The 263,815-nt window shown below is 41.4% G+C and overlaps 5 protein-coding genes across 18 annotated transcripts in view; 2 read left to right on the top strand and 3 right to left on the bottom strand.

Annotated features, from left to right (window-relative positions):
- Positions 1 to 49,066: 49,066 nt before the first annotated feature.
- On the top strand, positions 49,067 to 114,004 carry LOC310994636 (tenascin-like). Of its 5 annotated transcripts, XM_083983385.1 has the most exons (28): positions 49,067 to 49,411; positions 61,174 to 61,778; positions 65,213 to 66,130; positions 68,150 to 68,548; positions 70,938 to 71,201; positions 73,617 to 73,732; positions 75,638 to 75,791; positions 78,958 to 79,227; positions 80,597 to 80,782; positions 81,880 to 81,969; positions 82,614 to 82,877; positions 87,328 to 87,606; positions 91,346 to 91,570; positions 91,686 to 91,958; positions 92,917 to 93,189; positions 101,434 to 101,760; positions 103,051 to 103,323; positions 103,514 to 103,636; positions 104,764 to 104,907; positions 105,090 to 105,209; positions 106,253 to 106,396; positions 107,334 to 107,464; positions 108,390 to 108,522; positions 109,455 to 109,606; positions 109,913 to 110,009; positions 110,293 to 110,454; positions 111,901 to 112,064; positions 112,838 to 114,004. In XM_083983385.1, exons 2-28 carry the CDS (start codon positions 61,256 to 61,258, stop codon positions 112,946 to 112,948), a joined length of 6,315 nt encoding a protein of 2,104 aa, XP_083839511.1. In that variant the 5' UTR covers positions 49,067 to 49,411; positions 61,174 to 61,255; the 3' UTR covers positions 112,949 to 114,004. The 5 variants fall into 5 exon arrangements, with proteins under 5 accessions (XP_083839511.1, XP_083839512.1, XP_083839514.1 ...); XM_083983386.1 differs by lacking the exons at positions 91,346 to 91,570; positions 91,686 to 91,958; positions 92,917 to 93,189; positions 101,434 to 101,760; XM_083983388.1 differs by lacking the exons at positions 87,328 to 87,606; positions 91,346 to 91,570; positions 91,686 to 91,958; positions 92,917 to 93,189; positions 101,434 to 101,760.
- Positions 114,005 to 115,498: 1,494 nt separating this feature from the next.
- LOC310995059 (kinesin-like protein KIF2A) lies at positions 115,499 to 131,572 on the top strand. Its single transcript, XM_083983988.1, has 20 exons — positions 115,499 to 115,616; positions 116,536 to 116,630; positions 116,826 to 116,945; positions 117,170 to 117,221; positions 117,924 to 118,051; positions 120,282 to 120,410; positions 121,195 to 121,290; positions 122,122 to 122,176; positions 122,334 to 122,496; positions 123,680 to 123,770; positions 124,360 to 124,427; positions 124,545 to 124,632; positions 125,381 to 125,728; positions 126,600 to 126,710; positions 127,462 to 127,529; positions 127,662 to 127,785; positions 129,233 to 129,394; positions 130,283 to 130,384; positions 130,480 to 130,615; positions 131,331 to 131,572. Exons 1-20 carry the CDS (start codon positions 115,556 to 115,558, stop codon positions 131,414 to 131,416), a joined length of 2,283 nt encoding a protein of 760 aa, XP_083840114.1. The 5' UTR covers positions 115,499 to 115,555; the 3' UTR covers positions 131,417 to 131,572.
- Positions 131,573 to 142,536: 10,964 nt separating this feature from the next.
- pitpnm2 (phosphatidylinositol transfer protein, membrane-associated 2) lies at positions 142,537 to 179,810 on the bottom strand (the record flags this gene model as incomplete). Its single annotated transcript, XM_083983179.1, has 25 exons — positions 142,537 to 142,938; positions 144,038 to 144,166; positions 144,262 to 144,445; positions 145,205 to 145,354; positions 146,048 to 146,196; positions 146,367 to 146,483; positions 148,251 to 148,367; positions 148,474 to 148,622; positions 152,051 to 152,212; positions 153,009 to 153,152; positions 153,256 to 153,426; positions 155,382 to 155,557; positions 156,381 to 156,595; positions 157,637 to 157,756; positions 158,701 to 158,890; positions 160,099 to 160,252; positions 161,368 to 161,458; positions 162,111 to 162,175; positions 162,347 to 162,451; positions 163,123 to 163,218; positions 164,810 to 165,187; positions 169,028 to 169,261; positions 170,332 to 170,450; positions 171,056 to 171,270; positions 179,733 to 179,810. 25 exons carry the CDS (start codon positions 179,808 to 179,810, stop codon positions 142,537 to 142,539), a joined length of 4,110 nt encoding a protein of 1,369 aa, XP_083839305.1.
- A 27,245-nt stretch (positions 179,811 to 207,055) lies between these two features.
- On the bottom strand, positions 207,056 to 234,898 carry mphosph9 (M-phase phosphoprotein 9). 5 transcript variants are annotated; one of them, XM_083983397.1, is made up of 24 exons: positions 234,784 to 234,898; positions 233,339 to 233,610; positions 231,633 to 231,780; positions 228,861 to 228,950; positions 227,082 to 227,614; positions 226,021 to 226,186; positions 225,840 to 225,912; positions 224,765 to 224,868; positions 223,573 to 223,689; positions 222,014 to 222,498; positions 220,960 to 221,109; positions 220,661 to 220,748; positions 219,656 to 219,871; positions 218,409 to 218,456; positions 218,251 to 218,315; positions 216,352 to 216,453; positions 215,337 to 215,564; positions 214,585 to 214,781; positions 213,298 to 213,582; positions 211,986 to 212,106; positions 210,535 to 210,620; positions 209,800 to 210,020; positions 209,173 to 209,244; positions 207,056 to 207,251 (listed from the first exon to the last, which is right to left on the bottom strand). In XM_083983397.1, exons 2-24 carry the CDS (start codon positions 233,572 to 233,574, stop codon positions 207,150 to 207,152), a joined length of 3,933 nt encoding a protein of 1,310 aa, XP_083839523.1. In that variant the 5' UTR covers positions 233,575 to 233,610; positions 234,784 to 234,898; the 3' UTR covers positions 207,056 to 207,149. The 5 variants fall into 5 exon arrangements, with proteins under 5 accessions (XP_083839523.1, XP_083839526.1, XP_083839524.1 ...); XM_083983400.1 differs by having other exon boundaries at positions 214,612 to 214,781; XM_083983398.1 differs by having other exon boundaries at positions 225,840 to 225,909.
- A 2,541-nt stretch (positions 234,899 to 237,439) lies between these two features.
- Positions 237,440 to 263,815, bottom strand: part of sbno1 (strawberry notch homolog 1) — a 30,350-nt gene continuing 3,974 nt past the window's right edge. For 3 of the 6 annotated variants that reach the window (XM_083983394.1, XM_083983392.1, XM_083983391.1), the window contains exons 6-33: positions 263,420 to 263,520; positions 263,191 to 263,287; positions 262,925 to 263,085; positions 261,932 to 262,065; positions 261,739 to 261,829; positions 261,475 to 261,636; positions 261,223 to 261,358; positions 261,028 to 261,133; positions 259,832 to 259,985; positions 259,548 to 259,730; positions 258,791 to 258,888; positions 258,537 to 258,688; positions 257,200 to 257,406; positions 256,938 to 257,114; positions 256,129 to 256,298; positions 255,863 to 255,994; positions 254,066 to 254,201; positions 253,834 to 253,946; positions 252,831 to 252,902; positions 252,642 to 252,741; positions 251,799 to 251,873; positions 251,508 to 251,654; positions 251,266 to 251,360; positions 251,046 to 251,132; positions 249,904 to 250,041; positions 249,740 to 249,816; positions 248,817 to 249,010; positions 244,135 to 247,183 (exon numbers count right to left, since the gene is read on the bottom strand). In XM_083983394.1, coding sequence (XP_083839520.1) covers positions 247,041 to 247,183; positions 248,817 to 249,010; positions 249,740 to 249,816; positions 249,904 to 250,041; positions 251,046 to 251,132; positions 251,266 to 251,360; positions 251,508 to 251,654; positions 251,799 to 251,873; positions 252,642 to 252,741; positions 252,831 to 252,902; positions 253,834 to 253,946; positions 254,066 to 254,201; positions 255,863 to 255,994; positions 256,129 to 256,298; positions 256,938 to 257,114; positions 257,200 to 257,406; positions 258,537 to 258,688; positions 258,791 to 258,888; positions 259,548 to 259,730; positions 259,832 to 259,985; positions 261,028 to 261,133; positions 261,223 to 261,358; positions 261,475 to 261,636; positions 261,739 to 261,829; positions 261,932 to 262,065; positions 262,925 to 263,085; positions 263,191 to 263,287; positions 263,420 to 263,520 — 3,638 coding nt within the window. In that variant the 3' untranslated portion in view covers positions 244,135 to 247,040. Of the gene's footprint in view, positions 237,847 to 237,949; positions 238,077 to 239,788; positions 239,890 to 242,032; positions 242,188 to 244,134; positions 247,184 to 248,807; positions 249,011 to 249,739; positions 249,817 to 249,903; positions 250,042 to 251,045; positions 251,133 to 251,265; positions 251,361 to 251,507; positions 251,655 to 251,798; positions 251,874 to 252,641; positions 252,742 to 252,830; positions 252,903 to 253,833; positions 253,947 to 254,065; positions 254,202 to 255,862; positions 255,995 to 256,128; positions 256,299 to 256,937; positions 257,115 to 257,199; positions 257,407 to 258,536; positions 258,689 to 258,790; positions 258,889 to 259,547; positions 259,731 to 259,831; positions 259,986 to 261,027; positions 261,134 to 261,222; positions 261,359 to 261,474; positions 261,637 to 261,738; positions 261,830 to 261,931; positions 262,066 to 262,924; positions 263,086 to 263,190; positions 263,288 to 263,419; positions 263,521 to 263,815 lie in introns of those variants that run through there. The other 3 variants (XM_083983396.1, XM_083983393.1, XM_083983395.1) reach the window with 3 other exon arrangements.

The following is a 263,815-nucleotide window of genomic DNA, read 5'->3' as shown; positions in this document are numbered from 1 at the left end:
ATGTTATGAATAAGATTACAGGCAATTATATCTTTTTCTTTTCTTTCTTTTTTTATTTTAATTTTTGCGCAAAAAGTGCATGCTGCTGGCGTTTTGAGTGTTAAAAAACTCGATTGAGCTTTTTTCCTGAAGGGTTTTTTGATGTTAATAACAGTTGTTAGTGAACTAGCCATCCGTGATGGTGGACATTGCCTGCATGTCTTTTTGGAAAAACAGGCTCTTCTTCTTCTTTTACATGTGAAAAGTTACAGTCAGTGTCGCGTATGTTGTTCCTGTTAGGGGTCGGTGGTTCTGATCGGTGGTTTGGTACATCTGTGGAAGATACAGTGAAGTTACCAAGGAGTCAGGGCAGCTTTGCCAAGTCGAGCCTGAGGCATAAAACTTAACGCATGTGTGTGTGTGTGTGTGTGTTTGTGTCGCTGTTGTTTTTTTTAGGCACATGCACACACACACACACACACACAGTTGTAGTTTTTCCCCCCCAGGATGTGCTCACTATAGCTCACATCTCAACACATAGTACTGTGCCCCCACCACAGACTGAGGTGAAGGAATTAGTCTGTTCCTTGTTTTCTGTCCATACCGTATCCAGTGCGTTCGTGTTTTCCTGCTGCTCTTAAGATAGAAAACCGATGTGACTCTTAATCATAATAATAATAACAATAATAATATATGTTGGTGCAAATATACATGTGTGGACGGCGCTCGAGAGGCGTCGTCGAGACGTTATTGTTGTCGACTGCGACGGGGCCATTGTTGACTTTATTTATCCCCCAACAAAGTTAGCCTAACTTGTGTTTTAAGTGTTTTAGTCACAAATCAAACACAAAAACCTACAGTATATATACAAATATACACATATATATATATATAAATATATATATCTTTATGTCATTTCTCTTCGTGTCCACCAGAGAGTGCTGTTCTGCTTACTTAGCATGCATGCTGAGGTTTTAAAAGGTTCACGCTGGCCTGTTTGGAAACCAGTCCCGACCCTGTATTGGAACCTCTCTGTGCATGGGAGGCTTCAATTCATAATCACTATGGAGTTTCACGCCCCCCTCTCCCTCCCTCTACCTACCCACAACCCCCCCTCTGCTCCTCCTACTCCTACCCCCCCCGCGAGCCGCGCGTGTGGAAGCATTTCTTTGTATTTGTTTGGGATGAAAACGAACGTTAAACCATAGAATAGTATATTATGTTATATACCCGGCGCCTGCGTCACTGCAGCCGCCTATATTCATATAGCAATTTATAAATATGTATCTTTCATAATCATAATGTTCGAGAATAATCTATATATCAATGTTAATATACGCGAGATCTTATAATAAACATAGTATTACTGAATACCTTATTAATTCTATATCTATATACCAGCCTTTTTGTTTCGTCGTGATGGTTCGAACAGGCCAGGACATCCACCCCACCCCCACCCACTCCACCCACCCAACCCCCCACCCAACCCCTCTTTGCGCAGTAAGGATTTAGGATTTCTTCTAGAGTGCAATATATGATTATGTCTTAGTTAGATTGTGACGACATCTCGGCTTTAAAGGGTTTACAGAGTCCATGCTCATACGTTGCCATTTGTTTACATTGCTCATTATGGCGCAAAAGAAGAAAAAGGAGAAGAACGAGAAGAAGAAAAAGAAGAAGAACTGCAACCACATGGTGCTTTCCTTTTCCTTGTCATTAGGGCACGACGTTCGTTTGCTCTTCTCCGTGAAACTGAACCGGCTGAGTGAGGAAACGCTGATATGAGGGAATTGTTCTTGCGGTTCGCGCGGTTTAGTGAGGTTTCTTTTTCTTAAAACTTTCGGTGAAGACTGACGCATGTAATTAAGTATAAAAGGATTACATGAACTTTTTAAAATTTAAGAAAACCTTTAGCGTTCTTGTAATGTGCCAAAATCAAATATTACCTCCATATGATAACAATGTTGTATTTGCAAGTTGTATTTTTTATGTTCTATGCTAAAACATGGTGCCAAATATACAGTATTTATACTTAAGTTTGTATGTGTATGCGCGGATGATTGCGTTGCGTGCGTGTGTGTGCATGTGTGCCAGTTTAATACAATGCATGGGTCACTGCTTCTGCGAGCACCAGAGGAGATGATGAATACTGTCCCATGATGTTACAGACCCTCCTGAGGTTTCTGAATGTAAGCTTTAATTCATTTGTTTATTTTTATTTTATCTTTTTCTATAACGACACAAAAGCAGTTCTGTAATGTGATGCAGCCGACTTGAATCGACTTAATTTGTGCACTTTGTATTGGTTGTTTGTCCGAACAGGGTATTATTTTCTTTGTTGAGTGATTTCTGTACCTTGAAATCAGAGCCATATATATATATATTTAGATTCTGATGTTGACAATTGATGTATTATGCTAAAAAGGACATGCAGTAATAAAGTTTGTTGGTTTCAGCTCACTGAGTGTTTCATTAGTTTCATAGTTCCCTCGTCACCCTTGTGTTTTATTTTGAAGGGTTGGTCCATGAGAAGAGATTTAAAAAAAAAAACATCTCAGTGTAGTTTTCCATCTCCTCTCTCGGCTTCTCTCTGGAGCTCTAGTAACAACAGGTCGGTGTCAGCCAATCAGAAGAAAGGAGGCTCTGAGCCTCTCTTCTGATTGGCTGACAGTTTTCTAAAGTAATCCAGAGCAGGTTTCAGAATAAAACACTCAGAGAAACCAAATCCTACAAGTTGTTGGATGGTGGGTCCAGGTGGTGAGAGGCGGGGTTTGATGTGACTGCTGTTTTGTGACATCACAAAGTGACAGGAAGTCCTGACGGCTGGTTTTAAGGCTCAGTTTCTGAATACAGGCTGTGTGCATTTCTCTGTGGACTGAGGCTTTGATACTTTCACAGTATTAATATAGAAGCTAGAGCTGCTTTATAATCACACTACACATGGACATCTACCTTTATACTGTATGGAGCTTTAACACAAACATCTACCTTTATACTGTATGGAGCTTTAACACAAACATCTACCTTTATACTGTATGGAGCTTTAACACAAACATCTACCTTTATACTGTATGGAGCTTTAATACAAACATCTACCTTTATACTGTATGGAGCTTTAATACAAACATCTACCTTTATTTTGATAGATAGAATTGTAATATTTTTATCTGAAAAGTAATTACATTATTATAGGTGTAAAACTGCAAAAATGAGGCCTGAAAGTGAAAGTTACTTTCCAACTTCTCACACAAGAGGGCGCTGTTGATCTGTTAACGCTTGTCCTGTTGTCCTCGATGTTGTCAGACAGCACTTACTAAAAATAAAAACCAGGGACAAGAGGGATCATTGTACTTTTACGGGCAGTGTAATTTAGAGATTATCTTCATTTTCAGACAAATAAAATACAGACCACTCATTACTTGAAGTGAGCCACTGGGGCGCACTCATTAAAAAAAAGAAAAAAAGGCTGACCCACAAAACAACACTGTGCATTATAGGCTGCAGATGCAACAATTTCTATGGTGCACAAAGGACAGAGCTGCAGGACATGTTGTATAACACATGCACAGAACATTTTGGGATAAAAAGAATGATTCTATTTTATATCACTGGGTTTGATGCCATCTTTCCAGAGTTATAAATGCACTGTAATGCTCACAGTGTGCTATTAAAGGGCTGGTTGGTTTGGTTGGTTTTAATTAGACACAGAGTGAGTGTATAAAGGAAGAGAACTGACGCAGTAGTGGTTACAGGATGTGGTCAGGTAAATGGATGCATGGTGACAGTGATGCATAATTATTATAATCGTTAATATTCAATTATTTTTAACTATGCTTTTCTGTCATTATTTGTAATGTTTAATGACATCCAATAAAATGCAATGCACTTCACTGTGAGTAAGTATGACAAGATAATCCCAACATGGTGTCTGTGGGAAAGTAACTAAGTACATTTAATCAATTACAGTACTTGAGTATTTCCATTTTTAAGAATAGGAAAAAGAATTACTTTATCCCCAAAGGTAAATTCATTTGTCTGTCAGCTCATCCACCATTTGCAGAAGAATTAAAAAGCCTGATGACTGTAGGTATGAAGGATCTCTCCATCTTGAAGGAGTATCCATCAGTAGTTGACAAACAATCAATAAAAATACAACAAAAATAAAATAAAGATTGAGTAAAAATATCTGAGCTACCAAACTTTGCTGCTAAAGTGCATGTTCTAGAAGTAGATTATTGTACTTTTTTACTCTGGTACTTTCATTTGAATGCTTTACCTTTTTCAGTCAAGTATAATACTTCCAAATTCTAATCAAATTACCCAATGTCAAGGTCCATTTTGCATATTGTGTACTTTATTCAATTCAACTTAAGTTATTGTGAATGCAGGGGTAGTTTTTAATACGGATGTTCTTCTTTTACTGTTGTAAATTATACTAATTACTGGAAATCAGAATACAAAAGGGAGCGTGAAGTGGGTAAGACTAAAAATATATAACAAATCATACAGTCAATAAATTATTATATGTAACGGTAAACACTTAGTTTTTAGAGAATCACAACTTGGTGTCTTTGGGGAAAGTAACTAAGTACATTTAGTACTCAATTACAGTAGCTTAAGTGGCCTTTTTCCTTTTTTTTTTTTTTTACTCCAGAAGGCTACTTTCATTTGACAGCTTTAGTTACAAGTTACTTTTTTCAGCCAAGTGCAAATTACAGTTACAGTTAGTTACAAATTATCATCAGGTAACTTCAGTTATTCTGAAAGCAGGAGTAGTTTTTAATATGGATGTTTACTTTTACTGCAGTAAACTTTGTTTCAATTATTTGAGATAAAATTGGAAAAAAGAAGAAAGTAAAGTGGGTAAAGAGAAAAAAATAAATAAAAAATCATACCAGTTGAGGTTCTACTTCCTGTGTGTGCAGGTGTAAATCGAACGCTACGTCATCAATGCCGCAGTGATATGTAAGGTTCCGACTAGTCATCGATAATGTGGCTAACAGCTGCTACGTCTCTTTTTTAATCAAAAAGGGTCAACTGGAGAGACGAAGAGATGCTGTTACGGTGTTTGTCACCTGTTTGTTACCTGTTGGTCACCTGTGGCCGGAAATCAACCTTAAAAGCGGATGTTTTTTTTCCTGTCACCGGCGGGACAAGATCCAACCAACTCTCTTCCACTTCATGTCAACAAAGCTAAGTATTAGCTTCTTATGCTAACCTTGGTATTTGGTATCTTCCTGGGGCAGTTTCTGGAAATATTATGAGCTGTGTGCGGAGACGAGTGTGTCTCTTGGTGGTTAACTGTGCTTCTGACTTAACTTTGCTCGCTTTCGTTGTGTTTTTGTCGTGTGTTGCTGCTCTGAGAGTTTGAGTTGTAAGTTAGCAACAACCAGCGGCTAAAGGCTAACGGCTAGCTAGAAGGAAGCTAACTCCTAGATAACTACAGAAAAAAACGCGCTTAAAAGTTTGCCTACTTTTATTTTATAAAGTTAAGGTAGTCAAATATAGAGTGCAATCGTTTCTTCCTTTTGAATAGGACTTTATTCTATTCATACTTATGGTGACTATTTGGTTTTTCTCTGTTATATTGTGGATTTTTTACTTTACTGTATCAGGTGCCATGAAATGATGTTTGCTATGAGTTAGTGCTATACAAGTAAAATTGATTTTGATACTTAGTTTCATCTCTTGGGCAGATATCCCAGCTTGCAAATAGCTTTTGACAAAAGTTAGCCTACTATTGTGAACTGACTAGTTAACCTTGGTTCCAGTTAAAACAACTAGGTTTATCAATATAGAAAAGACTTATTGTTAAAATATAGCAGCTTTATGGTGCACAAACTCCCATTTCCCTCTGGTTGCAATTTGATTTGAATCTTCCTATTATTTATTATTATTTTACATTATTGTTCCCACCTTAGTGAAATCATAATATTATTAAGTATATTTTTTGGACTTTTTGCCTTTAATTGATAGTATAGTTGAGAGACAGGAAACGGGGAGGCAGAGAGAGGGGGAATGACATGCAGCAAAGGGCCATCAGATTCAGGATTTGAACCGGGGCTGACTGCAGTGAGGACTGTAGCCTCTGCTGGTGCCTGCTCAACCCACTGACCTAAACGGTTCACTGCCTGCCCACTGACATTATCTGAACCCATAAATTGATTTGTTGAAATCTGATGAAGTAGTTGTTGTGTGTAAATCTTAATCACAGCAGTGAGTGCCTCATCAGAAACTGGTTTTACTTTAGGAAACATGGTGTCAGATAAGAAATGACTAACATGTGTGTGTATTTGGACAAGTGATGTAGTGAGGCAGGCATGGGATAAACATTTGTGTTTTTCTTTCCAACATTGCTGAGTGGGAAGAGATGACACACTCACTCCTGCACAAATCTTGCCTGAATGAATCTCTGCAGAAATGTTGAAGCTGTTGTCGTCGTTGTCTCTGTTGTTGAGGAGGTCGACCGATGTTTGGCTCGGTCCAGTTCCTGTTACTGTTCTTGTGAAGTGTTCTCATGCAACTGCAGAGCTCGTTACAGATAAATCTCTTCGTAAACCTACTGTACTTCTTGGAGCACCTGGACCATAAATATGTTTTTTTTTTTTTCTTATTTGTCTCAATAGTGCAACATAGCTGACAGCTTGAGGGTGGGCTGGAGGTGATGGGGTGTAACTGCTGACAGGAAAGCAGATGGAAAATTAATGAATTTTTTGACACACAAGCAGATGTAGGGATGGTAGTACTGCATGTCATGCGATGATACAAAAACCAACTGTGCTGCATTGGCTGTTATTGAATAATTAAACTTACTATGGTTTGTCACGTGAACAGAGTAAAAGAGTGAAAGGTTCACAGCCGGGCCACGGGTCACGACTGTGGTCGTTGTGCATCTGGATTCTGTGTGGTGGTTTACGAGGGCAAGTCAGTGAAAACTGCTTTAATAACAATACTCTAAAGCTTGTAATTGGACTTGTGCAGCCGAGACCTGTCATTGGCAGGTAGAGAAAGCAGCTGTGTGGTGTTTTTTCTGACTCTCACACAGAGCAGGTGGTTTCAGAGGGTCGTCTGTCTGCGTCTGACTGAGACAAGGCAAAAAAAAAAAACGATCTGTGAATCTGACGGAGTCTTTAAATGCATTTAATGACAGTTTATGGCAATTTTCTAGGTTATGGCTGGTTTTCAACATTTTAGCAAACATCTGTGATAATCTACCATAATTTAACATTTAAAGGGATAGTTCAACATTCTGGCAAATTCTTCTATCGCCATAATCCCTATAGTCATATCAGTAGGTTCATTACCTTTAATAATCGGTGCATGTTGTTTTGAGATCAGCGGGGCAGAGATGTGAGCTGCTCAGTGAACACAATGGAGGTGAACGGTACAGGTCCCCTGTCCCTCATCAAACTCATCAAATACACAATCGAACAACTCCAAAACGCTCTGGTGGACAAGTTGTGACCTGCACATTCACCACGCTATGAGATAATCATGTAAAATTATCACGACATATTACGACACATGAGTTTTTCAATGGTTTAAAAAAAAGTTACTAAACATAAAACTTTATAAACCTCGAAATTAGTCATCACATTGACACTTCTGGTTCTCTTGTCCACAGGTCATGCGCAGGAAGTTTTCATGTTTTATTATATGACAAATATATATTTCAGTTCATATCCCAGTCGTGATTTGACTTTTATAGCATTTTATATATCTGTAAAAAAAAAAAAAACTGCCAGTGGCTAAATGAGACCACAGAGGTTGTCAGAGATGTTGAATTTCATCACACTGAACATTAAAATCCAAACACAACCTAATGTTTATTCTCGCGCGTTTGCATAATATTACCAAGTTTCTATCAAGAGGAAAAACTTTAAGCAGAGAGGTCAAAGGTCACTTGTTTCCATCCGACCACTACGTCTTTGAGCGTGTACAATCCGTTCATGGTGCTCTATCGATTTTTGCCAGAGAGGTGAAGTGACACAGAACAGATGAGGTGGACGTCACTAGAAAAGGAAACAAAGGAGGATGATGAGGCAGTAATGTGAACATAATCCAGACACCGAGGATGAGGATAAGGACGACAACGTCTTCAAAAGCCGGAACGACTCACCGCTCTTGGATCTGGACCTCTGATGCCGACAGAGTCGCTCAGACTAAACAACCAGAGCAATGAATGCGTTGTTTGGTTTCAGGGGGAACAAGCTGCAGCTTTGAGCCTGTGACAGGACGTCGGAGCATGATTCAGAGGCTTTTTATTAAACAACGACTTCCATCTTTTATCTCTGCGGAGGTCAAAGATCATCCATTACACATGAACACGGATTGTCCAGAGCTGTTGGTGATTGGAGCTTTTTTTTATCTATCAGTTTCTGATTATTATATCAATGGAGTCTTGTGTTTTATGTCTTTCAAGTCAAAAATCGACCCTAAGGCCTAAGCTTGAAAAAAAAATGACTTTATATGTTTTTATTTCATTATTTTTGGCTTTTATATTCAGTTTTTTGAAGCCATCACTTTTAAAAAACATTCATTTTTATAATTTATTGTTGGTTGGTTGGTTGGTTTACTTTATTAATCCCTCTGAAGGGAAATTGATTGTCACTCTGTACGTACAACATCCAACGCACAATACTACAACATGACAAGCATTGACAACTCAGGCAGTACAATAAGTGCAATGCAATGCAATATTGTTCACTGACAATTGCAGATACACACACAAATCTACTATGTTAAACTTCTATATGAAATCTAGACATCAGAGCAATTGTACTATATTGCAGATATCCTGTATGTTGTGTATGTTTGTCCTAAAGCCTGTCAGTGTGTGTTGACATTATTTACAGTGGGTTACAAAAGTCTGGGACAGATTTCTTTGTATGGAAAGAAAGAAAATGTGGTAGAAATGAATTAGAAAAACAAAGATGGAAGAATTGAGGAAGTAGTTTAGTATTTTGTCCTGTAGCATCAGTGACTCTTGTCCTCAGTCTTTGCAGGACTCGTCTGCTCTGCTTGTTTTTCCCGCTCTCCGTCTTCCCACAGATCGAGGTCAGCCAGTACGTGACATGTACAGTAGCAACAGCTGATGTCTGATGATGACCTCACTGTTTTAAAGACTCGACTGCGTAATGCAGCTTTAACGAGCGCTGAAGTTTGGAGCCCTCAGCTCAGCTCATTTCCCAGTTATGCGACTGTTTAAAAGATGGTGGCTGGAGAGCAGCTCTGCACTTAATGACTTTTAAAACAAAGTGGTGTGTGGTGGTGCTGCAGGAAGCTTCAGTGAACAGACCTCTGGTTCCTTTTCTTTTTTTAACTTTTAGGCCGGAGAAGGAATGTGATGTGTTGGGTGTCAGAAGCGATTTAGCAGAGATGGTCGTGTAAGTTATTTGCCATGCAGATGTGGGGACGGTGAAGTCGGGTAGTGGGTCATCATCATCATCATAATCATCCCACCACTTTGGACCAGAGGGAAATGTCTATAAAGTATCGGTTCAAATTTGACATTTTCCAGAAGGCAGCGGGGTGAAAAGAGGGAGTGAGACGAGTCTTTTATGTGTCATGATGAAGACGGATGGTTTTTTAGTTGTCTGATTGTGCCAGTTTAACTCTTTTATGACGCTTAGAAGTTCAAAATTACATAACTTTAAGCCTCTTTAAAGGGATAGTTCAACATTTTGGCAAATTGGCCCATTGCCATAATCCCAATAGTTTTAGGAGTAAGTTCGTTACCTTTAATTGTCGGTGCAAGCTATTTTTAGTACAGCGGAGCAGAGCCGCGAGCTCAGAGCTACGCTACGGAGGCTAATGGGATTTCTTGGTTTCCCTCATCAGACTCATCAAATACACAATCCAACAACTCCAAAACGCTCTGGTGGACAAGTTGTGACCTGCACATTCACCACGCTATGAGATAATAACAGAACGTTACCAGACAGAGGTAAATTCATGCAAAACCGCTGATGCGCGTTGCCTTCAGGGACAGTTTTTCATCAACAGTCTCTGCATTTGCCTCTAAAACAACTCTGTCTGGTAACGTTCTGTTATTATCTCATAGCGTGGTGAATGTGCAGGTCACAACTTGTCCAGTTTGATGAGGGAAACCAAGAAATCCCATGAGCCTCCGTAGCGTAGCTCTGAGCAGCTCGCGGCTCTGCTCCGCCGTTCTAAAAACAGCTTGCACTGACAATTAAAGATAACGAACCTACTGTACTCCTACTATAGGGATTATGGCAATGGGCCAATTTGCCAAAAATATTTAACTATCCCTTTAAAACTGAAATATCTCTAAATATATCGATATTGGATCAAATTGAATTGAATCAGGACCTTGTGAATCGGAATCAAATCGATTCAGTAAATCAGTAGCGATACCCAGCCCTAATGGTTAATATTATGGACACCTGAATATTTACTTATTTATAACAAGTCATATTGTCATCGCACATGGTACATTTTGCCTATATGGGGAAATAAATGAAGGGATTTCTCTTCCTCACACTCATTTTTAATTGGAAATATTTCGTACAAGTATGAAGGTATGTTCAAACACTGCAGCGACGCATTTTGGGATGTTTCCGTCCGTGGTATGCACTCCATCTTCTCTTCTCTACTCATGACAAACATAAATGATCTTTTTGAACCAGAGTCCACTGCTGCCAACAATATTATGTGTCCTTTGTAATCCAAACATTTACTGGAGCTGTCATAGCTGAGGAATGCTGCCCTCGTCCCGCTGACACGAAGACGTATCTCCAGAAAGGCGATCGTCATGGCACGACGCTCGCATCCTCGGTGTTTGTTGGCGTCGGTTCAGAGTGGATTAGACAGAACACCTGCAGTTCCTCTGTTTATTTAGTCGTCATACTTTTCAAAATCGTCTTCCAGGACCTGTGGACTTTTTTAAAAGCACAGGACGGTTCGTATAGTTTCCAGGAAGCGCCGCTCGACTCAACTGAAAACAGCCGACTGAAAACTGGCCCACGGTTGTATTATTGTGAAGCTCTCTGGATATTAATCTGCAGTCAGGACGAATCCATCAGCTGCAGAATAGTGCAAAGTACATAATTTCACACAATGGAGGTATGTTTGGAGGTTGCACTGTAAACAGCTCAACAGAAAGTAAAGCAACGTTGTGATCCCGTGGATTTTACAGGAGCACACACAGTTTCCATTTGCGTGTCCCGGATGCTGTTTTACTGCCTGAGCTGCTGCCAAATGAGCTGTGGCTGGAGTTTAGTAGCATGATTAAGACCATGGAAATGTCTCTGCTGCTGCGCTGCCTGTGTCTCACTGAAAATCAAGCATCATTTATCATCTATTGATACAAACACTGGACTCGTAACCAGTATAAGCTGTATTAACATCATACTAATAACTAAAAAATAAATGAAGTAGATGATTAGATAACAGACTGGTCATAAATAATCTTACTTATTCATTGTGAGGATTTGCTTTTATTTAAGCTGTGTTTTTTTTTTTTTTTTATATGCAAAGTAATGACCTTTATCGTTCTTGCTCAACTGTAACACACATTAAATCCTAAAAGATATAGGATGCAACAAATGTGTTTCATGTGTGTTTCAAATTGGCCCTAAGGCCTGAGCTTGAAAAAAAAAGTGATATTTATATGTTTTTGTTTTATTATTTTCATTCATTTTTAGCTTTTGGTCAAAGAAATTTGAACATATCACTTTTTAAAAACATTAGTTTTAATCATTTATATTTCATTAACAGTTGCCCATACACAAAATTGTATGAGACCGAGTTGTTTTCAACGTAAATTCATGCAAAACCGCTGATGCGCATTCCGTTGGAGGCAGTTTTTCATCAAGCAGTTTCTGCATTTACCTCTAAAACAACTCTGTCTGGTAACGTTGTGTTATTATCTCATAGCGTGGTGAATGTGCAGGTCACAACTTGTCCACCAGAGCGTTGTGGAGTTGTTGGATTGTGTATTTGATGAGTTTGATGAGGGAAACCAAGAAATCCCATGAGCCTCCGTAGCGTAGCTCTGAGCAGCTCGCGGCTCTGCTCCGCCGTTCTAAAAATAGCTTGCACCGACAATTAAAGGTAACTAACCTACTGCTATGACTATAGGGATTATGGCAATGGGCCAATTTGTCAAAATGTTGGACTATCCCTTTAAACTTCTGTATATGTCATGAATTATATAAGAAATGACATCAGAACAATTGTATGATTATATTGCAGATGTAGTATGTTACATGAATGTATACGTCCTAAAGCCTGTCAGTGTGTGTTGACATTATTTACAGTGGGTTACCAAAGTCTAAGACAGATTTATTTGTATGGGAAGAAAGAAAATTTGGTTAAAATGAATTAGAAGAACACATTGCATAGCAACGATGGAAGAATTGAGGAAGTAGTTTAGTATTTGTCCTGTATCATCAGTGAATCTCGCCCTCAGTCTTTCCAGGACTCGTCCTCTCTGCTCCCGCATGAGGACAGTTCGTAAACCTGCCACCGTTTATTGCCTCTCCAGTTATTTCACTACTTCAGCTGCTTTCACGCTCCGGCTCATCCAGGATGCTTCACATTGGAGTCGAGCTGTTTGCGCATTAGGTCATTTTCCTCCTCGGGGCCTGTTTACACTCTCTAATTCTCCGTGTTTATACTGAAGAGTTTACTGAATCAAACCTGCTACTGTCCATCATCGAGTGGAGTCGGAGGGAGTCGGTATAGTAACTCACGCTACGCTCCAGTCCCTGTCGGCTGCGAGACATTTACCAGATTGTTGGATGTTAAATCACACAACCTGCTCCCTTGTTTTATTTAATCCTGTTATATTGTGCTGATTATAACACAAACACACGAAGAACATTCTCCGTCTCTTGTTTTATCGCGTTCTTGTCTTGTCTGTGACCATGTCCCACTTTGACTAAATGCCTGTCAGCAGTGAAACCAGGTCACTCCCCGGGGGTCGCTGTCGATATATAATTAAAAAAGACAGGATACTTTCACACACTCTGCCCGCCGCCTGCACAGGAACCAACCCTCGGCTGTGGATGTAAAGATTTAATTCATATAAAACATTATAATTATAAGACGTATGACCGCGTACAACCGCACCCATTTGTCTCTACACCATCCAAGAGAGTCAAGTCAGTTCATCAAATGCGTATTAGTCATCAGAGCCGAGGTATAACGGCTGAGTAATGAAGGCCCTGCTGTCGTCAGTGGCTCCACTGGTGAAACTGGAGCGTGTGCGTGACCAGTGGGTAACTCATCTGCAGCTAATTCATCCTCCACCTGGACACAACTGAGCTCATTCACTAAATCCTCTCAGTTTTTTCTGCAGAGTATAACTCATAAAATGGATTTGGACTCGTAAGCAAGGTTGTCTTAGGATGTTTCATACATTATTTTATCAGAACATGAAATGATTTGTGTCTGAGACTCTTTACGGTTTTTGGATTGTATCAGAAATAGCCAGTATACAGTACATGGCGTTTAGTTTAGTTTAATTTTATGAGCGGTTTTCTGTTGATGTTTTGGTGACTATGTTGACACAGTGCAGCAAATCGGAGTCTTAACCAATTCTAATAAGTAGTTTTAGTACAGTCAGAGCTTCCTGTTTACACAAACTACTTACAGTGCACATAGTTGGTTGTTGAGATAGAAACAGCTGCCAGCAAAGACAACAAGGTTACTAACATGTTGTGATTATTTGTTATCCATGTTGCATTCACTGGTAGTCGTGACCGTTCAGATATAGACTCAGGGAGCGGATGAGATTGTCGAAGTCTTTTCCTGTTGTCAAGATACTGAACAACACAACCATGGAGTTACTAAAAGTAGTAGTAGTATTAGCATGGATATGGATTTAAAGGGATACTTCACCCCAAATCAATAATTCACCAATTTTCTACTCACTGTCATGCCAAGGAAGGGTTAGGAGAACTTTCAGAGTCATCAATATGCTTTTGGAGTTCCAGGGGACCGGCTGGCAACGGATTTTCCTTTAATGGCGGCGGATAGAGTTGTAAACCATTGGATGTATGATGTCGCAGCAAATCTCGCACATCTCGCGCAGCCACTGGGAGCTACTAGGCTAAAAACAGAGATCAAATAAATTTTTTCTGAACAACTTTTTCATGTGGCGGCTTCAGGACACTTGGGTCAGTACAGACGAGCAGTATGGAGGTATCTGGATGTTTCATAGTGTGTGTTTTGGACGATTCAAAAGTGAACTCTATCCGCCGCCATTATATGAAAAGCTGTTGCCAGCCGGACCCCCCCTGGAACTCCTAAAGCATTTTGATACTGTAACTCCGAAAGTTCTCCAAACCCTTCCTTGGCATGACGGTGAGTAAAAAGTGGTGAATTATTGATTTTGGGTGAAGTATCCCTTTAATTAAAGGTGTTGTATTGATAGAAACCTTTATGTTACAGTTTATAGATCACAAGAATAAAATAAAATCCTGTATCTTGGGCTTTGTCCCTACATGAAGTAGACTGAACGATGCAGTGTTTATACTGTACCATGGTAATTAAACCAAGTATTCCAATGTTGTGAGATACTAAACTTTGGATTTTAATGAGCTGTAACCTGTAAGCATTGAAATTGAAACTCAAACAGCTTTAAATATCTCCAAAATATCTAAAACTATTAATACAGATAAAGAAAGTTGTGATTAGTCAACAGAAACAACCTGCAGTGTGAGTGTTGACTTATTGCAAATCTTGCCGGTGCAGTTTCCTCCGGTCTAATGAGGACAATATGTGCTGAACCTGTTGACACCGGGCTGGTTTGGTTTCCTCCTCTCTTTCCATGCTAGAAGCGAGTCGTCATCACGATCAATAACATTATATGTGCTGCGATCAAATCTGAACGAGGGACTTTTATTTATTGACAGATTTTACTACAATGCACTGCTGCAATGAGATAAAATAACTTTTTTATTGATCCCATGCAGGGGGAAGTGAGGTGTTAGAGCAGTGCAAGGAGAAACAGGCCAGTAGATAAAACATGAAGTGTTGGAATAAAACAAATACATAAAATTGCAATGGACAGTAGAGACTTAAGTGTACAATAAAATGAATATAGAACCAGAATAAACTGATAAATGGTGCAGAATATATATGATGACATAACATTTTAAGCATCACAGTAAGAATGTGTTATAGTTCAGCGTTATGTAATAATAACAACATAATAACTAATGATTCTCCATGCACAGAAACAGCAATAATATTATGACACTGAGTCTAATGACATCCAAAGAAGACTTAAGCTTTACATCATCAGTAGTTGTGAAACTCTCCGGTGCCCTCGGTGGAATTCACATATTCATTAATCACCAATATTGTTATTTCCAAAATAGCAGTGGTCTTCCACTCAAATAAATAAAGGCTCAGGTTCCAGGATCGCCGTGTGTTTTATTGGTGTTCTTGGATCACGGAGCTGCGTTGAACAACTTCCTGAGATCTTCCAGGGCCACCTGGGGCCTCCAGCTTTTTGGAGAGACTCCTGGAGAAAAAAAAAGGAGTTTATAGTTTGAGGCTTTCCTATCCATTACATAATTAATGAGGTTGCCTGATACAGGACACTTAAAGAGGGTGAGATGTTGGTCACTTGATCAGTTTCTGTTGGGGGCCAGAAAACCTTGTGGTTTTTCAGTATGATTTGATAAATGAAATATCCTTGGTGATTAATGGCAGGATTACTCGTGTGTATGTGCACTCAACAGTTGAGCTTTACTGTTTTCATGACGTCAATAAAAAGCTAGATGAAAAATATAGTGATTGTTTTGGCATTTTATTTCAATCTGAGTCATTGTTTCAGTTGGAATGACCGTTTTTGTACTTTATATTTTCTTTTTGAGATGAAAATGATGTGATATTTCTACCAACATGTTTCCTGTATATTGCAGTTGGCCATACTGTATATTGATGATTGATTTCAATTATATTTCATTTAATTGTCCAAAAGCTACAACAATGTGATGTTACTAATCAAACCTCTATAAATCGATTGGAGAATTAGCTGCTAACGAGGATTTTACATATTCACCTCCATCCCTGGTTTGGTAATTAGAGCTTTTTTAAAGGATTGTAATGTAATGTAGTAATTTATGTTTGATCATTAATTAACCTCATAGATCAGTTACCATCCATTAATTTTAACAACATTTGAGTTGCCAGGTTGTGTGGCATCCATATTCTTTATATTTTTCTCCAGCACGACACTTTTATAAAGGTCCTCTTTGATCTCTTTCCTTCTGGGAAAGCTGGTGCTTTATTGATTGATATTTTTGCCAAATAAATAATTTATTCTGTGAAACTTTCCCAGCTCCATTAAAATGGGATCACAAGTCCAAAACCCAAAATAGATTTATTACAATGTTGCAGTATCGTTAATCAAAAATATTTTGGACCAGAATCCATTTATTGACTTTATAATATTAGTTTAAAGTTTTTATAAATCTTAGCTAATTAAAAAGCGATTCTTCATTGTTATACGACACCTTGAAACAACCAATAAACTACAGTATCTGCGAGGCGGGAACACGCCGACCGGACGTTTAAATCGCTCAGCCGCGACTTCCTTCTTTAAAACCCTGCTCATGCTCTTGCTTTGTCTGACCCAGTTTATTGTCTTTAAAAGTCTGGTGATGCATATAAAGTTATAAATTACAGTCAGTCGTCCTCTTCCAGCTGCCAGGATTCACATCTGCAGCGCAACTCCCCTGAATCCTGTTGGATGTTGGATGAGAAATCTTAAACTCTGCTGCCGCTGCTGCTGCTGCTGCTGCTGCTACCGCTGGCGCCCGGCCACCGATGACTTATTAGAAACAGGACGTAGCGAGAGGTCAGCGTCATGTGGTACAATATAGTTAATCTCATCCAGAACTGTTATTGTTACACTGAGAGTTTACAAAAATGCAGAGTAAGAGGACTGTTGTCGGCCAGTTTTCCCTGGAAACCAAATATTTAAAGCTCAGCTCAGAAAAAAAAAAACATCAGGCGAGATGTGGAGATGTTCGGTGACCGGAGGGCATCGATGAGCAGGTTTCGTTTTAAAGTCAATTAAACAGTATAAACTTGGCTTTCTGCAGATCTGATCACTGTCGTGTTGAAACTTTTAGCAGATGCTCCCGTTGCATATAGATCGCAGATGGCTCGTGTTTTATCTGTCTCATTTACTCCGAAGAAGTTCCACAGCACCGACATGTTTGTTTGCTAGTAATGGTGTTGCTAGCTCAAGATTCAAAAATTTTTATTGTCTGTCACATAGTGACAGGGCTCATAAACTCCACAAAGACACAAAAAACACATTTAAAGGAGACGTATTATTATTTTTCACAAGTTAAAATACTTCCCAGGTGTCTTAAAGACATATCTGTCACATGCTTCGGTTAAAATACCCCAAGGATCAAACATCACAGCTCTTTTCATGTTCAGAACGGCTCGTTTCAGTGCCTGTCCCTTTAAATGCAAATGAACCACTACCCTTCTACTGGTACCAGGTAGGGGTAGTATTATGCAAATTTGAAGCTAATCATTGTCATACAACTGAGGGAACAGGTCATAAAACCACATAGATTTTAACCTTGGGAGCCTGAAAATGACAGAAGCCAAGACAAACACGTTCAAGAGCGTTCAAAAGTGATATTTCCATAATATGTCCCCTTTAAACCAATGTCTTGTGGCGTTTATGTTTTGTGTTTGCATCTCAGTCAGTTTGCTGCATGGCAAAAAAAAGGCTTAATTTGTTGATACTAAACAGTACATAAGTATACAGTAAATAAACAATGGACATATTGCTCCCTTACGTGATCGGATCGTGATTGGTTATCGGTTCATTTAAACTCATTAATCTGCGATCGGCCCTTAAAATCCTGATTGCGTAAAGCCTCACATGAACTGAGCTGTTCTCAGGCTCTGAGCTGACGACAACATCACTCAATTAACAAAACACAACCTGCTCGGGCTTTTCCATGATTTTATTCTCAGATGGAGAAGCTCTGGAGCTGTTGGCAGCAGCAGCAGCTCCTTCATGCTGGAGTTACATAATGTTAATGGAACAACATGGACTGTGCTCTCTCCTCTATAAAAACAATAATACACCCTTTAATAACTGGAGACGGGCTAATCACACACATTAAAGTTCAACGCCAGCAAACCTTTTATCTCCGTCTGACTTCCCCTCACGCTTTCTCTAGTGGAAATGAGATTATATCAACTGTGGATAATTGATTTTTTAGTATTGATACAGCAGCTCATCAAACTTCAGTTTTCTGTCCAAGTCGCTGTCTGGACTCTGTCAAAGATTGTCAGCTAGTGAGACGACATCTCACACTGTTAGATCTCTGCTACGACCGTCACCGAGTTGATCGATCAGCTAATTGGATCTGGATTACTCAAATAGTTGCCACTAGAAATTCACAGATCTAAACTCAATCTATGATTTTGTAGTTATTGATCACTTTGCTTAAGATTCAGTTCAAGATTTGGATTTGATTCAATAAAATGCCATAAAACCCCAACTCTCACTGTAACAAGGTGACATTTATTGCAAATAAAACACTTTAACATTGAGTTTCTTTTGCAAATTATGTCAATTACTGCAGAATTAACATTCAATAGATCATCTGGAAATATCAGTTTATATTTAGAGAGATGTAACGATCCAACTTTTTCTTTTTGAGTGTCCACTGATCAGTGCAGATCTGAGACCAATGCTCTTTTTCCATAATCATAACATGCACTAACTTACTACATAGAACTCAATGAGATCAATAAAAGAATATAATACACTACGGGATCCTGTACGTTTTCTGTTGGTCGTGACAATGATGAGGCACGTTTATAGATGCGATAGCTAGTTTCCGATGCGATCTAAAGCTCTAAAAGTGACGGTATTGGTAATGATGGGTCATATACAGAAGTGTAAAATAGATGCATTTCCTGAGGTGCTGTTCTCAAGTGTATTATGACATTTTTATGAGACTTTTAGTATTGATCTGATAAGTATCTGATCAGTTTCTGAGTCAGAGAAGAACGTATTTCCTCTAATCTACAACCCCAAATCGAAAAACATTCAATTTTCAATAATATAAATGAGGTAAAAGCAGCAAATTGTCAGATTTAAGAAGCTTTAAAGAACAAAGGCGTCTTTGCCTCAATGATAATAACACAGATGACTGTGTGATGAATTCTATTATTGGTCGTCCAATGCATGAATTGATTAGCACTGATTTTCTCCTCTGGTTTCCTGTGCAGTGATTTCAGAAGATGACTGGCCTCTGGTTTTCTGACTGAGCTGTTAAACCATTCATGTCTCGTCTCCAGAGTTTTCCTGCTGCAGAGATAGAGAGATCATTGTGAGGAGCGGTGGACGACGTTACACTGAAACTTTCATGACTAATGCATGGAAACAAGGTCGGACACTGGCCGAGTGTTCCCGTTCAGGAACATGATGTCAGCTGACGACACTCTGAGGTAACATTAAACATCCTCGGAGTACGAGAGAGAGAAAGAGAGAAGGAGAGAGAGAGGAAAACTGGTTACTCATCACCTCCAGGTCTCCAGATAAGAAGCCCTGAGGTGGAACAACGTCCAACTAAGGGAAACTCTTATTTTGGTCCTGGAAGTTACATAAGTGTTGTTCTCCGTTGTTCACAGAGGGTTTCCCAAAACCTTGTGTTTGTGAGGAACGACGTAAATCTGCAGCCAAATGAGTATTCCCCCCCCGGGCTCTCCCACCACAACCACAACCTGAGGGCGGCCTCTTAAAGAGGACGGATCAAAGGCGGCAGTAAAGTATCCGTGTCAGCTTTTTACCTCTGACCTGCTCACTGATCCTCCTAACGCAAAATATTTACGACAGATTTAACGCAGGACCGTATACACACATGTATACTTCACTGACCTGCTTTCCTGCAGGACGCCACAGATGTGGGGTTTTAATATAATACCGGTTGTAACTTAAACCTGAAGCTCGTCTGGTTTTGTGAAAAACATTTTCTCTAAGGGATGGTTTCCCTTTTCCTTTCACACATAAATCTACTATTATAAAAACTAAAGAAAACATCACTTAAAGCTTCAGTTTTTGAGCTTCAGTCAGAGTTGAAATCAGCAAATTTAAAGGATTAAGACCAGGGATGCACGATAACGATGCTGATATTGATAACCGATAACATTTTTAATAGTTTCACACCTGAAGTTATGAAAGGCTAAATGAAGGGAGTAAATTAAACAAATAGTATAATTGACATCCTAACTGTAATCACAACAAAAACAAGAACAGTAATGACTCTTCAAAAATCAACATTTATTATCAACTTCAGCGGCAAACGGACTGAAAATTTGTAAAATCAAGGCGATGTCTGATTATAATTGGCTCTCGTAATCAGACTTAACTGTGTATTTTGGCCGATAATGACAAGTTTAGCGTAGATGCATTTATTTTCAAATGAATAGTTATAAGTAACAGAAAATTGTGCATTTTTCTTGTTTAAATCTCATGCTATTTACTAGTTATGGGGTATAATGCACCAGTTAATGGAATAAATAAAATACCAATCTGCTTTCAAACTCTGTCCTACACTGACACAATAAGGTATTATATCTGATGTATTTAAGGCCTTAATAAATGTTTTTGTTGATTAAAAAGTATTGCATTATGTTTTTATTCTACAAAATGTTTTGAAAAAGGTGGTGATTTAAAGGGACAGTGTGATTGTTGTGTGGATCTGGTGTCAGGTTGGATTGTAAACACATAACAATGATCAACAGATGTGTTTACAATCCATTCTTGTAGAATAATATTATGGATTTATAACATAAACTTATAATTTATAACAAAATATTAAGAGTTGGTGACATGAGCTTGTAAATAATAAGTTGTTTGGTTATGAGTTGGTCTTTAACGTCGTCTTGTTTGAGGCAGAAACAAAGCAAATGTCTTATGGTGACGACGACACGACAGCAATGGACGACAGGAACAGAATCAAACATGTGATCAGATGTTAGTCAGATTTTCCAAACGGCTTAAAAAGATAAAATCATAACTGTCATTCATTATTTTATCTTGGCTGCAGCCGATCTGCTAAAATCAAATTCACATGCTTTTGTAGAAGCAATAAACTCCCAGTGTGTAGAGAGAATGAAGATTAGCTCTGAGGGGGGGTGGGGGGGGGCGGGACTTATCCTCTGATGTGTGTGTGTGTGTGTGTGTGTGTGTGTGAGTTTATTAAACAATGTGCAAAAGTCAATGAAAAAGATAACCATCTTTAAAGCTTCCGAGATTTTAACACGACGTCCAATAAAAGAGGAAATGTTTGGTAGTGAAGCGGCTCCTCGCTCCTCAGCCCCGCCGGGCCGGGCCGCGCTGCCCAGACCAGCGTGCCAGCTCTAATCTCTCTCTGTCTGGAAGCGCTGACCTCTTTTGTTCACTTGATGGCTTATTACCACTATTGATTTTGGCTCCTTTTATTTTACAGACTCCCTGCAGCGCGGCAGATGACCCGTGCACATATCAGCTCCGGCCGGCCGCCGACAACACCAACAAACTTTAGCAAATTCTTCTGCTCGAGATAAATCCTTTTTTTCCTGTTTTTTTTCTATTTTTAATTTTTTCTCTCTTTTTCTTTTAACATCATCAGTCGACCAACAGGATGAGGGATAAACTGTCTCCTGCTGTGGTACCGGGTCACATCTGAGGGTCTGGGACTTGATTCTGTGTTTGAGTCTCGTCACCTCGTTGATGGAGCTTCTACTTCAGGACGTCGTCTCATCATCTTCTTCCTCTGTAAGTGCAGAGACACGATTCACTTGGTCTGTTTTGCTTTGATGTTTCAGGGAAATAGAAAAAAAACAAATGTTATTTTCAAACTTTATCCTTCGTCCTGCATGATATTTATCTCAAATAAGACAAAACTGGGACGATGAGTTAACAAATGGATCAAATACACTTCTTTTTCACCTTTTTGCTGTTGTTTTGTTAGTATTTTAGTGCAGTATGAGTTGCACAGCTCAGTTGGCCTTGGGGGGGGAGAGGGGGTTGGACATTTCCGGACAAACTGTGATATTGATTGAGAGGACGACTGATCTCCAGTGATGCTGAAAATACACATCGATAACGTGTTTTAATGTGGATTTTAAACATTTTTTTACACAAAAAAACAAACAGTAAAACAGTCGTTTAACCAGTAGTTTTCAATCAGCAGCGTGATGATTTAAAACTAGAGCATTTGTAGTATTTGTTGTCTTATTATAAATGCTAATAACTAGTAAACAGCAGCTGTAAAGTAACTTGGACTATTGTTTAGGAGCTGTTGAAAAGCAGCTGGATGATTTGTCAGCACATCTGTTTCAGCCCGACGACGACGTCCTCCTCCTCCTCCTTTTTTTTTCTTTCACGCTCACTGTTTGAGCTGTTTGTGTTTTCCTCACCATGGTTTTTAGAGACAGGAGTCACATTCTCCTGGAGATGGATGGCTGCTGAAGGAGAAGCAGAGAGGAGACGCTAAATACAAGCCAGAGAGAGAGAGAGAGAGAGAGTCAGAGTTCAAACTGCTCAGGTCACGGTCTCTGTGACCTCAGGGCACCGACGGCAGTTTGTCAGGACGACGCTTGTGCAGTTTGACGACTTGTAGTCAGTTGTAGTGTTCTGCTTCTTCTTTTCTGTCAGAGCGTTGTTGCAGACAGTTGTTCTTATTAATACCAGTTGTTTTTGTGGCATTGACTCACCGATCGAGTAATCACCTGATCGTTGCAGCTCCAATAATGATCAAAGAGTTTTGTTGCAGTTCTTTTTTTTTTTATTGTCCTCAAATTGCTCTTGGAGGTGGCCGTGGTCCAAACTGAAATATCTCCATGAAACTTGAAGGCATCATTTTACATTCCCCGGAGGATGAAGCAGCTATGAGCAGGGCCGGGTATCGCTGAATCACTTTGATTCTGATTCACAAGGTCCCGAATCGATTTGAATTCCAATTTGATTTGATATTGATTCATTTAGAGATATTTCAGTTTTAACACTTGGTTATGAAAGAGATTTTCACAGAAAACCAAAAGCTTCCAAAGCGTCAAAAACGCCGGAAGTCAATTCATTTTCAATGAGAGCCCGGCAACCTGAGCGACCAAAGCGTCACCAGACGAGAAGTTGAGTCTTGGTTAACTTTATGGTAATTAGCTATGACACGGTTCGGCAGCAGCCTGTCAGAAAAGAGACGTCCTTCGGCTGCCTTTTTTTTCTTTTTTTTGTCCTTCGGCTCCCCAATGACCAGCGCGATCGAACTTTAACGTCAGTCACGTGACGAGCGACCAAAGCGGCTAAAAATATTTGCCGTTTTGGGAGCTGTCTTATCTGAAGCACACCCTCGAGCGTTTTTGACGCTTTGGAAGCTTTTGGTGTGAACGCACAATAAGAAAGATGTAACTCTCTTACCTTGTGCATTATCAAAAATATAAATGTTTACATAATGAATTGACCCAAAAGCAGTTACATTAATGCACATTTATTCAACATGACCCTCTACAGAAGTAAACAGTGAAACTCTTCTGTACAGTCGTGGGTGGAAATCGCAGATCTAACAGAGGAAACAGGAATTGATTGATTGATTGATTGATTTGATTTACAGTTTTTTACGATTGAATAAACACTAAAATCTAAAGTTTTGCCCAATTATCAAAACCTTACACTCAAGGAGCAAAACTTGGCCCCAGATTTGCACCACTGTAAGCACAATGAGTCCGTTCACACTTTGTGCAAAACAATACACACCGTGATTTGAAACACTAACACACACGTCTATGCATTAGACACAGAAGTATATCAAGATGTCACTTCCTTGCAATTCTAAAGCACCGACTGTCAAATTACCACACCTATGAGCCAGTTGATTGAACACTGCCATCAGGTGTGCAAACACAAGATTGCTTAATTGTAGACACACCAATCAGGTTTAAGCACTATAAAAATGCAGCAGGTGAGTTCACCAAGCTTAACCAAAATGGAAGGAAGAGGAAGAGGAAGAGTGAGGATGAGAGGGGGAATCGGAGAAGGAGGAGAAGAAGGAGGCAGAGGCCATGCCAGAGGCCGTGGCCGAGGAAGAGGAAGAGGAAGAGGAAGACCTCAAGCAGGAGTAGGTGAAGCTCAAAGGAGAAGAGGTCCAACTTTAAGCAATGAAATTCGCGCAACTCTTGTGGACCATGTTGTGAACCATGGATTGACGCTGAGGGAGGCTGGACTGAGAGTCCAGCCAAATCTCAGCAGATTCACCGTGGCATCTGTCATAAGGGCATTCAGACTGGAAATGTGGAATTGTGTTTACAGTTGTGCAAATCTGAGCGATGTTTTGCAAATTCACTGTGTGCTTCACCCATACGACTCTATGCACTTAGAAGCAGAATTAGCCGAAAGTGTTTAAGGTTTTCAACAGCAGAGTGTAACTGGTGCAAACAGAGTTAAGTCATATGCAACGTGTGTGTTTCATATGGTAAAAAAAATATGGTTTTGATAAGTTAGTGTATAGTTTTTACAAGAGTGGTTCATTTTGCAAAGGAGTTAAGGTGTTTTGCTAATTGGGTATGTGGTTGTGCTATTTGTGTGTTGGGTTTTGCTAAACAAAACAAAACAATCAAAATTGTGTTTATTCAATCGTAAAAAACTGTATTGGTCCCCATGGGGAGATTCGTCTTCACTGACTGAAAACTGAAATTGCGTACATCAAAAGATCCATCTATGGATTTTATGAATCGATATCAGATCTTTTAAATGAAGAAAGATATGAATCCGAAAATCATTTTTTAAAAACCCAGCCGATACCAATGAGTCAGGTCTTGTCTTGTTCTTTAACTGGTTCGTTGTTGAGTCAGTAATATCTCAGGCTGTGGGGGAAAATGTCCATCACGTCACTATTTACTGGAGCCAACGAGGCGTCTTCAAACTGTTTGTTTTGCTTTATGTTGTGATTTTATGTTGATGATGTGTTAAAAGATGGCTAGAATATTGGATTTGTGAAATAGAAAGTACAAAATATAATAAGAAAGAGGCCAAAAACGTTGCTACCCATAATGCTCTTGGTTTTTTAAGTGTTTTCAAGTGGCTTTCAGGAGTTCTTGTTGTCAGCAGTGTTTCATGAGCTGTAACTTCTATCGTCTGTTTTTCTAATATTCACAAAAGGAGAATGTTTGACTGAAGTGGAGATATTTTCATTTAGTCACATTGAAACATATTAGCAATAAACTACATCTCTCCCCTACAGTCTAAAACACTAAATTAACTGCAGTGTAAAATGTGGAAAAGTTGCAAATCTTTATTTTTTAGACACCAAGTTTGTGTATCTTTGATAAATGACCTAAAATCCATTAAATTGTGTTGATTCAAAAACACAAATCTTTGTGTCCACGAGAAGAATCCCATGTGACTGAACAGTAACCAGTTTAATATTCTGCAAAAAACCTCAATAATCACTTCTTTGATCAGCTGATTAGTCCCTGTGTAGTTGTTCACCACAGACTCTCATAGTCTGAACCCACTGCTGGGTGTGTGTGTCTGTGCGTCACGTGAGCATCATTGATGAGTAACATCCATGGAAATGTTCCACCTCCCACAGTCGCCCACATCTGAAGGCTGCAGCGTGGTTGTCGTGGTAACGCCAGATTGTTTTGGTTGGGGTTTCTGATGAGGGTGGTGGTGGCCGTGGTGATGGGGGAGGAGAGGGAGGAGAGGGAGGAGGGGCAACTTGCCCCCACTGACCCGATGTACATGGAAATTTTCGATCATCTGCTGCAGCATTAACACCATCCTCCTCTGACAACACTTAAAGGGATAGTTCAACATTTTGGCAAATTGGCCCATTGCCATAACCCCTATAGTCATAGCAGTAGGTTCGTTACCTTTAATTGTCGGTGCAAGCTATTTGGGATTTCTTGGTTTCCCTCATCAAACTCATCAAATACACAATCCAACAACACAAGTTGTGACCTGCACATTCACCACGCTATGAGATAATAACTTAACGTTACCACACAGAGTTGTTTTAGAGGGAAATGCAGAGTCTGCTTGATGAAAAACTGTCCCTGAAGGCAACGTGCATCAGCGGTTTTGCATAAATTTCCCTCTAAAACAACTCTGTCTCATAACGTTCTGTTATTATCTCATACCGTGGTGAATGTGCAGGTCACAACTTGTCCACCAGAGCGTTGTGGAGTTGTTGGATTGTGTATTTGATGAGTTTGATGAGGGAAACCAAGAAATCCCATGAGCCTCCGTAGAGTAGCTCTGAGCAGCTCACGGCTCTGCTCCGCCGTTCTAAAAATAGCTTGCACCGACAATTAAAGATAACGAATCTACTGCTATGACTATAGGGATTATGGCAATGGGCCAATTTGCCAAAATGTTGAACTATCCCTTTAATGACACCAGTTTGATGTTTTAGCCTACAACTAATTATTATTTTCATTATCAATTAATATCTACCACTTATAGTTGTTCTAAGATTTTTTCAATGCTTTAAACACTGTGAAAGAAATTCCATAATATTGGGAATCTGAGATTTACTTGCACAGCTTGGCAGCACTCAAATGCACCACTGCTAACACCTGACAACATTACAACATTAGTACAGTTGTATCACGTCTCCTGCTGAAAGTCAACCCTCATTTGAGTTAATTTAAAAGTCGTTCACGGCTTCACGGCTCCTTTTTTAGTTTAATTTCTGCTGACACTTCTTCTGAGCCTCGTCCACGGGACTTCACAGCCTCAAATATCTGACTTCATGTTTGGAAGAACATCACAAGCCTGGGTGGTTCGGTGCCCCGCCACAGTTTGTGGCACGTTCACTGTGCGTGGTCGACTGCAACTTTCTCCCCCGAAACGAACCTTTTGAGTTTCTGGCCTTGACAAATGTATGAATTGGAACAACGTGACGTTTGGTGATGCTTTCAAAGGATGTTTCTTCATGTTCATCTTAACACAACATGCAGCTGCTCAAGAGGGCACAGAGGAAGATCCTTCACACTGACAGAAACATATAGTAGGAGACAAAGCCACATTTTAAATGTTGGCAGGTTTAATGATTACAAACAACATTTGGTTATAAATCAAAACATTCAATAGTTGGAAAGTACAATTTTAAAAGCAAAACTGTTGAAAAAACCTATTGGTGCAAATTTACTGCTTGCACATGCGCAAGTACTGTAGATAAAAAATGTACTTGCACTGTCATAAAGAGGAACTACGCAGGATTTTTATCTTAACTATGCTACTTTTTTTTTACCTTGATTAAACGGCTTCAGAGTAATTTTGATGCCGTCTCTTGGCTGAAAACCAACCTTGTAAGATCTGAGCCTCCAACCCGGTGTCCCCAATCTCTTGTTTATGACAGATAAGACTGCACAAATATACACATCGTAACGCGTTTATGATATATGACGTTATGTACTGCAGCTCTATTGATTGATTTTCTCGCCGGTGTAAACAGATGCACATGGAGGAGAGGAGGGTTAGCAACACAGAGGAGGAGAGACCAGAGTTCCCTTTTAAATGTTAGAGGCAAAATGCCCCCATTTAGGGTCAGTCTGGAGCCCTGCCTGACCGTCTGATAGTGCCAGATAATCAGTCTAAATAACCCTCCATCCAATAGTTGTTGAGATGATTCAGTCTGGAACAAACTGATCAAACCACCCAGGCTGCTAACGACCAGTTAACGAGGCTAAAAAGTTGAATTTCCAACCTTTCCCTACAGTAAGATTACATCGGTGTTTATCCAGATATCAATCATTGTGTGTGGGATTTTGTCATACTTTAGCTGTGACGCTGACCTTCACCTTTGAGCTTTTGTCTCTCCAAATAGAATCGGTTCATCCTTTTTCGTCCCAGTGGACAAATGTGAAATGATTTTCTTGGTGAGATCCCAACATGTTGAGCTCTCGAGGCTAAAAAAACATATTTTGTCAAGTCACAGAGACCCCGACCTCTGACAATAGTTGTTGATGTTAAACTGAAATAAGACGAGGAACGGGTCTGTGCACGGTCAGAATGAAGAATGTGACTCAGTCATTTTAAACTGTGTCTGTAATTAATCCCATTAATGGACTCGGGCCTCGCTGATGTTTAACTAAAACCACAGAGCGTGTTTGTCCGGTAGTTTGACCCGCTGACCTTTCCCAGTAGCCTTGACGGCCATGACATCACCCCTCATGTGTCGTGTTTACAGCTCCAAGCAGCTGCTCCTTTTTAACGCTGCATGTTCGAGCTGACGTGAAATTATTTTATCCTTCCACTCAAACTAAAGTCGTGTTCATGTTTAACCAAAAATCTATTATTAACGACGGCCTCCTGGACTCGATAAGAGGAATTCCCCCCCCGCGAACACAAACACAGCAACAACTCGACATGTTGAAGCTGTTTAAAACAAAAACACTTATTTTTCTCTCTTTTGTTTTGTTTAGTATCGTGTTTTAGAATAAATCAGACATATTTGTGATGTGTTTTTTGCGCCCTCGACTGTGCCGTAGTGATAAACCTGCGTGCAGCTGGTGTGTGTCCTCCTGCACAGGATGTATGAGGTTTTCAGGGCATTACCCTCCTCGCCTGATTGGCACCTCGTTTTCTTTTTCTTCCCTTTTTCTAAACGCGTCTGCTACGCTTCTTGTAAATTTCGTGACCTCATGTGGTAAATATTTGGTTGTACCTTTGTGCATGTGTGTGTTAATGTTTCCTACCACATTTTTATACAAACAGAATCATGAGCAAAAAATGTGCACTGAGTTTCCCACTGTTTCAGACTGCAGCTTCCTTTGTCTTCTAGTAGAGGCTGTGTGCTGCTGACACCTGGATGATCTTTTGGTTTTTTTCCAGTGGGATATCGCGGCAGAAAGTCACATGCGATGCCTTCAGTGGGCCGTCTCCCTGTAAAGATGTTCCTGATCAGGAAAACAGTCAGCGGTTTTGTTCTTCTGCGTCTTAATAGATGTTGCAGGGTGTTTTTTGGACCGGCCTATCTTTTGCAGTATCTGTTTCCTCAGAAGCTGGACAGCAGATGTTGTTCGCTCCTCTTGAATGAGACGCAGCTCTGAGCGATTTTGGCTTCCCACCTTTTTTAAGATAAAGCCCTGGAAGTGCAATAATGTATGTTCAAATGTTCAAATCTCATCTCCATGTTTCATGCTCATTTATTCACATAAACAGCAACAGCACTGGAGGATTTATAGGTTTTGCTGCCTCCCATTGTGTGGGAGACGGATCCAGATGCTTCCCATGCAAAAGGCGTAGGGAGGCGGCTGCATGCTGCTCTTTATCAGAGGTAGTCAGGTCAGTTAGTTGGCGTTCAGACCGACGTGAGAAGAAAAAAACCCAACCCAGTAATTTATTTGAACGGAGCAAGGTCGAGATGTGGAGAGATGGCTCCAGGAAAACAGGTTTTGCTGCAGGCAGAGCTCCAGACTGCAGTTTGCCCCTAAAATCTGAGACAGTGCAAGTAAATTATTCATCGACTCGCACATGTGTAACCTGTATTCTTTGGTGAAATGTGGAAAAGGCGATCCAAACAATCTGGAATCAGTCATTACAGGTGGTAACAGGCCAATGTGTGTGAGGATCATGAATGAAAATCAATTTACGGTGTGCGTCCCTAAATTTTCAGCTTGTGCTCCTGAAATTTTAAGTTAGGGGGCCAAATAACCGCTGATAAGTGTTCCCGTCAGGGCAGTTTTTCAGCAAGCAGTCTCTGCATTTACCTAAAAAACAACTCTGTCTGGTAACGTTCTGTTATTATCTCATAGCGTGGTGAATGTGCAGGTCACAACTTGTCCACCAGAGCGTTGTGGAGTTGTTGGATTGTGTATTTGATGAGTTTGATTAGTTTGAAACCAAGAAATCCCATTTGCCTCCGTAGCGTAGCTCTGAGCAGCTCACGGCTCTGCTCCGCCGTTCTAAAAATAGCTTGCACCGACAAGTAAAGGTAACGAACCTACTGCTATGACTATAGGGATTATGACAATGGGCCAATTTGCCAAACTGTTGAACTATCCCTTTAACAAAATATCAGTCCTATTTATTTTTCTTTCCTATTTGACCTTTATTTAGCCAGATAAAAGACCCGTTGGGATCAAGACCTCTTTCACAAGGGCGACCTGGCCAAGAAAAGCAGCACCACATGTCAGAGTGAATAAAGACAGATAGATAACAAGAACAAAACAAACATTGAAATATAAAAGTGCAAGAATTAGACAAGTAAAGTACAGGAGTTATGTAACAGTTTAAGAAGACAGGCACTGTTCAATGGATTCCCGTTGTCGGTCTTGTAAGATAGAGCGGAAAGCGTCAAGTGAAATAAATTCTGATCATTTTAGTTCAGATCGGAGGGTATTCAAGCAGCCTTTATATCGTATGTAAAAGAGAGAATGGGGGTAGGAACTTGTTGAAGCAACAGGTATTCAGACCTGCACAGAGATGTAGATGTTAGAGATGTGTTTGAAGCATCCATGTTTTCGCGGATTTGTCACTTCTGTGCGGCAGCGTCCATATTTAAAGAGTGCGGACGGACGGACGGACGCGAGGCGGTAATTCAAACATGAAAGCATCTTGAAAGGATAACGATCAGCTGCAGACGTGTCCGTCCTCCCTGTCAGCTGCAGAGAAACACGGTGAATGTGTGATGAGCTGACAGCCAGGCTGAGATATACCGTCTCTACATGATCCACATTTATTTTTAGCCTGCATGTGCATGTGCATGTGCATCTCCTCCATGCTGACAGACAGTTATTGATGTGCGGAGATCAGTCAGCTTTTACAGAATGATATAGTGAGAATAATTAACCTCTGATCTCCGGTCAGTGGTGTAGATGTGTTTTGAATGTGCATTTGAATGAAATACAGTTTAATGGGATTCAATCTGTCAATTTATGCAAGAGCACATTTTGGTGCAGGGATGCTGCGCCAATACCGATCATCTCTGAGTGAAATTGGCTGATATTGATCGTTCTTGTCGTGCATTGCTGATGTCGTATGTAAAACCAGTCTCACACACTCAGAAAGTGACGTTGTTTTGTTATTTCTAATCCAGAAACCACATTTGAAATTAAAATCGGCTGCAACATTGATCTTTAGTGTTAAATTTTCGAAGCTGGCCTCGGATAGAGAAAGTGACCTCACCAGCTGTGTGTTATCATTTACCATTTCTTTATAGATTTCCCCACATTAGATTTTTATGTGACTATTTCTTCGATGTATGAAAAAAAAAGCTGCACAATGAAAGACGTCAATAGCAGCGAGAACGATCCCACACATTTTCCGTGTGTCACTGTCCAAGTGCAGGCCGCAGAGTTCCTGCATGTGTGTGAGCATAAAAGCGCTGAGTAGCTGCTAACGAAGGCCAGACTGAGTCGCCTCTGTGAAGACCGGCCATGTCCCACAGCGGGGAAATGTCAGCTGGATGGAATGAGGCCGGCCCGGAGAGACGGGGGAGGCCCCGCAGCACAGACACAGCACGGGTTATAACTTATCCGAGACTGCTTTCAGCTGCGCGCCGTGACTTCTGAAGGAGAAGCTGGGCAGAAAAAAAAAAAACATGTTTTAAACCACAGTGTCAGGCTGCCAACATATTAGAGTCAGTGGCCCATTGAAAGAAAGAAAGAAAGAAAGAAAGAAAGTAGACCACCGGGAAGAAGAAGTCCACCTCTGTAATTATAATCATTCTTATTAATAGCATGATGCACACAAGCTTATGTGTTTTAAAGCCCTGACCACACTGGACTGGACTGGAGCTGACACTGATGATGATGATAATGATGGGAATTTTAAAACTTGGGCTGAATGATGCGACCAGAAGGCATATTGCGATTATGATGTTAATCACAATTTCAGATAGATAGATAGATAGATAGATAGATAGATAGATAGTAGAAACTTTATTGGTCCCTTAAGGAAATTTTGGTTCCAGTTGCAGCGCCATATGATAGAAGAGAAAAGGGAAAGAATACGCACAAACAAACAAAAAACACACAATTCCAACAAAAAAATAGTGTAAAATGAGAGAACAACTTAAATAGGTTGGCTGACCCACTTGGACCAATCAGATCTCACAAAAAGATGTCGCCATTCATTGAGATGAGTAATATAAAAAATCACGGCATGCCACTATCGGTCAGCAACATGAATAGACAATAAAATATTAAAGCAGAAGTAAGTGATATATTTGTGTTAATATAAGTCTTAAATAGTTATATCTTCCGACAGCAATCACTTACATAGAGTGTTTGGTCTGAAACACGGGTCTCTCAGTCCCTCTGCTCTGCGCTGAGCCGAAGAGAAAACATTTATCGTATCCTACAGTTTTTATCCAATGAGGAGAGAGAACGGCATGCAGGGCTGTGTGTGCAGCCAAGGAACGCCGTGAATGTGGTGACGTAGCGACGAGGACTGTTATGGTGCGTTCAAGGAAACTCGTATTTTTCCGACCGTGAAGTGGTACCAATTCGATCTGGTACGAGTTCACCGGTCGGAAGTTACGAGTGGCCGTTATAGTGACTTTCACCGGTAAAACAGGTCGGAAAAACACGAGTGGGTTGCCTGGAACGCTACAAAGTCGTAAGTTGTGACTTGAAGCTGTAATTTATGGTTTCAAAAGCCTGCCTGGAACGCAGCATTAACGAAAACGACCGGATCACTCACTTCTGCTTTAATCACAGTTATAGATAGATAGATAGATAGATAGATAGATAGATAGATAGATAGATAGATAGATAGATAGATAGTAGAAACTTTATTGATCCCTTGGGGGAAATCCCTTCAGGAGAGTTTGGTTCCAGTTGCAGTGCCATATGCTAAACGAGAAAAGAGAAAGAATACGCACAAACAAACAAACAAACAAAAAAACACAATTCCAACAAAAAAAATAGTGTAAAATTAGAGAACAACTTAAATAGGTTGGCTGACCCACTTGGACCAATCAGATCTCACAAAAAGATGTCGCCATTCATTGAGATGAGTAATATAAAAAATCACGCCATGCCACTATCGGTCAGCAACATGAATAGACAATAAAATATTAATGTAGCTTCAAATAAAAGGTAATACAAAAAAGCCATAAGGTGCCATAACAAGACGTATCTGTTTAAAAAACTGATAGAAAAGTTGGAGCTAGAAAAATATCTCCAAAAGTGAGTTCCTAAACAGGACACAAGAGGAAACCGAGGCCAAAATGAAAGTACTAAAGTACATCATACAATCTACCAACAGACAATCTGACAACAAACACATCATAGTCACACATTTAGAGGAAGTTCATCATTCAAGCCCTTAGGTGCCAAAGTCTGTAATGTAAAAATCGTTTTAATTGACCTATGGCTAAGCCACGCCCCCAAACGCGATGAGCCAATCACAGTGCGCATAGCTAGCCCATACACTCGGACATTCTCTGCTTCCACGTCCATAGAAATGCATTGCAGTTAGTCAGTTTTCATTCGTTTTTATATGTTTTTTCTTGACATTTTAAGTTTAAAATGATCAAACGGTGTGCATGGGGTGCATGCAACTCCGACACTAGGTATCCCGAGAGGCTGGGCCACGGGGGGATTTTTTTAACCCTTTCCCAAGCCACATCTCAACCGAGAGAAGTGTCTGCTCTGGACATAAAGTTATGCAGTAGACCACAACACCAACTAAACGTGGATAAACTTAACAAGGATGTCTACATCTGTTCTAAGTTAAGTCAACAACGTATTTGAGGCAACATATTGTGAGAGATGTTTGGATGTTAGCCAGCATCACAACTAAGCATAAAGCCCGCTAGCTTAATGCTAACGTATAATGCAAAACTCCATAGACAGGCTAACAGAAGTTAGCCCGTCGCTATCGGCGTTTCGCGGCAAACGGCAGCCATAGCAGTAAAGTTAAGTTAAGTTTTGGTGACCTCGAGATGATATTTAATCTTTCTGTCTCCAAAAACCATCAATTGCCTCCTGTGAAATGTCTCTTACTGTGACAGTTTCCATAGCGCCTGTCACTGAATGTTGACTGTTTGTCCGAGTGAGTGGAGGGGGCGGGGCTTAGCCATAGGTCAATTGTTTTTGGCCCATGTTAATTCTTGTTTGTCAAATCTAGAGATACAGATACATCTTCAATAAACTGATATTCATGGTTGCTGCTCTATATTGTTTTGCAAGTTTATTTTAAATTTCTTGCAAAAAGTCATCATGTCCGAAATGAATTCATACTGTAAGCAGACACTAAAGATGTTGATTGGCCTTCCCTTTGTAATGAATCCCTGTGTAAATGTCTGTGACTGACTGAGTGATAGAGTTGCGCCATTGGTCGGTAGAGTGTCAGACTTTCCCTGTTCCTGTCAGAAATAGTTTATTAGCTGTAATGGGGCGAGGCTTGTGATGTTTTTGTGCTGCATAATAGTTGTCCCAAGGAAAAACTTATGACTAATGTCGGATAAATGTATCTGTTCAGTGCAAATTATTGGAAATGAGCGGATAAGCAGACAGTGAAAGGGTCGTGACATGACTCCAAGTGGTTTGGAAACGGTTCTGGTTTCCTGTCATGATCAGACGTTGCTTTTGCTTTAAAGGGTCACATGTCAAAAAAAAGGTCAGGAGATACTGGTTTATTACATTCAAAGACACTGATGTGACTTATTATTTAAAAGTTCATGGCTCCATTGTCCATAGAGACGTCGTCCAAACAGAAGAGAGAGTTTAGCCTGATCAAAGTTGGCTGGATGAATGTCATCGACACCCGGGAGAGGATTAACACCCTGAGGCAGCGCTGCTCTTTAATTGAGGCGTCGGCATCATTGTTCGACTTGACGTCTGAGTTGACTCATTCGTTCTGGGAGATTTTTGTCTTTCAGGATTTTGCTGATGTATTTCGGGACAGTGTTTTTTTTTTTCTCTCTTTTCTTTTTTGGCTTGTTCCCTAAGAAGATTTGTCGAGAGGGGGGGGGGTGTATTTCCCACCGTGTCCTTGAGTTGGCGAGCGTCAGTGCTATTGTGACAGAAACACTGTTCCCATAGATGTGTCAGCAAAATGCATCAAAGATTTTGTACCTTGTCATCATTTGTGGTTTAAAAAAAAACAAAACCAAACAGTTACTTATAATTAAGCAATTAGAGAAAATGCCGCTGCATGTAATGGGTTTATTATAAAACTGAGATGATGTCCACAGCTGAACTTTGTCTCTTGCTCTGAGGAAACTCGACGTCGTTAACAACCTCTGAACATCTTGACTTTACAAGGCCGAGTTCACTGGGCCATGCAGCGCTGACAAAAGAGCCTCATAACGCAGTCGCCGCACGCTTGATATTTCTTTGTCTGCTTTAATTGACAAAGATAATTTCTCTCCCGGCTCCACTCGACGCCATTAACTCAGCAAATGGACTGATCCGAAGGGGAGAATGAAGTGTGGAGATTATTTTGGAGACGTGCGGAGCTGAGGTGGAGCGTGTTGACGGCAACACCAGAACTCCTTTTGTCGTTTTTAATGGTGCAGGAGCAGTGTTTTCATATAATTATTCATCGTTTATCTGAAGGAGTCTTTATCTAATATGAGTCGACATATTATTTTTATTAGCTCTAAGGATGACAGCGTTGGTCAGACCGATGCTTTTTGGTTATGCTATGACGTTCATGGTCTCCAGAGGATGAAGTGAACGGATGATCTCATCTTTTATGTATCTAACGTCATCGACAACTTTCCACATCTGTCAGATGGATTGACACAGAATGTTGAAGGAACAGTCGTTTTTCCCAGAAGATACATCTAATAGAAGACCTATTATTGCTTTTTTTTTTTAGATGTCCCTCTCTTATAGTGTGTTCATGTAGTCACACCTTTTTTTTTTTTTTTTTTTTTTTTTTTTTTAAGTATATTTTTTGGCGTTTTTGCCTTTATTTGATAGCACAGTGAGATAGACAGGAAAGGGGGAGGCAGAGAGAGGGGGAATGACATGCAGGAAATGTCTGCCCGACGCGGGATTCGAACCGGGGACGCCTGCATTGAGGACTGTAGCCTCTACATGGGACGGCCGCCTTAACCACTGCGCCACACACCGCCCCATCATGTAGTCACACCTGACTTGACAATCCACCCACTTGTTGGATTGGCTAATAACAACATTGCTGACCTGTTAAATTGTATTATAAAGTGGTAAAATTAGGTCTGATCACTGAAGACGCAGGTTAAAACAAGGTCTGGTTGGTGGGTGTTGGTCAGCATCAGAGCGTAGAGGTGGAGCTTTAAAGGGATAGCTCAACATTTTGGGAAATTGGCCCATTGCCATAATCCCTATAGTCATAGCAGTAGGTTCATTACCTTTAATTGTCGGTGCAAGCTATTTTTAGAACGGCGGAACAGAGCCGTGAGCTGCTCAGAGCTATGCTACGGAGGCTCATGGGATTTCTTGGTTTCCCTCATCACACTCAAAAGGTATGCACAAATACACAATCCAACAACTCCACAACGCTCTGGTGGACAAGTTGTGACCTGCACATTCACCACGCTATGAGATAATAACACAACGTTACCAGACAGAGTTGTTTTAGAGGTAAATTCATGCAAAACCGCTGATGTGCCTTCCCGTCGGGGGCAGTTTTTCGGTAAGCAGTCTCTGTATTTACCTCTAAAACAACTCCGTCTTGTGATGTTCCGTTATTATCTCATAGCGTGGTGAATGTGCAGGTCACAACTTGTCCACCAGAGCGTTGTGGAGTTGTTGGATTTTCATATAATGGCGGCGGATAGAGTTCACTTTTGAATCGTCCAGAACAAACACTATGAAACATCCAGATACCTCCATACTGCTCGTCCGTACTGACCCAAGTGTCCTGAAGCCGCCACATGAAAAAGTTGTTCGTGGAAACTTAATTTCATCTCTGTTTTTAGCCTTGTTGTAGCAGTAGCTCCCAGTGGCTCTGTTGATGTTTGTGCGAGATTTGCTGTCGTTGTAAACCGTTGGATGTATGATGTAAACACACAGAACATCTCGCAGCAAATCTTGGAAGTGGAGGTGTTTTGGACGATTCAAGAGTAAGCACTATCTGCTGCCATTATATGATTAAACCCGTTGCCAGCCGGACCCCCCCTGGAACTCCTAAAGCGTTTTGATGAGTCAGAAAGTTCTCCAAACCCTTCCTTGGCATGACGGTGAGTAGATGATTGGTGAATTATCGATTTTGGGCGAAGTATCCCTTTAAGTTGGCTGATTAATCGGTCGGGCTCTACTCATAAGAGATGAAAGCAGCGCTGTAACTCCTACTACTGTTTACAATGGTATCAACTACATTGACGACTGACCACCTGATCTTATTAAGGATATCCGGCGCTGCGGGCGACTAAGCTGCAGCTCCACGCAGCCAAACACAGCTGTTCACAACAACAAAGGGTCACGACGTTCAGCGCAGATCGTTCACCACTAATCCTGAAACTAATGCCCGGACGGACGATGTGCACATCCTCTAATCTGCAGAGCGAACACACACAAGCTCATTAGAGCTCCCACCACCACCACCACCACCACGACTACCACTCAGACAACAAAGCCGAAGGGAAGTGGAGGTCTCATCACCAGTCTGTGGTTTGTGGTTGAAGCTGCAATCAGAAACACATCGCTCTGGGCAGATGTGCTGGCGACCTGCGAGTGTTTTGTGATGCCTTCAGAGCCATATTAGTTCATGTTTGTGTGAGCGGTGACATGTCTGGTCTGCTCAGCGTCTGCAGCTGACTCACAGCGAGGCCGACGGAGGAGGACGTACTGTATCGCATCGCCAACATTATGAGGAACGCCGAGCTCCTCGTGTCCGTCCAGCCTTCGCCACAGATGTTAAACTGTCACTCAGCCACTCGGCACTGTTGATAATTCTCAACGCGGCTGGAAGTCAAACACTATTTTGAGGGTTTCGTCAAACCGGGGGCCTCGACGCGCTGCCAGTGTTTTGTCATTTGATAGTATTTAATTTATTCTGCAGTTAAATCATGTCCTTATTGCCTCACGTAAATCTCCAGCTATGTAGTTATTTCAGATATTTCCCAGCGGTCGGAGAGCAGCAGCTGCGCTCCTCCAGAGACAGACCGTACAGCCTGTGTGTCGTGTTTTCACAAGAGCTGCTCCGGGTCATTAAAACTAATGAGGTCATCTAAGAAGTAGCTTCTCTGTGTTGCTGTGTTTATGTGTTGCTGACAGTTTGTTGACCATAAATCTGATGATCCCACTGGAAAAAACTCTGGAGACTCTCGGACTTTAAGCTAATTATTGTGTTGTTTTAATCTGTCCAGAGAATCAGCTCCTACCTGAGTGATAACACACACACACACACACACACACATGTGGTGATGTATGTGCTGTTTTTGTTGGTGTTGCAGCGCTACAATATCCAGGCTCCACATAAAGCAGCCGGTGAATGTGAATATATTTAGTTGTGCTCAACCAAAGATGGTTTGTGTGGGAGGAGGCATCACTCTGTAACACTGCTGCACAGTCCTCCAACAAAACAAATCAATGATCATTCAATATATCATCTTTTTATATCATATAAATGACTTCAGCTCATTAACTTTATATTTTTAAAACAGCGTTTGGCTCAGAGTCTGTCCTGTCAGGTGAAACAGGCTGCAGCTGCTATTTTAAAGTATTAAATCATAATATAGAACTGAACTAATACTCAGTTATCAAGGCCAAAAATACTCAATCAGGATCATAAACTATAAATAAAAATGGACGTATCCTCCATAACCTCACTCATAAACTTATGCAAAAGCTCAGAGTGAGCTGCTTCGCTGGCGCCATCTTGGCAGCGCCTGGCTCCGCCCCCTAACTCCGAGTTTGTGTTGCACAAAGTGGCCACGCCCTCAATTCTAAACCAGATGAGAAATATAAACAGTTTACATTAGCTGTACAGACCAAAATAGTTTTGTACCAGACTGTAAATATGTTTATTTTTGCTGTTTTAACACTGGAAGCTATGGGGACTGACTCACAGTTGCAGCCACACTCCTAGTGGCCAGTGGAGGAACTGCAGATGTTCCTAATAATAATAAATACAATAGGTTCAGTTTTGGTGAGTTGTTGTCTTCCTGTTGAACAAACCAAGCAACTCCCAATGAAAAAGAAAAAGAAAAAAGGTGACAATCAATCATAAACTATAAATAAAAATGGACGTATCCTCCATAACCTCACCCATAAACTCCTGAAAAAGCTCAGAGTGAGCTGCTCCACTGGCGCCATCTTGGCAGCGCCTGGCTCCGCCCCCTAACTCCCAGTTTCTATTGAGCAATTCAATTCTAAATCAGATGACAAATATAAACAGTTTACATTAGCTGTACAGACCAAAATAGTTATGTACCAGACTGTAAATATGTTTATTTGTGCTGTTTTAACACTGGTGTCTGACTCACTGTTGCAGCCACACTCCTAGTGGTCAGTGGAGGAACTGCAGATGTTCCTACAGTAATAATAAAATACACCAGGTTCAGCTTTGGTGAGTCGAACCGAAGAAACTCCCAATGAAAAAAGAAAAAGAAAAAAGGTGACAAGTAAATTTCCAAGTCAGCGAAGGTCTGAATGTTTGAGAGCAGTTACATCAGTCATTAAGGAATGGAAAGAGTCTGACACAGCTGTAAATCTAAACCATGCAGGGAGACGAGCGAGGAAACTGTTTTTATTCAGCCTCGTTTAAGAGAAAGGATGCAACAAATGGAAAAAACCCCCCCCCCAAAAGTCATCATGCATCAAAATAGGGTGAAAAGAAAGTCAAACATACAGTCTGGGTGATTCTGTCAAAGTAAAGACTCAGGAAAACTTTAATAGCCAATATTTTCAGTCCGACTCTCAGGTCCACAGTCTTTAACTAGACTAGATCAAACAGCACGTACACTTCTACACTCTACCTCCTACATTGAATCCATTTGCAGTAACACACAATAATTGTATATACAAAAAGTACCACCTGCATAATTAAACAGCATGTAAGTACATTTATACAACGTAGTCGGAGCCTGGATGGAAAAACAAACCACGTCTCCTGTGGCAGCGTCATGATCATGATGATGATGTGATGTGTGTGTATATGTGAGAAGATGCAGCATTTTATAGCTATAAAACTCTAAAATGTGCTTGTATGTAAATTAAATAGTGAAATAATTATTTGTAACATGCAGTTTGAATGTTAACTCTGTCAATGGGATGAACGGTTGAGCCTAAACTCACCGTGACCCAAACAGCTCTGTGATTACAACCCTGCCGAAGGTCAGACAGAGACAGGAGGACACGTCTCAGTCTCAGTCTGTTGAGATTACAGAGAACTGGGCCGAGCAGCGCCGGCCCGGCACCGCCGTATGGACGGGATCTCAATCTGCTGTAATTTCTAGGAAGGAACGCCACCGTGTAAACGACCAATAAATGTTTAGACTCGGGCAGGTTGTCAAAGCAAAGCAAAGCGTCGCGTTGCACGGGACATTAACGTTTATTTCACTCTCTGTGTTTTAATGCATTTAACAGAAGAGACGCTTTCAGCTGCCGTGTCTCTGGATTGATTTTATTTCTTAGTTGCAGCTCAGATATTCTCATTATACATCAATTAATGAATTTATCAGTCGAAAGAAACATTAGAAAACTGTGAAAAATGGCTATCAACAGCTTATTTTGTCCCAAAATTAAACATAATTATCATATAATATAAAAAGTTTTGACATATTTGCTAAAAAATGTACTAAAAATTCTGAAAATGTTTCTGAATTGATTTCATTCCTTAATTGCAGCTCAGATATTTTCATAATACATCAATTAATCTGTCAATTAATGAATTTACCAGTCAATAGAAACATTAGAAAACAGTGAAAAATGGACATCATCAACATTTATAAAGAGCTTATTATGTCCACAAATTAAACGGTATCAACTTATTATCACATTTTGGACACATTTGCTCAAAAATTTACTTAAAATTCTGAAAACTATTAATCAAAACTGTAATTTTTCAGACATTTCTGTGTCTTTTAAGAGTTCCAGAGACCTCTTCATCATTGTACAATCAGACTTGTATTTCTATATTTATTTTTTTATTCTGGCCACATGTTGCATCAAAGCTCAGAATGAGGAATCGGATTCTTTTAAGTTGAGGATGGTCCGTATCTGTAACGGCCACTTTCATCTCCAACACATGAACACCTGTGTTGTTTTAACAGTCGATGTGTTCGGTCTGGTCCGACTCTCCTCACCGAACCATCTGCACCGCAGGTTTAACTCCTCCTGACTCGCTCTGGACCAGAGACTGAAACATCTCATCCAACGTCCTGCTGGTTCCTTAGAAACACACTGTGTAACCTTAAACAACAGCGACAACACTAGTGCCATCGTTCACATATACTTGTGTATAGTTTGACTGAACAATGTGCAAAAGAAAATCTTATTTTAGATTTTTTCATTTGACATTGACAGAAAATATTAAAGAGACCCAGAGGAGTTTACTTTTGGTTATAAAAGAGTCTCATATTAATGTGAATGAATCTACGTTACCAACACTTGTTAATGGGTCCATTTTCGAGAAATATATCGTTTTGTCTTTATAGTTATTTTGTTATTATTATTTAGTGGTCAACCAGCATTTCCTACTTTCGGTTTTGTGGACGCTGCCTGACTGGTCATGGGAATAACGCCGCCAGATCGCTAGTTGGCATCGTTTATGGTCGGACCTACGACGGTACCTGATCGTCTTCCAACCTCCGACTTTCATTCTTGATTAATGAAAACATTCTTTGCAAATGTTTTCGCTATCATCCGTCTTGCGCCGGTCCAAGAATTACACCATGTGCGCTGAGGCTCATGGGAAATGTAGTGTGAAAACACTTTGCTTTCCAAAACTCCTCGTAGTCCCTTTAAAAATGATGTGATTTATTTGTAGCAAAGAAATATGTTGAGTGATGAAACTCAGGTTGAATCATTTGGGAGGAACATGCAGCTCCAAAATTAGGCCAGTGCTGCATACCGACATCATCCCAAAGGTGGAATCAGGTCGGAGGCATCTTCGCTGCTCCTGGATCAGCTCCTCATCACGGAGGGGAAAACGAATTCCCAGGTTCTCGGAGGTGTCGTCCAGGAGAATGTCAGGGTTTTCTGTGCACCTGCTGAAACTCAGTGACCCTGAACATCAAAGCTAATCTGCTATAGGACTGAGGAAGTCCACTATCTGGGGTGGCCCGGACAAAACCCAGACCCCGACCCAGCAGAGACGCTGTGGACTGAGCCGAGCTGAGACTCTGTCCAGCAGGACCGATCCAGACTTCCTGCTGAACACTGAGCAGCTCCTGAAGAGGCTGGTTCAGGTTCTTCACTTTGACATTAGATCAGAGACGGTGTGTTTGTTTACAGCTGTAACTTGGCTGAGACTCAGATCACTTTTCAATCCAAGTCTAGAAACTTTATTTGTCTCCAGGTGGCGACTTAAAGACCTCAGGACATGAAAAATGCCGATTTCTAAAACAACTCATCCTGCTCTCAAGGACGTTTTCCAATTTTGCATCCAATTAAAATAGTTTCTCTGAATTTTTTTATCTTCCTCCCCTGAACTAAAGATCTGTCACAGCCTCTGTGCTTGATTAAAAATAAATTAGCTTATCTACAGTTTTTGGTGCACGGACATTAAAAATCGAGTGTGAGTGACGTAACACATTTTAATCACAATAAACCCTTTTGTCCCTCGTCATCTCCTGTAGAAAACACCATGACAACACAGGATATAGGATACAGGAGGCAGTTTGTTTTGTGTTTTAGTTTTAAAGGCCCCATGAAAAGAAAACTTTATATTAACTGCATGTAAATTGTCCACTCATTGTTATTTGTTGCTGATGTTTGTCAAATTCATGTCAGAAAGTTATTATCTGAGTTATTATAAACGCATGGCCCAACACAGGAGAGCAAACTCCTCAGGACTGGACTCTGCTGTCCATCTACATCTCAAGGAGAAAGCCCACTCCTTTGAGGACAGCAATGTTCAAATCCTAGACAGAGAGGACAGATGGTTTGAAAGAGGAGTTAAAGAAGCCATTTTTGTAAAAGTAGAAAAACCTTCCTTCAACAGGGGAGGAGGTCTGAGACACCACCTATCTCCAATTTACAATGCTGCCCTTTCATCCCTTCCCAGGAGACTCAACCATCTAGCCTCAAAGAACAACTACTGTTCACAAGTGGCAAGTGACTCCAACGACTGTCGTTAGAACAACATAGGGCACTAACGAAGTCGAAACCAACTTTCCATCAAAGACAGTCCTTTAAACGACTGTCGTTGGCACTTGGAGCACAAAAGGGAACCAGTGACATCATCACCCTTGTGAACGCCCACACAAGAGGTTAAATAGTGAGTCTCCACACCAGATAGTTGGACCAGTCCCAGCCTGGTCAGCTGCGTACATGAACTGATGAAGCCTCTTGGATGAGAGGTGAAACGTCTTCCTAGACAAATAACTAAGTCCAGTTGCTTTCGATTTAACCTCCTTTGAAATATTATCTGAGTATTTTTGCATCAAAATCGATGTATTTTTCTTTGAATTTTGCTTATCTGCGTATCTCCACCGCTAGCCTTGCTAACACCTTGCTAACTCCTTGCTAGCTCTGCTAACCTTTGGCTCTAGGCTCAAACAGCCTGAATGTGTCCCAGTCCAAAAACTGTAGCAGCAGCAGCAGCAGCAGCAGCAGACAATCCCACAGGTGGTGCTTAATGTACATTGAATTTGATTGGCTACTGTAGACAGAAATTACTGTAATATCCGTGACGTGACGTCTCTCCCTAGCTAGTACTGTAGCTTTGTGTTTTTACCGGAAACCCAGAAGCGCGTGGAGCAGCATTGAACTCTGGGAGCTGTTTGAGGACGTCTTTAATGTTGAACAATGTTTTAATAAGAAAACTCTGATGTTGTGTGTGGAGAGCTGCTGCAGTAAAACCCCGTTCACACCTGGCAGTAACATGCATCTAGTATCCAGATTGTGTCCAGATTGGTTCTGGATACAGTTTTTTCAGACATTTCTGTGTCTTTTAAGAGTTCCTGAGACCTTGTTCTTATTGTACATCAGACTTGTATTTCTATATTTATTTTTTATTCTAGCCACATGTTGAATCAAAGCTCAGAATGAGGAATCAGCATTAACATACATCCAGTATCCAGATTGTCTCCAGATTGGTTCTGGATACAGTTTAACCAGATAGCATTTCCACCTGGCATTAATATGCGTCTCCAGTGTTCACATTGAGATCTGATCACATATTTTCGCGGGTAAAGGAAAAAAGGAAAAAAGAAAATATATAGTAGAAGTATTTCCGTCCGTGTAGTTGTATGTGGATACAGGAAGCATTAGGTGTTTACACTTGTGACCTAATGACACTTTCGGAGGTGGTTTGACTGATCGCATCACAATCCGTCCTCAATGTGTCTTCTTGGGTGCATTAACACGGTTACTTTCATGTGGTCAAGCTCTATCTGATTGCATTCAGACCATTGAAAATGCATGTTAAAGGGGTAGTTCAACATTTTGGCAAATTGGCCCATTGCCATAATCCCTATAGTCATAGCATTAGGTTCGTTACCTTTAATTGTCGGTGCAAGCTATTTTTAGAACGGCGGAGCAGAGCCGTGAGCTGCTCAGAGCTATGCTACGGAGGCTCATGGGATTTCTTGGTTTTCCTCATCAAACTCATCAAATACACAATCCAACAACTCCAAAACGCTCTGGTGGACAAGTTGTGAGCTGCACATTCACCACGCTATGAGATAATAACACAACGTTACCAGACAGAGTTAAGTTGTTTTAGAGGGAAATACAGAGACTGCTTGGTGAAAAACTGCCCCCGACGGGAACGCGCATCAGCGGTTTTGCATGAATTTCCCTCTAAAACAACTCGGTCTGGTAACGTTCTGTTATTATCTCATAGCGTGGTGAATGTGCAGCTCACAACTTGTCCACCAGAGCGTTTTGGAGTTGTTGGATTGTGTATTTGATGAGTTTGATGAGGGAAACCAATGCCAAACAGGGTGTAAGGTGATGTAGCTTCACAGCCATCGGCCACTAGCCCCAAAACCTCTGCTGATAAAGATAGTTTATCAAATATTTCTGTCCTAGTCGTTGTGATGAAGTCGTCTTCTAACTTACGGCCCAGGCAGCGAGGGGCCGCAGCAGCAGAAGGAGGAGGCTGATGGAGTGGAACCAGCAGCTTGTGGACAACGTCACAGCACGCTCGATGAAGGAGTAATAAAAGCTTTGAGGGTCCCTGCTGACCCCCCCTTTCCGCCCCCAAGAGGAGCTGGGGTTCGCTCATTTTACGAACCGTTAACACAGAAAACCAGCTCTTCTTTTCTTTTCCTTTTTCCTTTTCTCTTTTTTTTCTTGCCACTGCAGCAGCGTTCAGTCTGAGCCACATGTGCTGCTGTTACCTCAGTGTGTGTGTGTGTGTGTGAAACACCTGCGGAGCCTTAAATTAAAAGAGGCCTCGGTGGTGTGGCCCATATCCCCGGCTCCACACACACTTTAGAGACGTGTGAGACGTCGCTCACGTCGGCTCCCCGCCGTCTTCTGAGGCTCCGGAGGAGACGATGTGAGCTGATGAATGGAGGCAGAGTTTTCTCGTCTTCTTCAGCACGGACCTGACCTCCGCTTCACACCGGCACGTGTTCCCATGTTCCTGCTGCTGCTGCACGTTAAAGCAGAAGTAAGCGGAATGTTTGTGTTAATATAAGTCTTAAATAGTTATATCTTCAGACAGCAATCACTTATATAGAGTGTTTGGTCTGAAACACGGGTCTGTCAGTCACTCTGCTCTGCTCTGAGCCGAGGAGAAAACTTTCCTTGTATCCTACAGCCTTTATCCAATGAGGAGAGAGAACGGCATAAAGGGGCAGTCCTCTCTGTGTGTGCAGCCAAGGGATGCGCGTGAATGTGGTGACGTAGGGACGAGGGCGGGGACTGCTAACTCCATCGGCTGACAGGAAGTTAGCCAAAACGACCGGATCGCTTACTACTACTTTAAAGACTTGTTGTCGTCTTTGTGTTTCTGAAGCTTTGTTCACCGTCCTTCAATGAAAAGTGGCAAATCTTCTAAGCTTGTTAGATTAATCAGGATTTATTGTTTCTGACTCTGATGTTTACCTCCATGTTTATAAAAACAAGGCCCGAGTTGTTTGTTTTGTTGAAGAAGCTACAGTATATTGTATCATTTTGCATTTGTGTATAAGCAAAAAAAAAAAAAAAAGATAGTTTATAGAATAGGAAGTTATTCATTTAAAACAGTGATGATGCACAAATTAACATTAATCTTGTAGGACAAGAAAAGACGTCTTGAGCCAGGTTATAGCAACGTTTGTTCATTTCCACCTGTTGTATTAACAGATGAGATCAACAGGTATGAACAGATGAAAAGATAACAATATTAAAATGGTTGAAATAAAAGAGAATAAAAATGAGATAATGGCCACTATATGTAAAAATAGACAAAACAACAATTTAACATGGATTCAGTCTAGTTTTAACACCACACTGACTTTTCATCGCCTTTCTTCGTCTCATCCAGGACTGAGCTGAACATCTTTGGATTTAACCAAACAATTATTATCTGTTCTCTGATATTTTAAACATCCAAATGATCCATTGATCAATCTGAATCCATCAGTTGCAGATCTTATCTTCAATACGGTGACAACTTGACCAAGAAACCTCTCATTCACTGTCTCTTCTTCTATTATGATTTTTAAGAAGCAAGAAATGATGGAAGTGAAGAAGGTTTTTTGTTTCTGTTTGCTGCTCTGCACATTAATGTGAATTTAAGCCTCTTTTCCACTGGTCAAAAGAGAAGAAGAAGAAGAAGAAGAAAAAAAAGCCGCCAACATCTGCTTTTGTCGACAATGGAGGGAACAATCAGCGTTGGTTTTCACTCGGGTCGAGTTTCCCTGCAGCAGACGCAGGTATTTATCAGCTCTGGCTCCGATTAGCAACCGTTTATAAACGCGACACTCGGAGTTGAACTCGCAGGTCTTTAGTCGTCTTCTGTCCTGTACGGTTAATACAGAAACACCACGGCCGTGCTGCGTTCAGGGACGTTCAGCTGAGCTACAGCAGCAAAATGCAGTTTTTTGTGGGTTTTTATGTCGGGTTATGTCTTTATCTATAAAACAAAGCTGTAAAACTTTCTGTTCAGCCCTGAAATTCATTTTAAAAACACAAAATCTTCATGGAAACGCTTCACATTGATGCTGTGAAGCCTGAAGAGGCTCAAAAACCTGCTAATACCGGTTTGTTTTGGTGTAAAAAGGCCGTTTGTGGCATCACATTCATCTTCTTTTCATCAAATCTGAAATATTTCAACAGCCATGTGGTGGATTCTCATTCAGATGAAAGTTTCCTCCTCTGGGCTCCAGCAGCAGATTGATCCGTGTGGGTTTTTGAGCGAAATATCTCCAGAACCACTGGAAGGACAATAAAGACGACGTTTAACATCCATGAAGACCTAATGACATTCCCATCGTCCTCTCTGCTCTCTGTGATGATGGGATGTGTCCATTTATTAGTCTCTGTGTAAACAGTGTTGAAGGCAAAACCACAAACAGTCCTGACTGAGGTCGCCGCCGGCTGCTCCAATGATCTCAATTAGGGTCAAGGAAGGAAGGACGAAGGGAAGGACGAAAGGAAGGAAGGAAGGAAGGATGAAGGGAAAGATGGGAGGAAAGAAGGAAGGGGAAAAGGAAGGAAAGATAGAAGGAGTGAGGGAACAGATTGGGTCAAAAAGGAAGAAGGGAAAGAAGGGAGGACAGAAGGGAGGGAAAAGGAAGGAAAGATGGAGGGAGGGAACAGATTGGGTCGAAAAGGAAGGGAGGGAAAAGGATTGTGGAAAGAAGAAAGGGAAGATGGAAGGAGGGAACAGATTCGTTCAAGAAAGAAAGAAGGGAGGACAGAAGGGAGGGAAAAAGGAAGGAAAGATGGAGGGAGGGAACAGATTGGGTCAATTGGGTCAAAAAGGAAGGGAGGGAAAAGGATTGTGGAAAGAGGAAAGGGAAGATGGAAGGAGGGAACAGATTCGCTCAAGGAAGGAAGAAGGGAAAGAAGGGAGGACAGAAGGAAGGGAAAAAGGAAGAAAAGAAAGATGGAGGGAGGGAACAGATCAGGTCAATTGGATCAAATGAGGAAAGAAGAAGGATTGTGGAAAGAAGGAAGGATGGAGGAAGGGAACATATTGAAGGACAACAGAAGAGTTAATTTAACAATCAGACAAAACAACATGTTCTCCCACTTCTTTCTTCCTTCTCTCACTTTAAAGATTTAAGCTCATCCTCATCTAATCATATTAAGGTTTAGCTGTGTGGAGCCTGTGTAACCGTATGGTGGCGCGTTGCCCGGCCGACGGTCGGTGCATGCTTTTATTTTAATCGACCATCGGTGGCCCGGCGCCAGAGTTAAATAAATATGTGTCAGTTTCCTGCTCGTCCCATCTGGTATGAAATGTATGAAAAAATGCGAGCGAGCTGCGTGTGTGTCTGTCTGTCTGCACAAGAAATAAAACCGTCTGTGTCGGTCTGAGGAAGGAAGGGAAACATTTCCTCCGCTTAACACTTTTTATGACGGGTAACGAGTCAATCAGAGGAGGAGGAGGCGCAGGTTTAGGTGCTGGAGCTGCAGGAAGATTCCCACTGTGAAATAAAAAGTGGGTTTCCTAGAAGTTGACTTTCTTGATCAAAGCTTTAGATTTATTTCTGCAGCAAATCATTATTGCAAAGTTAATACGGTTGAAGGGAAATGTCTGTCGGCCGTTTCCCCCTCCTCCTTCTCCTCCTCCCCTCACCTCCTCCTCCTCTCTCTAATTTTCCTGCACAACCACAAGCTGCTGCTGCTGCTGCTGCTGCTGCTGCTGCTGCTCTGTCATGACTCCCAGTCACATTGGCATCTCATTTAAAGGCAGCAGCCCAGGCTCTGCATCCATTAGTTACAGTAGAGAGAGAGGGAAGGAGTGAAGGAGGGAAGGGAAGGGAAGGGAGGGGAGGGGAGGGGAGGAAAAAGAAAAGAGGGTGGGAGAGTGACGGCTATTTAAGGGTTGGAGTTTAAAGCGAAAGCAATGGGGGTCAGACCTAAACACTCCTCACACTTTAAAAGACACTCACTCCCACTCTCCCTCTCTCTTCTCTCCCTCTCCCTCTCTCTTCTCTCCCTCTCTCTCTGTGTGTTGGTAGAGGAGCTGAACCTCAGCCCGAGCTGTGAACAAACGCCGAGGGGAGATAAGGAGCCGGCTGAGGGACGACCGACTGACTGACTGACTGAGCTGCCACCTTGCTGGAAGAGGAGCACAGCATCAATTATTTTTATATTTTTTTATTTTAATTTTATTTTTTTTACTGTTGCAAACATCTCATCATCAAACCTGCAGGAGGTCGTTGTGGTGGAAAAGAAGAACAAACTAAAGTAGATTGCACAAACACAGGTAAGAAGATGCTGCTTCTTGTCATTTCTTTTCTTTTTTATTGTTGTGTTTTATTATTTTGCTTCCTCAGTTTTCATTTCTATATTACACTGTGCAAAGAATTAGTTTGGTATTTGTATATTCAGATTAAACGGTACAAACAAAACGACAAAAAGACATATTGATACATTATATTGACTATGAATTTTTAGCACGAGTTGTTGCATCAAATTGCAAATTGCACTGGAGGTCAGTGGAGCAGCAGAAGGTATTGATTATAGTTTATTATTGGAGGTGCATTCTTGGTGTATTCTGTAACTTCTTCCTCTGTCTGACACTTAAACACACACTCACTCTCACACACACACACACACACACACACACACTGGTAGAGCAGCAGCCAATGCAGAGATCAGAGGTGCTGACTGTCTGCTGAGGGAGTGAACATGTGGAAGAGTTATCCACAGCTTTGATCACCTTTAACACGAGGAGGGAGGGGGAAAGGGAGGGAGTAAACGCTTCAGGCCAGACACAGACTCTCACAAATGTTGTTAGGTTATAGATCAATAGCCTGAAAATTGGATATAAAACTCTCCATCTGTGTGTGATTGTGTGATTCTGTGTGTGTGAGTGTGTGAGCTGTTGAGGCTGTGCAGCGCCGCCGATGATTCATCACATCACATCACATTACCTTGGGCAGCACAGTTCAGTTTTCAGTTTCATTGTGTCGTTTTTCCATCGTGGAGATTAAACGGAGGGAAAAGTGGGTGATGATGCAGGGAAGATGGAAACAAAAACAACAACCAACCCCCAAATTCATCATCCATCCATCCATCCATCCATCCAGTCCATTCTAACTCTGCTTAATTGAAATCAAAGTCTGGTTTAATGTTGCTTTCTTTCTTAGTCCACGTTCTGCACAGATGAATATTTCAGCTGCAGGAGATCGTAATCGTTCACTTCCTCTGATGTTTCCCGCTCCCCCTCGATTCTCCAGCTCACGTCATCATCTCAGGCCTGGGTGTGTGTGTGTTGTGTTGGGGTTTTTTCTTTTTTTTCTTCTTTTTTACGGCCTCTCTGCTATGTGCAGGGCGTCCCGGGATGTGAAAGGTGTCTGGGAGAACAAATCTCTTGTCAGAGGGACCAGCTGGTTCAGGAGTCGGAGCTGGAGACTTCTCCCCCCGGGGGCTCGGCCAGTCGGCCTACAATGTTTCCCTGCGTGTGACCTCTGCTCACAGAGCCAGGGGTGGATCGTAATTCAGCATCATCACACGCCTCGGCATTTTATGTAAAACGTGTTAGATTTTTTTTTCTCAGTGTCCCAAATTCCAGCAGCCTCAGCGGAGGAACAGAGTTGTGGTTGTGCAGCAGCGGCGGCCGGCGGTGGCACTGAGGTTACTGAGGGCATCGCTCTCTGCTCTTATTTGTCCAGTCATCCATGTCTGGTTTCCTCTCGCAGCCGAGATAGATTGTGAAGTTGAAGTTCGGTCATTGTTTTACAGCACAGAACATTTCAGAGATGTTTATGTAACTGTGTCGGCTTCTATGTCGTAACGTTGTAAATCTGTCCAGACTCAGGTGTTGTTGGTCATGAGGTCGACTGAACGCAGATGAGATGGCAGCTTTTTTTTTTTTTTTAAAGGTCCCAGGTTTTCTTCATCTTCTTGTTTTGCGTTTGATTTTGAAGAGTTGATTTATCAGATGATGTATTTGTGGTTTTGTTTTTCCATCTCTCAGCTTCTCTCTGGAGCTCTAGTAACAACAGGTCGGTGTCAGCCAATCAGAAGAGAGGAGGCTCTGAGCCTCTCTTCTGATTGGCTGACTGTTTTCTGAATGATCCGATAAATAGCAGAGCAGATTTCAGAATAAAACACTCAGAGAAACCAAATCCTGCAAGTTGTTGGATGGTGGTGGGTCCAGGTTGTGGGTGTGGCTTTGGCTGACTGCTGTTTTTGTGACATCACAAAGTGACAGGAAGTCCTGACGTCTGGTTTTTAAAGGCTCAGTTTCTGAATACAGGCTGTGTGCATTTCTCTGTGGACTGAGGCTTTGATACTTTCACAGTATTAATATAGAACCTAGAGCTGCTTTATAATCACACTACACATGGACATCTACCTTTATACTGTATGGAGCTTTAACACAAACATCTACCTTTATACTGTATGGAGCTTTAACTCAAACATCTACCTTTATACTGTATGGAGCTTTAATACAAACATCTACCTTTATACCGTATGGAGCTTTAATACAAACATCTACCTTTATACTGTATGGAGCTTTAACACAAACATCTACCTTTATACTGTAGGAGCTTTAACACAAACATCTACCTTTATACCGTATGGAGCTTTAACACAAACATCTACCTTTATACCGTATGGAGCTTTACACAAACATCTACCTTTATACTGTAGGAGCTTTAACACAAACATCTACCTTTATACCGTATGGAGCTTTAATATTTATCCCAAAATCCTGCACAATATCATTATTATACGGCGCTGGCAGGGAATGAAAAGCCAAGGCATTTTAATGTGCAAGTTAATGGATCTTTGCGTCAATGGAATATGAATAAATTGTTAAAAATCTAATTTCCCAGAGGCCAAAGTCATTTATTCAAATCACTTATTTTGTCCAGCCACCAGTCCAAAACCCAAAGACGCTCAGTTTATTAACATATCTGGTAAAAAAGAAAAGAAAAAAAGAAAAGCAACAAATCCTCAGAGTGTAGCAGCTGAAAACAGCAAATGTTTGGCATTTTAGAGTGAAAAACAACTCCAACGTGTAAACGAGTGTGAAAATAGTTTAATTATCTGATCGGTTCAGCTCTAACACTTCCTAAGTATCTTAAACCTGTTCAGTCTGAACCTGGGGACACAATAATACAGCACGGCTTTATTATTCTTAACCGACCACTTGGGAATATCAGACCGTTAATGAGGTGTTTCTGTGTCTGTTATTGTTGTATCGACTACAGTTAAATTCTCCAATTAACTTTCTTTTTCTTTTTTTTTTTGCGAGTGGATTTCCAGCTGTTCCAGATGCTGTGAGAATCAGCTCTTCAGGCACATTCACGGAAAATAAAAATGTCACAGATGAACAAACACAGCAGATGCACCGGTTTAATGTTCGCCGCTGACCGCCGCTTCGAGTCCTGACAGACACGCTGCTGCTGCTGTCCAGCCTCACAAACGCTTTCCACGATCGGCACAGCGTCCGTCCGTCCAGACACTTGTATTGTTCTCGTGGATGACGTGCAACTGTTTGAATCCCCGGGACGGCAGCCATCCGTCATCTGAGTGACTGTGCACACAGGGATGACAAATTAACCGTTAAACAGCAGCAGCAGCAGCAGAACGTCCAGGTTTCATTAAAAGGTAGAGGTAACCGAGCCATTGTCTGGACACAGGACAAAAACCTCAGCACTTGTGTGTTTTTTTTTTTTTTCTATTCGACAAAACAGATGTCCTCAGAGCAGGGCCAACATTCCCAGTTTCTCTTTTCCACGTGGGAAAGTTCCCCTCTGGCTGCCAGCGAGGGGGAAGAGCTCTAAAAGCTACAGCCATTCTGGATTATAGCTTAGTGAACAGGTTATATTTATTTCAATTTTCTCTCCAGATTGTCTTCCCACGTCCCCGTAGTCAAATGACGTGTCCTCAGTCAACCCCGAGGCCTGCCTGGCTGGCTGGCTGGCCGGCTACGCTACGCTACGCTGGCTGCGCTCAGTGGGCACCGCACCGGAGCGCTCATGGAGTATATAGATGAGCGGCTGCAGCCAAAACAGCTCCTCTGTGTAAACAGGAAATCTGTAGGTTTAGAAAAGAGACTTAAGAAACAGGAGGTGTTAAAAGTATGAAACATTTTCTCTACGGTGTCTCTCTGGAGGAAGCTGTTTAATCCGATCTATAGCAACGACTGTTACAGGAGCTGAGCGGCTTAAAGACTCATATCACAGTTTGAGCAATATACTAATTATTTTGTATTTAGTTTAATCCAGAGTCGCCTGTATTGGTTTCCTGCATAGTTTTACATTCAAGTAGGAAGTGTAGACCACAGTAGGTGAGGGTGTGGTGGTGTACACCTGGACAGAGCTGACACGCTCATACCTGTGGTCAGTGAGTCTCACCTGCATGTGTTTGGGTTGCGGGAGGAAGCAGGAAGCTGGAGAACCCAAAGAGAACCCACGCAGGGTCGTCTGAGGAGAACATCTGAACTTTGAGGCCAACGTCAATACGTTTATCTTCTTAAAAATGACAGATTGATTAGTTTCTATTCAGTTAATCCACCCAGAACTTGTTGTTTATATACGTACACCTTGGAAGGACTCCCTCCGTTGCAAAAAAAAAGTCCCAAACCAATTGGACAGAAATAGAAACAGCCTTTTTAATTGCGTCATCTCTTATTTATTGTTTCTTAATGATGATTCTGAAGACAAATATGCATTTTCAAAAGTCGCTGTACACTGAAACCTGCACGTTTGTGAGTTTTACACCATCTTCCTGTGTGATATTTCACAATAAAAGCCCAATTAAGAAATAAATGGAGACTGTAAACATTGCTGTAGAGTAAGGCAAGGCATATTTATTTATATAGCGCATTTCATACCAAGGCAACTCAATGTGCTTTACATAAAGACAAAACATTTAAAAAGAAACACACAAAAACAGTTTAGTAGCACATTAAATGTCACAAAGTTAAAAAAAAAAAATATATATATATATATATATACCTCTCTCCACTGCTTTTCTGTCATCTCTTGACTGTTAATAGAGTGTTCAATCAATCTAACAAGAACATATTTTTATTTCAACTTCTAAAATAAAATGTAAAAATCAGTGAACACCACAGAAACCTTATGTTTTAGACCAGTTTGACCAATGTGTAGAAAATCTTCATCACCTTTTTCGAAGCTACCATGAAGCAGATCGACCTGAAACACATGGCAGCAGCAACAGCAGCAACATTCATGTCGAGGGTTTTAAAAGGATTCACTTTTTATCTCCAAAACCGCAAATTATCGGTCTTAACGCCTTGTAAAAGATTTTCTACGGGGAGATCAGAAACATATTTGGAGACCTCAGTCTTGAGATTTACAACAGCAGTCAGCCAGGTAGTAACCTACCTTCACCCCGCCACTCACCAGATGTGCGAGGACTCGTGAAACTCTAGCTCGGTTTTTAATATCTGCGGCTGAACAGATACATGCAGCGGTGCACAAACACTGGTCAAAGGGGCGCATGATGAAGGGAGAGGTCGGGTCAGAGGTCAGGTCAAAGCTCCTGGCAATAAAGGAAGAAAAAGAGGATTGATGATGAGAGGAGTCCACCGAAAAGATTTAAAGCACTGACAATGACTGGAATACGTAACGCTGTGTAATAGAAAAAGAAAGTAGGAAAAAAAAAAAAAAAACGACGTTATCGCAACCTCTGATCTGCGTAAAGCCACCAGATTTCCTCTCAGCTTGTAGGACACATGCTGTTTTCAGAGAGCAGTGGCCCGAAGCCCACAACTTGTCACATCACTGTCCGTTGATTCCTGCTCCTTCTTAATCTGTTATTGTGGCTTTTCCCAGATATAAATCTTATGGGTATTCCACAACTGGAAAACCCATCATCAGAGTGAGTCTTCCTCGTAATTTGGAACAGAAGTGAATTCACTCGGGCTCGACCTGCCCATTAATCCTCAACCAACTCCGTCAATAATCTTAGCAACAACAACAGCAACAATGTGAAGTGCAGTGGACAAGTATAAAAAGTCCATGGAGATGCAGATATTTCAGAAGAAGAAGATCCACCGGGAATGGAAAGATTCCTGCGTTAATTTGCGCTCATGTCGGCGTGACATTTAAACGATCACTGTGAAACACCACAGATTGACAATAAAACACTACAGCCGTTCAATTTGGGTTTTTAACTGGGATGAGCCAATCGTGCTTGGCTCACATGAGACGTCTGTAGATTTATATTCAATTCCCTTATTCTACCAGGAGGATCCATAAAATTGGAAAAGATAACAGTCGATGTACCACATATTAAAAAAAAAAAAGATACAGAAAGCATAAAACGCCAGATGTACACATGGTAGCAATTTATGTCTGTAAAGTATGTAAGTATGTAAAAACAAGCACTTTTTGTAATTTGCTGTGTTATGGAAGTGTAAATATTGTGCAATAGCGTCTGTATGTAAATTGTGTGAACATGTGCGGGATGATTTATAGAAATATTTATTAGAAGAATTAGGAGTGTGTTGCTGTATTTTTAAAGCACTTAAACGATCAAATCAGATCAGATCAGAAAAACTTTACTAATCCCCGGAGGGAAATTGAAATGTCACCGCAGCAACAATGAAACGACGAAACAAAAACTGGTTAAGAAAAGCAGTGCAAAAAGATAAATACATAAAAAAATACATAAATATAAATTATACGTCTAAAAATGACCCTACAACTATTAACATTAACACTAATTTGATAATAACAAGTAAATAAGTTATCATTTAGAAACGGCATGTAGCACTCTTGCTAACTAGCTAGCTGTCAGTTAGCTGTGAAAAATATTTATCTTGCGAGTTTGCTAGCTAGTTAGCCTATAATTACAGTTTTTCTATAATGTGCTATGTGAGAACACTTAATTAGCCACTTAATTTGTTAGCTAGTTAGCCTAAGTGGCAAAATAACAATTTCTTCGGTTGTGCTGTGTAACTAGCCAAACAGTTTTCCAGCTAATTAGCCTCAGTGTTGCCAACTCCTCAGTAGTCGCTATTGGCTGTCCTAAAAGTCGCTAGAAGTCGCTAAATGACTGCGGCGGGGACTGCTCCATGACACTACTGCGAGACTGACCGTCGGTGAGTGTTTTGGGACGGGGGCGGGGCTCACGGCAGCACCCGCTGCTCGTTGAAGACAGCGGTGATACGTCGCTAGATTTGTCACTAGTCGCTTTTGTCAAAAAAAAGTCACCAAGAGGGTCGGGAAAGTCGCCAGATTTAGCGAGAAAGTCGTCAAATTGGCAACACTGTAATAACTTACTAGTTATGGTGCGTGGGAGCTAACTGAACGTAGTCAATCAGTTTAAGTAGGGATTGTAGCGATCGTTTTTTTTCAGGGCCGATACCAATTATTAGTAATCAAGGGCCGATATTCATTTGCAGTAAAAATTAAAACTTTGGTGTCAAAATTCAGAATAACACATTGTAGGCTACTGTTTGTTTCTTTTTTGTACACTGTGAAAATCTGTGATAAAAAGACCTTCAATTTTTGTAGAATGACACTAACTCTAATACAACTCTTGGTTCAGTGGTGACTTCAGGCAGAGAGGCAGCTGCATCAGAGCCAAATGACTTATTTTATCAGTTATCGGTGAAAAGAACGGCCGATACCGATTATCGTAAAAATGCCAAATATCAGCCAATATTATTGGACACGCCGATAATCGATCTATCCCTACTAATAAGCCTCTGTACGTGCTAAGATAACTTTATTTTGTTTTGTAGTGTGCTGTATGAGAGCTGACTGTGTGACTGACCTGCACATTTACTGTTCATGTTCAGAATATAGATGGCGCTACACAATTATGCTTCATGCTCCTTATTTACACAGTGGCCGTTGGTTCCAGATGTTGCAGATGTTTACCTTGACACCAGTGCTGTGGCCTCATATAGGACAGAGATTTATAGAGACATGTGTGGATTAGAGTCGAAGTTATTTATGTGCAGGAGCCATGATGTGTTTTGATTTCGTATCTGGAGGATGAGGTACGAACTTCTCATAAATAAACCAGTGTCAAAGATGGTGGTGGTGAAGGTGGGGGGGGGGGTTGCTGTCATGGTAACACTGAGATGCAACAAATACTCCGCTGAGCCTTTTGTTGATCTACTCCAACCGAGTATCTCAAATATTTTCCAGAAGTCCTCATGAGAACCGAAATCCAAGTGCACTTTCGGTATTATCTACAACTGCGTGAACACACTCTGTCTCTGGAAGTCGTTTTTCATCGGCCTGCACGTGCAAAGTGCTGACAGCAGCAGCTTGACAGGTAAAAAAAAAAAAAAAATGTCTAGAGATCATCTCCTCCATCTCTTTTATAGAGGTGTAGTTTGTTTCCAAGGTAGCAGATAGATAGATGAGCTCGTAAACCATGAAATCACACATGTCTAGTTTTTACACCTTCAGATTTTCTCGGGTAATTCAGCTCCATTTGCCTTTTGTTGTATCCTAAGAAAAAGTCTTTGAAGCGAGATGTTTCCAGCAGAGAGGATGAAGCCAGCGCTGTTTGGTCGGTTCACTGTGAGCCCTTTGTATTGATTTTTCACTATCCTGCGCTCAACCACCAGATCCTTTTGGAAACTGAGCAGTGAGTAATCCGAGGAGGCTTTCCCACGCTGAGGAAGAAGCTTGTCATTAGTTCTAGTTTGTCTCCCGCAAAATTACAGTGTTGCTCATGTCTAGTTGATGATTTCATCTGAGTGATGTGTGGGCGGCTATGTGTATGGGAGGAGTAATAGCTGCTTCTTTTTCTTCTTTTTTTTTTTTACATTATTTGACCATAAATATGTATAGATTCTGCAGAGTGACGGCCATTAACACCCAAAGCAAATTCACAAATATGTGTAACAAAGACGTTGATGTGCCAGCACAACTGTGGACTGTTTGGTATGTTCACTGTCTGACTGGTTAACTCTCCAAGTAATGCACTAATGTACAACAACTACATGTATACACTGCCCATCCAAAAAAAAAGTTGCTGTGCCATCGTTTGGATAAGCTTCAATAAGTCACAACAATCTTGTTTTTTTTTTATGATTTGATTTCACCAAACGTTTAAAGGGATAGTTCAACATTTTGGCAAACTGGCCCATTGCCATATTCCCTATAGTCATAGCAGTAGGTTCGTTACCTTTAATTGTCAGTGCAAGCTATTTTTAGAACGGCGGAGCAGAGCCGTGAGCTGCTCAGAGCTACGCTACGGAGGCTCATGGGATTTCTTGGTTTCCCTCATCAAACTCATCAAATACACAATCCAACAACTTCAAAACGCTCTGGTGGACAAGTTGTGACCTGCACATTCACCACGCTATGAGATAATAACGTAACGTTACCAGACAGAGTTGTTTTAGAGGTAAATTCATGCAAAACCACTGATGCGCGTTCCCGTCGGGGGCAGTTTTTCAGCAAGCAGTCTCTGCATTTACCTCTAAAACAACTCTGTCTGGTAACGTTGTGTTATTATCTCATAGCGTGGTGAATGTGCAGGTCACAACTTGTCCACCAGAGCGTTGTGGAGTTGTTGGATTGTGTATTTGATGAGTTTGATGAGGGAAACCAAGAAATCCCATGAGCCTCCATAGCTCACGGCTCTGCTCCGCCGTTCTAAAAATAGCTTGCACCGACAATTAAAGGTAACGAACCTACTGCTATGACTATAGGGATTATGGCAATGGGCCAATTTGCCAACATTTTGAACTATCCCTTTAAGTGATCCCCGATTACGATCATTCAAGTTTTTTTATGACCACATTTCTTCCTTGAAGATGATGGTTTCCCACTATCCTTCCAGTTTTTTGCGTTGGGCAGTTCTTTTAGCAATCTCCTTAGATGTTTTATTTGCTTGATGCCAATAATTTGACTATTCTGAAACAGAGATGTGTCTTAAATAACTTAAATAACTTACTCTTACCTATCAGCTAAGTTAAATCCAGGTGGTGACTTCTGTTTTGGACAGGCAGTGTATATGTAGTATATGAAATAACTAGGACAATCAGCGGAGTGGAGGAGTGGTTTATATTTTATTTATTATCATTGCCGACTATAAAAAAGTAGCTGGATTTCATCTGACGCTTTAATATCTTCACTTCTGTTGAGTGATGATAAAAAAATAAAAATCCGTCCGGCTGCAGCAGCTTGCAGTTTTCTGCATTTTACCCACTGGAAACTGTTTTATCAATTATGTTTTATCTCCAAGTCCAGGTTCAGAGGCTGACCGAGCTGCAGAGAGAGAGAGAGAGAGAGAGAGGAGTGGATGCTGTCTGACGTCGTTTCTCTCCTGGAAGTCATTCACATCGTCGCACTTGAAACGTGAAAATCGTTTTGTCAGGAGGGAACAAAAAGAGCTCCGGCTCCTTTCTCACCTCCACACAAGCTGCAGCATTAGAAGTGAAAGCGAATGTGAATGCACAAAGGGAGGAAAAGGTGCAGGAGGAGAGAGAGCTATTCAACAACATCCTATAATAATAGTCATAATAAGCCCTGCACATGTCAGGGAGCCGACCTGAACAGCTCTCAGAGACCTGAAGAGTTAAATGATCCAGTTATTCACAAGAGGAAAAAGTCTGAAAAAGCGATTTTTATTATTATTTAGTGGCCTCCAGATTAGTAACCACTGGTTTTAAAAGATTTGGTCATAATCCTGGAATATATTTATATTGTGGAGGGTTTTTCAGCTTTTCAGCTCTTTCTCTGTTCTCTAAGGACCGGGTCAGTTTGGGTTTGGATCTCAGTGTTGTTGTTGTTGTTGCTCTGATTTTTGTATCTTCGGCTTCCTGTTGAGCTGAGTGTGCGGATAGAGGACGGATATCAAACTCTAATCCTGTATTTTAGTTGTGTTTTCTTTTCTTTTAAGATTCTTTGGGCAGTTTGTTGATTTTATTTTGATTGGAATGACACAGAGTAAAGATCGTCTTGGTCAGGAGTTGAGCAATCACTGGTTTGGGCAATACCAGCATGGGATGTGCTCTATCCACTCCAATGTTTGTGTTTTCTTTAAAGGGGACCTACCGGTATTCTGCTTTTTCCAGCTTTTCAAACTAATAAATATGTTTAAATTGTTGGATACTTGTTCTAGAGGACGTAGAAGTGCCGTATGATGAGGTTCAGGAGCTCTGAACCGCTGCAAACGCTCCAGTTTGGAAACACTTCCACACGTTGAGGGGAAGTTGAGGTCCAATATCATATTAAAGAGGAACTATGCAGGATTTGTAGTTTAACTATCCTACATTTTTACCTTAATTAAACAGTTTGGGAGTAATTATGATGGTTAAATAACTGACTTGTAACTTATTCCAGGGAGAATGGAGGCTCTCTGCCTTCCACCTAGCGTCTCTTGGCTGAAAACCAACCTTGTAAGATCAGAGCCTCCGACCCGGTGTCCCAGCTCTCGTCTCTTCGGCACTGCCACACAAACGCCCCCGTAACCTGTAATCTCTTGTTTATGACAGATAAGACTACACAAATATACACGTCTTAAAATATACACGTCTTAAAATCATATGTGATATATAATGTTATCTACCGCTCTATAGATTGATTTCTCACCGGCTTCCTTGTAAACAAATGCACATGGCCAGGAGGAGGGTTAGCAACACAGAGCAGAAGAGACCAAATCGCGTTGCAAATATGGCTAATTCAAGTTATTTATAGCAACGGAACAAGGCAGCGACAACAAATCTACATGTCCTCACCTCTGGCCGCCATCCACCAAAAATGAATAGCAAGTAAATATCTACAAGGCAGATAAAACAAGACAGACAGGACAAAAACAAAACAAAAAAAAGGTTGATAAAGGTTGTAGGATACAAGGAAAGTTTTCTCCTCGGCTCAGAGCAGAGCAGAGTGACTGACAGACCCGTGTTTCAGACCAAACACTCTATAAGTGATTGCTGTCGGAAGATATAACTATTTAAGACTTATATTAACACAAACATTCAGCTTACTTCTGCTTTAATGTTGAATCTGTCACTATGTTGAGATTGTATGAGTCTGATTGTGTGTTTTCTGTCTGCTCTTGCAGGACCTTCACCTTCTAACCAGGATCGGCCTTTCGTCGCAGCTCTGACTGATATTTATTTAAAAGTCCACATCCGTCACCTGTCATGGGTCCACGAGGCCGCCTGCGCTGCCTCCCCCCTCTCCTCCTCTCCCTCCTCTTCCTCCTCGCCGCTCTGCTCAGCCTATCGGACGCCGGGCTCGTGAAGAAAATCCTCCGGCACCGGCGCCAGACCCTGACTCTGTCCCCCAAAGAGCACAACCTGACCATCCCCAGCCCGCACCACCCGGTCGTCTTCAACCACGTCTACAACGTCAACGTCCCGTCCAGCTCGCTGTGCTCCGTGGACCTGGACGCCCCGGAGAGCAAGCAGCTGCTGCCCCGAGACGCCCCGGCCCCGGCCTCGGCCCCGGCGGGCCACCACCACGTCACCGAGCACACCGTGGACGGGGAGAACCAGATCGTCTTCACCCACCGCATCAACATCCCGCGGCAGGCGTGCGGCTGCGGCGACGAGACGCCGGGTCTGAAGGAGCTGCTGAGCCGCCTGGAGATGCTGGAGGGAGAAGTCTCCGCTCTGAGGGACCAGTGCAACGGAGACGGCACCTGCTGCAGCGCTCAGGTCACAGGTGGGCGAGATTTACCCGTTGTGTTACAGCCACCGCCACGGGACTTTTTCTTTTTTTGCATTGAGAAGAGCAAGTGAAGGGTCTCAGCACACTTGAAGATGCAGGTGCGTAGGAGGAGAGCATAACCCAAAATACAAAGTTCAGAAAAAGCTCCCGCACACTGTCTCACTCTCAATTAATTTATTAAAGCAACGTTTCGGTCACAACTATGACCGAAGTTGTGACCGAAACGTTGCTTTAATAAATTAATTGAGAGTGAGACAGTGTGCGGGAGCTTTTCCTGAGCATTGAGAAGAGCGCCATTAAAAGAATAGTTCACCAAAAAATGAAATTCAGTCATTAGTGCAGTGGTTCCCAACCTTTTTTGGCTTGTGACCAAGGGGGCAGTTGTCGGTCTGAGAAGTGAAGCTCACTTCCGTGTTCAAAAAACTGCAATCCCCTCGGCTTCCTCTGGGGGCTGGCTCCAGAAGGGAGCAACTCTCCATAGACCCCCATGTTAAAATAGCCGACTTTACATCCTCAATAAACATGATCAAAGCCTCTCAACCGATTTCTGGTCTCTACCGGTTTCTACCCCCGCACACACTCTGAGGGGGGTGAATTTTTTAAAAACTCGTTTACTATTATTAGGTCTAAAATTCTCGCCAATTAGGGCGCGGAAACGTTGAGTGACAGGTCTGGAGACCGCTGCTACGAGGCCAGTGGGCGGGTTCTCGGCCGGCTAAGTAAAATCCAACATGGCGCGGTTCAAACCCCCGTAGTAGCGGCACAAAACAGACTCCCCCAAACCAATGGGTGATGTCACTGGGGTGCTACGTCCATTATTTTTACAGTCTATGCTTGTGACCCCATTTTGATATCACAAATTTCTGGCGACCTCGCGTCCATCATTCAAGATGCGCCAGCTCAGATATTTTTATATGCTGCATTTGCATTTTGAACTCGATTTATGTTCAGTTATGACAGTGAAAGTATAGAATACAGCTGTTTAAGATAATGTGTGGTGTTTTAATCACAATTTTTAAATAATAATAATAATTGGTTAAAAAAATATTTTTATCAGTAATTTTTTTAAAATCAATTACTAGACATTTCAGGCGACCCCATTTGAATTTCAGGCGACCCCACGTGGGGTCCCGACCCCCAGGTTGAAAAACACTGCATTAGTGACTCAGCCTCATGCTGATGAATACTCTGGAGTAGTTTTTTATTCCTCAAAGTGCATCTGGAGACCCGGGAGGCCGGTTCGTAGTCCAACGAAAACTTAATATGAGAGTCAATAGCGCTCGACACAAAACGTCCATAAAACTACACAAAAACCATTTAATATTCCTCCACACTGCTCGTCCACTGTAATCCAAGTGTCCTGAAGGGATATAGTCCAGAGTTTACTGGAAACAACGTAATTTAGGCAAGTCTGGTCATGTCTGTGTGCATCGCGTGAACGCACCCCAGGCAAATTCAATACAGGACTGTTTAGGCTGTAAAAATGTCCTAAATAACGTTGTTTCCAGTAAACTCTGGACTATATCCCTTCAGGACACTTGGATTGCAGCGGACGAGCAGAGTGGAGGAATATTACAAGGTTTTTGTGTAGTTTTATGGACCTTTTTGTGTCGGTTCCTATTGACTCTCATATTAAGTTTTTTGTTTGACTACAAACCGGCCTCCTGGGTCTCCAGATGCACTTTAAGGAATAAAAAACTACTCCAGAGTATTCATCAGCATGAGGGTGAGTCAATAATGATGGCGTAATTTCATTTTTTGGTGAACTATTCCTTTAAGAAAAACACACACACAACCCCCGCGAGTCTCCTTCAGCGTAACACACACATCTGCTCCATTCATCTGCTCGTCTGAATCCAGCATGTGGGTGTAAGAGCAGCGACTTTATTTGGCTGGAAAACACATGACATGCGGTTTCTGTAACATCATCATCATCATCATGATGAAAGTAAAGAGGCGTCTGAAGCAGCTGCCAAACGACGACGAACACTTGAACCGTTTCTGAATGATGCAGAGAGTTAGGAAACAGAGAAATGAGGTGGAACCACAAATCTACAAAAAAAGAAATCAACCTTTTGTTTTTAAACTTTGATGTTTTTATCGATTGGGGGAGTGAGACATAAACCTGTGTGAGCTTTTATTACCTGTGGACAGATCCAGGTTTGTGGTTTTCCCCCCATTTCCAGTTTTTATGCTGAGTTAAGATCACTATCTGAGTGTGCTATCAATCTACTCGTCAAACTCTTTCCGATTCACAAGGTCCCGATTCGATGAGATTTTGATTCATTTAGAGAGATTTTAGTTTTAATACCTATTTGCTTGGTTATGAAGGAGATTTTCACAAAACTAATGTTGCAAATTACTCAAAGATGGAACTCTCTAACCCTGGTGCATTATTAAAAAATATTTATGTTTATATTAATTAAATTGACCAAAAAGCAGTTACATTGATGCACATTTATTTAACATGACCCACTCCAGAAGTAAACAGTGCAACAGTGCAACATTAAAAAGATCAATCTTTGGATTTTATGAATCAATATCATATCTTTCAAATGAAGATCGATATGAATCAGAAAATCGATTTTTTTAAACCCAGCCCTAATCAAAACAACTCTTACCAGCGTTGGGTACCTTACTTTTAAAAAGTAATTAGTTGTAATTACATTATAAAAGTAACTAATCAACAGGAAAATTAACTATTGCATTACTTTTTAAATAAAATGTTCAAATATGTCAGATTACTTGGACTGGCCCACCTAACTTCCAACTCACTCAGTATTTCTCCTCACAGGCTCCACGACGCGCGGGTGCGGAGGGATACTGAACGATTAGGTCCAGATAAACGGCATTTTTCTGACTAGTTGATGGACTGAAAGAAATGTGTAAATGAACGTACACTTAAACGTTACTTGACTTCTTGAGTCCAAAACAGACTCAAACCAATACAGAGAAATAAAATGAATCAAAATCAAAACGACTCTTTGCCAGTAAAAATAGAGGTGCTCTTTGGAAAGGGATCGAGGATGTAGGGAAAAAAAAGAAAAATTCCAAGGCACTCTAAGTGCAGAGTGCCTTGGAATTTTTCTTTTGTTTTCCTACATCCTCGATCCCTTTCCAAAGAGCACCTCTATTTTAAACAACGAGTCCACGAAGCGCTTCTTTTTTTGAACAACTCTTGGCCAGTGTTGGGCACCTTACCTTTTAAAAAGTAATTAGTTATAGTTACTCGTTACTTTCCCCAAGAAGTAACCGAGTTGGTAACTGTATTACTACATTATAAAAGTGACTCATTGCCAGGAACAAGTAGCAAGTAACAATTGTGTGTCTATTCTCCATGAACCTTCTGAATTGAACCGATACAGACAAATGAAATGGATCAAAATCAAAACATGTCTTTATTTCATTTATTTATTTATTTTTATCAGGTGAGGTGGGAACCAAACCGTTCTGCAACGGTCATGGTAACTTCAGCGCGGGGACGTGTGGCTGTGTGTGTGAGCCCGGCTGGAAAGGTCCCAACTGCTCTGAGCCGGCGTGTCCCGGCGGCTGCCAGGACCGCGGCCGCTGCGTGGACGGGAGGTGCGAGTGCTTGAAAGGTTTCTCCGGAGACGACTGCTCCCTGCGGCTCTGCCCCGTGGACTGCGGCGACCGCGGCCGCTGCGTGGACGGCGCCTGCGTCTGCTCCGACGGCTACGTGGGCGAGGACTGCTCCCAGACCCGCTGCCTCAACGACTGCCTGGGCCGCGGCCGCTGCGACGCCGACGGCGACTGCGTGTGCGACGAGCCGTGGACCGGCTACGACTGCTCCGAGCTCATCTGCCCCAAGGACTGCTACGACCGCGGCCGCTGCGACAACGGCACCTGCTACTGCGACGAGGGCTTCGCCGGCGAGGACTGCGGCGAGCGCACCTGTCCCAACGCCTGCCAGGGCAACGGCTTCTGCGTGGACGGCCGCTGCGTGTGCACGGCCGGCTACAGCGGCGACGACTGCTCGCGGCTCACCTGCCTCAACGACTGCAACGGCCGCGGCTCCTGCTTCAACGGGCTGTGCATCTGCGACTCGGGCTACCAGGGCGAGGACTGCAGCCAGCTGGCCTGTCTCAACGACTGCAACAACCGAGGCCAGTGCATCAACGGAGGCTGCTCCTGCGACGTCGGTTTCCAGGGAGACGACTGCTCCGAGCTCTCGTGCCCCAGCGACTGTCTGCATCGAGGCCGCTGCGTCAACGGCCAGTGCGTGTGCGAGGAAGGCTTCGCCGGCGAGGACTGCAGCATCAGGACCTGCCCGTCCAACTGCTACGGCCGCGGGGAGTGCGTGGACGGACGCTGCGTGTGTCACGCAGGTACGTAGGGACGTCAGGGTCATGGATGTTCTTTGGTATCAGGATTATCACGATTATTATGCATTAATTAATTTGACAACACTATGAATGTGTAAAATCAGATATTTAAGCAATATATCACGACAGGCCGTGGTCTATGCTCATTATACCACGGCTAAGGGGCGTTGTTCGGCCCGACGCGAAGCGGAGGGACGACAACCCCCTATAATGAGCATAGACCACGGCCTGTCGTGATATATTGCTTTTATAAAACGGTTACCAATAATGGCAATATAAAAGAGGGATACGCAATCAATTTCATGTAGTTTTATTCAACCATAAATACATATTATCCAATAAAATAGCCTCACTGTGAAAGAAATAGTCCCACCTCTCCAGACGTTAGCTCCAAGTAGTTCTGCATCTCGTCTTTTCCTCCGCTTTTTTTTCAGGTGAAAGTCACTGCTCAGTCCCCTCTACCATTGTTAACCCTCCCCGGAGGTGAAACTTCACCTTAAACATGTCAATTCAACTACTTTAGTCCGTTTTTTAACATCGTAAAAACATCAGCTGTCTTTTGCTACGGACTGCAACAGTCCGTTGTCATGGATACATGACAACAACTTCCATTCATACCAGTCATACGTGCCTGACGCGGAGTGATAGCCTACGCTGTGATAAGGCTTTAGAATAGTAGCCGTGGTATTAGCTCATTATACCACAGCTAACAACCAATCAGATTGCCGGATTTCACCTTTCCGTTTTATAAAGTCAAAATATATTACATTATTAATTACATACACAAAATATTTGAACTAAAGGACCAATAATTAATCCCCCAGGGGAAATATTTGAAATATTCAAGTCATTGTCATGTATGCCAAATGTTTCAGTTTAATCATTTTTTTTAATATTCCAAATGTGCTAACATTTAAATTCCTACCAGTTAATCTTTGTGTTATGGTAAATTGACATCAACGTAATTAACGCAGGTAGTGATGTCACAATTATAGATTTTCTTGGTACCAATTATTGTCAGAGAAATAATCACGGTATTATGTTTATCATTATCACGATTATTATGCAATAAAAAACATAATCTCTTTTGGAAAGTGACCATTTAGATAAATAGATAATATACTTTAAAGGAGTATTATCGCAAATCCAAATCCTTAATTCGGCCACTAGATGGAGCCAGGCGGCGCTTATCAGATATAAACAAGTGGGCAGCTGTCAGAGAGAGAGAGCAGCCTCGTTTAGTCCCCCCCCGCCCCCCCTCCTTCTCCCTCCCCCCTCCTCCTCCCTCACCAGGCTGAATGAACGTGCAATCGCGGGAAAAAGAAAACTCGCTAGTGGAAGCGGCAGCTCTACGTCGCGCACAACCACAACAACGACAACAACAGCAACTGAAACGTCCTCCTCCTTAATAACGCTGAGAGGACAGCTGAAGAAAGACACAGGGACGTGGAGACAAAGTGTTCTACCAGCGATTCAGTGACTGTGAGCAGCCTGACACTGCTACATTACTTACTGTTGCATATTTGTCCGGTTCGGAGGTCTGATTTGCGAGTTCCGAGTGCATTTTAACGCAGCAAGCGCCGGGCAGGCTTGGATCATAACAAAGACAAATGCTGCATTTGCCCCACGGACACTACACTGTTGGCGATTTTTTTTGTAAATTTAGTTATGGCTCCCCCCGACCCATCTTTTGCATATTTCACCTTATTTTATGCTATTACTGCTGTATTTGCGATAATGCTCCTTTAATGATCCCGAAGGAAATCCCTTTGTCAGTGGCTCCATACATTCTGTAGAAATACTAAAAAGAAGAGAACAAAAAAACACAAGTAAAAGAAGAATGCAAGATAAATATATAGCAGCAATACAAAAATAGTAATACTTATACTAAAACTAAAACTTATTAATATAAAAGAGGCAATTTGTTATTATTGACAAATCTTTACGATTAATTAATTGTGACGTTTAATACCGTGGTCAATTGTGAAAGTAATCCAGTGATCTTGACATCCCTACATGCAGGCTTCACCGGCGAGGACTGCGGCGAGCTGAGCTGCCCCAACAGCTGCAGGAACCGCGGGCGCTGCGTCGACGGCCAGTGCGTCTGCGACGAAGGCTTCGCCGGCGAGGACTGCGGTCAGAAGGCCTGTCCCAACGACTGCCTGGCCCGAGGGCGCTGCGTCGACGGCAGCTGCGTCTGTCAGGAGGGATACGCGGGCGACGACTGCTCCGTCCTCGCCTGCCCGGACAACTGCAACGACAGGGGCCGCTGCGTCGACGGACGCTGCATGTGCGAGAGCGGCTACGAAGGAGAGAGCTGCACCGACCTGAGCTGCCTCAACGGCTGCCACGACAAAGGACGCTGCGTGAACGGGCAGTGTGTGTGTGACGAGGGATACATCGGAGACGACTGCTCAGGAGGTAAGCAGCGTTTTTATGCTTAAAGGTGTTCAGAAATGGCCGTTTGTCCTGTTTGTTGCGCCGAGTTTCAAAACGAATTTGATTGGTTGCAGGTGTGTGTGTCTCAGACGTTTGATTGACGGATGACGGATGCAATAGTATTGGCTGATGAATCGTGAGCAGGCTGACGTATCATCCGTGCGCCTGCGGAAAAAAAATACTACATTTTCATCCCGGATTTACTCGAAAATAGAATTTTGCACAAAGTCTGGGCTCCATAATCTGATAGATGAGTTATTACACTAATGTTAAGACCTACAGTGGGCTCAAATTCAATTTTCTTTTCTGTACAACTTTAAAGGTTGTAGCTACAACTTTTTCATCAAAACGATGAATTTTTAAAATATAATACATCCACAGAACATCTAGAGGGGTGCAGAATAAAAGTATTAATTTAACAGAATTTTTTTAATAGTATATAAATAATTGTTTTATACATTTTGACGGGTCCAAAATATATAAATATTTACATCTGGTTACGATGGCAACATCAGCATGAAATGATCTCTGCACCAACAGTAGGGCTGGGTATCACTAGGTACCCCACGATACGATACTATCACGATATTTTACCCACGATAACGATAATATCACGGTACAGCGATTCTGCGATTATCGATATATTGCAAGAAATTTCATCCACGATACATCACGATATCTGTGTCACTGAAGAAATTCAGAATTTATTAATTGCACTGAATCCATTTCACATGAATTACAAATCAAGAATCAAGAAAAAACAAGTAAAATAAAGTGTACTGCACACTGTTACTTTATTTTACTTGTTATGCATCTTAAAATCCGAGTTGTATGTACATCAGATGATAGTGATAATTCATGGGACAAACTGAGTCAAAACAATGTAATTCAAATTATCCATGCCATTTTATACAAGTGCAAGTTACAACAACATATTTCAATTGGATTTAGGTCTGAAACATGATTTATTATTTGAAAAAAAAAATTGAAAAAAAAAAAAATTTAAATTTTTTTTTTTTTTTTTGAAAAAAAAAATCGATATTTAAATATTGAATATCGATATCGTATCGCGGCATAAAGTATCGCGATATATCGCCATATCGATATTTTAGCCCACCCCTAACCAACAGCATTAGTAGGTTGATGTCACGTGAGGTGGAGCTCAGCGGGAGCCAGATCGTGATAGCTCTGTAGAGAAATGTCATCGTGCTAATGCTAATGCTAATGCTAACTAACGGTCAGCCGGTACTGTAACGTTGCCGGTGAAGGCGTGATGATGCTGCAGGTTTGTCGGGTTCGTCTGCAGGTGAGTTAGTGTGAAATTATTAAGATGCGTTTCCAGTCCGCTGTCAACACCGGAGCTGCTGCTCGTTAAATACAGTTAGCATTAGCTTAGCTTTAGCTACTAGCCGCTCCCTATACTGTAGGCGTTACCTCGCAACCAATACAATTAAAGTTTGGAGTGTTAGTGACACCTACTGGCCAGAAGGAATTAAACATGTAGCTAACATCTTTAACTAAAACTAAAACTAGCAGTGAAAATATAATTTTGTGAACTAAGATAGAAAAAAAAAAAAAAACGAGAACTAAATAAAAACTACAATGAGTCAGATAACATCAGCTTAGTTGTAGTTTCCTTAGAGATGTCTAAAGTTGCAAGGAGAAAACGCCACAGCTCAATGTGGGACGACTCCGAGTACGACCAATGTAACCTGATGAGGACTGATGGGAACATTATGGGATGCAACTAAAAGGGAGAAATCCTACAAATGTGGAAGTTTATCTTCAGAGGTCTCACAGAGGCTTTCTGCTAAAACCTGAAAAACTGAAACTAAAACTAAATAAAAACTAGTCAATTCCTCAAAAATAAAAACTAAACTGAAACTGCTTCATCACTTGCTGAACTAACTAAAACTAAACTGAAATTTTAAAAAAAGCAAACTGAAAAACTAATGAAAAGTTTAAAACTCACTAACTATAACAACCGTGGAGGTGAGACCAGGATTTGGCTTTCCTCACAGCGTCGGACAGTTTCCATGTGTCAACTAAAATATACTATAAAAACAAATCCTGGATGATGTAATTTCCTTTTTTTTTCTCGAAACTCACTCAGCACTCACTCGCTTCTTAGAGAATATAAAAGAGGTTCTCAGTTTGTGTGTCGCCCTTGTCTGCACTTTGTTCGCACTTCCCTGGCAGCTGTTCACACCGCAGCCAGATGTGGCTCTGGAGTTTGCATTAGCTCCTTGTGGTGAATATTTAGTGACTTGAGGGTATGAGAAACTCTCCAAGTCGCCACCCTCGGTATTTCTTTCATTCTTTATTTTTAAATCTTTCTTTTTTCTTTTCTTTTCTTTTTTTTTTTTTCCAGTGTCTCCTCCAAAGGACCTGACCGTGGACGGGGTCACCTCGGACACCGTGGACCTGCACTGGGACAACGAGATGCTGGTGACGGAGTACCTGGTGACCTACGTGCCCACCAGCCCCGGCGGCCTCCTGCAGGAGTTCAACGTCACCGGAGACAGAAGCTCCGCCACCATCAAGGAGCTGGAGCCGGGCATCGAGTACCAGATCAGCGTCTACGCCGTCCTGAGCAACAAGAGGAGCATCCCAGTCAGCGCCAGGGTGGCCACAGGTACCTTTAAAGGGATAGTAGCATTTTTTTTAAGTGGGGTTGTATGATCTACAAATAGCCCCTAAGTACTTTAATTGCAGTAGAAGACTCTCTGCACTCCTCCCGTTAGCAACGTCAGCCCATAATAGCCCTGCCCAGAGACTTACAACATACATTGTTGTGAACAGACCCAAAGAAACGGCCTATTTTCGCGGCCTAAAAAAGGTTTTACGTGGAAAAAAAAATACACAATTCCATTGTTCGCTATAATATAATTTTTTCCAGCCCTTCAAAGTGCAGGAAAAACACAGTTTTTACTTGGACCTAACCAACTCACGTATCCCTCCGCCCAGGGTTAGCGCCCGCCGATCAGCAGTTGTTTAGGTCCAAATAAAAACTGTGTTTTTCCTGCACTTTGAAGGGCTGGAAAATATTATATTATAGCGAACAATGGAACTGTGTGGGGGTTTTTTTTCAGGTAAAACCTCTTTTAGGCCGCGAAAATAGGCCATTTCTTTGGGTCCATTCACAACAATGTATGTTGTAAATCTCTGGGCAGGGCTATTATAGGCTGGTGTTGCTAACGGGAGGAGTGCAGAGAGTCTTCTACTGCAATTAAAGTACTTAGGGGCTATTTGTAGATCATACAACCCCACTTTAAAAAAAATGCTACTATCCCTTTAAGAAAGTCAAAAGTACAAAAACATAACACAACACCACTAAGACGGTGTTCAAACAAAAAACTGAACTATAAGTTACTTATTTTTATCTTTATTTACCTTATATTTTTCGTTTTCTCTTTTTTTTTCTAACAATGGAATGAAGGGTAATTAAGGAAGTGGGACAAGCAATCGATTTATTTATGATTTTGAGGAAAAAGTGTAGGATTCAATAAGCACAGCTTCTTCTGCACTCTTGATTATGCTTCTGTGTTGTTGTTGTTTTTGGTTCTTCATCTTGTTTATGTCATTTACATATGAAGGAACTGAAATTGTGCCTTATTTTGTTTCACATGTTTCAAAATAACATTTTTTAACATTTACATGAACTTGAGTATCCCGGTTATGATCATATTCGGGATGCTGCGTTTACATGAACGTAGAAACGCCTGGTTATTCATATTCCTGTTTACATGATAGATAAATACCAGTATCCCACTTTCTGACAGTTGCATCTTATTTGTGCAGGCGCTTGTGGTGTTTATGTTTTACAACACAAACTGCAGTGATTTCAACATCTGTCCAAATGTGTCTTCTTGTGGGGTTGCCACTTTTAATTTTTTAATTTTTTGAATTGCGCTGAAAATATGGCTAAATAACAAGTTATTTATAGCAACAGAAGTGTCAGGGTTTAGGGAAACGGGACCCAAATGCAGAGAACTCAAAGTAACGGGCAACTAAGATATTTATTAAGAAGGTCTAAACAAAAGGTCTGCAAAGTACAACAGAAATTCACAAAGTAGAAAATAAGAGACTGGAAACGTGAGAACAAAGTGCTGCGCATGGACAACAGAGGATTCGACAGAGACAAGGGGAGAACACTGAGGTTACGTACACGAGGAAATGAGACACAGGTGTTGCAATCAGACACATGAGGTAATCACAGGAAGACAAAACACTAAACTTCAAAATAAAACAGGAACTCAAAAGAGAACGAAAGACTCATGCTGTGTTCGATTGCACTCGGAACGAACTCTGAAAGATTCGGGTCGGAAATTCCGACTTCCGAGGTAAATGCGTTTCATTGCAACCTCGGAAAACATGGCCGGCCACAGTAAGCTGATCAAAAAGTACAGCTGGGGAAGAACATTAGCTGCTTGGGGGAGAGAGAGAAAGAGAAACGCTATTTCTGCAACACACAGTCTTGAACGCACCAGCGAGGGGAATCCTGCATGCGTCACAGCGAGCCGTGCAGATTCAACTCTTGCTGCAGTACGAGTGGAACTAGGGTATATTCCCTTTTCTATAACTTCTCCCTTGCTTAAATGTCTAGGTTGGAAAATAAATAGCCTGAATAAATAAATAAATACCTCTTGCGGTGTGCAACGCCATATTGCTCTGACGTAATTCCGACCGACTCGGGTTGCTTGGATCCTACCCGAGTTCCCGAGTCGGAGTTCCAACTTCAAGGGCCGTTCTATTGCATTTTTCCGATTCGGAGGTTGGATCTATCCAAGTTCCGAGTGCAATTGAACGCAGCATCAGACCATGACAGGAGGAAGGCAGCGACAACAAATCTACATGTCCTCACCTCTAGTCAAGTATGCAGCCATGAATGGTGGGACAGGATCAGCTGTCAGAAGCCAGGATACAGTGTTTACATGCCACATGGTTTCTGAAATCGGGATATGATGTTCACATGCATAAACACAAAAACGGGAAACTCAAGTCCATGTAAACGCACTGATTGTGATTGTTTTCATTTGTGTCCGTGCAGAACTCCCACAGCCACAGGGTCTAAAGTTCAAATCAGTGAGAGAGACGTCGGTGGAGGTGACGTGGGACCAGCTGGACATCTCCTTTGATGGCTGGGAGATCTATTTCCGCAACACGGTCAGTCAGTGGGCACGTCTCTTTTTGAAGGCCGGCCCGGGGTTTTTTATTTTTTTTGTTTTTTTTTATGAACCGTCTTGACTGGGAGGGGAAAAAAGAGCGAGGAGAGGAGTGATAAATTGTGCCAGCTTATTGGAAGTGTCAGCAAAACACGGATTTATTTCAACGCCAACCATTAAAAATTGCTTTGACATATGGAAAAACTTGAGTGTGGGCTTCGAGTCTGGACTTCACAGAGCTGTGGGTTAATCTTTTTCGCTCAGAATCTGAGGCAATAACTTTCTTTGAAAAGAAATGAAAGTGCCAGCTGATAAGTGGGAGAGGCCTCTGCGGAGTTTTTAATATGTGTGCGTGTCCTCTCATGACCTCTGAGTTAATTCTGATCATGTTGAGCTGCTGTTTGATGTTTCATATCATATCAAAACAACTTTATGTGCAGTTTTTTATCAGGAAAAATGGCAAAAACTGGTACTGTGGTCTCTTAAAGCTCCATACAGTATAAAGGTAAATGTTTGTGTTAAAGCTCCATACAGTATAAAGGTAGATGTTTGTATTAAAGCTCCATACAGTATAAAGGTAGATGTTTGTATTAAAGCTCCATACAGTATAAAGGTAGATGTTTGTATTAAAGCTCCATACAGTATAAAAGTAGATGTTTGTATTAAAGCTCCATACGGTATAAAGGTAGATGTTTGTGTTAAAGCTCCATACAGTATAAAAGTAGATGTTTGTATTAAAGCTCCATACAGTATAAAGGTAAATGTTTGTGTTAAATCTCCATACAGTATAAAGGTAGATGTTTGTATTAAAGCTCCATACGGTATAAAGGTAGATGTTTGTATTAAAGCTCCATACAGTATAAAGGTAGATGTTTGTGTTAAAGCTCCATACAGTATAAAGGTAGATGTTTGTGTTAAAGCTCCATACAGTATAAAGGTAGATGTTTGTATTAAAGCTCCATACGGTATAAAGGTAGATGTTTGTATTAAAGCTCCATACAGTATAAAGGTAGATGTTTGTGTTAAAGCTCCATACAGTATAAAGGTAGATGTTTGTGTTAAAGCTCCATACGATATAAAGGTAGATGTTTGTATTAAAGCTCCATACAGTATAAAGGTAGATGTTTGTGTTAAAGCTCCATACAGTATAAAGGTAGATGTTTGTGTTAAAGCTCCATACGGTATAAAGGTAGATGTTTGTATTAAAGCTCCATACGGTATAAAGGTAGATGTTTGTGTTAAAGCTCCATACAGTATAAAGGTAGATGTTTGTGTTAAAGCTCCATACAGTATAAAGGTAGATGTCCATGTGTAGTGTGATTATAAAGCAGCTCTAGGTTCTATATTAATACTGTGAAAGTATCAAAGCCTCAGTCCACAGAGAAATGCACACAGCCTGTATTCAGAAACTGAGCCTTAAAACCAGCCGTCAGGACTTCCTGTCACTTTGTGATGTCACAACAAAGTAGTCACACTAAGCCCCGCCCACTCACCACCTGGACCCAAACATCGAACAACTTGAAGGATTTGGTTTCTCTGAGTGTTTTATTCTGAAATCTGCTCTATTTTTTATTGCATCAGTCAGAAAACAGTCAGCCAATCAGAAGAGAGGCCCCAGAGCCTCCTCCTCTCTTCTTCTGATTGGCTGACACCGACCTGTTGTTACTAGAGCTCTAGAGAGAAGCTGAGAGAGGACTTTGCTTCTTAGAAACCACAAATCAAATCAATCAAAACATCTCCTAATTGATCAACACTTCAACATAAAACTGGAGAAGAAACAAATATTTACCTTTAAACTTGACATTTAAACTAATACACATCTGATCTGTTGGAGAAACCAGTTTATTTACAGTTCTGTGTCGTGTCATGTGTTTTACATTTGTTTCTTCACTGTGTGTCGGTGCAGAAAGAAGAAAATGGAAAAGTGGTGAGCACACTTCCACCCTCGCAAACGGAGTTTGTCCAGTCGGGCCTTGGACCGGGACAGGAGTACGAGGTCTCCATCAACATCATCAAGAACAACACCAGAGGACCGCCGGCGTCCAAAACCGTCACCACCAGTGAGTGAACAAACTTAAATTTCCCACATCCAGATTATCCAGCCCATCATCTTGTGTAAAAAAAGAAAAGAAAATGACATCATTATGTAATTTTCCCACTCTGCCTTGGCAGCTTTTAGCAGTTTGGGGTGTCGAGTATCAGTAATCTTTGCGTCAGGGTGAAAAAAAGAAAAGAAATACATAAATGTGACAGAGTGAAATTCCACAATGAGGAGAAGAGTAACAACAGGAAATCCCTGCTGGCTCTCCCTGGTTCCCTCTGACTGATTTAAGGTCCGACCATGTTAGACCTGCTTTGTTTGTGTTTAGTTTTTTTTAACTTTTCACTTAATCTTGCTCTCAGCTCACTGAAACTTTTATGGCAGCGTTGCGTTAACATACGTTATGTTGTGAAATCTGTCCAGCTCGGTTGTGCAATCGTCACGGCTCAACTCGGCCCGGCTCGGCTTGGCTCGGCTCGGCACACGGGGCCAAAACAACCGTCTTTGTGCCTGGAAAAACCATTTAGTTTACAAGTCTGCCTCGTCTTCGATGGACTCCCGGGGTATCGCACCATTTCATCTCTGATGTCATTTATTTGTAGAAGATGAAAACTCGACAGCGCAGCTCCCAGAAATGAATGATAAAAAAGAAGGAAAGTGAAACCTCTCGTACTCCTTTAAAGCCCAGAGGTCCGTTTAGCACACACAGAGAGAGAGAGAGAGAGAAGATTTCTCCTCCACATGTAAACACTGGAGGTTTGTCAGGTGGGAGCTCAGTGTGACAGTGAAACACAATCAGCTTTTCCTGTTCTGAGCCCACGCTTTCATCAGAGAGCCGAGTTTTCCTGGACTGAACGCACGTTGAGACTCAGTCCAGGAGTTTTCCATAATTAATTTGTGAATTAAACAGCTGATAAATGATCCCTGTGGTGATTGGACTAAACCTCTGATTTGAAACCAACTTTTGCAGATGCTTTTAAAAGGAATAAAGCAGCATGACAGGAAAATAATCAGATCATCTGTTTACTGAGAATTCAATAAAGAAAAAAAATCATTCTCATGTGTCTTTGCTAAATATAAAGACTTTATTAGTTTAGTATAAAGACTAGAAACAGGAAACAGCTTCATCTGGCTCTGCAGATTGTTCAAAGCTCAATAATTAAGATGTTATGTCTTTTGCCTTTTGTTTAGTTGTATTTTGGGACTTTTTAATGCCTTTATTTAATCTGACAAAGAGGAGAAACATGCAGCAGGAAGTTAAATGTGGATAAAATGCATCCAAACCAGTCAGCTGTTAGTTTTACTGCAAGTATCCCTGTGTGTGTTTAATGAGGTAATCTGTACACATGTGTTAAACCAGTCAGGGATTCACCAAATTATAAATATTCCTGTAAGTACAATAAACATCTGGACCATATTGCATTGACTAAAGCTCTTATTTCTCATGTATTTTCTATTAATATGTCAGAATAATCATTATTGTTAATGGACCAGAACAAGAGACAGGAAACACACAACCTGTCCTTTTTTATTATAATAGAAACTAGGTAATAGACATTCAATTTTGTTTCCTCTTCACTTTAAAAATTGATTTTGCACACAATATTTTTCTCCCTTTGCCACCTGCTCCCCTCACCTGGACTCCTGCCCCTGTCCCCTCCCCCTTACTTTATTCTTTATTCAAATATGTGACAAACAAAACAACCAAAAATAACAATAATGAACAAAATAATAAATAAAAGTGGTCATATAACCACAAACAACATAATACTGTCTTTTTTCTTTTTAGCTTCCTGGTTACTATATCATCATGTAACAGGTTTTTACTATGCGATAACTAATTATATATATTATATTTCTAATTGAGGTATAAATTCATGCGCATACTTATCAACATAGACATAAATGCCTCTGCCTGCTACCTACTTATTATGCACAGACAACAACACAAAATTAAGTGAGAAATAACTGAGAAAAAACAAACCACAAACGGTAACACTTTATAATAAGTACACACTATTAAGCATTAGTTAAGCATTAAATACTGAATTGATAACACGTGAATACTCATTAGTATGTAGTTTATAAACACAGTTAAAATGTTTTATCCATCATTGATAAGCACTAACTGTGTTTATAAACTACATACTAATGAGTATTCATGCGTTATAAATGAAGAACTCAGTATTTATTAATGCTGAACTAATGCTTAATAGTGTGTACTTACCCAACAAACGAACAACAAAAGAAAACATTTGGTGTTTGCCAGTGTTCCTCTTCCTTGTTTCCTGTAAAAATCAAATCTTTACATGTTTTTTTCAAATTGTTAAACGCATATACAGAAATGCACACCCTGGGATTACAAACTGTATGTTAAGTGTATGTTGTGTTATATGTAGTATGTTAAATGTAAGTGTAAGTGCATGTAAATGTGTATACACTGTGTGTCAAATGTATGTATGTCTTATGTATGTCAATGGCTCCTACCATAAGCTTCAGTTAGCTTCCTCAGGAGACCAGTTCACATACCTGAAATTGGCCATAATACAGGGTTCTTACGGATCCTTAAAAAGTCTTAAAAGGCATTGAATTCATTAATCTAAAAATAAGGCCTTAATTGGCATTAAAATGCCTTAAATCAATTTTTCAAAAGTCTTAAAAATGTTAACACATGGTAAGTGGTATTTTATGGTTGTAATTGGTCTCAAATCACAAAATAATTGGTAACATTCCGACATAGAGAAGTTAGTGGCGGCCGTCAATGCTAAATTTCTCATCGCCACCAGCTCCAGAGTCAGTGTTTGTTTTGTTTTGTTTTTCCGGACTTTTTATGCATTTATTTTGAAAGGACAGCTGGAAAGAGACACAATCCAATGTTCATGTAGCAGTCACTTTACCTTGGATCACATAGGAAAGTGGGTAAAATTGTCCCTATAACCCTATGTAATTGATGTGGTTTTTTTTTTTCTTTTTTCTGCATTTGTGTTTATTATGAAGTCGGTCTTAAATTTAATTTCAAGTGGCTTTAAAAAAGTCTTAAAAAGTCTTAAATTTAACTTGGCTTAAGCTGTAGGAACCCTGTAATATGACCTATGACCTATCAAATTATGATTCTTGTGTATGTGAATAAAGGATGATGATGAATTTTTGAACAAGGTTATGCCTGGACGTTCTCCCCGCCACAGAGATCGACGGCCCCCGGCAGGTGGAGGTGAAGGACGTGTCGGACTCGTCTGCTCTGGTGAGCTGGGTTCTGCCGGTGGCTCCTGTGGACAGAGTCACCATGTTCTACGGGCCGACGTCCGACCCGTCGGACGAGAGCAGCGCCGAGATCCCGGCTCCCGACAAACAGTACAGCATCGACAGCCTGAGGCCGGACACCGAGTACACGGTGTCGCTCATCTCCAGGAGCGGAGACGCCTCCAGCGACCCCGTCACCACCACCTTCACCACCGGTACGTCTGGAAAAATCAGTCACTTTATATCTTAAAGGGATAGTTCAACATTTTGGCAAATTGGCCCATTGCCATAATCCCTATAGTCATAGCAGTAGGTTCGTTACCTTTAATTGTCGGTGCAAGCTATTTTTAGAACGGCGGAGCAGAGCCGTGAGCTGCTCAGAGCTACGCTACGGAGGCTCATGGGATTTCTTGGTTTCCCTCATCACACTCATCAAATACACAATCCAACAACTCCACAACGCTCTGGTGGACAAGTTGTGACCTGCACATTCACCACGCTATGAGATAATAACACAACGTTACCAGACAGAGTTGTTTTAGAGGCAAATACAGAGACTGCTTGATGAAAAACTGTCCCCGACAGGAATGCACATCAGTGGTTTTGCATGAATTTCCCTCTAAAACAACTCTGTCTGGTAACGTTGTGTTATTATCTCATAGCGTGGTGAATGTGCAGGTCACAACTTGTCCACGAGAGCGTTGTGGAGTTGTTGGATTGTGTATTTGATGAGTTTGATGAGGGAAACCAAGAAATCCCATGAGCCTCCGTAGCGTAGCTCTGAGCAGCTCACGGCTCTGCTCTGCCGTTCTAAAAATAGTTTGCACCGACAATTAAAGGTAACAAACCTACTGCTATGACTATAGGGATTATGGCAATGGGCCACTTTGCCAAAATGTTGAACTATCCCTTTCATGTATTTTAGATTATATTTGACTTAATTATCATTGCACAAAGTACAACAAAATTCCCTGTGCCATGCCTGAATAAAAGGAGCAAACAAATACACAACACATGCATGTACACAATCATTCGAGTCATAATATAAAAAACAAAAACAGTGGAAAGTATTGCACAGATTGTCCCATTTATTGCATGTCTATGGTTCAAGTTACAGGATGAGGCAGTTCATTTTCTACATTTGTGTTGTTTATGTTTCTTATTCTGTGCTCGACCACAGAGCTCATACAATCCTGTGGCTGGAAATTCGCTTCTCAAAACCAAATTTGTATTAATCCGCAGCTGAAAATAGTCCCCCAACAGATGCACAGTTTATTCCTGTTGAATAGGATCGGCCCCCAAAAAAACCACATGACCCAGCTGTTCTAGAAAATCTCTGAGCCTCTTTTAAGATATAAAACTATAGATATGTGACTGTTTGTCGAACATTTGTCATAAGAACATCAACTTCATCCTTAATTTTGATGTAAACATAAGAAAAAGCTGCAGTAAATGGAGTTAATGATAGTAGATGGATGTATTTTACAGTTTCCATATCATTAGAAAAGTGTTGTGGCCAAAATAATAAATGAATAGATTATACATTTCTGAACTGATATGATACTAAATGTGTCTCTCTCTCAGCCCTGGACGCCCCCAGGAGCCTGCAGACTGTGTCCCAGACCGACAGCAGCATCACCGTGGAGTGGACCAACAGCGAGGCGGACGTGGGCAGCTACAGGGTGAAGTTCAGCCCCATCTCTGGAGCCACGCACGGGGAGGAGGTGTTCCCACGAGGCCCGGGACGAACCACCACAGCCACCATCACTGGTACAGACTCAAACATTTTATTAAATATGATCACACACACAAACACTGCAAAGAGAGAAAACACTGAGGAAAAGGACTTTATACTACTGAAATTGTGTGTTTATGCAGCAGGATCATTTTACTTTACAAGAAATCTTTAATAAGTCAGTTCAGTCCAGAAATAAAAGGTTTGAAATAAGGAGAAAACACTGTTTTTATGTCAGTTTTGAATCGATCACAGAGCCAATATTTACACATACAGACAATTTAAAGACATCTATCTTTGGACTCAAACCCAGAACCCAGAAATTACTTACCGCTGTGCCCTTATAAATAATACTACTTCTAATTTTCTCACATTCTCCTTTTTATTCTTTAACACACAACTCAACTCAACTCAAAATTTATTTATATAGCACATTTAGAAACAACCTTAGTTGCCCAAAGTGCTGCACAACATACATACTGTAGAGTCAAGTGCTAGCAATATAGATAAAAACAGCATAAATCATCAACATAGAGTAACAATAAGATAAGGAAAACAAATAAAAGCTATACTAAAAGATGAAAATAACAGGTCACGGTTTCAGGGTGAGTTGAAGGCCAGTGAGGAAATACAAGAAAATAAAGTAAACACAAGAAAATAAAAGTGTAACTTGCTGTATAACAGAGAAATATTGAAGTTGGCTCATCTTGAAGTGAAAACATACATCTTAAACTCAGGAAACTGTTACTACACAGAAATGGGCCCAGGAGGATATAAATGTTTAATAAGTTTTAGCAGTGAACATCAGTGTCCTTTTCATTTCATGCTGTTGAGCCATTAAATAAAAAAGTATTGTACATGTAGAATAGTAGGCCGATTACTCAATGTTAAGATTTCCTGACGAACTGAAGCATAAAAGACACGTTCATGGTCAATTAAAGAAAAAAACTCTGGCTCCAAAGATGGAAACTAGTGAAAAACCTTGAAAACAAAACAATTAATCTCATATTTCCACATATAATATTTTAAATCTCAGGATAATTGAGAGTGAAACCTCAGAGTGTTGACCTTCCTTCCCTCTCTGCATCTGTCTGTGTGTGTCTGTGTGTGTCTGTGTGTGTGTGTGTGTCAGGTCTAAAACCAGGGACGGAGTACGGGATCGGAGTGACGGGCGTGAAGAACGAGAGAGAGTCTCTCCCCGCTACAACGAACGCAGCCACCGGTGAGAGACGACGCCGAGCAGCTGTGAAAACACTCGTCCTTCACCACCTCTTCACAAACACACACACACACACACACACACACACACACACACACACACACACGCACACACCTCCATCCAACGTGGGTGGTGAAATGAAACTAACAGAGGAGGAAAAGTGATTTATTATAAAAAAAATTGCGTACTTACTGTGAAATAAAACAGGTATTTGGCCCAGAAAAATATGTTTTGTATAATTTGTCTAAAAAGAAAAGATCCCTGTGTGCTCTATGAGAGCTGGTATTCTTGGTCTTCATATCGAGACAGGCAGATATGTTGGCACAGCAGAAGACGATAGGATTTGTAATTTATGTGACATCCAAGAGGTGGAGAATGAAATTCATTTTGTGTTCTACTCTACTGTCCTTTCTATGACTCTATAAGACAAAAAATGTTCAGTAAAGTAGATCCAAATAACGAATTTGTGTGGTTAGACGATACTGAGAAGCTAAAACTTCTTTTTCATTTGAATATTTTTGCATTTTCTTTATTTCTTGAAAAGGCTTGGGCAATGAGACGAAGAGCGATATATAGTTGAGTACTGAAAGTAATCCGAATTTGTTTCATTCATTCATAAAAACTTTTTGTGTTTTTTCCTCCGTCAGACATCGATCCTCCCCGCGGCCTGGAGGAGGCCGAGTCCACCGAGACGTCGCTCACCCTCAGGTGGCAGAAACCTCGGGCCAAGGTCAGCGGCTACCGGCTGGTGTACGTGTCCCGGGACGGCCAGGTGGAGGAGGTGGAGATCCCGGCCTCGGCCACCAGCTACGTCGTGTCCAACCTGACGCCCGGGATGAGCTACACACACACTCTGACCGCAGAGCGAGGACACAAGAGCAGCACACCAGTCACGCTGACGGCGTCCACAGGTGGGTGGAGAACCACTCTGGTGCAGGTTGATGGAAGAGTTCTGTTTGTTTTGTTTTTTTCAGGTCTCTAACAAGTGAAAGGTTCATTTTCTCTTCCAATGATTTAAAGGGATAGTTCAACATTTTGGCAAATTGGCCCATTGCCATAATCCCTATAGTCACAGCAGTATAGGTTTGTTAGCTTTAATTGTTGGTGCAAGCTATTTTTAGAACGGCGGAGCAGAGCCGCGAGCTGCTCAGAGCTACGCGACGGAGGCTCATGGGATTTCTTGGTTTCCCTCATCAAACTCATCAAATACACAATCCAACAACTCCAAAACGCTCTGGTGGACAAGTTGTGACCTGCACATTCACCACGCAATGAGATAATAACACAATGTTACCAGACAGAGTTGTTCTTTTGGAGTTGTTGGATTGTGTTTTGATGAGTTTGATGTGGGAAACCAAGCCTCCATAGCGTAGCTCTGAGCAGCTCACGGCTCTGCTCCGCCTTTCTGAAAATAGCTTGCACTGACAATTAAAGGTAACGAACCTACTCCTAAAACTATAGGGATTGTGGCAATGGGCCAATTTCCCAAAATGTTGAACTATCCCTTTAAGTTTAAACATTTAGATATCTATAATTATCTATGTTAATCGCATATTCAAGTTTTAATCCTTAAGATTTCCATGAAAATAATTGTTTATTTATTGTTTCTTCAGGGCAGATCTCTGTTTTAAATGGTTACCAGCATAAACACAAGTCATTCAAAGGAAAACCAGGTTTTATTTTACTGATAAAAGCCAAATCAAATGACTTAAGGTGTCAAACTGGTGAAACTGAGAGGGGCTTTTATTGTGAAGCAGCCACAGGAAACTTCCCGTTTCCACCAGGAACCACAGATTTGAAACCTTAAGGATTAAAACTTTGAACACAGAGTTTTGACGGCTGGAAAAACAAATAATAACCCAACAGGAAATGAGATGCTTCTTGATTTGTGCCCTTCTTTTTGTTTTGTTTTTTCCTTGTAGCCACTTTCACGTTTTATTTAGCCGACTCAGACGACCGCGAGCTAACGACCCCCACAGGCTCGGAGGACAATGTCATTAGCTTTGCGTATTTAGACCCGTCAGAGCCACCGTTCTCCGGGACGGAGCCCGAGGACGAGCGCGAGGGAGCGCTGACCGTCTCGGGCGTCACGTCCGATGGATTTGACGTCTCGTGGAGACTAAAGGCTCACGACAGAGCTTACGATCACTTTGCGGTGCAGTATAAAGACACTCGGCGGTCGTGGCCGGCCAGAGAGCTGCGACTTCCCGGAGATGCCACGGGCTGTAGAATCGAAGGCCTGAAGGCATCGACAGAGTATCAGATAAAACTTTACGGGAAAACAAACAGGCAGAGGTCTGCGCTGCTTGACACTGTTGCTGTCACAGGTATAAGCTTCTCTATCAGACTGATTATTGATTATAGACGCTGAGCTTTTATAGATCAGAGCAAATGGCAGTGACTTGCATGCTCTTAGAGAGTTACCCTCAACACATGACACAGCTCTGGAAAACATTAAGAGAACACTTCAAAATGATCAGTTTCTCTGGTTTTACTATTAACAGTCAACTCAACTCAAAACTTTATTTATAAAGCACTTTAAAAACAACCGAAGTCGACCAAAGTGCTGTACAGATCAATAAAACATACCATATAGGCGTGTGTTTGAGTAAAATTAACACTTTTGTTTTATTCTATAAACTACTGACAGCATTTCTACCAAATTTGAAATAAAAATGTTGTCATTTAGAGGATTTATTGGCAGAAAATGGCAACGAGTCAAAATAACAAAAAGGTTCCAGTGTTTTCAGACCTTGAGTAATAATAACGCAAAAGAAAATAAGTTCATATTAATGTTTAAACAACGCAACACTCATTTTTATACTATGCTGCATTTGATTGAACTCAATTTATATTCGAGAAAGTGAAAGTATAGAATACATAATATAAGACTGTGTTGGTGTTTTTAATCATAATTTCAAAAAGAATAATTATTAGTTAAAAAAAAAAAATTTCAATTACTAGACATTTCAGGCGACCCCATTTGAACTCCAGGCGACCCCACGCGGGGTCCCAACCCCAAGGTTGAAAAACACTGGAATAACCCCAATTTTAATCACATCAGTGGTTTTTATAAAAATAAATTAAATATGGTTTAGTTCAGGTGATTAGTGCCTCTTTAAGTAGAGTGAGTTGTAGAGAAGCTGATTTATTAAGAACATTTTGGAGTGGACTCTTTTTTTTCAGGGTGCTGTATATTGTCCAACCTTTTAGCATGACACAGTGTGATGACAAACCTGACAGAGGTGTTTATTTATTTATTTATTTACACACACACACATCAAAAGCCCATGTGACCTCATCCCATCTGTCATCTCCGAGGCTTCAGAACGACGGCACGATTCAAACACGAGAAGAAATCGACCGTCAGATCAGATTTCTCCTTAAAGTTTGAGCCGTTTGCCTCTGAACGCTTCGTGCCACTAATCCCCTCCACCACATCCATCCATCCCCATTTTTAAAAAACGACCCGCGGCGGAAATGAGGAAATGACGTCATCATACGTCACTCGCATGTCAATCAATCAGAGTGACTGGAGCGGTCACAACAACAACAACAACATGGCTGTGCATGGCTTCTTCATCCATTTGAAGACGACTGTGTACTTCCACCGCGGTGGGCTACTCAGGACCTTCAAAGGTTAATGACGCCGGCTCAGGGGTCATTAACGCCGGAGCTGATGCTTGATGACTGTAGAAAAAAAAACAGAAAAACTATGTGGATCGAAGTGAAAGCTGTTTGCAGGATCATTTAAATTTAAATTATCCCTCTGTGTTTTCTTATTTTAACCCAGTTTTTTCTCCGCAGGTTGTTTCTTTTCCTCTCCTCAGCAGAGCCAGTAACACATTCATACTTTAACCTGCTTTTATTTACCGTAGCACCCCAGCCTACCTCCGCTGATGTTCTCACGCTGAGCATCAGGGACGCCGCCGCCACCACGAGCTCGCCGGATAATCAAACAGTTCAAACCCTGCGTCCTCGTCCTGTAAACACTGAGGCTCCTCCCACCCTCGGGGAGAGGTCCCCCGCCCCCCCGGGGAACCTCTCGGTCACCAACGTGACCTCCACTAGAGTAAGCGTGGCTTGGTCGGCGCCCGACGGGGCGTTCGAGAGCTTTGTGGTGGAGCTCAGTTCTCCGTCAGGGGCCGCGCAAGGTCACGTGACCTCGTTACCAGGAAGTGTGAGAGAGGCTCAGATCGAGGGTCTGTCGCCCTCTACAGACTATGATATATCATTACAAGGGCTGGTGGTGGAAGGGAAGAGATCTTTGCCTCTCAGAGTTTTTGCCACTACAGGTACATGAAGCAAATATTTCTCTTTTTTTTTATAGGAATTCATCCTCATCAACAACATCATCATCATCACTTTCATTTATCTTTAATGCCTTAAATATTTCAGGATGGCTGCATGGTAATTGTCTTTTCCACAGATGGTTTTATTTTGAAATTCTCCTTCATCCCATATCCTCTCAATCCCCTGACTCTTCTTTACACTGACGCTACAAAAAAAACAGAGATTTTGAAATTAAAGTCAAAATATTGAGAAAAATTTGTCGTAATTCAAGATGTTGTGTTTCAAGAGTCGTAATATTTTGAAAATATTATAATATTTCAGTGTTTAAGTCATAATATCTTGATAATAAGTCATTTATATGTCCACATTAAAATGCAATATATGTAACAACAGCAACAAAGTTTTAATATATCTACGATTAAAGTCACAATACTGAGAAAAATAATTATAATTCAAGGTTTTTTATGTAATTCTGTACTTTAGGAATCTTAATATTTTATGAGTTAGTCACAATATTTCATTGTTTATGTCAGAATATATTGAGAATAAGTCAAGATTAAACAAAAAAATCATCAATCATTGTACAATTAATATTTTGATAATATATCATCATAATTAAGATTCTAACACTGGAAAATATAAAATTTAATGTCATCATAGTCATTATATTTCAAAATTAAACACAGATGATAACAACATTAAAGCCCCAACATTTTGAAAATAATTAAAGTTATAATATTTGTCCAAATTAAAGTCACAATATTTAAAGTTGTATGTCTTAAGTCATTATTTGAACCTAAAAATCATAATATTCTGAGTTTTAAATAATTTAGTGTCAAATTCCTTCTCCAAAATATTACAACTCTTTCCTCTGAACGTTTTGTTTGTAACTTTATTCTGATAAAAGTTTGATTCTAATTTCAAAATCTCTCTTACAGTATATATTTTTCCTGTTGTCTTTCCTGATGAATATTGTAAAGGCATGTAAGGGTCTTTTATTTTATTTTATTAATGAATCATCCATCTTGCCATTCAGTTGACCCCCCCTGTGATCTGTCTATCTACCAGCGGAGCTGAGGCCCGTGGTGGTGAACCTCACCATCTCTGACATTACATGGGACGGCTTCACAGCGTCCTGGAGCCCCTCGGGGGCCGAGGAGTTTGACTCCTTTGTCATTGAGGTAACAAACTTGGAGAATTACGCAGAGAGCCAGAACCTGACTCTGTCCGGCGGCGCCCTGAGCCTGGCCATCACGGGCCTCAGCGCCAACACCAGCTACATGGTGGGGCTCTATGGGATGTATGAGGGCTCCTTCACTGAGCCCGTGTACAGTGAAGCCACCACAGGTACCAGACACCTGCAGCGCCTCACTCCTTCACTCTTATTCACTCTCTCTCTCTCTCTTTCTTTTTCTTGCTCTGTTCCCGTCAGTATCTGAGAAGCAAACACACACACACACACACACACACACTCACACACACTCTCACACTCACAGAGCACCGGTACCTCGCTGCATGAAACAAACGAGACCGACATATTGTACGTCAGGGGTGTCAAGTTCAGGGGCCACAAACAGCGCAATTTGGGCCGCACCAGTAAAATAACAGCGTAATAACCTTTAAACAAAGAGAATGCTACTTTTTTCCCCCTTTGTTTTATTGCAAAGAAGTACAAGTACCTCAGTGAGATGCTTACAGTTAATGAACTATCCGGTAACCATTTAATTTACAGGCCGCTAATTATGTGACAATGTCAAGAAATAGTCAAGAAATTACAGTCAATTTCATAGAAATTGTGATTATTTCATCATAATGTAATGTTTTTCATAAAGGCAAAATATTACACATGCTTTTCAGGCCTTCAAGTCCTTGTAATTGATTGTTATTTCTGGCCTATTTCACCGCAATCAATTATTATTTCTCGGCTACATATATTTCTCAACATTACTATGAAATTGACGGTTATTTCTAGGCTGTTTCTAGACATTATGACACAAGTATTTGTTATTTCTTCGCTGTTTCTAGACATTATGACACAAGTATTTGTTATTTCTTCGCTGTTTCTAGACATTATGACACAATTATTTGTTATTTCTAGCCAATTTCTTGACATTATCACCTATCACCCTATCAACGGCCTGTAAATTAAAGGGTTACCAACTATCCTTTTACAAAACATTAAAAACAACCTGAATTTTTGAGAAGAAAAAAAAACGCACAATTTCAACAATATTATATTATGTAATTGTCTATGTCTATGTAATTTTCACACTTTGGCAAATTCATCCCTCTAACCGACCGGATTTGGTCCCTCGGGCCGCGTGTTTGACACCCCTGCTGTACATGATAATAACAACCCAGTTCCTGTTTTTGTTGTCCGTCTTGTGACTGTACGTCCGTCACCGTGGCGACGACAGTGTACTCATACTGAGCTGCTTCATCTTAACCAACATGCCATGAAAAAACAAAAGAAAAAACCATCCTTTCACCCTCCGGCCACTGTTTGTGTCTGTAGCTGAGAGAGAGAGAGAGAGAGAGAGGGGCAGGGTGGTGATGGCCGCCGCCGCCCGAGCTTCATCACCGAGCAAAACCTCCTCCTCCTCCTCCTCCTCCTCCTCCTCCTCCTGGACTGCTGCTGTCTCCATCCCAGTTACCAAAGTGCATGAAAGTGCATCCCTCCTCCTCCTCCTCCCTCCATCCCTCATCCCTCCATCCCTCCATCCCTCCATCCCCTGCATCGTGGTCAGGTTTGACGCTGATGTGCTGCAATGATTGCAAAAGCAAAACCAATAACTTTCACCCTCCTCCTCCTCCCTCCCCCTCCCCTTCCTCCTCCCGCCCGTCACACAGCGACCGACCGCGTGATCATCTCATTTCATCCCATCATCCCCTCATTCAGTGCGTTAATTGATTAACCTTGAAAGATCATTTGCCCGTGGATGTTGTTGTACAGCGCTCACTGTCTGGTGTGAGTCGTGGTGAATGTAGTGTTGTAGAGTTGTGACACCGACACAGTTTATTTTTATTTTTTTCACAGAAGTTAAATATCATCATTTCCTTTTTTTAACAACTAGGTGGCAAATGATTAAAACGCCCTCTCTTGTCGTTATCAAGGTAAAACGCTGATCATTTAATCTGAGGTTAAAACAGTAACAGTGACGCCACCTTGTTTTCCATCTGATAAAAACAGCTGCATGTTGGTTTGTTTGTTTATTTGCCTGGATATATGAATTTCTCATTGCATGTACAAACAAAAACAAACAAAAAAAACCATAAAAATATATAGTGGGGCGGCTCAGCTCAATGTATCACAACAGTTGTTCATTATGTGATAAAAGCACATCATTTGGTAGATGTGTTCATGGGTATGTTTGAAACAAATCTGGATATTGGGCCATCACAAAGTAGTTAGTGGCCGTAGCAGATATTTGACTTGTTAAAATGAATTTAAAAAAATGTCAAATGACTCATTAAAATATTTTTAAAAATGTCAAATACACATTAAATTAAGAAAAATACTGTGAAAATGTATGTATGTAGACATGTGGGACACAAAGGATGCTTTAGTTTGTATCCAACTAATTTATATTTACAGAAGCTTGTGTGAGAAACTTTGATCTCAATTTTGTACTATATATTGCTATATGTTATCAATTGAAAACCCCAATAAAAAGAAGAGACCGTAGACTGCGAATGGCAATGTTAGAGCCAATAAGAAGTTATAAAAAGTTTATTTTCTGTTCAATTACATTGTAATTAGACTTTTCCCACTTTAAAATGTCTCTAAGTTATATTTGTGGTGCTGAAAACATGAATTTTGAAAATGGCTGCCACAGTTGTCAGGATAAAAATTTGCGATGGCACAATATCCAGATTCATTAAATATACTGTATATTCAGCAATGACTGAACCAAATTGTATGCTTTTATCACAAAATGAACAATAGTTTAGCTTTGCTGCCACACTGATATGTTTTTTATTGAAGTTTAACTTTAAGTGCTGATCTGCTTGGAGCTGCTGCGGTGCGACATTATGCAGAAACGATCCTGAACTCAAAGTGCATGATCAGATCTCGCTCCGTGTGCATGAAGAAGACTTCAGATCCTCTCCTTATTCACATCTCACATGTAAAATCAACACTTGCAGGCAAATATTCTCCAGCTCTGAAGGCTTTCTGTCTCTCCTCTTTGGCTTTAGATGACTCTTATTATCATTATAAGTATTTATTTATCTATTTATTAAAGAAAACTAATAGTTTAAAATGGTTTAAAGCTGCTGGGTGAATTACGGTGGTGGACTTTCTATTTGCATGTATTTAATCTTTTATTGAGCTACTCAGGAATTGGGAGTTGGTGCTGGTGAGTGTCCTGTAACTCTGTCCACTTTTATTTTTTAATACGATAAATCAAACCAACCAATTTAGTCACATTTATATACAGCTGCAGAAATGATTGAAGAGACCACTTTTACAAATGTTTCTTAAAAAGCATCTCTACATGTACGGCACTCGGTCCATTCCAGTTTTTTTTTATTTTTAAATAGCAACACAAACACAACTCATTCTGCTTAATGCGTGCGAACCACATTTGGTTCTATAGGAAGATTATAAAAAAACACTGCTGGGATTAAACATTGACATTTTCCCACCAAAATGGATTTATAAACTCTTCCTAAATTGAAATATTTGTGTTGTGTTGTTTAGGAATTAATGTGAACATGTTTTCTTTGCATTATTATTATTCCACGTCTGAAAAGACTTATTATGACTAGTTGTCATTTTCTGCCAATAAATGCTCTAAATGAGAATATTTTTATTTCAATTTTGGGAGAATTGTTGTCAGTAGAATAAAACAAAAATGTTCATTTTACTCAAACACATACCTATAAATAGTAAAACCAGAGAAACTCATAATTTTGAAGTGGTCTCTTAATTTTTCCCCTGGCTGTATATATACATACTTATATATTTATAAGTCCAGACTTAATGTGATCTTTAAAGTGGTTTTGATGCAAATCTAACACTGGTTTCTTTCTTTAGTGAATGAGCCATTGGTTGGCAAACTGTTTATCTCAAACTTAACGTCAGAGAGCTTTTCAATCCTGTGGAACGCCACTGAAGGAGAGTTTGATGGTTTTATCCTGGAGATTATTGATTCTGATTGGCTGATGGAGCCAAAGGAGTATAACATATCCCGGGATGTAACGTCCCACCACGTCTCAGGGCTCAGGCCCAGCACTGATTACATAGCCTACCTCTATGGGACGTTCAAGGGATCCCGAACCAGAGCTGTCAGTATTGTTGCATCAACAGGTATTTTTTGATTTTCTGTGTGTTTATTTTTTATTTTTTTTAGTCAGCTTTTATTAATATTGTAAAGTTGACGTGGAATAAATGAATATATACCATATCTTTCTCTCCCCTGTAGCTGAAGAGCCTGATTTATCCAGGCTAGTTGTTTCTAACATTACCTCAGACAGATTCTCTCTGTCATGGCGGACAGGAGAGAAGGCTTTTGATAACTTTATAGTAGAAGTCAGAGAGTCTGCTTTGCCCTCGCAGGCAATGGGGCGCGCTCTGCCCGGAGACGAGCGCTCCACAGTCATGGTCGGGCTCAAAGCGAGCACAAGCTACAACATAAAGCTGTACGCCAGCGCTGGTGGCCACAACACGCAGCCTCTATTTGCTGTAGCTACAACAGGTATCACCGCAAAAATAACATGCATGTGTGGACACTGCATGTATGTATGCATCCAAACAACAACACAAATTTACTGGGTAACGCTTTAATTTACAGGCTGCAAATTACGTGATAATGTCAAGAAATAGCCAAAAAATAACAAGTAATTGCGTAGTAATGTCAAGAAATAGCCTAGAAATAACGATCAATTTCATAGTAATTAAGATGTCACGATTATAGATTTTCATGGTATGATTAAAAGATAATCATGGCATTACGATTATTAGGCTATGCATTGATTAATTTCACAACGCTATGAATCAAATATAAGTCAAAATATAGTTACCTACGTTACTAATTATTAATACACAAAATATTCAAAGTATCTATTAACTTGAGCAATTATTAATCATCCATGTTTGAAATATTCAAGTCATTAATTGTCATCTAAATGTTAAAAAAAATTGCTTGTAAAGAAAATTTGAATTAACTTATCTATCAGGAAATTGGTGTCCGTGATAGAAGACAGACGTGGCTAAAGAGTGGTTGAACGGACATTACATGACATTCCCGAAAAGTGGTGAAAAATAATTGTTTTGGTCATAGCTAGCTAGCTAACGACGCTAGCTAAAATTAACGTTAGCTACTAGCTAACATTAACATTAGCACTAGTTAACGCTTAATCTCCGCCAATCTCCCATTTTTTCCACCTTTTAACCATATTGAAAAATTAAAAAGTAGTTTTAGCCGTTTTATACGGTTTCATCCAAGGGTTGTCCAACCTTAGAACGTTGCGCAGCTCGTGACATGGAGAGAAGCGCTCTGATTGGTGGATCACAGACTAATCAGAGGGCTAACAAAGGGTGAATTTGTTATTTCTTATTATCACGTAATTAGCAGCCTGTGAATGAAAGGGTTACCATTTACTGTCACGTACCAGTTTTAACTAAAAATCGCCGTGTTCTGTTGTTTTGTTCAGAGGACGTCCCACAGTTGGGAGCCGTAGCTGCTTCGTCTGTGAGCCCACATGACCTCAGCATGTACTGGAGCGCTGTGTCAGGCCACTTTGATGGCTTTGTTGTGCGGGTCAGTGACTCGGAGCAGCAGTCTGACCCGCTGGAGTTCAGACTGCCCGGTGACAGCCGTAACGTTACCGCCTCTAACCTGGTGGACGCCACAGGCTATGACATTGAACTGTATGGTATTTCTCACGGGCGACGCACTCCCTCTGTGTTAGCCCACGCCGTCACAGGTACTACGTATGTTACTCATCCTCATCATCAACATCATCAACAACATTTCAAAGGTTTTACATCAGGTCTTTTAACGGACTTGAGCTTCTTAGTCTCCTGGTGTCAGCAACAACACAACAGAATCAACTCTGAGAGCCATTAAGAGCAAATATGACCTGCATCATATGCACCTGATAAAACCATTTGATGTAACTTTGACTTCCCCACAGCGCTGTACTTGTTTTTCCAAACAGATGTGACAACACAGCAACAAAAGGCTGTAAATACTTCAAACACAAAAACAATACTTCCCATCCACTTCCCATTAACCTCAAAGATGCTAAGTATGGAGGTTAAATCAGTATAAACAACTTGTATCAGTTTTATATTTTGACCTCAATTGTCAAACACTGATTTAGATTTGTTTTATATTTAGTATAAAGAGGAACTCTACAAGATAATAGAGAAAAGGCAACTGGACTTGCATAGTTCTTCTTTAATGAATAGTGACTCTACTGTCATTTAGATAGCATTATGCGCATGATAAAAAGGCTGAGTGATCATATATTTTATCTTCTGCTGTCTGGAGTGCATATAGTAACTGTCAGAAAAAGGCACCAAGTGATGAATCTGAGCTAAAATCTGAGGAATGCACAGGAAGTGTCTGACGCAGCAGTACCACTAACGGCCACTAGGTGTCTCAGTAGATTTCTATTGCGAAAGACTACACAAGATTTTTACCCTTATTAAATTTAAATAATACATTTATTTAACCACTTCAGAGTAATTGTGATGGTTAGATGACTTGTTCCCAGGAGAATGGAGGCTCTCTGCCTTCCACCTAGCGTCTCTTGGCCGAAAACCAACCTTGTAAGATCAGAGCCTCTGACCCGGTGTCCCAGCGGCACCGCGACACAAACACGCCCCATCACCCATAATCTTGTTTATTACAAATAAGCGTTCACAAATATACACATCATAAATAACGTACATGATAAATAACCTTATCCACCGCTCCATGGATTGCTTTCTCACTGACTTTGTTGAAAACAAGCCAAAAACACTTGTAAAAACCTCCTAAGGCGATCTGAGAAAGTTGAATCTAGGTCGACTGGACTTGGTTGTAGATTCTTGAAGGTGTTTCACTTCTCATCCAAGAGTTTTTCTTCTAGTCGGGGAGCCACAGGCTCAAAAGCTCAAGGAAATGGGTTGAACCTGACATCGTCCGTTATACTTTTTATTTGTGTTTTTTCTGTTAACTTTGACACTAAGGAACAATAATTGAGGGGTCTGCTCTGCCGGAAATATCGCGAAAAAAAATTGTGGCCATTTCACTGTATGCACCCTTTATTTTTCGACAGGAAATTGTAAAAAAATATTTTTTTCTTCAAATCCTCAGTAGCCTGGGTAGGCTGTCAATGAATGCATTTCAGATACACAGAACACATGTGGTGACAACATCCACTGAAAAAATAACTCTTAAAACACATTTCTACATGATTTTGTATCAATTTTATGGAAAAAGATTAGGCGTTTTCTCACTTTTTCCCAATATTTTCATCTTTACTTCATTGGCAATCAACTATGGGTCCAGGTTATGACATCAGTCAATGTGTCATCATTTTCAGCAAACAGTATACTCATTCCAGTGAAAAAATTATAAAAATCCAACCAAAATCATTGGTTCTATGATAATTTCACTACTAGCTGGCGATCAACAGGCTCAGAGCCTCAATAGAATTTTAGGCTAGGCCTACTCTCGAAATTCCAAAAGACATACTGGATGTTTAGCATCATGGTACACTCACAAACACGAGCTTAGTATTTGAATGAGTTTGAAACAACCAACAGTTACCAGTGTTTCTAGTTTAGCTGTTAGTTGAAATTCAACTCCCGTGGGAAACCCCCTAAAAAAAGTAGTTGGGGTACCTGTAACCAGACTTTCAAAAATTCCGAAATTTTTAATTTGGCCTTAAAGCAGAAGTGAGTGATATATTTGTGTTAATATAAGTCTTAAATGAGCCGGTGCATATTCTCATTTGTCCAGGTCATAGTATTTCAAAGGAGGTTAAATCGAAAGCAACTGGACTTAGTTATTTGTCTAGGAAGACGTTTCACCTCTCATCCAAGAGGCTTCATCAGTTCATGTACGCAGCTGACCAGGCTGACCAGTCCCAGCCTGGTCAGCTGCGTACATGAACTGATGAAGCCTCTTGGATGAGAGGTGAAACGTCTTCCTAGACAAATAACTAAGTCCAGTTGCTTTCGATTTAACCTCCTTTGAAATAAGTCTTAAATAGTTATATCTTCCAACAGCAATCACTTACATAGAGTGTTTGGTCTGAATCACGGGTCTGTCAGTCCCTCTGCTCTGCTCTGAGTCGAGGAGAAAACATTTATCGTATCCTACAGTTTTTATCCAATGAGGAGAGAGAACGGCATGCAGGGCTGTGTGTGCAGCCAAGGGACGCCGTGAATGTGGTGACGTAGGGACGAGGACTGTTATGGTGCGTTCAAGGAAACTCGTTTTTTTCCGACCTGTGAAGTCGTACCAGTTCGATCTGGTACGATTTCACGGGTCGGAAGTTACGAGTGGCCGTTATAGTGACTTTCACCGGTAAAACAGGTCGGAAAAACACGAGTGGGTTGCCTGGAACACTACAAAGTCGTAAGTTGTGACTTGAAGTTGTAATTTATGATTTCAAAAGCCTGCCTGGAACGCAGCATTAGCGAAAACGACCGGATCACTCACTTCTGCTTTAAGTAAGTTGTGAGGGGTCAAACTAGGGGTTTTTCACGATTCTGAGTTGATTGCAAGCATTAGCTTTTCATCCAAAACACTCCTTGGTGTAAAAAAAAAACAGCCACACCCACTTTTCCTGTTCATCGGAAAGGAACAACCCCCTCCCCCCACCAATAGAATGTATTAGTTAGTTAGTTATTCCTTAGCATAACACAGGTTTTCTTTAATGTCACATATACTCAATATAATATAACTTACATTCTACCCCTTTTTCTTGGTAGGACCCTCCAGGATTTTAAAATGTTTTAATTGCAACTATTAACGCAAATTCAACCAGTCCTCAGGTATTCTCATCCGCCACGCAATTTATCACCACAACCTCTCTGGAAATTTGCTATCATAGACCGCTGTGGCTGGTTATGGTCACAGGAATTAATGATGTTGTCAATAGCTGTGATTTTTTTTTTTTAATTATTGTTTTCATATATTAAGCTATTATGCGGATTGGGAGTGTGAGAGAGAAAAAAAAACACTGGGTGCACACCAGATTTCACATACCAGTAAAAGCTGAAATGCACACACACACAAACACACACCCTTCTCACTGCTCGGTATACATGTAAATTAAAAAGTTGCTTTATTGGTTTCTTTTTTTATTATTTGCCATGGTAAATAGGCCTAAATGTTGCTTAGTGGTAGTTAGTTGGTTGACAATATACATTAATATTATCTACATCTTTTTTGAAGAACTTGACGTTTTTCATGCCACTACATTGATAACAGGCATAAGAAACCTATTGTCAACTTAGCTTAATTGTTAGTTGGCCAACAGTAAATATCATGGCTCATTAGCCAACTCTATGTATGTGTTACACACCCCAAACTGCATCTGATGATCATTTCATTTTCTTAAATGCTCGCTGACTGCCCCAATAGCTATCTAGCTATGGCTGAGGCCTATGCATGGTCTTAGAGAGGATGTGTGCAGTTGATTGATTGATTCTTTTTAATGACCACACAGCCAGGCTGGTGGAATTTGCTTCCAGTACAGCTCATTGGTACAGGTTCCTTCCAAACATTTAACTCATTGAGTGCCAACCACCTAATTTTACGTTTTTCGTTCCCATGTGTTGTGTGCCAAAAACCTAATTTTACGTGCCCTCTAGGAGCCAAAATGCGTTCTCAAGTGCCCTCATGGGAGCCAAAACGCGTGCTTAAGTGCCCTCATGGCAGCCAAAACGTGTGCTCAAGTACCCTCTAGGAGCCAAAACGCGTGCTAAAGTGCCCTTATGGCAGCCAAAACATGTGCTAAAGTGCCCACTAGGAGCCAAAACGTGTGCTAAAGTGCCCTCTTGGGAGCCAAAAACGCAGACTTAAGTGCCCTCTAGGAGCCAAAACGTGTGCTAAAGTGCCCTCTAGGAGCCAAAACGCATGCTGAAGTGTCCTCTTGGGAGCCAAAACGCATGCTAAAGTGCCCTCATGGGGGCCAAAACGTGTGCTAAAGTGGCCTCTAGGAGCCAAAACGTGTGCTAAAGTGCCCTCATGGCAGCCAAAACGTGTGCTAAAGTGCCCTCTAGGAGCCAAAACGTGTGCTAAAGTGCCCTCATGGGAGCCAAAACGTGTGCTTAAGTGCCCTCTTGGAACCAAAACGTGTGCTTAAGTGCCCTCTAGGAGCCAAAACGCGTGCTAAAGTGCCCTCTAGGAACCAAAACGTGTGCTAAAGTGCCCTCTTGGGAGCCAAAAACGCAGACTTAAGTGCCCTCTAGGAGCCAAAACGTGTGCTAAAGTGCCCTCTAGGAGCCAAAACGCATGCTGAAGTGTCCTCTTGGGAGCCAAAACGCATGCTAAAGTGCCCTCATGGGGGCCAAAACGTGTGCTAAAGTGGCCTCTAGGAGCCAAAACGTGTGCTAAAGTGCCCTCATGGCAGCCAAAACGTGTGCTAAAGTGCCCTCTAGGAGCCAAAACGTGTGCTAAAGTGCCCTCATGGCAGCCAAAACGTGTGCTAAAGTGGCCTCATGGGGGGCAAAACGTGTGCTAAAGTGCCCTCTAGGAGCCAAAACGTGTGCTAAAAAGTGCCCTCTTCAGTGGTGAGGATGCGCTATTATGTGCCCTTTCCTTTTCGCCCCTGCCCTTCAAAAAGTCTGTGCACGCCACTGCTCCAGCAGCTCGGAGCCGAAACAGGAAGCTCTCAGCTGACAGTCCTGTCTCGAGCAACACCGTGTCCTCCCGCGGTAAAATGTGATGGTCTCTGGGCCAAAGCAGGCCGGCACCACCGACCCGTACCACAGAAGGACTGCGACCACCGGTGGGGCCGGTGTTCCCGACCTGCTGTGGCCGAGAGACCATCACATTCCGCGGCGAGAGGCTGTGACACGGCACGGTGCGTCTGTGTTATTGTTGTTTATTTTTAACACCATTTTAACATCACCTTATTTTAATAATAATATCTTTTTCTGGAACCACAATAAGGTTTCACCAGCTTTATCATATCTGATATATTCTCATTTTGCTTGAAGGCATCATTAATGAAAGAACGTAGTTAATATTATTTTCATTCATTATATTCATATTTTATTTTTATTGAGAAGATTGTATGCTAGCTGTTCAAAATCATATTCCTGTTCTGGACATGTGTGCTGCTCATATGTCAGGAGTCAATGTTGCTCTTTACTGGATTGCCAGCCCAGAGGTGTTTTACAGTTGTTCTACCTGGCATGTCACTGTTTACATTACAAAATAAAGTTTGTGTAGTGCCTGCATGGAGCTGACCTGCTGACAGATGTGTAGCTGACAGTGACTTTCCTCATCACTAAATCTATTCCACTTTCTGATCCTCCCTTACTCACACCAATGGGACTGGACAAATTTTGGGTGAATTCCAATTCCTCTCTTTTTTAACCCTCAATCTTAACCCTCAATCTCAAAAATGTGCGCTCCTGCTAGTGCTAGTGCTGTCCTGATTCTCAGAAAAATTAAGTGCAAGTTTAAGGGCTGTATAGCCCTCAATATTGAGATTTTCCGACACCACCCTTGGGAGCAAGGGCTATCCAGAATGCAGTATTTTATTTGTTAATAGAGATATGAATATTACGAAAACCATTGTATTATCTAAGTCTAGGGCCATTTTATGGAGTATTTACCTCATTGTTACATAACATTTATTTTCTTATTTTAGGGGTATCGGCATTTAAGGGGTGTCCCATTTCTAAGTCACAAAATAGCCCTTAAAGCTGTACAGAAAAGAAAAATGAATTTGAGCCCACTGTTGGTCCTAACATTAGTGTAATAACTCATCTATCAGACGATGTAGCCCAAACTTTGTGCAAAATTCTATTTTCGAGTAAATCTGGGATGAAAGCGTGGTAGTTTTTTTCCGCATTGGATAATGCAGAAGCACGGGTTATGCGTCACGCTGCTCACGATTCATCAGCCAATGCTATTGGATCCATTATCCGTCAATCAAACGTCTGAGACAACACACACACACCGAGCTCGGTCTCGCCCCAAACATTGAATATCCCGCCCGCTCAATAACGACCAATCAAATTTGTTTTCCTGGCTCGGGTAAACTCGTGTGGCAACTTGTGGAAAATCGTAGAAGGAGGCGACAAACAGGACAAACACAAGCTTGAGGGTTGAGGTTGAGGGTCCTGGAGATATCTGTACAGTGCTCAACATACATCAGCACACATGTTATGAGTTTTTAACTCCATTAAAGTAAGGTTAATTATATTACTTAGATTACAAAATCTTTAGCACTCTATTAGTTGATGCAAAGATGTATACACCCCACAACAAAAGCTGGTACCTGACAGCACTATGTGTTTTTTGTGTCCTCTCTTCATTTCTAGCAAACTTGTTTCAGTTTTTGCTGGTATGTGAAATCTAGTGCATGTCCAGTGTCTTTTCTCTTTCGTTCACTTGCTCCCGATCCATGTAATAAATTACATTTAGCCTATTGTAATTTTTTAAGAAATTTTGCGACATTGCAAAATCCTGGAGGGTCTGTATAATGTCCTACAAAGAAAAAAGGGTAGAATATAAGTTACATTATATTGAGTATTTAGTAGTGATATGTGACAGACAACCTGTGTCATGCTAAGGAATAACTTCTAATACATTCTATTGGTGGGGGAGGGGGTTGTTCCTTTCCGATGAACAGGAAAAGTGGGTGTGGCTGTTTTTTTTTTACACCAAGGAGTGTTTTGGATGAAAAGCTAATGCTTGCAATCAACTCAGAATCGTGAAAAACCCCTAGTTTGACCCCTCACAAGTTACTTAAGGCCAAATTAAAAATTTCGGAATTTTTGAAAGTCTGGTTACAGGTACCCCAACTACTTTTTTTAGGGGGTTTCCCACGGGAGTTGAATTTCAACTAACAGCTAAACTAGAAACACTGGTAACTGTTGGTTGTTTCAAACTCATTCAAATACTAAGCTCGTGTTTGTGAGTGTACCATGATGCTAAACATCCAGTATGTCTTTTGGAATTTCGAGAGTAGGCCTAGCCTAAAATTCTATTGAGGCTCTGAGCCTGTTGATCGCCAGCTAGTAGTGAAATTATCATAGAACCAATGATTTTGGTTGGATTTTTATAATTTTTTCACTGGAATGAGTATACTGTTTGCTGAAAATGATGACACATTGACTGATGTCATAACCTGGACCCATAGTTGATTGCCAATGAAGTAAAGATGAAAATATTGGGAAAAAGTGAGAAAACGCCTAATTTTTTTCCATAAAATTGATACAAAATCATGTAGAAATGTGTTTTAAGAGTTATTTTTTCAGTGGATGTTGTCACCACATGTGTTCTGTGTATCTGAAATGCATTCATTGACAGCCTACCCAGGCTACTGAGGATTTGAAGAAAAAAATATTTTTTTACAATTTCCTGTCGAAAAATAAAGGGTGCATACAGTGAAATGGCCACAATTTTTTTTCGCGATATTTCCGGCAGAGCAGACCCCTCAATTATTGTTCCTTAGTGTCAAAGTTAACAGAAAAAACACAAATAAAAAGTATAACGGACGATGTCAGGTTCAACCCATTTTTGAGCCTGTGGCTCCCCGACTATTCAGTTCTTCAGCCTGTTGGATTAGAGATGAAGCGTCTTCGACCAGGTCCAGTTGACCCAGATTCAACTTTCTCAGAGACCTGTGAGAACCTTCACAGAATCCAGATGTGATGTGTTATCACATCCTCAATCACTTATGTGTTGGATTCACAGCTCTAGACTGTCAGATCTAAACCAAAAAAGTCTATAATAGAAACAATAAAACCCTATGGTGCGTGTCTTATTTGCCCTTAGTGTGTTTTTAATTGTCTTTAATCTGCTGACGACTCTTTGATCCTTTGAAAATGACCCGTCACCTCAGGAACAACAGCTTCTTTGATTTTGCTTTTGCAACCATTGCACACATGATGCTCCTAATCCAATCTTGTTCCCTTCCCTCTCACAAAACTATGAAACTCACCTCCCCTCCCCTCCCCAACCCCCCTCCCCACCTCCATCCCTCCAGCCTCTTTGCCCAAAGTGGAAAACTTGACCATTTCCAACATAACTCCCTACGGCTTCCGTGTGTCGTGGGAGGTGAAGCAGCAGCAGCAGCAGCAGCAGCAGCAGCAGGAGGAGGACTCACCCCCCTCTAGTGTCGGCTTCAGCCGCTTTCAGATAGTGGTGACCGACTCGGGCTGGCTGCTGGAGCCTCAGGAGTTCACTGTGCCGGGAAACCAAAGTCGGCTGGACATCTGGGGCCTCATCACCGGCATAGGATATGAGGTCAGGCTGACGGGGGTGTCAGAGTCAGGGCTTCTCTCTCGGCCTCTGACCACGGTGGCTGTGACAGGTACCGCTCAGTTCCCTGCCAGGCCCCTCCCTCGAATCACTTTAAACAAAAAAACACCAAAAAAACAAAAAAGTGCCGGTCCTCGTTTTATTTGCAGCTGCTGTGTTTTAAGATCCAACTCTGAAGTTTCACCATCACAACCCTGGCTGGTCTCTCCTCGGGATGCACCGATGCATCGGCTGAACATCGGTATCGGCCATCAGAGAATAATGATGGCAGTGGCCGATGTTTATCTGTCAAGTGCCAAGATGCATTTCCTTTACATCAAAGAGGAATGAATAACAGAGAAAACGATCGGTACCAGCATCAGCCATTGGCCAAATTGTTATTTTAAACATCGGTATCTGTATCGGTGCATCCCTAGTCTTTTCTTAGATTAACAGAAATCCCTATTGGATGTTGACCAACGCCTTGTTTGGATGGTGAAGCTCCGGCTCAGTATTGTGACTCTAACTTTAACACTTTGTTCCCAGAATGACCTCCTCTTCCTCCTCCTCCTCCTCCTCCTCCTCACTCATTCCTGTTTGTTTCTTTGTTTGAAGCATTGTTCCTTCTTGGTTATGCTGCAGCTTCGTCACCGGGGAGGATGAGATGTGGAGCTCCCAGTCTTCTTCTTCTTCTACTTCTTTTTACCTCCAAAAAATATGAGCAAGCAAATATTTGTTTGTTTTCATATTTTAAAATGTGTTTTCCTCCAGAAACCTTTTTTTTTTTGATTTGGTAACAACATGATCATGTTCGTATCATGTCTGTGGACGTCTTGTCTTCATCTCTTGGTTGTTTTTTATAAACTAGGTCCAAAAAACAAAAAAACTAAAGTGGGAAAACACTGATAAATCAACAGCCACTCTGAGCATGAAGTGTCTGTTGATTTAAACCTTTAATCTCATTCGTTTCATTGTCTGTGAATGCACTGACTGACTGGCCTTCAGGACGCATGGGGACCTCGTCTCGACTGGTGTTTGCTGAAATCCTTCCGACAGATCAACTAGATCCTTTTCACTGGAATGTGAACCTCTTAACCGATCTGAATAAAAACACCTACAAAAAAAAAAAAAAAAAGCATCTCGTCTTCTTTAATTCTCCCTCACAACGTGGTCCCTGCACTAACGGACGCCTCAGCATGGTGGACAAACAGGCCTTCAGGCTGGACTCTTAACTTTTCTTGACCGCCGCTGACTCTTCGTCTTCCTCTTTCGGTCATCTTTTCATGATGAATAAAAAAAAAAAAGCCCATCAAAAACCAAAAACCTGCTGCAACGTTGTTGTCTCCTCTCCTTGTCTAACCAGAGGCCGAGCCGGAGGTGGAGCATCTCTTTGTGTCGGACGTCGCGGCCGACGGTTTCCGTCTGTCGTGGACGGCGGACGAAGACCTGTTTGACAGATTTGTGATTAAACTCAGAGACAGCAAGAGAGTAGCTCATCCTCAGGAGGTCAACGTCCGCGGCGACGAGCGGACCAAGGTTTTAACCGGACTCATGAGTGGCACTGAGTATGAAATCGAGCTTTACGGGGTCTCGTTGGACCAACGCTCCCAACCGATTTTCGGTGTTGCTCAGACAGGTACATGACAAGATACTAACCACTAAACTGTCTGGGTGGTGTGTGGGCGCCACTAATCGTCTTCATCCCTCTGGTTTAGGATTAACTCCACGTCCGTCTAACGGAGAACGGTCTTCAACGTTTCCTCTTTGCTCTTATTCACCTGTTTTGTGTTTTTTTGTCCCGCACGTGTCTCCTCACGCTGTCGCAGGCCTGAGCACGCCACGAGGTCTTCACTTCTCCGAGGTGACCGACTCCTCGGCCGTGGTTCACTGGTCCTCGCCTCGCGCTGCGGTCGACAGCTACCGCATCGCCTACACGCCCTTTGAAGGAGGTAAGAGGTCACTCAGGGTCACTGCACCTCCTGTTGCTTGGTGACATTTAATTGCAATACAAATACTTGTACATTTATTTTAATTTGTAGAGCTATAACTGTTAAAATGTGTTTAATCAAGCTGATTTTAGCTACATTTGTGGTTTAGTTAGGATTGTCTTTAATATCAATAATATAACACATCATCTTATGACAAAAAAGTGATATGACAGGAATCAAAATTGCAAAGTGTATCCATATATTTCCAGTCGATATGAAATAAAACTATTCAATTACACTTACAGTGAGGAAAATAAGTATTTGATCCACAGTTTGATCCCCGACAGAGAAATAGACGGTCTATAGATTTTATGGTAAGTTTATTTTAACAGGAAGAGACAGAATATCAACAAAAACATCCAAGAATAATATCATCATATAAAGGTTATACATTAATTTACATTTGTTTAAGTGAAATAAAGGCAAAAATCAGCAGGGGATCAAATACTTTTCCCCTCCACTGTACATGTAGCATGAAAACCGCATTTATACACCTTTAAAATAGCAATACATGTTCTCCAGAGGTGGAAGTCAGATGAATGAGTTATTTGATTTGTCCAGTATTTACTCTACAGGGGATAAAACCAGTGAGTAGAGGAAGAGCTTCAGATTTTTTATTTATTTTTATTTAACCTTTATTTAACCAGGCGAGCAAATTAAGAACAAAATTCTTATTTTCAAGTGCAGCCTGAAGCTCAGGCCAGATCAGCTCACTGGTAGAAGAAAATAGTCATCACTGAAACAGAGATAATCCAGTAAAGATCAACACTAAACTCTATATTTAAGACTTAAACTGTATTTTCTATGGAAATCCACCAGGGGCCTACATTTACAAGAGGGTGCAGTTTGTAGATGTGCAGCTCATTTTTCTGTGGACAGTTTTTATTTTACACTGGAAACACTGAGTTTACAGCTGTGGTCTCAGACCCAGCAGCTCCAGATGTGTCTCCACTGAAACTCCTTTTATAAAACAGTACAACTACTGTACCTATAAAGACGATGAAAGGAACGATATGTGACGTTTCCAGGTCAGGACCCGTGTTTAGTTCCCTCTAGGACCTATATTTTATTCCCTCTCTGCTCCACAGGAAGCCCCATGCTGGTGACGGTGGACGGCGGTGTGTTCGAGGCGCTGCTGCCCAACATGGTCCCAGGGAAAACCTACCAGGTGACGGTGAGCGCCGTGAAGGGTCTGGAGGAGAGCGACCCCAGCACCGACACCGTCACCACAGGTCGGCTTCACCTCACACACACACACACACACACACACACACACACACACACACACACACACACACACACACACACACACACACACACACACACACACACACACACACACACACACACACACCTGGGTCAGGTCATAGACACATGTCCTCTGATGCTGTGTGTGTGTGTTTCTGTCCTCCAGCTCTGGACCGACCTCAGGGTCTGACCGCAGTGAACGTCACCGACACCTCGGCTCTGTTGCTGTGGCAACCGGCTGTGGCCACGGTCGACGGCTACGTCATCACCTACTCGGCTGAAACAGGTTCGTTCACAGACGTCACTGATACGAGGGGCAGTGACAGACAAAGTTCGGCAAGATACACAACTCAGAAATATCTTTAAAAATTGTCTTAAAAGCATCAGATATGTTAAAATTTAAATTTTTGTATTCATTATGACATTTGAACCTTTTTTTTTTTTAAGTATATTTTTGGGGCTTTTTCGCCTTTAATGGACAGGAGAAAATTTGAACCATTTTTAACAAAAGTCAGACTGAATGCCCTGAAAATGTCAAATGGTGTAACCACAGAAGAATGATAAATATTAAATATTTTATCCACCTTCAGTGGATTTAAGTGTACTTATAAAAAATACACTTTCCTCCTGGAAACATTAAATTGAAATAGTTTTTTTGTTGTTGTTGTATTTCTATACTGAGCAGGACATAAACCAAAAAACACCAATTCTTTTCTGAATAATGTGACAAATTATGTAAAATTTGTTAAGAAACATAGAATTATATTTATTCTGCATTTGAGTCCAGATTTATTTTCAGATTTTTATGAAAAACTCAAGAGTACCCGTCTGCGGAAATCTGATCAGCCTGAAGTTTGTAACCAAACTAAAGTTTGCAATCCACCATAAAACGCTAGTTTAAAAAAGTATATATATTAAACCAAGTGGATTATGGAGATTAAAACTAAATAAGTATAAAAGAAGGCATGAAGTGGCCAGATTTAAAAAACTTTAACAATCACACAACTTTACACTATGTAAAACTGAGAAGTTTGTAAACAGAAGGAAAAAATAACAAACACAGAGTTACAATGTTAATGTGTCATCGTCATATGTAAATAATATAATATAATACAATACAATATAATGAATAAGATACACGAAACTAGCCCAACTTCTGGTTGGGACCTCCGGTATGGACTGGACCTATGGCGGCGCTGTGTCGGCCATCTTCCCTCTTGCAAAACTGGGTTTCATCATGTCATTGACCCATGAAGATCGCCTTCCAGTGAGTGTGTGATCAGCTGATGTGTGTGTGTGTGTATGTGTCTTTTTGTGTGTGTGCTGCAGTGTCCCCGGTGGTGGAGCATGTTTCAGGAAACACGGTGGAGTTTGAGATGGGCTCCCTGGTCCCAGGAACTCACTACACGGTCGGAGTTCACGCCACGAAACAAGCTCAGAGGAGTGAATCTGCTGCCACAGAGTTCACCACAGGTGAGTGAGGACGACTGACGGTGAAGTGACGGAGCCGTGGCGCTAAGAGACGTTTCTACAGTGTAATGTGTTGAATGATGATGGATTAACTACCTGTCTGGATAAAGAGTGAGTGATTTAACCCTCCCGTTGTCCTCCTGGGTCAAGGAAGGAAGGATGGATGAAGGGAAGGAAGGAAGGAAGGAAGGAAGGAAGGAAGGAAGGAAGGAAGGAAGGAAGGAAGGAAGGAAGGAAGGAAGGGAAAAACAAAGGAAAGATAGAAGGAGGGAGGGAACAGATTGGGTCAAAAAGGAAGGAAGAAGTAAGGATGAAGGGAAGGAAGGGAGGACCAAAGGGAAAGATGGGAGGAAAGAAGGAAGGGGGAAACGGAAGGAAAGATAGAAGGAGGGAGGGAACAGATTGGGTTAATTGGGTCAAAAAGGACGGAAGGGAGGGAACAGATTTGTTCAAGGAAGGAAGAAGAAGGAAGAATGAAGGAAAGAAGGGAAGGGAAAAGGATTGTGGAAAGAAACAAAGATGGAGGGAGGGAACTGATTCGTTCAAGGAAGGAAGAAGAAGGGAAAGAGGGGAGGAACGAAGGAAGGGAAAAGGGGAGGAAAGAAAGATGGAGGGAGGGAACAGATCAGGTCAATTGGATCAAAAGGGGAAGGAAGGGAGGGAGGGAGGAAGGAAGGAAGGAAGGAAGGAAGGAAGGAAGGAAGGAAGGAAGGAAGGAAGGAAGGAAGGAAGGAAGGAAGGAAGGAAGGAAGGAAGGAAGGAAGGAAGGAAGGAAGGAAGGGAACAGATTGGGTCAATTTGACCCAGAAGGACAACAGGAGGGTTAAAAGGAAAGAGAAGAGACTGAGTTTTTCACTTCTACTGGATTAATGATGATGGAAAAAAAAAAGATGTATTTTCTCGACCGTTATAAATCATCAGTGTGACGTTGTGTCTTCAGGTGTGGATCCTCCTCGTGACCTCACAGCGGTGAACGTCCAGACCGACGGAGCCACTCTGACGTGGAAACCTCCTCAGGCGGCCGTCACCGGATACACACTCACCTTCTCCTCTGCCGACGGCACGATCAGGGTGCGTTCGCTACGGTCACTACCTTCATCACACTGAGGGACGTTAGAAAACTACAGATGTTGTAAACTTTCAGTCACTGAGCGTCATTCTGCAAAGTGTAACTTCACTTTATGGAGTCATTTCCTCACCTGTCGGCAGCCTTCACTCTGGATTTAGGAATCAGCATCGGTTTGAAACTTTCTTAGTGGTGCGTTCAAGGAAACTCAGCTATTTAAGATCTGCAATTATGTAAATAGTTTTTTATATATATTCTGCGTAGGAAAAAGCAGAGCAGATCAAAAACAGAAAAAGTTTCTCATACACTGTGAACTTGCAAAAGGACTTTGAATCCTTTAATATTATTGTTATTGCCAGGTGCACATTGGATAAAATACATGTTGGTAATAAAGCAATCATAGTTTTACAAGTTGTTTTGTAATAGACAAAGATAAGGTAAAAAGTAAAAGAAATATAAAAGAGAGAGAAAGGGGGAAAAAATGAAAACAAGGCAGCAACATCGAATATAAAATTAGATTGGAAATACCAATTTGACAGATTTCTACGCAGGTTGGGTATCGTAGCTAAGCGAAGAAAGTGCAAAGCTGAGCTGGAAGTTGATAGTATTATAGTATTTTCACTGTGATAAACAACTGTCAGGTTTCAAAAACAAAAGTTACACCTTGGGAAGTGATGTTATTTTTATTTAAAGCACAAGTAAACATATTAATACCACTGCTCTATAGTACTCTAATGCCAGTACAAGGACAGTACCAGTTTATGTGCTCAACAATCAACTCAACAATACTGCAAGTTAAAGTACTGCTGCTACACTGAATGATACTTTTTATTGTCCACGATGCTCCTGCTCTCTGTTAATGCTTTATGTGTGTGTGTGTGTGTGTGTGTGTGTGTGTGTGTGTGTGTGTGTGTGTGTGTGTGGCCTCAGGAGGTGGTCCTCAGCCCGACAGCCTCCTCCTACAACATGGCTCAGCTCAGCGGCTCCACAGAGTACACCGCCAGACTTCAGGCCATCGCCGGAGCTCAGAGGAGCCGACACGTCACCACGGTGTTCACCACCAGTAAGACCCACAACTACACAACTACTACACAACTACCACACAACTACCACAAAACTACTACACAACTACCACACAGCTACTACACAACAACTACACACTGCACCGTCAGTGAGATGTTCATGTTGAATGAAAACATAGAAAAATATTGTTAGATTTTTCTCTTTCACTTCCTGTTGTTCCCTTTCCTTTTTGATCTTTGCTCTATTACTGTTGATAGTTTTGATTGAAGTGTAAACACAGAAATCACTTCCTCACCCTCAGTTTCCACCGACTTTGCTCCGACTCTGACTCGATTTAGTTCAGTTTGACATATCAAACCTTCGTCCACTGGATTCGTCGCGTCTCTGAGATCACGAGAGAACAACAAACTATTGTGATAACAGACGTGTATAAAGTGAGATTAAAATATATAACATTGATTTGCTGTTCAACATTTCAGTTTGTATTCTTGTAGAACGGGTGTGTTTTATCATAAAGTATTGCAGTTTTCCACCTCCATGATTAAAATTATTTTTTTCATCCATGACGTCCTGTTTAGCTCTGATTGATTGATTGGTGACTGGAAGTTTGTCCTTTGTGTTTTATTTTGACATTTCCCGGATGCTCTGGATGCAAAAATAGACGCAGTGGAAAAAAAGCTGATTGACTTGAATGGGATCGAACACAGTGGACACGGAGTCAGTGGAAACTGTCGGTTCTGTGTGTGTGAAGGTTTGAAGAATCTGATTCTTCACATTTCATCTGATCCAGTTTCTTTTTCCTTCGGCCTGATGGAAAAAAAACAGTTTTCCATCAACTTCTTTCTTTCCATTCTCCTCTATGTCTCTCTCTCTGTTTCTGTCTTTCACATGATCTTGTTTTATTACATAAGAGTGATGAAGCTGCAGCAGGTGGACAGCTGTGTACAGATGTTGTGTCTCTTTGTCTCTCAGTTGGACAGCTGTACCGTCTCCCCAGAGACTGTGCTCAGGTTTTGCTGAACGGAGAGACGACGTCGGGAGTTTTCACCGTCTACGTGGGAGGAGAAGAAAGTCAACCGCTCCGAGTTTACTGTGACATGAGCACCGACGGAGGAGGATGGATGGTGAGAGGGGAGGAAGGAGGGATGAAGGAGGAGGGAGAGAGAGAGAGGGGAGGAGAGAGGAGCTAACATTGATGACACTGTTAAAGGCTGAGGGAGGGACAGAGGGATTGATGGGGGAATGGATGGTTAGAATATCAATCTGCTACGACTGATGGATAGATTGAGTGATGGGAGGAAGGAAGGGAGGGAAAGATAGATAGATAGATAGATAGATAGATAGATAGATAGATAGATAGATAGATAGATAGATAGATAGATAGATAGATAGATAGATAGATAGATAGATAACTTCTCCTCCTCTCTCAGGTTCTCCTCCGGCGTCAGAACGGGAAGCTGGAATTCTTCAGGAACTGGAAGAACTACACGGCCGGCTTCGGGAACATGAACGACGAGTTCTGGATCGGTAAGACAGAACACCACTCCTCCTCTTCACCTCCTCCTCTTCACCTCCTCCTCTTCTCCTTCACTTCACCTCCTCCTCTTCTCCTTCTCTTTACCTCCTCCGCTTCTCCTTCTCTTCTCCTTTTCTTCACCACCTCTTCTCCTTCTCTTCACCTCCTCTTCACCCCCTCTCCTCCTCCTCTTCTCCTCCTCTTCACCTCCTCTCCTCCTCTTCACCTCCCTCCCTCCATCACTGCTGACTCACACACCTCCTCCTCTCCTCCTCTCTCCTCTCTCTCCCTCAGGTCTGTCCAACCTCCATAAGATCACCTCCTCCGGTCACTACGAGCTGCGCGTCGACCTGAGCGACCGCGGCGAGACGGCGTTCGCTCAGTACGACAAGTTCACCATCGCCGAGCCGCGGACGCGCTACAAGGTCTACATCGGAGCGTACAGCGGGACGGCAGGTGAGGGGGCGGGACGGGCGGGTGGGGTTAGTCCCAGGGACGGGTGGAGACACGCTAATGCTAATGCTCATTTATTTATTTATTTATTTATTTATTTATTTATTGGATCTCCATTAGTACCAGCACATTAGCTTGGCTGTTCTTCCTGGAGTCCAAACATTCAGTCAAAGTTGACCACTACTCCTCCAGGTACACATAGAGGATAAAGTAGAACAAAACAACTAACACAATCCCAACACACGGACACAATCACACAGTAGACGCAGACATACGTTTAACTACGGATGGGTACCTTTTGCATTTGAATCGATACGGTATCGATACTCGGTACCTGGGAACCGATACCGGTACCGATCGGTACCTGTTTTCGGTACTTTTTTGTGTGGTAATTAAATAAATAAATAAAAACGTCTGAAATTTGAATATTTACCTATTAACAACATCACAACTCCTCAGCCTTTAAGAGTATTTTATGTTTTAGGGATGGGCAATGATTTTCATATAATGGAATAGTCATTCAATGAAAAAAAAAAAAGAAAGACTATAGTCTTGTCTGAAAAAATGTCCGTTTGTGGGAAAATGGAGAGACTCCTACAGCCATCAGAAAGCTCTGTGTGAAACTTTGTCAGATAAAAAACAAACAAACTGAAACTGCAGTGCAAACTCTGCAACATGTGGACTTCACGTTTTGACGAGAGGGGAGTGGGAGACTTCATCCTCGTTTAGATGTGCTCTCATTACATGACGAGGACTTGAATGGCGCCGCTGTGATGAGAAGCGGGACTCGGGACCGGACCGCTTCGGTACAGATTGTCACAACAGTCCGTTCTTCACGTTAAATGACGGACGGCTGTTTTTCACGTAGTGATTTAAAATGACAGGCTGGCGCTACCGCTTCTCCGCGTCTCATTTCAGAGAGAGAGAGAGAGAGAGAGAGGAGCGTGAGTGTGCGGTGCTCATGCAGACTGCAGTCTTGCTGACACACGACGAAGGTGCGTTCAGGTACCGAAATGTGGTACCGATTGACTTTATGTGAATCAATACTCGGTACTTTGGTGGGAATTTGGTCGGTACCAAAAAAGTACAGAGTTTCGGTACCCATCCCTACGTATAACACAAGACACGATACACCACCTGTACAATACAATCAAGAATCAATAAATATACACATACAAGGGGAAGGCAACACAGTAAAACATACAAAAACCAAAATAGTAATCTCATAGGGCAGGGAAGAGAACAGGTACCTCATCATATAGCATATACCAACTACTGCAGCTGCAACATTAGAAAAAACAGTTTGAGCAAGAATTTATACCTCTCTTTAGAATCTGTTAACACAATATAAAGTGGCAACGAATTCCACTCTAAGATACAGTAGCTCTGAACAAAACAGATTTCTTCATCTGCTGCTAATGCTAATAATCAGTGACGTTTGTCCTCCAGGCGACTCGATGACGTACCACCAGGGTCGACCCTTCTCCACCTACGACAACGACAACGACATCGCCGTCACCAACTGCGCCCTCTCCTACAAAGGAGCCTTCTGGTATAAAAACTGTCACCGTGTCAACCTCATGGGGAAGTACGGAGACGACAGCCACAGCAAGGTGTGTACACGACGGACAGGAGAGAGTCGTCAACATTAACCTGTTTATGTTTCTGTGAGGATTTTATGCACCAGTTAAAGGAGAATTCCGGTCATTTTCTAAGTAATGCTCTACAGCTCTAGGTCCCCGATTGCGACCATAGGAAAAAATCAGAGAAAAACCTGTGCAGCCCGGACCTAGCTCTCCTCCTGCTAGCCGTGCTACACTGCAGTTAAACACCGAAGTAATGGGGGCAGTTCTTCTAACCGCGACTTTGGCCTCTATATGATGCTCAAAAATATCACTACAAATGCTATGCAACATTCACCAGTTCCTTACCACACAACACTGAGTGTGCATAACTCTGTTTATATGAGAGAGCAGTGTTGACGTGTGTTTTTATCACTCAGACCTTACTAGTCGACTGTTGAGCTCGGGACTGTTTCCATATCAACAAAGACAAAAGCGCGAGGAAAACATGGATTTAGGAGGAAAACAATGATTTTGGTGGGGGAAAAAAAGCATCAATAGGAATATAACAGCTTTTTTTCCCCATCCAAAATCATTGTTTTCCTCCTAAATCCATGTTTTCCTCGCGCTTTTGTCTTTGTTGATATGGAAACAGTCCCGAGCTCGACAGTCGACTAGTAAGGTCTACCCTGGAAGCTAGGGTAAAAAGAGTTTACCCCGAAGTTCCTGCAGTGGAAATGCCCATGTGCATGTTGTGAAAATCTAACAGCTAATTTCCGACTATTCCTTCTTCTTCTCCTTCTTCTTCTCCTCCTCCACATCAGGGGATCAACTGGTTCCACTGGAAGGGCCACGAACACTCGATCGAGTTTGCAGAGATGAAGATCCGACCGGCCAACTTCAGGAACTTTGAGAGCAGGAAAAAACGATCATAAGACTCGTCCTCTTCCTCCCTCCATCCCTCCATCCCTCCATCCTCCTCCATCCCTCCATCCGTCGCCAGCAGCAGAACGAACATCTGTGTTCCCTCCATCTTCAAGTATTCTCTCAAATCACTCACACACCGAGGCGATCACACCGAGTGTAATCAATCAATCATTCAATCAATCCAAAAACCAGTGTTGTCAAGTGTTGATTACACATCTCTTGTGTTAGTGTGTGAGTGATCGTTATTGGGACTTCAACATCTGCATTCGTTTGAGAATTAATTGTAAAAGTTGTGTAAATGGATCCACTGAAGCAGAAACATGTCAAAGGCACATAGGAGGCGTCAGTCAGGGCGAGAAATAGGCCCCGCCCCCCACAAGATGTCATCACCATACGATGTCATAGTGAGTTTAAAACATTTTGTGATACAACTGCAAATTATGTCCTGAAAGGGAAACATCTGTGTCAACATCTGTTTTATCCAGTAAGATAAAAGAAGTTCTCAGATCAACACAGGCAGAAACAGTCAATTCATATTTGTTATTTACATAATAAAAGATCAATACTTGGTGTCTGAGTATCAATACAACTTGTATGTTTTGTCAAATCCCCCGTGTCAGACTTCGTCCTTCACACCCCCCGAAGTAGCAACAAGTTAATGAAATGGTGCTAAATTAGTTCAAGTTATTGACACTGTTATTTTACATCAGACAAACAGAGGTGAAACCAAAATGTAATATAATAAATAAGTGAATAATAAATATTCACTGGGTTTAAATGGGGAAATTTCCTTCTGTTAAATTGAACTAATTGAATAAATTCAAGTCTCAGAACTGTATTTTTCCTGTAAACATGTTTGTTTCCCACAAACTAACAGACTCCTCATCTAATAAATGAAAATGATCTGTTCTCAGTCAACATAACGAACTCTTACAGTATGAAGTGTAAGCGTTGTGTATTTTATTGTACAGCTGAGACGTTTTCAGGCCGTCGTTCACCACCACTGATTCATATTTAAAGTGTTTTGATAGGAAAAAACAAATCTGATGCTCTGTAACCTTCAATACTAATAAACTGTTAGTTTGATAAACGTGTGTGTGTGTGTGAGCTCCTGTTCTTCTCAAACTAGGTCTTCAGTCTGAGCAGCACAAAGATCTGAACCGACAGTGTGTGTCAGTGTGTCAGTGTGTGTGCGCTGCTCTGTGCTGCCTCCCTGTGGTCGAGTGGACTCATGGAGACTCATGGATTGAACAGGAAACAGCTGATAGCAGGTAGACTGCAGGTATGACGACATGACGATTACAGATGTTCAACAACTGTCTTCAACTACGGTGTCAATTCTGACTGGCCAGCTGTGGTCCAGACAGATGTCAGGGTTTGATCTTCTTCGAGAAGAAGTATAAAGTAACATAAAATGGAACTAGTCAATTGTTATAAAGGTGTAAAATATGTACATAACTACAATATAAAGTTTTCATATATAAAAAAGTAATTATATAAAATGCTATTCATTCATTATCATTACTAATGAGCAGCTACACATTTGTAGCTTGTATGATGCACCAACAATTTTCATTAGACTATACACACATGAGAATTGATTAATGTAAATGAAACAATAGTGTGAATTCAGTCTAGATGTGTGTGCGTGTGTGTGTAGCTATTGATATATAGATATCTCTATATATAGAGATATAAATATATTTATGCATACCCTATATGAAATATGTATGACTTTTGGTCTCAACTGTGTTTGAGCACTCTAGTATGTTCTGGACAGTAGGCTACTCACAAGCAGAATATGAATAAATAATAATGTGATTAAAGCAGAGTGATATAATAAGTTTTAAAAAGCAGGGAACTGTATAAGATAAAATATGTCCATCTTGTTTACAACCAAATATTCATAGGGAATAACTCAGACTTTCTTCCATTTTATATCATGAAAAAAGAAAAAAAAATCCTATATAATGACAATATCAGTCTTTTATTATTTATTCATTCTTTTTTGTATTAGTTTAGTTGTTTATTTGTACATTATATAGCCTACATAAAACAATCAAAATAGTGAAGTTAAACATTGTGCAGGAGAAGTGAAAGCCAAAAAAGACTTGAAAATACCTTCCCTATGTCAAAACAGCAATAGTTGTCAGAAAAAGATGATAATACAGAAATTCATTCAACAACAAAAAATGCAATTTACATACAAATTGAAAGATTAGATCAGTGCTACAAATCTTTGCTAAAAAAAAGATTTTTTTCAGTTGTTACTCTGTTGAATTTTAGAAAAGTAATCACATACATGAACATTAACAAATATACAGTTTAATAATCAACATTAAAATTTTTAATATTTAATATTTTTGACTGTAGCCTCTATATTTATTTATATCAACGACAGATCAGACCACAGACGCTGCCTCACGTTGAGGACGCCGCCGTCGCCCGCGCATGCGCAGCAGCTCCCTGTCTCCTCTATGACTGACCGATAGTGACCTCGGTTTCTGCAGCAGCAGCACCACCAACACCACATACACACGCACGCACACACACACACAAACACAACACACGCATATATACACACACGCACACACACGCCCCACGCAGCGGGAGCGATGGCGGGGATTTTCGGGAAGATCTTCGTGGGTATTTACGTGGAGATCAAGCGGAGCGACGGTACGTTCACACACTGACACACACACACACACACACTCACCACGGCTGGTCCGGGGGAGCGGAGCTGGAGCTGACCGCAGCGGGGAGTCGCTGCTCGCTCGCCGGCTGAGGCTGCTCCGTCGACCGCCGGCCGTCGCTCGGTGCTCGGTTCTTATTCTTCAGCCGTTAAAATTCAAAATTCAAAAATTAGAATTCGAACGTCAGCGGCTGAAAATTCGAATTGATGGGCACGCGGCGGCTGCTGCTGCTGCTGTCGCCTGTCAGTCACACCGACTCACACCGGTCAGCCGGGCGGGTCCATCATCCACCTGCCGTTTAAAAGAATAGGAAAAAAAAAGAAAAAAAAGATGTCACCTGGCCTCCAGCGCTCTGCACCGCTGTGTCTCCTCAGCTAACCCCGAGGAGGATGCGAGGCAGCCGGCACTGCATCACCCAGCAGTGGCCTGGAGGCTGGATGGAGGGATGGAGGGATGGGGCCTCTCCCCTCTGACTGCATCTCAGCTCACTGCACAGAAACAGCCTCTTTTTATAGCTAATTTTCTTCTATATGCAGATTTAAATGAATAATAATAATCATTAATATTATTGTTACTAATTAACCGAGCTGCTGCTTTGAAGCGCTAAGCTGCCGAGGTGATGAGACAGATAATGAAGTAAGAGGTGTTATCATCATCCATCATCCATCAGCAGCAGCAGCAGCCACACCCAGCAGCTTCTTACTTTACTGTTTTAACTCTGATTGTTCCATGAGGCATGCACGAATACTCACTGATCCACTGTCAGATAGTTGGTGCATGGTTCATTACATGTGATTCACACACTCATATACACACACAGTCACATTGTTATGCACCATATACTATAATATATCCTGACCTATAGGATCCCTTTACGTTGTCACTGTGTCTGTGCGCTGCAGGACGGATCCACCAGGCCATGGTCACATCGCTGCACGAGGACAACGACAGTGTGACGGTGGAGTGGATCGAGAACGGAGACACCAAAGGGAAAGAGGTACAGCTGCACTTCCTGTCCAAAATACTAACAACAAGGTCACAAGGTTTCATTTATTGTCATTCAACTATCAACTTCATGTTGCACAAAACTACAACAGTAAATATAAAAAGTAAATAAATCAAATCTAAGGACAAATACATAAAAAATACATTCACTTCACAGAACATCTTCATCTGAGTTTTTTTTTTCCAGATCGACCTAGAGAGCGTCTTCGCTCTGAATCCAGATGTTGCTCCAGATGAGGAGATACCACAGAGTCCTGAGGCTCCTCTCCCTCCCTCCAACGTCGCCAAAACCAGCAAAGTCCCCAAGGTCTGCTCCTCCATGTTCTTTTCATAAGTAGCTTTGGGATCTTTGGGGATTTTATTTTGAAAGGTGAAGGTTTCTGGCTGTATATAGTATTTATCAAATCATCAGCTAATAATTTTCCCAGAAGAAATATGTCTCACAGTCATAGTGTAAATCTAATGTTTTATAGGTGTAGTTTTGCCACCTTTACAGTTTATTTTACGTTTCTTTTCTCTTGTTGTTTTCAGACCAGAAAGACAGCAATACCCAAAGCTGAGAACCCTCCACGGGAGAATCGAGGTGCGTTTGACAACAACAACTGACCCACAACATCAACAATTTATTATATTAGTCATAAAAAAGAAGAAAAGATTTTATTCATCCCTTGCTGGAGCAATTTACGTGTAGAAGCAGCTCAAGAAGATGAGATAAAGGGAATGAATATGTAAATATGTGCTGAAAGAAATGAGAGCACAACAATAAAAGTATAAGATAGTAAAACATTTATTTCAGGAGAGAAGGATAAAAACATAGACGATAAACATAATGCACACTTTTTATATGGGAATGGAACCTAAATATGAATTCATAAATGACAGTCATGTAAGAACTGCTCAAACTGTGACTGTTTTTTATTTTTTGGACTCCAAAAATCTACATAAAACCTCTAAGTCCTGTTTGAGAAGCTGCTGTTGTGACATGATAGTGATATTTATACGTGTATATACATTTATGAAGCTTTTCTTGTATCAAGGATCTGCAGATTTCACTGTCTGTGGATCCGAGACCAAAAACAGGAAGTATTAGAGGCTCTTTCACAATAAAAGAATCAAAAATAGAAGCAAATCAAGCAACAAAAACAACAACACTCATGATTAAAAAGCAGATTTCCTCCGTTCTAACAGATTTTATATGTGAAGCAGGAACCCAGTGTGTGTGTGTGTGTGTGTGTGTCTTCACTCTGGTTGTAATTAGTGCGACACTAACGACTCTGCTCCTCAGCGGCGGCGGTGGGAACCACCCGGGCCCGGCCCAGTCAGCACAGCCAGTCGTTGGAGGCTCCGCCGCCCGCCATCGCTCCCCAGCCGGCGCTGACCCAGGCCCAGATCCAGCAGCAGCAGCAGAACGGTAACACACACACACACACACACACACACACTTTAACCACGAGATTCACGTCCACACACACCCTTCAGTTCTGTGTTGTTGTTGTTCTGTGGTGTAGGGTGTGTGTGTGTGTGTGTCGCTGCAGTGATGTCATACCCTCACACAGCTGTGAGTGTGTGACGGCCTCAAAGGCTCTTTCTCTGCTCCAGCTCCGGGTTCAGTCGATGTGTGTGTGTACAAGACCAAAAACAACTTTTAAAAAAACCTGCAGCAGAGGAAGCTCCAGAGGCCCTTTCACAATAAAATAACCATAAATACAAACAAATCCTGATTAAAAAACAACTACACTCATGATTTAAAAGCAGATCTCTAACGTTTCTTGATGTTGTCAGGGAATCGGTGTAAGCTATTTTTAGAACGGCGGAGCAGAGCCGCGAGCTGCTCAGAGCTACGCTACGGAGGCTCATGGGATTTCTTGGTTTCCCTCATCAAACTCATCAAATACACAATCCAACAACTCCACAACGCTCTGGTGGACAAGTTGTGACCTGCACATTCACCACGCTATGAGATAATAACACAACGTTACCAGACAGAGTTGTTTTAGAGGGAAATTGCAATGCAAAACTGCTGATGCGCGTTGCCTTCAGGACAGTTTTTCAGCAAACAGTCTCTGTATTTCCCTCTAAAACAACTCTGTCTGGTAACGTTGTGTTATTATCTCATAGCGTGGTGAATGTGCAGGTCACAACTTGTCCACCAGAGCGTTGTGGAGTTGTTGAATTGTGTATTTGATGAGTTTGATGAGGGAAACCAAGAAATCCCATTAGCCTCCGTAGCGTAGCTCTGAGCAGCTCGCGGCTCTGCTCCGCCGTTCTAAAAATAGCTTGCACCGACAATTAAAGATAACGAACCTACTGCTATGACTATAGGGATTATGGTGTGTTGTAACAGCAGCAGGTCATTGGGTCATTTATTTAAGACAGCTTCAGAATAATAGTTATAATAAACTTTATTTATCTAGCACCTAGGACATAGTCAATCATTATAAGTATTCAGGCACCATCCTGGACGATAAACTGTCTTTTGAGACCAACTCTGCAGGAAAGTAAATCAGAGGTTGTTTTATTTGAGGAAATTAAGGTCTTTTAATGTCGACAAGAAGTTTCTTAAACTGTTTTACTCATCTTTTATTGAGTCTATTTTAACTTTTGCAATGATTTGTTGGTTTGGGAACCTCAGCAATGTGGTCAAACTCTGCCAAAGAACAATTGGCACTAGCCTGAATGACCTTGATCATGTTTATTAGGTCAGAGCCACTCAGAGGGCGAGGGCCATTCTGGAAAACCCTCTCCACCCTCTTTATGCAGAGTTTCGACTCCTCCCATCTAAGAGGAGGTATACTGTACGTTCCCTTGTCAGGCCAAATCAAATAGATATTTAAAATCCTTTGTCCCGTTTGCTGTAGGCAAACCTGTTGGGAACCATGTACGGTACTGTAATTTGTGATGACTATGTATTTATTTGTATTATTGTGTGTGCTATGTGAGATCTTACTGTGTCTGACTGTGTCTGCAAACCAAATTGCCCCCCGGCCGGGGACATTAAAGATTTTCAAATCAAATCAAACCTTTCATAACACGCTAAAAGAAGAATAATGATAATAAAAAATGTTAAAAACAGTAAAACAACCTTTAAAAACCAAAGAGACTTCCAATCTAAGCTTGTTAATAAATAGTACAGAAGATCAGAGTGGTGTACGACTGTAAAATACAAAAGTGTGTCAGTAATGTATTTAAATAGACATTAGTAGATCTTCATCATGCAAAGTGGATCCTGTCAGTGTTATGAATTATTGATCTGTTTCTTATAGACGCATGTTGTTGTTGTTAATGTTGGAGTCTTTTAATTTAAAGTAAGTGGAGACTTGAGCTGATGGAGTGAAGAGACCTCGAGCAGTTCAGAGTGAAAACACTGAGTTTAAATGAACTACTTCATTATCTTCCACCACCGTTCAGTCAATGTCGTTGTCACTGGATACAGACACCGTCCTGCTAGAGCACTAAGTGTGTATCAATCCGCCTCTGAAAATAGTCCCCAACAAATGCACCAGTGTCCTGCTGTTTCAGGAAATCACTGAGCTCTTCTTACAAAATTAGGATTTATAAATACATGTGATGTGTTTTTAAAACTGTAATTTGCCGGTTAAATCAGTAGAAACGGTAGAAACGAGTCCTCGCTGTGATGATTCAGTTTAATAAATCTGCTGCTCCTCCTCCAGCGCGCAGGAAATCCAACTGTGTGAAGGAGGTGGAGAAGCTGCAGGAGAAACGAGAGAAGAGACGACTTCAGCAGCAGGAGCTGAGAGAGAAGAGAGCACAGGTACAGGTTTATTTTTTTTATTTTTTCATTAAAACTTTATTTTACATACATAAGAAGCTGACAAATCAACAGTTCAACATTTCACATATAGTACATTCTACGCCAGGGGGGACAAGAGCTCGCAGTATGTAATTGTTAACAAATATTAACAGTTTTAATCGCTTTTTGGTTTTCAGAAAAATTAATGGAAACAACGTACTGCCCGAGCTCTCTGTAAAAAGCAACAAAAGAAGGTTTTCTTTGTGTAAACTTACATTTATGAATATGAAATTTTGCCACCAGTATGATGAGGTTGATAAAAAATGTTTCATTGGATTTTTTCCTTATTTTCGTTCAAGTCAAAGAGTCCAAACAGCACATCCCTCCAAAACAACTTAATGAGTGACTGTTTCAGTGTTTCTAGAACAGAAAGTACATTTCACATCAATGTCTTTTTTTTTTTTTTAAATCTTCTTACAATATGATCATTAGATGGATAAAATCTATGAATTTTTTTAAATGATATTTGTCTAACTTTATAGAGTAACGTAGCAGTGAATAGGTATGACCTCTCTTTTAGTTTTAGAGGTTTGACCTGAGATGATTTCAGAGTTTCTGAAAACCTGAATAACCTAATCTGGATGAAGTAAAAACCAGAGGAGTGTGTGAGGAGCTGAGATGAGATGAGTGTGTGTTCCTGCTGCTGCTCTGATCCAGACTGAAGCACCTGCACCTGCTCCTGTATGTAAAATATCTCACCTGCACCGACTGACGTCCATCTCTGTGTTTTTTCTTCCCGCTGCAGGAAGTGGACGTCCATCTACCAAACTATGAGATCATGTGTATGATCAGAGACTTCAGAGCCAGTCTGGACTACAGGCCTCTGACCACCAACGACCTGGTGAGTCTGCTCCATCGTACATGACTTTGCTCTTTTTCTTAAAGGGATAGTTCAACATTTTGACAAATTGGCCCATTGCCATAATCCCTATAGTCATAGCAGTAGGTTCGTTACCTTTAATTGTCGGTGCAAGCTATTTTTAGAACGGCAGAGCAGAGCCGTGAGCTGCTCAGAGCTACGCTACGGAGGCTCATGAGATTTCTTGGTTTCAAACTCATCAAATACACAATCCAACAACTCCAAAACGCTCTGGTGGACAAGTTGTGAGCTGCACATTCACCACGCTATGAGATAATAACACAACGTTACCAGACAGAGTTGTTTTAGAGGGAAATTCATGCAAAACCGCTGATGCGCGTTGCCTTCAGGGACAGTTTTTCATCAAGCAGTCTCTGCATTTACCTCTAAAACAACTCTGTCTGGTAACGTTCTGTTATTATCTCATAGCGTGGTGAATGTGCAGGTCACAACTTGTCCACCAGAGCGTTGTGGAGTTGTTGGATTGTGTATTTGATGAGTTTGATGAGGGAAACCAAGAAATCCCATAATGAGCCTCCGTAGCGTAGCTCTGAGCAGCTCACGGCTCTGCTCCGCTGTTCTAAAAATAGCTTGCACCGACAATTAAAGGTAACAAACCTACTGCTGTGACTATAGGTAGATTATGGCAATGGGCCAATTTGCCAAAATGTTGAACTATCCCTTTGAACTACTAAAACATTTTAACCATGCAGCCTTTAACACTGTTAAAGGTCAAATAAATGTATTTTGAATTTGAATTTGTTTACAAAGTTGTTTACAGTTGTTTGTTTTTTTCACCTACTGACGTCGCAGATCGAGGAGCACAGGATATGTGTGTGTGTTCGCGCTCGTCCTCTCAATAAGAAAGGTAAGAGAGCGGTTTATATTTATATTTACGTAGGTGTGTGTGTGTGTGTGTTCAGAGCTGTCACACACACTAACACAACCCTTCTGTGTGTGTGTGTGTGTGTGTGTGTGTGTGTGTGTGTGTGTGTGTGTGTGTGTGTGTGTGTGTGTGTGTGTAGAGGTGTCGGTCAAGGACCTGGACGTCATCACCATCCCCAGTAAAGACGTCGTCATGGTGCACGAGCCGAAGCAGAAGGTCGACCTGACGCGTTACCTGGAGAACCAGACGTTCCGCTTCGACTACGCCTTCGACGAGAACTCCACCAACGAGATGGTCTACAGGTGACGGACCGCTCTTCATCCTCCTCTTCATCCTCCTCTTCATCCTCCTCTTCATCCTCCTCTTCCTCCTCCTCCTCCTCTTCCTCCTCTTCATCCTCCTCTTTCTCCTTCATCCTCTTCTTCCTTCTCTTCTTCCTCTTCTTCTTCTTCGACGAGAACTCCACCAACGAGATGGTCTACAGGTGACGCACCGCTCTTCATCCTCTTCATCTTCCTCTTCTTCCTCTTCCCCCTCTTCTTCTTCTTCTTCCTCCTCTTCTTCATCCTCTTCTTCCTCCTCCTCTTCCTCTTCATCCTCTTCCTCTTCTTCCTCTTCATCCTCTTCCTCTTCTTCCTCTTCTTCGACGAGAACTCCACCAACGAGATGGTCTACAGGTGACGGACCGCTCTTCATCCTCCTCATCTTCCTCCTCTTCCTCATCCTCTTCCTCCTCTTCTTCCTTCTCTTCTTCATCCTCTTCTTCATCCTCTTCTTCATCCTCTTCTTCATCCTCTTCATCCTTCTCTTCTTCGACGAGAACTCCACCAACGAGATGGTCTACAGGTGACGGACCGCTGCTCCTCTTCCTCCTTCTCCTCTTCATCCTCCTCCTCTTCCTCATCCTCTTCTTCCTCCTCTTCCTCTTCTCCCTTCTCTTCTTCTTCTTCCCCCTCCTCCTCTTTTTCTTCCTCCTTCTCCTTTTCCTCCTCCTCCTCTTCTCCCTTCTCTACTTTTTCTTCCTTCTCTTCCTCCTCATCCTCTTCGTCCTACTCTTCCTCCTCCTCCTTCTCTTTTTCCTTCTCTTCCTCCTCCTCTTTTTCTTCCTTCTCTTCTTCCTCTACTTCTTTTTCCTCCTCATTTTTTCTTGCTTCTCTACCTCCATCTCTACTTCCTCTCCTCCTCCACCTCCTCCTCTCCCTCTTCTTCTTCCTTCTCTTCCTCTTCTTCTTCCTCCTCCTCTTCGTCTTCTTCATTCTCCTTTCTTCCTCCTCTTCTTCTTCCTCCTCTTCCTCTTCTTCCTCCTCCTCTTCTTCCTTCTCTTCTTTTTCTTGGTTTTCTTCCTCCTCCTCTACTTCTTCTTCATCCTCCTCTTTTTCCTTCCCTTCCTCCGCTTCTTTTTCTTTCTTCTCTACCTCCATCTGTCCCTCCTCTACTTCTTCTCCCTCCTCCTCTTCCTCCTGTAATACGTCTCTCCTCCCTCAGGTTCACAGCTCAGCCTCTGGTGGAGACGATCTTTGAGCGAGGGATGGCCACCTGCTTCGCTTACGGACAAACAGGAAGTGGGAAAACACACGTGAGTTTAGTTTTTTATCTTTATTTTAGGGAAACATCACAAACAGCAGCTTTCCCTCATCATAATACATTTTTTTGCCCACATAAACCACCAAAAACAAACTTATTCACCCCAGAAAACAAGTTATCAACTTATTTATTTATTATGTTAACATTTAAGATATGATCTATTGTTTCAGAAGAAAAACAAAGGAGAAACATGTATAAATGTAGATATAATATAATAATATGTGTTTATTTTGACCTGAAGACATCGTCTCCTGTCAGATGATCTGATGTTATTGAAGCGATTCATAAAATGTCATAAAAAGTTTTGTAAAATTTCTTTAATATTTCTTGAAAAAATATACAGATTCTTAGTCGACAATAATTTTAAAGAACTGATTTAATCTTCAAAAACATGAACAAAATCTCATAATGACTGGATTTTTCATGATTAGGAAGAAACGCTCAAATTTAGATCAATATTGATGAGTTGTTATTATTATTTATTCATAATAACGATACCACACAGTCCAAAGAGAGCAGTCAGAGTAGTTTTTTTTCCTTTACTTCCTGCTTCCTGACTCTTGGCTCCTCCCCCTCTGCAGACGATGGGCGGAGACTTTTCGGGGAAGAACCAGGATTGTTCTAAAGGGATCTACGCTCTGTCGGGTCAGTGTCCTCCTCCTCCTCCTCCTCCTCCTCCTCCTCTTTCTTCACCTCCGTCTCCTCGGTCGTTCCTTCTCACCTGTGACTGTTTCCTGTTTTTTTCTTCTCCTCTCTGAGCAGCCAGAGACGTTTTCCTCATGTTGAAGAAGCCGAACTACAAGAAGCTGGATCTGCAGGTGTTCGCCACCTTCTTTGAGATTTACAGCGGGAAGGTGAGATCAGTTGTTTTTGAATTTAATCAAGTTTGTGTTCTTTTAACTTCACTGGGCTGCCGCCGGTACTTTGCATTCTTCTTCTTCTTTTTCTTCCTCCTCTTCTTCTCCTGCTATACTTTTTATACTTTGTCTATTTTGTTTTTACAAGACCGAAATAAACCCACGAAATAAAGGTATTTCCCAAATGAGGGTCTCAAATAGTGCTGGGTTGAAAAGATCGATCCGCCGATTTTAAATCGATTCTCATCTTAATTCCTACACATCGATTCATACGTCCAAAGATCTATTTTTATTTTTTATTTTTTATATAGTATTGTAACGTCCGACCAGAAGTGATAAAAGGATGAGGAGGAGTTGCTCAACAAACCGTCATTTATTTCAGGAACAGTACAGTTACTGTCGGCCGTAACCCAAAAGAAAGAAAAACAACAAAGACAAACTTCTCTACTAACGAGCCTCTGCTCCTCTCGCGCACGCACACACACAATCACACACAGGCTCGTTCCCTACAGTCTATGCTCGCACTGTACAGCCCTGATTTATCTGACTATTTATCTTAATGAGAAAGCCACGTGTGGCAACATAGAAAACTGAGGATGTGATGCATCATATAAATGAATCGAATTGAATTGTGAGGCCAGTGAAAATGCACAACAATACTTTTTATTTATTACATTTTTTGATTAAAAACGTGTGAGTTGGATGAATAAATGACCTTGTGCCCCCCCCCCCCCCCCCCCCTCAGGTGTTTGACCTCCTGAACCGAAAGGCGAAGCTGCGGGTGCTGGAGGACGGGAAGCAGCAGGTGCAGGTGGTCGGGCTGCAGGAGCGCGAGGTGAAGTGCACCGAGGACGTCCTCAAGCTCATCGAGGTGGGGAACAGCTGCAGGACGTCGGGACAGACCTCGGCCAACGCGCACTCCTCCCGCAGCCACGCCGTCTTCCAGATCATCCTGCGCCGCCGCGGGAAGATGCACGGGAAGTTCTCGCTCATCGACCTGGCCGGGAACGAGCGAGGGGCCGACACGTCCAGCGCCGACCGGCAGACTCGCCTCGAAGGAGCCGAGATCAACAAGAGTCTGCTGGCGCTGAAGGTCGGAGCTTCAACGTCCTGTTGGTTTAAACAGAGTTATAAAAAGGAACCTTGAATCTATAGAAATTAGATTAAATATCTTTGGTGTAAAAATAGATTTTTTTGTGTGCAGGAAACATCAGGAACATGAACCTAAAAATACCCCAAATCTCCATTAAAAATGTCTATTTTTAGTCTCAAATACAGTTTTGACAGGTCTTAAATAAAAAATTAGTAACATTATGTTTATAAAGTAACAAAGTTCAGTCTTTATTTTATTTTAAGAAATGTTTTGACCACGCTGTAACAACGAAGCAAGCAGTAGATCAGTGTTAGGATGTTCAGGTTCAGTCTAAAACAAAAATCTTAAATATAACTTGTTGAAACCTGCAGGCGCCCTGTAAAAAAGTTAATTAAATTGATTTGTACAGCACCAATTCATAATATGAAAAATCTGAAGGCTCTTTACACATTAAAGGGATACTTCACCTAAAATCGATAATTCACCAATCATCTACTCCCCGTCATGCCAAGGAAGGGTTTGGAGAACTTTCAGAGTCATCAAAACGCTTTAGGAGTTCCAGGGGGGGTCCATAGTGTGTGTTTTAGACGAATCAAAAGTGAACTCTATCCGCCACCATTATATGAAAACCCGTCGCCAGCCGGACCCCCCCTGGAACTCCTAAAGCGTTTTGATAACTCTGAAAGTTCTCCAAACCCTTCCTTGGCATGACGGTGAGGAGATGAATTAACGATTTTGGGGGAAGTGTCCCTTTAAGAGGAAGAAGCCCGAAACAGAACTGGGCCCAGGGTGGACGGAGCCATCTGATGTGTCGTATTACATCATAACCTTGTTTCTCTCTCTCTCTCTCTCTCTCTCTCTCTCTCTCCAGGAGTGCATTCGAGCTCTGGGCAGAAACAAACCTCACACTCCGTTCAGAGCCAGTAAACTGACTCAGGTGCTGAGAGACTCGTTCATTGGAGAAAACTCCAGAACCTGCATGGTGAGAAAACAACAACAACAACCACACTCTGTAAACATCTGTTAAAGGGATAGTTCAACATTTTTGTCAAATCCCATTGCCATAATCCCTATAGTCACAGCAGTAGGTTCGTTACCTTTAATTGTCGGTGCAAGTTATTTTTAGAACGGAGGAGCAGAGCCGCGAGCTGCTCAGAGCTACGCTACGGAGGTTAATGGGATTTCTTGGTTTCCCTCATCAAACTCATCAAATACACAATCCAACAACTCCAAAACGCTCTGGTGGACAAGTTGTGACCTGCACATTCACCACGCTATGAGATAATAACACAACGTTACCAGACAGAGTTGTTTTAGAGGTAAATACAGAGACTGCTTGATGAAAAACTGTCCCTGAAGGCAACGAGCATCAGCGGTTTTGCATGAATTTCCCTCTAAAACAACTCTGTCTGGTAACGTTCTGTTATTATCTCATCACGTGGTGAATGTGCAGGTCACAACTTGTCCACCAGAGCGTTGTGGAGTTGCTGGATTGTGTATTTGATGAGTTTGATGAGGGAAACCAAGAAATCCCATGAGCCTCCGTAGCGTAGCTCTGAGCAGCTCACGGCTCTGCTCCACCGTTCTAAAAATAGCTTGCACCGACAATTAAAGGTAACAAACCTACTGCTATGACTATAGGGATTATGGCAATGGGCCAATTTGCCAAAATGTTGAACTATCCCTTTAACATCATCTGGACTGATGTGATGCTGTCATGTGTTCCTGCTCAGATCGCCACCATCTCTCCTGGGATGGCGTCGTGTGAAAACACCCTGAACACACTCCGATACGCCAACAGGTGAAAACACACAACACACGTTTTTATTCCTGCTGTGTTTCCTGCTGCTGCCTCCTCTTCTTCTTCTTCTTCATGTGTGTGTGTGTGTGTGTGTGTGTGTGTGTGTGTGTGCGTGTGTGTGTGTGTGTGCAGGGTGAAGGAGTTCGGCATCAGTCCCTCCGACATCCCCTTCACTCAGAGCGGAGGCGGCGGCGGCGGCGGTCGCTCTGAACTCTCTCCGACCTACGAGTACGATCTCCACGACCACTTCCTCTCTGTTCTACTACATTACCCATAATCCCCTGCTCCCTGACCCACTTCTGTTTGTTTGTTTTGCATCAGTTGTTTTTTTTTTTCTCCTTTGTTCATTTGTCGTTTGTTGAAGTTGAATCTTTTATTTTTTTTTCAGGCTTCATTTTCCTCCTGCATGAGGTTTGTAACCTTCATCATCCTCATCACCTCACTGACGTCCACACCTGTGTGTGTGTGTGTGTGTGTGTGTGTGTGTGTGTGTGTGTGTGTGTGTGTGTGTGTGTGTGTGTGTGTGTGTGTGTGTGTGTGTGTGTGTGTGTGTGTGTGTGTGTGTGTGTTAGTTACTAAGTGAGACAATTAGTTACTTAGACAGTTACTTAGTTACCCACTTGGTCGTTTTGTTACTTGATTACTTACTTAGTTATTTAGGCCTGGACTACACGTATATGGATATTTTTTTAAGCAGATATTTTCGTCCTCGTTTAAAAAAAAAAAAACTCTGTCCACACCACAGAAATATCTCTGTCCATACGAAGAGGCAAAACTGAAAACGATCGCCTCTGAAGAACATTATGAGCATGCACAGTCAAATGGTCCAGAAGAAGCAGTCAAACGGCGGATTTTAAACCGTGTCATGCATGCACACTTCTGTGTGTGTGTGTGTGTGTGTGTGTGTGTGTACGACAATAACAAAGAAACAGAGCTATGCGGACATGAATGAACGGAACGATATTGCGTTGGTCGAGCCAAAAGCCGAAAAATCTATTCGTGGTGGACGTAATTCCTTTGTGGCAGGCCGCCACGAATAAATGAATGTATGGGAAACACTGCAAAGCACAGATATCCCGGTACATGTGGACCATTGTTGTTGGCAACAGTTTTGCTTTAATGCGCATGTGCGAACGTATTGTCGCTAATCACTTGACGTCATCGCATCAACACCAGCTCCGTTTAACATCACTACACGGATCCTCTCAATTGGATATTTTTTTATTTCTCCACTTTTTTATCCGTTTAAAAATATCTCCGTTTATCTGGTTATGTGTTCGTGTGGTTGAGAGGCCCAACTGGGCAGAAAAATGTGCGTTTAGGAATATGTCGTATTCTTGTAGTCCAGGCCTTAAATTGCTAGTTACTTTGTCACTTGCTTTATTAGTTAGTCAGTTACTTGGTCAGCTATGTAGTTACTGTTATCAGTCAGTTAGTTACTTGCTTTTGTTAGTTACTTACACAGTCAGTCAGTTAGATACTTAGTTGCTATGTCAGTTACTTAGTGAATCTGTTTAGTAAGTTAGTTACTTACTTAGTCGCTCTCTTCGTTAGTCAGATACTTAATTATTTAGTCAGTGAATCAGTCATGTGGTTACTTAGTTACTTACTTAGTCAGTTATTTCATCAGTTACTTAATTGATCAGTTATTTACTTAGTTACTTTAGTTGCTTAGTTACTGTGTGTGGTAAATTACCCATCAGCCCCTGCTTCTGGTCCTCAGGGTGAAGGAACTGTCCGTGGATCCGTCCTCGGTGCTGGACGCTCGTCAGGGTCACGTGACCCAGCTGGAGGTTCTGGAGGCTCAGTGGGGCGTCGGCAGCTCGCCGCAGAGAGACGACCTCAAGCTGCTGTGTGAACAGAACGTGAGGCTGACGCACACACACATACACACACACGCTCACACACACACACACGCACGCACACACACACGCACACACACAGTCACTTTATATCTCCATCAGGAACCATTGTTATTTACAGCAGGAAGTTTACAAAGAAGTAAATATAATGTAATGATGTCATAAATAAATTAAGCTTGTGATTTTACATCAGTTTCACGCTTGATCATTAAAGGGATAGTTCAACATTTTGGCAAAAAAAAACAGAGACTGCTTGCCATGTAAAGCCCTTTGAGACAAACTGTTTGTAAAAACGGGCTATACAAATAAAATTGCCTTGCCTTGCTGAAAAACTGTCCCTGAAGGCAACGTGCATCAGCGGTTTTGCATAAATTTACCTCTAAAACAACTCTGTCTGGTAACGTTGTGTTATTATCTCATAGCGTGGTGAATGTGCAGGTCACAACTTGTCCACCAGAGCGTTTTGGAGTTGTTGGATTGTGTATTTGATGAGTTTGAAACCAAGAAATCCCATTAGCCTCCGTAGCGTAGCTCTGAGCAGCTCACGGCTCTGCTCTGCTGTTCTAAAAATAGCTTGCACCGACAATTAAAGGTAACGAACCTACTGCTATGACTATAGGGATTATGGAAATGGGCCAATTTGCAAAAATGTTGAACTATCTACTAGGTTTTTAGTCTCAAATTTTCACCTCAGCAGGATCTTGTAGAGTTTTTAGTGCTACAGATTGTTGTATGTGAATGTGGGTTTTTTAAGGGGACATATTATGGAAATAACACATTCTGAAGCCTCTTTGTTTGGCTTCCAGCCCCTAAAATGTGAGAATTATGTGTGGAAAAGAGGCATAAAGAGTCCCGGTCTGGGTCTGACGGGTCGGTGCTGGTCTGTTTCAGGAGGAGGAAGTTTCCCCGCAGCTCTTCACCTTCCATGAAGCCGTGTCTCAGCTGGTGGAGATGGAGGAGACGGTGCTGGAGGATCACCGGGTCGTGTTCCAGGTGCAGGACGACGCCACAGAACCAGAACCGAATCATCCTCAACAAGAAGACAGAGATGTAACGTTTGTGTGTCTGTGTGTGTGTGTCCGTTGCAGGAGTCGATCCGCTGGCTGGAGGACGAGAAGGTTCTCCTGGAGATGACGGAGGAGGTCGACTACGATGTCGAGTCCTATGCAACTCAACTGGAGCAGATCCTGGACCAGAAGATCGACATCCTCACTGAGCTGAGAGGTAACGGACACAACACTGACCTCTTCTTATGAAATGATTGTGACAATGTGATTTATTCTTGATAAAGTTTATATATTTTCTCAAAACCGGTATCTGGGACTCAGTATGTGATCACTGATGTGTATAAAATAGGAATAAAAAGAGGAAACGTGTGTGAAAACGTTATGAGCAACAGTGTGTATTTAATTTCAAATGCTGTGGATTTCCACTGAAACCATAAAAGATCATAACTCTGTCCTATAAACACTCTCTTTTTATTCCTATAAAGGTTAATTGTGGGCTAATTTTCACACTGTGATATGTTTGGAAGAGATTGATCAATACATTTTGGAGAAAATATCTACACTTTATCATAGATAGATAGATAGATAGATAGATAGATAGATAGATAGATAGATAGATAGATAGATAGATAGATAGATAGATAGATAGATAGATAGATAGATAGATAGATAGATAGATAGATAGTCCATGCAATACATACATACACCATACATACACTTAGTGAACGGATTTCATTACTATTTAAACATTTTAACACCATAATAAAAAAGTTGACAGTGATCATCAGTAAATTCCTGCACAGTTTCTGTCTGATGAAGAGTTAAAGCTGAGCTGTGTGTGTTGTGTTGTGTTGTTTCATGTGTGTAAACCTCTTGTCAGACCCTAACCAGTCTCCTTCCTCTCTGTGATGGGATGTTTTCTTGTCTTCCAGATAAAGTGAAGTCGTTCCGTTGCACGCTGCAGGAGGAGGAGCAGGCGAGCAAACAAATCACCCCCAAGAGGCCTCGCGCTCTATAGAGACATGACAGATACAGAAACTGACCTGAGACCAGAGAGGTGACGGCTCCACTCTGCTTTTACGACTTCCTCTCTCCCGTATGTGTGTCCTCCCTCTTCCTCTTCCTCCTCCTTCCTCCTCTTCCTCCTCCTCTTCTTCTTGCTTCTTCCCATCCTCCATCCGTCCACCTGTAAAGCCAAAGAGCAGACGGTCGATGCTCTCCATCCTCCTGTGAAGTGTATTTACCAGCTTTCTCCGTTTGTGTGTGTGTGTATGTATGTGTGTGTGTGTGTGTGCGTGTGTGTGTGTGTGTGTGTGAGTGTGTGTGTGTGTGCGCTACGTCACAAGTGCTTCATTCAAACAAAACAAAAACAAAAAAAAGGTGGTGAATAATTAAATTATTTGTTTTAAATGAATTTTTATAGAGTCAATCATCGCTTTATCTTCTTCACCAACGGCCCAATTTTATAAACAGCTGTTGCCATTTTGTGCAACATCTGGAGGACCCGTTCATCCGTCCATCTCCCTCTTCGATGAACCAACAGGGCATGCTGAGTTTGTGTGTTAAAGATGAGCCACTGCGTGTTTGTGTGTTGTACTATAGGTCTGACTGAGAGGAACGAAAGCCTAAGGCACAAAAAAAATAACCGTTACATTACATGAGCTGACCTGACGAGGGCGCTATAGCCCCAGACAAAGAGCAGTTGATTCCAGACGACATTTACAGAAAAGAAACAGTGTTTTTTCTCTTTTTTTTCATTTGCCATAATAAAGAAATGCTACTTCTTGTTGCCGCACTTGTTTTTATTCATTTATTTATTTATTTATTGACGTAAAATCTTAAAGGGATAGTTCAACATTTTGTCAAATTGGCCCATTGCCATAATCCCTATAGTCATAGCAGTAGGTTCGTTACCTTTAATTGTCGGTGCAAGCTATTTTTAGAACGGCGGAGCAGAGCTGTGAGCTGCTCAGAGCTACGCTACGGAGGCTCATGGGATTTCTTGGTTTCCCTCCATCAAACTCATCAAATACACAATCCAACAACTCCACAACGCTCTGGTGGACAAGTTGTGACCTGCACATTCACCACGCTATGAGATAATAACACAACGTTACCAGACAGAGTTGTTTTAGAGGTAAATTCATGCAAAACCACTGATGCGCGTTGCCTTCAGGGACCAGTTTTTCATCAAGCAGTCTCTGTATTTCCCTCTAAAACAACTCTGTCTGGTAACGTTCTGTTATTATCTCATATCATGGTGAATGTGCAGGTCACAACTTGTCCACCAGAGCGTTGTGGAGTTGTTGGATTGTGTATTTGATAGCTCGTAGCTCTGAGCAGCTCACGGCTCTGCTCCGCCGTTCTAAAAATAGCTTGCACCGACAATTAAAGGTAACGAACCTACTGCTATGACTATAGCGATTAAGGCAATGGGCCAATTTGCCAAAATGTTGAACTTTCCCTTTAAATTTCATCTATCAAACTCCCAAGTGTAAAAAAAAAACACACAAAGTCTTGTAGAGTTACCGTCCAATCGGTTTTATTCCACAGTACAGACAAATGGTTAGAGAGCGCCGGGTGTGAACTAGGAGACACCAGCACCTACTGTATCCTCAGTCCCTTTTTTTTTTAATTTATTTATTATAATTATTATTATTTAATCAGTGTTTGTCAATGTCATGATGGTAAAAGAGTCACACTGTCAACAACATGTAGAAATGGGTCGTGATCGTCTGTTTTACACCGGCTTCGTATTATTTATTTAGCATCTATAAGGAGCAAATTAACACTTAATTAACTCTTAATGGTCCGAGTCGCTGAGTATTTAACATATTAATGACATAAAAGTTGTAAACGTGAATAAAAAGGTATCTGTCAAGCATTAATGAATCATATAGAAATACATCAAAATGCGTCTTTTACAGTGAGTTTAAAAGTATTAAGTGTTGATATACTGCTCATAAATGCTAAATAAAAAGGGATCAACGGAAAGTTTTCACTAAATTTGAGCATGTTAATCTAATTTCAAACACTGCATATATCCAAAATATATATGAATTATTGCCACTGTTACATGTTGTCACAGACCTACTGCTCTATAGTATTTATGATGCTTTATTACAGTTGTGTATGTACAGATGTGTAACAGCTGGACGACACCTGCTGCTGTGGGATAAATAACAACCTGTAAATTATAATAAATCACATCAAATCTTGGTGCAACTTTATAATAAGGCATCCTTCATAAAGGCTGTAGAAGCTGACAGTGGTTTATTAATGGGTAATGAACAATATAAATATAATAACTATATAAACAAATATATAATACAACAGTTTTTGGGTTGCCAGGTTGTGAAAAATACCTTTGATTGGTGTTCAATAATCCTATTTGGTAAAGATCTATGCATAAATGTTAGTAAATGTTTCTCATTTATTTAAATAAATATCTAAATAATTATATTCGTCCTGATTTAAAGATTTTAGAGCCGACATCTGAAAGCACATCCTGCTATAAAATATTTTAATAATTTCGTCTCTACTTGTAAATGTTTTGAAATATGAATAAATACTTTTTTGTCCAGATAATCTGCAGTAAAAATGTTTAGGTTTCACAACCTGGCAACCCAAAGACTCTTATTAATGGGTTGTAATGTATCTCTAAATCATAAATAATTAATTTATTAACATTTTTTGGATCAAGACTGGAAACAAATTCAAATTCTCTTCATGTTTATGTAGAAAAACTTGAGCATAAAAGTAAAAAAAATGCTATTTTATGGAGACTTATATGAGACCCGTTGTTCCTCATCACTTACAATATCAGAAAAGAAAAGAACGTATGAGCAGTATTGATTTGTTCATTTAACGATTATTATTAACCTTTCATAAATGGCACCTTGATATAAAGTGATATCAAAACGTTTCACTGTAAAGTTTCTATAACTAAACACTGAACACTGAGCTGATGTAGGTCTCCATTACATTTTATCCAAAAGTGGCAATAATCGCAATAATCTCAAATATAACCAGCAGAATCTTTATGTATATATTCATATACATACTGTATATATATACTATATATATATATATGTCATTAAACAGTGAGGACATAGTGGACAACATAACTGGTTTATTATTGTTAAGCATGAAGGTTACGTACGTATTTCCAATCTGACTGGATGACATGCAACAGCTTGTGTAAATAGAGCTGCTTCTTAATGGGCTTTTTATTTCATTTATTTCATTTTTTATTTTTTTTATTTTTTCTTAACTTCATGCACCCACGATTCAACGACTGAAAAACCAGTCTGGACTCGTATTTCAAAGGTTCTGTAAAATACTCCAGTTTGAAAAATAGGTACAGTAAGTCCTATAAAACACTCAGCGGTTGTTGTAAAGAGACAGCAGAGGTCGACAGCAGCTCGAGTACAAAGAGTTTCCACGAGGTGCGAAACACAACTGCAAGGTGGTGTGTGTGTGTGTGTGTTGGTGTGTGTTGGTGTGACAGCTTGTATAGTATAGGTGTAGTAGATTGTGCCCCTGCTGTGATAGTGGTTTATTTTGCCTGGCTGTGATCGGAACAATAATATTGCACTGACTGGTAAAAACAAAAAAACATAAAACAGAATAAAAACATAACATTACCCTTCCTGTGTTGGTCCATAGCCTTAATAATAATAATAATAATAACAGTAATAATAATAGTAATGACTGCCCAAAATAAAATGCTACATATTTCAAATATATTTCACCTGAAATTTCCATAGTAACATCATGATCTTTAGGTAAATAAATAACTCTCAACCATGTAAGGTCCTACATATACATCTTTACAGTATGTACACTACACACCGACATATCCACGGCTCCTGGACACACTCAGGATCCTCATGTGGGGAAACATTCAACTCAGCAGCCGATAAAAGGCCAAAGGATGGAGGGTAAAGGGGGGGATGGGGGGGTTGGATTGGATCAAGGTGGGGTGGGATCAATGTGTTTGAATCCACAAGCCCATCACCCACCACAGCACAGCAGAAACTCAACGCAAAATTCAACAAAAAAAGTCAATTCAGCAAAAGAAAAAACAGCTCATTGTCCATCCATGGTTACAGAAACTCACTCGACCTCCGACCTCAAGGAAAAAAAGCTTTAAAAACAGATTCATTAGGGCCACACTGAGAAAAACATGTTTTCACAGACTAAAGAGAATAAAGTCATAATATTAAGAGAATAAAGTGGTAATTTTATGAGACAAAAGCAGCGATTTCCTACAAGTCTTTCTGCAGAATAGATGCATTTTCTTGCATATTCATGACAATGTGGTGCTGATGAGCCAAAAGCTGAAGCATCTCCTTGTTTGTGAAACGTTTTAACAACTTTCCTCCTCTAAAACAACAGGTTGAAATATTATGACTTTATTCTCGTGAAAATTATGACTTTTTTCTCGTAAAACTATTACTTTATTCTCGAAGTCTGTAAAAAAACAAACATTTATTCTCAATGTGGCCTTGATACTCCGTCGTATATTAAAGCCCAAATCAACACAAACATTTACAGCTCCTCTTCTTCAACAGTATAAATTAAAGGGGTTTTCAAACAGACATGAGACAAAGACACTTGTTTTTAAAAGGGATGATACCAACTTAGCCTTAGTCAGTAATTAGTGAAAGTTACTAGAGTTACTTTAGCCAAAAAGTAACCGAGCTACTACATTATAAAAAGCAACAAATTACCAAGAAAATGCTTTTATAAAATGCTCCAATATGTCAAATTACTTGGACTTGCAGTCGCACCCTAACTTCCTGTTTATCTGGAACTAACCAACTCACTCAGTATTCCTCCGCACAGGCAGAAACTGTATCACTCCTCCTCTTCCACACACCGCAAACGGCCCGTTTCCGACCAGTTTATGGACTGAAATAAATGTGTATATAATGTAAATACTTAAACTGGTGTATTATTATTCTGTGATGGGACTTATTGAGTCAAGAAACGGCGCATTTTATTGTCAGTAACAGTAATGGCGTTATAACCGGGGAAACAGTAACTTTTTTGATCACTCTTTACTAGGGGTGTAACGGTATATGTATTCGTCCCGTGCCGTCACGGTACGGGGGTCACGGTTCGGTGCACACAGTCACACGACGAATACGTCTGAATGAATATTTAAAAAAATAAATAAAATAAAAAGTCGAGTCCTCACTCGAATCCAGGTGGCGGTAATGAGCCTCGAAGCTGCCTGCAGCCGTCATAGCAGACGAAGAAGAGAAGTGATGAGAGAGTGAAGTTAGAGGAGGAGAGCTGTCTGCTTCATTCATGTCACTGTGGCTTCTCAATGAAACAAACGGCGGCGGCGGCGGCGGCTCGCGACCATAATGGGGCGTTCAGACCAAAAGCTTCAAAAGACGCTCTTGACGCTCTTGACGCTTTTCCGCGACGCTGGTGGTCTGAACACCCTGGCGTTTTTGACGCGCGTCAAAGAAGTTGACGTCGGTTGTGGTTGGTTGAGTGGGGGACATCTACACTCTGATTGGTTGCCGCTGCTCCGCATCATCGCTCATTAGCATAAAGTTCAGGAGATTTCAACTTTCTCCTGACGCTCTCGCCGCCAAAACGCGACGCCAACGCCTTTGACGCTCTTCAACGCTCCTCGACGCTGGTTCTCATTGAAAATGAATGACTTCCGGCCACCGCGACGCTCTCGACGCTTTCGGTCTGAACGCACAGTAATACATCCATGCTCGCGACTGGTCCACCGGACAAAGTCCGTTGGCGATGTTTCACGGATGCGCGGTGCGTCGCTAGAAACGCATCAAACACGTAGCGCATGTTCAACCCGATATGTCAATCACTGGTGCAAGTAAAAAGACTAGTTGTGTGCAACAACTTATCCCGCAGCTTTTAAGCCTCTTGACATGAACACAGACAGGTACCTAAGGAAAAAAGGAGACCACACACTATAATCAGACACATTTTGTCTGATGAAGGGCTGACGCCCGAAACGTGTGAGTGACATTAAACTGTCACGGGAGCTTTGAACTAGTGTGCAGTCTCCTTTTTTCCTTACCTGTGTCTTTCTTGGTGGTCCAGCACCTAGTCTTCAGTTTTTTGGGGGATGTGCGTGTAGCTGCCTAATATGTTTTATGAACACAGGCAGGACCAGAAACATCACCAAAGTAACTGCTAGTCTAATTTAACTGTGTAAACCAACATTGATGTCAGTTTATTGTTTTGTTTTTTTAATAATATTTTTTTAATAATAATAATTTAATAATTCGAATAATAGTTGCCAGTTGTCAAGTGCACGTTTTTTTCCCTCTAGAATTAATGAATGGCATTATAACACTCCTAATGCACTTGTTTTATTTTGTATTCTTTTTTCTTTTAACTTTTATAACACAAGACAGATTTTAGTTTTACATTCAATTAGTGTCTGTTGTACCGAAACCGTACCGAACCGTGACCCCTGAACCGAGGTACGTACCGAACCGTGACTTTTGTGTACCGTTACACCCCTACTCTTTACTGAAGAAAGTAACGACTTAGTAACCAGTGCTTCTTCTCTGAGACACATCTCAGTCAAACCTGCACACACAGACATAATAGAGACATTTTTAGATTCGTGGTGACTTACGCTTTCTAGAGCTGTCATTGTCTTCCATGCTCGGAAGTGAATAAACGTCCAAATATCCATTAAAAAAAGATCAATGCTTCTTTAAAAAACGCCAGAACTCGCCTGAGAATTTAAGTTTTCTACAGTTTTTAACTAAGAAACCGACGGTTGTCTGTGCAGCTGTGAAAACACTGTAAACAGCAATTGTTAATAGCTAATTCGGTATAATTAAATGCTGCCATTCTGCCAAAATACAAACAAAACATTGCTTTAAAAGCCGGCGCCCACTGTGTAACTCACGACAGAAGCCGAGAAAGACATAAATTAAACGGGTTTTCTCGAACTAATTGAATAATTATGTCGTTATCGATGAACGGAGCTTTGTTTTCTTGAATGAACGGGATATTTGTCACGTTATCGTGTCGAAACGAGTTATGTCCCAAAAGCATTATGGGAGCTGTAGTTTAGGAACATGGAGCAACATTATCTCCAACTAGACGTAAGATAAACTCTAATAAAGTGACAGTAGGGGGCGCCGTTGTCTCAGTGTCAGACTTTGAAAACCCCTAATGCAATATACTCAATGTTTGGCACATTACCTTGCATTATTTTCAATATCCTGACAAAATATGCAGACGTGTGCTCTTGCAGCCTGCACCCTGAACATGAGATGGTCACTACAGTCTATTCCCACTGTAAACTAGTGCAAAAAAACCAACAAAAAACAAAACAAAAATGAGGTTACACAGTTGATTTAACTACAGTATCAAGAAGAGAATGATTTTGGCTTCTGTGGCGGGTTGAAGACGTTCTCATCATCACACAGAGACTTAAACTGGAAACAGACAAGACACTCGCTCTTTGTGCAGTGTGGAAGCCGGGCATCAAACAACAGCACAACATGAAATGAACAGGAGGTAAAACTGTTTTTAAAGGAGACGCTCACAATTCTTCAAGTCCGTCTTAAAACAGTCAACAAGTGCACGTTTTTGAACACTAAACCTTGTAGGAACGAGAACGACTCCTCCAAATGAATCCAGAGTCTGTGCAGAAATATATTCAAAACTCATCTGATGTAGGAGTCAGAGAAAAAAATGATTCATGCATTTTTTATACATTTTGGATCAGATTAAAGTAGTTTGTCAAAACTTTCAGAGACTATTTGGAGTCCAGAATCATTTCTAATAACCTCAAGAAAAAGAGATCATGAAGTTTTTAAAGATTTGCATCCTCAAAACTTGTCTTTCGTGCTACAAAAAAGAACAAATTTGCTAAAATCGTATTTAAAGTTTCAATTTATATTTGCACAAACCAAAGACTGTGGAGTTTGTCAGCTATTAGGAATGATTAAAAGAAGTAAAAACCCGTTTTATGTTTTATGCAGCTGACTGTTTCAAGACAGGGCTTGAGGAATCGATCCTTCACTGAGCGACTGAGGGTGGGAAATGTGACTGTTTGATGCACATTGTCAGTTTGTTTTTGGGGGGGGGGGGGGGTCGTTGATGTGTCCGTCTTCTTCCTGTGTGTCCCCCTTTGGATGCAAATACACATAGTTCAACAGCAGACAGAAGCAACAAAATGATGTTTTTGAGGACGCCGGCGTTTTCCTCCCTCCATCTCTCCCTCCCTCTCTCTCTATCAATCAATCAATCAACATTCATGGCTGAACCACGTCCGGCCCGTTCAACAGGTCTGTGTTTATTGGGTCTCCTCTCCACACGTCCTGTCCGTCCTGTTTCATATCACACGAGGGGCCAGATGAGCAGAAAAAGCCGGGGAAACACCTCAGGAGTGTCCACCAGCAGCAGCAGCAGCAGCAGCAGCAGCAGCAGCAGCAGCAGCAGCACATGTGGGGGAAACAGACAGAAACTCCTGCCCCCAACAGGCAGATCAGAGGTATTGCAAGCAGATGAATATATAAAGGGATTGTTGCTGTGGACTGTACAGAGTCTCAGTTGTTGCTTTAAAATGCTGCATGCCCTGTTTGTTTAGTTTGTTTTTTAGTTTTTTCCTGCCTCCTCCTCCTCCTCCTCCTCCAAAGGTCCATCTGTGGAGCAAAGTGTCTGGTTGGTTGGTTGGTTGGTTGGTTGGTAAAGTCTGGTTTGTTGGGTATTAATTAAGGCCTTGGAAACGGCCCAGAGGCCACACTGAAATAAACACTACAGAGTCTCACACACACACACACACAGTGGGATGAAAACCGGAGCTATTTTAGACTTATAGACAGAAGATAGAAGAAGAGAAGCACATCAGTGGTGAAGACGACCGAGACAAAGAAGTACAGTTCCTTCTCTACGATATCGTACGACACGTTTCAAACCCGGCTCGCTCGTCGTGGTTTAAAGGGTCAGTTCATCCAAATTATAATAAATCCAACATTTTATCTGCTTCCACCCTCAATACAAAATAAATTATTAAAGGATTCAAGCTCATTTGGCAGTTTGTCAGGAGGAACACACCTAACTAAATCCTAGCTGGTGGAGAACAAACTCGGAGCTAAAAGAGTGAGAAAATCTGCCTTGACATGACCTCCATAGCTTATTAATTTAATTATACAGTCAAATACACTGCAAAAACTCAAAATCTTACCAAGAATATTAGTCTTTATTCCTAGTAAAAATGTCATTTCTAGTCAAAACAAATCTCATTATACTTAAAATAAGACTCATCACATTAAAAAGTAGCTTGTTTTTAGACACTTTTTACTTCTTTCAAGCTGATTTTCACTTGAAATAAGTAGAAAAATCTGATAGTGGAGCAAGTTTTTCTTTCTTATTACAAGCAACAACAAAAAACTTCCTTTCACTGGCAGATTTTTCTACTTATTCCATTGTTTGAAACAAATGAAAATATCTAAAAACGAGTTCATTTTTAGGTGATGACTTATTTTACATGGAAAGAGATAAGTTTTGACCAGAAATGAGACATTTTGACAAGAAATAAGACAAATATTCTTGGAAAGAATTAGAGTTTTTGCAGTGTAATGTGGTATGTTCAGGTGCAATTTGGAAAATGCAATCTTAAAACTCATATCCTCACATATTTCTTTACATAATAATAATAATCATCATCATAATCATTTCCCCAGTTGCTAATCCCATTCTCCTCTGTTGCACTGAGCTGGAAGCAGAAATCTTTAATAAAACCAGTTTGTTTCTTTGACTTTAAAACCACAACAGGTAAAAACTAACATGTATATATTTTTTTGTTGTAATTCAGAGGAACTGACTCTTTCCCACTTTTCCTCTTCCTCTTCCTCTTTCCTTTCGTACTTATTGCCAGTCGTCGCTGTGAACGGGACAGAAACAGAGGTGAAAGTCATCGTTGGCTTTTAGTTTTTTATGTTGTTGATGTTCTTGTTGTTGTTGTAGTTTATTTTCATAATGGCTGCCAAACTAACGTGGCCTGGAACCCGTGTTTGACTGTTCAAAGATGCGTCTGGCTCTGCAGTTTGTCCTGAGCTCATGAGTGTGTGTGTGTGTTTGTTTGTGTGTGTGTGTTGAAGAGGGGGTCCCGTTTTACGAGATTAGTTTAAGGCTTACAATATTTCACTTAATCCTTCCTTGTTGTCGTTTTTTTTTTTTTTAATAGTGACGTATCCTATAAAAGTATTACTGTAAAAGAGTCATGCTACACAACTGTCTTTTTGTTCGCTGCTGGATCCCTCGCGGCCTGATTGGTCCACTCCTCCTGGACACATCCTCTCATCCAATCAATCTGGGCTACACTGCAAAAACTCAAAATCTTACCAAGAATATTTGTCTTTATTTCTAGTCAAAATGTCATTTCTAGTCAAAACAAATCTAATTATACTTAAAATAAGACTCGTCACCTTAAAGAGTAGCTTGTTTTTAGACACTTTTTAACTTCTTTCAAGCATATTTTCACTTGGAATAAGTAGGAAAATCTGATAGTGGAGCAAGTTTTTCTTTCTTATTACAAGCACAAAAAACTTCTTGCTCAACTTTTAAAGAAAATGACAAGTTTAATTCTTTCAAAGTTGATGCCAATGCCGATTCAAATATGTCGTCATCGCATTAAGCCCGTCCAACGACTCTCTAAACAGATAGAGCGCTGTGATTGGTGAACACAAACGGTGTTCGAGACTCAAAAAGTTCCTATGGCTCGTTTCTAGACTGACCTGCGGAGCAAATAGATTTGCTGCGCTAGGGTGCAGCTAGATTTCTAGGCTACAAAAAACTTGCTTTCACTGGCAGATTTTTCTACTTACATATTTCAAGTGAGAATATGTTTGAAACAAGTGAAAATTATCTAAAAACAAGTTCATTTTTAGGTGATGAGTCTTATTTTAAGTGAAAAGAGTTTAGTTTGGACTAGAAATGAGACATTTTGACAAGAAATAAGACAAATATTCTTTGAAAGATTTTGAGTTTTTTGCAGTGTAAATCTCTTATTTTGAAAAGCCAACCCTCCATCCATCCCCTTCCTCCCGCCCCCCCCCCTCCTCCCCCAGAGATCATGGTGGTTTCTTCAGGCGCGGGTCCTTTCGCTCCCTCTGTGAATCACTTGGGGCCCAGTAAGCCGCCGCTGCCCTCCTTCGTGCTCCCGCTGCGGCCCCAGCATCCGGCCGCGATGCTCATGCTCCTCTGCGTTGCCACGGCGATCCCCCGCTCGCGCTCCATCTCGCACTGGCTCTGCGTTCGCTCGGTCCGGCCCGGCTGGTTGGGGGAGGACGACCCGCCCCCCGTCCCCCGGCCGCCAGCGGTGGCGCCGCTACCGGGCTGCTTGGCGGAGATGGAGCGGAAGATGTGGTTGCGCTTGCGGAGGAACTCGCCGCCGCCGGCCGCTCCCAGGCCGAAGCTGCCCTTACGGAGGACCATGCGGGCGGTGGGCGACTTGGCGGGACGCGTCCTCTGGCTGTACTCGAGCTGGGACAGGTGGGCGGCGTAGCCGTCCGAGATGAACTGGAAGAAACGTACAGTACGATCAGTCAGATTTTGGTTTGACAATTTGACTTTTGCATCTTTCATGCAGGATAGTTCAACATTTTGGCAAATTGGCCCATTGCCATAATCCCTATAGTCATAACAGTAGGTTCGTTACCTTTTATATTAATTGTCGGTGCAAGCTATTTTTAGAACAGCGGAGCAGAGCCGTGAGCTGCAGTTGTTTTAGAGGGAAATGCAGAGACTGATGATGAAAAACTGTCCCTGAAGGCAACGCGCATCAGCGGTTTTGCATGTATTTCCCTCTAAAACAACTCTGTCTGGTAACGTTGTGTTATTATCTCATAGCGTGGTGAATGTGCAGGTCACAACTTGTCCACCAGAGCGTTTTGGAGTTGTTGGATTGTGTATTTGATGAGTTTGATGAGGGAAACCAAGAAATCCCATGAGCCTCCGTAGCGTAGCTCTGAGCAGCTCGCAGCTCTGCTCTGCCGTTCTAAAAATAGCTTGCACCGACAATTAAAGGTAACGAACCTACTGCTATGACTATAGGGATTATGGCAATGGACCAATTTGACAAAATGTTGAACTATCCCTTTAAGTGTGTGATCCCCAGTCGTCATAAAAACCTGCTGAAGCCAGTCGGTTAGTGTGTACTCCAAGTCTTTTCTAAATCTGCAATGACTGTGAAAATCGCACAGTGTGTCCGCAGGTTTATTTTAGTGACAGTCTTTAAAGGAAGGTTACCAACAATTTTTCCCCACGTGTTTAGAAATGATTCATCAGCATCTCGATATAAAATGATCTCAGATTTTTTATATTTAATTAACTGATATCAGTGAGACAGCAATAAAAGAACTGGAGTCATCCGGAAAACAGGGATATATATAGTCATCTATTGTCTGCATAACATAGATATTTGAAATAAAGAAAAAAAAATAACCGGGCCCAGAGGCCTTCCTTGAGGAACTCCTTAATTATGAAGTGGCTTTATAAGATACTAGAAGCATATTTGCTCATGTGAAGTTCTCCAGATTTTTTCAGGGGTATGAATAAGACAGATGTCTCACTCTGTCATATATTTATGTGCCTTTTGCTGACAGCATTTACTCCTCACCTGACACTGGTGCTGCAATTTCTTTGTGGGCCTCCCCACGATGTAGATGTGGAAGGGAGGCAGGCCGATGGACGTGTACACTGAGATGTCCTTGTTGGAGCCGTAGGCTGCGAAGATCCTCATGTGGGCCTGGATTAGAGCAGGAGATTAGCTTTCAGAGACTCGTACAGTACACAACGTTTCATTATATCACTGCTTCACACACATATACCACTCTACATTACCTCGTTAATGAGGGTTTTGAGGAAGTTGGCCTTGTGTCGGAGCGGGTCGTGAACCAGCCCGTCGCAGAAGGAGACGATGCCGTGGGGGAAGTTATGCTGCGAGAGCCAGGCCACCACCCGCTGCTTCTGCATGTCAGGACGACCCGTTACATAGACGATCAGGTAGCCCAAGTCCTGCCAGTACCTGTATATGATTATAGTGAGTAGGAGAAAGAGCGTTTTAAGATATAAATTAATCTGTGCAGCATCTTTCATGCAGAGATGCAGATAAATGAGATTAAAAATGACAAGATAGTCTAATAAAGTCTCATAGTCTCACTCATAGTGATTTTATTCTATTTTACAGTTTTATACTCTTTCTTATTGTTATCTTTCTCCTATTTCTATCCTGCATTTTATTCTATTCTATAAAATTTTATTGTTGTTAAAAGTTGTTATTTTATTTATCTATTTTCTATTGCTATATTTTATTTTTTGTTGTTTTTAATCTTTGTGCATTAGTCTCCATGCTTTTTCTTGTTTTACCTCCTATATATATATATTGTTCAATCAAAATGTAAAGCACTTTGAACGGCATCTATTTGCTTTGAAAGGTGCTATATAAATAAAATTTGATTGATTGATTGATTGATAATAAAGTAGATCTTAAAAGAGATGAAAAAGTTGAATGATTTCAGATTTTTGATATTTCATTAACTTATATCATATGAGAGAGTAATAAGAGAATTGGATTTGTCCAGAAACAGAGATATATAGTTGTTTATCGTCTGCATAATATTTGACCTAAAGAAAAAAAAAGAACTGGGCCCAGGAAGCTTCCCTGAGGAACTCCTCACTTATGAGGTGGATTTAAAAGGCACTAGATGCATCTTTTTACACACTTTACTGTGTAATTAAATTATCTAGAGAAACATCACTGCAGAGTTCTGGGTTTGATCCTCACCTCACCACATCCACGGCGCCGGCTCGGACCTTCGGGTCGCTGCCCATGATGGACACACTGGCGGCAAACGAGCCGTCGATACTGAAAACAACAAACTCGGTTCCCCGTGGTAAAATAGTGAGATAGCTGTCTGCAGAAGTGTGGTCGCCCCTGGTAACGAGAGGAAGATGGAAAAACAAATTTTCATTATGTTTGTATGTCGAACAATGGCAGATAAACCTTAAATAATGGCATAAGAAAAATTGACAGCTCTACTATAATATTTAGGTTTCCTACATGTATCTTGTGCCTTGATCTTCCCTGTTATATTTGTCTGAACAACTGAACCATATGATTAGATACGTTAAAGGGATAGTTCAACGTGTTGGCAAATTGGCCCATTGCCATAATCCCTATAGTCATAGCAGTAGGTTCATTACCTTTAATTGTCGGTGCAAGCTATTTTTAGAACAGCGGAGCAGAGCCGTGAGCTGCTCAGAGCTACGCTACGGAGGCTCATGGGATTTCTTGGTTTCCCTCATCAAACTCATCAAATACACAATCCAACAACTCCAAAACTCTGGTGGACAAGTTGTGACCTGCACATTCACCACGCTAGAGATAATAACACAACGTTACCAGACAGAGTTGTTTTAGAGGTAAATTCATGCAAAACCGCTGATGTGCGTTCCCGTCGGGGGCAGTTTTTCATCAAGCAGACTCTGCATTTGCCTCTAAAACGACTATAGGGATTATGGCAATGGGCCAATTTCCCAAAAATGTTGAACTATCCCTTTAAAGCATCAAGTATAGCTATGATAACCAGCTGTCTTTAAAATGTGAAATAACAGCAACTTTTCATACCTGACCACCATTTTGACAGGATACACGCCGATGCCCAGCCTTTTGTTCTCTGGGATCACGTAAGAGATGCGTCCGCTGCTGTTGGTGAGCTCGGTGTCAAAGTAAACCCACTCTCCCGAGGGCGGCTGGGTCATGATGTGGATGTCGATCTGAAACAGAGAAAAAAAACACACAAAGATCTCTTTCAACATGGCACTTCTGCTGCCGAACGACCTCTGTGACACAGATGGTGACGCCGTTACATAACTCCTCTTTTTTCGGTCGCATACACACACACACACACACACACACACACACACGCAGCTGAGTGGGTTATTACCTTCTCTCCAGTGAGGGTAACCATGTCCAGGGGGCCGTACATGAAACGTCCCATCACCATCTGGGCTCCGTCCTCTGTGAACACGGCGTCATTCACGCGGTGGTTTGCCGTCACATTCTGGAAAACAGGAAATAACAAACTTGTGTTTTCACTTTGGTTCTATTGAATTCTCTCGAACTTTAAAATGTTAATTTGTAGATTTATGGGTCTTATGGTTCTGCCTCCCAGGATTCAGTCTTCCTGACTCTAGAGAGACAGTTTTAATTGTTACACAACATTTATTTATGACATAATTTATCATAAAATTAAGTATAAAGTCCGTTATCAAAGAAATTATGGTAACACTTTACAATAAGGGTCCCTTAATTAACGCGAGTTAGTACATTATTAAGCATTAATTAACTGTTTACAGATATATTAACAATCATTATTATGTATTACTTAGGGTTAGGAAACACATTAATTAATGGAGCCTATTAGTAAGCAGTTAATTCATGTTTACTACTCAAAGTTAGTTAATAAATTAAAAGTTGAATAATGTAATTAGTTATCATTATGTACGCATTACTCAGCATTAATTAACACATTAGTTTATATATTATTGCTTAATAATGTACTAACTAACGTTAATTAATGGACCCTTATTGTAAAGTGTTACCGAAATTATAGATTTAAAGAGACCCCGAGGAGTTTGTATTTGGTTATAAAAGAGTCTCATATTAATGTGGATGAATCTACGTTACCCACACTTTGTCTTTATAGTTATTTTGATATTATTATTTAGTGTTTGACTCGCCCAGCATTTCCTAGTTTCCTGGTTTCCCAGACACTGCCCGGCGGCCGCGGGTCATGGGAGTAACGCCACCGGATCACTAGTTGGCATCGTTTATGGTCGGTATCTGATCGACTTTCGTTCTTGATTTGAAAACATTCTTGGCAAATGTTTGTGTCCGGAGGCTCATGGGAAATCTAGTGTGAAAACACTTTCCAAAACTCCTCGTAGTCCCTTTAATACACTTTTTTCTTTTTTTTGTCTTGCAAAATTAATTGATCTTGTTTTCTTCGCTTGGTTCAGTGTTTCCAGTCTGGCTCTTATTCGGCACCACTGTGTCAGATTCTAGTCTCACATCTGGACCAGTTTTGGTTCACACAAGGAAATTTTTTGATAACAGCTGGAACCTGGACCAGATGTTGAAGTATTATATGGGGCCAGGGATCCTGTCGTAAAGGCCACAAGTTTCATTTTTCTCTGGTACTGTGACACCACAAAACCACAGCTCTGCTCTTGGATCAGATAAGACAAGTGAGATCTTACTCTGATCTTAACGTGAGTCCTCTTGCGGAGCCACTTCTCGCGAGGTTTGGACGGCGTGAATTCAGACACTTCTTTACCGTCCAGCTCCAAAATACTGAAGAATATTTGTCTTATTTCTTGTCAAAATGTCTCATTTCTAGTCAAAACTAATCTCTTTCCACTTAAAATAAGACTCATCACCTAAAAATTAACTTGTTTTTAGATAATTTTCACTTCTTCCAAACAAATTTTCACTTGAAATAAGTAGAAGAATCTGCCAGTGAAAGTTTTTTGTGCTTGTAATAAGAAAGAAAAACTTGCTCCACTATCAGATTTTTCGACTTATTTCAAGTGAAAATATGCTTGAAATGAGTAAAAAGGGTCTAAAAACAAGCTGCTTTTTATGTGATAAGTCTTATTTTAAGTATAATGACATTTGTTTTGACTAGAAATTACATTTTGACTAGAAACAAGACAAATATTCTTGGTAAGATATATATATAGGCCACAAGTTTCATTTTTCTCTGGTACTGTGACACCACAAAACCACAGCTCTGCTCTTGGATCAGATAAGACGAGTGAGATCTTACTCTGATCTTAACATGAGTCCGCTTGCGGAGCCACTTCTCGCGAGGTTTGGACGGCGTGAATTCAGACACTTCTTTACCGTCCAGCTCCAAAATACTGGAGTTCTCATGTCTCATCACCTGGAAGGAAGGAAAAAATATAATATAATATAATCATTCAGTAATTATTATTTTACAGAACAATCAAACAGACCAGGTAAGTTTTGACCAAGGAGCCTCTGCTCACCTGTCTGAGCAGGAAGGAGACGACGTCCGTGGACTCCCAGTAGGAGGCGTGGAAGAGATGAGGCAGCGCCACGGTGGGGAACGCCGTCAGGGCGTCGGGGCAGTACAGGGCGAAGTCCATCCTCTTACTGCCCCACCAGCGGGACGCAACTGCAGCAGGAAGAGGAAGAGGAGGAGGAGGAGAGTTAAACACTGCAAAAACTCAAAATCTTTCCAAGAATATTTGTCCTATTTCTTGTCAAAATGTCTCATTTCTAGTCAAAACTAATCTCTTTCCACTTAAAATGAGACTCATCACCTAAAAATTTACTTGTTTTTAGATCATTTTCACTTGTTCCAAACAAATTTTCACTTGAAATAAGTAGAAGAATCTGACAGTGAAAGAAAGTTTTTTGTGCTTGTAATAAGAAAGAAAAACTTGCCCCACTATCAGATTTTTCTACTTATTTCAAGCTCATCACAGCTCTTTTCATCCTCTCTAAACAGCCCTGTTCAGAACGGCTGGTTTCAGTGCCTGTCCCTTTAAATGCAAATGAACCACTGCTTGCCCCGTCCCTTCTACAGGTACCAGTACTCACAGGTAGGGGCGGTATTATGCAAATTTGAAAACTAATGACATCAATATGAGAGAACTGAGGGAACAGCTGGTAAAACCACATGGATTTCAACCATAGCAGCCTGAAAATTACAGATTTTTTTTTGCCAATTCTCACATTTTAGGGGCCGGAAGGCAAGACAAACACCCAAATATATGTTAAAGAGCCTTCAAAAGGTATTATTTCCATAATATGCCTCCTTTAACACCAAAATCCTGGAGAATATTTTAATTTTTGAGTTATTCTTTTGGGGTATTTTTGTGGGACTTTTATTTTGAAAGGAAAGTGAGAATCACAAGAAGTGAAAATATGCTTGAGTAAAAAGTGTCTAAAAACAAGCTGATTTTTATATGATGAGTCTTATTTTAAGTATAATGAGATTTGTTTTGACCAGAAATTACATTTTGACTAGAAATAAGACAAATATTCTTGGTAAGATATATTGCAGTGAAGAGTCGGAGCGTCCACAGCGTCGCAGTGCATCTACAGTCTGAAGGGTTTCACTATAGGAGGAGGTTTGAGTCAGAAGCAGCTCAGACGTCACGGCTCTCGCGTGACGTTTGGAAAACAGGACGAGTTGAGTTGAGGAAGACTAGGCCGGAGGAGGAGGAGGAGGAAGGAAGGAAGGAAGGAGGAAGCTCATCGCTCTCCTCATCGCTCTACTCTACACTACATCTCCCAGGATACCTTGCTCTATGTTCACCAGCACCCGGGGCGACGGCGGCGCCGAGCTGACGTCGGTGATGTCAGACGACGACGTGACATCGGTGAGGTCAGAGGACAAGGACGCGTCCGAGCCGGACTCGGACTCCGCCAAGACGCCGTTGCACCTGGGGAACACCCGGCGGCGCGTCGTCCTGCGCGGCCGGGGGGAGAACCTATTGTAGGGCAGCGCCAGGTGGGACAGCAGACCGGACCGTTTACCGGCGCCCAGTTTGAGAGCTGCCGCCGCTGCTGGCGAGGGGACGACAGCGTCATCAACACATCAACGGCCACAGTGGCGACCAGAACCAACATCACACACACAGACAAGGGCGTAACTCTGGGTTAAACATTGGGGGGGAGGGGGGCGGGGTTGAGATCTCATTTCATTTCATTTAATTTCTTTATTTATTGAATTGGGACAGTGCACCTTTATCAACACTGACGCATTAAGCATCAGTGTAAATGTGCCAGACTTAGCACAACTGCTACATTTCAGCTGCAGTCCCAAGGCATCTCTGCCCATATAAGGACTTTTGATAACCCCTTTAATTTACAGGCCGCTAATTGTGTGATAATGTCAAGAAATAGCCAAGAAATAACAAATAATTGCGTCATAATGTCTAGAAATAATGGTCAATTTCATAGTAATATATAAATACAGTAATATATATAGTAATATATAGTATAAATTGCCAAGAAATAACGATTGATTGTGTAGAAATAGCACAGAAATAACTTGCAAGGAAAATTCTGGCCTCAAAGCATGAAAAGTATGTGTAATCATCAAAAACATGACAATACTATGGAATTGACCATTATTTCTAGACATTATGGCACAATTATTTGTTATTTCTTGGCTATTTCTTGATATTATCACATAATTAAAGGGCTACCGGATTTTTTTAAAGCAAAAAAAAGTCAGCATGTGTCTAACTTTGAATTTTCGTTAAGATCTCTGCCTATATAAGGATTTTTGGTAACCCCTTTAATTTACAGGCCGCTAATTACGTGATACTGTCAAGAAATAGCCAAGAAATAACAAATAATTGCATTATAATGTCTAGAAATACCGGTCAATTTCATAGTAATGTCAAGAAATTTACGTTGCCAAGAACTAATGATTGATTGCGTAGAAATAGCCCAGAAAAAACAGTCAATTGTCTTTTTGGAGAAAAATTCTGGTCTCAAAGCATGAAAAGCATGTGTAATCATCAAAAACATGGCATTTCTATGCAATTGACCGTTATTTCTAGGCTATTTCTAGACATTATGATGCAATTATTTGTTATTTCTTGGCTATTTCTAGACATTAGACGCAATTATTTGCTATTTCTAAGCTATTTCTAGACATTATGACACAATTATTTGCTATTTCTAGGCTATTTCTAGACATTATGATGCAATTATTTGTTATTTCTAAGCTATTTCTAGACATTATGACTCAATTATTTGTTATTTCTAGGCTATTTCTAGACATTATGACGCAATTATTTGTTATTTCTAAGCTATTTCTAGACGTTATGATGCAATTATTTGTTATTTCTTGGCCATTTCTTGACATTATCACGTAATTAAAGGGCTACCGGGTTTCTTTAAAGCAAAAAAAAAAGTCAGCTTGTGTCTAACTTTGATAACAGGACAAATAGTTTACCTTCTTGTTTTGACATTACCATATTCTTCATGGTAGTAAAAGGTATTTCATTCATTTACCACCATTATTTTCAATGCCTTTTATTTTGTTGTGGTGATTAACATGTTTATTCTGACAGAAAAACACTCAATACCACCAAAACCTAATCACGAACTGAATGTATGGTGTGTGTGTTTGTTTTTGTTTTATTTCATTATTAACATTACTTATTCTAGCTATTCCTTTTTTTATGCTAATTTAAAGTTTGGTCTCAACTAATGACACAATTTGTGATTCAGGCAGCTATGAACACAACACCACACCTTGTCATTATTACAATGTAATGTGACCAAATTTGATTCAGAGAGAAAAGCCGATCAGTTCTCAGATCAGATCTAAATCCTACTAATCAACTAATTAATGATATGACTGTAACCTCCTTTGGACAGTTGTTTTTCCTCCATTTATGCGTTGAACCAACTATTTAAAATTGTTTGTTGGCCCGGGCCTGTGGCTCTTTTCATTATGTTTCTGAACAGAATCTGGGCTTCACCAGTTATGACCGGTTATATTTGCAGGATTAGATTTTTCAGAGGGTTATAAATGACGCCCCTTCACACAGAGGAAGTGAGGTGGCGGTGACTCACTGGTGGCGATGTTGGAGGCCGTGTAGGAGTCGGCCATGCCGGACACCTGGCTGGCGATGCTGGCCTCGCTCGCCCTGCGCGTGAAGCGGAGGTGAGGGACGCCCGGCGAGGTGGAGGACGGTAAAAGGCCGTCGACGAAGATCTGTGAGTGGAGAGAATCGGCTGCAAGACGAGAAGAGAAGAGAGTCAGACTGTGAATCATGAACCTTTAGCGAAAACAAAACACTTTTTACATGCAAAATTACGTGAAAATGTTGTTATATACTCTCTGACAAGTGCAATAACCCCTCATATCTTCATCTTTTTCCTTCTCACTAATGAAAATTATGTTTACAATGTGCATGTTTTACATTTATTCACAATTTTTCACACTTGTGTCGTGTTAGTACTCATAATTGAAATTTATTCATGATGTTTTTATTTACTTCTATTTTATAATAAACTTTTTATTATTGACTATGTGCCTTTATGTGTCCTTTAAAGGAATAGTTCACCAAAAAATGAAATTCGTCCGCTGCAATCCAAGTGTCCTGAAGGGATATAGTCCAGAGTTTACTCGAAATGACGTCATTTAGGACATTTTTACAGCCTAAATAGTCCTGTATTGAATTTACCTTGCATTCACGCGATGCACGCAGGCGTTACCGGACTTGCCTAAATGACGTAGTTTCGGTTAAACTCTGGTCTATATCCCTTCAGGACACTTGGATTGCAGCAGACGAGCAGTGTGGAGGAATATTACAAGGTTCTTGTGTAATTTTATGGACTTTTTTGTGTTGGGCGCTATTGACTCTCATATAAAGTTTTCGTTGGACTACGAACCGGCCTCCCGGGTCTCCAGATGCACTTTGAGGAATAAAAAACTACTCCGGAGTATTCATCAGCATGAGGGTGAGTCAACAATAACTGAATTTCATTTTCTGGTGAACTATTCCATAAATCTCAATATCAGTCTCACTCTCTGCGGGCAGCTGCGGCGTCGGCCAGTTGAGGACGGGCACCGGGATGGACGTCTCGGTGACGCTGGTTTCCTGGAAGCGCTGAGGAGGCGCCGCGCCGCTGGACTCGGTCAGGAGCTGCGGGTTACTCTGCACCGTCTCAACTGGGAGAGAGACACACGACGAGAGACAAAGTCAAAGCTTAAAGTAAAAGCGTGCAGGTGTAGTAGGAGTGATGCATTGTGGGTGGAACGGGGCTCTTCTCACCCAGGAGCGCTGAGTGTCCGTCGCCCAGAGGAAAGCGCTGGTAGCGGGGGACGCTGAACGGAGGCAGCAGGTGGAACCTCTTGTCCAGCAGCGGCTCCAGGCGCGAGGCCGACGGGTCGGCCGGGTGGAAGAGGTTGTAAACCTGCTGGCAGGCCGGACGCAGCGCCGAGACTGGAGGGGGAGGGAGGAGCCAAGTATTAAAAACTGAGCTACAATTACAATTAACATTAAAGGAGACATGTTATTCCCCTTTTTCACAAATTAAAATAATTCTGCCTGTGACATGCTTCGGTCAAAAAACCCCAACGATCAAACATCACAGCTCTTTTCATCCTCTCAAAACAGCCCTGTTCAGAACGGCTGGTTTCAGTGCCTGTCCCTTTAAATGCAATGAGCCACTGCCCCGCCCTTTCTACTGGTCCCAGGTAAGGGTGGGGTTATGCAAATTTGAAACCTAGGATTTCAAACTCGGGAGCCTGAAAATTACAGATTTTTTTGGCCTATACTCACATTTTAGCCGCCGGAAGGAAAGACAAACACCCAAATATACTGTATGTTAAAGAGCCTTCAAAAGGTTTTATTTACATAATAATATGTCTCCTTTAACACCAAAATCCTGGAGAATACTTAACATACTTAATACTAATAATCATTTTTGAGTTATTCTTTTGGGGCATTTTTGTGGGACTTTTATTTTGAAAGGACAGTGAGAATAACCACAGTAAGAAGTAAGACGACCACATGCAGAAAAAGATACAGGTCGGTGTGAAACCATGGCAAGTTGGCAACTGCAGTTCAGACAAAGCCTGTGTGGTCCATCACTGACAATGCCAATAAAGTTTATTCAGATAAAACTAATTGGGGTTTATTATGTATGGAAAGTAAACACACAAAAAAACTAAAAAATATGAAACTACTCCATCATTAAAGTTTAAATGTATTGCTGTTTTGATTGATCGGCGGGGCTAACTTAGCTTAGCTCATTAAGACTTGAATCACAGGGAAACTGTTAGCCTGGCTCTCTCTCTCTAAAATAAAACACAGTCTCCAGTGAGGAAAATAAAATAAAAGAAACCATAAATAAACATCCGACTCTCCGTGACCGACTCTAATCAAGTCTGATTGGAGATCGGTCCAGATGTTGACCCCTGAGTGACACAGCTGCAGGTCAGTGAACCTCCCGGAGGACCTGAGCTTCAGTCGGATTCGTGAGCGATCGCCACGTCTTTAATCACAGATCTGTCGTCTCGTTCTCATGGAGATTTTTTTTTTTTTTCTCTTTCTCTTTTTCTTTTTCACATGTTGCAGCCAAAACTTCTGCAGCCTTTGACCTCTGACACCTGCTGGAGACGTTTGTGTCCCCACAGAGGAAGAAACATCAGAGGCCGCAAGAAAACACTCACTGCTCATGTGGCAAAAGATGGAGTGTCATTTTTTAAAGGTCCAGTGAGTAAATCTGAAATATACTACCCATAAATATATTTGTATAAGTATGGAAGCCCATTTCCGCCACTTGATGGAAAAAAAAAGAGCTACTAAGTCATAATTATGAGATAGCTAAGTCAAAATTATGAGATACTAAGTCATAATTATGAGATAGCTAAGTCAAAATTATGAGATACTAAATTGGAATTATGAGATAGATACTAAGTCAAAATTATGAGATAGCTAAGTCAAAATTTTGAGATACTAAATCGAAATTATGAGATACTAAGTCAAAATTTTGAGATAGCTAAGTCATAATTATGAGATACTAAGTCATAATTATGAGATAGCTAAGTCTTATGAGATACTAAGTCAAAATTATGAGATATTAAGTTGAAATTATGAGATACTAAGTCATAATTATGAGATAGCTAAGTCAAAATTATGAGATATTAAGTTGAAATTATGAGATACTAAATCAAAATTATGAGATAGCTAAGACTTAGTATCTCATAATTTTTTTTCATCAAATGGCGGAAATGGGCTTCCATACTGTATGTAAGTGTATAATCACTACAAAATAAAATCAATTTTACATACTGGACCTTTAAACCTACTGTAAACACTTTATTAATTAATATCAATTAATTCAGGCTTAACGAGGAGGAGGTCGAACAGCAACGGGAGGAGAAGTGTCTCACCGTCCAGCGAGGGCACCACCGTCTTCCTGAGCGCGAGCACCAGTCCCAGAGGAGATCCGAACAGGAAGAAGTCCGTCACCTCGAAGTCGAACTTCCCCAACGTGCCTCCTTCCAACATGGTGCTGTTGCTGGAGCGCCGAGACCCGGGCTCGGCGTGGAGGACGCTGGAGTGGAGACTGGAGCGGGAAACAACAAAACAAAACAAGGACAGTGACGAGAAGTGAAGATCGTGTTTCTGAAAACTGTGAAATCAAAGAAATGCGTCCACGTCTGTGTCTGTGTCTTACGACGAGGTATTAGCGCCACATTGAGAAAACATTTTTTCACAGACTTCAAGATATTACGAGTATAAAGTCGTAATTTTACAAGAATAAAGTCATAATATATATGCAAGAATATGCAAGAAAATGCATCTATTCCGTAGAAAGAACCAGAACAGCTACCATATCCACTTCCTGGTACAATTACGACTTTTTTCTCGTAAATTTACAACTTTATTCTGATAAAATTGCCACTTTATTCTCGTAAAAATTATGATTTTTTTGTAGGGGATAAAATGATGACTTTATTCTCGTAAAATTGTGACTTTATTCTCATAAAACTATGACTTTATTCTTGTTATTCTTGTAAAATTATGACGATTTTTTGTAAAATTATTACTTTATTCTTGGAAAGTGATGACTCATTCATGTAAAATTGTGACTTTCCTTTGTAAAATTATGACTTTTTAATTGTAAATTCAAGATTTTTTTGTAAAATGATGACTTAATTCTTGTAAGATTATGACTTAATTCTTGTAAAATTGTGCATTTTTCTTGTAAAATTATGACTTTATTCTTGTAAAAATTTGACTTAATTTATGTAAAATTCTGACTTTTTCTTGTAAAATTCTGACTTTATTCTCGTAAAATTATGACTTTTATGATTATGAATTATGAAATCTGTGAAAACATTTGTTTCTCAACGTGGCCCTAACACCGCAGCGTCGTGGTGTCTCACCTGGACAGGAAGGCCTGGTGGTGTTTGATGGTGTCCAGCTCGTACGTGGACGAGTCGCTGCGTTTCCGCGGCAACGGCTTCTTGGGGTCGTCGGGGCCGGAGCAGCGGGGGATGTCGATGTTGCTGCGGCTGAGGTGACGGCTCCCCTCCAGGGTCGGCGACGACGACGGAGAGACACTGTTTATGACGATGCCCGGAGAGAGGAGGTCCGCGTCCTGGAGACGGGGGGGGGGGGGTTGGGTGGTTGTCATGGAAACAACAGTTACATGGCTCTGAGGTTTAATATCTGATGTTTCCTGTAGCGCCACCTTCAGGTTCACTTTGTTGATTCAATATGAAATAAAGCAACAACTTCTCAACTACACTGACTTTACAGATATTTAACTACAGTTTTAGCATGAACCAACATTTACTCATTGTTCCGCTGTGATACTGCAGCTTTTATATCCATCAAAACTATCATGGAAAATTGGATTTAACAATAAAATTTACAACAGTGAAAAAAAACAGGACCTAAAATGTCAAATATCAAAATATATATTAAAGTGAGAATGAAAATGAACAATTTTATTCAAAAGAAATTCCAAAATTGACATATTTATCATTTCTACACACCATAAAGCATTAGATACTAATAAGATCTTTGTGTACAAATTAATTCGTCATTGATTGAAGCTATTCTTCCTACACGGAGACTAATTTATCTGTAATTTATACACACAGTTATATAATATTTAACAATGGATGAATTGATCATAAAGTACAGTATAATAATAATACAATATATAAGCAAATCAAATTTATACATATTGATGCTGTTTTTATCAATTTGCATAATATATCAATTTAATAAATATGATGTAACTGCACCAAATAAAATACACATTTGACCAGTGGTATTTCATATACGTATGTTAGGCTATAAAACTTATATCTTTACATCACTTTTGATATTGATAATGACATACGTATATGTAATTATATACTGCATCTGTGTGTGTGTGTGTGTGTGTGTGTGTGTGTGTGTGTGTGTGTGTGTGTGTGTGTGTGTGTGTGTGTGTGTGTGTGTGTGTGTTGTTGTGAATGTTCAGATTATAATTTATTGATTATTAATATATATGTCATGTGTGCTGATATGTTTTTGCTGCTAATTAATATTGGCAGGCAAATGTTCTATTTACATTATGTTAAACCTAAACAGTGGCGTTTTATTTGAGTAGTAGTAGTTGTTGTTGTTGTTGTTGTTGGTCTGGTACCTGCACGCTGATGGCACTGCCTCGTCTGCTGCTGTTCTGACTCTCCGACACCGTCACCGAGCTGCTGCACAGAGCGTCGAAGCCCAAGATCCCCCCGACACAGTCCCCGATGACACACACCTGCAACACACACACACACACATAATGGAGGCCCCATTTCATCCATCCATCCCTGACAGTTTTTTATTGCGCACTGTAGCACTTTATCACACTACACTATATTTTGGTTTCGTTGTGTTCTCAATCCATCCTAGCACAACTCCATCCTTAAGTGTAAGGATGGAACAACATTGCATGGTTTTTATTTACAAAGCTTTACTTGAAATTTTACCTGTTTATCTTACTAGCTTAATCTCACTTAGAATCTGTAACCTACACACTCGTTCACAGGACACCTTGGTTTTACAAATTCCCAGTATCAGGAGAGAATTGGGGCCTTTCAGTTTTATGCACCCCAAAAGTGGAATAACCTACAAAACTGTCTGAAACTGGATCATCTTATTTCCTTAGATAGTTTTAAAAACTTATTATCGAATGTTTTACAACCTGTATGTAATCGTGAATCATGACCTTGTATACTGTATAATTGTGTTTTTGTAATCAGGGCGTCATTGAAAAAGAGAGCTCGCTCTCAATTGACCTTCCCTGAATAAATAAAGGAGAAATGAAAAAAAAAAATCAAGAAACCCTGTCCTGGTCTTGCATTGTTGCATCTTCATCCATCTTATCTATCCATAAACAGTCTCTTTTTGTTTTTTCTTTTGTCATAGTAGCGTCATGTTAATTGTCTCTCTTTGTAGTTTTTTTTGTCTGTTGGTTTCTGTTGGATACATGTGTGTTCTTCCTGTTTTATGAATTCTGTTGTTATGTCCTTGTGTTTATTTTATTATTATTTTAACACGTTGCCAGGAGGACTACAGTTGGAAACTAGCCGTTGGCTAATAACACTGGCACTTTTACATTTTATTATGTCCATTAATGTGCATTGTCCTCCTTAAATAAATAAATAGAGAAAGAAAAAAAAAAAAGGTGTCACAACAGTTGTCACACACAGACACACTCACCTGTCCGTTAAAGGTCGCTCCCTCTAACGACCTGATGAAGTCGTTGTACACCTGATTGGCTCGCAGGATGACGGTCGCCACGGCGTCCTGGTACTGCGGCGCCGAGGTGGCGAGCAGCGGCAGCGCGGCCAGAGGGATGTGGTCCTGGCTGCTGGACAGGCAGCTCTCGTCGTAGCTGTAGGGGCTCAGGCTGCGGAGAGGAGAGGAGAGAGGAGAGAGGAGAGGAGAGAGGAGAGGAGAGAGGAGAGGAGAGGAGAGAGGAGAGGAGAGAGGAGAGAGGAGAGGAGAGGAGAGAGGAGAGAGGAGAGAGGAGAGAGGAGAGGAGAGAGGAGAGAGGAGAGAGGAGAGGAGAGGAGAGAGGAGAGAGGAGAGAGGAGAGAGGAGAGGAGAGAGGAGAGAGGAGAGAGGAGAGGAGAGGAGAGAGGAGAGAGGAGAGGAGAGGAGAGAGGACGAGGTCATCGCTCTGACATCATCACCTGACTGATGACATCACCTGTGTGTGACCTTTGAACCCTTTTAAAAAAGCATGATCTTCTGAGTTGGGATAATTTAAAGCAGTAGTAAGCGATCCGGTGGTTTTGGCTAACTTCTTGTCAGCCGATGGAGTTAGCAGTCCCCGCCCTCGTCATGGATCTATTGGTCCTCGTCCCTACATCACCACATTCACGCGCATCCCTTGGCTGCACACACAGCCCTTCAAGCCGTTCTCTCTCCTCATTGGATAAAGGTTGTAGGATACAAGGAAGTATACAAGAAGTTTTCTCTTGCTTACAGCAGAGCAGAGTGACTGACAGACCCGTGTTTCGGACCAAACACTCTATATAAGTGATTGCTGTCGGAAGATATAACTATTTAAGACTTATATTAACACAAACATTCTGCTTACTTCTGCTTTAATAAAGTATGCAAATCTCTGCCTGGTCTTTAAAATACTGCACAATACTGCTCCTCCTCCTCTTCTTGCCTAATGCCTGCCATTTCATGTCCTGCCTTGTAATGTCTGATATTGTCTGTGCTAATGTTTTAGCTCTGTGTGCTACTTGCATGTGTTTCTAGCTGTACTTTCTTCTCTTGCTTTCTCTCGCTCTTTCTTCTCCCTGTCTGCGTGTTATGTCTGCATGCCATGAGCTTTTGTTATGCTGTATGTCAGACTTCTTACGTGTTTTACTTGTTATTATGAGCTTTTACTAGGTAGATTGTTATGTAAGTTGTATTTTGAAAGTACTTAATTGTTACCCCTTTTTCTTTGGCTTTTAGGTTGAAAACTAGCCTTGCTGGCTAACTCTGGCCCACTTACAGTTTTTTCTTTTAACTCTGTTGATTAGTGGTGCACTCACTGTCCCTATGAAATAAACTAATCAATGAAATAAATGAAAATGGTGAAGTGGACACACTCACTTGGACACGAGGGAGAAGGCGTCCACGCACACGGCCGGACACGGGACCATGCGGATGGCGATGCGCCCCAGCGCCGTGGGGTAGTGAACCCTCATCACGGTCTCAAAGGCGCCGCTCAGCGTGTTCACGTCTCCCTGCTTGTTGTTCTGCTCACCTGCTCACAGATCAATAGTTACAACATAAATCTTTGTGACACAGGTTCATTTAAAGAGTTCACGGCTCTGCAACAAGAAAAAAATTTGTTTTTCTTTTTCTATCCTGTTATTTATCTTTCAAAAATCCTCAGTTTTGTTCCTGAACGCTTTATGTTTTTACAATTTAGTGATCAATAGAGAAATAATCCTTCTATTTCTAGGAATCAAGTTTTCATTTGATCCATTTATAATAAAAAAACACCAAATATCTCCCCCACAAATATCAGAGTTTTAGTTTGCACGCTATTATAAAAAAAAAAATTGGGTGTATACATTTAAAAACATCGATCTACATAATGAAATAAATATACAAATTTGACCAAATTGATTTCACATAATGTATTTAAAATATATATGAAAATGAAAACTGACAATAAATTCCAATGTATTTATACTTTATAATAACTACACACTATTAAGCATAAATATAGAAGAGATCTATGTTTTTTTATACACTGCAAAAACTCAAAATGTAAAATCTTACCAAGAATATTTGTCTTATTTCTAGTCAAAACAAATCTCATTATACTTAAAATAAGACTCATCACATTAAAAAGCAGCTTGTTTTTAGACACTTTTTAAACTTCTTTCAAGCATATTTTCACTTGAAATAAGTAGAAAAATCTGATAGTGGAGCAAGTTTTTCTTTCTTATTACAAGCACGAAAAACTTGCTTCCACTGGCAGATTTTTCTACTTATTTTAAGTAAAAATTTGTTTGAAACAAGTGAAAATTATCTAAAAACGGTGATGAGTCTCGTTTTAAATGGAAAAAGATTAGTTTTGACTAGAAATTACATTTTGACAAGAAATAAGACAAATATTCTTGGAAAGATTTTGAGTTTTTGCAGTGTATGGTTTAAAGTATTGTGATTATATATGTTAACAATACATTAACTACATATTTAATTAATGAACTTGGTCTCAGACTTTTGAACTCACTGTTTATAATATAGCCTATCAACATATTGATTCATTTAACGCGATTATTTATGAGCTACACAACTGAAAATGAAGTAAATATCAGTTATTTGTAGCCGTGAAGAGTTTCTAATTTTCCATATTTCTTTGTGTACCTGAGCCGGTGTCCAGGATGTTTCCTCCGTGCAGGACGAGGACGAGGACGTGAGTCTTGGACGGCTGGAGACACTGCTGAGACGAACAGTCCTGCAGGTGAGACGATGACGACGACGACGACCATGACAATGACGAGGAGGACGAGGAGGAGACGGGACAGAGGAGAGGAGGAGAGGAGGAGAGGAGGAGAGGTTAACGAAGACGAAGGAGCGAGTGAATACGAGAGGAGGAGGAAGAAGAAGAAGAGCACAGAGGGAGAACGAGCAGGGAAACACTAGAACTAGGTTTACTAGACAGCCAACAGAAAACCAATCAATCAACAACAAGTTGATCAGATAGAAACACAGAAACATTTACACATTTGCTGCTTTTCTCTGATTGAAATTCTTATTTTTCACCATTTTTTGACACTTTAATTGTCAAAAAATTGTCAAAAAACTGTTTATAAATAATCTAATGAAGCACTTTGTCACTGATTTATAAAAACTGGATCCATCATTTATCAAATATAAAAATAAACACATTAAACACATTATAGTTGAGCTTATTAATCCTGTTTATAAATCGCACCTCACTTCTACCTCTGCTGGAGTGAAGTCGTTTTAAGAGCGACTAGCAGGATGATTGAAAGCTAATTTAGCGACGGCCCCTTTATTTCCCTTTGTTTTTCTTTTGTATCTATGAGGTTTTTAATTAAAGGCGTCTGCCAATGAAATGAGAAAACAGAGGAGAAACTCTATACCTCCATCTGCGTCTCCTCGTTACTCATCACAGCGAAATCCCCGCCCGACTCCTGGTACATCGTCTCTGTGGAAACAACAACAGCGTTCATTCATTCATTTATTCATTCATTTATTCATTCATTCATCTAGATTTTAACATGTGTTTTGTTTTTCTTTCTTAAAAATCTGTTTATTGGTATTTTCTGTTAGAATATATGTCACAAATCACATATTGAAGGATCTGATGTGTTTTCACCTTGAGCTTCGTCCGCCTCCATCGTTTCTATCTTGTCCATCAGGTCGTTGGAGCTCCACTTGGTGATCTCCTTCGCAAACATCTCCTCGTTGTCAGAGAAGTCCTCTGCAGCATCAACAACAACACACACAAACACACACAGAGAGGGAGAGAAACCTTCAATGTGACAAAAAGGCCTGATTGAATAAAAGACGACTGTCCCTTTAAGAAACCTGACACTCCTCTGAGTGGGCGGGGGCGTGGCCTGTTGCTACGGATACAGGTGAGAGCGGGAAATCAAAACAATGGAAAACAACTACCGTACTATTTAATCTTTTAGATTGAGCTGCAAAATGATACGCTGCATTTTTAAAGCAGCAGATTTTTAACCTTTAAATTCGAATCTTAAACACCTCTTTTTTTTTTTTTTTTTTTTACTTTTGCACTATTTTAAAAATGCTTTGTCAAGTGAATTGATATTTTTGTCTCCAGTTCGTCCCACACAGGGTTACAAGACACTATCACAATATAAAACGTGTCATCTATCAAATGTCAACAAGAAAATAGATGAATATGATAAATTAATATATAAAAAAGAAAATAAAGATAAAATGAATAGTAGTTACAGCTTGTTTTCTCCAGGTAACAAGCTAAATCTAAGTATTTCAAATGTAAATAACTGAATCTGCTTTGTAAATAAACCATCCTCCAGGCAGCTTGGTGAAATACAAAGTAAAACCTTCTGTTTCTAATGTGCTATAAGTTTATTATGTACAAATAGGTGATTTAAAATTTACCGTGAGCGTCAAAGAACTCATCGTCTGTACTGTCCTCTGAGTCGCGGGCGATGCTCTGCATCCTCCACTCTGAGATGCTCTGATGAGACGGGCTGCCTGCAAACACACAACAACAGAAGTGGAGAGATTCTTTTAACATTAAAGTTCCAGAGTTTTATATTTTTCACTGTGTTTTATTTTGAAATGTTGATCCATGAGGAAAGAGTATTCCAGTTTCAGCTTCTCTCTGGAGCTCTAGAAACAACAGGTCGGTGTCAGCCAATCAGAAGAGAGGAGGAGGCTCTGATCCTTTCTTCTGATTGGCTGACTAGTTTTTGAGTGATCCAATAATAAAAGAGCAGATTTGAGAATAAAACACTCAGAGAAACCAAATTCTGTAAAGTGTTGAATGATGGATGTTTGGGTCCAGGTGGTGAGGGGGCGGGGCTTGATGTGACTACTGTTTTTGTGACATCACAAAGTGACAGGAAGTCCTGACGTCTGGTTTTTAAAGGCTCAGTTTCTGAATACAGGCTGTGTGCATTTCTCTGTGGACTGAGGCTTTGATACTTTCACAGTATTAATATAGAACCTAGAGCTGCTTTATAATCACACTACACATGGACATCTACCTTTATACTGTATGGAGCTTTAATACAAACATCTACCTTTATACTGTATGGAGCTTTAACACAAACATCTACCTTTATACTGTATGGAGCTTTAATACAAACATCTACCTTTATACCGTATGGAGCTTTAACACAAACATCTACCTTTATACTGTATGGAGCTTTAACACAAACATCTACCTTTATACTGTATGGAGCTTTAATACAAACATCTACCTTTATACTGTATGGAGCTTTAACACAAACATCTACCTTTATACTGTATGGAGCTTTAACACAAACATCTACCTTTATACTGTATGGAGCTTTAACACAAACATCTACCTTTATACCGTATGGAGCTTTAACACAAACATCTACCTTTATTCACCACTTTATTTTCCCATGATCCATTGCGTCACACCACCCCGGAAGTCGGTTGTTTACGTAGCAACAGCTAGCGGCTAACGTAGCAACCGGACATCCACAACTCTTGCGATTGGCTTTATGGTCGTTACAGGCTCCATTCATAAAATCTTTAACTTTCCTTGAGTTGTTTGTGCATCCAACAACAGCACATGTCGTCCCGGAGGACATTCTATGAACTTGTAATAATAATAAAAACACTTCTAAGACAGACTGCTAGGCTAGCTCCATTCTGCTTGAAGTGAGACAGAAGTGCGAAACCGACTTGTCGGTGAATTGAGTGTCATGGCGACGCCCAGCGGCGTTCTACGGAAAGTGGTGAATACTGTATGGAGCTTTAACACAAACATCTACCTTTATTCTGTATGGAGCTTTAACACAAACATCTACCTTTATTTTGAAGGAGCTTTAATACAAACATCTACCTTTATACTGTATGGAGCTTTAATATCAAAGGGAACTGATGGTGATTAAAAAACAATAATAAACATGTAATATAATGACTACAGAGCTCTAATCAGTGGTGATGTGTGGACTGACAGCTTCCTGATCATCAGCAGTGTTGTTTCTGTTGTTGTTAATCGTCTCTCTATGAACTCATTAACATATTTTTTGGGGGGGGGGACGCTGCTGTAAACGAAGAGAGTAAAACAGGAAGTGGTCCTCCTCACCCCCTCTCTTGGACGACCTGTTGGACGACCTGGAGGACGTTGACCACTGCTTGGTGAGTTCTCCTCGTGTCTCCAGTGAGTCTCCCAGTTTCCCTCCTCCTCCTCCTCCTCCTCCCCCTCCTCCTCCTCCTCCAGCTTCGGCCTCGGCGTTCGACCCCCCCACCGTCTCGGCGCCGGCCTCCTGGTCCTGGCTGACGGAGGAGCCGTTGGTCTCGGTGCCCCCCCCCTCCTCGCTGAGGCTGTACTGGGCCATCTTCTTGGCCAGAGCCAGCTGAGTCTCCAACTCCAGCTGCCGGATGTCCTCGATGGTCAGGCCGTACCACTCGTCCTGCCAGCACCACGCCTGCCGGTGGGCTCTGACCATCACCTTACGGAGACCTGGAGGGACGAGGAGGAGGAGGAGGAGGAGGAGGAGGAAGAGGAGGAGGGGGAGGAGTTACTAACAGACACCTGGACTCAGGACAGAGATAAAAGTGTTTCTGTATTTTAAACACAAACTCTTATTGATCTATTGATGGAAACTGAGATAATACAAAGACTTTACAGCTTTTATGTCTTGTTTGTATTGATGAAATTCAACTGTTGCGTATTATATCCACAAGTTTCCGAACGTCATCATAAAATGCATAACTGTCTTGCATGGTTGAATGTTAAGAACAGATTTACTGCCTCGGTAGCAGCTGTTATTAGAAGACTGTCTGTGACGAAATTGCCAAGGGTTCTATACAAATGTTTGTCTTTCAGTTCGGATGAACATTGTTACAAAACAAGACATGCTACGGAGGGTAAATTCACCTTACCCAAAGTAAAAACAAACAAGATGAAAAGTACGGTAATGTATAGGGCCATGGTGATATGGAATGCTCTGCCAGGACATATTATCCAAGAACATAACAAATACAGATTTAAAGATCTATTGAAAGAACATGTATTAGTCAAACAGCTGTCTATCTAGCTGAAGCTATTTGGTCCAATCAATTAGTGTTTGTCTGATTTACTTGAAATATCTTAAGTCTGCTTGTGAATTGGGTACTGTTTCTGTAAGTTAATGTCATTATGAGGAACTTATGTTTTTGAACATCTGATTATTTCACAACTATGGTAATGGCTACACTGTGGAAATGAATAAGGTCCAGTGATATGTATATGTTGTGATCGTTGTGAGTTGTTGTGGTTATGGATGTTGTTATTGTGTTTATGGTGTGATGTGGTTTTGTATTTTTATCGACTGCAATGGATAGTTCATCTGTGAAGGTAGACTCCAGGAAGAATAGTGATGGCTTTTGCCAAAGCTAATGGAGATCTAAATAAATGAAATGAAATCTATGTATCTCAAAACCGGAAGCCGGTTTTGCATTTCCAGTGGAATTGTACGTTTACGTTTCCATGGTTTTCAGTTGTTGTCATAGTTGCGGTAAACGCATGGATCTATTATTAACGCTGGCTTTTTAACACGGATGTCAATTTGTGTCATATCTGTTGTTAAAAGCTGGTGTGATGATCCATGCGTTTTACAGATTTTCATTGAAAAAAAAAATAAAAAAATCCATGCATTTACCGCGACTACCGAAACCATGGAAATGTAAACATAAAATTCCACCGGAAGAGTAAAACCGGCTTACGTTTTTGAAAAAGGTGGATACAAAGACAGAACGTTTCGCTCTGTAGCCCTGAGTACTGTCTGTCAGGCTGCAGGTGTCAAATCCCACAACTTTTCATCGACCTCAGTGTGAAGATGTGACGGAAACTTCATCGACTGAAGTGTAGAAGATTCAGGAAAAAAGGTTTTAATGTTTTAAACCAACTTTATCTATAACAAAAGGGACGATAAGGAGCAACAAAACAAACAGGATTCAAAGAGACGTAAACAAGTAGAAAGATTTGAGACATTAAAAGCTGCAATACGCTTAATTAACTTTTCTTTTCTTTTTTTAATCTATAACAAAAGAATGATGAAGACAGCAACAACAAAACAAACAGGATTGAAATGTTGAGATAAGATGATGCACCAAGTGGAAAAATTTGTGTCGGTAAAATTATACTTCAATCAAAAAGAAGCAACAGGGACGAAACTGACACATCTATAATTGAAGGTTTGTATCCACCTTGAACGTGTAAATTTGAGATTTAATAAGAAAAGTAAAAGACACTGTCTGTTGATAAATGATGTTCATAATGAACCTGTGCATTTATATCTAATACAGGTTTGTTATCTTCCTCTCAGGACTTGTTTTTTTTTTAGTATCTGTATATCTTTGTAAAGATCATAATAAATATGATAATAATAATAAATAAATATAAAAATAAGCAAGCAACAGCAAGTAAAATCCTACATTCATCGTATTAAAGCTACTCAGAAAAGATTTGCACGAGTTTCAGTTTGTGCCACAGCAGACTGTTGTGGTGACACATTACACACGTGCATTGTTTTTTAATCTCTCTGCACCAAGGACGACATTTTCTCCTGTGCATTTGTTAAATAAAGCGCTGGTGTTTCCTCTGCTACTAAAGTAAAGAAGAAGATAAAACAGGAAGTACTACTGAAGCTCCGCCCCTCATGTCGCCTGAGAGACAAAACCCAGGGCAGAAAACTCCCAGTACGAACCGGGACTGGTTCAACTGCAGCCAACAGAAAAACTGGATTTTAGAGATTAAAAAATATATGTTTTAATCTTTTTTACTGACAAAAAACATCATACAGCTCTGACATCACAGCTCTGACATCACAGCTCGCCTCACGTCCTCGTGTGATCTGAACCAGCCTGAGTCACGTCACACAGGAGATTTAATTTTAATCAACGACTTCTTCCTTCCTTTTTGATGAACTGAACACAAACAGCCGCAGCAGCAGCAGCAGCAGCTGGTTACACAACACACACACACACACACACACACACACACACACACACACACACACACACACACACACACACACACACACACACACACACACACACACACACACACACACACACACACACACACACACACACACACACACAAAACAAAAAACCCCTCCAAGCAGCAGGTCATGAATAAAACATCCAACCTGGCAATAAAAACCCAAATGAGCAAACAGAGGAAGTCGTTAAAAATAAGATCCACTCACAGGGAAGGAAATTAAATATAAAAGAGGTGGAAACGGCTCCAGAACCAGAACCAGAACCAGGACCAGGACCAGGACCAGGAGATCCAGTTCTGAGAGTCTACACCAGAGTTTTTTAACCTTGGGGTCGCCAACTTCGTGGGGTCGCCTGGCATATCTAGTAATTGTTAAAAAAAATTACTGATAAAAATTTTTTTTTTTTAAGTCACTATGCAGGATTTCCACCTTAACTCTGCTCCATGTGTCCCTTAATTAACCAGCTCCAGAGTCCTAGTGCTGGTTAAATCAATGACTTGGCTCTCTGCCTTCCACCTAGCGTCTGAAAACCAACCTTTGTAAAATCAGTAATCTCTTATTTATGACAGATAAGACTACACAAATATACACATGGTAACATGGTAGATGATAAATAACGTTATCCACTGCCCCCATGGATTGATTTCTCACCGGCTTCGTTGTTGGACACAAATGCACATGGAGGAGAGGAGGGTTAGAGACACAGAGGAGGAGAGACCGGACTCGGATAGTTCCTCTTTAGTTAAAGCAGAAGTAAGCGATCCGGTCGTTTTGGCTAACTTTTTGTCAGCAGATGGAGTCCCCGCCCTCGTCCCTACGTCACCACATTCACGCGCATCCCTTGGCTGCACACACAGAGAGGACTGCCCCTTTATGCCGTTCTCTCTCCTCATTGGATAAAGGTTGTAGGATACAAGGAAGTATACAAGGAAAGTTTTCTCCTTGGCTTACAGCAGAGCAGAGTGACTGACAGACCCGTGTTTCAGACCAAACACTCTATATAAGTGATTGCTGTTGGAAGATATAACTATTTAAGACTTATATTAACACAAACATTCCGCTTACTTCTGCTTTAAATTATTATTCTTTTTTAAATTAGGATTAAAAACACCACACACAATCTTTAACAACGGTATTCTATACTTTCACTTTCTTGGATATAAATTGAGTTCAAATAAAATGCAGCATATACAAATATCTGAGCTGGCGCATCTTGACGTGTTTCTGGGGTCGCCAGAAATTTGTAACGTCAAAATGGGGTCGCAAGCAGAAAAAGGTTGGGAACCACCGGTCGACACCGTCTGGACCGAACTCACCTACGTCGTGGATGAAGCGCTCGATCTTGGACTGCATGCCCCAGTATCTGAACTCCACCTTGCAGAGCTTGTAGGCGCACATGACCGGGTTCTGGCCGGGGTTCTGGTTGATCTCCTCGATCCAGTCCTCGCACAGCGGCCCGCGCCTCGTCTTCACCGACTGGTACAGCTTGGGGTCTTCCTCCACCAGGTACTCGTGAGGGGCGATGTAGTCCTTCACGATGTCGATGGGGTCTGGGAAATAAAAATATAACGTTTATGTAACAACTCCCTGGAGGGAACGACAGATCTCTCCTGTACCCGCTGGATTTCACTGTTTCAGTGTTTTAGTATTCAGAGGCTCCACTCACTCTCTCTCAGTTTGTTTCACAGCGTCTCTGTTTCCCTTTTGAAAACTTCAAAACCCATCAATTACCAATCGATCAATAAGACACAGGATAAATCTGAAGGTAGTCGACTGTCAATCGATCAAAATGTTCAATCATGATGATCAGGAGTCAGAATTAGGAGGGAAACTCTTTAGTTACAAAGCTCCTGAATAGAAAAATAAAATGTAGCCTAATGCACATCAGAGATAATATAAAGGACGGATAAAAATAAATAAATATAGATAAAATGTGTGATTAGTTGCACATATTTCATCTTTGATGTTGGTTTTTGTGTCATTCTGACAAGTTACCATGTGAAATTCATTCGAGCACAAACACTCGTTTTGGTCGTTCTTTATATTCATATATTTCAATTAGAGCTGTCAATAATTAAAATATTTAATTGGCATTATATAAAATGAATTACAGTTCAATTTGAATTCAAAATTAACCATAAAGTGAAATAAAACGACAAAGACGCTGCTTTAATTCCCCTGTGTCCCTTTACATGACATACTGTACATTCTTGTACAGGTCTCTTTGTTTACATTTTTATTTTTATTATTTACTTTATTTATATCACTGTCGTATTATTTTTACTTTAAGTTATTTAACTTTCCCTCCTCCTTATTCTTTGCTCTGTATTAATTCCTTGTCTATTCCTGTGTCTTGTCTGGTTCTGGTTTACTCTACGACGTGAACCTAAAGTGAAACCCTCAAATGCATTAAAAAATATGGTCCAATAAAAACATGACGTCTGGACCAGAGTGTAAACTGTATAAGTGTGTGTGTGTGTGTGTGTGTGTGTGTGTGTGTGTGTGTGTGTGTGTGTGTGTGTGTGTGTGTGTGTGTGTGTGTGTGTGTGTGTGTGTGTGTGTGTGTGTGTGTGTGTGTGTGCGTGCGTGTGTGTGTGTGTGTGTGTGTGTTGCTCCTCACCCACGGTCCTCTGCCTCTTCTCAGCAGACGACAGGTTGAAGACTTCCTGGTTTCCTGTGTCTGGTTTGTAATACGTCTCGATGTCGATGGAGAACTTCTCCACGAAGGGACAGGTGTACCTGAGGACCCGTCAGATCAAAATATCAAACCAATAATCTAATCTAATATATTTGACTGACTGATTTCCACTGTCACACACAGGTTTAGGTAGCATTCATCATTTAAGGAGGGGGGGTGGGAGTCTATAAGTTTTACTTCTTCTCACTCCTTTTTGAATAGGAATTTCTATATCTCATGTTAAAGCAGAAGTAAGTGGAATGTTTGTGTTAATATAAGTCTTAAATAGTTATATCTTCCGACAGCAATCACTTATATAGTGTTTGGTCTGAAACACGGGTCTGTCAGTCACTCTGCTCTGCTGTAAGCCGAGGAGAAAACTTTCCTTGTATCCTACAGCCTTTATCCAATGAGGAGAGAGAACGGCATAAAGGGGCGGTCCTCTCTGTGTGTGCAGCCATGGGATGCGCGTGAATGTGGTGACGTAGGGATGAGGGCGGGGACTGCTAACTCCATCTGCTGACAGGAAGTTAGCCAAAACCACCGGATCGCTTACTTCTGCTTTAAGATGTTTTGTCTTATTGTCTTTTTTTTATATATATATATTCGAAATAAACTTCAATCAAATCAAAATCAAAAAAACATCATGTGGCGGTGTCGGTCTGACCTGGTGCGGGTGTAGGGGTAGGCGTTCCAGGACTCCTCCTCCACGCGCAGCGCGGCCTGGGGCAGGATGGCACAGAACCAGGACGGGATGTGTTTCCCGATGTGGTAGACTTTGTGCGTGTACTGACCCGAGCCGCCCGGCCCGTCCTCGTACGGCTTGTTCTCCAGGATCTCCACGCCGCTGCCCTCGCCGCAGCTCTCCTCACGGCTCTTTTTCTACAGCGCAGAAGGAGAAGAAAGAAGACCTATTATCATCTCTTATTAGAGACAAACAGCTGGTGCACAAAACGATATAACACTGTGTTTGTGTGTGTTTATATGTCTGTTAATAAATAAATGAAATTAAATAAATACAGAAAAACAACAGGTACAGTCTTGTCTCCTTGGAAACAAGGTCTGCAGATGCTGATGACAACATTTTGAGGAATTAGTCCCATATTTTAGGACAAATATGACTTCTTCTTTTTTTTGTTGCTTGTTTTGTTTAATCGTTATGTACGAAAGAAGTTTACTGATCCATAAACAAGACGTTTCTTTTCTCTTGTTAAAGTCAGAGATGAACCAAACATCAACTTTCATGAGTTCTTATGGACAAAGCTTTTTGGGAAACAGCTGGAAAAAAACACATCTGTGAGAGACAACTGATCATTTTTTTAGTGAGATTGCAGATGGAAAAAAGTTCATTATTTCTTTCCCACATGCAGAATAAAAGTGCACTGATTGTATTTATCAAGTTTTATCTTAAAGGGATAGTTCACCCATCCTCTCCCTGGTCCGTCCAAAGAGGAGCTTCCGCTACAAACAAGCTTGAAATATAGACTTATTTAATTTTTTTCGGAACAATTTCGCATTTCGGGGCTTCAATACAAGACAGACACTACATACGAGCAGCATGGAGGTATTTGGATGTTTTTGGTGTGTCTTTTTGTTACGAAGAAAAGTGGTATCCATTTGCAACCGTTATATGGACATGCAGTGCTGCACGGAGCCCCGCTGTAACTCAGAGAAGCCACGGAGGACTCTGAAACTTCTCCCAGCCCTTAGTCCACATGAGGGTGAGTAGATAATGAGTGCAACTTGAATTATGAGTGAACTATCCCTTTAATATATTGGATCCATTTCTATATCTGTTAATAATAGATGACTTTTGACGATGCTTCCTGTTCTGTAACATCTGTCTGAAGATCTTCTCTCCACATTGTAAACACACTGATTCATCAAGTTAAAGCAGGAAGTTGATGCGACCTGGATGTTTTATATGGACGTATCTGAACAAATGTAAGAATTGCATCCTACATTTTTCTTTTTAACCATCTGAGATTTTCTTGCAAACATCAAACAAGAGTCTGTGTTTCCAGGTGTAAACTTTGATTTTTAAACCCGACTGGAGGGAGAGAAAAAAAAAACATCTGATTTCATGAGTAAAACCAAGTTAAAGCGTCTTGAACTTTTCTCTGGGGTGAGTGAGTTGTTGTTTCACTCAGACTTTATTTCCTGCAGCTTCTTCTAATTAAAAACCTTCTCTGCTCTGTTTCTCCTCCGTCACACAAGCTTCGTCTGTTATGCAGTTATTCAGGTTCAGGTGCGTCAGGCCCGGCTGCACACAGGAGCTGAAAATCAATGCTTTTCCTCCTCTGCCCATGCAGCAGCGTGCAGCAGCAGCATCCTGTGATAAAAGGCAGCAGATGGTTCGGCCCCCCCCTCTCCTCCTCCCCCCAGGTCCCTGTAAGACGGAGCTGCAGTGTATTAAGCCTATTGGTCCACAGAGGGAGTGTGGGATTACAGCATCAGTTTATAAACACACTACATCTCCTTAAGAGGCTTCTGCTTTTAGACTGTCGCCGTCTCAGTTTATATATCCAGCTCCTTCAGGACCGCACATCTACATACACACACACACACACATCTACACACACACAAACAAACAAATATCTGTATATTTGTGACTTTAAACTAAAACAAATTAAATAAATCTTATTAAATACTTGTATATAATGTAGGAAAACATGTAACAGCTTCAAAATGAAACGAAAACACAGAGCATTTTCACTATGTTTCACTTGTAAATTATTGATTGTCATTATTGGAAGCAGCTTTGACACAAATCCACACACACGAGGTGGAGACAACCGAGTCCCAGCTGCTCCAGTAGAGAATATTGAGAAGGCACCAGAAAAATAAAGACAAACCCTAACCCAATAAATACAAAAAAAAATGTCCATCGACCTCCTCGATACCAAGGAAAGGGATAGTTCAACATTTTGGCAAATTGGCCCATTGCCATAATCCCTATAGTCATAGCAGTAGGTTCGTTACCTTTAATTGTCGGTGCAAGCTATTTTTAGAACAGCGGAGCAGAGCCGTGAGCTGCTCAGAGCTACGCTACGGAGGCTCATGGGATTTCTTGGTTTCCCTCATCAAACTCATCAAATACACAATCCAACAACTCCAAAACGCTCTGGTGGACAAGTTGTGACCTGCACATTCACCACGCTATGAGATAATAACAGAACGTTACCAGACAGAGTTGTTTTAGAGGGAAATTCATGCAAAACCGCTGATGAGCGTTGCCTTCAGGGACAGTTTTTCAGCAAGCATTCTCTGTATTTACCTCTAAAACAACAGTGTATTTGATGAGTTTGATGAGGGAAACCAAGAAATCCCATGAGCCTCCGTAGCGTAGCTCTGAGCAGCTCACGGCTCTGCTCCGCCGTTCTAAAAATAGCTTGCACTGACAATTAAAGGCAACGAACCTACTGCTATGACTATAGGGATTATGGCAATGGGCTGATTCATGAAAATGTTGAACTATCCCTTTAACATGTGTGGCCCCCAGCTTTCTCCACACACACACACACAGCTGATGGAGCAGCTGCTTCTATTAGTCACGACCGTCTTGAACATGTTTCAGGCCTCAGTTGGTCCAACATCGTCATCGTCATCATCACACTGACAAATATAACTCAGCCGTCGTCGCCTGAGATTTTAATAAATTAATAAAACCTCAGAGTGTGTGTGTGTGTGTCTGTGTGTGTGTGTAGTTACTGTACTCTGGGCCGTGATTGAAAAGCTGTTTCATTCCTCCCATTGTAACTCGTGCAGCAGCAGCAGTAGCGACGGGTCGAGGGGACGGCGCCGCGTGAATACAAACGACGGCGATCATTATTAACAGCTCGAGTGGAGGAGCTCGGGGTCAAGAAGCAGAAGCTCAGATTGAACACGGAGCCGCTCTCCTCTCTCCCTCTGTAGGGAGGTTTATCAGCCACGAAGGTCAGAGGAGGCAAACAGCTGGGAAACCGCTGCAATCGAGCAGGTAATGTGATTTAGACGAGGAGGAGTTAAGGAGCCGCCGGAGATCCTGTGAAGAGCAAGAGAACCAGAACCAGAACCAGAACCAGAACCAGGACCAGTCCTGCAGTCAGCAGGGTCAGTGAACGCATCGCTTTCACGGTGACGTAACGTTCACTTCCTCCACAGCTTCACTCAGAAACATCTGTCTGTGCAACACAAGTGGAAACGAATGTGATAATTAAATCTCTGAGTGTGGCCCCTCTGAGCCACTGTACACATGCTGCATCATCATCATCGATCAGATGTTGATTTATATTTAAAATTAACTTTTTTCTTTATTTTTTTCTCCATTAAAGGAGTATTCTGGTCATTTTTGACCCCTAAATCGTTGTCCTGATGGTCACCCAGTGTTGGGGGGAGCAAAAAACGCGACTAAAATTGATGCAGGCAAACTGGAGTTACACCATGGCTACCCGGCGCTAGGGATAGTGACAACGCTAAACTATGGGGGCAATTCTTTCAACCACAACAAACACTCAAAAAACAATCAAATATCTATGGTACTTGACTTAAATCCTTACGAGACACCACTGAACTCATATAGTGTACAGTATAAACAGTAGCCTATAAACTTTGTTTTTTTGCACTTTTTCCTTGTTGTGATGATTTCTTCACAAAAATAAACAGTGGAACAGAGCAGTGGTAATGTCCATAATATCTCAGACCGTTTATTTTTGTAAAGAAATCATCACAACAAGGAAAAAGTGTTTGTTTCTGTGGCGGGGAGAGCAGGCGCTCTGCGATCAGATAGTAATGTCTTTCCAGGACGTTTCAGAGTTCGGCTATCTGAGGTGAGTGACTACATGCAAAAACACAAAGTTTATACTGTTTATACTGTACACTATATGAGTTCAGTGGTGTCTCTAAGGATTCCAGTCATGCACCATAGATATTTAATTGTTTTCTGAGTGTTTGTTGTGGTTGAAAGAATTGCCCTCATACTTTAGCGTTGTCGCTATCCCTAGCACCGTCTCACCATGGTGTAACTCTGGTTTGCCTGCATCAATTTTAGTCGTGTTTTTTGCTCCCCCCAACACTGGGTGACCATCAGGAAAACGATTTAGGGGTCAAAAATGACTGGAATTCTCCTTTAAACGACGTTTCAAAGTGCAGCTCAACTTCTCACTTTCAAAGTAGCTGAGTCTACACAACAACACTGGTCGTATCCAGGACTACACACACACACACACACACTTATGTCCTTGGATGTGAACAAAGTTGTGTGTGTGTGTGTGACAACCAAACACACACACACACACATAGAGGGAGGATGAGTCAGAGGAACTCGTCCTGTTTGAAACAAAGACAAAACAAAAATCTGAATTGGAGAAAAAAAAGAGTTAGGAAACATTTTAGGGATCTTTGGATAAATCTGGCAAAAAAAGACAGAGGAGGAAGAGAAAGAGAGAGAGAGATGAGGAGGAAGAGGAAGAGGAGAAGTGAAAGCAAACAGAGGCCCATGTCCGATCGCAGGACTGATGCCGGGTCGAGTCGACCGCGTCTGTTGAATTTAAATGGGTCTGGCTTTGCCGAGGGTCTCGTTTCTGCCGGGCTGAGTCGGCCCTGAATAATTTATGTGACACCACAAGGTTAGCATAAACCGGTGGCGCACGACTCCCCCACTCCTCCTCCCTCCTCTTCTCCCCTCCACCTCCTCCTCTTCATCATCATCATCATCAGGTCCACACACATAGTCTATACGTGCACGTTCCTGCCGGAGCAGCAGAGGAAGCTCATGCATCAAACGTTATCAGAAGCTGCAGACGACGCCTCGTGTTTCAAACTGTCACAACTTTTAAATTCAATTAAAGCTCAAAAAGAAGTGGAAACTATTTAAATATTAAAGCTCCTTCAAAATAAAGGTAGATGTTTGTGTTAAAGCTCCATACAGTATAAAGGTAGATGTTTGTGCTAAAGCTCCATACAATATAAAGGTAGATGTTTGTGTTAAAGCTCCATACAGTATAAAGGTAGATGTTTGTGCTAAAGCTCCATACAATATAAAGGTAGATGTTTGTGTTAAAGCTCCATACAGTATAAAGGTAGATGTTTGTGTTAAAGCTCCATACAGTATAAAGGTAGATGTTTGTGTAAAAGCTCCATACAATATAAAGGTAGATGTTTGTGTTAAAGCTCCATACAGTATAAAGGTAGATGTTTGTGCTAAAGCTCCATACAATATAAAGGTAGATGTTTGTGTTAAAGCTCCATACAGTATAAAGGTAGATGTTTGTGTTAAAGCTCCATACAGTATAAAGGTAGATGTTTGTGTAAAAGCTCCATACAGTATAAAGGTAGATGTTTGTGTTAAAGCTCCATTCAATATAAAGGTAGATGTTAGTGTTAAAGCTCCATACAATATAAAGGTAGATGTTTGTGCTAAAGCTCCATACAATATAAAGGTAGATGTTTGTGTTAAAGCTCCATACAGTATAAAGGTAGATGTTTGTATTAAAGCTCCATACAGTATAAAGGTAGATGTTTGTGTTAAAGCTCCATACAGTATAAAGGTAGATGTTTGTATTAAAGCTCCATACAGTATAAAGGTAGATGTTTGTATTAAAGCTCCATACAGTATAAAGGTAGATGTCCATGTGTAGTGTGATTATAAAGCAGCTCTAGGTTCTATATTAATACTGTGAAAGTATCAAAGCCTCAGTCCACAGAGAAATGCACACAGCCTGTATTCAGAAACTGAGCCTCAGAACCAGCCGTCAGGACTTCCTGTCACTTTGTGATGTCACAACAAAGCCCCGCCCCCTCACCACCTGGGCCTGGGGTTTCTCTGAGTGTTTTATTCTGAAATCTGCTTTGTTTTTTTATTGAATCACATTAGAAAACAGTCAGCCAATCAGAAGAGAGCTTCAGAGCCTCCTCTCTTCTGATTGGCTGACACCGACCTGTTGTTACTAGAGCTCCAGAGAGAAGCTGAGGTGAAGGGAGATGGAAAACTACGTCTTTTTAATTCATTTCAAAATAAAACACAGGAGAAGAAGGAAATATGGAGCTTTAAATATTTTAAACATCTTGTTTTTGTAGTTTTTACTAAACGTTCCTCTCTCAGGTGGAGTAACAGGTAAGAGTTACATGTGTTTGGGACTATTTTCAGCAGCGGATTAATCCACATTTGGAGCTATTTTGAGGAAGCAGGGCGTCGTGGCGTTGTGTTTATGTTGATGAGGTAACAACAGAGCAACAAAGTTGTTCACTAAATCAATACACAACAAATAGGATACAATAATAATGGAATTTCTTTTTTTTTAACTCCAAAACCAACATGGCAGCGTTTCATTTCATTTCATTTCATCTCATCTCCGACTGCAGCTGTGAGGTGTCGACTAAAAACCATCGTGTCTGCCTCCTCCCTTTTCTTCCTCCTTCCTTCTCTCATCCATATCACAAACAAATGATGGCAGCCCCTGCCATGCTGCGGCTGATGTCACCGGTTACCGCGGCAACCCGGCTCTCAGCTTGTGACGCCGAGCTAGAGGAGGAGGAGGAGGAGGAGGAGGAGGAAGGGTGTGTGTGTTAAATATCAGGATGTTTGAGGTTCCTCCTGCTAAATCGACTTGTCCTATATAAAAAACATATAAAACAACGATTTTAACGGATAAATTAAGTTTAATATTTGTGCAAAATCAAACTCACGACACATTTAAACCTCTAAGACTCATTAATATTCAGTTATTTTCTTCTTTATACTGTCGATAACTGGTCGTCAGTCGGTGCAGCTCCATGTTTATCTGTCACTGAGTCACTGTTTACATGTGTCATAAACTAAACCAGCCCTGTTTTTCCTATATGTGTGTGCGTATATATGTGCATATGTGTGTGTGTGTTTGCAGAATATTATAAGAAGGAAACACACACACACATATACACACATATACACACACACACATGCACACACTCCACAGGCAGATGGAAGAACCATCTGGTCGGCACAACAACAACCGACCCCACGACCCTGAAACCGTGTTCTTCACCAGCTACAGCGGTGACACCATGACACCTTGACCTCCTGCTCACACACACTAATACACACACACACTGACACACACTAATACACACACACTAACACACTGCTCATACTGATCGTTATCGGACGTGTTTTTGCTCGTTAACATTGAATGAGGTCGAAGACAAAACACTAAACGAGCAGAAACAAACCTTCAGACCTTTAGACTCATTATTCCTCCTGAATTAGAATTAAAATAAAGAAATAAATCCCCTGTAATGACACTAATAAACCAGCCTGTTGTAATAAATAACACATCCAGTCGACATTTACACGTGTTATTAATATAATTATTATCTGATCAGTCAGACTGCAGAATCTCTCACATTTTCATTAATATCTATATCATTATATAACGTAAACGCTCCTCTGCAGCTTAAACTCACTGATATTTATGAACTTAAAACACTTTTAAAGCTTATTCTTGTTGGTTTTATCTGTTTAAAGTTTTCTGCATTTTGATTTTCTGACCCTGAAACACTTTCCTGCTTTGAACGGTGCTTTATAAATGAAGTTTCTTATCTACTATTATTATTTGTTGTTGTCTCACTCTGTTTCCTCGTCAGTCTGAGGGAGTAAAGTCTGTTTGGTGACATTTCTCTTTCTAAACATTAAATAAACAGTTTATAACATCATATAATGTAGCTGGAAGTGAATATTATCAATGTGTTCATTTATGAATTTGCAATAAAAATAAACGCTCCTACAAGTCGAAGCTGCACAATAAACACATAGTGAATGTTCAGTTGTTATAAACATGAAAAAAAGTCCTTCTATCTGTCTACATGAACGAGTGAAGTGAAGTGAAGTTTATTATCATTATCATTATCAATTATTGTTGATATTTTTGATTCACTGCTCTGATGTTTGTTGTTTGGTCGTTTCAGAGCCATTGTTTACATTCTCTACCTTTAAATCTTCATTTACAGCTGATTTAATTTGTCTAAATTCACAATAATACACTGAAACAACCTGTTTATGAGGTGACACAAAGTTATTATGACATTAAAATGATCAATTCACCTTTGATTCCTACAAAATCAATGTTTAGAGACTAAACTTTAGGATAAAACTGAACATAAATATCATTGTAACTTTGCTGTCCTGTCTCTATTACAGTCTGGTCTTCACTGTGACACTGTGATGTTTGTTAATGAAGCTGTTAATTAAAACACACACACACACACACACACACACACACACACACACACACACACACACACACACACACACACACACACACACACACACACACACACACACACACACACACACACACACACACACACACACACACACACACACTCACCTGGATCATGTAGAGCTGAGCGATGCGGTACTCCTCCACGCTCATCGGCATGGGGATACGATACTCCTTGATCAGCATGGTTCTGTTTGAATGGAGCCAACTCCAACTCTGTGTGTGTGTGTGGAGTGTGTGTGTGTGTGTGAGGAGTGTGTGTGAGGAGTGTAAGAGGGTAAGAGACGCTCCTCTCTCTCTCGGTCGGCTTCGCTACCCGAGCAGCATCTTCACGCAGCAGCGAGGAGGACGGGACTCATCGTCGGTCAAACCTGAAGAAGAGGAAGAAGAAAAGAAAAGCAGAGTTTCAGAGGAACGTGTGGATCTGAGGAGGAGGTGGAGGGGGGAGGAGGAAGAGGAGGGGGGAGGTGGAGGGGGAGGAGCAATCAGGATTAAACCCCTCCCACCGCCGCCGCCGCCGCTGACCCACCCACCCACCCGAACACAATCCAACACATCCTGTGTGTGACCTCCAGCCAGCCCTCCTGCAGATCTATTACAAGGTAATCCACTGACCTAGCAACATCCCAGAAATCCCCCCGCAACCTAAATCCTCACACACACACATGCACACACACACACACACACCAAGGACTCGTGGTGAAACAAAGCTCCTCTTGAGATGACAAACAAAGAAAAAAAAAGTGATAAGAAACATAATAAAATGTACAAAATGCAGCCTATACTGTTCATCAATCTGTTTTCTTTACATGTTTACAACCGTGATGCCTTCACTGCAGTGGGAATTACCAGTTATATTCAATTCAATTCAATTCAATTCAATATCTTTATTGTCCACAATGTGGAAATTTGTCTTTGGCTTCACCACTTACAATACACATGAAACCACATAAAATACAATACAACAACACACAATAAATAGCATAGCAAAAGAGTAAAAGAATAAAAGAATAAAAGAGTAAAAAGGTGATGTACATAGCTCCAAAGTGTCCTGAAATGCATTTATGAATTTAATATGCATGTAACATACAGGCTATTATAGGGGTGGGAATCTTTTACTATCTCACGATTCGATTCGATTCTGATTCTTGGGGCTACGATTCGATTCAAAATCTATTTTCGATTCAAAACGATTTGATTCCTAATGATTTCTGCTTCAGTCGATCGGTGTGCAAAGGATCGTTATGATCTACTCCAGTCTGCTTTGCAAGACAGAATGACTAAAGCGTCTTTTTTTCACATTTATTGAGTTTTAAACATTTATCCATGCTTAGATGGAATTGTTGAAACTGTTGCATAAAAGCAACATCACATATTGCTTAAGTAACAAAATTAAAAGTGCCTCTTATGAACAAAAATAGTGCAGTTAAACATGCTGCCTTTTAAATTTTAAGGAAATGGAGGCCGACAGCCAGCAGATTTGTTTCATTTTTTTATTTTTAAAAATCGATTTTGCGATTCTTATGTGAATCGATTTTTTGGCACACCCCTAATAATAAAACTACTAAATGTAGCCTACTGTTCATCATGCTGTTTTCTTTAGTTTGTTTACAACCGTGATGCCTTCACTGCAGTGGGAATTACCAGTTATAACATATATTAGACACAATCTTTGCAGCTTCAGCTTTTATATACAAAACATATCACTGTGCATATTAATTGTATTCATCTAAACTGAGGCTGCACATCGATTAAAGTGTTTAATTGCAGATTAATTGCATGAGTGGCCACATCCAATCAGGATTAATCACACATTTTATCTGTTCTAAACGCACCTTGAGGATATTTTTAATAATGTTTGTAATATGGATGTAATATTATGACACACGAACCAAAGACAATGACAAGTTTAGAACGCCTCACTGCAAAAAAAATCAGCTGTGTGCATTAATAATCGTGCCCCAAAAAAAGAAAAAAGTTGCATTAAAAGGAATTTGCATTGACACATTATTATCATGTAAACTTTGACAGCACTAGATTGTATAAATATAAAGTAAATTTGGAGCTGTTTCTTCCAACATCAACACCGGTGACGCAGGGAGACGTGACGTTTGTGAGGCCGACGCCCGAGACGAGAGCAAACAAGAGTCAGGAACTGATGAGACACCGGGGACGAGCAGAGTCACATGACAACGGCTACTTAATCTAACACAGATTAAGACGGATTGTGAATCTGATGCTGCGGAGGAGGAGGAGACGTCAGGAGAGAAGCCTGTGTGTGTGTGTGTGTAGGTATTACTCATGTTGTGGCGACTATACAAAGTGAAGTCCCTGTAATGTAAATCATGACATTTTAAAGGGATAGTTCAACATTTTTGGCAAATTGGCCCCCCATTGCCATAATCCCTATAGTTTTAGCAGTGGGTTTGTTACCTTAAATTGTCGGTGCAAGCTATTTTTAGAATGGCGGAGCAGAGCCGCTAGCTGCTCAGAGCTACGCTACGGAGGCTCATGGGATTTCTTGGTTTCCCTCATCAAACTCATCAAATACACAATCCAACAACTCCAAAACGCTCTGGTGGACAAGTTGTGACCTGCACATTCACCACGCTATGAGATAATAACACAACGTTACCAGACAGAGTTGTTTTAGAGGGAAATTCATGCAAAACCGCTGATGCACGTTGCGCACGTGACAGTTTTTCATCAAGCAGTCTCTGTATTTGCCTCTAAAACAACTCTGTCTGGTAACGTTGTGTTATTATCTCATAGCGTGGTGAATGTGCAGGTCACAACTTGTCCACCAGAGCGTTGTGGAGTTGTTGGATTGTGTTTTTGATGAGTTTGATGAGGGAAACCAAGAAATCCCATGAGCCTCCGTAGCGTAGCTCTGAGCAGCTCACGGCTCTGCTCCGCCGTTCTAAAAATAGCTTGCACCGACAATTAAAGGTAACAAACCTACTGCTATGACTATAGGGATTATGGCAATGGGACAATTTGCCGAAATGTTGAACTATCCCTTTAAGGTTTAAGTGAGATTATGTTAAGGACAGTGGGAAGTCAGAGTGTGTGTGTGTGTGTGTGTGTGTGAGCGCGCGCGTGTGTGTGTGTCCGTCCATCTGTGCATCATTAGGTTACATGTTTGGTCAAGCTGCTGCAGCAGTAGATGAACCGTGGAGGTCGAGGAGGTTCCTGAACACAACACGAAGCTTCATTAACTTTCTAACATTTACTCCATCCCATCCTCAACAACAGTCTGCTTTTATTAACAATAATAATCAAGCAACAATCATTTGAAAATACAACCAAATATGTTTATTTCTTTATTCTGCGGGGGCGATGACATTTATCATAGTTTATCTACCTGTGGCGTTTTCTTCCTGCAGCTTTAGACATCGACAAGAAAACTACAACTAAGCTGATGTTATCTGACTCTACTTTAGTTTTAGTTCATTTTGCATTGTTCATTGTAGTTTTAATTTAGTTATTTAGTTATTTTTATTTCAATTTACTGAATTACTTTTTTACTAGTTAGTCTTAGTTTTAGTTAAGTATAATAACCCTCCTACCTGTAAGTGGGCTTTGACAAGCTGAGTTTGTTTGGTTTATTACAACGACTGATACTGGTTTGAGTCTCTGGAGTTTTTTTTCTCAGAGTGAAACCGAGACGACGAGGACTCGTTCCTCTCTGAGTCATCGAGACTCTGTGAATCCTCACTAAGCAAAAAAAAACAACCTTGAGACAGAGACGGAGAATTATGAAAAGTGACACGTCGGCAGAGTCACACATGAAGACGGAGTGCGTGTGTTTATTTTGCAGTTTTTTAAATTTTATTTGCCGCTGTCAGCAAAGTGGGCGATGACTCAGCAGATCAAAACACAGCAGCTGCATCGCTGGAGGAGCCTCAGAGGACGAGGGAACAGAGAGAGAGAGAGGATGACGAGCGATCGGTCCAATAACTGATGATGAGTCGATTGATCGATTTAAATCATCAATGAATCATTAATAATGAGCATCGACACTGACGTCTGTTTGATTCTGGACTGGTCATTATGGTCTGACTCCTTTCACTGGGTGCACTGGCAGATATTAAGGTTTATAGAGAGATGTGACATTTCTATATCTGAGATATTAAAAAAGTTACACTAAAGTATATTAAAAGTTAAAATCTGCACATTTTTATTATTGCAAAGTCAGAATCTGATTTATTTGCCAATTTTAAGTTACACATAAAAGATATTTGGCTCGGTGGCCTGCATGGTCTCTGCACCAACTGCATAGTTTAAATCTTAGATAGGCTAATGTAGTGGATTTTTTTGTTTTCAGCACATTATTTAAACATCGTAACATCTTTTAAAAGCAGTATGTTACGATATGCTTAATGATAACTTTAATAGATTGATGCCTGCTGCTGTGTATTGTAATCTGTGAGCATAACAATACAGAAAGAGATGTAGAGTGGTATGCAGGGCCGTTGCTAGGAATTCTGGGGCCCCTGAAAGAATACTAAAGTGGGCCCCTGACTTTTCCACTTTTTTTCCTAAACTACATATGTATTATCATTTTTTATTTAGCCTGCTTTGTTTTGATGCTAATGCAGCATTACTAGTATTAGTCAGGGTCTTATGCAGAATAATTCAGTCATACAAAGATTAGACCAATGCTTCTCAACCTTTTGTACATCAAGGACCCCTAAATTGACACAAATTAGACAACAGACCCCCATTGGACCAAATTTAGAAGTAAACACCAGAAATGCACAAATATTTGTTCTGAGACTGAAGAACATTACTTTTTTATACTTTTAAATTAGGGCCAATGGCGTGAATTTTTGGAAATATTATAGAGAAATTTCTGGAAAAAAGTGGTCCAATTTCTCCAAAAACATTTAAACATTTCTAGGAAGAAGTGGTAAAAATTCTCAAAAAAAAAAAAGTAGACTACTGGGGTTTTTGTGGGCCCTACTGGGCGCTGGGCCCCTAGAATTATCATCACCTTTCTCCCCTATACAACGGCCCTGGTGGTATGAAAATAATAAAATAATAAAATAAAAGTTGGTGGTTGGTGGATGGTTCAGATAAAGAACACAGTGAAAGTGAAGCAACAACTTGATACTTGATACAGGGATTTAGTTAAAAGCTGCTATAATCGATTAATCACATGTTTTCCAGTGTTGTATCATAAATTATGTATATTTATATTGAGGTTTTGGGGTTTTACCTATAAACTGAGCTCTCTGGACCATTTAAACGTTGGCAGACGAACACACACTCCAATTACATTTTTCAGAATAACAAGGAGCACTTTACAAAGATGTGATGTAATGCTTTTTGGTATCCCAGCATCCTTTAATCTCTCTCCCTCTCTCTCAACATGGCTCGATTCCCTCTAATTACTTTGGGAAAGTCCACCGCAGACTTCAGACCTACACAAAGATCCCTCGGGCTTATGGCCAATTTCACACAGAGCCAACCAAAACCTTCTCTCTCTTTCTCTCTTTTCTTTTTCTAATCCAATTTACTGATGAAGTTTTCACCTCGTTTTGTGGCATTAATAATAAAACATGGCGCCGATCATAAAGGCAGATTGGGCTTTTATTGGAAACCCACAGCTGTGAGCAACTCGTGCTACTGCTGCAAACATTTTCACAATTGAAAAAGACTGTTTTCAATGTTCACGCAGCTGCTGGGAAATGTAAAACAACGCAACAGTTTCCTGGTTGAACTTGAAAGCATCCTGAGCAAAAAAATCACAGTAGCTAAGCGTCACCTCCGCCACCGAAAACAAACTGAACGTCTCATGGGTTACCGCCAAGAGGGCGACCGGCTGCCAGCTGTCCTCCTCTATCAAAGTGCTCTGTGATGGCAGGAAAATAAATAAATAAATAAATAAATAGGCCTAAATAAAAAGCCCACAGCTGAAATTGCACCAAATTTGCCACAGAGGCAACCGACTCAGAGGGGAGAAGCAGCTCCGGCCCATTAAACACAACACCTTCCTTCCTGTCTGCCAGCAGCAGTCGGCTCCCGGGGGCCGACTCTGTTCAACGAGCCCCTGAAAAACACACCACAGTGCAGACCACCGTCCCGTCCACCCATCCAAATTAAACTCAAACCCTCTGAGTGTGTGTGAGTATGTGTGTGTGTGTGTGTGTAACATCCCACGCTGGAGACAGACGGTGAAGGTGTCAAGAGCTGAGACCACTTAGCCAATCTCTGGAGCTGGATATTTATTTTGCACACCTGTCGGCACTTTGCACGTTTTTCTGCAGCTGCAACAGCTTAAAAAAAAACTAAAAACAACTGCAAATCATCAGACGCAACCGTTTTTCTATTAAAATAACATAGTGTACAATACTTAATATTTGACCACAATTAAGTTGTTTTGCTAAACATCCAGTGGGTTAGACACTACATTCACTCTCTTAGCTTTTAGCTTTAGCATTTTCGTTCCCCACCAAACTACGAGGGAATCTTTAGCTGCATGCTAAATGTTTCATAATGTTCATTAAGTTGTGTAGTGGTAAATTGGTACGTAACACAAAACTTAGCGTAACAGACGCAGAAGCGCAGTGCCAACCATTTAGCGACGTTAGCGCAACTTAGCCAGACCAACAACAGTGATGATGTTAGCAAGAGGGAAAGTAATATCCGCATTAAGAAACATTATATTAGCTATAATAAAATAAAAAATAATATATTAACATGAAGAAATGTAAAGTTAGATAAATGGTAAATTATTAGCGGTGAAAATTATGGTTGTGTTGTCAAGTAGCCTAAGTCAGGAAAAAGTTTGCCACATGTCAGTATAAAAAGGAAGGGCCTAATGTTAGCATGAAAAAAATAATGTTAGCATGAAAAGTAATCTCAGTTTTGTGTTGGAATAAAACTGGCATTTAAAAGTAACACAAGCATGAAAAAACGTTAAAAAGTACTTATAGCATGTAGTGTTAGCGTGAAGAAAAGTGGCCTCAAAATTAAGATAAAGAAAGTTACAGCAATAGCCTACAAAAAGTAATGTTAGAAAAAGGAAGAAAAGTAGGCCTATTCTCAATTTTAAAAGATGTCAAAATAGTCACATAGCCTACGCATGACGAAATGAAAACTTAGAGAGAAGTGATGCTAACGTTGAAAAAATTGGTAACATTGACAGTAGGCTAACATTAGCATGAAGGAAAGTGGCCTAAAGTCAATATAAAAAGAATTGTTGGCCTGAAAACAGTGTTGGCATTAAAGAAAAGCAACATTAGCATAAAAGTAACTGGACTAAACTTCAAACTAAGAATTGTGACTTCTTTTTCATGACCAAATCAACATTTTTCCACTAATTTCTGAACAGATTGTTCAGTTTAAAGGCACAAAACATCTTCTCCTGTTGATCATCTGTCATTTTGTTGTTTCCCCCTCTTTGCATGTTTCTCACTGTGACGTCACACTGAAACCTGCCTGTCTGTCATTTTGTTTAACTAATGCAAATCTAACCTACTAGCTACTGTATAAATTCCTTTGCAACATATTGTCATCTGATCAAATTCAAGCTCATGGAGCCGGAGCATCGACGTCTCACAGTTTGATGCACCAGGATGAATCTGGTTTTCCATCCTCCAGCGGTCGGAGGAGCTACACGAGTCGTGCTGCGCTAACAAGATCCCCCGACGAGATATTTCTCTGCTTTTTTAATACCCACAACAACACACACACATGGAATTAAAACACAAAACACAGACGCCACAGCTGCATTAGTCACATCTGAAGACACAGGCTGGCGTGTCGAATGAATGTGATGACGTCCGCCGCCGTGCACACAGCCAGGCAGCGATGTGCACAGTTTCTCCAGGTTGCATGAAATCCAAACCCCCCCACCCCCTCCCTCTCCCCTTCCTCTTCCTCTTTCTCATCCTCCTCTTCTTCCTCCTAGGAGTCATGCACTGTACTGTTGCGTACTTCAATTCTCATTCAAATTAGCTGGAAGACCCACAGAGGAAATATTCAAACATGCTGCAGTGATCACCATCAGCAGCAGCAGCAGCAGCAGCAGCAGCTGTGGCTCTAACTCAACACCACAAACACAAACCAGAGATGGAGAAGCTGAAAATAACCAGCTGCCTAAAAAAAAACGGTGTTAAATCTCACGTCTTTTCTCTCTGTGCAAAGTGTTTCACCTCCTCCTCCTCCTCTTCCTCCTATAGTGATTGATTTTCACAGCTTCTTCCTGCAGCAGCAGCAGCAGCAGCAGCATCACAACCACCCAACATGACCATTAAACATGTGTTGCACATACACAACACAACACAACACAAAGAAGAATAAGAAGAAGTAGATGAAGAAGCCGCCTCGCTCTCGCTGCAACAACACATTTCATCATCAGCTGATACTGATGGATAGAAAACAACATCACATCTCAGCAGCAGCAGCAGCAGCAGCAGCAGCAGCAGCCACCTGCAGCTCGTCCACGTCGCCTCATCCACCTGTGTTTTCTCATGACAGTGCATAAGAAGAAGGAGAAGGAGAAGGAGAAGGAGAAGGAGAAGGAGAAGGAGAAAGAGGAGGAGAAGGAGAAGGAAGAGGAGAAGAAGGAGAAGGCGAGGCGTTTGCAGCAGCTGGGAAATCCGATGTTTACCTGGCAGGAGGAGACGAGAGGCCGTCGCCGTCGCAACATCCTGGTCCCACAGAGACAGAGACTCCCAGCTCCAGGCGTCCCTCCACCCCACCACCTTCATCATCCTCATCCTCATCATCATCATCATCATTCCTCAGCCCGTCCACACCGGCTCGACCCCCCCCCACCACCTCCTCCTCCTCCTCCTCTTCCCCTCCCGACTGGGAAGCAGCAGCTCCTCTTTTTAAACCCTCACTGTGAAACAAGAGAAGCTATCAATCCTCCTCAATCCTCTTCTTCTTCCTCCATCCACCTCTCCTTCTCGCTCTCTATCTCTCTCTTCTGTTTTGCCTTGCCTAGCCCCCGCCTCTCTCTCTCTCTCTCTCTCTCTCTCTCTTCTCCTCTCTCCACCTCCCCTGTTACCATGGAGACGCATGAGGCTGGCGTCCGATTGGTGGGGTTTGTTGTGATGCAGCCGGTCGCTCCGTTGTGCAGCCCACCACCAGATTGATTGCCTTTTCATTTCAGTCTCTACATCACTGATCCAGAATCAGCCCTGCACACTTCTTTTTGTTTTTTTTAATGATTTATGACTTTTATCTATTTCATTAGAATTTAACGCATCATTTTTTACATATTATTATTCATTTAAATGCAACCAACGAGGCTGCAGAGTGATAGAAAAACGTCTTGTTTTGTCCAAGATATTAATTTCTCTGTCTCAGCCTGATCGTTACTGATGGTTTAGAGGAAGCTGTGATCACGAGGAGTTAAAAATACCTGCACTAACTCATTTAACACGACTCATTCTGGCCATTTAACAAGAACTGGCCCCATCAGTCACTGTCTACTCGCCTCATCCGCCTCATCCGCACCAAATACCAGAGGAAAGGAAAGATATTCAGGTTGGAATCTGAGGATTTTTTATGTTAAAGCTCCATACGGTATAAAGGTAGATGTTTGTGTTAAAGCTCCATACGGTATAAAGGTAGATGTTTGTGTTAAAGCTCCATACAGTATAAAGGTAGATGTTTGTGTTAAAGCTCCATACGGTATAAAGGTAAATGTTTGTATTAAAGCTCCATACGGTATAAAGGTAGATGTTTGTGTTAATCCTCCAAATACCAGAGGAAAGGAAAGATATTCAGGTTGGAATCTGAGGATTTTTTATGGAAAATGAAACAAACTGCTGATTAATCTTCTGTCAATCAATCAATCAATAAGTCAGCTCATCTCTGTGGTTATAAATATCAATTTTTTTCTTCCAAAATGTGCAACAAATGTCCGTTAAGCTCAGACTCGCTGCTGTTTTTCCTGCACCTTCACCGTTCAGACCATCTGCTGGCACACAAACGCTGCTGAACGAACGCCTTTAATTAAAATGTGATTATTTTTAAACGTGACACTGCAGGCGTGTGTGTCGTGGAGCCGTGGCGTGCACCCGACCGAGCCGAGTCCCCCCCCCCCACCCCCACTCCCAACCCCCCCCGAGGCAGATCACCTGCTCTCTCTCTGATGATGATGATTATTCATCTGTTTGCAAAGGAGAAGTCGTTTGTTGTCGTCCTGTTTTTCCTGCTGTGTGTGTTTTTTTTGTCCCCACTGAATTTGAATGCATCGCCCGGCTGAGTCGGAGCTTTTGACTAACAAATCAGTGACTGAGGAAGAAAACTGTGTCTTTATTCCAGACGGTCGTCACTGGACTGCATCGGATCTACACAGTTACACATGAGAACAGCTGCAGTTTGTCCAGGATTAAGCTCCTTTAATGACGTTTTCTAGGGATGCAGTAATTTAACATGCAAACTTAACACCAAAGTTCAAGAGAGGTTTATATTAATATGATTAAATATCATAATAAGCAGGATAATGATCCAAAAATGTCTGTTTTAAAAAAGGAAGGTATTTCGAGAATTGTTCAAACCTCTTCTCTCCATGTGATGAATTAATATTCTGTCTTTTGCACAATAAGTGATTTAAACCTCTTGTGTCTTTGTTGCTGCTTTCACAAAAGTTTGAGCTAGAAAACACAAGAAAACCTCATTTTTCATTTTCATTTTAAGCCGCTGTTAATTCTTGAGCGTCAGTCGCAGCAGAAGACGCTGTGTCCTAAATGAGGCTTAATTGTTTTCTAATTACATCGGGATGAAAAATGTAATCGCTGGTTCACTAATTAGCTGCATATAAACACTGGCATGGCTGCGTTTTTAATAGTTTCCTTTGCTCAGTTTGTACAATAAGAACCAAAATATGATGATGCATTTATAATTTTTTTTTTTTTTTTGCTTTTATTTTTCAAAACAAACAAAGAAATGCGTCATTTCTGCAGCCACTTTCACAAACTTTAATTATTTTTGACCCGTTTAGCTAATTAAGAGGATTAATTCAGCATTAGCATTTGCAATTTGCACAAGCCAATCAATGCATTACATTATATATTTATTACATTATGATATAATAACTCTACAAAATTGTTTTCCTTATGGCACTGTGATGAAAAACATAATTTTGTGAACATGGTTGTGTTTTTGTTTTTGCTTTGCTTGCTCTTAGCTCTGGGCAGCCTAGGCTAACTGTTTCCATCTGTTTCCAGTCTTTATGCTAAGCTACGCTAACAGGTTACAGTATGTTTCTCTCCTGTGTTTCTCTCTCAGATGTTCAGACGTGTGGGTCTGTGACTGACTGAGACCTGATGTGCACCGAGGACAAACTCTATGACTCACATCATGTCTCTGCTTCATGGACGTCTCTTTAATTACATCCAGCCGACGCGTCTCTGTGGAGGTTTAAAAATATCCCACCTGCCTGCAGAGGGATTGAGAAGCTGCTGCTGCCGCCTTTTTTTTTTCCTCTTTGAGGGCACTTCAGAAACGACACGAGGACTGAGAGTTGCTGAGGCCTTTTTTTTTTTTTTTTCTGGCTCTGAGGATGAACCTGCCTGACGACGTTTTACTACAGCAGAGCACAAAAGGCAAAAAGCTGCACCCAGATTAGATTTAGTGGCTGAGGAGAGAGTGAAGCTCAGAATGAGAATGAGCTGCAGCAGCGGCAGCATCGCTCTCCTCCTCTGGTTTTTATCTGTGACCTACAGAGGTGTTGTACATCCTGAATGAAATGACTTGTTGATGGGTACTCCGCCCTGCACACACACACACACACACACACACACACACACACACACACACACACACACACACACACACACACACACACACACACACACACACACACACACACACACACACACACACACACACACACACTTTATCTGAGCATCAGCAGAGCACACGCTAACAGAATCAGCGGCTCGCTCGCCTGCTACACGTGAACATCTGCTGCTATTACAGCTGTTAATTTGTGATCTCTCCTCACCACTGGCTCCTGTTACTCATCATCCTGCACAGATCAAACAGACGAGGCCTGCAGCTCTCGGTGCTGTCGCCTCTCTGAAGGTATCTGTCACAAACACCTCACCGCCACTGCTGCAGGACGCACATCTGCACAGATATGTAGCCGACATACTGTCTAGGCTACCATGTCCATATCTGACATGTATGTGCGTATAATGATAAAAACATATGTAAAAGCTACTGTAAACATGAAACTGATTAGATAACACAGTCATCTAGCCTACACAAATGTGTTTGTGTATTTAAATATAAATCCATCCTAAAGCCTCTTAAAGAGATAGTTCAACACTTTGGCAAATTGGTCCATTCCCATAATCCCTATAGTCATAGCAGTAGGTTCGTTACCTTTAATTGTCGGTGCAAGCTATTTTTAGAACGGCGGAGCAGAGCCGTGAGCTGCTCAGAGCTACGCTACGGAGGCTCATGGGATTTCTTGGTTTCCCTCATCAAACTCATCAAATACACAATCCAACAACTCCAAAACGCTCTGGTGGACAAGTTGTGACCTGCACATTCACCACGCTGTGAGATAATAACAGAACGTTACCAGACAGAGTTGTTTTAGAGGTAAATTCATGCAAAACTGCTGATGCGCGTTCCCGTCGGGGGGCAGTTTTTCATCAAGCAGTCCCTGAATTTCCCTCTAAAACAACTCTGTCTGGTAACGTTGTGTTATTATCTCATAGTGTGGTGAATGTGCAGGTCACAACTTGTCCACCAGAGCGTTTTGGAGTTGTTGGATTGTGTATTTGATGAGTTTGATGAGGGAAACCAAGAAATCCCATTAGCCTCCGTAGCGTAGCTCTGAGCAGCTCACGGCTCTGCTCCGCCGTTCTAAAAACAGCTTGCACCGACAATTAAAGGTAACAAACCTACTGTTATGACTATAGGGATTATGGCAATGGGCCAATTTGCCAAAATGTTGAACTATCCCTTTAAGATGTTTATATATGTATCTTACAAGTCTGGTTTTATTTGGACTAACACGATGTCTGAACCATCTCACTGCAGATGCATCAGTCATTCAGAAAAACCTGCTTTTTTTTTACTTAAATCTCTCCGTTGTTGTGCTGCTAAATTATCTGAACACTTCCACCTCTGCTCAGCAAACAGGAAGTGGTTTCCATATTTCAAATCATATTCACAGCTGCAGAAAAAGAGTTCATATATATCCACTGACCTGACGTCCATCTCCAGCGGCGGCGGTGGCGGCCTTCACCCTCCTCCTCTTCTTCTTCCTCCTCCCTGTGAATGACAAACAGCTGTGATGAGATTCAATGAGCGGCCGATGTCCTGCTAATGAAACATGAGCTCAGGGCACGAGGGTCTAACACACACACACACACACACACACACACTGCAGCACACACATACACACATGCATAAACGCAGCTGTGTGAAAAATGCTGCGCTCATATTCCATAAATACCACAGCACGTGGAGCAGAAGTCATGTTTCAAAACTGTTTCCTTCCTCAAATCCAGAGAGAGAAGAAGTGATGATGATGATGGTGATGATGATGGAGGAGGAGGAGGAGGAGGAGTTCAGTCAAACTCTGATGACTTCTCTTCTCGCCAAACATGTTCGTTCGTGCACAGCCAGCAGAGCAGAGCAGAGAGAGCTGCTGTGGTCATCTGACACTGTCACAACATCGCTACATGAAAAGAGACGTGGGCAGCAAATGAGAGTGAACGCTGCCCTGACGTGATGGCTGGGTGATGAGAGAGGACGGGCTATTTTTAGCTCAGGGCGGCGGTGGAGGAGGAGGAGGAGGAGGAGGAGGGGGGCAGAGAGCAGCAGTGACGGTGGTGGTGGTTGGGGGTGAGGGTGAGGGGGAGTGAGATGCAAGCAGAGGTTAGTTGTGATGCTTCTCAAATTGCTCTGCTTTTCCAGCGTTCTGGTAAATGACGGCGATGCATCAGTGTCGGGATGATGATGATGATGATGATGCAGCTCATCACCGCTCACACTGTTCATCAGGGCCTGAGGTTACTTTGTGGAGCCATTAAGGCTTTGCAATGCACTTAAAGAGACGAGACGACTGGACTGACCACACTCTTAAAGCTGAGACTGACTCAAAGCTGCAACCAGATATACAACGGTAGATGTTTGTATCAAAGCTCCTTAACTCATTGAGTGCCATTGACGTATATATACGTCAATCAAAATCCAACGCTTGAGTGCCATTGACGTATATATACGTCAAATGCAGTTTTCTGCGGCTGGTAAATGGGGACGCTGTTGCGCACACTGTGAGTAATTTTGGGGCTTCTGGGATGTGTAGAACGAAGAAGACTGTAGATCAGAGCAAGAAGTGAAGAGGAAGGAGAAGACGAGCGCGATCGGTACAGAGATAAAAAAGTTGGGAAAAGTTTCTATTTCTAGAGGAAAACGACGGGCAGAGCCTGGAACAAGTGTAACGTGGAGCTGGAGGAAGCTTAGCCACGGATGCTATTAGCATAGCTCCAGCATGAAGTGATCGGAGGAGGCAGGAAAGGTAAACTAATCTAGATGATCAGCACCGAAATGCCGAAGCGAAAGCGGATCGCGGAGTCAGTGTCACCAGTTGCTGTAAACCGACGTCGTGACGACGAACCGAGAGATCAGCGCGGTGCGTCGCTGCCGCGGCCGCGTCCAGCAGAGAGGCTGAAGACGCCATGACGTCTCCCTCCCTACTTCAGAGACGAAGGGAAGCAGCAGGAGGAGAAGTAGGAGAGGGGAGGGGCAGAGAGGGGGTGAGGGGAGTGGGGGGGGGGGGGAGGGTGAGGGGGCAGCAACTGCAGGAGGAGTAGGAGAGCAGGCATCACTCTGCATAGTAGGACTCCTACTTGTTGTATTTTTTAGTTTTTTTTTTTTTTTGTACAATGAAAAAACATGTGAAATGAAACTTTCAGATGTCTTACATGTTTCTGAAGCCAAAATTAAAACGGATAAATCACTGTTTTTCTTGAGAGACTCTCTTTCACAAAAATGCATTTTTCTCAGCTTTCTAGAAAAAAAGTGGTCTTTTTGGTGCAACCAGGCTCTATTCAACTTAAGATAAATTAAGAATGGAACAAGGTACAAACAAATGGTTTTTCCCTAGTTAAATAGAGAGTCTCCTCTTTCCTTTGAGCTATTTTGTGTTTTCAGAGTCATAATACAAAATATTCTCTTGGTCTTAAAATATTACTCAAAATGCCCCGAAACGCTGGCACATGGCACTGACCATTTTATAAAAGGGCTGGCACTCAATGAGTTAAAAATAAAGGTAGATGTTTGTGTTAAAGCTCCTTCAGTATAAAGGTAGATGTTTGTGTTAAAGCTCCATACAGTATAAAGGTAGATGTTTGTGTTAAAGCTCCATACGGTATAAAGGTAGATGTTTGTATTAAAGCTCCATACAGTATAAAGGTAGATGTTTGCGTTAAAGCTCCATACAGTATAAAGGTAGATGTTTGTGTTAAAGCTCCATACAGTATAAAGGTAGATGTCCATGTGTAGTGTGATTATAAAGCAGCTCTAGGTTCTATATTAATACTGTGAAAGTATCAAAGCCTCAGTCCACAGAGAAATGCACACAGCCTGTATTCAGAAACTGAGCCTTTAAAAACCAGCTGTCAGGACTTCCTGTCACTTTGTGATGTCACAACTACGCAGTCACCAAGCCCCGCCCCCTCACCACCTGGACCCAAACATCCAACAATTTGCAGGATTTGGCTTCTCTGAGTGTTTTATTCTGAAATCTGCTCTATTTTTTTTTTTATAATTTAAGAAAACAGTCAGCCAACCAGAAGAGAGGCTCAGAGCGTCCTCTCTTCTGATTGGCTGACACCGACCTGTTACTATAGAGCTCCAGAACGAAGCTGGAAAACTACACTTCAAAATAAAACATAAATAATAAAACAGGGTAAAAATGTAAAGCTAATGTGTTTTATTTAAGATGAAACTTTTCTTTTTTTTCTTCTATAAAGCAACAAGTGAGTCTCACTGTGTCTAATCCTGTTTTGTCTAATGAGAATAAAGCTGAACCCTGAACGCATCACACAGTACAGTACACACACAACCTTTATCTAATCAGGAAATCCCATTGAGATCAAGATCTGTTTTGCAAGAGAGAGAAAAGAAAAAAACAAACACAAAAGCACAAACAAGCATCAGAGACGTCGCTAAGTAGATCTGAAGTTTTAAAACCCCACAGGGAGGAAGAGGAGGAGGACGAGGAGGAGGAAGAGGAGACACCCACCCTCTGATATTCACTCATATGTCTTCTGGTTATGAGGTGGAGGAGCTGCAGTGTTTATACAACAGGCCTGAAATCTGCTGTGGCTTTAGAGAGAGGAACTTATTTTCTGTTATCCAACTCAGATGTTACTTCAGTCTGAGGCCACACACACACCTTCATCTTCAACTTCAGCTTCTGAGAGAGTCGTTGTTTAATAGTCAAACTAGGTCTTTATGTGAACTGGAGCTCTGGCTTCTTTCTAGTAAAAGGACATTTTGTAAAAAAAATAAAAAAAAGCATGATAAACACAGAGACGACTGAGGAAGGAACATAAAAGGCCGTTTTTAATCGTGTTATTGATGCAGACTGAGGAGCCAAATGTAAACAAACGCTGAGTCAGCAGCATAAAAAACATAAAGTTGGATCGTTCGTCACGCAAAAACAACCAGCTCAGAAACTAACTCACTTCTGTTTTTATCTGAATGACACTTGAACTCATCACCAGTTACTTGTTGCTTCATCTCTGGACGACCAGAGGAAATTATGAAACTCTAAAAAAGAGGCAACGACGACGAAGCTTCAGTCTCACAGCAGCGAGATGTTTATGAACTTCCTGGTTCCTCATCGACCACAAACGCACCACAAGGAGTCGTCTTTCAACAGCTCGCTCACTCATTTGGTGTCACGCCCGGAGACAAACACAGAGAAGGGAAATAAGATGGTTTGAACATATTTTTGTATATTGTTGCAGCTGCTTTAACCTCTAGGGGGCGACGTTGTGTCTGCAGCCTCATGACTTCCCCAAAAAACCAGTAGAGTAAGAGCTGAATTAACTAAAAATAATCACATTTTGGTATTATAAAAACATTTTTCCTTAAATTTCATCACTATATCTAAACACAGGACATTTATCATACATTTATCTTCTAGATTTGTGTATGCATCTATATTCTTATCTTTATCTTTAGTTTCTTCTTCATTTTATCTATCATTACTTCATTTTCTCATTTCTTTGCTGAGGAAGTGACTGTAATTTACCTTACCCTTTTAGGATCAATAAGTATATCTGATTCTCAAATGTGAATATTTCACAGTTTTCTATGATGATGAACTCAACATCTTTGTGTTTGTGGCTGAGACTTTTTAGGGAATATTTTCAAATACTCATTATAGATTATTATATATATTCATTATAATATTTATAATAAAATAAAATAATTCAGGCTGTAGGAGGAGATGTTGACTTCAACTGGTCAAAACGTGTGCTGCTTCACTGATGCAAGCCTTTAACAAATGCCTAATTAATCAAATTATGCAGAGAGAAGTTAAACAAAATGAAGCCGGAGCGCCGTCACTAAACACAACACAGGGACAAAGGAGGAGGAGGTGGAGGAGGTTCTGTTAATGACACACAGACAAAGACAGAGTCCATCAGCAGAGAGGGAGGGAGGAGGGTAGGTGGGTTGGGGGGACACCGCTGTTAATTAAGCCGACATATTCGAGGACCCAGAGATAAAGCAAGGGGAAGTTCCACTCCACGACCCAATACCATTAGCTCCTGGCCCGGGTCCAGGCTGATGTACGGCCGGCGTGGTGCCGGTGACACGGAGCAACGGTCCAACAAGTCCTTTCACCCACTTTCATTTGTCACAGAGAGTTAGCATCGACTGATCGTTCGATGACTCACATTTATAACGTCCGATTTAAGAAGAAGAATGTGAAGAGGGAAAACGAACGAGGAGTTTTTAATGCCAGTCACTTTACCCTGGACTGAAATGTCTAAACAGCTGTTGGATGGATTCCTATGAAATTTGGCAAAGAAGCAAAAGGAGCAGAGGATGAACCCTGATTCAAAAAGCACTCAACCAATGAATTTCATTGTCTTTTAGAAAAATATATTGACAACTAGGCGAAGCATTGTAATGTAATTTGGTGCAGATGTTCAGGTTCCCCAGAGGATGAACCCTAACACTGTTCGTGACCCCTGTGTACAAAGAGCACGTCAACATTTACATTTAATCTGTGAACTACCGGCTTCTAGCAAACTTTTGTTGGAAGGATTGTCATGTTTCTGACTCTCCAACATTATATCTAGTGTCACCAGCAGCAACACGTCAAAGTTTAAACTTAACTAGTGAATTTCATTGGCTATGAGCAAAACATCTCAACAACTGAAATGTTGTGCAGATGAACCCTAATAATGTTTGTGATTCTGTAGTATGACCAGCACAACAAGGTTTAGACTTAGTTAATGCATTTTATTGGCTTTTAGCAAAATATATTGACAACTAGGCGAAGGATCGTAATGTTATTTGGTGCAGATGTGCAGATGTTCGGGTTCCCCAGAGGGTGAACCCTAATAATGTCTGTGATTCCCTATTATCACAGTTAACGCTTTAACTGTAAATGTCATTGGTTTGTATCAACAACTAGAGGAAGGATTGACTGGTGTAGATATTCGTGTTCACCAGAGGATGAACCCTGATAATAATGATTTCATCTAGTGTCACCAACACATTAAAGTGTCACACTTAACCAGTGCATTTCATTGGCTTATTACTGTAATGAAATATCTCTACACCTTCACAATGGGCCGTCATGTAACATGGTGCAGAAAGATGTTCACGTTCCCAGGAGGACGAACCACAATGACTTATTGATCCTATTTCATTTTCAAACCATAAATAGATCAAAATTTGCAATTAAAAACGTAAAAATAGTGGACACATCAATCACAGTTCCAACTCATTTCACATGCATTTCAAAATAAGAGCGTCCTCTTATCAAGATAACAAGCCATCAGATTTATTTCAAACAAGCTGAATGAGAATTATCAGGATTATTTTAGCCTGATTTAAAAAAACAAAACACGTCAGTCTGAATTAGTTAACTCAGAGTATGTGCAGCCTCCCACCACAACAATCAGTGAAGGAAACTGATCAATGCATCAGTTTTAACTAACAGTGACGCTCTAAGTATCAGGTAAACGCTGAGCTATGTGCGTGCATCTGAATATTTGATGAGCAAACAACGGCTCGCTGCGTCCGAACAAAGCCTGCGCAATGTTAATTAGAGCAAGTGCACCAACGCAAACATGGACAAACGGTGACGGGCGGCTTTAGATCCTCAAAACAACCAACAACCAACAACCAACAACCAACAACCAACAACACCCCCCACACACACAACCAGCGACCCACCCTGACCTTGGTCTCACATGACCCCCAACCCCCCCAGACTCAGAGGCCTCCTATACGTCATGTAGGTGTGTTTCTATATTTAAAGCATTCTTCCCAGGGCACCACCGCCTGACTCTGACAGTGTGAGTCTAAATACAGATCGTCCTGTTTGCTCCACTGATGGAGGACATGTGTGTACACAGTGTGTGTCGTTACATTATGATGTAGCTTAGACTGAAATATCTCGTACTGCATTATTATATTTATTTATGCTGTTTTTTTAATGTATTTTTCATAAGTGTTTGCTGTTTTCTATTCTATTTCCACCTGCAACACTGTAAATCTACCATTTTAATTAAAGATTCTATAAGTTTACTGTCATACACACAGATGTTAGAACCATGCAATAAAATTCTTACTTGCATTGCCTCCCTTCACATTACAAAAATATAAGTAAAAGGGATAATAAATAAATAGAGGGAGACTAAAAATAGACTGAAATATATATATATTCTTATATATAATATATAATATATAATATCTGGTTGAAGATCCTGCGTTCAAAAAATCTGAGCTCAATAAAAGTAAACAAAGACATATTAAAACTAATGGTTTCTAATGATGGCAACTTATATCATATATATGATTGAGTTCTGTAAATTTTCTTCAAACAAACAAGTAGAAAAATCTAGATAGTTAGTACTTTTACTACACTGTATAAGTCTAATACAAGAACAGGTATCAGTGCTACACTGTAAAACACTGTAGTGCAAGTAAAAGTACTCATTTATACCGTATAATACTTAAGTACAAGTAAAAATACCGGTACAACCATGTATAATACTGTACTACAATGAGTGAAAGTACTAGTGCCACACTATATATCAACAAAATAATACCAGAACTACAGAGTATACTACTCTAGTACGAATAAAAGTACTAGTGCTACACTGTAAAACACTGTTGTGCAAATAAAAGTACTGGTTTATACTGAATAAAACCTTAGTATAAGTGAAAATACCAGTATAACAATGCATAATACTCTCACACAAGTACCACATTGAATAATACTGTAGTACAAGAAAAAAAAAAAACTAGTTTTACACTGTAAAATACTGTAGTGTAAGCAAAAGTAGATAGATAGACAGAAATAGGGGAATAAAGAAGAAAAAGAGAGAGGGGGATGATAGAAAGAGGTAGATGGATAGAGACAGAGAGGGAAAGACAGAAAGAAGTTAAAATACAGATGAAGGGGGTGAAAGAAAGAAAGAATAAAAAGAGAGAAAAAAGAGACAGAGGGTTTGAAAGAGATAGATAGATAGATAGATAGATAGATAGATAGATAGATAGATAGATAGATAGATAGATAGATAGATAGATAGATAGATAGATAGATAGATAGATAGATAGATAGATAGATAGATAGATAGATGACTTCATGTATGTGAGACAGGAAGTGACAGACACTCTCTCTCTCCGTCTCTCCTGCCTGTGATCAGTCGGCTGGAATCCCTCTGTTTACGCTGCTAAAAATAGATTTCACACACAGCGATGACGTGGCATCTCGTGACAAGACCCCCACCTCCACCTCCCATCAGCCCCCTCTTCCTCTCCCTCCTCCCTTATCCTCCTTTCCTCCCTCCTTCCCTCCTCTCCAGACTGTAGTCACGCCGTTATTGGTATTCAGCTCTCGGTCTCCTCCTCCCCCTTAGACTCTGTCCGTCTTCTCTTTTCGAAGGATGAGAGCAAATTATGAATTTCGAGGGGTGAGATTAAGGAAAAGACAAGAGGGGATGGATGGATGAGAGAGATAGGGAGGAAAGGAGGGAGGAAGGGAGGAAAGGAGGAAGGGAGGGAGGCGATCAATACTATGACTCATTCTTTCTGCGGCGGCCACTTCCTAACAGCATTCATTAAAGCAAACCTAATCATTTTGGGCCGATAATCAGATCCTGTCGGGCTCCATCTTCCTTCACTGCACTGCACTCGCCGCTCCGCACACACGTTAACAATGAACCTGCAGTGGCGAGGAAACAGAAGCCAGTCATGTGCATTATGGGATGGATGGATGGATGGATGGATGGATCATCGTCATCGGAGGCCCGAGTCTCCAAAAAAAAGTACTGGATTAAAGCAGAAGTAAGCAATCCGGTCGTTTTGGCTAACTTCTTGTCAGCAGATGGAGTTAGCAGTCCCCGCCCTCGTCCCTACGTCACCACATTCACGCGCATCCCTTGGCTGCACACACAGAGAGGACCGCCCCTTTCTGCCGTTCTCTCTCCTCATTGGATAAAGGTTGTAGGATACAAGGAAAGTTTTCTCCTCGGCTTACAGCAGAGCAGAGTGACTGACAGACCCGTGTTTCAGACCAAACACTCTATAGAAGTGATTGCTGTCGGAAGATAGGCTATAACTATTTAAGACTTATATTAACACAAATATTCTGCTTACTTCTGCTTTAATAATATCTCCTCCAGATGTTCATCATGCTCCTCAGAGGATGAACACAAAAAAGTCCGACTGGCTGTAAACGCATCGTCACCAGCAGCAGCTCTTTCAAAATAAAATCCAACACCAGTGCTTTCTCTCTCTTTCTCTCTCTCTTTGGCTGCTGACACTGATTATTTAAAGCGCTGAGGTGACAGTCGGGCACTTGAACGCCTCCTCAGGTTTAAAAGTCACTTAAAGCTTTACTAGAAAGTTTTGGCTCCAGCTGCAGCTTCCGTCTAAATAAGTCACAGGCCGAGCTGAGAGATCAGCATCCGTCACCGTTTTCACCTTCAGCTGCTGCTAAGAATAGACGCAGGCGGCTCTGCAGGTGTGAGCGTCGTTAGCAGGACGTATGGAGGATTGAACAGGTGTGAAGAGGACGGGTGGAGTTTTACACAATAAAACTAATAAAATTAACGTATGAAGTGATTTGTGCAATTACAATCTCACAGCTGTGCTGGATATACAGTATGAAATAAAAAATAAAAGAAGATCAAATAAAATAGTATATTTCCCTGTTTATTTGGTTAATTAATTATTTCCTTGTATTATTACAGTAGAAAACACGCCATGTCCATGTGTGTTTTTTAAAATAAGAATGCTGTGTTACAGAAAAAAACTGAAAAAAGAAAGAAAGAAAAGAAAACAAGGTTGAATTTAAAATTTTTTAGAAACTAAAATACTAAACAAAACGGTAACACTTTATAATAAGCATTAGTTAAGCGTTAATAAATACTGAATTTTATATTTATAACGCATGAATACTCATTAGTATGTAGTTTATAAATACAGTTAGTGCTTATCAATGATGAGTAAAACATTTTAACTGTGTTTATAAACTACATACTAATGAGTATTCATGTGTTATAAATGATGAATTCAGTATTTAGTGCTTAACTAATGCTTAATAGTGTATACTTATTATAAAGTGTTACCAATAAAACTACAATTAAATAAAAATATTGGGATTCCCCCCAAAAATATTATAAATAAATTAGATTGAATTGAATAAAATGAATGAAAATAAAGTCATTGCCATGTGGCCATAATTGCCTACATCCCTCAGTCGGGGTTTTGCATCGTCAGGCGTCACCTGTGACCTCTGTGACCTTCAGGGAACATGTGTCAGTGACATTAGAGTTTTGCTGACTCATTAGGAGCCTTAAAGACAAACAATCAAATCTGAAAATCAATTCTGAAACCTACAGGAAGTCAGAGAGCAAAGGAGCGAGGCCTCACTGCATCCAATAATAAAAATCCATTATAATAATAATAATAATAGTGGAGGTGAGTTAAGATAAAAGCATCAACTATATAACCTTTTAAAAAAAAAGAGCTTTAAGCCTCAGTGGAGTTGATCGGCTCCATCTTAAACCAGGGTCAGGGACACTGTGACTGTGGACACACATGAACCTAAAATATGTCATCGTTTCAGGAAAAGGTCGATGAACACGAGAGCAGATTGAGTTTAGAGACAGAACATACAACAAACCAACCAACCAACCAACCAACCAACAGACAGACCATAAACATCAACACACAACAGAATGAGAAAGAAAAAACTGAGTTCATATCTAATCATCCTCATGTTGATTACAGGTCATCATAAGGTTGTGTTGGACACACACACACACACAGAGGACCAGGGGCCTGACTGTGTGAGTCATTAGGGCCCAACAGCAAAAAAAATAACAAAAAAAAAACAATCAGCAAGAGGTCAGTCCAGCAATGCACCATGATGTAGAGATGTACAGGCATTGAACGCACCATGCATCAACACTGAGCCTCAATGTCTGCACACACACAGATGTAAACACAACGATCAGCTGGTGTGTGTTATTCTGCTGCATGATGGCTGCACATCCTCATCATCATCATCGTCATCATAATAATAATTCATCATCCTGATAATCAAACCCCTCCGTGTCAATCAGCGGTGCCTCGGTGTGAGTGTGTCCGGCCGGCAGCAGCCTTCACCGGGGGAACTCACCTGCAGCAGCGGCCGCAGTCTCCGCGGTTCTCCGGCCCCGGGTCCTCACGGTGAAGCCGCCGAGCCTCGGAGCTTCATCTCCGGCGGCGAGCGGCGGGTTTTCACGGCGGAGGAGACCGCGTCGCAGCCGGTGTGTGTGTCTGTGTGTGTCACCGCTGCAGCTCCATCGTCCTCCTGACCGCAGGTTTGAGCTCCGCTGTGCCTTGTGTGTCCGTCTCTGTGTGTATGTGTGTTACCGGTGTGCAGCTGATGATGATGCACCCAGGTTGCCAGTTACATCAGGAGCCAGGAGGACATCCTCCTCCTGCAGCAGGACGCGGGGGAAAGGCGCCCTCCAGCGGCGCAGCGCCTCCTGCAGGAGCTCAGACTACATGTCACTGTCAAACATGTCCTGCTTAAAGCCACAAAGTCACATGACTGCAGACAGACACACACACACACACACACAACTACAACACACAGATAAACTAAATGAAAAAAAGATTAGAGAGAGGCTGAAATTACAACTACACACTCACAACAACCACAAAATGAGCACAGAGCAAAACAAACTGAGTCAAAACAGACTGAAAATGACAGAGATAACACAACCAGAGAGACACACAAACATGATGAAAAGAGACATAAAATGCCCACAAAGACGCACTACCAGTACCAACACAAAGACAGACAAAATGAGCAAAAGGTTACTTCAAACAGAGAGAGATGTAACATACCTGCAGAGATTTAAAGCAGAAGTAAGCAGAATTTTTGAGTTAATATAAGTCTTAAATAGTTATATCGTCCGACAGCAATCACTTCTATAGAGTGTTTGGTCTGAAACACGGGTCTGTCAGTCACTCTGCTCTGCTGTAAGCCGAGGAGAAAACTTTCCTTGTATCCTACAACCTTTATCCAATGAGGAGAGAGAACGGCATAAAGGGGCGGTCCTCTCTGTGTGTGCAGCCATGGGATGCGCGTGAATGTGGTGACGTAGGGACGAGGGCGGGGACTGCTAACTCCATCTGCTGACAGGAAGTTAGCCAAAACCACCGGATCGCTTACTGCTGCTTTAAAGAAGTGACTACAAAGATGCACAACAACCACAGACAGTGAAGAACTGACTCAAAAAGAGACTTAAAGCAGAAGTGAGTGATATATTTGTGTTAATATAAGTCTTAAATAGTTATATCTTCCGACAGCAATCACTTACATAGAGTGTTTGGACTGAAACACGGGTCTCTCAGTCCCTCTGCTCTGCTCTGAGCCGAAGAGAAAACATTTATCGTATCCTACAGTTTTTATCCAATGAGGAGAGAGAACGGCATGCAGGGCTGTGTGTGCAGCCAAGGGACGCCGTGAATGTGGTGACGTAGCGACGAGGACTGTTATGGTGCGTTCAAGGAAACTCGTATTTTTCCGACCTGTGAAGTCGTACCAGTTCGATCTGGTACGAGTTCACCGGTCAGAAGTTACGAGTGGCCGTTATAGTGACTTTCACCGGTAAAACAGGTCGGAAAAACACGAGTGGGTTGCCTGAAACGCTACAAAGCCGTAAGTTGTGACTTGAAGCTGTAATTTACGATTTCAAAAGCCTGCCTGGAACGCAGCATTAGCGAAAACGACCGGACCACTCACTTCTGCTTTAAAACACATTAATGAAGGCAGAAAATTATGAAAAAAAGACACAAGCACAAAGACACACAAACTAAATGACTGCACAGCAAAACAAACCAGGAAAAGAGACTGAAAGATTTAACACAACCAGGGAGTGATATAATGTGACATAAATACAACAAAAAACAACAAATTAAAGCACAAAATCAGTAAAAAGAGACTTGAAACTATAAATATTAGTCAAGACTACGAGAGTGGGGCATAAATTTGGTTAAAAAAAAAGGGCGTTAATGGACTAAAAAAGAGGCAAAACCACCTCAAATAGAAGTGACACAACCACAAAATGACACAGAACGACTTGAGTGACACACGATGACCAACAACACCTGCACAGATGGGAAACGGTTAAAAAGAGACTTTAAAATGGTAAATGTGTCAAAAAGAGTTTTAAAAATAAGTCACACAAAATTTAAAGTGACAACACTGCAGGTGAAGTGATGAACTGATGTTGATGTAAAGGATTTAAAATGTTTGTTTCAACTTTTAATCACAAAAAAATCAAAAATATTCTCCATGAAATCCAGAATAAATGTTAATATTCTTAGTTTTTGATCCAAATGAGTCATTTAAACGTGTGTGTGTGTGTGTGACAGACCCAATAAAGAAGCGTTACACGTCCCGTTATGAAAAAAATTTCATTTATTGTGCAACAACAACGTCGTCATCGTTTCCAGTGAATCTGAGTCATTGTAGGAAAAACTGCGCAGTAAAAGGAAGAAGTGCAAGGTGTGTGTTTATGTGTGTGTGTGTTGTGTGTTTATGTGTGTGTGCTGGTTTTGGACTTTACATTGTGGCTCTGGTCCGGAGGGTCGAGTCCTGCTGAAGCGAAAACAAAGTGCCGAGCGGTGACGGAAAGTTAACGAAGATTTAAAAGAAAAGAAAAGGCAAAAACATTTGGTTCAAGTAAAGTAATAATAATAATAATAATAATAATAATAATTTAAAAAAAAGAACATTTTTCCTTCAAGTTCAATTATTTGGCTCAAAACGAAAAGTAAAAACCTACAAACATGAGACAGAAAAATGCACTGAAATTAAAAATTAAAACCTCTGACGTATAAAAACATTAAATAAATACGTTTTATGCCAAATCTCCAGGAAACACAAAGAAACAAACATGGCAGTGAGATCCCCTCCCCCCTCGGTGGTTAAAAACCTTAAAACACATCATCATCGTCATATTAATCAATATTTCTGTGACTACAAAAGTAAACGACTTTTACAAATCTGTGCGTTTCTAAAAATATATTTACTCCAAAAAATCTCAATTTCTTTTTTAATCCGACGTATAAAAAAATATCCCCGAGTCGTAGAATAATAACAACAACAACAATGGATACAAGGTATAAAAAACGTGTCTGTACAGATGGCACAGAGAGGAGGAGGAGGAGGAGGAGGAGGGAGGAGGAAGAGGAGGAAGAAGAAGAGGAGAGAAGGAGGAAGAGAAGGAGGGAGGAGGAGGAGGAAGAGGAGAGGGAGGAGGAGGAGGGGGAGGAAGAGGAGGAATAAGGAAGAAGAGGAGAAGGAAGAGGAAGGAGGAAGAAGAGAAGGAGGAGGAAGAGGATGGGGAGGAGGAGGAGGAAGAGGATGGGGAGGAGGAAGAGGAGGAAGGAGGAGGGGGAAGAAGAAGGGGAGAGGAAGAGGAGGAGGAAGAAGAAGAGGAGGAAGATGAGGGGGAAGAAGGAAGAGGGAGGAGGAGGAGGAGGAGGAGGAAGAGGGAGGAGGAGGAGGAGGAAGGAGAAGAGGAAGAGGAGGAAGAAGAAGGGGAGAGGAGGAGGTGGAGGACGATGGGGAGGAAGAGGAGGAGGAAAGAGGAAGAAGAAGGGGAGAGGAGGAGGAAGAGGAGGAAGAAGAAGAGGAGAGGAGGAAGAAGGGGAAGAGGAAGAAGAAGAGGAAGAGGAGGAGGAAGAAGAAAAAGAGGAAGAGGAGGAGAGGAGGGAGAAGGAGGAAGAAGAGGAGGAGCAGCAGAGCGAAGGCCAGTTGTAGCCGTGTGCGACTCAGATGTTGGCAGAAGAACGCAGCACGTGGAACCTCTTCAGAGTCATACGGATCCATCCCAGCTCCCGGTTCAGTCGCTCCAGACGGTTCTCTAAGGCCACCTGGGGACGGTTACCACGACAACACATCAGTAACAATGATAAACATAACAACAACAGTAGGTACCATTTTTAATTTCATATGGAGAGTTTAAATCATTATTATTAAATAATTTGATTAAAGGGATAGTTCAACATTTTGGCAAATTGGCCCATTGTCTATAATCCCTATCCACCTTTTTCCGAACGTCAAAAACGTAGCCTGTTTTGCCGGTTTTGCTCTTCCGGTGGAATTTTATGTTTACGTTTCCATGGTTTCGCAGTAAATGCATGGATTTCTTTTTTTTTTTCAATGAAAATCTGTAAAACGCATGGATCATCAAACCAGCTTTTAACAGTGGATATCACACAAATTGGTCCGTGTTAAAAGCATGGATGTATTATATTTAAAAGCCAGCGTTAATAGATCCATGCGTTTACCGCAACTATGAAAACGACTGAAAACCATGGAAACGTAAACGTAAAATTCCACCAAACCGGCAAACCGGAAGCCAGTTTTGACCATAGATGACGTTCGGAAACTTGTGGATAGTCATAGCAGTAGGTTCGTTACCTTTAATTGTCGGTGCAAGCTATTTTTAGAACGGCGGAGCAGAGCCGCGATCTGCTCAGAGCTACGCTACGGAGGCTCATTATGGGATTTCTTGGTTTCCCTCATCAAACTCATCAAATACACAATCCAACAACTCCACAACGCTCTGGTGGACAAGTTGTGACCTGCACATTCACCACGCTATGAGATAATAACACAACGTTACCACACAGAGTTGTTTTAGAGGGAAATTCATGTGAAACCGCTGATGTGCTGGTTCAGGGACAGTTTTTCATCAAGCAGTCTCTGTATTTACCTCTAAAACAACTCTGTCTGGTAACGTTATTATCTCAGAGTCTTTAAAACAGCTTCACATCTTTGTCTTTTGTCCATCTTATGTTTTGTTTTCTATGTTTATGTTTTGTAATAATAACAATCTTATTATAGGATCTTTAAAAACATGAATTTACAAAGAGCTTTGACAAAAAATAAAAAACAGGAACCGAAGAAAACAAAGCAGGAACAGGAGCCTTGATAAGAAAGTGAGAGAAGATTAGAACTGAACTGAGATGTAAAGACGAGTTAAATGAGATTAAAATAATAAAATGAGGTTTAAGAGATAATAAAAGTAGATGTTGGAACAAGTGACGGCATAAAAAGTCAAACTGTGAGAGCAGATGAATAAAACTGAGATAAAATGAAACAAAAGAGTGAAGAGAGGAAATAACAGTGAGCGTCATAAAAAGGAATAAAACAACACAGAGATTCAGAAACTAAACAAATGAAGAAAGTCAGAGCCCATTAGGACGATGAATAAAAGATGATCAGCAACAATGAGATCAAACGTGTCAAACTTCTTCTGGTTCAGATTTTGAAGGAAATAAAAATAAAACCTGACGCCTCGATGTGGAAAAGTGACAAAATATTTTAAAAAATCTGTGTCTAAATGTGGACAAAAGTTTGAATCTCTAGTTATAAAAACGCAGAGGAACATAAATATAAACTCAGTGTCCACATGGAGACACTGTTCTCCTCTGTTGCTATGGAAACAAGGTCTTAATGGATGAGGGAGCAGGAAAAAAAAGGTCCAAATAAAGTTTAACTCCCTCGACACACTTGATGTTAATCAGGTCAGAACACGATGGAAACGACTGCAGATACTTCATTTATCAATAATTATCTCCTGATCAGCTGGAACCAGAGATTTAATTAAACATTATTGTGTTAATTAATTTATTAATGATGGTTTTCTCTATAAAAAGTCAGATTATAATTAAAAATGACCAAGTTTGATCATTTTAATTTTTTTATCCTCAAACTGAATCCTGTGACTGACGATCGTTACGTAAACACGATCAATAAATCAATCAATCAATACGTGGGAGCTCTCACCTCGTCTAACCTGCTCTGTAGACTCACTCTGCTGCTGCCGGCGCCGGGCATCCGGCTCAGCGCCGCCTCGATCTGACACACACACACACACACACACACACACACACACACACACACACACACACACACACACACACACACACACACACACACACACACACACACACACACACACACACACACACACACACACACACACACACAGACACACAGACGGTTAATAATTAATTAACAAAAATAATTATATTGATGAAACAACCAGCACATGACCGAGTGACCTAGTTTCACTGGACTCATTAGATTAGTGGGGTAGTGGTGTGTGTGTGTGTGTGTGTGTGTGTGTGTGTGTGTGTGTGTGTGTGTGTGTGTGTGTGTTGCTATGGGGACAGAGTGAGGGGGCGGAGCCAAAAAGAGCAGGTTGTGTATTTGAACTTTCTATAAATAGACGTCATTTAGTGGCAGAATAAAAACAATCAGGTCCAGGTTACATCAGAGATCAGGTGGATTAGAGTCGCTCTGCTACACACACACACACACAACGACACACACACACACACACACACACACACACACACACACACACACACACACACACACAGCTGCTGTGATAAATAAACGGCGCTCCACCTGCAGCTTCTCCTGCGTCAGCTCGTCGAACAGTTTCTCGGCCTCGGACAGCGAGTGCAGTTTGTCCAGGTAGAGCGGCGCCGTGTCGTCCAGGCCGTCGCCGTGTGGCTCCGCCCCCCCCGCTCGGCCGCCGGCGCCCGGCTCCTCCCAGCCCGGCGGGGGGTTGGCGCCCTCGGGGGCGTTCATGCTGCCGGGGGAGGAGGCGTCCTGCTGGAGGACGTCTAAGGGACGACAAGAGACGACGACTCATCATTCAAGAGTGAATAAAGTGACGGTTTGATGCCGAGTCATGGTTTATACAGTAAATATCTGACCTCAGCAAAATATATGATGATTTATTCAAACGTGAAGAGATAAACTGGTGTTATATTACAAAATAGCTACAGAAATGAGTCCAACTCTCTCACAGTTCACATCAGTGACACAGACAGTTCTGAGAGTAATGGAGAGATTAATCTGTTTATGACGGCTCAGAGATGGAAGGAAGTTTTCAAACAGGTTAAATAATAATAAATTACAAGTAGAAAATGTCAATAAAACAGTTACAGTTCTGCAGAATGAAGAGCAGCAGACTTATTGTCACTGATCTGGTGTTCATTTATATTTCTATCTAAGCCACCAGCTCTGATCTGAGGCCGAGACGTCGTCACTTTGCCTCTGATGTTTGTGTTTGTTAATATTTAATAGAATAATGTGAGTGTATCAGTGAGATGTTTGGATGTTCAGATGTTTTACCATCGTCTGCTGACGGGAAGTGGAGTCTCTTCCTGGGGCTGCTGCTGTGGGACGAGTGACGTCTCTGGTCGCCTTGTTCATCCAGCCTGCAGACACCACACACAGTGAGTTTATGTTAAATATAATATATAATAATACAGTACTGTGCAAAGATTTTAGGCACTATAAGTAAACAAGTGAAGATTCTTTCATGAACCGTCTTTATTTATGGATCAACTTCAAACATCCAAGGTTCAATCGACAGAAGAAACCTGAATCAGATCATCATGTGATGTGACCACAACGCTCTGTGTTCTCCTCCACACACCTGCATAGTTTTTTTTTTCAGGTTTTTGACCGGCAGCTTGTTGAAGCATCTTGTAGAACTGGCCTTGGTTCTTGTGTGGATTGAAGCTCAGGACGTTAACATGAGAGTTGAAAAAAACTAATAATCGCCTCAATCCGACTAGAACCGGATGACTGAAGTGCATGAAAAAAGGGGGTTAGTCCGACTACTACCGGACTTCTCCAGATCAGACTGAAACACCCAGATAATGAGATCAGAAACCAGTTTTCATCTGCATGTGTTCACGTTAATGGGACTGAAACTGGACAATGCATGTGTGCACATTGCTGCACAACAGTAAAGATGACACAAAGCGCAGCACTGAAGCCGTCACATCTGATCAGGAACTCTTGAGTTTTTTATTTCCAGTTATTCAGGCTCGTACATGACAAAATAGTCGACAGGAAAAGGTCTGTATCAACTAACTGAAACAACGCATAACGCCACTTTCTGACGAGACGCTCAGAGCTGGACTTAGCTGTGCATGTAAACATGAGTGTCTTCTGTCAGGACTCTATGGGGTTGGTGGGCTCTACTGTCTGTTGCAGGACTCAGTCTTCTTGTTGTCAATTAAAATAGTGAGGTTGTTGTCGCTGCTGAATAAATCAAACGCATCTAAACATCTGAAGTCCCTAAAACCTTTGCACAGTTCTGGATGTAACTTCAACAGCTGTGGTGGAGAAGCTCCAGTGTCTCATAACCGAGACTCTCTTTGTCTCCAGAGCTCGTTGGACAGAGACAGATAAGTTTTACAGATGAAGACGATGTGTTGAGTTGCTGTTCATCTCCTCTGTGAACTGTGCAGGAGATAAACCTGACCCCTCTCTCTCTGTGAAAAACTTTGGAACAACTTGCCATTCTGCATTAGAGCAGCTGCAAATTTAGAAAAATTTTAAATCCCTGCTCAAAACCCACCTCTTCTGCCTGGCTTTTAACACTCCTAACTGACTGATTGTTTTATCATGACAGTTCTTATTGTTTCTTATATTTTATGTTTATTTTATTGTGCTTTTATTTGATGTATTTAACTGTAATTGTATTTGTTTTTAATTGTTAAGCGCCTTGGCTACAGGTGCTATATAAATAAAGTTTGACTTGACTTGACTTGTGCTGACGTGTCTCTCACCTCCTGAACAGGTGCTCCTCTCGGGGCATCTGGTGGCCGAAGGCGGTCGAGTAGTTCTCCGTGGGGCAGCGTTTGGGACTGGACCGGGCCGACAGCGGCGTCAGTAGCGTGTCTCTCTTCGCTAGAAATGAAATGAAGAAATTGAGTTAATTAAAACTTCGATACGCCGCCGACACAGAGTTAATTAGAAACCAGCTTCTCCAGAGAGTTTGTTAGTGAGCTGCTTAAAAAGACAGTTTAATTAAACAAACAGGATTCCTCCTCATCAGTCACAACCTGGGTTTACTTTACTTGAAGGGTTTATTTATTAAAACCATACAAGTGTGTAAAGAAAACAGGTGTTCATTGTTGTTTGTTTTCTTAAATCTGGTATAAAAGTAAAGTTTTAATGAGGATGAGGAGCCACAGAGCAACAGCTGGCAGCACATCTGCAGCTCAGAGAGGATCCACACTGAACCAGGTTCAGATGGAAACACACACTGAACATCCTCAGCAGATACACGCAGCTTGAAACTTTTTAAAAACCAGGGCAGCGAGGGGTTCAGGTGAACTTTTCAAAATAAGAGACTGTCTGAGGGTCGTCAAGGAGACGTGAAGGTAACGCCGGGTTCAGACGACATTTTGTCTTTCATGATGATCAGATTAAACCATCGTAGCGGCATAAACTGGTAACTGTCAACACTACTACAACTATCACCCCGACCAATCACGACCCTGTGCGAGGTCATAGGTCATCAGGGAGGCGTCACAACAAACTGTCAATCATGACTGTCCCTCATCAAACTCATCAAATACACAATCCAACAACTCCAAAATGCTCTGGTGGACAAGTTGTGACCTGCACATTCACCACGCTACGAGATCATCATGCAACATTACGAGGCAGAGTTGTTTTAGAGGCAAATGCAGCCGGAACTACATTCTAGACACGACTGCTGGGCGGAGGGATTTCAAAAGCGCAAAGTAGTTCAAAGTATTTGCTTCATGTGTCGTAATGTTACATAATTATACATCATTATTTCCTAGCGTGGTGAATGTGCAGGTCACAACTTGTCCACCAGAGCGTTGTGGAGTTGTTGGATTGTGTATTTGATGAGTTTGATGAGGGACAGGGGACCTGTACCGTTCACCTCCACTGTGTTCACTGAGCAGCTCACGTCTCTGTCCCGCCGATCTCAAAACAACATGCACCGATAATTAAAGATGATGAAGCTACTGCTATGACTATAGGGATTATGGTGAGAAGAGGATCTGACTAAATGTTAACCTATCCCTTTAAGGTGAGGTGTGTGTGAGGGAGGGAGGAACATACTGGGAGTCGTAGCAGCAGGAATGTTTCGTTGTGCCGGAGGAGGAAGAGAGGACGATCTGTTTCCCTCTGGAGACAAACTCCTCTGGGGCTTCAGCAGCCCTGCAGATCGCTCCACTCCTCCCTGACTCCTCCCTCCTCCTCCTGCTCCTCCTCCTCCTCCTCCTCCTGCTCCTCCACCTCCTCCTCCTGGCTTCACCACATCTCTTTCTGCCTGGACTCGCTCCTGGATCGTCTCTTTGTGTCTCCGCTCCATGAAACCAACCGTGGTCCTCTGGCTGCCGATCCCTGAAGAGACACGACAACACAACGGTTCAAAAACACACGTCGTGTTACATTCAGTCATACATTCACTGTTTCATCTGCCTGTATTTATTAATGAGAACTGTTCTCTTCATCAGTTGGATTAAAAACAACCGATCGTGCAGCCAATGTCACGGATCAAACCTCAGTTCATCAGTAAACCACCTGAGGAACCATGATGGTTTTTCCATTACAGCTCAGTTCATAGTTCCTCGATCCGGACAACAGCGTGGTTTTCCACACAGCAGTCGATTAACTCAAGTGAAAGAACAACAACAGTCTCAGTGCAGGTCATTTGTCGCTGTGTGTTTGTTTTAAATTAGCGAACTACAGGCAGTGCCACAGATTTCTCATCCCCCACTTTGTTTGATTGAGAGTGTTGCAGGATGATTTCTCATAAATGAACCGGCAACATGAACGTCCGCTTGTATCCTTGAAGCGGCAGCACCAGGCTGCTTTTACACGCCTTCCTTCATATCATTGATGTGGCAACTTGTCCAATCAGACTTGAGAAGAGGAATAGTTGGGTTGCACAGTTCAGTAACTTGCAAAATAGTCAAAGACCAATAGTTAAAATCAATATATATATATTAAAAAAAAATTGTGATAAAATTGTGATTGTAATTTTACTGTTAAAAGGATATTTTTGCTATATCTGACGTGAAGTTTGCATGTCATGACAGTTGGCAGTTGTTTTTTTAGCTTCAGGTGATGATAAAGACATCTGTGACCTCACCCTATGTGTTGATCAAAAGATGTCACCATTGCACATTGAACCGTACCACTGTGACTGGTACAATGGAGTATAAAAACTGATTTAAAATAAATAAAAACAGATTTGAAATAAATAAATAAACGATGCTTAGCCTGACGGGGGGGCGAGTTAGACCTTTAAGTTTATTTAAAGTCTCCAAACGCAGGGATCTACTTTGTGTTGGAGTGAAGCCGACTTTGAGCCTGGATGCTGTGGGTGAGTGTTGGTCATACTGTGGGGGGGGGCAGAGCTGTTCTTACAGGGGGCCCTGCTCTCCGTGGCTCTGGTCTCCTCCAGCTCTATCAGGGCCCTCATCATGGGCGCCATGGCGACGCTGGAGTCTCTGCGGGCGGCCTCCCTCTGGCTCGGGCTCAGGTCCTGGTGTCGGGTGTGAGGCAGAACCTGCTCACACTCTGGAGGAGAACCGCACCTGCAGAACCGGAACTCAGTGAGTCGCTGGAAAAATCTCAGAAAAAAACTCAAAAAAAAAAACCAAAAAATAAAAAAAATAAAAAGCCTAAAAAAAAAACTAAAAAAAGGGAAAAAAAACCTCAGAAAAAAACACTCAAAGAACCTAAAAAAATTCTGAAAAAAAAAACTCAGAAAAAACTCAAAAAACCTTAAAAAACCTCAAAAAAAACCTCAGAAAATAAAAAACTTGGGAAAAAAACCTAAAAAAAAAAAAAAAACTTTCGAAAAACCAAGATAAAAAAACCCTCAGAAAAAACTCAAAAAACTAACCTATTTTTTTATTTTTATTTTTAGAAAAAACCTAAAAAAAAACTAAAAAATCCTAAAAAGACTCAAAAAAAAGAAAATGCCTAAAAAATAAACCTCAAAAGAAAAAAACTACCTAAAAAAAACCTCAGAAAAAAACTAAAACAACTAAAAAAAAAACCTATATACACCGTACAAAAGAAACCTCAGAAATAACCTAAAAAAAACCTCACCCAAAACAAAAACAACAAGGACGGCGGCGACTCACCTCCAGCTCCCGGCGCATGACGACACGTCCACGGAGCTTCCAGGTCCTGGAGACTGGTCACTGATTGTGTACAACGACCTCTTGAGGTTAGTTTGAGAGAACTGGGATTTTCTGCTGCTGCTGCCGTTCATCTGGTCGGACGGAGAACAGGGCGACTTCCTGCGCGTGACGTCGGGCTCCACCCTGGACTTACTGGGCGACAGCAGCAGGTCGGGATGGTGGTAGAGCCTGTGGACACGTCAGGAGGAAACGGTCACATCATCACACCGGCACTTCCAGCTCTTTGTAATTATAAAAACACTTAAGACTTTACGCCGGGCAGGGATCTACTTTACCCCTTTAATACTTTTAATTTTGCCATTTCACACCACATAAAAAAATATTTACCATACACATATTTGGTATATTTTTTTTCAGCACAACTTCATCTATAGATCATTATTTTTTCCCTCTGACCAACTTTATTAACATCTTTGGCCCAAAAACACACAAAAGTCACATCAAAGTTGAATCAGCTGATTCCATCACTTTTTACTGCTTTGTAAACGCCTGCCCAGCTCATCGCACTGTTACACTTGGATAAATGTAATCATATCATCATCCAGTTTTACCTGGTCTGTCAAAATCAAACAAAAACTGGAGAAAGTTTCAAATCTGCACCTTTGAGTCGAGCCCAGGTGACCTCTAAAACAACTCTGTCTGGTAAAGTTCTGTTATTATCTCATAGCCTGGTGAATGTGCAGGTCACAACTTGTCCACCAGAGCGTTGTGGAGTTGTTGGATTGTGTATTTGATAAGTTTGAATAGGGAAACCGTTCTAAAAATAGCTTGCACCAACAATTAAAGGTAACAAACTAACTGCTACTGCTAAAACTATAGGGATTATGGCAATGGGCCAATTTGCCAAAATGTTGAACTATCCCTTTAATATATAAAAAGCTACAATACAAATGAATCTGTAGTTATAAATGAATAAAGACAGAAGTGCTCATAGGAGAAGTGTAGCAGCTCTCACCCTGCTCCTGAAGGCTGAGTGCTGCTGTGGGAGGAGAAACGAGCTCTGGCCTGGTTCTCGTGCTCCAGCTGCTTCACCTGAGACTCCAGCTTGGAAATCACTCTGAGGACACACACACACACACACGCACACATACAGATATAATTAAGAGGAGACAGGTAATTAAGACGACTCAGACGACCTGTGCACAGAATATGTGAAGCAGCAGGAACAGGCAGTAGATGAAAGCTCAGTCACTAATGATGTTCGCATTAAATCCTTTTTCTTTTTTTTAAAACAGTGCTTTTATTGTGAAAGGGTGCTGCTGTTCCATTGGTTTGAGTGTTGTGTGTCTCTCTGACTGACAGGACGCCTCGGGTCAGGACTTCTCTGATCAGTATCTGAGCTTCGACTCAGCACGAGAGAATCAGCTGAATGAAGAAGTTTCTTATTAAAAAAAGGCTCTGACGAAGCCTCGGCCTCGGCCTCGTCTCGAGCTGAGTCGGTGTTTAAACCTTCCTGTGACACCGACGTATTGACGTTGAGCTGCACTTTGTGAATCCGCTGAATCGACTCCTCACTCGGTCGATCAGGAGTCCGAGCGCCGCTGCTGCTGCTGCCAACGTGCAGGCAGAGCTGATGGTGCAGAGGTTTAAAGTTGCTGCGTCGCCTCAGAGCATCGTCTGTTGATGAAGATGAACTCCTCTTTCCTCCTTTTTAAAAGATTGTCTAAGCCGCTGGATGACGACGTTACGTGACGAAGCTGAAGCCGACGATCAGAGACACCGGTCCAGGGTTCCTACACATTTGAAATTTCCAAATTCCATACTTTTTCCAGACCCTAATTTCCAGATTTCTTGGTAAAAAATTCAAATAATTTGTGATATTTGAGTAAATAGTTGTGCATTATATAAAAAAAAATCATGCAATTAATCATTTGTTTTCATTTGTATTCTTAATGTGTATGCCATTATGTAACCAAATAATTTCCAGGAGATTTTAGCTATAGGTAGCACATACAAAAATAATTAACCCAGATAACTTCAGATAAGACCAAACCCAGATAAGATATAAATATATTTCCATACAATAATTTCCATTTTACATACTTTTCCAGACCTGGAAATGTATAAAATCAAATTCCATACTTCCCATACTTTCCATACTTGCGTAGGAACCCTGCCGGTAACTATGGTTTCACTATTCACCACGAGATCTGCTCTGAACATTATGGTCTGTATTTTAAATACGCAGCCAGAACATCTACACAAAAAATGGCTCCAGGAAACTATTTTCTTAAAATGATGGACATTTAATTAGGACATTTTCAGCTGCTACGGTCTGACAGACATGCGATCACATCGTACACCAACAGTGCGTTCACACCGGGCGCGAGTAAAATATTCGCCTCACTCTACTCGCTCGAGTTTGCCCGCTGGAATATTTGTTTTTACTCGCAGCATTTGTGTGAATATTTCGCTTGAGTTCAATATTTTGAACTTGCGCGAACAGGTGAATTTCGCCTGTTTGCGTCATTCGCACCGCCGGCACAAATTTGCGTCCATTCGCATCTGTACATTGACTTTGTATGTAATCTTATCGCGCGAAAAATTCGCCTCGCGCCCGGTGTGAACGCAATGTAACACATCCTCCGTCGAGTTGTACCTTATTTTGTAGATTTATCCAGTTTGTTTCTGTGTTTATTCCTCTCTCACCCCCAGAAGTCTGATTTAAAGATGTTGTAGTGTAACAATGTGTGTATGAAGGCTTATATAGTGACGGAGAACATAAAATGTGTAGGCCCTATTACTGTTATGTTACCATTATAATCAAAAGTGTGTATTTCATTTATGATATAATCTATGTTTAACTCTCACTGCGACATCATTCTAACATTTGACTGAACTCCTGTTGACTCACCTCTTCAGATCAGAGATCTGGTCGTGGGCGTCGACCAGTTTGTTCTCGGCTGACACCAGGTTGTTCTGCAGGTGGAGAAACGTGTTGACAGGTCTTTTCTTTTTTTTACATGTTTCACAGCTCATAAAATAAATGTACGGTATATAATCACTCGGTACCTTCGCTCCCTCGTGCTCCTTCACCAGAGAGTCGTATTCTCCGAGCAGCTGAGGAAACACAACGACACAGATGTTCAGTGTTCGATCAAACAGAGAAGCTCTGATTTTTAACCTGGAATTATTTCTTTTAGTTTATTTGTTGTTTTCCCAGGATGCTACAGGCTCAGAGTTACCAACTTTTAATATATTATGGGTTAAAACATCCAGTGTTTCAAAACATCCACAAAAAAATGCTGAAAATTGACTCTGAGAATTTCAGACCGAGTCTCACTGTAATTAACTCCTGTTGGACTAATTAATCCTGATTAATAAAATCAATTTGGAGCAGAAACCAACAGTTAGTCAAAACTCACTCACACTTTTCCAATTGTATATCCCTCAGAAAACTGATATATAACACAACAATAAAAAGTGTGCAATGTTTTTATAAGTGGATTTGACTGAACTACTTTTGATCAGCAGAGCAGCAGTAGAACAGAAAACTGTGTTTCAGTCACATTTTCTATTTTCACCAGAACAGAAGAACAAGAACCAACGATGAGACAAAAAATAAAATGAAACATAAAGATAAAAACATATTCCTTCATCCCTCGTTAAAACGGAGCAGATCCTTTTTTCTATTTTACTGTCAGGGAAGTACCATGTGAACACAGTCCTCTTAAAGCAGAAGTAAGCGTAATGTTTGTGTTAATATAAGTCTTAAATAGTTATATCTTCCGACAGCAATCACTTCTATAGAGTGTTTGGTCTGAAACACGGGTCTGTCAGTCACTCTGCTCTGAGCCCAGGAGAAAACTTTCCTTGTATCCTACAACCTTTATCCAATGAGGAGAGAGAACGGCATAAAGGGGCGGTCCTCTCTGTGTGTGAATGTGGTGACGTAGGGACGAGGACCAATAGATCCATGACGAGGGCGGGGGCTGTTAACTCTATCGGCTGACAAGAAGTTAGCTAAAACAACCGGATTGCTTACTTCTGCTTTAAGTTAATATGTCCACTCTGGGCTCCTGTAGTTTAGTGACAGTAATGAAATACAATGAAATAAAAGAGACATGTTTTAAAAACACAGCAACTCTGCTCATTGAACGGAACAGATTTATATACAACGGCACAAATCAATTAAAAATCAATCAATCCAAAAGCCATTGTGTGTTTTCTGTACAGAATTTGGTTCATATACTGTATAAGAGATAAGAAATGACAGATGATACAGGAAGTCAGAGCAGATTCAGAGTGTAGTGACTCACGTCCTGCAGCATCTTGTACTCCCTCTCCCTCCTCGCCTCCTTCTCGTCGGCCTCCCTGCAGGATTTCTGCGCCGCCTCCTCCAGCTGCCGGACGCGGCTCTTCAGTCGAGCCGTCAGAGCGTCTTTCTCTCTCCCCGACCGTTTGCTCTCCTCCAGTCGCTGCTGCAGAGACTTCATGGTGGCGCCCGCCACGGCGAAGCGCTCCGGCCACTCGGCCTGACGACCACAGGACGAAGGGCAGCGGTGAGTATTTAACTGACGTAATATTCAAAAGTTCAGCTTTGAGACTTTGTTGGCGTCCAGAGTTTTTAGGTTACAACATAACCTAATCCATCATCTTGAGCTTCATTTAGGACCCTTTAATTAGGGTCCATGCAAAACTTCACACTAAATTAATTAGTTAATTAGTCTACAGATTGTGTTTAATGAGTTTCAGATATAAATATAGAAAAATTTTAGAACCAAACACGAAGAGATGGCAAAAATTAACTGGGAGACACAGGAAGGTCATTTAAACTATTATAATCATAGTAATTAAGGAAATTAGTGATATTATTTTGTCCACTGTAAAAAGTTACATCTGATCTGCTTGTGCAGCTATCAATGACACACTTTATATTTATCTGTTTTCAAAAGTTTAAAGTGTGAGATGTGATCTTTCTTTGGTGTTTTTAACTCATTCTGTTGTATTCTGCACAGAACTAATAAAAGTTTCTGTTCTCCGACTCAGAAATGAAACTGTCAGGGGTGAAATTAAAACTTCACAAATTAAAATCTGAAACTTTAATGTGTTTAAAACTCTATGAGCAGAATTTAAGACATTTTCTAACATTTTCAGTGACACTGAGGTGTTTGATGTGAGTTTTACTTATTCTATGTTTTCATTAAATAAAAAGACTCTCCCTCCTGAAATGGTACGTTTAAAAAAAAACACACACATTATATTGATGAGTGTAGATGGATTTTTGCTTTGTTGGTTAAATTAAGTAATGAGTGGGTTGGTACCAGTTTCTTCTCCAGTGTGCTGTTTGTCGCCTCCAGTTCTTGAACGCGACTGTTGGCTTCAGCCAGAGCTTTCTCCAGATGTTTACACCTGTAACAAAAAAACATCAATATAGTGTTAAAATCTAAATAAAGAGGATCCAACACAGCAGCAGCTAGAATATCCTCCTGTGTTAGAGTGTATCACCTTTATGTTGGATAAGTTTTAGATCATTTTGAGGGAAAATCGGATAAAAATGTATTTAAAAAGAGAAAAAAAGAAACTAAACACTGAGACTAAGTCTAACAACGTGAAGACCGACCTCTCAGCGAGCGCCTGGTTGCTCCTCTCCAGGTCCTGGGGCAGATCTCTGAGCTTGAGTTTGTCTCTGAGGATCTGGATCTCAGACTCGTAGTAGGCTTTCAGGTCGGCCACGTGTCGAGAGTGTTTCTCTCTCAGGTTCTGACGCAGTCTGAAGGCAACAGCACAGATAAAAGAGGAATAAACTGATGAAACAGAAACAAATTATTCATCACTGCTGAGGACAGGGTTTTACTTTTTGCATCTTTTAATTTTCAAAAAGTCTGAGATAAATAAAATCACACTGCCCGTCCAAAAGAAAAGTCACCACCTGGATTTGACTAAGCTAATAGGTCAGAGCCTCCCATTGGATCATTACTGCTTGATACAACTTATTTAACCTTGACTGATGCAGTCTCATTTCTTAAACAACCATGTCTGAAGACACATTAGCTTGGAAAAGATGTTAAACTGTTTCAGAAGGGTCAAATTATTGGCAAATAAAACTGAGACTACTAAAATTGGGTTAAAGGAAAATTCTGTGCAAATTCAACCTGGGTCTATAGACTTTGTATTACAGCTCCGTTTACAATCATGTCTGCTTTCTTACAGCGAATAAACCCCTCGGTCTAGATTTGAAGCCATCTGACGATGTCTGTGAAAAAAAAAAGCTGTTTTGTGCAATGTAAACAGCCTAAACAGCCTAAGATCCATCTACTCTGCTCTCATTCTACGCTGCTGTGGCGATGCGGGGACAGACAGAACTACTGCAGAACAGGAGACATTACAAAGAAAATCTGTAGATTCATTCTGTTAGAGCTAAAATATTAGAAAACTAGAGCCCCAGGTTGAATTTGCCTGGAATTGTCCTTTAATCCCATTCAGAATCTTTGAAAAATGAATGCAACTGTGGACGGAAATAAATGTTGCTTATTGAAACGATGCCACAGGAAATCGTGCCGTAATCAAAGCTAAAGGTGGTCCAACGAAATGTTAGAGTGTGTGACCTTTTTATGTGTGTGCAGTGTGTTTAACCCGTATGTTTGTGTGTGTGTTTTTGTGTGTTCTTCACTCACAGCGACAGGACGACAGGATCCTCCAGAGATGAAGCCCGCGCCATGTGTGGACTGCCCCGAGGTCGCTGAGTCGCACCAGAGGCTGAACAAGGCTTCAGGGTGCTGGTGTGGGTGTGGCTGCCCCCTTCCTCCTCCTCCTCCTCCTCCTCTTCCTCCTCTTCCTCGCTGCCTCTGTGGTTGTGGCTCCTCCTCCTCCTCGGGGAGGGAGACAGGACGGCCCGCGAGGCTTTCCCCCACAGCGCCTGGGTCTTGGACGGGGAGGAGGACGGCCCGGCCACTGAGACGCTGGACGTGTCCGAGTTGCAGTCGGTGTCCGCGGGGTTGTGGCTGCCCTCGGCCATGCTGTCGGGGGTGACGGGGGTCTCCACTCTGGGGAAAGGGAGGGGCTGCGCGGCGAACGAGGGGCTGCTGAAGCGAGAGGGCGAAGTGAAGCCGGAGGTTCGGTCGGACTGACGCGTGTTCGCCGCCGGGTCCAAGGTCAAAACCTGGAGAAGAGACGGACGGTTAAAAAAAAAAAAAAAAACCTCTTGAAGCCAAATAAAAATAAATATTAAAGGGATAGTTCAACATTTTGGCAAATTGGCCCATTGCCATAATCCCTATAGTCATAGCTGTAGGTTCGTTACCTTTAATTGTCAGTGCAAGCTATTTTTAGAACAGCGGAGCAGAGCCGCGAGCTGCTCAGAGCTACGCTACGGAGGCTCATGGGATTTCTTGGTTTCCCTCATCAAACTCATCAAATACACAATCCAACAACTCCAAAACGCTCTGGTGGACAAGTTGTGACCTGCACATTCACCACACTATGAGATAATAACACAACATTACCAGACAGAGTTGTTTTAGAGGTAAATACAGAGACTGCTTGCTGAAAAACTGTCCTTGAAGGGAACGCACATCAGCAGTTTTACATGAATTTCCCTCTAAAACAACTCTGTCTGGTAACGTTCTGTTATTATCTCATAGCGTGGTGAATGTGCAGGTCACAACTTGTCCACCAGAGTGTTTTGGAGTTGTTGGATTGTGTATTTGATGAGTTTGATTAGCCTCTGTAGCGTAGCTCTGAGCAGCTCACGGCTCTGCGCCACCGTTCTAAAAATAGCTTGCACCGACAATTAAAGGTAACAAACCTACTGCTATGACTATAGGGATTATGGCAATGGGCCAATTTGCCAAAATGTTGAACTATCCCTTTAACACTAATACAAAACATATAGAAAGGAGAAAACGGCACAGACAACATTTTCTTCCATCTACTTGAATAATGAATGTGTGAATAATAATAATTCCACAGCAGGTTAATTGTGTGCACAGACCAACTCTATTTCATTTCCCATTTCAATAATGAATAATTAAAAAATGGAAGAGAGGGAGAAAAAATTTAAACCTGGGGACATGAAATAGTTAGTTGTATTGTCTGGTTCAAGATAAAATCCAGTTTACAACTTCATTTTTCTATTAGCACAGTTTTCTCCAGTGATTCCCCTGAATACTGCTGCGTATCAACATCCATTAAAGTTGATGACATATAGACCATAGTGTATTAGTTTCCTTTCTACCCGTGGTGATGAAGGACTGGACGTGACTGATCCTTCGCAGTCGGAGCGCCTGCTCTCCGTTCTCTGCTTGTTCTGGTAGATCTCTCTGAGGGACAGTCCTCGCTCCTGAGACGGAGTCTGCAGAGAGACACAGAGGTCACATGACCAAGAGCAGGTTATAAGATGAAGGAACATCATCAGAGGAGAAGGAGGAAGCTTCCACGGTGAGGTGACCACGTCCACAAGATCTACAGATGTTCCAGCTGCTGGTCTAAGGTACAAAAAATTAAAATTTGAGATGCACTGAAGCGATATTAAAGGATAATTCCAGGGAAATTCAACCTGGGGCTCTAGTTTCCTAATATTTTAGGTCTAACAGAATGAATCTGCAGATTTTCTTTTTAATGTATCCTGTTCTGCAGTAGTTCTGTCTGTCCCTGCATCGCCACAGCAGCGTATAATGGGAGCAGACCGATCTTAGGCTGTTTACATCACACGAAACCACAATTTTTTTGTTTAGTTTGTTCACTTGAAGAAAGTAAACAGAGCTGGAATACCAAGTTTTGCACAAGAGTCAAGTTGATGCGCTCTGTATGTTTACAGGTAGAATAAACAATAGCCAATAAGTTAATCTTACTGCTACGAAAATGTTGTGCCTCCGAGTTGATATTCCTTTGTTGATAAATCAAACAGGAGCTTCAGATTCATTCTTTTAGACCGAAAATATTAGGAAACTAGAGCCCCAGGTTGATTTTGTCTGGAATTGTGTTTTAATATTGGATATCGGCCCGGATATTGACTAAATAGCTTGATCTGGTATCGAATAATGGGGCTGATCCAATCTTCACTTCAATTCTATGCATGTGACAGGTGCTACATCACATGTTAGCAGCACGCGCAGCAGGCCAATATACAACAAACACAGCAGGGAGCCAAAGAGTCGGCTGTGTGGAAGTATTTCACGCTTGCTGCACCAACAAGTTTGACAGCTACTTGCAACATCTGTAATGGAAACGTTGCGAGGGTTGGTGACTGCATTGCAAAACACAATCAGATCATATCGGGTATCGACCAATTACACTGAGCCCAGGTATCAGTATCGGCATCGGGCCTATAAAAGCTGCATCGGTGCATCTCTAGTTCAAACTTCTGACATGGAAGTGGATGAGTGGGACATCCCATAGTCAGACAGGACGTGTGGTGTTTGACTCACGGGGCTGATGGGCGCCTCCTGCAGGAGGAGGAAGGTGCTGCTGTCGAAGGTGTCCGGTAGCGGCCGGTACAGATCGCTCTCATTCAGACGCCAGTAAGTCAGACCTGAGACACACAGAGAGACAAAATATAGAGAATTTATTATTTACTCAACCCGACTGAATAATTTAATTAGTTTATTATTAAATCTAAAATGTGTCCTATGAATAAAGAATATCATTACAGAGTCTGAGTAAGAGTCAAAAAAGCAACAAGAAACTTTGGGACACAACATCATCGTCTTTTGTTCATTCCGCTGTCCGACTGCTGAACAAAACTATGTAAATTAACTGAAATTGTGTGATGCCCGTGGTGTGCACTGGGTACTGTGTACTTTTATGTATTTCTTTTTTAGAGATGTACTTTTTAATGGTGATATTTATTAGAATTCCCATTTTTAATTATGTATTTATTCATTTTCTTACATGCAACTAGCAGACTTGCACACAGCTGCCAACTCTCTTTCTTTTCTGGTGTCTCTGTTATGTTATGTCATGTCATGTCATGTCATGTCATGTCATGTCATGTCATGTCATGTCATGTCATGTCATGTCATGTTATGTTATGTTATGTTATGTTATGTCATGTTATGTCATGTTATGTCATGTTATGTTATGTTATGTTATGTTATGTTATGTTATGTTATGTGTGTGTTTGTGTGTTTGTGTGTTTGTGTTTGTGCTATGAGCATGGTGTGCGAGCCACCAAATGGAATTGCCCTTTAAGGGATTAATAAAGTAGTCTTGAATCTTGAATCTTGAATCATCCACTGAGGCAGAGTTGAGCTTCAACCTGCTGCTGTGTGCCGGCATTTAACAGATAATAATATATAATTGTAACTGTGTCTGTCCATCTGGGTCTCAGCTGCTCATTAATCATAATCATTAAACCCAGACATGACATTGGATGATGCCCTCACTGGTGCGACAGTGCCACCATACTGTGGCTTCATGTAACTACAGCAGAGCTCCATCTCTCTCTCTGTGTTGTTCATTACATCTCTGTGATTAAACTCTGTGTTGTTGACCCGTCGTTACCTGATGCCTCCGACATCAGACTGTCGCTCCTCCTCAGGGAGAAAGTGCTGGACGACGGCCCGGACGCTCGCTGCTGAAACCAGACAGAGGTAAGTGGATGAGGTCAGAATGAGGACAAACAGAGCAGAGAAGAAAAAGCAGCTCAGATTCAGCAGTGGTGAAACACTCTCCTCTGTCCTACCTGGTCCGGGGGGTCGGAGCTGTCCAGGGGGTTTGGTCTGGAGCTGCGGGGAAGCTCCTGGTACTCCGGGGACGAAGCTGGTCCTGCTTTGCTTTTCTTGGGCCTGAGTTTCTGCCTCTGGGCCCACGAGGTCAAAGGTTGGCTGGTGCTGGACACACAAGAAGTCCTGGTCAGAGGGGAAATATGAGCCTTTAGAAAACAGAGCTGAGGAAGCCTGAGTCATTTCTGCAGGTTAAAGTTAAATCAGGACTAGAGCTGCACAATTCACAAACAAAAAAACTAATTTCTCTGTGTTTATGAAAGAAATGGAACAGTATATATCAACAATTACCCTTCACAGAACTAATCTAATAACAATCCGTGTGAATAACCAAACAATAGTTCCCAATAGTCGCGAGACTAGACTTTATGAGAATTACGGCTCACTCGCAAAACACCTTTCAATGGAAACACCTGCAAATAGGAAATATACTTTTTCTAAATTTTTGAAATGTCGCTTTTATTTTGCGAAAACCTGCAATGGAAACGCAGCTATCGAATGTCGACAGGGAAATGAACAGAGTTGAGTTGAGCTCAAACTATCACAGGCAGTGAACTGTGCATTTTTGGAACTAAACGTCACAGGACCCTTTACTTTTCGGTAATCGGCTCGTCAGGGCTTCTATATTAGAAGAGAGAGGGTGAGTTGTGTTTTCGTCTCTACCAGGCAAAGCCAGCAGATGTTTGATGCGTCGTATTATGGGATGGGACCCTATTTGTACTGTTGATGTAGTTCGGTGCTGTTCTGAGGATTATTTGTGGCTATAAGCGGCTATTTTGATGGCGGTTGGCTCTTGGCTCCATAGACAGCAGTGTGTTTCTATCTGGCTGTCTGAGCTGAAGTCACTACAACTAGAGAAGTTAGCGGTTGGTAAACTTGATCTCTGAAGGGGGGGTTGTACTCGGTGTCATGGTGCGTTAGACCACGGGTTAAACTTACGCTGGAATATCCCTTTAATATGAACACCTGAATATCTGCTTATTTATCACATCGCACATCACACATCTTGCTGACATCGTACCCAGAGAGTTTCTGCTGGTAGACTAACGGGTTCAGTTCCTCCACACCCAGAGTCCTCTCCTCCGAGAAGTCCTGCTGACATCCCATCATCACCGTCGTCGTCTCCGTGGTTTCCTGGAAGCTGGAGGCCCAGTGGTGCTTCTCCCTGTCGTCCTCGTCCTCCCCCGGAGACCCGGCGGGCTCCAGCGCCGTGTCCCAGGCGGACAGCGTCCCGTAGCCGCTGCTGAGCACGGTGGTGGCCCGCTCCTCGCCCCGCTCCTCGCCCCCGGGGTTGGCGGTCTCCGACGATCTGTGGTGGAGCGGAGGCGAGGGCGAGCTGAAGGAGGGGCTGTGTGCGGGGGCCGCCAGGCTGTCGCTGTCGCTGGGTGCATTCTTGGGGAGCGTGCAGTCGGCGGCGGAGATGAGAGGGAAGATGTAGTCCTTCGTGTCGGCGACGGTTTTGGTCACTGGAGAGGGAGAGAAGTCCGAGGGCGGCTGGACGCTGGCCTGGCGGTTCTGGAGCTGGACCAGCGCTTTGATCTCATCCTGAATTAACTGTGGAGGGAAAGAAAAAACACAGCGTGGCGTCAGTGGAGGGAGAGACGCTTCTCTACCAGGGGCACATTTATCGTTTTATTAAAATAATGACCAGAGCATCTTTACTGCCTCAACTGCAGGAGCTAAGCTAACGGGCTCTATGCGTAGCTCCACTACTTCCTGAACTTAAAGGACAATTCTGGGTAAATTCAACTCTGGGCTGTATTTTCCTAAACATTTTAGGTCCAAAAGAAGGAATCTGAAGATTTTCAGTTTAATTGCTCCTGTTTTGTGGTAGTTGTGTCTGTCCCCGCATCGCCACGGCAGCGATGAATGGGAGTGGATTGAAGTTCCGCTGCTTACACCCTGTCCTGACATACAGCGACGCGACAGCGACGCGAGCGAGCGAGGGAAAGTGATTAGAATGCGTACTTTTCAATCAGCCTGTCCTGACATGCCACGAGCGACATCGCCCCGTCCAGCGATGTCGCTCAACCCTGAAATTATCTCTGGCGTTGTCTCCATCTGGATGACATTTCGCGGCGGTGTCCCGCCCCTAAACACTTCTTATTGGTTGATAAGTCCACGCTGCTTTCTGTTGACAAGCAAGTTATCAGAGAGAGGAGAATATGAGAGGAAAAAACACACTCAAAGATGTGAAAAACGGCAACCAGGAAATGCCAGGAATCTCAAAATAGCGCTGCAAGTTTGTGTAGCTACGTCCCTTTATAATTTGATTGGTTTGGATTCTGATCCAATAGAATATACTTGCGACAAAATCGTCACGCTGCATATCAGGACACCCTCACGCGAGTTTTCGTTGCCGTTTCGCTTGCTCGCTGCATGCCAGGACGAGGTGTTAGGCTGTTTACATCCCTCAAAGCCGTAATTTTTTTCCCACAGACAGTGTCAGGTGGCTACTCAAACATGCACCGAGAAGTTTGTTTACTTCAAGCAAGTCAAGAGTTGATATTCCTGTGTTTATGACACAAACGGGAGCTTCCGACTGCACGTAAACACACCGAGCGTCAACTTGGGTCTCGCGCAAGACTTTGAATTAGATCTAGTTTTACAAACATGTCGGCTTGCCTTCAGAACCGTCAATATATATGCAACAATGCAATTAAAAAGGATATTTTTATTTCTGTCAAGTTGGTGGTTTGGGACTTTTGCTAATAAAAATATGCAGGAGGTCCAGTCTTTGTCCCAAAAAGGTCGAGACTCACGGCTTTAGAGGACGGGACGTGACTAAACGCTGGCTCACCTGTATTTGGCACTGGTATTGTTCTTGCTGAGCCAGGATCTGCTCTTGGTATTGCTTCTCAACCAGCTGAAACAGATGCAGCCATCGGCCCTGATTAAAAAAAAAAAAAACACACAATCAGAACCAATCACATCATCATCACTCACAGACTCAGACACTGACGCTCCATCTCTGTCTTGGAGAACTGGACTTTTTCCTCTTTAAGGACATCGCCTAATGAAGCTGAACTAACCACAAAGGACGTTTTAAAAAATCGGTTCCGCTCCTTGTTCTTTCACTTTGACGTCCGAGCTGCTCGCTGCAGGATGACGGATGTTTGACAGATTCGTCCTGAAGGTGAAGTTTCTCTGCGCTCACCTCAAAGTCTCAGTTTGTCACTTTCATGAGCAGAATTTTGTGACGTTAGAAAATCTCTCGGAAGTCGCTCGTTGTTGTGGTCGTGGTCGAGGACAAAACTTAAAACTTAAAAAACTAGTGAGATGTTGAACACTTGAAAACTCCAGTGGAGCCTCTAGACAGAGATATTTTTGTGTCCAGCAGCTCAACGTTTGAAGCGAACAACATTTGCATAATTCATGATGTCTGGATTTTAAATAAGGCCGACGGAGCAGCTGTGGTTTCATTCTTGTGGAAAAAACAGATTAATTATTATTCAAAGTGCGAGAGAGAAGTTTTGTGTCTTTAAACCCGACTGCAGGGGGAGTTCATAATACAAAACACACTCAGATTGTGTGTGTGTGTGTGTGTCTGTTGGCAGGGTGATAACACACTGTGAATTTTACAGTCACATGCTGGGGCAGTGTGAATGTGAACCAAACTAATTCAACCTGTTATCAGTTTATCTAATTTGTGAATTAATTCTTTGTAACAAGGGGTAGACAATATAAGTTCGCTTCTTTCTACCCCCTTTCATTCAAGAGTTACAGTATTGTCACTGTTTATTTTATTTTTTGTTTTTATGTTTGACAAATGAATGAAATAAATAAATAAACTAAACTAAACTAAACTAAGTTTTAGTTTGGTGAGACATCGCAGCCTCTGTCCTGCACGGTCTTGTCTGTTCAAAGTAATTAAGAAAACAGTTATTTATACTTCCTACACCCAAAACAAAGGTCATCAACACACTGTGAAGTTCATTATCTGTGTGTGTGTGTGTGTGGACCTGGACCGGCCCGACCAGTGTGAACATGTCGATACACGGACGGAGCATTAAACAGATCCATGCTCCCCCAGTCTGTCCTGTGTCCTCTCTGTGTGATGCTCAGATCCATGGAAATGGATGGAAATCAGGTTTCACTGATCAATAACACATTAGTAAACTGAAGGAGGCTGTGAATATTGTGGCGATCTGATCTGCATTAAAAAAAAAAAAAAAATCGATTCCCACCGGGCTGCAGCGGAGCAACGGAGCAGAGAGGGAACAAACCACACGACTGTCTGCAACAGCAACAACCCAGATCAGTCCAGACAGAGACTTCACCCCTCCCTCTCTCCCCCCGTCTGTCTGTCTCTCTGTCTGTCTGTCTGTCTCTCTCTGAATAATTGGTTAGAGTACGGTAGTTTTTTAAGAAAAAAAGTCAGAATTCTGTGATTTCAGCTTCTTAAATGTGAATATTTCTGGTTTCTTTGTTCCTTTATGACAATAAACTAAGTATCTCCTTTGTTTGTGGACAAAACGAGACATTTGAGGACGTTGTCTTGTGGTTCGAGAAACACTGATTGATGTTTTTCAACATTTTTTTAAGGGATAGTTCAACATTTTGGCAAATTGGCCCATTGCCATAATCCCTATAGTCATAGCAGTAGGTTCGTTACCTTTAATTGTCGGTGCAAGCTATTTTTAGAACGGCGGAGCAGAGCCGTGAGCTGCTCAGAGCTACGCTACGGAGGCTCATGGGATTTCTTGGTTTCCCTCATCAAACTCATCAAATACACAATCCAACAACTCCAAAACGCTCTGGTGGACAAGTTGTGACCTGCACATTCACCACGCTATGAGATAATAACACAACGTTACCAGACAGAGTTGTTTTAGAGGGAAATTCATGTAAAACCGCTGATTTGAACTATCCCTTTAACATTTTTTTGACCAAACAACTAATCGATTAATAATTTACATAATCTACAGATTAATCGATATTGAAAATAATCGTTAGCTGCAAATATTAAAAAGCATCTTACAGGCTGTGAGTCCTGAGCTGTATGTGTGCCGGGCTGAAGGAAGCAGCTGTGAAACCAGAATCGTTCTCTAAATGTAAATTCCCAAGAGAGAGGGGGGGGGGGGGGGGGGGGGCAGATGTACAGCAGAGCAGCTACAACACTGTGTGTGCCATATACGTTCATTTACATAATGGACACACATAAATAATGAGAGAAGGGAGTTGTTTTTTTTCTCAGGTATGTGAACTACAAAAAGCCTGAAGCCTGATGAACTCTGCAGCCAAGTGCCTCTGTGTTGTTGGAGCACGTCAGAGTCGTCTGTCTGTTCCCTACAAATCACATCCTGTGTCTGAAAAGATCAGCTGCAGTGTGGAGCGGTGTGTGTGTGTGTGTGCGTTACTGTCAGGTGTGATCTGTACAAAAAATAAAAGTGACAGCCCAGAAATGAGGCTGCCAGCTGCCAAATGCAGCGCCACAAGAACAACTGCCACAGCAGCAGCTTCACCCCTTAACTTCACCTTCCCCGTCACCATCAGTGTGCACTTTGCATCTCATTTTGAACTCTGTAACTGTAACTGTAACTGTAACTGTAACTGTGTGGTCGTCTCCCACCTCACAGTCCTTCCAGATCTCGGGGTCCGTCTCTCCGCTGCTCTGGATCTCCTGCACCAGCGCCCTCAGCGTCTCCAGGGAGCTGGGGTTGATGAACGGGAGGTTCTTCCCCTGTTCAAACGCCTCCTCTGTGCTCAGACACAAACTCCTGCAGAGGAATCACATGACAATAAATCACACACTTGGTGGTGATGGTGAACTATTGTTATACATGGAGCAGATACAGACACATGGGCTCTGGAGCGGCAGAGGGTTTATATAAAACAAATTGGTCTATTAACACAACAGTAAGCACTTTGAAGACACGGAGGAAACATGTGTATTAATCTAAACTCCTGTAAAGACTGAAATCTGATGATGCTGCAACATTTTTTTTTGTCTCAGCAAGATCGAAGTAGAATCCACTCAGCCTCGTTTTATACAGTCGACACTCACACGATTCTCTAAATGTGGCTGCAGGCTATTAGTAAAACTTTCGACCACGTGTAAAGATGCTAAAATTGAACAAATTCAAAGTAAAGTTCATGGAAACTCGCAAAATTGAAACAGTTAGACTTCAATTTGATATGATTTATAAGTGATGAAACATTTAAATTCCCCTCTAGAGTTGAAATGATTCGATTTTGATTCACAAATCAATACAAAATAATAAACTACATTCAGGAAAAATCATGAAAATACAAAATGATCTCTGAATTTATCACATGTTTAATTATAGATTAAATACACAAGAATTAGTACCTGACTGAACACATTCATGAATAATAAATAAAAGAAATTGTAACTTGAACTTTGCAGTGTGATTATAGTAGAGCCCGACGCACATGGATTTTTTTGTGGCTGATGCCGATATTAGGGAATAAAAAATTATTCCCGATAACTGAGTTTTACATTTTCCCCCACAAATAGCTGCTTTTGATCCATTAAATATAGTTCAAACACTTGTTACAAAGATTAAAGGGACAACGAGGAGTTTCTATTCGGTTATAAAAAAGTCTCACGTTAATGTGGATGAATCTCCGCTACCCACACTTGTTAATGGGCCCATTTTCGATCAATATGTCGTTCTGTCTCTATCGTTATTTTGTTATTATTAGTGGTGGCGGAAATGCTGGTCGAGCCGACCAGCGTTTCCTTCGTGGCGAGTCATGAGAATAACGCAGCCGAATCGCCGTTTATAGTCGGAACTACGACGGTATGTGAACCTCTTTGAACCTCTGACTTTAATTATTGATGAATGAAAACATGAGTCCGTCTTGCGCCGGTCAAAGAATTTTACGGTGCGCGCGGAGGCTCATAAATGTAGTGTGAAAACGCTTCGCTTTTCCAAAACTCCTCGTTGTCCCTTTAAATAAATTAAAGGCAGAACATTTTACTATTTTCAAATAATTTTTATTGTCATAAATTGTTGTGTGGGGCCGAGCAGCATATGAACAATTCTAACAAAACGTAACGAATCTCTTCAATGTTTATCTTTTCAAAAATTAATCACGTACAAAATTATGTGCAAAAACATAAAGCGTATTCCCACTTTATTTGTGGGAAAAAAGTGTTAACGATTAGCGATTATTCTCTAATAGTTATAATGAGATGATTAGATCAGTCAGACCCTAGTTCATAGTGTGTTACTATGTGTTAGTGTGTTACATTGTGTGCGTTACAGTCGTTAATATAATACATCCATGGTTACAGTGTGTTTACTGCACCTGATCTTGTTGCATGCTGGTGTGATGTCCATGGGCCGGCTCTCCACAGTGCCTCCTGTGGTCTGGGAGGCCGTGTGCCTGTCCTCGGAGACGGCGAGCCCCGAGGCCGACGTCCCCTCCGAGGACACCAGAGAGGTCTCGCTCTCCTTCCCCCCGTCCCCATCGGCGCTGACATGGCAGTGGCTCAGAGCCCCCGAGCTGGACACATCCTCAGAGATACTGTCATCTGTGGACATGTTTATGGGCCCATGCAGCGGGGGTCAGTCCTGCAGCTGGAGAGACAGAGAGGAAGTCACCGAGACGAGACAGAGACAGGGACCGAGCGTGAGTATTTACATTTTCTGCTCCTTTATTGTTGAATATTTTGAGTGAAATATTGTATTTATATTTATATGACAGCAAAAGTTACAGATTTTACAAACAGAACATATGATGCATGCAATGTAAATAACATAACCACTCAGTAATGTCAGAAAAAACAACTGTTTTACTACCAATAAACCACTCACACACAATCATACAAAAACTACAGGCTGAGATTCAAAGTTTAAACTGAATCTGTCACTTTATGTTCAAATTCACTCGTTTATCATCATCAAACCTGGACTTGATTATCAGATACACTTGAGATTATCAACAGATAAAGTCTGACAGATACAAGAACACATCTGGCCAACATCAGTCCAGCAGGTTCACCAAGTCAAGACCAGATCAATCCAGACTTGCTTACATAAATCACTTTCACCGTTGTATAACCTCCTCTCCTCTCCTCTCATTGATTACTTTATTTTCCATTATCTGCCAATACTGATCTGTCATCAACCACAGTTATGAAAACATAAACAACACGGAGATTCAAGCTAGTGTGTCACTGATGAGCTTTAGCATCCTCTCCTCTGTCTCTGTTTCTGTCTATCTGTCTGTCAGCCATGACCTGAGCTTCCAGCCCGTCTGAACCGCAGACTGTAAATAACATCAACAACACTGTGTGATCTTTAAACTGTCCTGGTTTGGTTTGGTTTAGTAAAGTAACCGATTAACAGCAGAATATCACCCACACACAGACAGAGAGATATATAGCGTTAGCCCCCAGCAGCAGCAGCACCAGCAGCGGGATCGCACCGTTTATCACCTTACACCTGCTACCGCATTAGCCGCTTCAGCTCCGGTGTCCAAGCGGCGGCAGCGTCGGTTAAAGTTCCCTGCGAACTCCGGCTGGTTAGTTACCGAGCTAACGGCTAACTGCTAACTGCTAACCGCTGCTTTGCTGCTACCGCTGACAGCCGATTCAAACGGTTAAGTTAGCTCCGCTAGCTGAGTTGAGCTAAGTTGGTTAACGCAGCGAGAGATGGAAATGCCAACGCGGCGTAACAACCGAAGAGTGTGTGGCTCCTGTGAAATAAAATATAAAAAATAAAAAATAAAAAACGACTAACGTTACCTACCCGTTGACTTGTACCGTCATTATTTCTTCATCCATATTATTCCCACGGCGGGTTAGAGACAAGTTGGCTAGCTGGTTGTTGCTGGTTGCTGGTTGGCTACTGCAGTGCAGAGATCGCTGGCCCGCTGTAACGTTCGCAGGCCGCGTCCTCATTGGTCAGAATGTTATTAAAATGGAGAGCGCTGATTGGTCGGCACTTTCACTTTCTGTTTTCATTGGCTGTGCTGGGGGAAAGGGGGCTTAAACATCTGTTGGGACAAAAAGTGAAGTTATAACATTGGGAAAAATTATCATGTTTGTTTGGTTATTATTAGACTATTTGTGATTGTGAAAGGTTGTTAAATTAAAGAACCTGATTAAAGGATTAAAGTTTTATTATTTTACTTTTGAGAACAAACAGAAACAGACAGAAAGGAGAATTCACTTTCACCGCATCAGAGCAAAAAATACTGTGATTGAACTTGATAAATGTGGATTAGATGAACAGGGAGACTGGAGAGTCAGCATCAGATCTGTAAAAACATAAAAACCTTTATTATATTTGTAAAAATGATGATGATTGATGGTAATTTTTTTGTCTGTGAATGTACTGGTGAAACGACCTTACAGCTGTTTTGGAGATTTTTAATCATTCCTCACCACTAACACAGAGATAAGCTGTCTTTAGGTAAGATCAATTATCGTTATTATTATTATTATATAAAATTGATTATTACTATATTCTAAAACCAGATTCACAAAACATTGGTTTGCAGAATAAGCAAATAATAATTTTTTAACCATTTATATATATTTATCTGATATAAATGCCTTTTTTTCTATTCTTGGAGCAACTGTAACTTCATGTGATTTCTGCCCTGGTGATCAATAAAGTATTCTGAAATTTGCATTTAGGTGAATCAACAAAAAAGCACGTCCCTCCCACAGCTGAGTTCAGTTCAGCCTGACATCACATTGACTTTTATCTGAACACGTCAGTGATTCTGCTGTTGTACTGAAGGTAACACACAGGCAGCAGATCGCTCCATACTGTACACCACCACCTACATAACTGTGCATCTTGACAGATTATCAAAAGCATCAGTGAGACACCGGGCTGATGATGAAGTGCTGATGACTTAAATGTGCTGTGCAGCGGTTCAGATTGCTTCAGACAGACTGCTGAGCAGATCACAAACCACAGAGCTTCACAGGAGAGTGTGTCTAAAAGTTTGATCGTCTGAGCCGTTGTGTGTTAGTTTGAATATTAAAAAGGCAGTTTTTAACCTACAGGTTAATGAGACTGAGAGTTTACAGTCAGAGGTGCAGCTACATTTTGCTTTTTTATTATTATCAGTGTTGGTTGGTGGATAATTTTTTGATTTACTGATCAATTGTTTTATCTATAAATCATTGAAACAGTGAGAAACGTCATAATTTCCTAAAGTGCAAAGGTGACAACTTGTGTTTGTTTTGTCTGACCAATAGTTCAGAATCAGATCAGCAATGTCAGCATGATTCAACCTCTGAAGAACATGAATGTGTAAAAAAAGTTTAAAGGGATACTTCACCCAAAATCGATAATTCACCGTCATGCCAAGGAAGGGTTTGGAGAACTTTCTGAGTTATCAAAACGGAGCTAGTGCTCCATCAAGGCTAAAAACAGCAATCACATTCATTTTTTCTGAACAACTTTTCCATGTGGCGGCTTCAGGGCACTTGGTCAGTAGTAGGACGAGCAGTATGGAGGTATCTGGATGTTTCATAGTGTGTGTTTTGGACCATTCTAAAGTGAACTCTATCCACCGCCATTATATGAAAACCCGTCACCTGCCAGACCCCCCCTGGAACTCCTAAAGCATTTTGATGACTCTGAAAGTTCTCCAAACCCTTCCTTAGCATGACGGTTGAGTAGAAAATTGGTAAATTATCGATTTTGGGTGAAATATCCCTTTAACAATTGGTCCAATAGTTGTTAAAGCTGGAAATTTAAACCCTGTTGGTGACATTAGATGAAAAGTTAGAGGTCAGTAGGAGTCATCCTCTGAGGAACATGCATATCGTTTGAAAATTAGATGATAATTTATCCAGTAATAGTTGAGATCCTTCGTTCATTCAGGACCAGTCATACACAGATGCATGCTACCAACATGTCTAACGCTGAACAATGGTTCACTTTTTAACACGCCTGACCTTTACAAGCAGCTTGCATGTAGCGAGTCGGTCACATGAACCGAGTCCTCAGGGTGAAGAGAACAATCCCTGCACTTGTCCTCTCCGCTGGTCACAGGTTGTTTCACTTACAACAACAACCAGCATCTTATCTGATAAACAATAAAATCACAGTGACGACTGTATTGAAAATACAATTTATTACACTGAGTAATAAATACATACAAAGATGCAAGTAACAGCATTTTCCTTTTCTTTTCTTTTTCTTTTTTTTTTTTTAATACCAAAATCAACCTCGACACGAATGAACCGATGCATTTGGCACATCTCTGTCGCCCGCTCGCTCGCCCGCTCACTCACTCAGTCCCGTGTGTTATAAGGGTCTGAAAAACAGACCAAATACTATCAAAAAGAAGCCGTTTCCGTCCGTCTACCCCTGTACAAGCCATGCAGTGTCTACGATTAACCCCCGCCCGCCCCACCCTGCCCCCCCGGGCCCGTTCGCATGCATAAACCAATGCTTTTTAAATATGAAGTCAAAAGTAAGATCCCCCAAAAGTGGGGCGTTAAAAACACATGATACCCTTCGTTTGATTTCCAATAACCCACAAATGATTTAAATGATCCTCCAGCACCCTTAGGGGTCAGGAACTGTTACTGTTTTTTTTCTTTTCTTTTCTTTTCTTTTCTTCAATCCTCTAGGAGCTTGCTTTTCCATCCTTTGTTCATTTACTTCCTCCTCTCAAAGGAAATGCCATGCAAGTTATTTATTGTTTTCATGAGACGCACACTTGTTGTTGGTGTTGTTGTTAGTTCTTCTTGCAGGGAGGAATGTGGGTCTGCAGCTAGGACCTCGCGTTTCTCTCCGTCTCAGCCAAGCACTCGCGCACCAGCCCTCTGGCGTGGATGATTCCTGCGAGGAGGAGGAGGAGAGACGAGGACGGTTTAGATTAACAAACTGGATGAATTATACATCACACACTCACAGACACGTATCTACATCTACCAACATTTACCTCTTTTCAGTCTCTCCATTGCACTCTTGCTTCCAGCGTACGTCGGCCTGATCTCCTTGCCCAGCTCTTCGATGATGGCCAGCAGCTCTGCATATTTGTTCTGAGGCACTTGGCTTCCAGTCGAACCCTGACGGAAGAACAAACACAGCGAGACGAGCCAGGTTCAGTGTTTCAGAAAGTTTAAATGATCAGAAGAACAACAAAACTAATTCAGGGTGTAACAGTGGAGGTTTTAGTTCAGAGGTCAGAGCGGAAACACAATAACCAAGAAATAAATCTAACTGCATCAAGACTAATTAAGGATGTGTTTTACACTCAGCTTTGAATATGGTTTGTGCCCAGCATGTATCATCATTAAAAAACCTTATTAAGCATTCTGAAAATCATCTCTACTTATCCAAAACATACATATAACACTTTATACAGGCTATTATATTGAATTGAATTAAATTAAATGCAGAGAACGACAAAGATAAATTACATGAAAATAGCAAATATGAATATGTGAAAACTTGGGAATTAGTGTGGACAAGATACAGCAGGTGATATGTTTATGTATGTTTGGCCTCTCCTTAACTCTCTATGCTTCTGTTAGTAATCCCTAAAGATACTTAAACTGTGTGAGCTTTGATATTTGATATAAGATTCAACAGCCACGGCTGCAAATAATGATTATATTGATTATTGACAGTGACGGGAATAACGGCGTTATAAAATACGTGCTACTTTTGTCAGTAACGAGTGATCAAAGAAGTTACTGTTTCCCCCCGATATAACTCTGTTCCCTTTACTGACAATAAAATGTGCCGTTACTTGACTCAAGAAGTCCCATAACAAATTAATATACCCGTTAAAGTGAACGTTATGTATAAATACGTATATAGATTTTTTTTTCCCCCAGTCCATCAACTGGTTGGAAAAAAGCCGTTCATCTGGAACTAATCAACTCACTCAGTATTCCTCCGCACATAATGAGTGAGTTGGGTAGTTCCAGATAAACAGGAGGTTGTGGGGTGGCGAGTCCAAGTAATTTGACATATTTGAGCATTTTATTTTTAACACAATAGTTACCTGTCCTAGTAATTAGTTACTTTTATAAAATGTAGAAACTCAGTTACTAACTCAGTTAATTTTGGGGGAAGTAACAAGCAACTATAACTAATTACCTTTTTAAAGTAACAGACAGGATAAATGCTGGAGACAGTGTGGACAGACAATGGCCGATCATTTTCAGATATTCTGGACCTGCCCCCTTATTCAATCATATTGGAAGAACTTGCTGGAGAAATTCAGTCAATCTTTGGTTTAAAAGTGGGCTTTTCTTTTATTACACTGTACTTGTGTAAAATCCCAGTAGGACTTACGGCTCAGGACAACTATCTTTATATACTGCTCTTGGCTGCAAGCAAGAAGGACACTACACGGAAATGGCTGCAGACAAATTTGTCATCAAGGAACGACTGGATCACCATTGTCTATGAAATACAATGCATGGAAAACCTGACCTTCACCCTAGACTACGAGCTGAACAGTTTACTGAGTACTGGGTAAAGTGGACTTCATATTCTTTAACGTGTAACTCATTGTCTGTGTGGATGATTTGTTTTATGTTTCCTGTTTTATTGTTGAAAAAAAAGAACTGAAAACTTGAATAAGAAGAAAGTTTTAAAAAATAAAAGTAACGTGCCCAACACTGATTATCGATTTATCTTTGAAACATGGAAAAAAAAACTGTTTAAAATATCTAATAGACTTTGTGTAAGTTATAGTGACAAACTGATGAGTTAGAAAACACCAAATGGAAACTGTCTGTGACAACGTTACCTGGGAGAACGTTACCTGTGAGAATCCCAGAGACGGAGGCCCATAGTCGCTCAGTAGGGGCCGGTACGACTGCAACGTGGCCAAGTTAGCTGCCGAGGGAGACTGGAGGTTCCCAACTGTTTCCAAACACAGCAACAAATGTAAAATTTAGCAGCAAATCAACCATTTACTGTTAGTCACGTTATCAAACTGTTAACTCCAGATGAATTGAGGGGCGTTCCCACATCAGGGCCTTGGTATTTAGTTCTTCTGTTTCCCTCACGACTATGACTCCGATGACTCATATATACTGTAGGTTCAGTAAACAGTTGGATACTCATATGACGACTGGAACTGGTTTTACTTCCTATAATCACTCCTACAGTTCATGTTAAGGAGTCACATACGTAGGTGCAGCAGGATCAACAGGCAAAACCTGATTCATTGCTGATTTATTGATCGACGACAACAGGCCTGTAAAAGTGTATAACTGTCCTTTAAAGCGAGGATTAAGCAGGGAAAATCCCAGGGGCACTGTGACCCCTGAGGCCCCTGGGACGCAGCAATCCTTAACCGTAGACGTTGGGAAGATAGCGGGCTAGCAAACGACACAAAAACGATGCAACAACAACAAAATGTTTAGAAATTTACGCAAAAATGACAACAAAGACGGACTGATAGATACATCAGTCCTGTAAAACTAAATTTATCCTTCAGGCACGAATAAACCAGGTTAAATCCCACGGGCCTTCAGGCCAATGGACCAGAGTGACTGATTACATTGTATTCTGGGATGTTAGACGACTGCAAAAAAAGAGAGACTGAAAACGACAACAAAAAGGTGCAAACAAGCACAAAAACCAACCAGAAATGTACGCATAAGGACAAAATAATTGGCCCAGAATGAGTCTTAATGAGATGCAAAATGAGCGTCAAGCAGCAGGAAACATCCCAGGGGCCTTCTGACCCCTTGGACCTCTGGGATGGAGATCCTTTAACTTTGCTTTTGGGTAGTCAGACCACTAATAAAGAGACTCAAAACAAAAAAGGCAAAAATATACACAAAATCTAATGTAATAATGAGCTAACAGACAATAGATTTCCCATATCTTATCTTATCTTAATGACAATAAGATAGGCCTAAGCATGTGTCAACCTGGCTTTAAATCCCATGGGCCTTCGGGCTAATGGATCGGAGTGACCATTGACATTTAACCCTGGGAAATCAGACAACTCAAACAACCAGAAAATGACACAAATTAGCCCCCCAAATAATCAGAAATGTAAGAAAAATGTCCATGAAGATGGAAAAGGTAGAAACGGATGCAGAACGACTATTAAAAAATAAATTGGATGTAAAACAAGACCACAAAGAAATGCAGGAATGTCCCTGTTGTTATGTTGTAGCAGAGGTGGAGGACCTTTTACATGTCAATGCCCAGTGGCCCTTTGTCTCCTGCTGCCGTTTTAAATGCACCATTTCAACCTGGATCAGTATCAATACACTGTTGTTTTACTGGTTTTTACATCTGATTTAAGAGCTGGTTCCGACTAGGGGGGTTAACGACCCATGTTTACCCCACAAAAAGCCCCAGATTGTCTAGTAGTTGTCGGTTTTCATTTCTTTCCCCCCCTCCGGTACGGTAGCAGGCAGCCGTTGTTGCTCCCCTGCCGCTTTGTTCGCCTACTGTAGCAGCCGTTTGCTCCCTCGCCTCTGCCGCTTTGTTCGCCTGCCGTTAGCAGCACGTTTACTTATCCCCTGCCGCGTTGTTTGTTCGCGTGTCGGCTTCTGCTGCTGTTGTAGTTTCCCGCCTCGGTCGCGAGATGTCCTCGAAGAGCCATAAAAAATAATTCAGAGGCAAGATCGATCAGCAGCAGCTCCCCGACCGACCGCGCAAGGAGCATCATGGAGGAAACGGAACAAGGGCTGGCTCAAGAAGACAGAAGTGATACATTTTTGTCACCGTGTTAACGTAACGGCACCGGGACCGGAGACCCGGGACAACGGTTAACGGCTCTTAACGGAACCGCCGCCTCGTCGTTCTTTAACGTTACATCCCCAGCGGTCGTAAGCGGCCGCCTGCGAACACGGATGGCGCTCTTTTACATTAGTAATAATGGCGGATATGAATTAGCCTAGCTCCCAGGATCTGACCCTATATATATAACTGGACAAAAAACTACAGACACGGTCTTTCTCCAGGTATTCTCCGAGACCCCGAATTTAACACTCGATTTAACCGACGGATACTTTGATTTTCCGCCACGTTTTCTCCTTACCCTGGTTCCCAGAAGTTCCCGGAATGTGTTGGTGGACGTTGGGTTTATAAGACATTCCCAAAGACATTGTAAATTAAAGAAATAAAAATGACCCGAAATTCAGTGAAGCGTCTGTCTGTCTCTCACTTTTTGTTTACAACAGCGGCACCGGCAAATATGGCCGTCACTTTATATTGACACCCACTGTGCTTTCTTTCTAACACGGCTGCTGCTGCGGGGTTTAATCAGAGGAAAACGGTTAAAAAAAACAAACGGCATTTTTTTTTTTTTTTTTTTTTTGACGGTGAAAGCGGCGTAATCTACACACGGGTTAACACATTATTTAACAAATCCACGTTCATATTTATCAGAAAGCGTGCTCCAAAGTACACTTTTAAAACAAGTTCAGAATTTTTTTTTTAATTTATTATTCTTATCACATTTTTTTTAAAGTGTCTTCTTATATACATATATACAATTTATATTTAAGCCATATTTTAAAAAAATATATGACTTTTTTTTTTCAAGTTAACAATCTCTCGGTGACACTTTGCATTAACGCAGCTGCAGCTTCGTGCAGTCAGAAGGAAAAAGAAAAACGTGTTTGTTTCCGTAGAAGTTTCTTAAAGTTTGCAGTCAAACAGTAAGAAAGCAGGAGATAACCAAACTACACTTTAAAAACTAGTTTTAAAAAAACAATAATAAAAAAAACATTTATTTTAAACAACGTGAACTGCTTCCTCTCACATTTTGATAACGTGTCTCCATCTATTTTTTACACCACATTTAAAAAAAAAAAAAGTAAACAAACTAACTCGGTGCACTTTTATCATATGAAGTGACACTTTGCATTAACGCAGCTGCAGTTTCGTGCAATAAAAAAAACCAAAACACGTTCATTTACGTTAAAGTTTCTTATAGTTTGCAGTCAAACTGGAGCTGGAGACGTTTTTTTTTCCTTTTTTTTTTTTTTTTTTTTTTTTTTTTAAGAGATACCTGTCTTTGTCTGTGGGGGCGCATCCATCGCTTCGTCTGCTCTGCTGATCACTTTGCATCAAAAATAAGGAAGAAAAAAAAATAAAGATAAGGATGAAATGTAAACGTAAAGTTCACAGAGAGTGTCCGGTCATTGTGGTGGTGGAGGAGCGTGGCCGGTGGGTCCGGTGGGTCTGCAGCTCTGCCTGCAGCTCTTCCTCCGGTCAGAGTCAGATAAGATGATTAAATGAGGAGGGGAGAGGGGGAGGGGGGAGGGAGAGTCTCTTTGTACCCGGCAGACCCTCCACGCCACATGGTTGGACGCACAGGAACAAGGTCTGGCCCAGTCCGGGTCCCGGGTCACGACCTGGGACCTCTGCTGCTGGGGGGGGGGGGGGGGGGGGGGGGGGGGGGGGGCAGAACAGGGGGTGATGGTGGGCCGTGGTAATACTACTTCCTGCCACTACTTCACCACTTTTCATTGACATATAATGTAGTTTTTACTCCTTGTAGTAAGGTGAATAACACAAAATAAGATTCAGAATGTGATGTGACACTAAATAAAATCAAATAATTAAAAAATAATGTCATCATAGATGGGGAAGTGTATGTAAATGTAAGTAAATAATTAAAACCAACCTCACCTTTATCATAATAACACATCCAATAATGAAATACATGTATATTATCACCATAAGTGTATTTATATAAAGATACTTTTGCAGATTCAGTCAATCATTGAATAATATGCAATATGCATTCGTGTACATTTTGCTGACTTTAAGTTTTGAACTTCATTTGAAATTTGGTAAATTTACACTGTAATTTTCTTGAAATTAAATTAAAAAATCAGTAATTTCCTACAGTAAACATACTGAATGGCTATTGTGGAGGAATAATGACTACAAATATCACCAAAATTAAGATTTGATTGTGAATTTTAAGTGTTTGCTCATTTAGAACAGATGATTTAAAGGTAATACTTAGATAAATTAAAATTACCACAAAAATCAGCACCATCTTGACCAACTACAGCTGATGAACAAGAGCCTGGTGTCCCTTCAAAATAAAACAGGACACAAACAAACCAAAATAAAAGTTCAAATGCATGTAAACCTCCTGATTATTTGACAAACGCTGCTACGAGGTAGAAGTATACCAAGCTTTATTGAGCATCGCACTCATTCATGTACAGGTAATGTTGAATTTTTGTACAACTCTTGTCAGTAGTGCAACTCGTGCAATGATAAAGAAAGAAAAATAAAATTAAAATAAAACAAAAAGAGAAAAAGTCCTTCAAGTGTTTTGTCGTCAGAGGAGCCGATCTGCCGTGACTTTCTTTTTTTTTTTTTGTTTAAAACGGCATTCGAAAAACAAATGTCATCACGTTATCATCGTCGTCGCTATCGTTGTCAGCAGCAGCAGCAGCAGCCTGTGTACACAACATCTCAAAAGACAAAATAAAACCATGAGTTGTTGGTTTATATACGGTGGTGGTGCACGTTCAACAAGTTAAAATATGCCACTTCCAACAGGAAACTCTCTCTCTTAGAGACACTGTCCAACAGTTGAGATGTGCTGCATGAGGAAAAAAAAAAAAAAAATCTGTTTGGATCCTTTTACAAATTGTACAAAATCCACATCGGTATGATACAAAGACTCTTTTTCCTTCCTTTGATTTGTTTCTATTTTTTTTCCCCACCACCGGCCTTTGAATTATGCATCACACTTTAGTAACAGTAACTAATCCACAGGTTCAGATGCATCTTCAATCCATCGGCTATGGGGACAGCTCATGTGTCCAAGACTTTGGTCTGTCCCTTCCAGTGCAGATCGAGGTGAGGGGGAGAGAGGTGAGGAGGAGGAGGGGGGAGTAGGAAGAGAGGTTCGGTGGTACGCTACTCGACAGGAGCAATCACTGGATTTAATTACAACTGGGCTCGAGAAAGCAAAAGAGGAGTCAGAGGAGAGGAACACGTACGCAGACGGAGCCAGAGTAACATCACTGAGTAGAAGGAGGTGTAGTCATGCATTTCAGATGCACTGTAAAAACCCACCGAGTCATATTCTTTTTGTTTTTTGTGTTTTTTTTGTTTGTTTTTTCCAAAAAAAAGAAGAAAAAAAAGAGGGTCTTTGTATGAGTGTAACCCCTGAGCGGATTTCCATTAAAAAAAAAAAAGGCAATAGAAAAAGAAAACATCTGGGCAGAGCGCGGTGTCTGCTCTGAGACCTGCTGCAAAATAAGAAATAAAAAACTCGGAAGGTGAGCGGTCTCTTTGTCTTTGTCGAGGACATGCATTTCACATTTCTCAGAGTTCCTTGGCTGCTTTATAGTGTTTTGTTTTCCACTTTTTCATTTGGATGAACGGCGACACCACACCAGACCACACCAGGAGGAGGAAGGTGACGGAGGAAACGTCGAGGTAAAGACCAAAAAGGTGCTTCTTTCTTTTCTTTTCTTTTCCTTGTAACATCAAAACAAGAACAAAGTGTTTCCACTGAAGAGCTGAAGTCTCAAACAGCAGCTTTACAAAGTCTCCGTTGTGTTTAGCATTTATAAAGCAATAAATAAAACAGATAATAAACGACTATCACACGCTATAATGTGATTATAAACAGATATGAGCCAGCGGTCAGTGATGTCACTCCTCCTGTGGACACCCGCACGTCTATAAACAGATGAACGACAATATATTAACACGGCTGTAATAACAAAATATACATCTTCAGAGGAGAAGTGTTGACACGTACTGAACAATATCTGCTTTTAACAACATTATATTGTGACTTGTGAACAACGCTGCTTTTATTTTTATAGATATATATATATTTTCATTGGTAATGAAAAACACTGTGCAGCTCTGAACCAGATCTCCATTGTGTGGGGAAAAGAAAGGCCGGTGTTGTTGGTAACAGCTCGCTCCTCTGATGTTTTAACTGTGTCAACATTATTTTCTTACTTTCAACCTGCTATAAATAGAAAAACGCGCCGGACAGCTGACACTGAACCAAATCTTTGCTTGTTAGTGTTTTGTGAAGGTGGCCGACTGCAGCGACACAAAGGCACGACTGACAAACGCCCGACTGTTGTGGACAAAGAGGAACACGACGAGGAAGATGGAATACTTAAAAAAGAAAGAAAAAGAAAAGAAAGAAAAGAAAGGAACCAAGGAACTTTGATCAGTTTGAGATCCATGTGCACAACAAAGTAAACTGGTGTGTGACGGTGACGGAGGAGTTTTGGTCTTTGTCTACGTCAGGTTTCCTGCAGTTACACGGGACGAATGGTTGAAAGACAAGGAGCCGATTCTTCCTCTGCGTTAGTGCTGAACAGTGCTCATCATATATTACTATGGGATGTAAGTTCAGCATCAAATGCGACTTTCTAATGAATCAAAGGAGAAAAAAAAGAAAGGAAAAAAAAGTTCTCAGACTCTGAAAGACGCAGGTTTCTGTCGTTGGTCTGGACCGAGAAAAGAAAAGAAAAGTCTTTGCTTCATACCAGAGTGTGAGAGTGTGTGTGTGTGTGTGTGTTGTGTGTTGTGTGTGTGAGGAGTGGACGACGACAGCCACAGGCCGACATGACGCTCTCCCAGTCTGAACTCCGCCTGCATCAATATATAATCACAAATCTTTTCACTCTGAATGTCAGAGGACGATACGTCACCTGTCAAATCGCTCTAGGTGAAAACAAAGAGTCTCTGGAGAGGAAAATTTAAAAAAAAAAAAAAAGAAGAAGAAAAACTAAACAAAACAAAATAATAAAACAAAAACAAAACCCTGAAATCTTCTCTGTACAACCACGGCTTCACATCTGAGGGTCGGCGCAGCTCGGTGCGACGACGCCTCCCACCCTCAGAGACGATGGGAACAGCAGGTGGAGGAGGAGGAGGTGGAGGAGGAGGAGGAGCGGTGGGGCCGGCGGTCCTGACGCAGACGGAGCCCCGGTCCCTGCAGAGTGAGCTCGAGGGCGGAGGAGGTGAGGAGGAGGAGGAGGAGGAAGAGGAGGAAGGGTGGGGGGGCAGTGGGGCCACGGCGATGCCCCTCTGAGTGACTATGTGTTGGGCGCGTGACTCAGACTCTGAGGGTGGAGCTGCTGCCGCTTCTGCTGCTCCTGCACGGCCAGCTGCTGGCACTGGTCCGACGTAGACAGCTTGTTGATTAACGGAGACACGCAGTTCGCTGGAATGATCAGACCTGAGGGGACAGAGACACGGAGAGACAGAGAGAGAGGAGAGACAGGGTCAGAGTCAGAGGAGTCAACAGATACAACCAGGAACTGTCACTAGAACCGATATGTTGGTGCCCAGGATGTAAATGAACGTATGGCACACACACAGTGTTGTAGCTGCTCTGCTGTTCATCTGCCTTCCCTCTCTGATGGGAATTTACATTTAGAGAACGAATCTGGTTGCACAGCTGCTTCCTTCAGCTGCTTCCTTCAGCCCGGCACACAAGCAGCTCAGGACTCACAGCATGCAAGATGCTTTTTAATGTAGTCTTTTATTTGCAACAAACTATTAGTTGTTTGGTCGAAAAATGTTAAAAATTGTTGAAAAATATCAATCAGCGTTTCCCAAACCACAAGGTGACGTCCTCAAATGTCTTGTTTTGTCCACAAACCAAAGAGAGACTCAGTTTATTGTCATAAAGGAACAAAGAAAGAAACCAGAAATATTCACATTGAAGAAATCAGAGAATTTTGACTTTTTTTTTTCTTAAAAAAACTACTCAAACTGATTATTCGACCAGAGAAAAAACAAACGTGTCATTTTTGACCTAAAAGTGAATGAATGAGAACAGTAGTTTTCTTGTTGAAAGACTTGAAGGACCAAAGTAACGCCTCCATGACTTTCTGTTTGTGTTGAGTCATATTAACCTTCTCTACTCTGTTCTTACTTCTTGTATTTAAGTTCCACTGAGCTTCAACAACTTCTCAGAAACATGAACGTTTGCTGTGAAACTGTTTTTTCTTCTAAAAGTAGCCTATATTCATTAGGCTACTTTTATAAAAGAAAAAACTGAATTTAGAAGCACGCAAGTTCTTTTTTTAAATTTTTTATCGTGGTATCGAATAAGTATGGAGGATCGTGGTGATGTACTGGTGTTGGTCTGGTGACAAGCTGAGCTACAAGTGAAGATGAGAAACTACCAGTTCAACACTCTGGGTGACACCCCGTCTGTTTTTAACCGCCTGATTGATCACACTCTGGTGACCGAGCAGTAAAAATAAAGCTGCCGTCACGTCACTGCTCTGACTGACTGACAACACCCATGAAACCAAAACTTGCTCATTTTTCCCACTTCTGCTTTTGTGCAGTTTAAAACACACACAGTTGTAACGAGTCAGAGTCTCTAACAGACTGAAGCTGCATCGATCTGACGCTGAACGAATGGACGAGCCACTTCAGGGTTTGTGACGCACTCATTCACTGATTTGGGAGAAGCCTCATCAGTAAAAAAAAAAAAAAAAAAAAGGAGTCAGACGACGATACGACAGCAACAAGGAGGAGGAGGAGTCCATCCTAATGCAGGGTTAATTACAGGGGCAGGAAACCGAGGCTGATGTGAAACAGACAGAGGTATTTCCACAATAGATGCTTTAAAAAGGCGACGTGGCATCTGGAGACCAACCAGATCACAACCGTGGAATTACACAACACAACATAACACAACAAAACACAGAAACATTTTGTCTCCAGAGCTGAAACCAACACAGAGATGATCAACACCAGGTTTAGAAAACAAAAACCTTTTACACCTCAGTTGCTCCTAATTCAGAGCAAAGTATTTTTTGATTAGACGTCGTTGAGGCGGCGACTCAACGTACCGACTATCCTCTGTCCGTCCTCCGTCCTCAGACGCACGATCTGGACCTTCACGTTGGTTCCGCTGACGGGCGTCAGAACCTCCTCCAGTTCGTTCCACACGCTCAGCACCGAGCCGCACAGCACGTAGTAGGTCCGGCAGCGCAGGCCGATCTCACACTGCAGACCCACCGACGCCTTCTTACAGTTCCCCCGCCTGCACACAGGAAAACACACACGTACGTTTAGAAATCACACACACACACACACAAGATGGAAGCAAAGAGTTTCAAATGACTGATGGATGTTGGAAACGAAGCTTCAAAAGGACGAATCATCACATTAACGTGAACAAATCCCAGAATAAACTAAACTATTTAAGATGCGAATAATTCAAGATGCATCAGAGACAGAGTTTCAGCAACTGAGGAACTATTTTCAGCTGCGGATCAACACATATTTAGTATTTATAGTATGTTGGACTAGCCTCGCGTCACCAGGCTCTTCATACAGAGAGGAGAAGAGCCGGGTTTCCGTTCACTCTGGGCCGGAACCAGAATCCAGTCAAAATTCAGAGAGCAGATCCAGAATTCACAAAAGTAAAAGTGTTCACCAAAATAAAACTTATAAAATAGACAATAACTTGTAATACAGTTAAATACAATAAAAGAAAAAGGTTAACTTAATGGCTCTGGGATTTTCTTGTAAATCTTATTCTTTAAATTAAAACATTTCACAGCATTTTTATTAGCTTGGTGCTTTTATTTTGACGGGAAGGCCTGTCTCTCTCGCTCTGGTTGCTCACCAAAACAGCGAGTAAACAGCCCCAGACTAATGTTGGACTGGTTCATGGTGACGAGGTGCAGCCGTTGGCTCAATGATGTGTTTAATGATTTGTAGCAATAAGACATGTAAAGCTTTAAATGCACAGACGAGGTGAACATACCAATAAGCATGAGAACAGATCTTTGCTGAGGACTTGTACTGGTCGGTCCAGTGCTGCTTGGCGTCATCTGACAAAACCTGACGGGGCAGAGAGAGGTCATGAGTTTGACTTGGTTTTTTTTTCTTCTCAGTGACTTTTTAATTAAAAACCAGAGGCCGCGTCACCTTTTTAAACTTCTTCTTGATGTCTGCGTACGCCTCCAGTTTGACCTGCCGGCCCGTGTTGGGCCTGTAGACCAGGAACAGCCTCTTCTTGGTGTTCACCTCTTTGACCAGGATGGCTGTTTTCTTGTTGTTCCTCATCTGGGAAAGAAAAAACAACAACTCAGTGTGAGGAAACAGGAAACAGGAAACAGCAGTCGGATAAAGACGACAGGTCTGATGAAACATCTTCAGCTTGGAGTCGATTCTGTCTCACAAACGCTGCTCTGCAACTGTGTACGTCTGAATAACTGGCATGGACCAGGCTGGGCTTGATGAAAGATGCCAGTGAGTTGCATTATGGGAAAATGCAGGGCAAATTTTTCAGACATAAGACTATTAATTGTGTAAATGTGCTAAACCTTTTATATTTAGTGGAATATATAAAGGACATGTATCCAGGAAAGTGAAGATGGAGGCTCATGAAGGAGCAGGAGGACTGTCCTTTACCACACTGTGACTTTCACAGACTCTTGTTATTCACCTGTATGTATAAATAGTTGGAAAAAAAAACTGGAAAAAGGAAAATACCAATTTTGTATTTTTGTGCTGACAAATCTGTTTGTAAATTCCATTTTCCAAACAAAATTAATTTGTTAATTGATCACACTCTTGGGAAATGTAGGTGCTACAGCAGCAGACAACAAGGTAAACAGGTGATTTGGGGAGAGAAGGGTAAAGTGTGCAGTTTGTACACAAAGTGGTAATGTTAGAATGAATAAAAGAAAGAAAGAACGAACGAACGAACGAACGAAAGAACAAACGAAAGAAGGCCAAACAAAATAAGAAAGAAAGAACTAAAGAAAGCAAGCCAGAAAGAGTAAACGAACGAAAGAAAGCAAGAGAGAAAGAACGAAAGACACAACGGAAGAAAGAAAGCAAGCAAGAAAGAAAGAAAGCAAGAAAGAGAAAGAAAGACCGACAGAAAGAAAGAACGAACAAACGAAAGAAAGAAAGAACGAAATAAAGAAAGCAAAAAAGAAAGAATGAAAAAAAGAAAATACAGGTAAACTGTATAAATAGAACCCAGGTAGCGTAGTGGAAAATGGAAGTAGATGAGCAGATCAATATTGCAAAGTGATCAGTGAGTGAGCCGTCGTCTTTACCTGAACATAGAAACCATCATCTGCTCCATTCTGATCTGCCCAAGCATGTGTGGCTTCTTCCCACGACATTCCTCTCTCCACACCCACCTGTGAGGAAACACACACACACACACACACACACAGTGTCAGTTTAAGTCACTGTAACCCACCTGGATCCTGAAAGAGCATCTAAATAAATAAATGAATGAATGAATGAATGAATCAATGGATCTGAACTGACGGTGAAGAGCTCGACGTGTCCTGACGTGGTGTAGCCCGGCGTGAGGAACTTCCTGCAGTCGACCTTCTGCACCTTCTCATCGCCGGAGCCCAGATCTAATAAGAGACGAGCGCAGAAGCAGTTTTTTACTCACTCGATACTCGACACCGTCACACTTTACTCCAACGGTCGGATTTCACACAGGAGGAAAAAACAAAAAAAACACATTAAATCATTCATTTCCGTCTTTGTGAGAGTCTCACCGAGGATGCCCATGTCGTATCTGCCGTTCTTCTTGGCCTCCTGGATGACGGCGGCCAGCGTGTCGGAGAAGTACTGGAACAGGGCGTTCTGCTGCTGGACCTCCATGCCCAGGATGCGGTTCAGGAACTTGCCAATGTTGTTGTAGTCTTGGCACCGCAACACACACACACGAGCGCACGCATTAGATTGATTTGCAGATTTCATGCATCGTAAATCAAATCACAGCTCTGAGAGCAGCGGTGATGTCACCCCCTCGTTTTCTTTTCCTCTGATTGATAATTTAAACTGACCTTTGTCCAGTGAGAGCGTGCCAGATCGGTCCTCCACGTTGATCAGACCAACGCCTATTAATCCACCCTGGATTTCTGCAGGAGGAAAAACACTGTTATTAGAAAACTGCTCATTTATTTTTCTTACAAACTACAAAGACATTAACACAGTAGGTGGTAACGACCGGCAGCTGCAAGGTGAAGCGGTCGCTAGAGATTGTCATAATTACTTGTTTTCACAATTAATCGCAGTATTAAACGCCACAATTAATTGATCGCAAAGATTCCTAAATAACGTCACTTTCCAAAAAAAGATTCTGTATGAACCGTGTCGGCAGATGTGGCGCCAAAGTAAAGGTAAATGCACAGATACTGGTCCATACAAAGGTTTTAATCGACTAGTGCTTCAAGTGTAATATATTATTCACATGTTTGAAATAAAGTATTCATTCATTCATTCATTCATTCATTTACCTAACGTAGCATTGAATTGGTAGGAATTTAAATGCTAGAGTGTCATTTGTAATTAAAAAAATTAAAGATTAAACATTTGGTATTGATGACAATTAATGACTTGAATATTTCAAACACTTCCCCTGGCGGATTAATAATTGGTCATAGATAGATATTTAAAATATTGTATAATTAGTAATGTATATTTTAACTATATTTTGATTTTACACATTCATAGTGTTGTGAAATTACTTAATGCATAATAATCGTGATAATCGTAATACCATGATCATTTCTCTGACAATAATCGTACCAAAAAAAATCTATTATCGTGACGTCCCTAGTCACGAAAAAATTAAAGGCAGTGTGAGCGTCAGAGTGAGAAGGGGCCGATCCCTGTCTGACTCGTACCTTTGAAAAAGTCACCTTTAAACTCGGAGGGCGGCGTCACCAGCGGAGAGTCCAGCTTCACGATCGACTTCATCACTATTTCCAGAGCGTTTCTGCCGTACTGCGGATCAGACCAGCGCCAGTCAGACACTAAAACCACACAAACGACACAACACACTACACACTCAGACAGAAGCTTCCTCCACTCACCTTGTTGTCAAAGTTGAACCTGCTGAGGTCTCTGGTTTCCGTCGCTCTCCGGTCTCCGTGTGTCAGAGCGCCCTGTCGGACACAACGGCCACAAGTTGAGTCAACATGTTTCATAACTGTTTGTGCTTATGTCATAGCTATATGTATTATCTGTACCAAATGTAATCTACTTTTCTTTTTCTGTCTGCATGTTAAATCTGCATGTCAGTGTTGCTATGTGTCGCCTGCCTTCTGTTATGTACATGTCCTATTTGTTAGTATGAGCTTTTAGGTAAATTGATGTGTCATTTCAGCTGTATTTTAATGCATTGCTTAATTCAGGGTATATACAGGAATCTTGAAGTTAATTTTAAAACCTTTTTAAGACTTTTTCAAGACCTTCTCAATATTTTTCAATACCTCACCGCCACTTCAAGCTGTAACCATTCACATCAGTGACACTTTTAACGTAACAGTTTTAGTTTGTGATAAAGACTTTAGACCACTATGATAAAACATAATTCAAAATAGGCTGGGATAATAAATCAAAGGCAAAGTTTATCAAAAAAAAAAAAAAAAACATTGCTCCACTCAAAAAACAAAAACAACAATCTTCTTTTCTGTTTTATGTACCGGTTCATCTTTGGTTTTTAATAAAATGAATAAATTCACACACTTTCACAATGTTTTTTAGGACCCAAACTCTTGGACAGCTAATTCAGAAAAAATACCTTGAAAATGTAAGACTTTATAAAGTCCCGAAAAGACTTGTTAATACTTTTTAAGGGTCTTAATTTTCCCAAAATTGATTTATCACCTTTTAATACTTTTCAAGACCCCACGGATACCCTGTAATTGTTTCTTTTGGTTCTTAGGTTGCCTGTAACATCTGGCCAGGGACAACAGATGAAAACTAGCCTTACTGGCTAACTCTGGCTCACTTACAGTGTTGCACTGTCCCTCTCAAATAAACCAATAAATTAAAAAAATGAAATTAACTGAGCAGAGTTAAACGAGTCTTTACCAAGCTTTCAAGTCTCTTGGCGACGATGGAGGCGAAGCGCTGCTCTCCCGCCAGCTCCGATATGAGGAAGACGTATTCTGGAGCCGTGACCTGGTTCGACCTGTGCGTTCTCCCTGTGTGCACACAAACACACAACACAATCTTTAATACAAACTGAGCCACGCTGACACCATTTATTCAGTTACATGAGAGACTGAAAGACGGAGCGGCGTGAGGTTTGTTCTCCACTGACCGAACTGCTGGATGGCTCTGTCTGCGCTCCACGGCAGCTCCAGCGTCATGTGGACTCTCCGCCGCTGGTTCTTGACCCGCCGGTCGGCCTGCAGGGAGATTCCTGAGCTGGCCGCCTCCGAGATGATGGCTATGTTCTGGGAAGAAGAAAAAACAACAACCAGTATTATTTTTCACATAAACAACAATTAGCAGCCGCTTTGTCTGATCAGATTCATTCTGGTGATTTGTTTTTGTTTGGGTCGACGCTACAGTTTGAATTCCTTCAGCTCAGGTGTGTTTTTGCTTTGTTTGTTGTGCGACAGCAAAATGAATAAAGGCGTTTAGGTAGTTTCTGCATTTAATAGGAAACCAGCTGCACACACACTCGTCTCTGAGCCACAGCACTGAGTAACGGTCAGACACGGGGACGGATCGATCACTCAGGCGCCTTTCTCAGACATATCAATATCAGAGTGTGTGAAGACTTTGCAGCTGAACTCCAATCTGATCCACTAGAGAAAAATAAATGTGTGTGTTGTGTCTTTCTACTGATTTTTGTTTAATTTATTGACATTTTCCCAGAGTTCCCTTGCAGAGCTGCTCTGAGGACATTGTGAATAATAAAAGTTATTTATTTGACACGTTGAGCCTCCAGTAAACGCAGTAAAATACTGTCACAAGTGTTTGAACCATATTTGACATGTGTTTATGTAAACATGAGTAATAACAGCTGATTCACTGGTTCATGGAATTTTTTACTCCCTAATAACAGTGTCACAGTGACTTGCACTTTCAGCATTTAGATACAAAAGACTGTCATTTCATAATTATGAATCATTTCTTGTCTTGTTACCTCACTGTGACCTTGGTTTTTGACCTTTTCCCACCAAAATCTAATCAGTTCATCTCTGAGTTGAAGTGAATGTTTGCACCAAGTATGAAGAAATGCCCTGAGGAGATTTCTGACAGTCAGACAAAAACATACACCAACACTCCTCCTGCTGCTGCTGCTGCTAATGAAACATGGCGACCTCACAGTAACTGTGTTACTGAACAAGACGCCTCTTCTTCTTCATCCTGTTTGTCATTATTCACATCATGAGATCGAGCTGCAGTCTGGACCAATAACAATCATTTATTCTCCAGCGGCAGCAGCAAATTTATAAAGTGAAGTAAAGCTTCACAATCAGTCAAAGTGTCGTGTGACATTACAAAAACTAGAGTCACCGAAAATAATCATTTCAAAGATGCACTGAGATTCTTAACGTGACGATTCTGAATCGATGCCGTTATGTCACAGAATCGATTTTTAAATTCAAATAATTGAATGATGATGTTGTTCACAAACAGGGACAGTGATTTATTTTATCTTAAAGCACAATGCCAGGATTTAGATTTTGTTTTGGAGAAATTAACAAGTGCACCTTTAAGTAGCCTAGGCCTTTGTGTGTTCAGACTACAAGGAAGCTGCTGTATTGTGGAAATGCATTTAAATTAGTTATCATATTTATCTGACTATTTATGTTAATTGATGAATGAAGCCACGTGTAGCAACATAGAAAATTGAGGATGCATCAAAATGCATCGTATAATTGAATCGAACTGAATCGTAGACTGATAAATCGTAATCGAATTGAATCGTGTGGCCAGTGAAGATGTGTCACCACTAACAAAAACTGTTCAATAAATAACTAACTAACGTATCACTTCTTCTTAGTCTCAAACATATAAAGTGTGGACGCTGAGTGAATGATCTTGGGTCTAAACCTCCAGTCAGTGATGATTAACATGTTTTCCTCTGTGACTCTGTCTCTACCTTCTCTCCGTCCATGAACCTCTGCTTCTCCGTGAGGTTGAGGATTTCCACGGGGACGTCCAGCTCCGAGCGAGACTCGTAGGTGATGCTGCCGTCGTCGTTGCTGACCACGCGACCTTTACGTCCAGTCATCTGAAGCACGGCAGAGGAAAAACAACAACAAACACACACAATGTAGGTCAGATATAACAAACACTGATCCAGCTTTAAAACTACAACAACAATAACGGGCAGTAATAAAGAAAGAGAAAGGTTGGCGTTCTCACCTCGGCCACGTTGTCGGGCCCGCCCAGCTCGTCGATGAGCTCGTCCAGCGTGTTGGGAGGTAGATCCTCTGCCAGCTGCTCCAGTTTCTCCAGCAGATCTCTCTTCATTTTCTGGGCGTGTTCCACGGCGTCCTGACTCGTCAGACAGGTGTCCGGACTCTCTGCCTTCACTAACCCACAAACAAACACTCGTTAAAGGGATAGTTCAACATTTTGGCAAATTGGCCCATTACCGTAATCCCTATAGTTTTAGGAGTAGGTTCGTTACCTTTAATTGTCGGTGCAAGCTATCTCTAGAACGGCGGAGCAGAGCCGCGAGCTGCTCAGAGCTACGCTACGGAGGCTCATGGGATTTCTTCATCAAACTCATCAAATACACAATCCAACAACTCCACAACGCTCTGGTGGACAAGTTGTGACCTGCACATTCACCACGCTATGAGATAATAACACAACGTTACCAGACAGAGTTGTTTTAGAGGGAAATTCATGCAAAACCGCTGATACGTGTTGCCTTCAGGGACAGTTTTCCAGCAAGCAGACTCTGCGTTTGCCTCTAAAACAACTCTGTCTGGTAACGTTGTGTTATTATCTCATAGCGTGGTGAATGTGCAGGTCACAACTTGTCCACCACCGTTCTAAAAATAGCTTGCACCGACAATTAAAGTTAACGAACCTACTGCTATGACTATAGAGATTATGGCAATGGGCCAATTTGCCAAAATGTTGAACTATCCCTTTAACTCTATAAAGGTCCCATCAGTTAGTTAGTTAGTTATCTGTGCTGTGATGTGTTATGTTGTGTTTACCTGGGGCCGGGGCGCTGGGGGGGGGGACGGGGGCGGTGAAGGCCGGCCTGGTGGAGCCGAGGCCGGAGGCTAACAAGGCACTTTGGATGGAGTCTGGGTCGATGCTCCGCCTCCTCTTCTTCTTCTTCTTCTCTTTGCCTTTCTTTGGTTCCTTACGTTCCCTGATGAGCCACGGATCTAAACACAGGAAGGTTTTTTTAACAGGTTTCCACTAAGTCTGAGAGAGGAAAAAAAAAGGTTTTCGATCCTGAACTGTGCTTACCGTCTTCGTCGTCGTCGTCCGACTCGTCTCTGAACGGGTTGAAGTCGTCGTCTTCGTCCGCCGAGCTCACCGACTTCATGCTGTCGTCGCTGTCCTTCCCGGACTCTCTGTCTGAATCCTCGGACTGACTCTCCTCCGAGCTCGTGCCCGACAGGCCGCCGTGTTTGCGAGGTTTCTTCTTCTGCTGCTGCTTTTTGATGTCTGCACCTGGACAGAGCGTCGTCGCAGACATCAGTTATATCTCAGTTTCCTGACAGGTTCGGTCTTATTCTTTTATTCTTTTAAAGCAGAAGTAAGTGGTCCGGTCGTTTTCGCTAATGCTGCGTTCCAGGCAGGCTTTTGAAATCGTAAATTACAGCTTCAAGTCACAACTTACGACTTTGTAGCGTTTCAGGCAACCCACTCGTGTTTTTCCGACCTGTTTTACCGGTGAAAGTCACTATAACGGCCACTCGTAACTTCTGACCCGTGAACTCGTACCAGATCGAACTGGTACGACTTCACGGTCGGAAAAATACGAGTTTCCTTGAACGCACCATAACAGTCCTCGTCGCTACGTCACCACATTCACGGCGTCCCTTGGCTGCACACACAGCCCTGCATGCCGTTCTCTCTCCTCATTGGATAAAAACTGTAGGATACAATAAATGTTTTCTCTTCGGCTCAGAGCAGAGCAGAGGGACTGACAGACCCGTGTTTCAGTCCAAACACTCTATGTAAGTGATTGCTGTCGGAAGATATAACTATTTAAGACTTATATTAACACAAATATATCACTTACTTCTGCTTTAACTCCTATTACAGGGTTCCTACAGCTTAAGCCAAGTTCAATTTAAGACTTTTTAAGACTTTTTTAAAGCCACTTGAAATGAAATTTAAGACCGACTTCACAATAAACACAAATGCAGAAAAAAGAAATAAAAACACCACATCAATTACACAGGGTTATAGGGACAATTTGACCCACTTTCCTATGTGATCCAAGGTAAAGTGACTGCTACATGAACATTGGATTGTGTCTCTTTCCAGCTGTCCTTTCAAAATAAATGCATAAAAAGTCTGAAAAAAACAAAAAAAACCAACACTGACTCGGGAGCTGGTGGCGGTGAGAAATTTAGCGTTGACGGCCGCCACTAACTTCTCACTGTCGGAATGTTACCAATTATTTTGAGATTTGAGACTAATTACAACCATAAAATCCCACTTACCAAGTGTTAACATTTTTAAGACTTTGAAAAATTGATTTAAGACATTTTAATGCCAATTAAGGCCTTGTTTTTAGATTGAATTCGATGCCTTTTAAGACTTTTTAAGGATCCGTAAGAACCCTGTGTTACCTTTCCTCTTCTTGCCCTTCTGGTCGAGCTGTGCTGCCGTTTCACTGGGAGACGGCGTCTTCTTGGCCGAGAGGTCGATGCCCAGCAGGCTGTAAAGCTTCTGTCTGTCTGGAGCTGGAAAGTGCTTCTCGACCAGAGACTGCAGCACACCTCTGCAACACAGACAGACAGACAGACGAGTTTTATTACAGCCACACTCACTTCACCCTGATTAAACAGCGAGGGTAGAAAACCGTCTGCGGTGTTGTCCGTACTTTGCAGTCGACACAAAGTCGTTGAGTTCTCCTCCTCCTTCCTCCAGGGCCTCCAGAGTTCTGGCCTCGCCGGTGGACTGAAGACCGATCACCACACACTGAAACACAAACAGCAGATTGATCAAACAGTGGTCATGGCCTTTATTTATCCAACCAGGCTCAGGTCTGATTGTTTCTACCCAGATTTCCAAAGAACAAACTTTCACCAGTACAGAGTGGGATGTTTAGCTCGGAGAGCAACTGATCTTTTTTTTCTTTTCTGGACTTATTTCTCTTTAATTTTATTATCGTTTCATTCAAAGAGAGCAAAGCAAAGTATAAAATGTCACTGTGAGACAGGCGTCGCCAACCTTGTTTCCTCTACTTTTACAAAATGAAAATGTTTTGTAACATTCATGAAAATAGTTTGTTTTTAGCCTCCATCATCCTGGTAGCTGAAATTGTCTCTCCTCTATTAAATATGAAATAAGCCTGAAAGTCACAGGACATGTCTGTTCTGATGAGTCAGCGGTCCTGAAATGTGTGTTTCACTTCTATAATACATATTTTTACTTTTCCGTTAACTTCACAAGTTCTCAAATTTATGTATGATTCATTAGGCGGCCTTTGGCGACATGTTGGAGACCCCTGCTGTAAACTGCTGTGTGTTAAATGTGCATATAGCAATCTGAAGTCAATCTGGGTGGAAATGAAAAATAGAAACACCAGGAATGTTTGTGGTTCCTTTGTTTCTTCCGTCTGTCATGCAGCGCCTCACCTTCCCGTTCTGGACCTCCTCTCTGGCCAGCTGCACCACTCTGCGAACTTTGGATGCGATGCAGAGGTACTTGAAGAACCGCTGGTGGGCCGACCAGAACTGGCCCCACATAGACTTCTTCATGCGTTGCTCTGCGTCCATCAGGTTCGCCGCCTGCTGGAACTTCTCCCGAGCGCTCACCCACTGAGAGGAACACAGAATAGAAATGTTTTCAATCTAAAAGCATGAAATAAAGAACCAACAGGGACGGTTTAACCGGTACAGGCTCCTCGTCCTTCACTCACCAGCCTCACAGACTTGTTGTACATGTAGATGTACTTTTGAGCCAGCGGAACCTCCTCGATCTTGAAAGTGACACCTGTAAAACTCAGCTGCCTCGCTATGTACATCCCTCTGAGTTTCATGTCCATAGCTACGATCTCCATGGCACCAACACCTCTGGATATGAGAAGAAAAGACAAAACAAAAAGAGCACATTAAAGGGGAACTTTACAAGTCCAGTAGATAGCGGGCTGCTTAAAAAAAATACTGCTGGATCGGGGATTGATTTATTTGATTAAAAACTCAATGAAAACAACAAAATAGCAGCGTTATTCCTGACCAGTGTGTCAAAAGACATGCAAGCCAGGAAATGTAACGAAATGTAACATCGCTGAGTCACCCTCCAGTCTCTCTGTCAGACACTGGACCGTAGGTGATGTCAATCAGCGTGCGGTAGTTTTGTGCTGCTGTGAGCTGAGAGACGTGACCGTTGTGTTTAATTTAGTGAGGTAAATGAAACGTCTGCTTCAGAAGTTATTCCTTGTCTCGGACACTTCCGTGAAACGTTAAAGAAACAAACAAACAAACAACCCCATGAATCTCTTTATTAATAGCCTTTAAAATGATGTGTTTTCTCCTGCGGGACGGGAGAAGACACAAAATCAATGATCTCTATTATTGTGCGGGCATAGATTCTCAGAGTTTGCGGGTGCGAGCGGGAGTGGACATACACATGGCGGGAGTGTAACACATGTGTTGTGGCAGGGCTCGAAACTGCCCCTAATTGGGAGCATTTTGCCCCTAAATTTTGAGACCGTGCAAGTAAATGAAAATTTTGATCTACTTGTGCCTGTGCAACCAGTTAATCATTATAGGTGTCAGGCCAATGTGTTTGAGGATCATGAATGAAAAGGAAATGTGAATATTTACTTAGCAAGTTGCTTTATGTGGTAAGCGCCCCTAAATGTTCTACTTGCACTCCAATTTTTTTATTTTATTTTAGGTGAGGGGCCACTGTGCTCCAAGTAAAAAAAGTCTGTCTGAAGCCCAGCATTGCAGTTGCAGATGGATTTATTAAACCATCACAGTTACTCCTAAGCTGTTTAATTATGGTAAAAATCTAGCAGAGTTTAGGTAAAAATCCTGCATCGTTCCTCTTTAACCACAGACGACTCTCCTCCCATCTGAATTACAGAACACAACAGAAGGAGAAACTCACCTGCGCTCGACAGCCTGAATAAAGTTGCCAAACTCCCTGAACGGCGTCTTGTGTCCCCAGATCCCCAGCCGGTTCATGTAGGCCATGTTCCTGGGTTCGGAGGCACCTGGACAGAAACCAGCTCAGTGACTCCAGTGTTTGCTCAGGTTCTCCCTCCACGCCCAACGTTTTGATGCTGTCGACTCACTAACTCACCTGTAGCACTTGCATACACAACCCGAGCCTTGGGGAGTTTGTTCTGCAGCTCCAACACTGCCAGTCCAGTCTTAGTCGGTTTGGACGATCCGATCGGACAAACATTTTTGGCTTTGTGACACTCGTCATAGACGATCTGGAGACGTTTGGTTAAGGAAAGTCAGTTTGCATCCCTGGCACAAATACACATCCCGTTTAAATGACTTTGTTTTATACGTAAATTGACTTTAATTGGTTTCTATGAGAGGATACGACTCCATCAAAGTCCTCCCCGCACCAGTGGAGCAGCTGATTGAATCTCGTCTTGTATTTGCCTCCTGATTGGCTCTCTCCTATCAACGATGAGTAAGTGGCGAAAATCACACCTTTCTTCACGCTCCCGTTGTGTTTGGAGGAGATTTTGCCGTATTTGAACTGAAAACAAACACAAAACAAAAAAGCAATTGAGTCACATTTTGACATTTCAACCATCTAGTAAACACACACACACACACTTCTGTTGTCACGGTGACTCACCTTGTTCAGAGAGTGAACCTGAATGTTTTTGGCTCCGATGTCCCTTAAATCCCGCTCAGCGTCGTACTTCAGGTCGTTAGAGACACTGAACCTAAAAAACAAAAAGGAGGTGAAACATCAGAAACATGAGGTCGAACACAACAGTTTGTAGTCGGCCATGTTGAATATGATCCAGGAGGTTTGTGGTTTTTACCAAAGCGATCTCTTGCGGCCTAACAAGTAATTCTCATAGATGATCCCTGCGATGGTTCGGCCTTTCCCAACACCGGCTCCGTCACCGATCAGATATGCAGCTCGATCGCCACTCGGGAGAAACGTCTCATGTTGCTGCAGCACAGGAAATCAATCAGACACAATTAACTAGGGCTGGGTTAAAAAAAAAAAAAAAGATTTCCGATTAATATCGATCTTCATTTTAAAGATGCAATATCTATTCATAAAATCCTTAGATCGATCTTTTTTATGTTTGTATTTTCCTGTTAATTAGTTAGAATATTGAGTACGAATAAGAAATGAAATATGAAACTCTACTAAAGAGTTGTTCATGTTAAATAAATGTGCATAATGTAACTGCTTTTGGGTCAACTTTTAATGTAGCCTAAACATTAATATTTACATTAATAGGGAGTTCCATCCTTGTACAATTTGCAGAATTAGTTCTGTGAATCTCTTTGATAAACATGCAAAATACCCAGCCCTACAATTAACACTCACACAAAACCATTAAAAAAGAAAAAGAAAAACACACAAAGCGTTAACCTGGGGTGTTGGTTTTGGCACCGATCTTCATTTTAAAATGGGATATTAATTATACATTGTTTAGGGAGGAGGGGGGGGTTTCAGGATCCCCACAGACACTTTGAAAAATGAATTATATTCAAACAAAACCCAGTGTCCTGCAGAGTAAAAGTAGAATATTAAAAGCAATTTTCGAAAATGTGACTTTTGAATAAATGCCACGTTTAAAACCTCTGATTACGGTGTAATTAACTTCTGAATAAGAGAAGGATTTAGACAGTGGTAGGTTTATTTTATTCAGGTTGATGCTGGATATTGAATAAAACATGTTTGTTTCTTCCCCGTTTCTTTCAATAAAAAACTAATTTCATTTTCTGTTTTAACTTGAAGTTCTCAATTTAAATTTTTCACCCGGGTTTCATCTCAATAAATTGAAAACAGTGTTTACCTGAGCAGCGTAGGTGATGGCCTCCAGCTGCAGGGCCGACAGGCAGCCCCGGTCGATGGTCTCCTCTGGGATGGACAGTCTGTACCAAACGTCTGGAGGGTTGACGCTGGACAGCGAGCTGGTCTCCACCACGGGGTCGGGGTGCCGCAGGCCGATCTTTACTACAGAGACAAACCACCGGGTCAGCAGCCAATCAGCACAGCTCGAGTCGACAAACAGAGATAAGACTTCATATATTTGAAAGAAAACAAAACAGTACCACTCACATTTCATTGGCATGTACTCTGCATACGTCTCTGCGTGACCCAACTCGTCCTCCTCCTCTTCCTCCGGCTCGTCCTCCTCCTTCATCCCAGGAGGTTTCTGCACAGGGATCGACACACTGATCAATAACCTCCCTCAATATTCACATGTAAACGCTGCAGTACGTGTAACGCATGCACCTCATGTGTGTTTCTAAAACGGACAATTAAAACAACCAGAGCCAGCGCTCACCAGAGGATGTGAAAAGTTTTGCATCTTGATGTCGTCGCTGATCCAGATCCTGGCCGGATCTTTACCCATCACCTCCTTCTTGATCCCGTTGTTGATATCATCTGAAAACAAACAGATGTTTTAATGAAACAGTGACACAAACACTGAAGTGTGGCAGTCATCTGTATTCTCATTTGGTATACTTTATTTATTCACTTCTAACGAGCTGCTCAATCCGAAGCGTCTTTTAAATTCTATTGACAAAATCTAACAAACAACTCTGATCAAAGACTTCCTCTTTGTACACAACTCCTTCTCTTTACAGTTTCTAATAACATATATAATCTTTGTTTTCTTCACCAGTTTACCAGGTAAACCGTTTGGTTCTGTGTGAACTCTGTGCTGGGACTTCAACCT

Source organism: Trachurus trachurus (genome assembly GCF_905171665.1).
Source record: "Trachurus trachurus genome assembly, chromosome: 12".
NCBI lineage: Eukaryota > Metazoa > Chordata > Actinopteri > Carangiformes > Carangidae > Trachurus > Trachurus trachurus.
The sequence above is the reverse complement of the archived record's forward strand: the minus strand, read 5'-3'. Positions and strand labels throughout refer to the sequence as shown.

Excerpts from the sequence above, each read along its gene's own strand:
- LOC310994636 (XM_083983385.1), top strand. The coding sequence starts at position 61,256 with ATGGGTCCACGAGGCCGCCTGCGCTGCCTCCCCCCTCTCCTCCTCTCC. Across the intron at positions 79,228-80,596 it reads CACCACCACCTTCACCACCG|CCCTGGACGCCCCCAGGAGC; the intron begins GTACGTCTGGAA and ends TCTCTCTCTCAG. Across the intron at positions 101,761-103,050 it reads GACCACGGTGGCTGTGACAG|AGGCCGAGCCGGAGGTGGAG; the intron begins GTACCGCTCAGT and ends TTGTCTAACCAG.
- LOC310995059 (XM_083983988.1), top strand. The coding sequence starts at position 115,556 with ATGGCGGGGATTTTCGGGAAGATCTTCGTGGGTATTTACGTGGAGATC. Across the intron at positions 115,617-116,535 it reads GGAGATCAAGCGGAGCGACG|GACGGATCCACCAGGCCATG; the intron begins GTACGTTCACAC and ends TGTGCGCTGCAG. Across the intron at positions 117,222-117,923 it reads CCCTCCACGGGAGAATCGAG|CGGCGGCGGTGGGAACCACC; the intron begins GTGCGTTTGACA and ends TCTGCTCCTCAG.
- mphosph9 (XM_083983397.1), bottom strand. The coding sequence starts at position 233,574 with ATGTCCACAGATGACAGTATCTCTGAGGATGTGTCCAGCTCGGGGGCT. Across the intron at positions 223,690-224,764 it reads AGGAGGCGCCCATCAGCCCC|ACTCCGTCTCAGGAGCGAGG; the intron begins GTGAGTCAAACA and ends GTCTCTCTGCAG. Across the intron at positions 222,499-223,572 it reads CCAGTCCTTCATCACCACGG|GTTTTGACCTTGGACCCGGC; the intron begins GTAGAAAGGAAA and ends TCTCTTCTCCAG.